General features: G+C 42.3%; 2 protein-coding genes and 1 pseudogene across 3 annotated transcripts; 1 reads left to right on the forward strand and 2 right to left on the reverse strand.

Moving 5' to 3' along the window:
* The first annotated feature begins 7,266 nt into the window (after positions 1–7,266).
* Positions 7,267–30,333, forward strand: LOC143172066 (mesoderm induction early response protein 3-like). The gene is made up of 13 exons (XM_076361300.1): positions 7,267–7,296; positions 8,020–8,044; positions 10,266–10,414; positions 17,032–17,166; positions 18,698–18,818; positions 20,894–20,979; positions 21,181–21,253; positions 23,758–23,909; positions 24,365–24,446; positions 26,483–26,577; positions 28,585–28,712; positions 28,894–29,039; positions 29,147–30,333. Exons 1-13 carry the CDS (start codon positions 7,288–7,290, stop codon positions 29,602–29,604), a joined length of 1,659 nt encoding a protein of 552 aa, XP_076217415.1. The 5' UTR covers positions 7,267–7,287; the 3' UTR covers positions 29,605–30,333.
* Positions 30,334–50,245: 19,912 nt separating this feature from the next.
* LOC143171991 (SET domain-containing protein 9-like) lies at positions 50,246–59,353 on the reverse strand (annotated as a pseudogene).
* A 4,786-nt stretch (positions 59,354–64,139) lies between these two features.
* LOC143171983 (mitogen-activated protein kinase kinase kinase 1-like) lies at positions 64,140–153,150 on the reverse strand. 2 transcript variants are annotated; one of them, XM_076361175.1, is made up of 20 exons: positions 152,699–153,150; positions 99,312–99,462; positions 95,377–95,583; positions 93,800–94,000; positions 92,775–92,891; positions 92,083–92,231; positions 89,534–89,655; positions 88,728–88,809; positions 88,422–88,602; positions 87,343–87,633; positions 86,784–86,905; positions 85,513–85,604; positions 85,065–85,254; positions 83,465–84,737; positions 82,290–82,442; positions 80,786–80,948; positions 68,757–68,888; positions 67,620–67,762; positions 67,007–67,138; positions 64,140–65,666 (listed from the first exon to the last, which is right to left on the reverse strand). In XM_076361175.1, the coding sequence occupies exons 1-20, from the start codon at positions 153,139–153,141 to the stop codon at positions 65,517–65,519; spliced, it is 4,494 nt and encodes a 1,497-aa protein (XP_076217290.1). In that variant the 5' UTR covers positions 153,142–153,150; the 3' UTR covers positions 64,140–65,516. The 2 variants fall into 2 exon arrangements, with proteins under 2 accessions (XP_076217290.1, XP_076217289.1); XM_076361174.1 differs by lacking the exon at positions 152,699–153,150 and adding an exon at positions 150,061–150,075.
* Between the last annotated feature and the right edge of the window lie 135,208 nt (positions 153,151–288,358).

Here is a 288,358-nt window from a genome sequence, read left to right on the forward strand (position 1 = left end):
ACTGAACATACAATACTAAATTACTATTTTTTCATAAGCTACTTATCTTTACCCTACCCTTTTCTCTATAAAATTAAATTCCTGTATTTTCCCTAAAATGCACCTAGCTAACTTGTGAACTTAGAGCATGTTAATTTTGAAATAAGGAGACCAGATGACCAGCATGATGATAGGATCTTGCACATACTTAAATATGAGCAGATCTCATATTTTAATGCAGGTTCATTTCACAGCCAAATCTATTTGCATTATCCCTTTTTCTTTAAAAAAATCTGTATTGACACCAACTTGACATTTTATTTCCCCCATTTTTTAACGACTAGATTCATTTAGAAACTTTTCACATCCAAGTAAAGTGAACAAACCCATTTTTGGAAGGATTTTCTGCAAGCTTTGCCCACAATGTACAAACTACCATGTTTCTTAAAAGTATGTGTAGTTACTACAGAGGCTTACTTTAGGAAACTGGCCCAACATATGTGTTGTTTACACAGACAGACCTGATGAAGGAATTGCATGTAGAAAAGTCTGTCAGTGTCTTCCCAGCTATATTAACTGATCTAATGAATAGAATAATCTCTCCCTACCCCCCCCAAAAAAAAAAAAAGACACAAACCTATACCACTTTTTAGATCTGTTTGCTAGAACCACTAGAAGCTTAGATATTGTCATATATACTAAACACTATGGGATATAACTCACAGTTCAAAGATCATCTGAGTTTTGTGACATGATCTCCAAAAAGAACTACTGTGAAGGTTGATACAGTAGGCTCAGCTTTTGCAGTTCCTTTATTACCAATCAGCCTTAGAGAGAAAAAATTATATCACATATGACCAAAATAAGATTCACCTACAAGAATTTTCAAGAAAGACTAAAAACAGCTTTCTGACTAGCAGAAAGTTCCATCCGTGTTTAAACCAGGCTGAAACGCCCCAGCAAAGCTCTAGTATTCTAAGAAGGTTCAATGCAAAAAGTTAGAGTGTGTGAAATGTACCTCTTTCTCAGCTGCTCCTCTTTCTCTGTTTTTCCCTTCATGGACAAAAACGGGCAGCAGAGGTTTCTCCTATCTGTTGCATAGTTCTGTCATCTGAAACTTTGCCAAAAAAACCCCAAAGAAATTAATGGTATGAAAAGCTGTGAATAGGGTCAAGTGCAAATGAAATATTTTCTCAGACTTGTCTTCCTGGAGCGATGTTATGCTCTTCTCCAGATCCCTCTGAAAAAATTTCAGAGGTCCTCTTTTATTCGTTCAGAATTGGGAATTTAGAGATATGGTTCCTTCCTACTGGACACCCGCCCAACGTAAGTGATACTTATACTCTTATATAGTGGCATTTTTGCATGTTGCTATTAGAAACTCCTGGTATTTGTAAATAAGTGGAAAATAACTCAGAATTTGAAATCCCTGAAATACAAACTTCAGTCTACGAAGATGATGCAATAGCTTCAAATCAGCATTGTCTTGTTTTGATTTTCACTTCTGCCAGAAATCCTGCCTTAGACTTTGGCTGAGTTTTTTAACTTTTCTGTGCCTTAGTTTCCACATCTGCAGAATATAAATGCTTGTTTCTTTGTGAACTTTTTGGAAGATAATGATGATACTTTTTATAAACTTGCTAATTATTATAAATTGGCTCAAAAGAAATAGGCAAAACACTCTCAAAACACAAATACAAGTACACATTACTAAGTAAAAGTGAGTTTCCTGCAAATATTTTTCAATGATGGCTATTACGTATGTGTTTAAAATATTCTAAGAGACACTGAAAAGCACAATGTTTTTTTCCTTCATACAATGTGACACATCTGCCGATGCTATAAAATGAAAATTAGTGAGGTGTAATACTATACTTAGGATAAATTGTTTCTCATCATGCTCTTAATTGTTTACAATTTAATCATACACATACCCTTTCATTAAAAAACTCCTACACTCCTCCTTGCCCAACAGTAAGACATACAGAGGAGGTACTGGGTCATCTGTTTTTCTACGCATAGCTGGCTAACAGTTGTTTTCAGTTATATTGCAAGTGAAGTCACATTTCAGTGTGCAGAGATGTCATGCTGACCACGACAATCAGAAAGCCGCTTTCTCTAAGCAAGAAGCCTTTCCTGGGGAAAGCTGGGCCCTCAAGGGAGCATGGGGCTCATCCCCTTCACACCAGGATTACCCCATCCCTCCAGTGGTAAAACCAGGAGGGCTGTAGGGTACAGCCGGAGGTGGGTCCCTGATAACAAGCCTTCTTTAGACCGCCTCTGTAAAATGCCTGAGGGAGCTCCCATGGGCAGGAGCTTCGTGGGGGTGAGTCCCTGCTAAGGAACAGGCAGGAAGGTGCCATCTGGACAAGTGAGAAGACACGTTACAGAAAAGATGGGGAAGACTCTGGAGTCTAGAAAGAGGGAGAAACTCAATACAGGGGCTGTGCAAGCAACGCGTAAGAGGCTGAAGGGCAAACTGACCAAGATACTGGCTAGCTAGAAACCCCTTGGCACTTCAAACTGAATGACAAATAAAACCAAACAAACCCAGTGATTCCAATTAAGGATGATTCGGAAGGAAGTGCTCACTAAAAAACTCTTTCTCCTGGTAGAGGGAATCTGAGGGAGTGAATTGGCCAGGAGAGTCAGGCTGCCTAAGTTCCTACTACAATAACTACCTTTTTGTTTACAACTATTTATGATTATATACAAATGAAATTGTTTAATTTCATAAAAGAAACTCTACAAATTCCCCTAAATTAAAATATTTGTTATGCACATATTATACCATCTCTTATGTAATTACCAGTGATGTCATTACATGCATGTGCTGTATCTGTCTGTAAGTCTGGGTAAAACATTCCCTTGCTATAAATCTGCTGGCTGTTAGTAAGCTTCACAAAAAATAAGCTGCTTTGCCTATTACTAAAATTAAATTATTATTATTACTATGAAAAATAAATCAGTTAAAACTTTTTCTCTGTGTTCTTTAGGGTGAAATGAAACTTCTTTTTTTTATAAAAATAGCAGAATATTAAAAGTCTTGGGAAGGAGGTAAGGGAAACTATTCCCTTTGAAAATGTGGCATGAGAGGTAAGCAAGCAAGACTATTTAAAAAAGTCTAACTTTCTTACATTATACAGAAGTCCAGTTGGTACTGCAGAAAGCTGTGTTACTTGGACTCATGAAAATTAAAGCACAGGGAGATAGATAAAACTAGGGGATTTAAAAACTTACTTTGCGTGTCTATTCTTTACTGCAAATATGATCCTCAAAACCATGGTATCTGAACAAGCAAAGTGATTAGCAGTAGTAAGTGATGTCAGTAATACACAGATGGGGTTCCTTCCTTCTTCCCATCTTGAAGCTCAAAGAGTATAGATTTGCGGGAGATGGTGACTTGTATTTTTACAACATACTCTCTGCTTTTCCAGTAAATTAAATAGTGCTGGCACATGGTCACCCATAATATCAAACTATTAGGATGGTCCCCACATGCTTTGTGCCCTGCTCCCACCAGCCTGCCTCTTCAGTACGCTTCAGGAGTTATTGTGTTCAACGGTCCATCTGCAACAGGCGGTCTCTGAAGGAAGCAGAGGTTTTGCTAGCAGAGATGTGCACAGTTCTGTGCTTTTTGGTGGTTTTAATGTCTAGGAAACATCTCTGAGCATATTTAATTTACTAGTAGAGATACAGCCTAAGGGTCTAAGACTAGCTCCGTTTCCTGACCAAACAGGCTTTACTTTTTGTTTGAAAAGGGCTATTTGAGGCCATTAATCCAGGGCTTTGGGCAATGAGTTTGCTGGAGGAGTGTGGACTGAAGTAAAAAAGTATCACAACATTTACGCCACCCAGATACAAGACCAAGACTTCAAACATGGTTATGGTATTCTCTGAACACCATACATCTGTTGGATGTATCCATGATAGTGTATACCTAAGAGTGCAGAATGTAAAAGACTTAATACTTAATTTTATCATTCTTTAAGGGTAAAGGAGAAAAAATGCTACAGATCTCAAGAAATTTTCTTCTAGAGCTTCCGCACTCTATCTCACAGCTCCTCATCTGTAACTGTTCAGCTTCATTGCATTGTTGGTTTTGGGTTTGTTTTTTTAAAGACTAGATTCTTCTCTTTTCATTTATTTTAGTTCTTTCCTTTTTTTGATTGTTTCAAAATATTTTTTTTCCTTTTTTTGATCTGAGATTAACTTGGATGATAAAATATATTCAAAATATGGACACAAAATGTATCTTCCTCCATTACTTCAGAAGGAACAGTTTAGGCAGATTTTTGTCCTATCTTCTTGATTCCAATTCAAGAGAAAAGACACCTTGAAATATAGAACTCCATACATTCTTGTATGCCCAGCAGCTATGGAAAACTGCATTTGCATTGATGTAGCTATTTGACTCACTGTATATATGCATATACATATTTTGTTCAGCCATCTCTAATTCAGAGTCTCTGTAAAATGCAAAGAGCAATCTCATGTTGCCCTTCTGCTCAGGGAAGCGAGGCAGAGAGCAGAAGCATACCCGTGAAAGCACTGGGCTCCGGTGGAAGCTCCTGATGATGCAGCGCCATACCAGACTCCAGAAAAGCACAAGGTAGTTTGGTTTCCAAGCTACACTTTAAGAGCACATCATGCTTTCACCCCTGTTTCTGGAGAAAAATGCTAATTGAGAAAGAGGTGGTGCAATCACATCCTTGTTCCTTTCCATCCCCTTCAAACAAGCTTACTGCAGTAACTTCACCATCCTCACTCTTTATCTTGATCTGTACTCAGTGAAAACCACTGGGAGGTAAAACGTGTTGTAACAGCATAGAACATAATTGCACTATAGATATTGCTATCAAAATCCAGCCCCAACTCAGATACAGGATCATAGCAGTCCTTTTCAAATCTTCAGGATCCAGTTTTTCACCAACCTTTTTTTTGGAGGTATTAGAGACTGCAAATATTTGTAAGTTTTTCTGTATAGCTGCAATTTCCAAGTGCAAAACTGAATCTCAGGAAAAGACAAGAAAAGAAAATGCTCATTTTTATCACTGATATGCTTAAGAACCAGGTAAGTTTTACTTTTTTTTTTTTTTCTCTCTCCTGTCTTACAGCCTACAACTCTGAGCACTGTAGTTTTTCCAGAATCCTTGCTGCAACTTATACGACAGCTCTGGAACACACCTAATGACCTGCTGTGGTAGAGCTATGAGTTCATATCGTATTATTTTATCAAAGTGGTCTGAATTATAATTAAAAAACTTCCCTTTGATCTAAATCTGATAAAAGTTTTTAAGTGGCAAATTAACAGCAGAAGAATTATCTGTAAAATTGCACACAATTGAAAAACTTAATCACGTTAAACAGTTGAAAGACTGTGAAGTAAACTACTTCAGAAGTTAGGAAATAGCTAATTGCATCCAAATCGGGGAGAATTCCTATTGAGAAAATGTGTATAGTAGCAAATATGTACTTTCCTGAATTGGAGATTCTTCCTGCTGTACTTTCTGTGCTATTATGTCGATTAGATGAACAAGTCTGTGTATCTGTTACATATTCTGTGTTCATGGGAAGCTATTTTGCCTTACCAGAGCTGAGGCTTCAAGGGAACTGGGATAGGAAATGGGTTTGCTCTATCTGGAAGGAACAAAACTGAAAAATGCTAAGGAGCATTAGTGAGTTATAATGGCATTCCAGATCAGTCAAAGGTGGAAAGTATTAAATCTTCCTTAATTTTTGAGTACATGCAGTGTGCTTTGACATAGTCTGTCTGTCGCTGATAATTTTTACCTGATAACTCCCTAATCTGTGTATACAACTTTGGAAAAAGGCAAAGATGGATCAGAGATCAGAGGATGAGGTACTGCTGGAGCTGCTTGTGACTGTGACAACTTTCCTAAAAAATGTGTTTCTGCAAAGTCTTGGGATTTTTATGTTGTGAACATCTTACCCCTAGGTACATCAAGAGCAGGTATGTCTACATCTTAGGCTGCTGTGTAGTTTGGAGGTACATGAACAGTTTATATATTGGAAGTAGACTAGACTCAGCAGTGCAGTACGTGACACAAGTTAATTTACTGTTTCTCAGAGCAACAGGTCCCAGCAGAATATATTAAACAGTATAGAGCTCCATTACTTAAGTACCTAAACTAGCTTGGGATCTCTGCACTGTCTGCAAACCCAATTTAGGATGCATCCAAAGAAACTGTTCACTTCAGGATACAGCCTTTAGCCTCCTGAATTCTCAGGATGGGACACAGTCTGGGGCACTATTGCAACTGAGTGTCACTGTGACACACACCACCCCTCCAGCAGACCAATATTTGATATAGCAAATATGGCAGACGCTATTTTGGCCAGAAGCAGAAACATATAATTCCAAAGTTAAAAGCATGAGTCTTTATAACCTGGGATCAAGCTGAAAACAGCCAGATTCCCACTTCCTGTGTACCGGGACAAAAAATACCACTAAAAAAATGGAATAGATATTACTTTGTACATAAAATGCCTCAACTTTTAGATACAATATCCACTGCAAAGTAAATTTCACTTTCTCTGTTTAACCCACAGCAGGCAATCAACAACAGCAAGGTTTGAAGGCTTTGACATTTTGTTTCCTGCTTCAGACACTTAGGATGTAAGGTGTTAGCATAACTGCTAGCCCTCCTCCACACCAGCACCTAGGAAGGGGCTCAATACGGAGTGAAGAGCAGGTCACACAACCGTGTACCACTCAGTCGTGGGGTAACGTTTCCGCACAGTATTCCCGGCCCCGGGACAGGACTGTAAGTCGCGGCAGTCACAGACAAGCTGATCCAGACGGGCGCGGCGTGGCGCCGAAGCCAGGGGGTGTCCGAGTTACCTGGGCTCCGGCCACCCTGAGGCAGTGTGCGAGGGCCCCCCGACTCCCGCTCGCCTCGCCCCGAGACGGGCAGCCTCTGCTGGCCGAGGCTTCCCCGGGCGGGCGGTGGAGCGGGGAGCGGGCGGCGGAGCGGGGAGCGGGCGGCGGCCGGGGCCGCGCCCCTCAGACCTGGGCTCCGCGGCGGTCGCTGAGCGCCCTCTCCGGGCGGAGCAGGGCCGAGGCGGGCAGAGCACCCTCGTCAGCCGGGGCGAGAGGCCGCGGCGCTGCTGGAGGCGGGGTCCCGACACTGCCTCCTCCGCCCCAGCCCGGTCCCGCCGGCCCCTCCGCTCCCTCCCTCCCTCCCTCCCTGGCCGGCTCCGGCTGGAACTCGGCGGCTGCCATTGGCTTAGCGGCCCCATCCGGGCACTCGGCGCAGCGCTGTTGCTCAGCCCGATCGTCCCAATATGGCGGAGGTGAGCAGGGAAAGCGGGCTGGGGTGTCGGGGTTCGGCCGGCTCCCCGTGAGGCCCCGCTGCCGGCAGGCCCCCTGCGCCCGTCTCGCCATCCCCGTAAGGCTCTTCCGGGGCGGCGAGGTGGCGCGGGGTGGTCGGCGAGGCGGCCGGCAGCGCCGGGGCAGTAGGAGCCTGCGCGACTAGGCCGCACGGCGGGTGCCGCGCAGCGCGGGTGCCGGGTTCGCAGCCCGCGGGCGGCCGACAAGCCGCGGAGGGGGGCGCGGCCGCCGCACCGGGCCCCGGGGGGCGCGGGACGGGCCGGCGGCGGTGCCGCCACAGCGCGGGCGATGGAGAAATGCCCGGCGGGAGGGAGGAGGAGCGAGCCCTGGGCTGGGAGCGGGGAAGAGGCGGCTGGTCCGGCTCCCTCCGCTGCTGCCTGCCCTTGTCATGTCCTGCCGGGGCCGCAGGGAGCGGGAGCGCGAGCGCCGGGCCGGGCGCGGCTCCTGGGGGGCTTCTGCCAGGGGAGGAGGAAAGGAGAGCGGCAGGCGGGGAGCGAGCGAGGGAAGGAGGGATGGGAGAGGATGAACGGGATGGAAGGGCGAGCAGGACGGGGGCCGGGGGCGAGGCCAGCAGGGAGCGCGGAGCGGCGGAAAGGGGGTCGGGGGGTGCGTGAAATGGAGACCCCCTACCTGCTGCTGGGCTGGAGGGAGCTAGCGTCTCACCTCGCTCTCTCCTCTCCCCACAGGCTTCCTTTGGGAGTTCGAGCCCAGGTTCGTCCTTGCCCACCTGCCCCAGCACCTAGCCTGCTGCCCACACGCCGCTCTCTCCTTCCTGCTCCTTCCCAAAGTTACCCCCTGTTGCCTCGTAGCTTTCTTAACGCTTCATGTTCATGTAACTAACTGCCTGCCTGATTTTTAAGAGAAGGAGATGTGTGCCGTGGAGTTCTTCCCTTAACTCTGGTCGCAGTTAGTAATTGGCTGCTTGGAACCCAAAATGAAAACAAAAGTTTTGTAGCACTTTTAAGTTAGCATCTCAGTAAAGCCATGTAGCCTGGAGAGAGACCACTTCTCTTGTTGCTGATAACTGCAGGCTTGTCTAAATTTTTGACTTCTTGATAATATCAGAAAATGTTTAAAATCATAATGATATGTAATTGTTAAGGCTTTAACTGCTGTTAAGGTTCTTTGGAATACTTTACACAAGCAAGCATATTTAACATCAGCAGGGCTACTCATGAAGAAGTATTTGGGGAATGCATTTGCTTCTGTGTAACTGCTTTCAGCATTGGCTGTTTTTAATATTTTTTTAACTACTCTTATTAAATTTTTTGAGCTCATATTATTTGAATATGGTTTTAAATATTTTAAATGAGATATTGAGTGTTCAGAGCTACTAAAGAAATGGGACTTTTTTATCTAAAGTGTGTGAGTGGAATAGAACTTCCACTTGAGTTACTCAAACAAAATGAATTAGAACAGCGATTAGAAGCAGTAATCTTGAGCATACATATATATAAATATATATTATATTAAGGCAGTTGACAGTTCTTTAAAAGCCATAGGATCAGGATGTGATGGCCAACAGTAGAAAAATTCAACACATAATGTCGTAATTGGAGTAGTATTATCAGCTATACTGAGAGTTCTATGAGACCATAACATGAATAGCATGTGAATAAAAAGCATTTTTGGCCTGAATGTTTCCCTACGGTATGGTGTTATGAACTTTCACAGTATTGTCTTAAGCGAGCTAAACGGACAAAGTTTACTTTAATTACCTGCATATAAGGAATGAACAATTGCTGAAAAATTAATTAATGCTTTAAGACTCAGAAGTGTTAGTATATACAACTGTCTCCTTGAAGGCTAGAAGCAGTGCAGAGATACTACTTTTTTTTTTTTTTTGAAGAAAAGCATTGAAAATTTGTAGCTATTTCCTTCAAAACTTCTAAAGAAGTTCTTATATGGAAATAATTCTTAATAAACCTTTTCTTTGCTGCTTGTAAGCCAAGAATTGCAACAGAGCACTAGTATGTAAGAACTAGAAGGGGAAACCAGAAGCGAAAGAGAAATATCCTAATCTGTTTCTTTTCTCCATCCTGAAAGCCTTAAGAAAATGAACATTAAAGAACAAAACAACCCTGTATTTTAGTAATTTTCATTGTAGAACACTGACTTTGTGGTGCAGAATATTTGCATCTTTAAAACTTGTTGAATCTAATGATAATCTTTCTAACAGTTGACAAAATGCACTTAAAATAATAACTACTTTTTTGATGACTTATGAGTATCCTCTTGAGTAATGGAAAAGTGTCTGTTGGACCACAGAGCTGTCACAATGACTTGTTAATTAATGTGATCCATTAGAAACGTTTTATTTCTGGTATATTTTTCCTCTATATTTCTTGAAACTTTGCTATGTTTGTTCTTACTTTTTAGATCAAATGCTAAGAATTAAATTAGTTTTAATAAAAGATCTCATCTGCGAGGCTAAACTAATTTGAAGCGAGTCTCGCTGCTTATTTTGCTGTTAGTAGGAAGCTGATTCGCAATCTAAGTTAGCTGTTTACCAGTGAAAAACTATGCTAGTTACCATATAAATCATATAAATAGAATCAGTGTCTTGTGGCATCTGAAATCTTGTGACATGTGGACTTTATACCTTAATGATGATTTCAAGGATGTTTTAAACAATCTTTTATTCAGTAAAAATATTAATTTGGGATTGTACTTTCTGAAACTTTGTGTAGATACTTCTCCCAAGTACTCTATACTGCAAGAGAGAAAACTGCACCTATTACTTACAAGTATGAAAAGGGAAGGCCAGCTAAAATAGCTGAATTTGTCAGGTAGTTAGGAATTTGTTCCAGTTATTCTATTGAGAGTTCTGACCCTGTATGTAAAAATTCATGCAACCTTATTTTTTTTTCTGTGATGTAATTTCATATGTTGGTATAGAAAAAAAATGACTCAAATTAGGGTTTTTTGATAGTTGGCTCTTTATCATCTGAGGATCATGATTTTGACCCTTCTGCTGAAATGCTGGTACATGATTATGATGATGAGCGAACTCTTGAAGAAGAGGAGGAAATGATGGAAGAAACCAAAAATTTCAGCTCTGAAATTGAAGATTTAGAAAAGGTAAGAGTGACTTGCTCTCTCCTAAATGTCCATCTGTGTTGTACCTTTTTTAGTGAAAAGAATACTCAACCTGTTCTTTAGTTTGTATTGTATAATGCAGTTTCCTGCAAAATGCCTTTGCAGTTGGTTTAAAAAAAGAAAAGAAAATCAGGTTTGGTTAGGATATAGCAGTGCATCCTCCCAAAAAGGCTGAACTTAGCTTCTCAAAGATATTAGTGTTATGTTAAGTTCAGATTCTTCTTTTTCATTTAATGATCTTTTCACTTTGGAAGAGAAATTACTGAAGCAGGTTTTGGAGTCCTATCATCTAAGTTTTATAAGTTGGAAATAAGTTGAAATTGTACATTTTTGCATACTATTAAGTGACAGCTAGCTGTGTTTCATTCTGTTAGTCAGATTTTGTTTTTCCAATCTGGAAACACGGTCCTGTTTTAGACATGATGGATCACATTCATTTGCTACATAAATTGTAGTTCTATGTCTCAGTTTCATCAGTTTGGCATTTGGTGGGTGTACAAAATGACCAGCATGCTCCTTGGCTTTTCCTATTCCTTTTTACACTCTTTAATTACATGTTTTTCCTATTTACACCTCTTGTTCATCTGTGGCAGTGCATCACCCATTTTAAATGCCTGCTGAATGCTGAACATCCACAAACTGATGCTGCTTGCATTACCATTCAGTGACCCGCTTACACCACTCAGCATAACTGCAGATTTTGGTCAACAGAGTTCCAGGAAAGTGTAATTTTTAGCATTAAATATGAGGCTGTGTTTTTGTAGTCTATGTAAAAACAAATTTTCTCAATGTAGAGTTGACAGTGTTTATACTTTATACTGATTTTTATACTGATTTTTTTTTTTTTGTCCTGCTACCTTTACAATTACATTTTTGCTGATTATGAACTTGCAATTATAATACCGAAGCAGCTTGCCAAGTCTGGTGGTTAAAATGAAGTTGTTACTCCATAAAATGATCTTATTGCTTCTATAATAGAAGGAAAAAGAACTGAGAGCCAATCATCTTAAACACTTTATTACTTTATGTCCCAATCCTGGAAAGACTTGGACATGAGTTTACATTTACCCATTGTGAAAAGTCTTTGCAGGACTAAGACCTTAGCTGACTAAAGAAAACAAGTAATTTAATCAGTGTATGAGTTCAACAAGAATTTTTTTAGAAGTAATATAACTTTTAAAGGTATAAATATTGGAAAATATTTTTAATTCTTTGATGACTTGAGTCAGGTAACTAAAAAAAAAATCACGGTTTGTTGTTTTATTAATTGTGTTAGGATGCAATTATGATGATATTTAGTAAAATCATTTGATCAAAAGCTGTTGGAAAAAAGTTATAAACCAAGCCTTTTTCTTCTTTTTTGCTTCTGTATCATTAGCTGTCTGTCGTGGTTTAACCTCAGTCGGCAACTGAGCACTACACAGCCGTTCGCTCACTCCCCCCCCTCCCCCAGTGGGATGGGGGAGAGAATTGGAAGAGCACAAGTGAGAAAACTCATGGGTTGAGATAAAAACAGTTTAATAATTGAAATAAAATAAAATCTTAATAATAATAATATACAAAGCAAGTGATGCACAATGCAATTGCTCACCACCCGCTGACCGATGCCCGGCCAGTCCCCGAGCAGTGGCCCCCCCCGGCCAGCTTTCCCCCAGTTTATGTACTGAGCATGATGTCACATGGTATGGAATGTTTCTTTGGCCAGTTTGGGTCAGCTGTCCTGGCTGTGCCCCCTCCCAGCTTCTTGTGCACCTGCAGCCTTCTCAGTCGGTAGAGCATGGGAAGCTGAAAAGTCCTTGACTAGCGTAAGCACTACCTAGCAACAACTAAAACATTGGTGTGTTATCAACATTGTTCTCATCCCAAATCCAAAACACAGCCCTGTACCAGCTACTAGGAAGAAAATTAACTCTATCCCTGCCGAAACCAGGACACTGTCTTTCTCTTATTACCTTCTGTACTGGTTTTGGCTGGGACAGAGTTAAATTTCTTCATAGTAGCTTGTATGGGGCTATGTTTTGGATTTGTGCTGAAAATAGTGTTGATAACACACTGATAGTTACTGCTGAGCAGTGCTTCCACAGTGTCAAGGCCTTTTCTGTTCCTCACACTGCCCTGCTGCTTGGGGACTGGCTGGGCATCAGTTGGTTGGTGGTGAGCAATTGTTTTCATCTGCATCGCTTGTCTGTCTTGGGTTTTACTTCCTCTCTTTTTTCTTTTTTTTTTCCTCTTTTCCTTACGATTTTTTAAAATTATTATTTCTTTTAAATTGTTAAACTGTTTTTATCTCAACCCACAAGTTTCTTTTTCACTTTTACCCTTCCGATTCTCCCCCGCATCCCACGGGGGGTGTGTGTGTGAGTGAGCGAGCGAGCGGCTGTGTGGTGTCTAGTTGTCGGCCAGGGTTAAGCCACGACAGTCCTTTTTGGTGCCCAACGTGGGGCACGAAGGGTTTGAGATAACAGGTTAACCAGAGTGTATTAGAAGGAATTTATATCTGTTAACAGTTGCTGGTCACAATATTGATTCATCTGTTCTCGATATTAGTTTATCTGATCTGTGCCGTGCTCCTTTTTTTGCTGTACATGTTAAAGATTGGTTTTGGCTTTTGCAGTTTGCTGTGCTCTGTAGTGCTTAGTGATGTTTTGCCTGGGAGATTTATTATTAAAACACTGGCCTTGAGCTTAATATGGTATTTGGGCTCTGTACTGAAGCCATTACTGTACTTCGGGTACCACTTCATGGAGACAATTAGCAATTATACTTCTTCCTCTGAGAGGTTTTTTGTGGAGGAAATACAGAATGGCACCTTCACCTTCTTCTGTGATGTTTTCTCCCTCATTACAATAAGTCTTCAGTATCTTGAACATCCTTGGGTAGTCAAAATACTTCTATTGGTTCCCTCTACACATCGTGCAACTGATGCTACATGGAGTAAGTGGTTTGCACTGATAACGCAACGGGCTCGAATGGGAAACCCTGATCGCCCAGGAATTCTGAAAGTGATCGTGAACTAGCTGAAACTTTGGAGTGTCGCCAGAGGAGGTGACTTTTGCTGAAGAGGCCCCTCTGTATAACAGATTACCAGAAAATGAAGAGCAGTGTGCCCTGTTTACAGATGGATCCTGTCACATTGTGGGAAAACATTGGAGGTGGAAAGCTGCTGTGTGCAGTCCGACACGACAAGTCACAGAAACTGCTGAAGGAGAAGGTGAATTGAGTCAGTTTGCAGAGGTGAAAGCCATCCAACTGGCTTTAGATATTGCTGACCGAGAAAAACGACCAGTACTTTATCTCTGTATTGACTCATGGATGGTGGCAAATGCTCCGTGGGGGTGGCTACAGCAATGGAAGCAGACCAACTGGCAGCACAGAGGTAAACCCATCTGGGCTGCTGAATTATGGCAAGATATTGCTGCCTGGGTGGAGAACCTGGTTGTAAAAGTCCATCACGTAGATGCTCACATACCCAAGAGTCGTGCCACTGGAGAACATCAAAACAACCAGCAGGTGGATCAGGCTGTTAGAATTGAAGTGGTTCAGGTGGATCTGGACTGGGAACATAAAGGTGAGCTATTTATAGCTTGATGGGCCCATGACACATCAGGACATTTAGGAAGGGATGCAACATATAGATGGGCTCGTGATCGAGGGGTGGACTTGACCATTGATGCCATTGCACAGGTTATCCATGAATGTAAAGCGTGCACCATAATCAAACAAGCCAAGCAGCTAAAGCCTTTTTGGTATAGAGGATGATGGCTGAAATATAAATATGGGGAGGCCTGGCAGATTGAGTATATCACGCTACCACGAACCTGCCATGGCAAGCACCATGTGCTTATAATGGTGGAAGCAACTACTGGATGGTTGGAAACATACTCTGTGACCCATGCCACTGCCCGGAATACTATCTTGGGCCTTGAAAAGCAAGTCTTACGGTGACATGGCACCCCAGAAAGAACTGATTCAGACAACGGGACTCATTTCCGAAACAACCTCATAGACACCTGGGCCAAAGAGCATGGCATTGAGTGGGTGTATCACATCCCCTGTCATGCACCAGCCTCCGGGAAAATTGAACGATACAATGGACTGTTAAAGACTACACTGAGAGCAATGGGTGCTGGGACATTCAAGCATTGGGATGTACATTTGGCAGAAGCCATTTGGCTAGTTAACACTAGAGGATCTGCCAGTCGACCTGGCCCTGCCCAATCAAAACCCCTGCCCACTGTGGAAGGAGATAAGATCCCTGTAGTACATTTAAAGAACTGGCTGGGAAAAACAGTTTGGGTTATTCCTTCTTCAGGAAAGGGCAAACCTATTCGTGGGATTGTTTTTGCTCAAGGACCTGGGTGCACTTGGTGGGTAATGCAGAAGGATGAGGGAGTCCAACGTTTACCTCAAGGTGATTTAATCCTGGATGAAAATAATCCATGATTTGAGTTGTATGATGGCAGTGTTACATGACGCTATACGTCACCACTGCTGTGGCCGCCATATGTCAAAGGTATTATAGCAGGAGCCTCTTGCTGCTAGCCAAGCTAGAGGCAAGAGGAGGAATTCATTGCAATGTTAAACTTTATGGCCTAGTCCAAAGGGACCAGGGATGGGGAATGTAATGGATATACCTTTAAATTGTTGTAACCTGTGATTTGAGTTGCATGTTATAGGAAGTACTACAGCAGGAACCACCTGAACCAATGAAGGATGAATCTCACAAGAAGTAGTGCAAGTGTGGCAGTGACCCCGACTTGAGCTGGCTTTGATGCCCAGTAACTCCATGCAACACATCACCTCTCCTGTCCTGAGTGAATACCATAACAGATGAAGCCCAAAGTCATAGACCAAATGAACTCAATGAACATTTTATGGATATTTACGGACATTTTACAGACATTTTATGAGGGGAAGGAGTGGTTAGTGAGGATGTATTGTGATAGGGTGGGACCTGAACATGATGTAAATGGTATGGAATAAGGGGTGGAGAATGTGCTGGTTTTGGCTGGGATAGAGTTAATTTTCTTCTTAGTAGCTGGTATGGGGCTATGTTTTGGATTTGTGCTGGAAACAGTGTTGATAACACAGGGATGTTTTAGCTATTGCTGAGCAGTGCTTACACAGTGTCAAGGCCTTTTCTGCTCCTCACACTGCCCTGCCAGCGAGTAGGTTGGGGGTACACAAGAAGTTGGGAGGGGACACAGCTGGGACAGCTGATCCCAACTGACCAAAGGGATATTCCATACCATATGATGTCATGCTCAGCAATATAAAGCTGGGGGGGAGGTTGGCAGGGGGGGATGCTGCTCGGTGACTGGCTGGGCATAGGTTGGTTGGTGGTGAGCAATTGCTTTCATTTGCATCACTTGTCTTTCTTGGGTTTTATTTTCCTCTCTCTTTTTGTTTTGTTGTGTTGGGTTTTTTTTCCCCATCTTTTCCTTGCAATTTTTAAAAATTATTTCTTTTTAATTATTAAACTGTCTTTATCTCAACCCATGAGTTTCTCACTTTTACCCTTCCGATTCTTCCCTTCATCCCGCTGCGGGGGAGTGAGCAAGCAGCTGTGTGGTGCTTAGTTGCCAGTCGGGGTTAAGCCACGACACCTTCTCAACAGTCATTATAAAATATATTGTGTAGGAGATGGAAAGGAGGGATAAAAAGTTGTGTCGTGGTTTAATCTCAGTCGGCAACTGAGCACCACACAGCTGCTCGCTCACTCCCCCCACCCGGTGGGATGGGGGAGAGAATTGGAAGAGCACAAGTGAGAAAAAGTCGTGGGTTGAGATAAAAACAGTTTAATAATTGAAATAAAATGATAATAATAATATGATAATAATAATAATACACAAAGCAAGTGATGTACAGTACAATTGCTCACCACCCGCTGACTGATGCCCAGCCAGTCCCCGAGCAGCGGCCCCCCCGGCCAGCTTTCCCCAGTTTATGTACTGCGCATGACGTCACATGGTATGGAATGTCCCTTTGGTCATTTTGGCTGTGCCCCCTCCCAGCTTCTTGTGCACCTTCAGCCTTCTCAGTCAGTAGAGCATGGGAAGCTGAAAAGTCCTTGGCTAGTGTAAGCATTACCTAGCAACAACTAAAACATCAGTGCCTTATCAACTTTGTTCTCATCCTAAATCCAAAACACTGTACCAGCTACTAGAAAGGAAATTAACTCTGTCCCTGCCGAAACCAGGACAAGTTGCTATATTGGTTTACTTTTGTGGTGTTTTGCACACTTGCAGCTGTAACTATATAGGACTAAGTCTTCAAGTTTTTCTGCATTTCTTTCTTGTAGGGGGATTGTTAGTGTTTCTAGTATATTTTCTGTCTTGAAGAAATATAGGCAAATCATGTATGAATCAGATAAGGAGCAAATTTTTCATAATTACTCTTTAGTTTCATCCAGTAAACAGTTTTCTTCAGTAGCTTGATGGGACTTCATTATATCTTTAATCAAGATTCCTGCTTTCAATTAAGATTTTTTGGTTGTTTTTTTTCTTTTGTTTTTTAAAATATGTCTTATCCTTTTAGGCCTGAACTGTTTACAAGTATTTGGCAATATGTTGAAATGTTTTTAAATCTTCTTGTATTAGGAAGGAAACATGCCATTGGAAGATTTACTGGCATTCTATGGCTATGAACCCATGATTCCAGTTATGGCCGGTTCCAGTGCGGATAGCTCTCCAAGTGAACTTGCAGATGAACTTCCAGATATGACTCTAGATAAAGTAAGTCAGAACTATTTTCCCCTGTATTACGGTTTAAAAGCAGAAATCCAGGTGACCTTAAATTATATTTCTTTATCTCTTGATGTTACAAAATACATATCTGTCAATTTCAATATACAATTAAGAGTTACTGTACTAGTGGTGGACTTGGCAGTGTTAGGTTTACGGTTGGACTCGATGATCTTAAAGGTCTTTTCCAACCTAAATGATTCTGTGATTCTACTCTGAATTCATTCTTTTTCACGGATATTGAGGATCTGAATCTAATTATAATTATCACACACATGCATAGCAACTTTAGTGGCACTATATTACTACAAATGAGAAATGAATAAGTTAACGGTTCTTCTAAAACGCATCCAGAGAACTTTAAATAGATTTCCTTTTTTTTTTTTTTAATAGAAGTGGGATTTTTCTGAAAAGATCTGTATTTTATTATTTCTGGACATTGCATACATTAAAATAATTCTGGTTTCATTATACATGTCATGTATCAAACCTTTGTGGATAACTTGAAAATGCACTCTTGAATGCTTTGGAATGTTCCTTTCAAATGCATATAATTTGGAAAGGTCTCAACTTTGGGGGGTGAGAGAGAGATTGTTTTATGTGCAATGACTATATGTGTTGCATTGTTGAATATAAAAACATGAAACTTCAGTTTTTGTGATTCGCAGGCTAACTTTGAATTCTGAGACTAATCTGATTTTTGGCTATAAGGCATACGCAGCTAGTAGTTTGTATTATAAAATCTGTCGGTAGTAAGTATGTGTCTTTTTTTTTGCTTTCTGTAAGTATGATGAAATGATAAACTCCACAGAAAGTAGGATATAATGATGGCTCTGCACATCTGATTCTCATTAGGAGTCACGATTGTGTTGAGGCTACAGAAATGTAGTCGGCTTGTTGTCTAATACGGTTCTTTCCCTCCCTAATCTCTAAATAGAGGGATTCAAACATGTCTGCTAGTGGAGGAAGTGTACTTTTTCTTTTCTTCCTTTTTTCTTTTTTTAACCTACAGAAACATCAATTTTTTTTGTGCGATTTGGGAAGATAATGGGTTGTCTATTTGTAACTCTTCTCAGCAAAAGTCTACAAAAGTGCCTGGCTGTGTCGTCCCATCCCCCCCCCCCCGAGTTTAAGGGGTAACAGCCTGTGTTAAAGCTTTATATCTGTGATGCAAAGAATGACAGAATTCTAAAGATTTCCACTGGCATTTTTCATTGGAAGCAGTTGGAGGAACATCTGAGATTTGATGCTTGCAGAGGTTACTACTTGTGCATTTATTTTAATAGAAGACAAGGGGGAAATGAACCCCTGTGTTCAACTCTGAAATGAATGGTTATATTTATTCTGAGATTTAGGAGGAGTGAACTAGCTTTTTAATTGAGAGAGGATGGTCTGCTAAAATTACTTATGGTAAAATAATTCATTTTAATTAATGGGACTTACAATTTGCTGAATCTAAATGCTCACCAGTCTATACTTAATAGTCAGTCTGAGGTTTTATTTTTTTGTTTTAATGATACAGGAGGAAATAGCTAAAGACCTCTTGTCGGGTGATGATGAAGAAACACAGTCCTCTGCTGATGACTTGACACCATCAGTTACTTCACATGAGGCTACTGACTTCTTTCCTCGGCCATTAAGATGTAGGAAACCTAATTTTATAATAGTACTCAAAAAGTCTTAGCATTATATATACCTTCCTAGCTTAAAATATCAAAATTGCAGAGTAGTGCTGACTTTACCAGGAATTGAGAAACAGTGCTTTGCAGGATGTTGTACATTGAATGTTGTCTTTGGTTGGTATTATTGATTACCTGAAAGACCTATATTTAGTACTGTGCTCAAAGCACAAGTACAATTAATTTTTCTACAAATACAGTAACTTTTCATAATAGTTAATGTGTTGAGGAACACTCTGTGATTTTCAGTATGTTACTGAATGACATGAATATGTAACCCATTCTTTTAAATTAGTGTTTCTCTACTAAAATGTTTGCTGCTGCTTTTAAGCCAGTGACTCCTCCATTCAGCCTGTGGATGTGAACTGGGACGTGTTTTCTTTGTGATTATTTCCCTTCGCACATTCAACAGTTTTCCATAGGACTTCATGAGCCAAAGTGGTTTTATATGGGATGGGGCCTATGAACCCATGACCACCAAAATTTCACTACCCATGGAGCTATTATGGGAAAGATCCGAGAACCAGTGGTTCAGTTATCCAACCTGGATGAGATATTCCTCATTGCTCCAACTCTAGTACACCAGTGAACAAATGAACTGCAATAGGCAATGTGGAGGATTTTTATCACAGTTTTAATTTGGCAAGTATCTTGAGCTATTTCTGGGGAATTTCATCCCTCTAGAGAAGGGGGATGTGCTGTCTCAGTCATCAGCAATTGTAGCCATTTGCATGCTGCTGATTGTGTAATGCAAGACATTTGTAATGAGAGAGAGATACGAAAACCTTAAAAATTATAATGCCCTTTTTTAGTTAAGCAAACCCAACCTTGCTGGCACTTAAACATTGCTTGTGAACTGTTAATGACTATGACACTGAAAGTGTGGCAGCTTTATGGAAAAAAATATTAGCCCCTCATCTTACTCAGGATTAAGAAACAGTCATCTTTGCTTTCAGCTATCATGGTTTTCTATCAGAATGTTACTCTTTCTCTATTAGAACTTTTGGTTGGGCATTTTAAAATCGAATATCCGCCATTTCAGGGAGGGAAATGTCAGTTTTCTGTGCTGTTGACAGTTTCATCTTTTTTTCTGATCCCTGTCCATTTCTCTAAGATAACATTCAATTTTAAGATAAACATGTCTGACACAGGCTATTTTACTAAATTTGGATTAATTGGAAAAAATAATTGCATATTATTATCTAGGCATATTGTTGTTTTATGCATTCATGTTAGCTTCTTGCCTGCTACTTCTAACAGCAAAAAGAGATAGACTGGTGATTGTAGTAATGACTACAGAAGAGGAGCCTCAGTCCATACAGTCTTGGATACTGTCTCTGATGTTGACGATTCCGTTCTGCCAGGGATAAAATAAAAAATAGAATTACTTCAGAACCCAGTACCACAGCGTTCCAGATTCTAAAATATGAGTTATTCTGTGGAGTACTGTATTTGAATTATTTGGAGTGCTCTGCTGTATTTCTTCCTAAGAAAAAAAAAAAGATTAAAGAGGAATAAGCAGTCTTTTGCTTATTCTATTTTGTGTACATCTACTATATCTTTGCTCCATGCTGAGGCAACCTTGTTTAAAGGAATGTTTTGAATGCCCATTAAAACTTCTGATGAAAGGCTTTAGTAGGTAATAAAGACTTGCCTTCAACTTTACTTTTTTTGTGATTAACCTGGGGCTAAGTCATAGCCCTGGAAGTTTTCTGTTTTTTCTCATACCTTTTCTATAAGGTATAAGCCTTTATTGAAGAAAATTGATGAAGAAAAATGATCTCATTTCCTTTTGACTGTTAGAAATATAGTAGATTGTCTCAGTTGCAGTGATGATAAATGTTTCAGTTCTGCAATATACAAGTACCAGTGCTTTCTGACTTCGTGCTAGTTTGATAGAAATGTAGATCAACAGACTCATGATGAGCGTCTCCCAGAATAAAAGCAGGGGCTCCTTTCAAAAGTAAAGGATATCTTGTAGTTCTGTGCTTGAACTGAAAATTCTTCCTAGCTAAAACCAGATTTCTTTGTGTCTGAAGCAAACACTACGTGTGATGGAGATAAGGAATCAGATGGTGAAGACGTAGAGGCAGACAGTGGTAATTCATCTGAAGATTTGAGAAAGGTAATAACTATATCTTTAAAAAAATAAATAAGAAAAACTTTACTATTAAGAAAAATGCATTAAGATTTATAGTACATATCTAAAATAGTACCTTAATTCTGGAATTCTCTGCAAAATGCCACGTTAATGGAATTTGTAATGCTTCCATACACAAAATATTAAGCTAATACCTTTCTCTTGTGATTTTTGTTACATCTTTAGGAAATAATGGTTGGTTCACAGTATCAGGCTGAAATTCCACCTTACCTTGGCAGATACAGTGATAATGAAAAGGGTAAGTTCTTCTGACTGTTTTACTTTGTATCTTATGTTTATACATAGCAGTTGATGGAAAAATGATATTTAAATATTTATAAGATAAATTCCATGGCTTAGTTAAAGTCTCAGAGACCTTAAAAACAAAAAACAAACAAAAAACCCCTAGTCAACTGAAGTAACACAACCACATAATTATATCTCAGAAATGTGATTCTACAACTTTGAGAGGAGATTCTCAAGAAGACACAGGAGGGTGGATTACAGTGTTAATTCTGAAGTATCTAGTAATATTAGGAGGCAACAAACTGTGGGTCAAGAAGAAAACCACAGGGTTAAAACACAACATATTTTCATCAGAGTATCATAACTGGGCTATGAGCATGTAACTTAGTTTACATTGAAGATCTTCAAAACAGTATTTTTCTTTGCTTGTTTTTTGGCAAGCACAACAGCGTGGGTTACAAAATGGATATGAAAAACAAAGCAATAAGCTATTTTAAATTTCCATAGCATGAGTAGAAGATGTAGGTCCTGATACACCTTGTCTTTTAAAAAATGTTTTAAGTATGATGTTATTTCTGTGTAAACTTAGGTTAAAAACTGCAATTGTGCTAGAGTAGAAAAAATAACTTATTTAATAGAGTTTTATTTGGTATCTTTAGAAACCTTCACTATGAGAAAAGTATAGCATGTATAGCTGTGGAATTCAAAAAGCAAATATTGAAAGAAATTTGCTCATGGGTGGAACAGCTGTAAAATTAAGGAACGGTTTGGGGGATATGTTAATAAATGAAGGGCATTCTGTTTTTTCTTCTGTAAGTTACTTGTGTTTGAACTGTAACATTTCATGGGAATATCATTCTAGTGAAGTATATAAGGTCTTTTCACCATTACCAACTGCTTTTTGAAGAATGATCCTTTGCAATAGAGAAGAAGAATGTTTAGTATGGATGGAGCTGGAAGCATTAGCAAGTGAACATCTCTTGTATTGCTTAAGAGACCTAGGGAAGTTTCCTGTTTTCTAAGATTCAAGCATGATGCTTACCAGTTGTAAGAAATGGAGGAGTAAGAACCAGATTTATCTGGATAGTCCTTTTACTATTTACACATCTTGACTTCTCCTTGGCCGAGAACTAGAGAAGGGCCAATAACCAGAGGATGATCAGGAAGGCGTTAATCTGACAACTTTCTCTGGAATGAGCTGGTGCTAGAGAGAACCAGTGAGAGTATTGTCTGCTGGCATGGCCAGATGGGAGAGCCTGAGGAGCTCCTCTTGAGAATATCAGGCATGGACTCCAGCAAGAAGTGCTAGGTTGTCTTGGTTGATAATGGAGGTTGAAGCTGAGCGTCAGCAGTGCTCGGAGAGGTTGGACCTAGCTGTATGGGTGGAGGATTCTGTGAAAGCCTCTTCTGTACTCCCTGAAGAGCTTGTGATGGCAAACAGGGGCTTATATTTCTGCTATGTAGTCTTAGCTACCGGAATTGTGCTAGAAGACAGTTCTACTCTTCTATAAACCTTACACTTGTAACACGTCTGTTTGAAAGCTTTCCATGTTCTTAAGCCATAACAGAACTTTCAAAGGAGATGTAATTTTATTCCTCACTTTAGCTTAATATTCTTTCCTGCAGTTTTATGAGAGATTTCAGAATCTTCATCTCTTCTACTGTAACTGCCATTATGCTTGTGTGTGTTTGAATTTAATAACTCTAATTTTGTATTAACAAGAGAGTACATGAAGCATTATGTGTAATGTTAATCACATCTATTGATCAGAGTAAAGGATTTATAGTTTAATCTAGAATTTAAATGTATGCACAGACAAAGGTTCAGGCCAACTCTTGAATATTTCCAATATATTGTCTTTCAAATAAGCTGCTTAAGAGGTGCATACATGATTTCAGTATACTATGAAGGAGGACTATACATCCTGATTGCTTGTAAAATATGGAACGTACAAGTTGTTAACAGCATTTGGTTGTTAGTGAACGGAAAAAGAAATTACCACATTGAGACCTAGATTTCCATTCTGTTAACTAAAATTTGCCAAAACTTACTTGAAAATGACCAGTTAGCCGCCGCCTCTTTTTTTTTATATGTAATATTTGAAATATTAAAGTAATATCCTGCACTCTTTTACTGTAAGCTTATTTGTTGAAAACAGCTGAATAAAACTGAGTGGTTTTGCTAGTTTGTTTATATGAAGATGATGAATACATATGCATAATTTTACTTGAATCATCTAGCTGTCAACAAGCTGCTCCTCTGTAAAGACTCTGTCTCAAGAGTTCAGTCCCTTATCTCATCCTCATGGAACCTGAATCTCTTTGCCATACCACACTGCAGAGTCTGTCTCTTAACTGAGGCTTTTGGGGAAAAAGTGAGCTGTAATTTAAAAGTGGCATGGGTGGTGCTTGATTTGATTACTTCTGTATTCCTGTTCTTTGTCTTTGTGAAATAGCTTTTTATGTTATAGCCTTAAAAATGTCACACCTGGCATTACTGGATTTCTGTTTTAACAGCCTATGAAAATGAAGACCATTTACTTTGGAAACCTGATGTGGTCTCAGAAAGTAAAGTTAAAGAATACCTTTTTGAAACCTCCTTAAGAACAGGAAATGAAAACATGATTGGCAGAATTCCTGAAGGACTACATACACGGGACAACGAACAAGTATGTTTTATATCCTGTTCCATTTTTGACACGTTGCTTTGTAATTAATATGTGTTTTCTTTCTCTGCCTTGTATTATAAAGGCAGCAATATTCAATTTTTTTTTTTATTAGATGTTATTGGGGTCAGGATCTTATTTGTAATTTTAAGCACGTGCTTAAAATTATGAGTATTTGAATGTTGGCAGTGTTGTGATCTGTGATGTTTCCGATTGCCATGCTGTTGACAAATCCAGCTTTTCTAATAATTGCATATAATGTTTTACATTTGCTTAATTAAACCTTGCCTCAACTTTTGGATGGTTTTGCTTTTGGTTGTTATTTTAAAATTTTCATCCTGTATAAAGATAAATCCTCTTTTTTACATTAGATATGCTCACTGAAAGGCTAGTTTCAGAAGTTTAGATTGGATATTTGCAAACTTTGACTCTTTCTAAAGACTACTTCTATTTTATAGGCGCTATATGAACTTCTCAAAAGTAGCCATAATGTTAAAGAAGCAATTGAGAGATACTGCTCAAATGGAAAGGCATCTCAGGGTAAGAGAAGAGAGTACCTGCTTTTTAAGAAATGTGTGTTTGGAGGAAAAAAAAGAATAAAAAAAAAAGTTGTGTAGAAAAACCTTGAGTAAGATTCAGATTGATGAGCATATCCCTTTCCATGATGTCTTTAGCACAGATTAAGTATAATCTGACTGTTGGCCAGATGGAAATTTCTGCTAGAGAAGTTTGCAACTTGTATAAAGGTTGCAGGATCAGCTTTTACACCTTTTCTTCCCTTCTTTCCTCCATTGCTGTTTTAAGAACGGTACAGACTGAGAAGAAGGATGGGGTGGAGTCGTGATTTTTGCTCCCATAAGGTAGTTCTCACCCATATTACAGTACCTTTTTGAGATCATGATCAATTATAATCTGATGACATTTATACCAGAATCAGGAGAACATAGCTGGCTATGTAAGTGAGCCTCACTCTCTTCACTGTGCTAACATTGTGCTATGTCAACCCTAAACTGGTTCTACCGTATAGTTCTATAGGTCTTTGGTAGAGTGTGGAGAGATTTGCTCGAGTTTACAGTGGAAAACAAGCTTCCATCTTGTTTGTCCCTAACTTTATTACTCCCTTAAATAAAAATCGGAGTTTATCATTTAGCAAAGACGGTTCTTTGTCCTGTATTTTAACATGTGTTGCATAAAGCACAAATGGACTATGAGCCCTGGTATAAATTGGTATTCTGGCAGATATTCCCTACTCGGAACTGGATCCAAAGGGAATTTGAGTGTTTACAAGTTAGGTGCTGTGAAAGCTAAATATCTGAGGTAAAGCTGAAGGGAACAATAAGGAATATCAGAGCAGTGCTTCAGAAAGCTCTTGTACAAGAAGAGATTGTGTAGAGCTAAACAATAAGGAAGTATCAGTTGCAGGGCTGTATCCTAAACCCCACACCTCTCTAGGATTTAGATTCTTGTTTTGGGGTTGAAAAATACCTCTGCCCATTTGTGGGTCAGAGCCCCAAATTCTGTCCTAAGGACTAGTACTCCCCCCCCCCCCCGCCCCAAATCAGATGGAATTTATACCCTCATTAAAAATGGTAAAAGATGATAATACTGTTAGTGCCTGTCTCTTAGAGTAACCATTGTGCTATGATCTACTCTACCCACTAAAGTTTACTGCTATTCTCAAGATGAGAGTTAAAAATCCACATCTCCCAAGATAATTTCTGAACAGTGAGACTTTACATGGGGAACTTCTCTTTGAAGCTTGAGAACTCTGTAGTAAGGAGTGCAAAATTAATGGGGTGAGAAAGAAAGAAAATGGCCTTGTAGTAGAATGATTATCACCTTCATCTGGGAGCAGAAAGGTCTTGGTTCCAGTGTCTGCTTCCAGAAATGTTTTGAAATGGGTTTGTTGGTTGTTTTTTGTTCTCTTTTTTTTTTTTTCCCATTGGCTTTAAATGACAGCTGAACAGATCACAATTATGAATGTAAGATGCCTGAAATATCCCTCCTTTATTATATATAGACATAAAGCCATAATCAAGATAGGGAAGCAACAATACTTGAGACAAAACTGACCTACTCAAATAGTTTGAGCTACTTTGTTTTAAAATTCTTATTCTTTTTTTAGTGATTTTTTTGTTTTGTTTAATTTGTAAAACTAAAATTCAGTTTTATCTTAAAAAAAAAAGATTGTTCCTTCACTCTTCACACTGTTCTTTGTATCTAATGCAAGAAGAAATGTTCAGAAAAATCATCTCACTGATATCTCAGTGATGTTATCAAATCTTGTTTTTTTGATGATAAACTTCTTAAGAAATAATAAATCAAGTCTTTTGAATGTCCTTTGCCTTCCAGGATAAAAGATTTCAGAAATCAGACTCTTATGAGTCTTTATAAACAAGACTGTTAAATTTCAGGTAGGATATCTGTACAGTAGAGGAAAGAACATGCGTAACTGAACTATTTGGTTTTTTAGAGTGTGTTTGGATATTCATGCATTAGCAACACAAATATTTTATTCTCTGTAAAAGGTTAGTGAGTGAAAATAAGTTTATCATGCTACTTTTGCAATTGTCTAGAAGAGATGACAGCATGGACAGAAGAAGAATGCAGAAGCTTTGAACATGCACTTCTGATTTATGGAAAAGACTTTCATCTCATACAGAAAAACAAGGTTAGTATTTTACAGTTAAATGGAAGAATTGGTAGATGATACGATGCTGAAAATTTGTAAAAGCAATGCATTTTTCAGAAGCCATGCAGAAGAGTGAAATAAGAACCAACATATCAAAACCAGCTTAGCATTTTTGTGCTAATTTTACCTCCGATGTCATTGGAAAAGCTAGGCATTGCAAGATAAGTCAATATATTATCTCTGAAATTGAGTTATGTTGACATTACTTTCATTTATGCATTTATATTATAATTTAGTTTAAAAGTCTGCCTCTCCTAGAAGTATAGTATACCATGGCTGTGGGAGGGGAAAATGCATCTTTATTTTTGTCACCAGAAAGGTGTAATTCTGCAGAAACAGGCTTAGCTCTTTGTGTTTTCAGAAAGTGTAGTCATCCATCAGTACTCTGGTTTCTGGCCAATGAAGGAGTTCTAATCTTGATCTGGATTGCTTCTGATTGATTGACTCTTCTGTGCCTGAAGAACAGGAATTTGAATTTTTTTTTTTGATCAAATATGCATATCATTTGGTACAGTTGACAATATGGATGTTTCCAAACTTTCTGTACATCTCCTGTATGTTTTGATACCACCTTGAGGTTTTGTACTGGTTTTGGCTGGGATAGAATTAATTTTCTTCATAGTAGCTAGTATGGGGCTATGTTTTGGATTTGTGTTGAAAACAGCGTTGATAACACAGGGCTGTTTTCGTTATTGCTGAGCAGTGCTTACACAGAGTCAAGGCCTTTTCTGCTCCTCACACTGTCCCGCCAGCAAGTAGGTTGGAGGTGCACAAGAAGTTGGGAGGGGACACAGCTGGGACAGCTGACCCCAACTGACCAAAGGGATATTCCATACCATATGACATCATGCTCAGCAATAAAACTGGTGGGTGAAGGTTGAATGTTGGCAGAGGCTGCCGTTGCTTGGGGACTGGCTGGGCATAGATTGGTGGTGAGCAATTGTTTTCTTTTGCATCGCTTGTTTTTCTTGGTTTGTTTTTTTTTTAATTTAATTTTTTAAAAAATTAATTATTAAACTGTCTTTATCTCAACCCACGAGTTTTCTCACTTTTATCCTTCCGATTCTTCCTCCCCCATCCCACTGGGGGGGAGTGAGCAAGCAGCTGTGTGGTGCTTAGTTGCTGGCTGGGGTTAAACCACGACAAGTTTTTTCTTTAGGAGACTGGTGTTTTTGTTGTATTTTAGGTAAACTTTATAGGGTTGTGGTTGCTGTTCAACAACAGTCAGTTAGTCCTGCTCAACACTTGGCTTAACCTGTCCTATGATAAATATTTGGGTGGTTCCAATTTTAAATGGACCTTACCAATAAACAGTAATTCACCAGAGATACAAAAAAATAATTTAAAAATATTTTTTCCAACATGCAACAAAGCATGTGAGTTGATCTATCTGTCACTATGGACCAGAATTTGTCTAAGTACCCAAAGTCTTTTCTGCTTCACTTCTCTTAGGTCATTGATTTGCTCAGCTTTTTCCATCTTAAGAGAGAGTCTGTCTTATAGTTTAAAAAAATTGTTATATAGGTTATGAACTGAAATGCTTCAGATGTAGATACAGTTTCAATCTAGTTTAAAAAACAAACAAACAATAATGCATACAATAGAACAGATGTAATACTTATTTAGAATAGAATAGACTATTTCAGTTGGAAGGGACCTACAACGATCATCTAGTCCAACTGCCTGACCACTTCAGGGATGACCAAAAGTTAAAGCATGTTAGTAAGGGCATTGTCCAAATGCCTCTTAAACACTGACAGGCTTGGGGCATCGACCACCTCTCTAGGAAGCCTGTTCCAGTGTTTGACCACCCTCTCGGTAAAGAAATTTGAAACTGTAGATCTCTTTCAAGTCTCCTGATTTAATTGGTTTGTTTCAGATACTAGAACAGTAAAACTAACAATATTGCAGGAATATGGGGACTGGGGAGATGACAAAACATAATTCTTTGCATTAATCTTGTCAATTCTTCTTGCCTTCTTTTAGGTAAGAACCAGAACGGTTGCCGAGTGTGTGGCTTTCTATTACATGTGGAAAAAATCAGAACGTTATGATTACTTTGCTCAGCAAACAAGATTTGGAAAGAAGAGATATAACCATCATCCAGGAGTTACGTAAGTAAAACATTCTTGGAATACGTTTTCTGTTGCAAATCGTAAATGTAGAAGATTATTTTTTTTCTTCCTGTCATTGCAGTGTAATGCTGCAGTGGCTATGGCAACTGAAATAAAATCCATCATCTTTAGGCCTTGTTTTCCTGTTAAATAACCCATTGTGAATGCCATATTCTTTAAGGGACTACATGGATCGTTTGGTAGATGAAGCAGAAGCCCTTGGTGGAGCAGTACATTCTTCAGCCTTAACATCTAATACTCGAACGGAAACCATTCCTGATCAACAGCTAAGCATTCTGAACTCTATCACTGCCAATGAGTTGACAGGTAAATCAAGGAAAAAAACAAAAAAAACCCAAAACCAAAAAAAACCTTTTTGTTGTAACTATATAAACAACTATTTCATTTACATTTTCTGTTCATCTTTTTTCCAGCACTGACAAACAGTGTAGCTACAGTCTGCCACACTTCAGATGTGAACTGCCTGGATGATGCCTTTCCTCCTATGGACAGCTTACCCCGAGCACCAGTTAATCATGTGCCTGTTGGAACAGAAGAATTGCTTAACTTGCCTAGCAGTGGTGAAAATGATTGTTTTAATTTATTTGAGACTGGCTTTTACCACTCAGAGCTAAACCCAATGAACATGTGCAGTGAGGAGACAGAAAGACCTGCAAAGAGATTGAAAATGGGAATTGCTGTCCCAGAATCTTTCATGAATGATGTCTCTGTAAATAACCTTGGTGTGGACTTTGAGAACCACACACACCATATTACCAGTGCCAAAATGGCTGTTTCAGTGGCTGACTTCAGCAGTCTATCTGCAAATGAGACAAATGGTTTTATCAACACCCATGCTCTTCACCAACATACTGCCCTTCACTCAGAATGACTGTGGAAAACTAAACAAACAGTGGGTACTTTATGCAGTAGTAGTAAACTTGATGGGACCTATCAGGTTTGCTTAGTCTTTCACTGGAAGTTTGAACTTTATGACATCAGTGATGTCTTTTTATGTATAGAACTATATCTTGATTTATCAAGAGTAATTTCTTTTTTCAGTCCATAAATGTGGAAATGTTTGGCAGAGTTTGGGACTAAGAACTCTGTGGTGCAGCTTTAAGCTCTGCTTCAATTTTTTTTTTAAAGCCTGTAGACAGAGGCCACCATTTCAAAACCAGCACAGAAGTTCTGAACTGATTGGAGTGGCTTTTTAGTCTAAGTTACTTTTGCCGTAACGGATGCAGTGTAATAACAGTGTTTACAGGTACCGATCCTGATCCCTGCTCAATGTAGCTTTTTTTTTTTTCTCCTCCTTATAAAGGCAGAGATGGGTTTCTTTAAGTTAAACTGCACAAACATACAAGGATGTTTTTTAAATGGAACCTTCTCTCATGTGATACTAAACTAGAGCACTTCAGTTTAAAAAACAGCAAGTTCATCTTCGTGGAAGCTAGCACAAGGGACTTAACATGAGTAAAGTATGAAGACCTACACTTGGATGCTGTTGCAAAATTATAGGCCATGGCTACCTTACATAGAAGTAATTATGCTGCCAGAGGTATCTGTGTACTTTAAACTTACTGTCCTGCATTAAACAGATGCATTTTAGGCTATTGTATTCAGCTGGGTTTTGTCCACAACTTTGAAGACTAATGCACCTGTATAACTTAACTTTCCTAAGGCAGCTGATGTTGTATAAAGCTACAGTCTGCACAGCTTAGGATTTACCACTAAACAGTTTATATTTTGGAAGACAAATTGTTTGGAGCACTGCAGTTCAAAGTGTTACAGTTTTGAGGGACTATCTATCTAGTTTATATAGAAGTAGTAGAACCTTGAAGTATGTATTTGAAAATTTTTCTTCAGTGTGGATTGCATTTATTTGTTTTGGCAAGTCATTGGCTCAAAAATGGCACTTCACTACCTTGGTCAAATAGGAAAGGATGAGTAAAAATGTTTCCCATAAAGCAATTATTTAAATTCAGTAAATTTTTATTTTGAACACTGAGTGCAATTTAGCCATCCACGAAGTTTGTCTCGCAAATGTTTGTTCTAATTCTTGCAGGAGAATATTACTTTGGTAGGATTACCCCTTTCCTCCATACTTTTTCTTTGCACTGTTCGTATTACAAATTTAATTGCCACTAACTTGTTTTCATTATTGAAGTGATTAAGCTTGCATTGTTGATATTTGTAATAGTTGCTTCAAGGTTATGCTGAGTAATTAGAAAGTAGTGACTTGAATATTTGAAAGGGAAGAGGGTATTTATTATGCATACTGTGAACTGCATTGACATCCTGAGTTTTGGATGCAGCGTATGGAGTTTTCTTTACAGCATTGTAATGAAGATTGCTTTGAAGCATTTATGTAATAGCACATTTACCATATTAAAACAAATTAGTTTAGCACAGTGGACAAAAGTAAAGATAATTTTGTAATCAGTTCTTAACTTACACATCTGAAATATGTAACTTTAGTAAGTACACAGTAAATAATGGGTAGCCTTGGCCCTGTGTTGTACTCTGACATTTTTAGCCAAGTTGTCAGCTTCTTGTTGCTGTGTTTTGTGCTGAACTGTGTACCTTGTTTCTTTTGTTTATGAATCAACACATTTTATGTAATTTTGTAAAATACTGGCCATAATCCTTCATTGTTATACATTCAATTTTATGGGTTTACAGTGAGTGGCTGGTCTGTATAAAAATCATTATACAAAGATGACTGAATGCTTATACCAGTTGCACTTAAATGAACGTGCCCATTCTCATTAGCTGATGCAGTAATATATTCAATTTATCTATGCATTGCTGGGCTCTTAATGTAGACAGATACTTGTCTAAGGTTTGGGTTGTCAGCAAGTTGAATGGACACTTTAGTTATTTAATAAAGACTTTTGACCAAAATTCAGAAAATAAGAGAAAAATGAATTCCAGCTAGTCTAATAGATTTTTAAATGCTGATCATATTTAGCCTGTTGGCTAGCTAGCTGGTATCGTTTACTTTTAATTCCTTGTTAAAATGAGGCAATAATTTGCAAGATTTTGTAAATATGTAAATTCTTCATATCTTTTTAGATATCTATTTCAATATTTTCTGACTACTTCTGTGTATAGTAACATTTTTGTGCATGCTTGATGTGACATTCATAAATTTGTACCACTATGACTTTATCCATGTAAAATAGCTATTTATTGAATTTTTCTTTTAGAAGCTGGACTTAATTATTTTTCTCTCAGTTTAAACATTTAAAATGGAGAACTTGTTACTGTTTATTAAAAGAATTGCGTTTTGAAAGTCAGCATGAAGATAACTGAATTGCAACCATATGAAGAAGTTATATTGCCTTGGTTCTTTGATGGTGAAGCACAATTCTTATAACAAACTGTGATGAATTCTTTGTTCTCTGCCCTACTCTTTCTTCATACAAACAAACCAAAAATCCATAAAGGAAATTACAGTGTTGGTAAATGTATGCTTTTTATGTACAGGGAATCTGAAGAGGATAGCTGATTCATTTAGAAGTGTAACTTGGTGCTGTGATTATAGCAATATTTTTACTTTGGTTACTCATATGTCATCTTCTCATGCTAGGTTTTTAAATGTTTAGTTTTCTTCTTGTCATGATCAAACTGCTGAATTTACTTGAAGGATACTAAATTGTGTACTATTAGATCAATGAATTGTGCAATTGTTTCCTATTTTTAAAACAGAGGGTCAAAAATGTATGAAAACTTCAGATCAAATAGAACATACTGATACTGCTTAATTTAACCAAAGGCTTTAGATTAATATTTCAACTTTGAATGTAAACTAATAGATAAACTGACCAACAGGGACACTATTTGCCCAGCACTACAAGCACATTGTCTACAGCTGGGGAAACTAAATACAGTAATTTATAAAATAATGACAAGGTTACTATTTTTTTATTCCTATTTTTCATTGGAAGAAGGAAAATGCAGTAGGTATGGTTACAGTCCTCTTAATAAAAGAGAGATGCCAGTTATTCTCAGTTCAAAGTAAGTACCCTGTGCATAACAACAAATTTAGTGACAATTGGAACGTTTTTAATATCAGATGTTCAAGAGGAAGTTGCTGTTGTTGCATTGGTTTTAATATTTGTACATAAACAGTGATTTTTTTTAGCATTATTTTGTATTTGTTGTACTTTAATACCTGATGTACAATTTCAGAAATAAATGGAAACCTTTCTTTACTTGTAAAGGTTTTCATGCATCTGCATTATGTTTGTTACTTCCTTTTCAGAATTATTTAGCAATAACTCTGAACACATATTAAGATACTTGGGGTACTGCTGAAGTGCACACTACCACTCTACCTAATGTTACAGATGAAATAGTCTATAATCAGCTGGGAGAAGTCTCATGATCACTAGCCCTTGTTCTCATGGGGGACTTCAACTTACCAGATCTCTGCTGGAAATGCAATACAGCAGAGAGGAAACAGTCTAGGAGGTTCCTGGAGTGTGTGGAAGATAGATAGATAGATAGATAGATAGATAGATAGATAGATAGATAGATAGATAACTTCCTGACACAGCTGGTGAGTGAGCCAACTAGGGAAGGCGCCCCGCTGGACCTGTTGTTTGTGAACAGAGAAGGAGTTGTGGGTGATGTGACGGTTGGAGGCCGTCTTGGGCATAGCGATCATGAAATGATAGAGTTTTCAATTCTCAGAGAAGTAAGAAGGAGGGTCAGCAGAACTGCTACATTGGACTTCCGGAGGGCAGACTTTGGCCTGTTTAGGGGCCTGGTTGAGAGAGTCCCTTGGGAGGCAGTCCTGAAGGGCAAAGGAGTCCAGGAAGGCTGGACATTCTTCAAGAAGGAAATCTTAAAGGCGCAGGAGCAGGCTGTCCCTGCCGACGAGCCGGCGGGGAAGAAGACCGGCCTGGCTGAACAGAGAGCTTTGGCTGGAACTCAGGGAAAAAAAAGAGAGTTTATGACCTTTGGAAGAAGGGGCAGGCAACTCAGGAGGACTACAAGGATGTCATGAGGTTATGCAGGGAGGAAATTAGAAGGGCCAAAGCCCAACTAGAACTTAATCTGGCTACTGCCATAAAAGACAATAAAAAAAATGTTTCTATAAATACATTAGCAACAAAAGGAGGGCTAAGGAGAATCTCCACCCTTTATTGCATGCGGGGGGAAACATAGTGACAAAGGCTGAGGAAAAGGCTGAGGTACTTAATGCCTTCTTTGCCTCAGTCTTTAATAGGAAGACCAGTTGTTCTCGGGTACCCAGCCCCCTGAGCTGGAAGACAGGGACGGGGAGCAGAATGAAGCCCCCATAATCCAAGGGGAAATGGTTAGTGATCTGCTATGCCGCTTAGACATACACAAGTCTATGGGGCTGGATGGGATCCACCCAAGGGTACTGAGGGAGCTGGCGGAAGTGCTCACCAAGCCACTTGCAGTCATTTATCAGCAGTCCTGGCTAACCGGGGAGGTCCCAGTTGACTGGAGGGTAGCAAATGTGACGCCCATCTATGAGAAGGGCCAGAAGGAGGATCCGGGGAACTACAGGCCTGTCAGTCTGACCTCGGTGCTGGGGAAGGTTATGGAACAGATCATCTTGAGTGCCATCACACGGCATGTATAGGACAGCCAGGTGATCAGGCCCAGCCAGCATGGGTTTATGACAGGCAGGTCCTCCTTGACTGACCTGATCTCCTTCTAGGACAAGGTCACCCGCCTAGTGGATGAGGGAAAGGCTGTGGACGTTGTTTATGTGGACTTTAGTAAAGCCTTTGACACCGTTTTCCACAGCATTCTCCAGGAGAAACTGGCTGCTCATGGCTTGGATGGGTGTACTCTTCACTGGGAAAAAAAACTGGCTGGATGGCCGGGCCCAAAGAGTTGTGGTGAATGGAGTTCAATCCAGTTGGCGGCCGGTCACGAGTGGTGTTCCCCAGGGCTCAGTTTTGGGGCCGGTCTTGTTCAATATCTTTCTCAATGATCTGGATGAGGGGATCGAGTGCACCCTCAGGAAGTTTGCAGACGACACCAAGTTGGGCGGGAGTGTTGATCTGCTCGAGGGCAGGAAGGCTCTGCAGAGGGACCTGGGCAGGCTGGATCGATGGGCCGAGGCCAACTGTATGAGATTCAACAAGGCCAAGTGCCGGGTCCTGCACTTGGGTCACAACAACCCCATGCAGCGCTACAGGCTTGGGGAAGAGTGGCTGGAAAGCTGCCTGTCGGAAAAGGACCTGGGGGTGCTGGTCAACAGCCGGCTGAATATGAGCCGGCAGTGTGCCCAGGCGGCCAAGAAGGCCAATGGCATCCTGGCCTGTATCAGAAATAGTGTGGCCAGCAGGAGTAGGGAAGTGATCGTCCCCCTGTACTCGGCCCTGGTGAGGCCGCACCTCGAATACTGTGTTCAGTTTTGGGCCCCTCACTACAAGAAGGACGTCGAGGTGCTGGAGCATGTCCAGAGAAGGGCAATGAATCTGGTGAAGGGTCTAGAGAACAAGTCCTATGAGGAGCGGCTGAGGGAACTGGGGTTGTTTAGCCTGGAGAAGAGGAGGCTGAGGGGAGACCTTATTGCTCTCCACAACTACCTGAAAGGAGGTTGTAGTGAGGTGGGTGTCGGTCTCTTCTCCCAAGCAGCAAGTGATAGGACAAGAGGAAATGGCCTCAAGTTGCATCAGGGGAGGTTTAGATTGGATATTAGGAAACATTTCTTCACCGAGAGGGTTGTCAAGCACTGGAACAGGCTGCCCAGGGAAGTGGTTGAGTCCCCATCCCTGGAGGTATTTAAAAGATGTGTAGATGTGGTGCTTAGGGACATGGTTTAGTGGTGGACTTGGAAGTGTTAGGTTTACGGTTGGACTTGATGACCTTAAAGGTCTTTTCCAACCTAAATGATTCTATGAAAGGGAAGAGTGAAAAAGTAACATGCAAAGATAGAGGTAAAGTAGTAAGTAATAATTTCCCTCAAACACTAAAACATTATGGTTTAAGCATAGCAAAATCTTAGATGGGACTTAAACGTAGCTCCAGAGTAACACATTACAGCAGTATAACCCAGTATTCAAACTACATGGTAACATTGCTGTTCTCTTCTGCAAGAAAACCTGCCCAAATCCTTAAATCCACATCAGGTTAAATTAGACTATTTGAAATGCTTTTTTCTTTTTTTTTTTTCCTTTCCCTCAAGAAAATGAATACTAATCTTGGACCCTGAAAAGCACTGTATTATTTCTAAGATCTTTTACACTTCTGTCAAAGGCCAGAATTATTTAGTGCTGTGGTTTCCTAGGCCCAGCATGCTTGTTTTTGCAATGGCTGGCACAATAACACTTCACGGAAAGAAAGGATTTTTTAATTTTTTTTTTAATTAGATCGGAGTGCAAGCTGATATAAATCTGAACAGCAAAAGCAGTAATTTGCCAAGTAATTTAAATTAACTTTGCTTCCCTTTCTCCAGGAGCTAAGATGAAGAGGGGCAAGATAAGCATCTTCAGTGATGGTTGATACAAAGTGCAAAACAAAATACCTATACAAAAATCTTTGGTGACAAGCTACACCTCCCTTTTTCCAGTTGGTTAGCATAAAGATCAGTGGTGTTAGGCAAAACAAATCATAATGACCAACCCCATCTAGTCCTTTCTTGTTTTGATGCAACTAATTGTTAGCCATGCAATGCTGGAGTCATAAAAATGGTTTTAGTATATTGAGTATATGTATATACAATGTAAACTTTTTTCCCCCCCAACTCAGTAGTTACTGTAGCTACTTATATTTCCATTAAAGTAATCTCAGGACACATCCACTTCTGCCACTAAAAAGATAAGCAACCCCCGAAATCTTTATGGTGCTTGGCTATTTGGTGTATAAAAGGTCCACAAAATGCAAGGTGGCAAAGACTAGAAATATAAACCCCAGCAACCAGTTTGCTAAAACACTTTTTCTAGTTCTTGGATTTTTCTTCCCTCACTGCAGGGAAAAGTAATTTAGGGCTTTTAGTAAATCTTGGCCTTCCAATATGGGAGGAGGCCAGGATGCCTCAGCCAAAACATGCTCTCCTGCTGCTTTTGTGCTATGCTGAATTTATGGGCCTCTTCCTGCCCTGCAATGTGGCTGCTTCTCCCCACCCTCTCCTTTGCACCTTAGTGCTGGCACACATCTGCCTGCTATGCAAACAGATTTAACTCAATTCATTAACTTGGCAGAAAAACATCACTTCCTTTTGGTGCAGTTATTGACTCTGCTATCTGTGTCATCAGGTGAGCTCCAGAACTAGCACAGGGAAGGAACACACAGTCAGGGAGCAGAGCTTCGGGTAAGTACAGCATCACCTTTATACGCAAAATGAAAGCATCTTAAAGCATGGCTTCACAAGATCCAGTGAGTAAAATTAGCAACTCGCAGCCACCAACTATAGGCTTCCTGCTGGCTCGCTTGCTCTGACCCCTCTTATGAGCTGTTTCAACTCACTGCAATAGCAGAAAACAAAACAAGTGAGAAAGCCTGGGGGTTTTGTTGTTGTTACCATGTTTAGCAAGTCAGATCAGCTCACAGTAGGGTCTGATGAGCAGTGGCCAGGAAGGAATGATGGCTTTGAGAACAAGGGAGGAGGGAAGGATGAGCAGCAGCATTTACACACACTCACACCTGCCCCCCCCTTCTCCTATCAGAGTGCCATGGGAGTTGCCTGAGGAATGGTAGCTGCTAAACAAGTCCCAGTTAGATATATGTATATTAATATAGAAACACACCTGTGTATATATATGTATATACACACGAATATACATATATATGAATATATATTAATGTATATACACACACATATATACCCTTCAGTAGTTTAACAGATTATTTTTTTCAGTGCCTGACAAACTCATTCTCAGTCCTTCCAAATCTGAAGCGCCGCAGCAGGGAGACGTTTGCCCTGATCACACTCTCCATGGCCATACGCAGTGGTGACAGATAAAACAGCTCCGAAAACAAATCCCTGAGGGAAGGTGGCCGCCTCTGAGCTGCCACCAATCACCCCCCAAGTCCAGTCCTTCATGGTGGACTCCCATGCAGACGGGGATTTCAAACACAAGTGCACTAGCCAGGAAAGCTGTCCAGCTACTCTAAATCATACTCGTGGTTGTGCATCAACAAGCAAAAATCCCACTATCATTCTGCAGCCCCGATTAAATAGTCCTAGTACTGGGCCGACCTGTACTTCTCTGCTCTGGCTCTCCCAGTGGCATCTCCTCATCTTCCCAACTCCCTGAGGTACTGTCCTCAGACACTGAGAGGTACTGCTCTGCCTTGCTTTAAATGACCATCCTTTCTGTTGGCAATTCGATCGATGTCAGCGTTTAACTAAACTGCTTCTCTTAACTTGCACACTGATCCCTGTTCTCCTCACTTTGCCAACGATTGTTTTATCCCTGCACCTAAGCAGGCTGCAAAGGGAGTTACAGAAACTGCAAACACATAACCTTGTGCAAGCTTCTTGGCTGCTCTGCCCCTCCACGATGGGAGGTGAGCTCTTCTGGGAACTGGGGTGCCTTTTCAGACATGGTGCACCCCGTGCCTTGTTGTTCTCAGCAAGCCAACCAAGCAGTCCTCAGTCTCACCTGTTCCAAGTAAACCTTTTGGTGCAGGACAGTTATACTACTGCTCCCTTCACTGACTTCAGTAGCTTAATTAACAATTGCTTTTTTAAAGTGAGTTTCTGATTCTTGTGCTAATGACCCCTTGCAGCTCCTTCCCCCAGCAGACATGTCCCTCTCCTACTGCGGGTCATCTCTCAGTTCTTTCTGAGAATCTGCAGCACCCCTGCAAAGTTTTTTAGCTCACCTCTGTTACCGTAAGTCGGCAGATGAAAAACTCTCTAAGACTCAATTTGGAGTTTTAGAAAGCAGGCATTCTTTATTGCGGCGCCGGACGCACAGGGGATCACTCCACCTAATGTGCGCGCCGAGCTGCTTAACTATAGGAGTTAAGTACAGTCAAAATATACATATTCATTAGTTTTCCGAGGCATGATTAACATATTAATGTTAGTTCATTAACATATGTAAAAGTCTTTACACATGCGCTCTTATGTCCATTGGTGGTCTTTCAGGGTCCTCTGGTGGTCGTCGATAGTCTTCCTCACCATGACCGCTAGTTGAACTCAGTTCTTGCGCATGCACAGTTCGTTCTTTGGCTCAGTTTGCACACTTTTACCTTCACAAACTAGCTGTCTTCAGCATCACTTTCTTATCTACAAAGTTTCAAGGTCTTCTGTCCTACTGAATGTTTAGCTTATCTATCCAGAGAGTATACCCCTATTGCACAGAGTAAACCCCTACTGAATGTTTGGCTTATCTATTCAGAGAATATGTCAAGCTTGGCTACATTATGTCCAGTGAAGAGAACCAGATGTCTCTTCAATATTCCTTTGTACTCGGTATCAATCCCTCCTTTTCTTTTGAGGATTCGTAGCTAGCAAGCTACAATCCTCATCTCATTAAGAGAGTTGACAAAGCTATAGTAGACAGGGTTAGTATATGTCAAGTTGGGTTATTCGTTTCATCATGTACCAAACCTTTGTATACAATATAACTACAAGTAACAGGCATACTACAGTTAGAGTTAGTAAGACTATAATTGGATGAAGCATAAGGTTAAACACTCCCGTTGCAGTCGGTGACCATCCAAGAAGAGTTTCCCACCAGTGGTGTTCTCCATCCTTCTTTACTCTTTCCAAGACATGGTGTATCTCTTCTGTATCATGGTGAACGGTGATTAGAGTTTTGCGTCCATTGTCTCGGGCCCGTTCTAGTAATTGACACAGGTCATTATGTTGCAGTAGTTTCTTCACCAATGTGAGATCCATTCCGATGGGGGTAGGTAATAAATCTTCACTCAATGTATAATTAGATTGCAGTAATTGATAAGATGTAACAGGAGCTGAATAATTAAAGTCGCATCCTATAATGTTAGTAAAGTTACAGACACAAATATTTGAGTGATTGCTTGTATCTACAGTAACGCTATCCACAAATATACAGTCACAAGGGGTTCTCATACAAACACATCCTTTTCCAATATATATGAGTATAGTGTTAGGTGTCTCATCAGGATGTATTTCAAAGTGACAAACACTTTGTTCAGTGTCAAGACAAATGTCTTGGGCTTTATTGGTGTTACTCTCACAAATAAATCCTTGCTGTTCCCGTACAACACATGCGTTAACATCAACAGTTTGCCATTTGTTTCCATTCTGTTGGGCCCATACTCTATGTTCTGATGGATAGAGTATAGTTCCATTGTGATTTAATCCTAATGCAATGATTGGGTATATGGTGTATACTGAAGCATTGTGAATTGTTAAGACAAAAGCTGTGGCCTTATTGTTGATGGGATCAAAAGTGAAATTAACTAAGTACCACCAGGATTGGAATTCTTTCTCAAATTTAGTTGCATTATCCCAAATTACCTTTCGAATTTCGGTGGGTAAGGTGCCCTCTTCCCCTTCTCTTATAACTGCTGCTACCATAGATTGAATTAAGTTCTATTACTCCCAGATATTCTCTTAACTACTAGTCGAAGAGGTGATCTTGATTCCACTTTCCATTCTACAGGAGCTTTCTTAATTCGAGAGTAGTGAATCCACGGTCCTTTTCCTTCTAGTTTAACTGCTGTATGTGTAGTTAACAAGATTTGAAATGGTCCTTTCCATTTTTCTTGTAGTGGTTCAGAAGTCCATGATTTAATGTATACCCAATCTCCGGGCTGGAATGGATGCGCTGGGGAATCAAGACCTAGAGATTTATTCAAGACTACATATTTATTTAGTTTTTGTAAAACTTTCCCAAGAGCAATCAAGTAATTTCTTGCATCATTCTCCCCTTGTATTCGCATCTCTCCTGGCAGTCCAGGCATTTGGTACGGTCGTCCATACATCAATTCGTATGGGCTGAAGTGTTGCCTACCTCGTGGCTGGACACTAATTCTTAGCAAAGCTAAAGGCAAAGCCTGTGTCCAGTTTATCGAGGTTTCCTGACATATCTTACTTAACTGAGTCTTGAGGGTACAATTCATTCTTTCTACTTTACCACTAGATTGAGGCCTATAAGGGGTATGTAAATCCCAACTAATATCTAACAGTCTGCTTATTTCAGTAACTACTTTGGCTACAAAATGTGGACCCCTATCCGATGACATCCCTAAAGGTACTCCAAATCTTGGGATTATTTCTTTTAATAATATTTTTACTACTTCTTTTGCTTTATTGGTGCGACATGGAAAGGCCTCAGGCCATCCTGTATATGTATCCACAAGGACTAACAAATACTTTAGCCCTCCTTTTCTTGGCAATTCAGTAAAATCTATTTGCCAATACTCCCCAGGTGCCTGTCCCTCCATAGTTTTTCCAAATTGAATTTTATTCTGTGTTTTTGGGTTGTTTTTACAACATAACTCACATCTTTGTGTGACTGATTTAATAATTTCCACCATATTTCTGCTAATAACCGACTTCTGTAAATGTTTTAACAAATTTTCAGTCCCCCAGTGCACAGTGTTATGTTCTTCCTTTACTAAACTATTCATAAGGGAATGCGGTATTACTACTAAACCTGTAGGTGTAACTGCCCATCCGTCTTCTCGCCTTTCTGCTTGTAAAGTTTCGATTAATCTTTTATCTTGTTTATCGTAAATAGGGTTTTCTTGAAGGGAGATTCTTTTTCCTGGCACTATTGCTAATACATTTTCTTCTATGCCTTTTTCTGCAGCCCGCTTTGCGGCCAAATCAGCTAGCTTATTTCCTCAGTCCTGAGCGGTTTGTCCCGACTGATGAGCTTTACAATGCATAACAGCTACAGCAGCCGGAGCCTTTATGCTCTCCAGTAGGCTCAAGATCTCTTCTTTATGCTTTATCTCCGTACCTTGTGAGGATAACAATCCTCTTTCCTTCCAAATTGCTCCATGTGCATGTACTACTCCAAAAGCATATTTAGAATCTGTCCAAATATTCACACACTTATTTGCACTTAACTGTAGAGCTCGGGTGAGAGCTATCAGTTCGGCCTTCTGAGCTGACGTCTTGGTGGGCAGCGCTTGTGCTTCCACCACCATTTCGACAGTGGTGATTGCATATCCTGATACCCGCTTTCCTTCTTTCATAAAGCTGCTGCCGTCCGTGTATAGCTCCCAATCTGGATTCTGCAAGGGAACATCCTTTAAATCGGGTCTGCTTGAATAGACTTCCTCAATGGTCTGCAGACAGTCATGTTCTGGTTTGCCGCCTTCTTGTCGAGTTGAGAGAAACATGGCAGGATTAATCACAGTAGTAGTCTTTAAGGTCACATCATCTAGTTCTATTAGTACTACTTAATATTTTAGCATTCTACTAGGAGACAACCAATGTCCACCCTTCTGGTCCAATACTGTGGTCACCATGTGTGGAACATAAACAGTTATCTTTTGTCCCATAGTAAGTTTTCGAGCCTCCTGTATTAATAACACTGTTGCAGCTACTGCTCTTAGGCAACTCGGCCATCCTTGGCTCACCGGATCAAGTTGTTTAGAAAAGTAGGCCACAGCCCTTTTATATTCCCCCAACCGCTGGGTTAAAACTCCAAGGGCTATTGCTTGTCTTTCATGAGTAAATAGTTCAAATGGCTTTTCTAAATTAGGCAGTCCCAAAGCTGGGGCCTTCATCAGAGCTCTTTTGAGTTGAATGTATGCATTTTGATCTTCATTTGACCATTGCAGGGGACCTTTTGATGACTTCAATAATTCATACAAGGGTTTTACCATCAGTCCATAGTTAGCAATCCATAAGCGACACCATCCCACCATTCCTAAAAAGGTTCTCAACTCATGAACATTTCGAGGTTCTGGAAGCTGACAAATAGCTTCTTTCCTTTCATTACTTAATTGTCTCTGTCCCCTCAGAATTTCGAAGCCCAAATATATTACAGTTTCCTGTGCAATTTGGGCCTTTCCTTTTGACACTCGGTAACCACTAAGTCCGAGGAAATTTAATAAACTGACTGTCAATTCCAAGCATTCCTCTCGGGAGTTCCCAGCTATTAGTATATCGTCGACATACTGTAGCATTACTCCATTTCTGTTTTCTTGTCTCCATAATTCTAATTCTTTTGCTAGTTGATTTCCAAAGATTGTCGGACTATTTTTGAATCCTTGCGGTAATACAGTCCAAGTGTACTGGGTTTTCCTTCCAGTCTCAGGATTCTCCCATTCAAAGGCAAACAATTCCTGGCTTCCGGAATCAAGTGGGACGCAGAAAAAGGCATCTTTTAAATCTAAAACTGTAAACCACCCCTGTTCCTCGGTGAGTGCGGTTAATAGTGTATATGGATTTGCCACTACTGGATATATATCTTGGACAATTTGGTTTACTGCTCTCAAATCCTGGACTAATCTGTAAGATTTTTCATCGGCCTTCTTAACAGGTAAAATCAGAGTATTATACTTAGATTCACATTCTCTTAATAACCCATATTTCAAAAACTTTTGTATAATAGGTACCAAACCAAGTTTAGCTTCTAATTTTAAGGGATACTGTTTCAATCTTACCGGTGTTGATCCTGGTATAAGGTCTATTCTTACGGGTTCAGCCCTCTTTGATTTTCCAGGTATTTCTCCTGCCCAGACAATAGGGATCACTGCATCTTCAACTTCAGTCGGGATTTTCCTTTTCACTTGCTCAATTTCCTGCAATAATAATATTGAAGCTTGGACAAATTTAGATTCAGGTATTGACACTTCTACTTCTCCATTTTTGAACTTTATTTCAGCTTCTAATTTTTCTAATAAATCTTGGCCTATTAAAGGTTTTGGTGCACCTGGTAGATACAAAAACTGATGCGTTACCCATTGTTTTCCAATTTTAAATTTTAGAGGTTTAAAGAAGGGCCGCGTCTCCGGCTTTCCTGTCGCACCAATAATTCTTACAGTATCATATCCTAACTCATGTTTCTTTGTATTCAAAACCGAATAAGTAGCTCCTGTATCGATTAAACATTCTATTTCAGTTTCATCTTCCCCCAGCTTAATTTTAACCAGAGGCTCTGCTGGGGAAGATTCCTCCGGTTTCCTTCAGTCTTCCATTTCTATGTTTAATATAGAGGTTTCAGACTTTCCATTTTTTTGTAACAACAGACATTCTTGTTTCCAATGTCCCTCCTTCCTACAATAAGCATATTGAGTTTTTCCTAATGGGGGTCTAGAGTATCCCCTACTGCGACCTTCCCGATGTCGATCCCCCCCAAATCCGTCTCTTCTTTGGCCTCCTTGTGAACCACGAACTCCTTCCAATGCTGCGATTAGCCTAGCATTCCCTTTTTCTTTTTGCTGGTCTCTGTTTCTATATATTAACCAAGCCCGATCTAAAAGCTTTCCCAAATCTCTAGCATCTGCCCCTTGTAGTTTCTGTAATTTCCTGTGAATGTCGTCTGCAGATTGTCCAATAAATAAAGTTGCCAATTGACTCTTTCCCTCTTCTGATTCAGGATCTAGTGTTGTATATTTTCGGGCTGCTTCTTTTAACTTATTTAAGAAGTCTGTGGGTGACTCCTTCTTGTCTTGTTTAATTTCATATAATTTTGACCAGTTTATTGCTTTAGGTATAGCATTCCTTATCCCAAATAGGACCCATTTTTGATATTGAGTCAGTAATAATTTTTCTCCATTATCATTTGGATCCCATGCAGGATCAGCCGAAGGGAAATGATGCTCCAGTTGTCCCTGCAGTGTTCCCGCAGCTATTTGAGCTTCTACCTGAGTTCTAGCTGTTTTACGAATCATTTCCCTTTCTGTACTATCAAACAATACTTGCATGATAACTTCAATATCTTTCCAATCTGGATCCTGAGTTTTTATCATCATTTCAAAGGCACTGGCCACTCGATCGGAATCATCTCTATAATTGCCGGCAGCTATTTTCCAGTTGTTTAAATCTGTGATCGAAAAAGGCACTTTTACTACAACCGGACCCTCATTCCCTACTGCTTGCCTTAACGGAGCTTGCAACACGGTTCCCTGTCGGTTACGAGTTCTCCTTGCCACCGGCGTGGCCCTTGTAGCGCCTCTCTCAGACTCATCGTCCGATTCGCCCTCCACCCTGAAGGGCTCAAATCCATGATTTTGGGATCTCTGCCTCAATCCCGGAGCCACTAACATCTCTAAATCCTCTTCCTGCTCTTTCTGAGTCAACTTCAAACATCTCTGTCCAATACTACATGCCGAACAACACCTTTTTAACACTTTCCCTTTTTCTCTCTCTCGTTCATCCTTTTCCAATGCCAATACCAAAGGATCAGTTGGGGCCAAATTAATTCCACACTTCTTTTGCCACTCAGGATGCTGCCTCAATGTAAAGAACATATCAGCATACAATATCTCATCCCATTTTCCTTCTCTCCTCAGAAACAGCATTAGTTGTAACAGGGTATTATAATTCAAAGTACCATTCCTTGGCCACTTTTTTCCATCTTCTAGTTTATATAGTGGCCACCATTGATTACAATACTTAATTAGATCATCCCTTCTTGTGACCCCACCAGGGGATCCTGCAATTTGTTTCCAATGTATTAAAATACAACCCAAAGGTGATTTCTTTAAAATTCCCTCACCCGTGGATGGTCCGGCACCCATTTTATACACAGGGAATCACACACACAGACAAGTCTTTCATACAACAACACAAATAACCAATCACTATAACAAACAGATGAACTATAACAAACAGACAATACTTGCAATAATAGACAAGTTCTTACAATATTTGTTACCGCGGTTGCTAGCAGGAATTCTAATCCCTTTTAAATCAAACGGGGACTTTAACCCCTTCCAAACCAAACGGGGACATTTAACCCCTACCAAACGGGGACATTTAACCCCTACCAAATGGGGACTAGCCCCTACCCGGGTCCTAAACCCAACCCTGCGGAGCTTTCGCTGCGTCTGACGGGCAGGTAACCAAATTTCCGAAAGAATGCCTTATTACTCACAAAGCAGTAGTCTTCGCTCAGGGGCTCTTCGGTCCAGGGATCGGGAGAAGTCCTCTCCGAGAATCCCTCGGTGCCGGCTGAGGTTCCGCGATCCCAGGATCCGTCGAGGCTCAAGAGCTGTGTCCCATCTGGGTCGCCAAAACTGTTACCGTAAGTCGGCAGATGAAAAACTCTCTAAGACTCAATTTGGAGTTTTAGAAAGCAGGCATTCTTTATTGCGGCGCCGGACGCACAGGGGATCACTCCACCTAATGTGCGCGCCGAGCTGCTTAACTATAGGAGTTAAGTACAGTCAAAATATACATATTCATTAGTTTTCCGAGGCATGATTAACATATTAATGTTAGTTCATTAACATATGTAAAAGTCTTTACACATGCGCTCTTATGTCCATTGGTGGTCTTTCAGGGTCCTCTGGTGGTCGTCGATAGTCTTCCTCACCATGACCGCTAGTTGAACTCAGTTCTTGCGCATGCACAGTTCGTTCTTTGGCTCAGTTTGCACACTTTTACCTTCACAAACTAGCTGTCTTCAGCATCACTTTCTTATCTACAAAGTTTCAAGGTCTTCTGTCCTACTGAATGTTTAGCTTATCTATCCAGAGAGTATACCCCTACTGCACAGAGTAAACCCCTACTGAATGTTTGGCTTATCTATTCAGAGAATATGTCAAGCTTGGCTACATTATGTCCAGTGAAGAGAACCAGATGTCTCTTCAATATTCCTTTGTACTCGGTATCACCTCGATCTTTCAAGCACCTCTGTTTTCCTGCCATCCCAAATCGACAGGGATTCCAGTTAACAACCTCCTGGAGAATTACAATCGACTGTTACCACCAGCTTTGCCTTTTGAGCTAAGAAGTCAAAAGTCAGAGCCTTGCAGACCAATTTTCTTCAGAAGAGCCTGGTGAGAGCAGTTGGGTGTCTCTTGATGCAATCATCTCATTTATTCCAAAATCTGATTTCACCATCTGAACAGCAGCAGCAGGCCCTCACAGTTTCCAAATCAATACTGTAGTGTCAAAGGCTCCATCCTCCTGCTGAGGAGGCACATGGATTCAGCCCAACCTGCTAAGCTTCTCAGCCCCTCACACCCCCACAAGTTGGCAAGCTGCATTCGAGCACTGGTGCCTGCAATCAGGGGACTCCCTCACTGGCAGCACCAGGACTGCCAGGACATTTACCACAGGGGTGAGGAGTGAGTTCAGACAAATCCAGGAAAAATAAGCCTAAAACTCTCCATGCAGTAGTGAGCCTTTCCCTTTTCCCCACACACTCCTGGTTTTGCTCTTATGTTGGTGATCCTCACTGAGGATCCAAGCCAGTACATCACAGCTGGCAACAGATTTAAACATACAAATTATCTCCTGAATTAGTAAAATATTTTAACATGTGCAGACTATAGGTCTGCATCTGGGAGAAGGACTTTACAGACCTGGCCTATAAGTAGGCCTATAAGTTGAAGCTACCTTACATTTTAGTTTGATTTTCCTTTCCTTCTTCTACCACTAAGTGTACAGGCATATAGAGGTAGACTTAGCCAACGAAGTCCCTATTTTTAGGGAATTCCAATGAAAATTACCCAGGCAAATCATTTTTCAAGAGAGAAATTGTACTTACTGTAATAAATAATTTATTATTATTAACAAACAATAAATAGATTGTATGGGGAATTTTATTGGGATATTAATTAGATTGCACATTACATCTGAAATAATATCAGAATGCGTCCTCCTCTTAGGCACTGGTGGTGTCTGTTTGGTGGTAAGGAATGGACACACAGGGAATTAGAATGACTTTCAGCTTTAACAAAGAAACAGAGATCTAAAGACAACAAGGAAAAGTCTGATATACTTGAAACCATTTCCATAGGCTGTAGCACTTTACTGGGACCATTATTTCCACTCTTCCATTTTCCTCTCCTGCTCAGTCACCATGTTGTGCTGCTTCTTGCTCAGAAGTACTACCTGACTGCATCTCCTCCTGCCAGTTTTTGGCTTTCTATAGCCACCATCAGACAAAAAAAAAAAAATCAATTGCTGCTACCAGTTGCAGGCTAGGTATTACTTTCCCTCATGTATGAGCAGTCCCTGAAGCAGACTGTCAGGTTTCAGTATTTCAGCAAGAAGAAACTAGTCCCACATGTCCCATTAGCGATATGCAGCCTGCACTTCAGCACTGCAATCCTCCACTACTGTGCAACATTCACATCCAGGAGGTAGCAAGTGCAGTAAAGCAAACCATTCTCAATAAATGAGTTGTTGTCGTGGTTTAACCTCAGTCGGCAACTGAGCACCACACAGCCGCTCGCTCACTCCCCCCCTCCCCCAGTGGGATGGGGGAGAGAATTGGAAGAGCACAAGCAAGAAAAACTCGTGGGTTGAGATAAAAACAGTTTAATAATTGAAATAAAATGATAATAATAATAATAAAATAATAATACACAAAGCAAGTGATGCACAGTACAATTGCTCACCACCCGCCGACCGATGCCCAGCCAGTCCCCGAGCAGCGGCCCCCCCGGCCAGCTTTCCCCAGTTTATGTACTGAGCATGACATCACATGGTATGGAATGTTCCTTTGGCCAGTTTGGCTGTGCCCCCCTCCTAGCTTCTTGTGCACCTGCAGCCTTCTCAGTCGGTAGAGCATGGAAAACTAAAAAAGACCTTGACTAGTGTAAGCATTACCTAGCAACAACTAAAACATTGGTGTGTTATCAACATTGTTCTCATCCTAAATCCAAAACACAGCACTGTACCAGCTACTAGGAAGGAAATTAACTCTATCCCAGCCGAAACCAGGACAGTTGTAAACTTAATTTCCACAGTTGTCAGACAGGAATATACTTTCAAATCCGGTCATTTAATAATTATTAACAAGTGTATAACGAGACAGCTGAAGTAATCTATGCCCTTGCATGACAGCATCTCAGCCTGAAAAAACATGAACAGCACCTGCCTTTTCTGGCATGCTGAGACTAGTATTCCCCACCTACCCATAAACTCTGACCTGTTAAGCTAAGCAACACTTCAGGCACCCTGACAACCAGCCTCCTCTTCAGAGATCAAGAGATGCCCAATAACCTCCTCCCAGAGAAAGCTGGGGAAAAGGCCCAGCTCAGGAGAGAAGGGATCCTCAGAGTGATGGAGGAACAGCATCCTCTTCAGTAGACTGGAGATCACCGCCTGCTCTGATCTGTTACCACAGTGAAGACACAACAAGGACTGCCACTAGAAGTTGTTCCCAGCATCTTCATAAAGCTTGTACAACCCACGCTGAGCCACATGCCACTGTCTCATAGCTCTGCTGTTTAAATCTTAAATCCGAGAAGAACTTCCAGATGAATATGAAAGACAAGGTTCAGGCTTGGAAGAAGACCAAACAACACAGACACCAAAAAGCTTTGAATTCTGAAAAGGAGACTAGATGCTTCTGCAGCTAAGCAGGGCACCTTGGCTGTCACAATCACTACCAGATTTGTTAGAGCATACCATTTCCCGGCTCCTCCTTTCTCATGAGCTTATGCCAACCAAAAATTCATTGGGGGGCTTGCTTGGACATTTGCAGTAAAATACTGGGCTGATTTTTCTTTCCCAAGAAAGCTGTTTAGCCAGACCCAAAGACTGACAAGCTGTCTCTTGTTTAATTTCTGAAGGCAGTTTGCAGACAGCAACAAGAATTAACATGGGAATGGCTGGCTCTGTTTATGCCAGTAACTCATTAAAAAAACATACACAGCACACTTGGTTGGCATTATTTTCTCCAGCTATGCCGCAACGTGAAGTTCTCTCTCTCTCAGAATAAAAGCTATGAAAGTTGCCACATGCCAGGAAACCTTCACTGAACCACTAAAACTAGGGTTGGACAGGGCCTCAAGATATCATAGCATCTTTCCTGCTACCCCAAGACAGGCATAGCTAAAGCAAGCGGCTGAAGTTGGCCTCTTGATGACAGCACATCATGCAGGCACATCAGAAGTGCCTATTAGCACTGTCCAAAAGGCTTTATAAGAGATTTGGACAACTGGCTACACTGAAATACTTTCTAAAAGGAAGCAGATACCAAAGAGAATGGAACCAACTCCAAGAAAACCAGAGCAAGAACTAGTAATTACTGTAAACTACTGAGGATCATCTCAGGAATACTTCATGAGAGGGAAGTAATTGTGTCCATTGTAAGCATGAGAAGTGAAATGGCAAAATATTAAAACTGAGCCACAGTTATAGACAACTGTACAAACTAGAAGATTAAATGGCATGTACAGAACTTATGTTTATTTTATGAGATATTGTATGGACAGCTGAACACCAATAAACAATAATATCAACAACAGTAGATAGCTGAGAACCTAATGATGTAAACAGTTAAACCTTCACCTCTGCATCAAATGTGGAGTATTTTCAGGGAAATACAAGCCTGCAGCTTGCTTTCTAAATGGTAAAGCTAGAGCCCTCCATTGTGTAAAAATGCTCATGAAGCTTGAAGTACACACACAATAAGTATTTTAATGACACAGATTTCTTCAGTCTTGAATCTATTAATTCAGTTAACAACAGTGTAGTAATTAAAAAAAAAGTTGTTCTCCTTGCTTGACGTCTCAGAGTGACAAGCACTACACACCTCAGGTGTACAGCATCCAGGCTTCCTGAAAGTTCAGTCTTACCTCTTCTTTTACTAGTGTTTAATCTGCAGTTTACAAGTGCATCTTTAACCTTGCCTCAACAAAGTCTAAAGTTAATCAGAAAAGCCATTTTTCCAATATGCACCATAACTCACTCCAACCAAATTTCAGAGTTTTAAAATAGCTCCAGAATTACATTACAAGTCTAGATGATCTGCTCTAAAATCCTTATACATCCTCTAAATGAAGAGGATTAATTTGGTCCCTGAAGGTAGCAACTGGACCAGAAGTGTAATTTCTTTGGTGTGTTAAATTCAGGACCAACATTACAACTTACTTTCTCACAGCTTCAAAGTTATTCTTGACTACATACTGGTACAGGACACTCACTTGCAGACAGCTCCTTGTAAATATTAATCTAATTGTCACTTTTCCCACATTTTCAAACAAAACTACTATTACAAAACTATTACACTGTAGCGTAACCACTGCTTGTAAAACCGCATCTTCAGAGCTATGCTGATCTCATTTGCGAAGATGTGGAAAAAGGAACAAAAAGAAATAGTCTTGTAAATCACTTAAAATCGGTCTATTCAAAAAGCTAACTCTTCTACACAGGTGCACACTTTTGTGTAACTCATCTTCATATGGAGTAACATTCTTCTTCAACTATGTCTTTTTTACACATACAGTATGCTTTGTATCATACAAATCGATGAGCTCTTTGATTCACTGCTAACCTCTCTATGTTGTGGTTGTAGACGATGTTTGGTAGATACTGTTTCACTTCTACTGAAAAATATCCCAGCACATCAAACTCCTGATAACACACATTGGCTGTTTTTTCTAGAAATAAGAAAAGAAACAAGTGTCTCTGATATCGAGAAATTCTTAGATAGGGTTTAGAGAGGTGTAAAAATATTAAATGTACTGCTGCAAAAGGACCAGATGCTTCATCAAGCCTGTAAACCATGCCTCTGTCGGGAGCTACTACACTCCTCTGAAGTCCTATTTTGAATTTACACGAGAGACACAGCCAACTATAGGAGCTTTAATTCATCCTTATTGCATTAAACAGGGTGACTTGATTATCAACATGTACATGAAGGGGCACAATTTGCATAGCGCCAGGGATAACTTAGAGCATTGCTAAACATTGCTAACATACATTTGCTTGTACAGTTAAAAAATATCTTGAAAAAAATTTTCATGGTGGCAAGATGTGTCAAATACAACCAGGGAGAAAATCACTATCTGTCCAGCAGGAAGAAGGGAATTTTCTTTACATGGACATTGGACCCGGAAGAAACAGTTTCATGGGACAGAGCTTTGTCTCTGTGCTAGTCAATACCTGGTTCGCTACTCCAGCAACCTTTCTGGATGCTACTTGGAGGCAGGATATCTTTAGTGTAATGCAGGCTCTGAGACCCACTTAGAGGCTAGGTATGGTAGCAATTGAACTTTCTGTATCTCACAACCATTCCCATGAGTTAGTTATTCCCCCAAACCTTAAGACCAACACATATTGTGAGGCAGAACAAATAAATAGTTCCCCTCCATGTCCAACAGCTATATCATACCAACAGTTTCCTAGATTTTGCACACAAACTTAAAGAAGTCTAAAAAAGTATTATAGTCCACTGAGCAGTGATAGAATCTTATTGTACATGTCACTGTGTGTATGGTTTTCTCATGAAGCCTGCTGGAACCATACTGGGGAACTCTATCTACAACTCTGTGTACTGCCTCAGTCCAGTGGCCCTTTGCTAGATATCCTTTCCCCCAGTCTCACATTTTGGGATGTGTGCCTTTCATTCTACATACCAGTAGGGAGACATCTGGGGAATCAGTGAGAAAAGCACAAGGATATTTGAAGCGTTGCTGTGCTGAAGGATTCTAACACCTAGCTGTCACAAAAGGCCTCAGAAACTCTTTATCCTGTAAGAACCTATTTTGTTTTAAACAGCAGTTTTGCCCCGCCAAGGTCAGTATCTGATTCTCTGTTGTCATCTCCAAAATAATTTATACCTGTGAAGACAAACTCAAGCCTGGAAAATTTACCTGGCAACTTACCATGTGAGCAGCTGTTAACATACTGTCCCACCGCCAGTGGGTTTTGAAGGGCAGCTGTGAGCCAGCTCACATCACTCATTTGAAATGGGCCAAGTTGATCTCTCCTGCTGCAAGACCTGAAATGAACAACAGCATTAATGTGAATCACTGCTCCTTCACTTAACAGGCGATCTGTACTTCCTCCTGTAGAAATGACCACAGTAGCTGGGTAAAGTTACAGCTGTCCAACCTACCTGGGCAACAGGACAACATTGGGGTGGGGGGGTGGGGGAATTGTCAACACGGACGACAACACCAACACCTTGATGATACTTTAAAAAGTACATTTAAACCTCCCACCAGTGTGTGGTGTCTTTCAGACTCCAGTGGAAGAACCTGTACAAAACCACCATGTACAATTCCAGAAATCAACATCAAACTTTACCATTACAGAAGTGTCAATACATCTTGTTCACCTCTAAAAGATGTGAAGGCTCATTACAATATCAACTTCAAACTCATTCCCAGAATTCAAATCTGGTATTAGTAGGTATTAATATTCAAATTAGGTATTATTTTAGATCATTTTGCTTGTTATTAATTTTCTTTTCATGTCATATTTAAATACAGAAATTGCTACAAATTGTAGACCAGAGCCAGAGTTACCAGATTCACCCTTTTGGTATTAGCAAATCTATACGGAGGCTTTTTTTGTTTTGTTTTTCATTCACTAAGCAGATTTGAATAACAGCTCAGAAGCATGTCAAAAATTTTATGCTACGTCCTGCTCATATTAAAACTTTTTTTTTTTTAACAGGAAACAGTCTCCGTACATCAAAACACATCTCATTGGCATTACAGATGGGGACACAAGTACATAACAGATCGCATCCAGCAGCTCTTACCCTTGTGCTGTTTGTATTACAGTACGCGATACACATAGATGGATGATATTCAAATATAACTCAATTTAGGGTAAGACAACAGGGAACTGAGACTATTAGTACCACCGTTTTAAATATCAGTTCAGTCACATTCCCCTATTTCTTTTGACTGCTTACCTGTACACTGATCTTGATAGTCCTTTATCATTCCCATCAATAAGGATGCTATCTATGCACCTAAAAATAAAGGAATTGCCAAGGGACTGGAAAAAGAAGGGCTCATGCTTTCTGTATACTGTATCTGTTGCAAGACAGATATGATTATTTCAGAAGAAAATAAGTTAACTGTCAGAATGGGTTTATGATATGATCCAGTTCCCTCCACACAGAAACTCAAAGGAGACAGAGGGGGTAGGAGAACTCTTCTCTCAGTTCGTGACATTAACACTTGTAAACCCACAAGCTTTTAGACACGTCTTTGTGTGATGCAAAAAAAAAAAATCTATATGAGCTGAAATATATTCCAAAGAGAGAAGCCATTGAAGGAAATCATTAAATGGAAGGTCTGTGTCCGGTACCCATGTGAGAGGTAGATAAAACATCACAGTCAACTGGCCTGCCTTAGAGAGGAAAACATGGTGATATTTGTTCAGGAAACTCAGCTGCTTTGTTACTACTGTGCCAGGACTCTCTGAAAAGCACACAGAGACAGCAAAGAACCTGAAATACCCCCCCGATCAGAGGTTTTGCTTGGTACAAGAGAGGGAAAATGACAAACTAAGAAGAAAAGACAAATCATTTCAGCAGAACATTCCCCAAATCTGTGGGCAGGATTTAACCTGCCTTGGGTTCCAAGCAGACAAATGACAGCAGACTAGCTTGCGATTTTTCATGATATTGCAGTCCTGCATCCCTCACACCCACTACATCTTCAGCAACCCTCTGCATAAAACTTTCATTGCAGTCTCGCAAGGAGCTAGGTGAAGGCCCTGCTGGCAGGCTGCACTCACTGCTAAACAACAGTCAGGAGAGCACTGACCTTCTCTCTCCACAGGGTCCCTTCCCCAGCCAGCAGCCCTGCAGTTTCCTTCATACCTCTGAAAACAGCAGGCATTTCAACAGCTCATCCTCTTGTTTTGCTAGATGAGCTGCTAGATGACCCTCTCAATGAGCCTACACTCACATTTAGTACATGCCTGAAATTTGAAGCGAGATACAAGGTTGCAGGCTCCTTCTCTGTGATTTTCACTTGGCAATCACTCAGTTTACCAGTCAACGGTAATAGCCAGATACTCCCACTTCAGCAAACAAAACATGCTCTGCTGCCCAATTCTTGGACTGGTCCCAATCCCGTACCACCAGCATAAGCTAGAGACCACATGCAGGGGATGATTCTGTTGACAGATGAAAACAGAAACAAATCCAAAGCATTTCAACAGATCTATCCTAGCTTGGCCATACTGACAGAATTACAAATCTTTAAGAAATATAAGCAAATACAGTTCCAAGAAATGAAAAGGAAGAGCAGTCCTGAAGGGCAAAGGGGTCCAGGAAGGCTGGACGATCTTCAAGAAGGAAGTCTTAAAGGCGCAGGAGCAGACTGTCCCCATACACCGTAAGAAGAACGGGCAGGGGAAACGACCGGCCTGGCTGAACGGGGAGCTCTTGCTGGGACTCAGGAAAAAAAGGAGAGTTTACCGCTTGTGGAAGAAGGGGCAGGCAACTCAAGAAGAGTACAGGGATCTCGTTAGGTCATGAAGAGAGGAAATGAGAAAGGCAAAAGCCCAGCTAGAACGCAATCTGGCCGCTGTCGTTAGAGACAACAAAAAAAGTTTTTACAAATATATTAATGACAAGAAGAGAGCCAAGGAGAATCTCCATCCTTTATTGGATGCAGGGGGGAACATTGTCACCGAGGATGAGGAAAAGGCTGAGGTACTCAATGCCTTCTTTGCCTCAGTCTTTAACAGGCAGACCAGTTATCCTCAGGGTACTCGGACCCCTGAGTTGGAAGACAGGGACGGCGAGCAGGATGAGCCCCCCATAATCCAAGAGGAAGCAGTCAATGACCTGCTACGCCACCTGGATGCTCACAGGTCTATGGGGCCAGATGGGATCCACCTGAGAGTGCTGAGGGAGCTAGCGGAGGAGCTCGCCAAGCTGTTCTCCATCATCTATCAGCAGTCCTGGTTAACAGGGGAGGTCCCGGACAACTGGAGGCTTGCCAATGTGACACCCATCTACAAGAAGGGCCAGAAGGAGGATCCGGGGAACTACAGGCCTGTCAGCCTGACCTTGGTGCCGGGGAAGATTATGGAGCAGTTCATCTTGAGGGCGCTCACAAGGCATGAGCGGGACAACCAGGGGATCAGGCCCAGCCAGCACGGGTTCATGAGAGGCAGGTCCTGCTTGACCAACCTGATCTCCTTCTATAACCAGGTGACCCGCCTAGTGGATGAGGGAAAGGCTGTAGATGTGGTCTACCTGGACTTCAGCGAGGCCTTTGACACCGTCTCCCACAGCATTCTCCTGGAGAAGCTGGCGGCTCACGGCTTAGACAGGTGTACTCTGCGCTGGGTCAAAAACTGGCTGGACAGCCGGGCCCAGAGAGTTGTGGTGAATGGAGTTCAATCCAGTTGGCGGCCGGTCACGAGCGGTGTTCCCCAGGGCTCAGTACTGGGGCTGGTCTTGTTCAATATCTTTATCAATGATCTGGATGAGGGGATCGAGTGCACCCTCAGGAAGTTTGCAGACGACACCAAGTTGGGCGGGAGTGTTGATCTGCTCGAGGGTAGGAAGGCTCTGCAGAGGGACCTGGACAGGCTGGATCGATGGGCCGAGGCCAACTCTATGAGGTTCAACAAGGCCAAGTGCCGGGTCCTGCACTTCGGCCACAACAACCCCATGCAGCGCTACAGGCTTGGGGAAGAGTGGCTGGAAAGCTGCCTGTCGGAAAAGGACCTGGGGATGCTGGTTAACAGCCAGCTGAACATGAGCCGGCAGTGTGCCCAGGCGGCCAAGAAGGCCAATGGCATCCTGGCCTGTATCAGAAATAGTGTGGCCAGCAGGAGTAGGGAAGTGATCGTCCCCCTGTACTCAGCCCTGGTGAGGCCACACCTCGACTACTGTGTTCAGTTTTGGGCCCCTCACTACAAGAAGGACGTTGAGGTGCTGGAGTGTGTCCAGAGAAGGGCAATGAAGCTGGTGAGGGGTCTGGAGAACAAGTCTTATGAGGAGCGGCTGAGGGAACTGGGGTGGTTTAGTCTGGAGAAGAGGAGGCTGAGGGGAGACCTCATCACTCTCTACAACTACCTGAAAGGAGGTTGTAGCGAGGTGGGTGTTGGTCTCTTCTCCCAAGTAACTAGCAATAGGACAAGAGGAAATGGCCTCAAGTTGTACCAGGGGAGGTTTAGATTGGACATGAGGAAAAATTTCTTTACGGAAAGAGTGGTTAAACATTGGAACAGGCTGCCCAGGGAAGTGGTTGAGTCCCCATCCCTGGAGGTATTTAAAAGACGAGTAGATGAGGCGCTTAGGGACATGGTTTAGTGGGGATGGTGGTGTTGGGTTGACAGTTGGACTTGATTATCTTAGAGGTCTTTTCCAACGTTAATGATTCTATGATTTTAATAGAGAAGTGCTGATTTTCCAAACATGCTTTATTGGAAGAGAGTTCCACTAAGTAAAGGGTTTGTTTTCATTCTCCAATTTGTATTGGAGAAATTCAGTCTTGTCTGCTGATCTGTGTGGAGACCTCACAACCCCATTTTTCAGATCCTTATCCAAAACAGAAACCCCAGAGGATTGCTCACCTGCTTGAAATTGCTTCCATGCATTTTTGTTTAAAGAATCTGGAACAAATTTTCTAGCAGCTGAGAAATCATTGAATATAGAAAGGTTGTTTTTGGTGTTTGTTTGGTGTTTTTTTTTTTTTAGAAAGAAAATTACCCCCCTCCCCCCAAATATTGCTTTGCTTATTTCCAAAATAACTCTAGTCAGTTTATACAGAAATATTCTCATTCATCTAACTTGTGATTTTGTTAAGGAACGATAGAAATAAAACTCATGGAAAAAAATTAGTGTAGAATTTTGGCATTCTATAAGTAGATAGTTAAAAATCACATCTAACAACTAGAAATAAGAACATTTCATTACCAGAATACATATATACAACCATCCCTTTCAGTACAAAACCTTTGGTAATAAAGACTCTAGTTCCAGCAGACATCAGGAAACTTCGGTCTTGAGTAATACTGAACCCTAGTGTATTAAACAGAACTTTCCTCTAGACTAAACACATGTTGACTCTGTGTCATGGTTTAACCCCATCCGGCAACTAAGCACCACACAGCTGCTTGCTTACTCCCCCCTGGTGGGATGGGGGAGAGAATCGGAAGAGTAAAAGTGAGAAAACTCGTGGGTTGAGATAAAGACAGTTTAATAGGCAAAGCAAAAGCTGCGTGTGCAAGCAAAGCAAAACAAGGAATTCATTCACCACTTCCCATTGGCAGGCAGGTGTTCAGACATCTCCAGAAAAGCAGAGCTCCATCATGCGTAACGGTTACTTGGGAAGACAAACGCCATCACTCCGAACATCCCCCCCCCTTCCTCCTTCTTCCCCCAGCTTTTTATTGCTGAGCATGATGTCACATGGTATGGAATATCCCTTTGGCCAGTTGGGGTCAGCTGTCCCGGCTGTGTCCCCTCCCAGCTTCTTGTGCACCCCCAACCTACTCACTGGTGGGGTGGTGTGAGAAGCAGAAAAGGCCTTGACTCTGTGTAAGCACTGCTCAGCAATAAGGAAAACATCCCTGTGTTATCAACACTGTTTCCAGCACAAATCCAAAACATAGCCCCATACTAGCTACTCTGAAGAAAATTAACTCTACCCCAGCCAAAACCAGCACACTCTGATAGTTACATGAATTTACTTTTGATCACTTCTGCTCAACAGTCAGTAATTCAAGATATTTAATTTCTGGAAGTAAGGCCAAGATACACATTTGTCTACTGAAATCATTTATGAACAAAGCTTTAAATATTTTCAGTAGTGTTTCAAGGACATCTTCAGAGATAATTTTGTCTTGGGAGTTTTCAGGAACATATCAGAGGGTCCTGTAAAAAAAAAAGAATATCTTAAGATTACATTTTTTTCCTAAATAAGATACAGGAGAGTTATTTTACAGCAGCAAGTTATCTGCACTATTGTTTTAAACAAACCCAAACTCTAAAGAATATTCTTTCATACTGGTCCTACTATAAAACCATCATCTGATGTATTTACAGCAACACAAGTAGGTTAAATCTCACTGAGCTCTTAGTGACAAACATACCAAGAATCAAATATATATATATTTGATTATCAAAATTTATATAAATAAGTTCATTACACTTTAAATGAGGAGAGAACAAATATTATGCTGACTAGGGACATTTTAATTTAGGTTACTTACAACAATATCCTACTTGTTAAAATTCAAGCACTACTTTTACTTTTGAAAAGGTGGCAGCCATCTTATCGGGGGGAAAAAAAAAAAAAATTCTATTTGGCTACTTCCAGCTCTGATTTTAATGGTAAATACTATTCTAAAGTATCCAAGTATTAGTTTTACACCAGCAAAGTGACACAGAAGGCCGAACCACTTTTGCAAAGGAGCCACATCCCAGTGAAAAACCGTTAGCTCCTACGGTGCCCCCGATCACTCCCGAGAAGGGGGGGGGAAGCGAGGTCTCAGCCACGGCAGCCCCTCACCCCCAGAGGGGAGTTTTCCCCCACCTCCAGCAGCTACTCAAGGCCGGAAAACTCTGCAGCAACCCACCAGGCGGCGCCGGCCGCCGACACCGGCTCGGCCGCCGCCTCATCCCACTGCAGAGCAGAAAGGGCAGCGGGGCAGGCTTCCCCCAAGCGGCCTCGCCGCTGCCTACCTCGGGCTTGCCCCTCCGTCTCACCTGCTCTTGCGGCGGAGGCTGAGGGCCAGCCAGGGCACGAAACGGTACGCGTAGGCGCCCCAGCGCTGCCGCTGCGCCCGCTCCCTCATAGCCATCCTGGGCAACACTCTCTCGAGTCGCGCCCACGCAGCTGGCCCAGCTAATCCCTGCTCCAGACACGAGGCCGTATTTGCATGCGGAGCTTGGAGCTCCACGGGCTGTAATAACAAGCAGTAGCCCACGCCCAAGATCGAACGTCACTTAGGATGACGGATTAAAAAAAAAAGTACATTTTTAAGTAGCAGATACCAACTTTACTTAATGTAACATTGCTGTGCACTTAACACACGTGAAAGTATATTGCAATCCAATTTTTTTTAGATTTTAAAAATTTATTTTTAAAATTAAAATTGATATAGCTATATTTAAATAAATTAGAACAAAGTACAAGTCAGCCCATCAGAGCACTGAACTGACTGACCAAGAGGGCTTCCTCACTCCCTGCCCCCCATGCATCTGAGGCACAATCCCATCACTCCCTAGAGCCAGGGAAGGATGCCCAGGGAAATATGGATGGATTGACTTGTCCTGCACAACCCAACAGCTGGACAGGGAGCAGCTTTCACTCAGCTAAGGAGAGAAGGCAGCTCACAAGGACCATGAAAAACTTCTTAATGAACAACTCCATGTTGGCATCGATGAAACTGGACTCAAGTGCAGCTGGGACTCTGTTCTTCAACAGCTGACAGCATAAGAGCTAGTTAACCATAGGATGCTACATATAACATCATGATATATTTGCACCAAAAAAGGGAGAGTTGCAGGCACTGGAAAAGAAAGCTTGTATCCCATGGGTGCATATTTATATATGTAAACACACACACACATATCTATCTAAAAGATGTTTAATAAAACACAGAAGGAGCATGTAACAATCAAAAAAGGCATGATCTGATACCAAAACAAGTTAAAAAAGTGAGCTAGAAGCAGCAGTTGAACCCCACCCTCCTTGACAATTCTACATTCAGGAGCAATCCAAACACTATCATCAACTCACCTTTCCAAAATTATACTGTGCCTGCGTCTACTGACACTGAAGACTGTTAGCACCTCAGATGATCCTCTTCATTGATCAATAGCCCAGAGCTGAAACCTGTTAACATTTCTGTCCACTTTTGAATAGTATTTGGCTCTGGTGACAAGGAGACATGAGTTATACTTTGTAGCATCATAAGCAACTGCAGCTTGAAACGTACAGCCCACTTACTGATGCGAAGCAGTCTGCATGATTCACAACAAACCTAACAAAAGGAATATATTTACAAATCACGAGCATTTAGGACTCAAGTGTGTGTGGGGTGGGGGCAAAAACTCTTTTGGTGCCACATTCTACCATCAATTGTCTGTAAAACGAATCAAAAAATCTAGCAAAAAAACATTCAGCAATTATCTTCAAAAAAATTAACTACATTATGTGTTGGTACCTAGGTGTAAGTTTACATAAATCAGCCCATATGCAAATGGAGTAACATTTGGGGAGGGTGATGATAAAAACATTTATCAACCAACTTCATAGAATGAGATTAAAAAAAGTGATATGACATTGTTCATAAACCTTGACTAGAATGCTAACACAACCTGGACTACATGCTATGACCCACCCAAGCCTTACTTGGTGTTCTTATGAGCAAGATACTTTATTCTGACAAAGGCCTCCAAATTATTCTTTACACATCATAAGTTTAGAACCTGTTAGAGATAAAGATAAGAGTAATCTTATGATCTCCTTGGTCACTGTTCCATCTCAGTCTCCCTTCTCTGCTTAGGTACCTACTTTTATAAAACTTGTATCTTTAATGCTGCTCCTGATCTGCAGTTTTAGTTAAAATCTGCCAATGAAGTCAAAAGTTATTGGGAAAACAAGACAGAACATGACAGCATATATCTTTCATAGGAAACCAGCTTAAAAAAAATAATCATAAGCAGCTAGTGTTTGGGAATTTGTTTTCGGGTAAACAGAGAAAGCAAACCTCAAGTCACTGTCAAAGCTTAACTCCTAAGTCTGGATCTGAACTCTTGCCAAGAGTTTGGGATTTTGAGCCAGACCCACCAAAGCAATGAAACAAGCAGGAAAATTCACTTCCCATCTCAGAGCCTTATAAATATTTATAAATTGCCTCTTGATTTACTCCATATTCACTTTAATTCTATTGTTGGTCTTGCACATTTTTCCAAGAACAGGAACTGAGCAATGATATACTGCAAACTGAAATAACTGAGGGAAATAAAAGGAAATGGCACAGTACATCAGGGTAAGCCTCAGCCTTTGGCTGGCTCAAAGTGCTTTTCTGCCATCTTCTGGACTTTCTCAATAATGACATGGAAGAAAGGTAGCAATTCACAACTGAAATTCTGAATTTCAGCAGCTGTGTGCCTTAATGAGAAAACAACATGCATGTTTGCCACAGTATATGTATATTGTAGCTCTTAAAAGCAAGATTGTCACATTCATGATTCAGCTCAGCAAGGAACACTAAGCAATGAGAGAAAAGTTAGTAAGGGAAATAGTGTCTTCAGGAGGTGGGCACAGTCAAGGCAGAACAGCCATACATGAGTTTACCCACTCAGATGAAGAGGAAATACGTGATCCTCATGACATTCCAACATGCTCTGAAAGCAATCATTGCCTTTCAATGAGAACTTGCAAAGATGAAACACTCTCAGACTTCAACCTATGACAGTCACGTAGAACACAATGTAATATTATTCCCACCAGAGAAACCAAAATGGGCATAACTTACTATTTACCTGTGGAAGAACTGAATATGCCCTTTGCAAATGAAGACATTTGGTTCCTTAAGTACGTGTCTTTGACATTTACTGTCAACTGCTGGAGACAGGTGATCTCTGCCATCCCTTGTTCCTAAAAAGGAGACTGCAACATTATAACTACCACACAGTACTGTAAAATTCAGGAGTTTAATAATAGATCAAATGAAGGAAAAATACCTTACACTCAATTTATCTTTAACTGTCACCATATGTTCTCCTTGACATTTCAGTTAATATATTTTTCTGATTTTAAAAATCAGATATTAGAATTTAACTGAATATTGCTGCTACCAAGTTTTGCTGGTGAATTGATATGTTCATCTCTATTTGCAGAAAAAAATCACATAAGTAATGGAGAATATAAAGATTGATCCTTCAAAATGTAGAATTCAGTAGTCACAAAAGAGGCTATAGAACACGAACTTAATTTTCAACTATCCAAAAATCAATTAATCTTAAAAATATCAAAAAAAATCAGGAGAAAGACAAGCAACTGAAACAAGCCCTAGTTTTGCAATACATATTCAGATTGCCTTAATAAGGAAAGATTTATGTTTGCTACTTAAATCAGAAACAACAGAATCATTTCACTGAAAACCATAAAATAGCAGATTAACTTCCAAGATATACCTCAATGGCTCCAGAACTTATCTAACCAAATCAACTTGCTTGACTTGGCAATTAATAGTTATATTTCTGTAGTAACGCAAAATTTAGACATTTAATGTTAGATCTAAGGGCATAAGCAAAATGAGGTTCATAGATACAGAGCAGTTCCTATCTTTATTATAAATTAAAAGTATTTAGTGTTTGTTCCTGCCCTTTATCTAAGCATTCTTCATTGATATACCTGATATACATATATCAGCCAATATTAGTATGTAATTTAATATTAGAAACAGTCTTACTATATCAAGTGTTGCATATGAAATTGTGTATAAACAGTGAAGTGTGCCAGAAATTTTATTCACATCGTTAAATTGAACATATTTACATTAAAATAAACAAAGGACAAAATTTGTTCAAAAACTTTTATTTACTATAAAGAAAACCCACCAAAATAGGTACAAATTATACTATATAGAATTGGTTCAATGGGGTAAAAACTTAATTAAAGTATCTTGATATATTTAAAATAACAAAGGATACAATGAAGCCAAATTTCTTAACCCAGAGATTTCTGTAAAATTTGCTTGCACAGTAAGGTGCTAATAGAAGTTAGCCCTTAAGCCCTGGAAGTCTTAGGAATCTGTCATAGCAAATATAATTTCATTGTGAAAGTGAACTTTGGTAGAAGAAACTCTATAGGACACCTGAGGTAGTAGAAACTGGAATAAACAGCAGTAGACGTTATTTACAACTTAAGTACCAAATAACATTAAGAACACACAAAAAAAAAATCATTACACAATACAGTTTTCAGTCCAGCTTTGATCCAAAGAAAATAAGAATATTGCATCACATCTGCATTTTAAAAACACCACAATTACCAGCAAGCTGAGGGAAACAAACTCAAACAAATACATTTGGACACCTAGAGGCAGTCTGAGTTTGAAATGTGGTAGGCATGGTGATCTACAAAGTAATACCGATTAGCTAAGGTTCATCAGTTTATACAGTTTACATTTCTGCCAGAAACAGTATTAATCTGACAACTGATCTTCCAATACATGAATTGGCAAGAGGGTATCCTTTAAAGCTTGCACATAAGAAAGACTTGGAAACGATCTTATTAGAATGAGAAATTCTAAAGTGGTCAAAAAAAGTACAAAACAGAACTACCAAACTTCACATTTTGGTATTATCTTTAACTCTTCAAAGTCTGCCAATCTTTCAAAACAAAGGAATGTAAAATTTCCAAGAGAAACACATTCACAACTCACAACACCACTTTTTATTAGTATGAGCACTATCATCCCTGTAAACTTCTCTAAGATGTTTAACTTCCAATTTGTATTGTACATTTTTAATGTACTATAGCTTATTTAGTTTATCCTGAGTCTTTGAAAATAACCAATTCTATTTCAGTCCAACAATTCAACTGGCTTCTGAAGAGTTAAAACATGAACAGTATTCCTTCCCCCCCCCCCCCCCCAATTGATTAAACACAGTATTCGATTTAAAAAAGATCCCCCCTCTTAAAAAGGCAAAAGAAAAGCTGCCATTTTCCTTCGGCATTGCATGCATCAGAATCTAAAAACCTGCCTTTAAAATAATTTTAAAAACACACCTGCTAAAAACACAAGTTTTGCACTACAGGTGAAACTTTACTTCACATTTTACTTAACCTTGTTTTTCAAGTCCAAGTTTGTTTCTTGTTAAAATAAATACCTTTCTTATGGTAATATTTTTAACATTTTCAAATTAAATTATCACTAATGGCTACAGTAAATAGATGATGTACAGCAGAAGGAAAACAGCAAGTAAAACTTGTTATCAGTGGAGAATGGGACCTCAGTTTTGTTATACAAAGAATGAGATTTACTCATAGGTGGCACCTGCACCCACTGCAGTACAGGACAAAGTCTCCCATAAACTTTAATGGGAGCTGGGTTTGGGGCCTTTGACATGAAACTTCTCTACACGACTTGCCAGAAGGAACTGCTATATGAAAAGAAGGCTCAACTTTTAGCACGATTCAGACTAAGCTGTTTTATGCAAGATATATATATTTTTAATGACCTATACTATCAGAGGCTGAAACACTGAATTGAAGGTGGCATTTTATTTTATTCCAGATTTCCAGCAAATCTGTTTTTAAAACTCTTGTGTCAGCAAGATGTTCCACGACACAGTTTGCATCTTTTTCTAAAAACTATTTTAAAAGATCACCTTTCCCTGAAAGTTAAAAATACAATGAAAACAAACTTTATTTTCAAAAGAAATTACATGACCAGCAGTAAATGCACAGTGAACCACAACTGCCTGCTCTTACTTTAAGGAAGGCAAAGTGTTTTTTTTAAAGTATCCATCAATGTTTGGATTTATACAGAGTTCTCTGAGTAACAATTAAGAGACACAGATACAGAACTTCCTTTTAACCAGTGCTGAAAACTGACTAATTGCAAAACCCTCTACTTCACATCTACATGATGTGAAATGGAACAGTGATTGCTATATTAAAATAGATCCTGAGCCCCTCAGCTGCTAATATTGCTGAAAAAGTGCTCCAAATAAAATAAAAATCACTTATCTGCTAAATAATCACGCAGATTTAAGGAAAAATGCTTTTGTGTTCACATAGAGCCAGATGTTTGAAAAGGCACAGTTTACAAGTCTCTGCACAAGTTGTGAAAAGTTGCATACTGAGCTTAGGTAAAGATCTCAATTTGTCAATCACATACTTAGGTAGTGTCCTCCACTGGCCTTATATGTCCTTGATGTATCTATCATTAAGGCCAGCAGAATAATACAAGCTGCTGTGCTTAACTGCACTGCAAGACAGTTATCGTATATTCAGTAGCATCTTCAGTATATCAGCCTTACACATAGATAGCTACCATGTAGTACGGAAGACCGGGTGTTTCAGCAGCTCCCTTGATGGGGGTCTGTCCTGAGGTTGAAGTTCTAAACACCGAAGAGTCACATCTCTCAAACCAGGAGACAGATGTGAAGGGATTGATGGAGCAGTAGTTGCACTAGCAATCTGAACAAAGGGAAAACAACTTTTTTAGAAGTCGGTGATTCTTAAGCCCCCTCTCCTACCCCAAAAACCTTCAACAAGCTAATCATTTTCAGCTGACTAGTTATATTATGAGTTTTTATCCACTTAGCATATTTCCTACTGCAGTTTGAGGATTACATTACTGCTTCCATTTTATAAAATGGGTCTTAAGATCCCTTTATGCTTCTTTCCCCAATAATGTATGCTCTATTGCTTTTCAGTCTGCCTCTCTCCTTGCACTTTTCTCTAAATTTTCTTCTTACAGCAAGATTCTGCAGTAACCATCTGCTAAGTAGGCCATAAGAAAAGCTCTTATGCCACACTTATGGGTATTCTTTAGTCTAATACTTGCCATCACTGTTAACTGGCATAGTGTAAGCAAACATTGAGATATATTAAGCTGAGTGATGTTACATTATGATATATTAAGCTGGGTATGCTCTCTTGCATTGTCTTACTGTATTTCTGCTACCACCCCAAAGGGCAATCTTTCTCAGATAGAAGCAGATCACTCCCAACTAAATTAATTTTTATCTTCTCTAGATCAAATTAAGCAAGACTGAGAACACTAGAGTGGCACCACCAGATTCACACAGAACCAAGACAATTACATCTCTTAAGTGATTTGTACTTAATCAGAACATTTGAATACCGCTGTGCTAGTTCTGTTTTGTGGAAACACTTTCTTCACTCATGCTAGTGAAGATGCTAATCACTGTCTTCACTTGTGGCAGTATTTTCTTCATTCATGCCTACAGTTCAACTAGATTTTTAGAATTAAATATACCTAATTGATTTTAGTGAGAAACATGAAAGCCAAAATAGATGACCTAGAAGAGGGAAGAATAATATTCATATGTAGCATGGCATAATGATAAATATCTTTCAGCAAAATCTGAACATGGAACATCAGGTTTTTACCAAAGAACATTCCCCACTATGAAATATGAATACACACATAAATGTTTTATGGTAGAAAAAACTTCTTTTGCTCCCATATTTTACAGGACTGTAAAGAGAGTTCAAATACCAATCTTCTGCCTAGAGTCAAGATCAACTCTATTCCCAAATTTTTTTTAGCCTGTTTCATTATGTATTTATATCTTAGAGCTTTTTCTGCATATTAATGTGTTGGTAGCCTTTTTTTTAAACAAGTATGATTATTATGTTGGTATCAATATTGATTTTGTACTAACAGCTCCAATATAAAGAAGAGCCATTGCAACAAACCTTATTACTTGCATACTTTTCCAAAATTCACATTGCTGTATATGAAATTAGTCAGTGTCTTTTGTAGCATATTTGTAGCAAAAGTACCTCACCTTAAATATCAGAGCAAGATGATTGGAGTGTTTCTCTGCATTCCAGGGAGGTTTAGCACAAGCCATTTCTATAACAACACAGCCAACGCTCCACACATCACAGCTCCTACCATATTGCTGACCTCTCAGAACCTGAACAGACAGATCAAAGCTCAGATTATCCACTTCAAAGTCTCTTAACTCTAAGTAATTTAGATTTAAAAAAAAAAAAAAAAAAAAAATCAATCAAGTGCATTCTGATTAACATTTCAGGTTGAGAGAGTGATCAGTGATGTAAATGCCATAAGATTTATACAGCTGTAGAGCACTAGTAAATAAAATGCCTGATCAAGGGGCAAAGTATCTTGCAATAGTTAGCTTTTGACCAAATGGTCATTTGAGCTTTAATAACAATACTTATTACATATCTTGTAATAAACTACTTAGAACAACTTTGACAGCAAGAAAGAAATGTCACTATCGCCATGTTGGAATCGTTCCTATTTTTTAGAACAAGTACATTTAAAACACATTTGAAGCATTTACAGCAATTTTCTGTTATTTAGCTGTATGAATTAGTTTAGAGAGTACAAAAAAAAACTTTTTGAAGTAACTTCCAAAACTGGTTTCTTACCTCCGGTGCCATAAATGCAATAGTTCCCAACAACTGTCCCTGAAACTCCCCAGCACCAGTTCCTTTTGATGCCAACCTGGCTGCAGCTCCAAAATCAGCAATTCTTAATCTATGACCTGTGCTGTCAATTAGCAAATTGGCACCTGTCAACAGCATAATAAAAATACTGCTAGTTGGCTTTTTATTAAAGGCAAAAGAATGAACAGACACTCTTCCTCCCTCTGTTCCAAAGCTATAAATAGGGTTGATGGTCCCCATCCACAATATCAAGGAGATCTAAAAATCAAGGACAAAATCTAATAATGTCACTTTTCTGTTATGCCTGAATGATACTGCACACAACTTGAGGCTGTCCAAGAGATTTAGAGAAGCAATCAAACTTTCAAAATAGGGCACAAACACAGGATTCTGGAACAATACCTGGAGATGAAATAATGAAAGAAAATGGTGACCTAAAAACCTGGAGGTTTTCATTGCTTGCAGCTCCCTGCGAAATTTAAACTTATTTCATCCTTAAACAACTTTGAGTTGTCTTGAAGAGAATTACAGAGCAATTGAAAGTTTTCCTATTTTAAGGAGAAATATTAAAAGGCAAATATTTGCCATTGCTATGTTGCTACTTATCTGGATATATCTCCAGTTTATGGACAGCTATAGTGTCATTATAGGGAGAAGTTTAGTAAGACTGGTATTTCCCAATAAAGTCCACATTTTGTTCATCAAATAGTACAACTGTGTTTACGTTCAATTAGGATGAAGGAAGAAAATCCATCATATATTCCTATACATTAGAAACCTGACCTCTTTATTTTGGCTTATTCACAGACTTTATCATTTCAGGGTATTTACATTAATTTAGCTAACAATCTTTAAAGCTATATGGAAACTTCATATTTTATTTGAACAAATTCAGAAAATGAATTTTTCTAAACCATTGGCACAGGTAGCAAGTACCCCCAAGCATACTATGAATGTTCTGATTAATTTCAGTAATTAAAGGTTCTTAAGTATGATCAGACAAACCCAATAGAAATAACACTCTTGAGATGGTATCCAAGAGAAGCAATAGGTCTCAAGCCAAAATAGGTGCTGCTTTCGGAATATTCCTTTTAAAAAGTCATTCTAAATAATTCTCACCTTTAACATCTCTATGGATTATCTGATTCTCATGGAGGTAAGAAAGGCCACGTAACAGTTGATCTGTGTAATTAATAATAACAGATTCTTTGAAGGCTCCATATTTACTTAACAAATGAGCAACTGAACCCCCTAGAAGATAAAAAAAATATACAATTTATCAACACATATTTCATATTAGTAGAATGCAGCACTGCCTCCTAAAATTGGAACTTGGTATTAACATTCCTAATTTATAACTAGATTCCCCCCCCCCCAACATTAAAAGTTCCATAGGCAAAAAGTAATATACTTGGTTACTTAATTACTTTTTACCTGGAACTGTACACATTGCAAAGACCTAAATCTTTATGCTTCCTAATATTTTTATCTGTCCTTAAAAGAATGTACAAATCCCTTAGTGTACAAAGTACTGTTGCTGATAAACTACATAGATTCATATCTACATTCTGCACTAAGGTTTTCAAGTAGTAGAACACTAGCTTTCTTTGGGGCAATAGATATGTGCAGCCTCCAGTAAGTGTTCCCTCTGTCCAGTAAGTGTTCCCTCTGAGCATCTTAATTTACTTTTGTTATCATTAAGTACCAATATATAGAAGCAAGTATACAAGCAAGGAAAAGCAGTATCTTCCTGTTTTCTGAAAGTGGTATCTAGATCCTCAAGATTTTGGATTTCCACTGTGCCTCAAAGTATTCTAATATAATTTAGGCTTGAACGAGGTAAAGACAATTCCTGACATTTCATTATCTAAATAATACTATTTAAACTCTTAAGTATAATTTTTCTGAAACATCCTCAGTTTTGAGAAAAATATTTTCTGCACTACTGCTTGTAATAACACATACTTGGGCTTTGCTTGTTAGCACTTCGGTATTACTAAGTGGTTTCTGCCAAAGAATGTAAGTTAAGGTGCAATGTTTTCTTTTATAAGAAACAAGGATGTTCTGGGTTGACACAACAAATCTAGTCTTGGTAACTGGACTGCAACAACATATAATCCCATTCATAAAATGAATAGAACTCCTTCTTAAAAAAAGGATATAAAGTTTCTTGTACCCACTCTGTACAATAATGAAGAGATTTCACTATTTAGTAATAAATTTACCACTTCATATTTAAGATTTGAACGTATTTTTCCCAAAGCATCCTGCTTACTCCCTATTATAAGTTTACTTCTCAAATGCCTTTGCATGTCACCTCACACAAATTTTATGAAAATGCATGGGACAAAAACTAAGTGAGAGATATTCCAAACTTTCTAACAAAGTTATTTTTAATAACAATTTAAAGTTACACAGGCACACTGAAAATACAATAGTCTGATATATTCCCAACTGAAGTGTCTGTGTCTCAAAGTTTCTAACTTGTGATGGGTTGACACTGGCTGGACGCCATGTGCCCACCAAGCAGCTCTATCACTCCCCCTCCACAGCTGGACAGGGAACAGAAAATATGACGAAAGGCTCATGGGGTAAGATAAGGACAGGGAGATCACTCACCAATTACCATCACGGGCAAAACAGACTCCGCTCGGGGAAATTAATTTAATTTATTGCCAATCAAATCAGAGTAGGATTAACGAGAAATAAAAACTAAATCTTAAAACACCTTCCCCCCCACACACCCCTCCCTTCTTCCCGGACTCAACTTCACTCCCGAATTCTCTACCTCCTCCCCCCGAGCGGTGCAGGGGGACGGGGAATAGGGGTTGCGGTCAGTTCATCACACGTTGTCTCTGCCACTCCTTCCTCCTCACACTCTTCCCCTGCTCCAGCGTGGGGTCCCTCCCACGGGACACAGTCCTCCACAAACTCCTCTAACATGAGTCCTTCCCATGGGCTGCAGTTCTTCACGAACTGCTCCAGCATGGGTCCTTTCCACAGGGTGCAGTCCTTCAGGAACAGACTGCTCCACCGTGGGTCCCCCACAGGGTCACAAGTCCTGACAGCAAACCTGCTCCAGTATGGGCTCCTCTCTCCATGGGGTCACAGGTCCTGCCAGGAGCCTGCTCCAGCACGGGCTTCCCACGGGGTCACAGCCTCCTTCAGGCACATCCACCTACTCCGGCATGGGGTCCTCCACGGGCTGCAGGTGGATATCTGCTCCACCATGGACCTCCATGGGCTGCAGGGGGACAGCCTGCCTCACCATGGTCTTTACCACAGGCTGCAGGGGAATCTGCTCCGGCACCTGGAGCACCTCCTCCCCTTCCTTCTTCACTGACCTTGGTGTCTGCATAGTTGTTTCTCTCACATTCCCACTCCTCTCTTCCGGCTGCTGTTGCACAGCAGTTTTTTCTCCCTTCTTAAATATGTTATCACAGAAGCACTACCACCGTCGTCAATTGGCTCAGCCTTGGCCAACAGCGGGTCCGTCTTGGAGCCGGCTGGCACTGGCTCTATTGGACACAGGGGAAGCTTCTAGCAACTTCTCACAGAAGCCACCCCTGTAGCCCCCCCAATACCAAAACCTTGCCATGCAAACCCAATACATAAGTCCTCATTTAAATTCAGAAATTGAGGTAGTAGTAGTAGAATTTTTGTTCAGGGCTTCCAATTACTTTGACTGTATGACAGATTAGGTATGGAAAATTCCAATTCAAAAATGATGCCAGTAAGAACACTACTTAAACTGTTATCCTGGTTTCAGCAGGGATAGAGTTAATTTCCTTCTTAGTAGCTGCTACAGAGCTGTGTTTTGGATTTAGGAGGAAAACACAGTGATGTTTTAGTTGTTGCAAGGTAGTGTTTACACTAGTCAAGGACTTTTCAGCTTCCCATGCTCTACTGACTGAGAAGGCTGCAGGTGCACAAGAAGCTGGGAGGGGGGCACAGCCAGGACAGCTGACCCAAACTGGCCAAAGGGATATTCCATACCATGTGACATCATGCTCAGTATATAAACTGGGGGAAAGCTGGCCAGGGGGGCCACTGCTCGGGGACTGGCTGGGCATCGGTCAGCGGGTGGTGAGCAATTGCACTGTACATCAGTTGCTTTGTGTAGTATTTTATTATTATTATTATCATTTTATTTCAATTATTAAACTGTTTTTATCTCAACCCACGAGTTTTTCTCACTTGTGCTCTTCCAATTCTCTCCCCCATCCCACCAGGGGTGGAGGGAGTGAGCGAGCAACTGTGTGGTATTCGGTTGCTGGCTGAGGTTAAACCACGACAGTCCTTTTTGGCGCCCAACGTGGGGCTCGAAGGGTTTGAAGTAATAACAGATTAACAAGAGCGTATTAAGGAATTTATATCTGTTAACAGTTGTGGGCCACAATGTTGGTTCCTCTGTTCTCGATATTGATTTGTCTAAGCTGCATCGTGCTCTTTTTTTTGCTGTACATGTTAGAGGCTGGTGTTGGTTTTTGCAGTTTGCTGTGGTCTGCAGTGATTAGTGATGTTCCACTTGGGAGGTTTATTTTTTAAAACATTGACCTTGGGCTTAATTTGGTATGAGAGTTTCGTAATGAAGCCATTACTGTACTTCGGATACCACTTCGTGGAGACAATTAGCAATTACAGTTCTTCCTCTGAGAGTTTTTTTTACGGAGGAAATAGAGAATGGCAGTGTCACTACCTTCTTCTATGATGTTTCCTCCTTCATTACAGTAACTTTTCAGTATTTTGAACATCCTTGGGTAGTTAAGATACTTCTATTGGTACTTCTTGGGAATATTGTTTCGGTTTTGTCTAAAGTTGGTAAGCAATTTCAGAATATCATCCAGGGATCTGCCCCAAGGCTGGATAGTTATGAGTGGCAGGGTGTGCGAGACAAGATGGGCAAGCACCTAGGCCAATGGGCACCCCCAGTGTTTTGGAACTTCACCCCAAGCAAGTGCAGAATCCTGAAAAGTTAGTAGAATATTTGGACAAAGTATGCTGTCACCCTGGCAACTCCAGAGAGATGCAGCTCATTGCAACGTGCTGGGGCCTGGCCCATGCCTACCGAGCCCTGTTCAACACCATTCAGTACCCTCAAAGGGAAGAGAAGGTCTCTGAATCTGACGATAAAACGACGCCCTGCGGCCACTCCGACTCCAGCAACAGGCCCTGCGGCCACTCAGACCCCGGCGATAGGCCCTGCGGCTGAACCAAAAAGCCAACCTGTGCCGGTATCAGTCGCCCCTGTACACAAGAAGAAATCTTGGAAGCAAAAGTCAACTCGTTTAGAAAGGGAGGAAGAAACTTCTTCTAAAAAAGGGAGCCAGAGGAAAAAGTGGGTGAGGCAGACTACCCTGGAGAAGGGTCATCACGAGAACAGAGGGAGGGCTGGCAACTGCTCGGGGAGGAAGAAGAGGAAGAACTCATAAACGAGGCAGTGACCACCCGATCCCTATCCCTGAGTGAGCTGCGAGAGATACGAAAAGATTTCAGCCGTCGTCCAGGTGAGCATATTGTCACCTGGCTGCTCCGATGCTGGGATAATGGGGCCAAGTAGCCTGGAATTAGAGGGTAGGGAAGCCAAGCAGCTGGGATCCCTTTCTAGGGATCACAAGTCCTGACAGCAAACCTGCTCCAGTATGGGCTCCTCTCTCCATGGGGTCACAGGTCCTGCCAGGAGCCTGCTCCAGCACGGGCTTCCCACGGGGTCACAGCCTCCTTCAGGCACATCCACCTACTCCGGCATGGGGTCCTCCACGGGCTGCAGGTGGATATCTGCTCCACCATGGACCTCCATGGGCTGCAGGGGGACAGCCTGCCTCACCATGGTCTTTACCACAGGCTGCAGGGGAATCTGCTCCGGCACCTGGAGCACCTCCTCCCCTTCCTTCTTCACTGACCTTGGTGTCTGCATAGTTGTTTCTCTCACATTCCCACTCCTCTCTTCCGGCTGCTGTTGCACAGCAGTTTTTTCTCCCTTCTTAAATATGTTATCACAGAAGCACTACCACCGTCGTCAATTGGCTCAGCCTTGGCCAACAGCGGGTCCGTCTTGGAGCCGGCTGGCACTGGCTCTATTGGACACAGGGGAAGCTTCTAGCAACTTCTCACAGAAGCCACCCCTGTAGCCCCCCCAATACCAAAACCTTGCCATGCAAACCCAATACATAAGTCCTCATTTAAATTCAGAAATTGAGGTAGTAGTAGTAGAATTTTTGTTCAGGGCTTCCAATTACTTTGACTGTATGACAGATTAGGTATGGAAAATTCCAATTCAAAAATGATGCCAGTAAGAACACTACTTAAACTGTTATCCTGGTTTCAGCAGGGATAGAGTTAATTTCCTTCTTAGTAGCTGCTACAGAGCTGTGTTTTGGATTTAGGAGGAAAACACAGTGATGTTTTAGTTGTTGCAAGGTAGTGTTTACACTAGTCAAGGACTTTTCAGCTTCCCATGCTCTACTGACTGAGAAGGCTGCAGGTGCACAAGAAGCTGGGAGGGGGGCACAGCCAGGACAGCTGACCCAAACTGGCCAAAGGGATATTCCATACCATGTGACATCATGCTCAGTATATAAACTGGGGGAAAGCTGGCCAGGGGGGCCACTGCTCGGGGACTGGCTGGGCATCGGTCAGCGGGTGGTGAGCAATTGCACTGTACATCAGTTGCTTTGTGTAGTATTTTATTATTATTATTATCATTTTATTTCAATTATTAAACTGTTTTTATCTCAACCCACGAGTTTTTCTCACTTGTGCTCTTCCAATTCTCTCCCCCATCCCACCAGGGGTGGAGGGAGTGAGCGAGCAACTGTGTGGTATTCGGTTGCTGGCTGAGGTTAAACCACGACAGTCCTTTTTGGCGCCCAACGTGGGGCTCGAAGGGTTTGAAGTAATAACAGATTAACAAGAGCGTATTAAGGAATTTATATCTGTTAACAGTTGTGGGCCACAATGTTGGTTCCTCTGTTCTCGATATTGATTTGTCTAAGCTGCATCGTGCTCTTTTTTTTGCTGTACATGTTAGAGGCTGGTGTTGGTTTTTGCAGTTTGCTGTGGTCTGCAGTGATTAGTGATGTTCCACTTGGGAGGTTTATTTTTTAAAACATTGACCTTGGGCTTAATTTGGTATGAGAGTTTCGTAATGAAGCCATTACTGTACTTCGGATACCACTTCGTGGAGACAATTAGCAATTACAGTTCTTCCTCTGAGAGTTTTTTTTACGGAGGAAATAGAGAATGGCAGTGTCACTACCTTCTTCTATGATGTTTCCTCCTTCATTACAGTAACTTTTCAGTATTTTGAACATCCTTGGGTAGTTAAGATACTTCTATTGGTACTTCTTGGGAATATTGTTTCGGTTTTGTCTAAAGTTGGTAAGCAATTTCAGAATATCATCCAGGGATCTGCCCCAAGGCTGGATAGTTATGAGTGGCAGGGTGTGCGAGACAAGATGGGCAAGCACCTAGGCCAATGGGCACCCCCAGTGTTTTGGAACTTCACCCCAAGCAAGTGCAGAATCCTGAAAAGTTAGTAGAATATTTGGACAAAGTATGCTGTCACCCTGGCAACTCCAGAGAGATGCAGCTCATTGCAACGTGCTGGGGCCTGGCCCATGCCTACCGAGCCCTGTTCAACACCATTCAGTACCCTCAAAGGGAAGAGAAGGTCTCTGAATCTGACGATAAAACGACGCCCTGCGGCCACTCCGACTCCAGCAACAGGCCCTGCGGCCACTCAGACCCCGGCGATAGGCCCTGCGGCTGAACCAAAAAGCCAACCTGTGCCGGTATCAGTCGCCCCTGTACACAAGAAGAAATCTTGGAAGCAAAAGTCAACTCGTTTAGAAAGGGAGGAAGAAACTTCTTCTAAAAAAGGGAGCCAGAGGAAAAAGTGGGTGAGGCAGACTACCCTGGAGAAGGGTCATCACGAGAACAGAGGGAGGGCTGGCAACTGCTCGGGGAGGAAGAAGAGGAAGAACTCATAAACGAGGCAGTGACCACCCGATCCCTATCCCTGAGTGAGCTGCGAGAGATACGAAAAGATTTCAGCCGTCGTCCAGGTGAGCATATTGTCACCTGGCTGCTCCGATGCTGGGATAATGGGGCCAAGTAGCCTGGAATTAGAGGGTAGGGAAGCCAAGCAGCTGGGATCCCTTTCTAGGGAAGGGGGCATTGACAAAGCAATTGGAAAAGGGACACGAGTCCTCAGCCTTTGGAGGCGACTCTTGTCAAGCGTGAAGGAAAGGTATCCCTTCAAGGAAGATGTCATATGTCGCCCAGGCAAGTGGGCCACCATGGAGAAGGGTATCCAGTTCCTGAGAGAATTAGCTGTGCTGGAGGTGATTTATGATGACCTGAACAACAAACAACTATCCAAAGATCCAGACGAAGTCAAGTGCACATGATCCACGTGGCGGAAGTTTATAAGAAGCGCACCATCGTCATACGCCAATTCATTGGCAGTGATGACCCGGAAGGACAGAGAGGAACAAACGGTGGATGAATTGGCTAGTCAACTCCGGCAATACGAGGAAAGTCTTTCTTCCTCCCTCGTCTCGGCTGTGGAGAAACTGTCCCGGGAGATCCAGCAACTCAGAGAGGATAGGTCCCACTCCCCACCTGTATGGACCAATATCTTGGCTATTAGGAGTCAGCCTTCTTTTGCTCAAGAGAGAGGATATAAAGGGTACACGCCACGGGGCACCCTATGGTTTTATCTGCGTGACCACAGAGAGGACATGAGGAAGTGGGATGGAAAACCTACCTCAGCCCTAGAGGAACGGATACGTGAGTTGCAAGGGAAAACAATCACAGAAAGAGGTTCTTCCAGGAAAATTGCTGCTCCAGTTTCCAGCGGGCAGTTCCCCAGACAGGGTAGAAGGGCTGATCTTACTCCTGATATTAATGAAGAAACTTCTGACTCGTACGTACAAGAAATGAGAAATGAGTACTGTGATGAGGATTAGAGGGGCCCTGCCTCCAGCCAGGGGGAGGAAAGGGACAACCGGGTTTCCTGGACTGTGTGGATTCGGTGGCCTGGCACATCAGACCCACAGAAGTATAAGGCTCTGGTAGACACCGGTGCACAGTGTACCCTAATGCCATCAAACTATATAGGGGCAGAACCCATCTGTATTTCTGGGGTGACGGGGGGATCCCAACAGCTAACTGTATTGGAAGCCGAAGTGAGTCTAACTGGGAATGGGTGGCAGAAGCACCCCATTGTGACTGGCCCAGAGGCTCCGTGCATCCTTGGCATAGACTACCTCAGGAGAGGGTATTTCAAGGACCCAAAAGGGTACCGGTGGGCTTTTGGGATAGCTGCCTTGGAGATGGAGGAAATTAAACAGCTGTCCACCTTGCCTGGTCTCTCGGAGGACCCCTCTGTTGTGGGGTTGCTGAAGGTCGAAGACCAACAGGTGCCAATCGCTACCACCACGGTGCACCGGCAGCAATATCTCACCAACCGAGACTCCCCGATTCCCATTCATGAGCTGATTCGTCGACTGGAGAGCCAAGGAGTGATCAGCAAGGCTCGTTCACCCTTTAACAGTCCCATATGGCCAGTGCGGAAGTCTAATGGAGAGTGGAGACTAACAGTAGACTATCGTGGCCTAAATGAAGTCACGCCACCGCTGAGTGCTGCTGTGCCAGACATGCTAGAATTTCAAGACGAACTGGAGTCAAAGGCAGCCAAGTGGTATGCCACAATTGATATTGCTAATGCATTTTTCTCAATCCCTTTGGCAGCAGAGTGCAGGCCACAGTTTGCTTTCACTTGGAGGGGCGTCCAGTACACCTGGAACTGACTGCCCCAGGGGTGGAAACACAGCCCCACCATTTGCCATGGACTGATCCAGACTGCACTGGAACAGGGTGGTGCTCCAGAACACGTGCAATACATTGATGACATCATCGTGTGGGGCAGCACAGCAGGAGAAGTTTTTGAAAAAGGGAAGAAAATAGTCCAAATCCTGCTGATATCTGGTTTTGCCATAAAACAAAGTAAGGTCAAGGGACCTGCACAGGAGATCCAGTTTTTAGGAATAAAATGGCAAGATGGACATCGTCAGATCCCAATGGATGTGATCAGCAAAATAACAGCCATGTCTCCACCAACTAGCAAAAAGGAAACACAAGCTTTCTTAGGCGTCGTGGGTTTTTGGAGAATGCATAATCCAAATTACAGTCTGATCATAAACCCTCTCTATCAAGTGACCCGAAAGAAGAACGATTTCAAATGGGGCCCTGAGCAACGACAAGCTTTTGAACAAATTAAAGAGGAGATAGTTCATGCAGTAGCCCTGGGGCCAGTCCAGGCAGGACAAGGTGTAAAAAATGTGCTCTACACCGCAGCCGGGGAGAATGGCCCTACCTGGAGCCTCTGGCAGAAAGCACCTGGGGACACTCGAGGTCGACCCCTAGGGTTTTGGAGTCGGGGAGACAGAGGATCCGAGGCCCGCTATACTCCAACTGAAAAAGAGATATTGGCAGCATATGAAGGGGTGCGAGCTGCTTCGGAAGTGATCGGCACTGAAGCACAGCTCCTCCTGGCACCCCGACTGCCGGTGCTAGGCTGGATGTTCAGAGGGAGGGTCCCCTGTACACATCATGCAACTGATGCTACATGGAGTAAGTGGGTCGCACTGATCACACAACAGGCTCGAATAGGAAACCCCAGTCGCCCAGGAATCCTGGAAGTGATCATGGATTGGCCAGAGGGCAAAGATTTTGGAATATCGCCAGAGGAGGAGGTGATGCGTGCTGAGGAGGCCCCACTGTATAATGAACTGCCAGAAAATGAGAAGCAATATGCCCCGTTCACTGATGGGTCCTGTCGTCTTGTGGGAAAGCATCGGAGGTGGAAAGCTGCTGTATGGAGTCCCATGCGACAAGTTGTAGAAACTGCTGAAGGAGAAGGTGAATCGAGCCAATTTGCAGAAGTAAAGGCCATCCAGCTGGCTTTAGACATTGCTGACCGAGAAAAGTGGCCAGTGCTCTATCTCTATACTGACTCATGGATGGTGGCAAATGCCCTGTGGGGGTGGTTGCAGCAATGGAAGCAGAGCAACTGGCAGCGCAGAGGCAAACCCATCTGGGCTGCCGCATTGTGGCAAGATATTGCTGCCCGGGTGGAGAACCTGGTTGTAAAAGTCCGTCACATAGATGCTCACATACCCAAGAGTCAGGCCACTGAAGAACATCAAAACAACCAGCAGGTGGGTCAGGCTGCTAAGATTGAAGTGGCCCAGGTGGATCGGGACTGGCAACAGAAGGGTGAATTATTTCTAGCTCGGTGGGCCCATGACACCTCAGGTCACCAAGGAAGAGATGCAACATACAGATGGGCTCGTGATCGAGGGGTGGACTTGACCATGGACACTATTGCGCAGGTTATCCATGAATGTGAAACATGCGCTGCAATCAAGCAAGCCAAGCGGTTAAAGCCTTTTTGGTATGGAGGACGATGGCTGAAATATAAATATGGGGAGGCCTGGCAGATCAATTATATCACACTCCCACAAACCCGCCAAGGCAAGCGCCATGTGCTTACAATGGTGGAGGCAACCACCGGATGGCTGGAAACATATCCCGTGCCCCATGCCACTGCCCGGAACACTCTCCTGGGCCTTGAAAAGCAAGTCCTATGGCAACATGGCACCCCAGAAAGAATTGAGTCAGACAACGGGACTCATTTCCGAAACAACCTCATAGACACCTGGGCCAAAGAGCACGGCATTGAGTGGGTATATCACATCCCCTGTCATGCACCAGCCGCTGGGAAAATTTAATGATACAATGGACTGTTAAAGACTACGCTGAGAGCAATGGGTGGCAGGACATTCAAACATTGGGATACGCATTTAGCAAAGGCCACCTGGTTAGTCAACACGAGGGGATCTGCCAATCGAGCAGGCCCTGCCCAGTCAGAACTTTTACGTACTGTAGATGGGAATAAAGTCCCTGTAGTGCACATAAAATATGCTGGGGAAGACAGTCTGGGTTATTCCTGCCTCGGGCAAAGGCAAACCCATCCGTGGGATTGCTTTTGCTCAAGGACCTGGGTGCACTTGGTGGATAATGCGGAAGGATGGGCAAGTCCGATGTGTACCTCAAGGGGGATTTGATTTTGGGTGAGAATAGCCAGTGATCTGAATTATGTGATGTTAAGTGCTACATAATATTATATGCCATACTAATGTTATTACAATAAGAATCACCCTGATTAATGAAGAATAACTTCAGTGAAACCAAGCAAAGCACAGTGATGATGGTACCAGAACTGACTTCAACATGAAACAATCCAACACCACATACCATCTCCATCTTTCCTGCCCTGGAAGATTATTATGACAGATAGAGCCCGAAGTCATGGACTAAATGAACTCACCGAACATTTTAGAGGGATGGCCCATAGACTAAGGGAATGATATCTCTCTGTGTGTGTGTGTGTGTATATATATATATATATAAAAAAAATAAAAAAACAGGAAAAGGGGTGGTGATTAATGGCAATGTACTGGAAAATGTATGACTTGGGCATGACGTAGATGGTATAGAATAAGGGGTGGATATTGTCCTGGTTTTGGCAGGGATAGAGTTAATTTCCTTCCTAGTAGCTGGTACAGTGCTGTGTTTTGGATTTAGGATGAGAACAAAGTTGATAAGGCACCAATGTTTTAGTTGTTGCTAGGTAGTGCTTACGCTAGTCAAGGACTTTTCAGCTTCCCATGCTCTACTGACTGAGAAGGCTGGAGGTGCACAAGAAGCTGGGAGGGGGGCACAGCCTAACTGGCCAAAGGGACATTCCATACCATGTGACGTCATGCTCAGTACATAAACTGGGGAATGCTGGCCAGGGGGGCCGCTGCTCAGGGACTGGCTGGGCATTGGTCGGCGGGTGGTGAGCAACTGCACTGTGCATCACTTGCTTTCTACGTTATTATTTATTTATACCTCAGTTGCTTACTAAGGTTAAACCACAACAACTGTTCTGTAAGTAAACCTTTATACTGGTTACCAACAGCAATAAAAATATAAGTTTGCAAACTGAAGCTATGCATGGAATATTTTGCGGTATGAAACTACATAGTTCAAGACTCAACTGATACTTTCATTTTCTTTAGCATGCAGTTGTTTACCTGCCATCCATTCAATAAAGAGGTTATAGTTACTCTTCTCACATGTAGCACCCAACATTCGAATAATGTTAGGATGGTTCAGATGACTCATCATCCTTATTTCTTCTCTCAATGCTTCAACTACCTCTTCTTGCTCAGATGATGTGTTCCTGACATACGTCACCTGTTTTGAAATACAGTATTCAGATTTACCTTACATAATTACCAGTCCTGTAACCATCCCCCTTCAGTACAGTAACAAGAATGGATGGGTTTCTGTCCCTTTTCACCATCTGGAAATACCAAGTATTCTTTTATCTCAAGTCCCTTCAGCTGAGACCGTATATCTCCATGTGAGTCAGTCATAGAAAATTAAGAGTGATCTTCTGGAGAAATACCAACAAAAATCTCTCCAAGTGTGGCATGGGGAACTTCCCTATTCACTCTCCTCTGCTTAAACTAGGAATTTTTTTTTTTTTTTCAGATGTTGAAGAGAAGGTAGAAAGATAAGGCCTGAAACAGGATTCTGACAGTTATGTTATTTGTAAGACTTGTTACCAATTTAACCATACTTCCTGTTTCATAACAAAACATCTTATCCCAGAAAGTCGATGGGCAAAAAAAAAGCTGATCAGAAGTCCAGCAATGGAACTGGAGCCAACCCCAGCTCTGATCCATACTAAATCTGAAATAATAGTATGCTGCAGAGAATTTCCCCGGGCCTCAGAATCGTCATCATCTCTCCAGGAGGATCCTCAAGGACCACACGGACAGTCCTACTTTTTCACAAGCAAGAGAGTTTCAAAGGAAAAACACCTGATGACGTATATTTTTTCCCTGATTAAATGTTTTGAAACTGCTCAATTCCATAGATATAAGTTCATTCTAGAATTAATAAGAAAATGTTAGGACTAAGATTTCATTTCCTCTATGTTGGTATCACTGATTCAGACCTAGGGCACCTTAAGTGTAGAATATTTACTCACATCTAGAACTTTCCAAAATCTTGAGTGAAGCATGTGCATTTGGGCCTCTTCTCAGTCACATTTTTGTATCTAATAATTTAAATATTAAAAATACTTGCCTCAAAGTTGGCTGTTGGATCAGAGGAAACAAGCATTAAACTACATTTCCTCCGCTTAAACTGTTTTACGAAAAATATCTTGACAAGGGGAAGTTACTTTTAATAGCTATCTTTCAAATAGAGCATCAATTTGAAATCAAGAGACCTGGACTCCATTCCTACCTGTCACTGATTTGTGAACTTGATAAAAACAAAAATGCATCTGAAGAACTATGAAAGAGGCATATAAAGGAAGTACATTTTTTTCCTCCTTTTAAGGAAAAGTGAAAGAAACTGAAAACATTATGTTAATTCCATGCACGTAAAGACTTTGTATTATGTATCATGTGAGTACACACAACAGGGAGAAGAGGAAGTAGGGAACAGAGAGCTTTTATGTTAAATATTTCAAAGAAATATTGAAGAACAAGCACAATGTATTCAAGGAAGTGAAGCATTTACCTGTTTTACAGCCATTAATGTCCCTGTTCCTACATCTTGAGCTTGGTAACAGGAAGAGAAAGCTCCAAGACCAATTTGCTGACCTTTAAGCCATTCTGCATCTTCTCTGTAATTGTGTTTTGCTTTGGTACGTCCAGGCAGGGTTTCTGGTGTCTGCAAATTAAATTCTAAATCAATCCCATGTTTACTAACATGCATCTAAAATGTAGACATTCTGGACGGTTATGAAATATCCAAGTTTATATGCCTCTCTTCTCTCTTACAGTTATTTGTACTGCACATGTTTCAGTTGAGACCAGAACACCAGGGTATTCCTTAATCCACATATTCCTACTGTATGTAAGAACAGAGAGCCTCTCCTCTTTGTTACTACCTGAAGGTGAAAGACAAGATGTAAGGACACAAATAGGAGCAAGACTTTTTTCTATTCCTGATCTTATGCCTAGTCAAGGTTTTAGGCAGCACCTATAGTAAACAAACAAAATGTTTTCTACTTAATTTCTGTCATTTTATGCTTCACATGTTGTTACCTCATGCAAAGCATCACAAAACCCAATATTTCATTCCTCTTTCCAGTAACTCTATGAAGTCTGTTACCTTTCCTAGGCATGCAGCCTCACAAGCACCTGTCTTACTCTCAAGTCAATACACTCAACCATTTTGTGAACTTTTATGAAATACTCTCTCTATTCTTATTTCTTATTCTTTTGTCTATTTGTAAACAAACATCTTTTTTCTGATTTCTAAAGTATCTCGCATCTCTCAAGATGTGCTGACAGCAAGATCTCTTCCTACTCTATCTGCTTTTTCTTTCAGAAACTAATTTGGTTTTGCACAATTGCCTTCAAAGTAAATCAGCATTAAGACCCAGTACAGTTCTACTCCTGCTTAAAAACTTTGTTCTCATTTCCTGTTTCCCCACTTTTACACTTTCTTTGCCATTTTAAAGGCTGGTATATGACATGATGTCTCTTCCAAATACTGTCTCTAAACTTGTTAATAACCATAGAAGGATTCTGTTAGCACCCTCAACTGGTAGACTTTATACTCCAACTTCTAGGAGAGGGTATTGAGTCCCTTTGTGTTTTATATAATTTGGAAATATAACAGCACTGCTTTATAAATTCAATGAACCTCAGTTGATACTTATGCTAAATTACCATATGTATACTTACATCCTGCTGAATGATTATGATATCTTCATCATTTTCAACCTGTAGCTGGGGAATTATTGGCAGGGCATCTTGAGATGCTGACATTGCCATAGCAATAGCTAAAGCTTCCTCTTCTTCAGCTTCCATCTTTTCCTTGCATTTTTTATTATAATTTACATCATCTTTGTAAGTATCATCATTTTCTGCCCGCTCAGGAGAAAGAACTGCAACTTCGGACTTGAATGTAACCGTGCCATCACTCATTGGCATGGAGGCCTCGAGCAGGTCCTCAATACTGGAATTGAGCTCTGCATTAACATCCAATTGACATTTCTCATCTACTGGTGTGAACGCTGTCTCTTCACTTGGTATAACTGCACTGCTACTACTATTGCCATCACACTGCAAAATATCATTCAGGTCAAGTGTCATACTGTTTTTTGAGGTTTCTCCCTGCTTGTTCACATCACTTGGGGTGGGTCGTGATGGCTTTGGCCTGTGTATGTGACTGGATGGTAATGGCCTGGCTTGGGTAAAAACTGGAGAAAGTTTCTCTGGTTCTTTATTTTCAGAACAGTTTCTCTGAAACTGGAGAGAAAGTTTCCGCTGTGTTTGAGGAGAAGGTGAGGGGATTTTGCAGGGAACAAATCCCTGAGGTCTGAGTTTAGAGACATCTGTCACAGTGCCAGCTAGTACAGATGGATTTGAAGGAGACAGAAGCATTGGGAATAGTGACTGAGAATGACTGGATGAGGGAGAAGAGTTCAAACACTGACTGGGGGGGTTTCCTTTTGTTTGAATGGCTGGCTTTGGTTGCTCAGTAGTTACTGATGAAACAGGAAGTCCCCCAGCAAGGCCAGCCAGCATCTCAGAAGCGTCCTCTGGACTGGCACTCAGTTTTTTATCACTTAAACTTTTCTCACTTTTCCTTGATAACTGGATAGTATTGTTAGGAGTATTACTTTCTGTAGCTTCTGGAGAGTTATCTGGTACAGGTAGCTGCAAAAAGTCTTCATGTCGACATTCCCCAGAGTGCATTTCTTCCGTGCCTAGCCGGATGGCATCTGCAATTTCCATTTCATCTGCTATTGCCATCAGACGTCGACGCATCCTTGCGTAATGAGTTGAGCTTGACACACTCAACATTTCTAACAGCTTTACAAAAACATGGGGCACTCTTGCCACCATTCTTGCTGCACTCAAAAATATTCTCCGTGATAGTTTTCCAACCATTGAGTGGGAATTGTCAATTGACTGCAAGGCGAAATTTAAGAGGGAGAGAAGTTTCTTATACCTGAAAGTTAAAACAGAAAATAAAAAAAAAAAAAAGGTGTCTTATAAACTGATATGCTCTAGTTAACTAGTGCCAAGAAAGCCATTTCAAGATATTCTATTTAGCTGTCAGTTCTGCAGTAGAAAGGAGACTTATAGCTGCACTGGTGCTTCAGAATTGTTTCACAGGTCAGAAATTAAAAAAGGCAACCATTTACTCTGTAAAGTAGGTGCACTTTTGCGTATAAAAACACACTATTTGTTTACAGGAATTAAAACAACCAATTTTTGAAGAAATCACCAACACCACATTCAACTACAAAGAGTAATAGTCACATAGTGTAAGTACCTGTCTACTACAGTATCAGCCTGTAAAACACCTCCACAGACAATGTGGGGATAAAATTCACCAGGAAATTCCAACAGAAGTCTGTCTATTAGACAAAGTCGCCCCAGTAGCGCTTGCCAGTTGCTAGACTCAGTTTGGGTTCCGAGAATACAGTTTAAGACATAATCAACACCACCAATACCAATAGACCCTATAAAAAAGTTGATAAAATAAGGATTAGATATGTTCACAATCTAAATTCTGATCTAAATAAAGATCAGAACTATATCATACAGAAATACACAACGTGCGCCCAAACACCACCACCCTCACCCCCCAAACTGCTGAGAGCAACACTGTTCTCTTTGCCATGCTGGCAAATACAGGATGAATCCTGTATTAAATTTAAAACACTTCAGTATATTTGCTTGTAGTTATAATTCTATTATATATGAAGAGCTATTATTACCAGATTTAAGTATTTCTCTCCCAACTGCCAGCTCTCCCGCTTGGCCTTTACACATCTCCAAGAGCGTTGAGACTGAAAGTTGATTTGTTCGACTATAAGAAATTAAAACAATAAACCCAAACAACTTTTAGCAGATGCTTTCAAGAAAAAACATTTTAATCATTACATTTCAATAACTGTTAGCTTGGAATTGTGCTTGGAAAATTATTTCACATCACTTTATTCCAATACACTTTTATAATCCTCTATCTGTAAGCTACCAATAGTTGTGACTTTTTTTTTGTTTTTACAAGGACATTTCCAGAAACGTAATGTCTATCGCTAATAAATAAAAAACCCAAATAGAAATCAGCTTCCCCATTTCTCAAATTCTTTGAGACTTTCAGGCAGTAATCTCTTTATTAAAAGAAATTAATTCAACTGCACATTAGGATCTCATCCTCTTGCACAAATAGGCCAAATCCAGGAATCCAGCACCACAAGGAACAGTTCTATTTCACTTATACCTTTAATTTTAAGATTTTTCTATTGCTAAACTATTGCCAGTGCATCTCTAGTTGCAGTTTCAGAAGCAATGCTGCTTAGGAACTAAACTGAAAGACAAAAAACAAAAAATTTAATCTGGTGGACTTTTGCATCTAGTTTACAGTACAGCTGAAGAAATGGTTGGTCTGGCAGAGCAGATGGGGTAGCTTGGGAGAGGAAGACAAGGCCTACTCAAGCCAGAACTGCCAAATGCATTCACTCAGAATAGCCATCTCCTAGCATTACACTATGAAGTAAAAAGTAGCAGTATTATGTTAACACTTCATGACATAGATGTACAACAGCTTTTGTTGAAGTAGGAGACATACATATATATTAAAGATACAAAATTTGATGATTGGTACTTGCTGATTGCTTAAAGGGGAGTCATGAGAAGTAGACCAAAGCAATATCAACTGAGATGGAGGGGATGGTTGATGACTGCACCCAACATATCTTCCTTTATTTTAAGGGGGAAAAAGGCCTTACGCAAGCAAAGCATCATTTAAGATCTGTAAGTGCTGGAATAATATAGTCAAGTGCCTTCAAAACCTATATCTTTCAAGATAGAAGTTGGTTGGTAGCAACTAGACTTTAACAAGAACTTTTATATGTATGATCTACACATTTTATTTCACTGCCACCTGTAAATGGTCTCCTAGTTCCATATAAAATAGCAACAAGTGCAGCTTCAAGACATTTCAGTAACAATCCAAAATGAATTTGAAGTTCATGAGACACCATACCTGTTGGCATCTGCACATTTAACTAATATCGTCTCTACAACTGGCTTGAGAAGTCGCTGTAGTTTAGTCCTCTCTGCTAAAGTATGACAAGGAGTATATACCAGCATGGCTCTTAAGGTTTTCTAAGAGAAAGGAAAAAACCAATACATATGAAATCAAATTAGTTACACAAATTTTTTTTTTTTTTAAGAGTTGTAAATAGTTCTATATAAATTGCATTCAAAATATCAGTGAAATGTTCAAAGGATAAACAGCTTACTATATATTCACTGTTAGAATTAGTCATGTATTCTTTGAGATTGGAAAGAATCTGGTCATACAAGTACTGTTAATACTTAGCACTGTAGCAAGCATTTCCTTATATTTGATCAGTGGAGTCATGCCATTTCACTCTTGCTGAGAATTTTGTTCAACTCTCTTTCAGATGATGGTTAAAAAGTCAAGTCATCAGTGGTGCTCAACAACAATTATTAGGATTCCTGACTTCATATATCTCCTCCCTTTCAAAAATGAACTCACTTGGAAATTACTAGAATACAATGAGTAAACAGCTACTTACTAAAGCAGCAACATACACTTTGTAGACAGGGTCAGCACAGACTGTGGACAGCACACTGCAGCAGGACTCTACCACCACATCTCCTGAGATACTGGTCTGAGATGACCCACTAACTGCTCCCAAAGCTCCAGCACTTGTGTTGTTTCCATTGCTACTTCCAGAATTTCCAGTGCTTTCACCATTAGCCAGTAATAGAGCACCACTAACATCATGGGAAAGACGTCTAAGTGCCATCTCTCGTATATTCCAGTTTCGAGAAAACAAGCAGCCAACTAACTCCATTCCAAATACCTGCCAAGGAAAAAGCAACATTATAGGAGTCAAACTGAATAATACTGCAACTTAAGTACTTAAGAGCAGCAATCAAAAAGAGCAAAGAAATGTTTCTGGTGAAAGATCACCTTAAGAAGCCTGACAGCAAAAATGTGCCAGAAGGTAGTGTCTTAAAAAAAGATTCTGTGATAGAAACAAAACATCATAAATAAGTCATCGGTTCTCCAAAAACTCTAAGAGAAGTGGGGGAATAACTATATGGATGGTTTCATTCACACTGAATTTTAATTATTCAGTATGGAGTTCGTTTCTAGACATTGATATAAACAACCCTGAAACCAAGGTCCTGCTATACCAGACAAAAGTTACAGCAGACATATAGGCAATACAAGTTTTCCCACTCTTCTTTTAAGAATGTGATCCCTGCTCAGTTGAACCCACCTCTAGACTCTAGAGGTTATTTAGGTCATTTGGCTTCTGCAACCCAACTTGGGTAACAGTAAGTGCCAACTTTGTATTTATGTGACACTTGCACAACCAAAACTAGAATTAAGAATACTACATTTTATTACATGGACCTTTAATACGAGGCCTGAGATGAAGTCCAAAACTGAAAACCCCAGTGAAAACAAGACTGGAAAACCTTTTCTTCTGATGCAAGTTAAATATAATTCTTTCCAATAATAACCAACCATAAAGTTGATGGAATTCAGAATAAATTTTTGAACTGTTGATTTGACAAATCTAGCAAAACAGTTAAAATATCAGTTTTTACATTTGAAGCTTCTTTTACAAAGTAAAATTACCTGAACCCATGGCTCAGCTAAATCTTTATAGGCAGAAGGGATCTGCTGGACCCCATAATGAGTAAGGTTAAAATTGTTATCTTGGGTTCTTCTCTGTGATCCAACTGTAGACTGCTGCTGAATTTGTTGATGAACCACACGGAGAACAGAAGAAGAATCCACAGGGCTTGGCAATTCATGACTACAGATTAACAACAAATAATGTGGATTAACAAATGAAACATTTACCGAAGTAAATACTTTAGCATATTTAGGAACATCAACTAAGGATCCAGAAACAGATAGTTTGTTAGACTGAATCCTTACCTATAGAAATCATGAGATCTCCATTTAGATCTACAAAGAGGACATATAAGTGGCTCTCTGTTTCTTTTGCATTCTTCTGCCCCTGGAACACAGCAACAGGATAATACGTATTTCAGTTTTATAGTGCATAAAACCAGAAGATGGCATTATTATTTAAGTTTTACTGAAGAATGTCAGTTTCAGGATAAACACTTCTGAACTGAGCCATGTGCAGAAGTCTGATAAATATGCACATTTAAACATTTTTGCATGCAGAAACACTTCAGCTTAGTACTACAATTAATATTAAGAGTTATGAATTGAAATGCAGTTCTTTGTGCCTCAAACATAAGCAATACTTTTTCAAAAGTATTAAAACATGGGAGATGGAATTTTATTTATTAAAGCAAACTATTTATATACTTTATTTAATGCAGTATATAAAAACATACTCCATAATTCACTATACAATCCTAGCAGATGACTTTCATGCATTCTAATGACAAGTCAGAGGTAAAAGTCTGTTCCTAACCTTGCTCTAATTGGACATGATCTTCTCGCTCAGGTAAGAGGCTCAAACCTCTAGCCCTGCAGTTAACTTCTTTCTCAAAGCATTCACAAATCAAGTTGTAATTTGATAACTGATAAATAAGGCATATCAATAGTACCTGAATGACACAAAACTCTCAAAGAGCTACAGTCATCACTTAAGAGCAGGTTTCTGTTTAACTTTTAAAACAAAAAACCCTACAACAAACACACTAAGTTATAATACTTTTGCATATTTAGAGTCACCAGAACATAAAGAGACAAAGATGACAACATACATATTGACATGCAGTGGTGGTGTAATTTGTTCCTGCAGCCATCTTCACACACAGTTAGGCTCTCTTCATCCAGCATGCCTAACAAACAAATGGGGCACATCTGTTCTTCTTCATCCTTCATACTATAAAAATAAATATTTGTGATTGTAAAAATGACATATCAGAATTTAGAACAGGCTTTAACAGTGAAAGAGATTAACTTCCAGTTTGGAACAGTCACTTCTGAATAATTATATTCTATTCAAGAATCATTCTCCTAAACCTTGGTCTGAATAAGTGAGCAATCAAATTTTTAGAAGCACTGAATACAGACAACACTTTGTTGAAATGAAAGGAAATGTCACAAAATGCATGACATCTTTTCAAACTAGGTCAGATACCAATTAGAGATTGAAAGGCCCAGCCTTGGGCACTCCCCCCCCTCGGCTTCTTTAAACAAACCAATCTTTGCTTTTTTACTTACCCTTTGGTTTTGAAAAACTAAGAAATTTTTAGATTTTGAAAGCTACATACTTTTTTTCCCCCCACACTCCTTTCAGAGTATTGAGTCAACAAGATAGTATTTACAGTTTTCTGTGACGGGCTAAAGACTATTTGATGAACATACGTAAAACTCAAAAAATTAACATAACAGCCACTCAAGAATTTTCTGCCACTGAGAAACAGATGTAATATTCACATGAACGCTAATATATCTACATATCGCATGTAGATTTAAAAAACCCCACCATTTTCCATATTACATGTTGCTTTCATTTTATTTACCCCACCTTAATTTTTAAATGGATATAACCAGAGATTTTGCCAGAAAAATTATTCTAAAACTTAAACAACATGTAATGAAAAACACAGATTTAATCTTCTATAATATTGTTTAAATGTGCAAAACTCTTACTATTCATAGTAAAAATTTAAGTTATAGTTGGTGTGTCTAAAGATTTGCAGGAACCCTGTATTTATTCAGCAACAGTATATTTTTAAAATAAAAATAATTTGTATATACATTGTTTCTACACATATACATTCGCTTCTATTTTCCTGCAAATGGTTGACACTAATTTTCTTTGTCCTTGAAAAAATCCACAAAAATAAGCTTACAGTGAAAAATTCAGTTCCACGGCACGTATAGAAACACAAGTATTAATTTAAAACTTATTTTTGAAGAATTAGTAGTAAACCAAAAATAACTGCAAGTCACAGTAATTATCAGAACTGAGTAAACTTTTATCTCAAATGAATCTGATGCTCAGTGTTCTCCAATACTTATATCATGCAAGATTAGACTCACACAGAATGAAAACTTATCTCATTGAACCAGTAATGCTGGGAACTAATCATCAGGTGTACTGGCAAACAACTGAAAGAATCTTTCATCCTGTCAAAAATGAGAACTAATGTAGCAAAGTTCAGTCCAATGAAGCCATTCCTCTGAAAAAAAATAATCTTCCTACACAAGGTATGTAATTAAAGGAACTGGCTTGCTAAATAAACCAACCAGTTAAATACATAATATACTCTGGAACTACTTATATAATTTATTTACAATGACACAATTTGACAATTTGGAAAAATAATTAAAAGACTATGGGGAAATTAAGGTCACAACCTATATATCAGAATTATAAACCTGTCTGAATATATTCATCTAACTATATGCTTATTATCACAAAGTAACATTATCAAGGTACTCCTTAAGTTTCACTTTACACAAAAGAAAGCCTCAGTTTTGGTTGCCTTCTGTGGTTTGATCTCTCTATAGGATGTCTAGTTCACTCAGTCCACTAATGCATGCACAAATCACTTGTTTAAAAAGTTAACCAATATCTTTTCAAAGTAAAGGAAAAGAACAAGCAAAAGCACTCAAGTAGAAGTCAGAAAAAAATCTATCAAGAATCAATCATCACTTAAAACTGATAAATAAAGCATCTTTTAATATGGTATAAACTATAAAAATCATAATAGTTCAATAACTCCCTTAAAATAGTTTAACCACTCTTTTTGCATTGTGTTTTTTAAAAATATATGCTTACTTAAATATATATATAAAAACTCATATTTTATATACGTTTACACAAACAGTACATTTACCCAGAAATTTTTCAGTATATTGTCACAGGCACAAGCATTTCTCCAAAGTAGTACAAAGTTATTAGGACAAGAGGGAAAAAAAAATGAAATCCTGTTTCTTCATTTGTCAACATTTGCACAAATGCACACAAATAAACAGGTTTCCAAAGTTAATATATGCTTTAGTCTTGCAGATGGTCACTTACATTTCTAGAGTTTGTTTCCCAAATTCATAAAGTCAAAAAAAATTCTTTTCACAACTCTACTTAACGTTTTTCAAACAGAAGGTATAAAGCAAATATGCCCACTTGGTATGACTGTGACTAATGTATGCTTGACTCTTGATTGTTTGCAAATACAGAGACTTAACGTGGTTTGAAATGAAAGCAGCTTTGAACAAGAAGTATGTAGGTGGTTCTAAACCCCCCAAATTAGAAAAAACTAGAGAATAAAGCTTTTAATTCCTTTAGAAAAATACTAACCTGTTTTCTGAACTAGATGTAGAAGTACTAGATGATGACAATGTATGAGAATTTGACATGCGTGAGACAAACTTCTGGATAGTGTTACGAGATGGAGCTTTGATCCTCGAGCTACGCCTACTGTGATATTTCTGGAACAAACTCTCAACCTAACATCAGAAAAAAATAGCAAGTCATTTATGCTATGAATAGCTTGTATTTAAAGGTAATATTACTGAAGCTTAACTACTGCTAAGAAAGATCTATTCACCTTCACAATAATGCATTAGCAGTAGCAGCAGCAGGAATTTCAGAAGTCTTACTAATAGAGATCACAAGAAACTTTACAACAAAAACCTATTTGCTTATTAAAAATAATAGCTTTAAGTATACACACAATTACTTCTGAAGATCCTTGTTCTGTTTACCTTTCAGCTAATCAGTGAGACACACATACAAATTTGAGTAGAAAATCCAAGATTTGAATCACTCACTAAACTACAGCTCTCTACCAATTCTTTTAGTTATGCCTTTTATTTGCAGATTTTTTTTTTCTACTTGCAGAGCTCTTGAACCCAAATTAAAGATATAATTAAAAACTTTTTTTTTTTGCTTTGAAATGCAGCAGTTCTCAGCATTTTTAAGATAATGCCCTAAACTTTTACCTGAAGTGTATTTTAGATCTGCCATTAGATCTACTAGAAATTTATTACCTCAAAATTCTTCAGTGTCTTTCTCCAGAGCATTGGGTCTGAGGGTTCGAGCTGGAAGACCCGCAACATAACAAACAGCAGATGAATACAAAATGTCCCACGGCCACAGCTACAAGTCTGCAAAGAAAAGTATATGCTAGGGCTCTACTGAATTGATAATTACATAGATCATTAAGTGCATCATGGAAACATATACTAGTTGTGTGTGTCGTCCCCCCCGCTTAAAAAAAAATAATGGTAGTAATGCAAAATATTTCATATCTAGACATAAATATCTTCTTGCATGGCCTTACAGAAAATGTGAATCCCCCAAAACATTATTCAGGAATATGTATGGAAAAGCAGACAATTATAACACCAGTTTTCTCTTGACTTTTTTTTTCCTTTTTTATTTTTTTAAAATCAGCTGAAGCTATTGCTACACTTCATACTAGAAGGAATTTATGCATATCATCACCACATACCCATAACATGATAGCAATCAAACTTAAATGAGATGCTTCTGTTTACTCAAAAACTTAAGTGTTCCCCAACACAGCATCACAGCAGTACTATGCAAGTCTCTGAAAAGAACCTTATTATGGGTATTAATGAAATTATCACACCATTAAAGGAATTGCGTCATGTGCTTGTCATTTATATATCCCACAAACAGAGGAAATATAGCGTTTCAGAGTGAGAAACTAGGAAAATGAAGTGGCCAAATTATAGCCAAAAATACTTAAGATATATAATTAGGAACCACTTCTAGGAAAGAGAAATTATACAGAACATTAGTAATTACTTCCCAGAGTCTTTTTTTTTTTAAAAGATAAACTCTAGACAAAACTAATACTTGCTACATATTTGAAAAAATACAAGCTAATCATCATACTACATGAGCACAGATTACATCTTTTAAGCATTACTTTATAGAACCGTTAGCAAGGATTGGTGACTAACTTGATCTAATTTGGTTTTGTACAGTTTTCCAAGATTAACTATAAATTAATAAAAGTTACAAACAACACAAAAACATTCTCTACCTGAGGCCCAATAAACACTCTGTATTTATTATCAGGACTGTCTCCTCCAATTAAGAAAGAGTTGGGTCCTATCTGCTGCAGCAGGTACAGCCTGGCTCGCATAACTTTGTTGACACGACGATTTGTTTCCTCAGGGCTGTATGGAGAGGAGCCATCTGGAGATGGGGCTCGTCGAGGTGGTGTTATTCGTCCACTCTGAAACTACAGAAGCAGTTCATCATGAGCATTTCTAGGACAATAGTAAGTTTAACTATGTATTTTTTTCCCCCCAAATGACATAGAATAAGAGAGTCCCCAAAACCTGAAGAAACTATAACCTGCTTAGACTATAGAAATTTAAAATGATTAATTTTGTTCCATGCCCAGAACTCCAGTTGTAGCCAAGATTTCTGTAGCCAAGATTATAATGCTAATATATTTCATAAATGAAGAAATCCTATGACTACAGTTTACAGAAGGGAATATATGGTCAATGAAGAATAGAAGTTTAGAAAATTCCAAAGGGTTTCCAACGAAAAGGAAAAAGGATACAAAGAAAAACAATCGAGTAAAAACAGATCAAAGGTGAAATTGGGGGGTATGGGGGGGGAGGGGTGTTGGGGGATTCAGGGGGGTTTACATTTCAATTTCTTTCGTCAAGAGGGAAGGAGCTGTGCTACAGCACTGTAGTTTGTGATATTTGTCCCTAGTTCAGAGAAATAGCAGTACATATTTTAATTGATTTTGGAAACGTTGTTTAGAGCACAATGGGACAATAAAAGCAATTAGATCTTATTCTTACTCTAATTGCACTGTGAAGTTGTAGGCAAGTCAACTGAAGCTTAACTGTGGGTGAGCATTTTTGTAACAAAACAAACCTGTTACATACTATTGCTTAAAAACATTATATTGCTTAAAACATTATATTCTTGATCTTCTTTAATGAAGCCAGTTACTATTACTCAAAACATTCTATTCCAGATCTTCTCAAATGTGATGGCAGAGATTTTAGTCTTCTAACAATACACATACCTAAGTTTTCCCTAATCTGTGCATAACAATCAGTTCTTGAACAGAGGATCACAAGTAACACTTTTCTGCAGGATACCAAGTAACACTTTTCTGCAGGAATCTTAATCCAGTCAACAGTCCTATCCCCAAGGGAATATACCAAATATACCTGCCTGGAGAACTGACATGCAAAACTACCGGGGGGGGGGGACAGACGGGACACACACACACCCCCACACCAAAAAACCAAACTCCTGGCACCTCTTCATGCAAATCAAGCTAAGAGAACATACATGTCTTCACAACTGAGTACCTATATTTCTTAATTTATTTCCTACAAATAAAAATTGAAAGCAGAACTGAATTAAGAAGAAAACACACACCTAAGAGCAGAGAACAAAATTCCACACGTAAGAGAAATGTAACATGAGATATACTCTGCATATCTCACTCAAGTGATACCCTGTCATAACCCCTTTATATCAGCATCTTGCCCACCCAGGAAGGATTAGATACCAATTGTCTCTCTAAGCAAGAGACTGCAGAATATAGCCAAATTAAAAATTACATCACAGCTTGCAACTTACAAGAACTGGAGATACCCTTTTTCTTCTAACACCCGGTGATTCAGATTTAACTGTCCTAGAGAATGAGGAAGAGCAGCTATTAGGAGAAGGACTACGTCTTCCTTTCTGTGTAGGTGAAGCAGCAGTGCTTTGTCCTTCAGCCCGAGGCTCTAGAGAGAGTTTGTTCATTTCCGATCCATCTCCTTTCCCAGGGGTAGGTTTCACCACCTTGCAGGAATTAAACCATGTGTTAGAATTATTAATTGATCACTTTATATTAAAGCAAAACTTGTTTTGCTAGCGTTATAATAATTAATTTGGACATCCAAAGTTTGCATGTTCCCCAGGTTCTAATATTAACATCTAATAGAGGCTATCTTGTTTATCTATATGCAACACAAAAGCAAGAACGTTTTTTCCTGTCCATTTGTGCCACTTACATTAGAATTGTGGCAGCAACTGATTTGATTCTCAAAGTGCTTCTATAGTTGTCATTCATGGTATCTCAGAGGACAGCAATTCTCCCATTTGGATAGTAGGAGCCAAAAGAATTTTTTTTCCCCCCCCTACAGGCATTACCTGCTTATTTAAGAGCTATAACCTTGGATCCATCTGTTACATACAATAAGTATCAGTTGATAAATACTAGGATTGCTATTTCTACAGCACAATATTAACGCTTGCTGTAGAGTGAAATTACTTTAAAACTGGAGGCAATACAGCAAAATGAAGATGTGCTGTGCCCTATAAGAACCACAGCCACCTTTTCTGCCTGCGATAAAAGTAAAACAGCTACACCACATCTGGTATCTGAGCTAATCACTGTGCACAATGCTGCACTACCTGAATAGACACGTGCTCAAGAAGAGCGAGCACATACGCTTCTAATACAGAGCTTTGATGCATAAACACTTGTCATAGTTTAGCCTCAGCCAGCAACTGAGCACCACACAGCCACTCACTCACTCACTCCCCCCACCCCGGTGGGACAGGGGGGAGAATCAGAAGAGTAGAAGTGAGAAAACTTGTGGGTTGAGATAAGAACAGTTTAATAATTGAAATAAAATAATAACAATAACAATAATAATAATAATATAATGATGATGATAATATACAAAGCAAATGATGCACAATGCAATTGCTCGCCACCTGCTGACCAATGCCCAGCCAGTCCCTGAGCAGCAATTGCTGCCCCCCAGCCAACTCCCCCCCAGCTTATATACTGAGCATGACATCATACGGTATGGAATATCCCTTTGGCCAGTTTGGGTCAGCTGTCCTGGCTGTGCCCCCTCCCAGCTTCTTGTGCACCTCCTCGCTGGCAGAGTATGGGAAGCTGAAGAGTCCTTGACTTACTATAAACACTGCTTAGCAACAACTAAACCATCAGTGTGTTATCACATTATTCTCATGCTAAATTCAAAACACAGCAGTACACCAGCTACTAGGAAGAAAGTTAACTCTATCCCAGCTGAAACCAGGACAACACTGAATTTTGACAGAGATATGGAATATTTCAAGACAGATTTCAGCTGCCTGCCCCTCAGACCTACATAACGCACGAGAAGAGTAAGGCCCCATGGAATCGAATTAAAAGCAGTCACAGCAAGCAGTCAGTTTTAATTCTACATTTCTCCATGTCTTAGAGGCTTGACTCAAAGCTGGAGGGAAGCTCCAGGTAACATTTCAGATTAACGGAGCAGACCTCTCCTAGAAAGTTGCAGAGGTCTCTGATTTCGGAGAAAAAAAAAAAGAAAAAAAAAGGAAGGGACTTTCCCTACTCAGGGTACGAGGAGGAAGATACATCCAGCCTCAGTGCCTTTCTACCTGATGATTTGGACTGCATCCACAAGGTCAAATGCTATTTTAAACTGAAACTGAAGCATTTAACTCATCCAGCTGAAGCTGTTCCACTATCCAGAAATGCATTTCAGTTTCAACAGGCTACAGGGAGAAGAGGACAATGAGGAGGTTGTAGCCTAGGAGTTAGGTACCACCCAAGAGAAGGAAGACCTGCATTTACAGCCTTGATCCAAGCACTGCTTGTTTTACTTTAAGAAGTCACCATATTGAATGTATACTTCTTGCAAACCTGAACTTTTCAGAAACCTTTGTTGTTTTAAAATATATTGCTATCTGATTATGAAAATGAACAGGATAAAGGAAAAGTATGAAAAGCAATGCAGGCTTTTTTTTCTTCCTACTGATTACTGTAATGGTTTTTTTCTTTCCTGGAAGGTCAGAATGCAAATTCATGTGCCTCTAGACAAGTTATAGTTATCAGTTGCTAGTGCTTGAAAAGTTTAAGTGTAAAATGGTAGTAATTGAGAGTCTGGAGCATCAAAAGTTGTATTAAAAAAAATCAGAAACCTCAAGGGAAGCGGGCTGAGCAGGGAACCATAATTTCAAGCTATGCAGCTACCAAGATGCATTTAAAATTTTTTTCAATTAAGAGCTGTTTTGTGTTATTCAAGGTATTACTTTTTTGGTGCACTTTTAAGTATTTTCCATGTTCTTATGACAGAAAGTTACCAACATAACCCTTATTTCTGTTCTAGAAAAGCTGCCCCCAAACACTTGTTTACTGCATCAGATGATCTTAGCTTTAAATTAGCACTCCCATCAAGTGTTACACAGGAGTCATGTTGACCAATGCAACTACATTTATATGTAACTAACTGGTATTAATTAACCAGCATTATACTGAATATGCTAGTGTTAGAATCGTAACTGTGTTTAATAAGTTTTCAGTTTGATCTGTCTGAAATTTCTTAAAATTACTTCTGAGCTATTTATACAAAAGCATTACCCAAAAAGGCTAATAGGAATACTCTGGCATCCAAATTTTAGCAGAGTTGAGACATATGTGAAGGAGTTACTCAGATTTGATTTTTCTGGTTGTAATAAGCTTGCAGTTTGTATATTTGTCCTGGTTTCGGCTGGGATAGAGTTAATTTTCTTCCTAGTAGCTGGTACAGTGCTGTGTTTTGGATTTAGCATGAGAATAATGTTGATAACACACTGATGTTTTAGATGTTGCTAGGTAGTGCTTACACTAGCCAAGGACTTTTCAGCTTCCCATGCTCTACCGACTGAGAAGGCTGGAGGTACACAAGAAGCTGGGAGGGGGCACAGCCAGGGTAGCTGACCCAAACTGGCCAAAGGGATATTCCATACCATGTGACATCATGCTCAGTATATAAACTGGGGGGAGTTGGCCGGGGGGGCGGCGACCACTGCTCAGGGACTGGCTGGGCATCAGTCGGCAGGTGGTGAGCAATTGCATTGTGCATCACTTGCTTTGTATATTCTTTTATCATTATTATTATTATTTTCCCTTCCTTTTCTGTCCTATTAAACTGTCTTTATCTCAACCCACGAATTTTACTTCCCCCCCCCCCGATTCTCTCCCCCATCCCACTGGGGGTGCAGGGGGAGTGAGCAAACAGCTGTGTGGTGTTTAGCTGCCTGCCAGGTTAAACCACAACAATATTCATCTAGCAAGAAAATCCACACATTATACATATAGAAAACTTTAATTTAACATTTTCAAACTAAGGAAATGCGAAGTCATGAAACCCTAAAGAATGAAGGGAATATAAAGCACTACAATGCAGTTTTACACTCAAACGTAAGTTTTTATCTAATGAACAAGAGCTACCTTTGCCATTGACATTAGAGGGTAGTGTTGCCACAGCAGTATTTTATACTACACAATCAGCAGCACAGCAATATGCTTTTTTTTTTGAAAAAAAAATAAAGCTTTAAGAAATGCATACACTTCAGAAAGTCAGCCAGTTTCCTGTTAAACAGCTCATTAAAAAAGTGAACAAGGGGATCGCAATTAAGACTCCACAAGTTGTTAACGATAAAGAGGTTTCTAAGAGAAAGAAATTTAAGGGATTTTTATTTCTAATAGTTGTCACAGATATTGCCCTTATTTCTGTGCCACTTACCACAGGGCCTCTCCTGCTTCTTCTTTCCAGCCATTCATGCTTCCAGGCTGGCATACACGTTGCCTTGAGTTTCTCCCTGATCATACGCTCTTCTGGGCGGTCATCCATCTTCTGCAGCCCCCTGAGGGTTTCTCTATTCTCCATGTCACGACTACAGCAAAAAAAAAAATTGTAGTCATAGATACAATTATTTTTAGTTAAGGTATAATACTATAGCATTCTTAAGCTTTGTGCCATCCTGTTCTCCCTCTCCTTACAATGCAGCTACTAAAACATTACTTCCAACTGACTGCAGCAAGCCTTTCAAGAGTTACGACTAATTTGCTAGTCTGCAGTTCACAGCATACCTGTTTTGAGGGGTATTTCTTTAAAATGTGTGTATTGCTTGTAACATTGGACACCCAGTAAAGAGGAATGTCTTGGCAAATATTAAGCCAATACAAAAATTACCCTGTATGTCATGTCATTCACCAAAAGTTTCAGAAGTGTTGCGATGGTTCATGCATGCATTGGCAATTCAAAGCTTGCAATCTCTATTTTAAAACAATTTACAAAATGAATATAAATTAATGATGAAAAGTTTCCATCTTCATAGGATGCACAAGCATGAAACTATGTATGTAGTGCCTCTTCCTATACATGAACTCTTCCTCAAAAAAGAGGACTTGTAAACTAATACACAGTATGCTTAGACTAGACACAGAAATAATGAAAGTAAGGCTAGTGTCCTTGAGAATTGCTTTCTGAGTGACTGATGAATCAAAAGCACTTCAAGTCAGCTATAATTATAGCAAAACTCACAGCAAGTTCATATCTGTAAAATGAAAGTATAATCCATCTGGGCTTGTGCTTTTTTGACCTACAGCGAAGTAGTTGCCTGTGATTGCTGGCAACTACAAAGCAGCAAAAAAATACTGTCAGACACTGAAAAACAAATATGAACAGTCTGGAAGATTTCCTGATTCTCTTGAACTATCTGCTAAACCACATTCTTAAGCAGAAGTACATGATTCCCTTTCATCTTCTTGAAGTTAGCTGTCTTTAAAAATAAGCAAGCTTGATTAAGCCAACTCTCAGAATAAAGTTGTTTCAAAAAAACCCCCACAACTTAAAGTAGAAGATAAGGCCATATAATAATTTAGTTACAATGAGCAGCAGTTGCATATTTACATCTGCTTTCATGCATGCAGTCTTCAAATTCTAAAACATTTAGCTATGCAGTTAAAACTACATTTATGTACTGTATGACGACCTGCAACATATTCCCTACAACATTCACTGCAATAAGATGTCAAAATTACAATGCCTACCAGCAATGTATTACTAAAGCTCATTTATCACAAATCCCTACTTAGAAAAATGAGAAGTTTTCACTGGTCAGAAGGAGTAGTCATGTTATTTTCTTTTCTCTCATTGTAGACACAAAGGAAACAAAGTCTTCTGAGACAGGAAATAACTCCTGTTCAGCACTGAAACATAATAAGCAGATGGATATTGTAAACAAAATTCATTTTCTTTCAAGCAACATCTAAACCTACCGTTAATAACTAAATTTAGACACTCAGAACTGTGTCTAGCAATTAAGGACTTAAATGTTTATAAGTAGAAAAACAATCCACCTAAAATGAATGTTTTTTTCAGAGGTTAGGCATTAATGCTTGCTTAACTTCAAAACTAACACGAGTAACAAGTTATTTTTGTCCCAACACTGAATTTCATACTATTGCTTTCTATAAAGACAAAACCTAGCATCTCTCCATGAAAAACAAAGACATTACAGCAGCAGGTAGAGTCCAAATGGAGAATGTGCCTAAAAGCTTAAAATGGGGGGGGGGGGGGGGGGAAACGACACACGGACGGGACACCACCCTATTGTCTAAAAAGGGCTGATTTTAAATTTTTTCCTCAGTCAAAAAAATCAGTTCAAAAGACAAAAATCTTCATCTGCATAAGAACAGTACAGCTCCAAAATATAGGTGCAAGTTAAAAATAGTTACTTTAGTTTTTATTAGTTATTCCATGGCACGAACCATCTCAGTTGCATGAATACTTTGTATAACAAGACAGAAAACACTATCCCAGCAGTGAAAGAATGACACAGTATTTCATTTGTTCATATAACCATGATTAACTTCCCAACTGATATAAAAAAAGTCTTAAGAGGCCCTTGGACTTGAATTCATGAACAACGCAATATGACAGTGGAGGCTTCACAATCTATACTTGTTCTCTAAAAAGCAGAAGCAACTATCTTTCTCTCATGTGACAGCTAAACTGATCTACTCTTGCCTGCACAAAGAACTCTTGCACTTTTCCTCCACGCAGGTGGGGAAGACCAACTGAGTCTGAAAGCTTTTGCTCAGTAAACCAGTTATCTTTTTGCAGAATTTAATTAGTGTGTATTTTTATAGAATACAGTTTCAGAAGCGTTCAAAAAACCTTCCTATTTTAACTCAAGCTTGGCTAAAACTATAGTTCACTAAACATTCTTATACTGTTGGATCTGTGGAAAAAATTTTCCACATGCACAAAGTTTCCTGCATACTGCAGGACATCCTCATTTTGTAGCCTAAACCTACAGGTGTTTTTTTTTTTTTTTTTTTTTAATCTAAAGCAAAACCCCTCATCCATTCTAGTCAAGCTGAAGTTTGCCTACATGACAACAGCTGGGTTGCCAGTCCCCATATCACTGTACCTCAGCAGAAAAAAAACCACTCCAAAGTGTACTCCACTGAGGACTTGATCCTGCTCTTCATACAGCAAAAGCTATTCCTGAGTCAAGGTAACCATGTGCTTAAGTGACTGCCATGTAGTACTTTATTTGAACGGCAATAACACAGCTAAGGAGCAGGCCAAAAATAAATCTCAGAATATGCTAGCTTGGACCAGTGAGCCTGACACTTCTCAGCATCCCACCCTTCTGCTTCATCAGGAAGCAAGGATTTTGCTCTTAAATGTTTCAGCTTTTCATGAATCAAGCAAAGAGGATACAAGGCTTTTTTTCCAGATAAAAATTTAACTTTTAACCCCTCCCAAAGGCAGCATTAAGAATCTTTTAAATTCTTTTTATTATTAGTTTTAAACCATCAGACATCAGCTCCCATATTATTAATCAAGAAATTATGAAGAAATGGATCCAAATTGTAATTCTAAAGTACTGAGCAAGCTCAATAGTGTGATGACTACTGTTTTTTAATGAATAAGCTTAGTGGTCTGCACATTAATAATTGTATTGTTCACTTTGAATTATTTGCTTCATGAACTATAAAACTAAATACACTAGAATTAATGTACTGCATGGAAACAGTCTAATGCAACATCTTGTGCAATACAGAAGGCAAAACTTTGTCCTTTGTTTCAGTGTCTTAATTTTGAAGACTTGCAAACAGTAATTGAACAGTTAGATTAACAACTGGTTCTCTATGGATCAATGATTCAATATTTTAATGCAAGGTATGCAATACACGTTATTTAGCAAACTTGTGAAATACACAAGCAAGTTTTACTTCTGAATGGCTCAGTGAATTTAATACTAAATTCTCTGCAAGTATTTTTTTTTTTTCTTACAAAGGGGATATAACAGTATATGAAAGCTGAATAGTAGCTCCAAATCCATTTTCCTGTGCTTCTCAATGTTTAGAAACAGTTAGATGTCTTTGCTTCTCTGCTATCTTATTTGGGCAAACAGCTTTATCCAATAGCCACACTGGACCAGATTTTATTAGCAGTAGGAAAACAGGAAAAAGGCAAGTTCTGAAATAGGGAAGAGTCAAATAGGGAAGAGTCAATTCACCAAGAAAAGGAAAGCTCTGTCTGCCATATCCACAAATACTCAATCACAGGGAGGAAAAAAATTATTAGCTGATGAGTAATTTTTTTTTTTTAAAAACATTTGTCTGAAGCAAGTTAGCAAAGGTAACTTGCATACCAGCAGTGGTCAAACCATGGGTGACCACAGAAAACATTCATGAACAAAAGTGGTCATACAGCAGCTCTATCAGAACAATCAATGCATTTAACAACAACAGGTTGTTGAGAAGAACCCGAGGTTTGATGGAAAAAGCACTGAGTGATAAGGAATGAATATGGGAGAAATTATATATTCTGCTCAGTGCAAATGCCATATACGATGACAATCAATACTGAGGGCAAGCTTAGATGGGATGTACAGAGCTCATTTTGGGGGATCTTAAGCAAGAATTAAGAATATAGGCACCCAGCTACCTGCAACCCAACCCTCAACAGGTCCCAAGAACGCTGGGCTAGTCAGCTGGCCTGGAGGCATGCTAGGAGCAGTGCTCAGCATGGGGAGCAGGGACAAAAGAGTTAACGATTCCCTGAATTGAGAAGGTCAGCTATTAGCGTTTTAGATAAGTTCTTGCCACTAACAGTTCCAGTAGTGCTCACAGTTTCTCTTTTGCCATTAAGTATTTTTAATAATATCAAGATCAGTAAAAAAATTCAGATCAAGATGGGCAAGGCATGGTCTGTCCTCCTGCCAGTCTCCCATTCCTTCTCTTCCTGATCCACTACTGCTGGCATCTAACCATTTGTGTACATCCTAACAAAGCAAAAGATCAGGTATGGCACATTTCATTAAAATTAAAAACTTAACAGGGAACTTTCTCAACCTGGTACTAAATGGCAGCAACTGCCACTTAAAGACAGTACTGAACACACTACTTCATAGAGACTAATGAATCTAGCTTCCTAAAATAGTTACAGGGATTTTAGCCAAATGTTATAAGTGTGAAATTAAGTTCTATTCTTCTGTTCGCGTAGTTGACAAATACAAAAGGGAGAACAATAAATCTTATTTCTTTTTTTTTTTTCTAGCTGCCTCAGCCTTTCCAATAGCTCTTCATCATCTTCCCTTGGGAATAACACTCTTCATTTGGCCAATACACTTCCCACTGAAGCTCACATGGAGTACTTATTGAGTGGTATTCTGCACCCACTGTTTTCCTTTCACTCACATTAAAAAACTGCCACTATGTCATTTAGATGAATCACTAACAAGCATTTTGCATTAGAAACACCTTTCAATTTACCTCAAATAAACTTGTATCTCCTACATATATTTTGAAACATACTTATAAACTATAAATACATTTACATGTTACAAAACTATAGAAAAAGCATAAGTGGTGCCCAGGTGTAATAAAACAGAAACATAAACACCCAGCAGGTTTCTGTAGAACCTCCACTGCCCTGGGGATCCCAGGCTGCAGTGCAGCCCCTGCTGGAAACCACCATCAGGTGACAGCCACTGCATCTTTACAAAGTAGTTTTAAAAGCTAAAGCTTATCCTACTTCTTCCAACATTTTTCTATAAAAGGGTAACAAATCCATTTAGAATCTGAAAACATGGAAGAAAAACCTTTCTGTTATTTAGCTCTAAACCCAAAGCTACTGAGCCTACACCTCTACCAGTTTAGTAGTAATTGTTATTTACTCAGTTTGATACATCCCTTGTCTTCTCTCCCTATAAAGTCATTTGGTCTCAAAGACCATGACAATCAAGCATATCACTGGAAGACTGACAGGTCAAAAGACACGTTTGTCAAAGAGAACATTTCACTACTAACAGGACAACATTCACAACTGAAGCACTAACTCCACAGACTGAGCCATCACCTTCAGCGGAACCTCACAGGCCCTGGTCAAGAAGGATCATCCCCTCAGTGATGAAGACACAGATCTTCAAAGACAGATGTCTAAAGTTAGAGGTAAATTACCTGCCTGGATTTTCTAGCTCCTATCAAGTCAAATCCACCTACTTGAAATACGTAAAAAAAATTGGTTGGATTCCTTGCTCTGAAGCCACTTAAGTCATGCTTTGAGATTGTGGCACTATTCAGCAGCCACTGAGAAGGAGTCCTCCTACAAAACAAGCCAAGAAATAGCCGCCTCTATTTGCAACAGATGCTTGCCACGAAGCTAATTAAACAGGCTTCTCTCTTCTGTATGCTTCCTAAGAAAGTTATCAGACATCTGAAGCAAATATTACAAAAGCTCCTAGGTCTCTCTAATCCTTCCTGCTGTTTAGTCTCCCAGTACCAACTCAGGAGCATCAAGGTATACACATACTGTGGTATTTTCAAGATTTAAAAATAGTAGTTTATTACATGCTCTCAAACTCTTTACTTTCATACTAAGACATTTGCAGAGAGAGTCTGGTATTTTATCTCTATAAAACTAGAAATTTATTCCATTATTGAGCAAAGTTTCTAGAAATTACAGGAAGTAGATGATTTATATTGATACATGGAGACCCAAAGCCACTAATAATTGTGCAGCTTAATTCTTTTCATAATTCTATGTATTTGGACTAATATCTGAAGTGTGATAATACAGCTTACACAAAGATATACTAATAAACTTACTGAACGACAAACTTCAGTATCCCAACAGAGAGCAGAATCCAGTATGCCCAGTTCACATTGGGGCAACTGAAGAGAAAAAGCATGTCCTGCCCCCATCCCGGTGTGACATACTACTGGGCATTACTTCAAGAACTGCAATAATGTCATTAAAAAGAAAAAGATAGCAATAAGAGTGCTCACTGATAGTCAACTGATTACTTCATCTGCACCAGGTTATAGGATCACAAGCATAGGTATTAGAGAAAGGGATTAGCATATAAACAAGTAACTTGGACAGGATTAGCTACATAGACTTTCCAAAGCTACAATCTATTAAATAATTTGAGGAGTTATAAACAAGAAAGGGAATTTAGACCATTCTGGCACTGTTCAAACTGTAGAATTATCAGCAGATATCAAATGTTCCAAGATTGCTGCTGTAAAGAGAATTTTAAAGTTCTCTCAGCAAAAGATGATCATAAAAATAAACCACAAAGCAAATAAGAAAATAGAGGCTTATAAGTGTTATTTCTAGCAAAGAAACATAACAGTCTAAAATTTTTAAGTCTTAATGACTGGTTCGGCAGTAAATGGTATGTAATGCAAATGGAGAACCAAACTTACTCTTTTCAAAACAAATAAGTTTAAAAGATTTAAAACTAAATTTAAAAAGTTATAAAACCCAACGATCTCTGGCCTTACAGAAGGAGACTAGAGACCCAGAAAGACATTTAACAGTTTTGTTCTTGTTCTTTTCTGAAGAATGATTTTAATACCATGTTTCCATGGTAAAAATCATATTTCTCACCAGGATTATGTTTGTTTCTTAGTGTACACTGCTGATAATTATAACAAATTATTATTGTAATCTACTAGTTTTACTGAAGTAGCATTTAGAAGTCACGAAGCAGGACCCTGGTATGCTAATCGTCCCAATTTATTTTCTTATTTATGTATTGTCTGTATCTAGTTTTGTTATTTGGTATTCATCTTTAAGCTTATGCTCTAATTTGTTTTTTCTTCTCTTTTCATGTAAGCTTGTCCATATATTTATCAGTCTGAGTTACACTGGTGATTAATATTATTAATTTGATTTCTTATGATTTAGGAATTCAATAAAAAACTATTAAATAACCACCAAACCTTGCTAAAGAGATGTCTGTCTTGCTCACTGACACTCAAAGACCCATTCAAAATGTCTCCTTGTCCTGCAAAGACTCATGCATACGCTGAACTTAGCTCCAAAAGCCAAAGGGGACTAAACATTTCCACATACATTTCTGGCTCTGGCATAAAAAGCTTTCCTAGGTGTCCTGGTTTCGGCAGGGATAGAGTTAATTTCTTTTCTAGTAGCTGGTACAGTGTTTTGGATTTAGGATGAGAACAAAGTTGATAACACACCGATGTTTTAGTTGTTGCTAGGTAATGCTTACACTAGCCAAGGACTTTTCAGCTTCCCATGCTCTACCGACTGAGAAGGCTGAAGGTGCACAAGAAGCTGGGAGGGGGCACAGCCAAACTGGCCAAAGGGACATTCCATACCATGTGACGTCATGCTCAGTACATAAACTGGGGAAAGCTGGCCGGGGGGGCCGCTGCTTGGGGACTGGCTGGGCATTGGTCGGCGGGTGGTGAGCAATTGTACTGTGCATCACTTGCTTTGTGTATTATTATTATTATCATATTATTATTATTATCATTTTATTTCAATTATTAAACTGTTTTTATCTCAACCCACGAGTTTTTCTAACTTGTGCTCTTCCAATTCTCTCCCCCATCCCACCGGGTGGGGGGGAGTGAGCGAGCAGCTGCGTGGTGCTTAGTTGCCGACTGAAGTTAAACCACGACAGTCCTTTTTGGCACCCAACGTGGGGCTCGAAGGGTTTGAGATAATAACAGGTTAACCGGAGTGTATTAAAGAACTTATATCTGTTAGTAGTTGTGGGTCACAATGTTGGTTTCTCTGTTCTCGATATTGATTTGTATAATCTGCATCGTGCTCTTTTTCCTGCTGTACATGTTAAAGATTGGTGTTGGGTTTTGCAGTTTGCTGTGGTCTGCAGTGAATAGTAATGTCTCACTTGTGAGGTTTGTTTTTAGAACATTGACCTTGACGTCAGTGTGGTATGTAAACTTCGCAATGAAGCCGTTACTGTACCACGGGGACCGTTTCGTGGAGACAACTAGCAATTGCAGTAACTTTTCTGAGAGTTTTTTTTACAGAGGAAATACAGAATGGCAGGGTCACTACCTTCTTCTATAATGTTTCCTCCTTCATTACAGTAATTTTTCAGTATTTTGAACATCCTTGGGCAGTTAAGATACTTCTATTAATACTTCTTGGGAATACTGTTTCGGTTTTGTCTGAAGTTGGTAAGCAATTTAAGAATATCATCCAGAGATCTGCCCCAAGGCTGAATAATTATGAGTGGCAGGGTGTGTGGGACAAGATGGGCAAGTACCTAGGCCAATGGGCACCCCCAGTGTTTTGGAACTTCACCCCTGAGCAAGTGCAGAAACCTGAAAAGTTAGTAGAATATTTGGAAAAAGTATGCTGTCACCCTGGCAACTCCAGAGAGATGCAGCTCATTGCAACGTGCTGGGGCCTGGCCCACGCCTACCGAGCCCTGTTCAACACCATTCAGTGCCCTCAAAGGGAAGGGAAGGTCTCTGGCTCTGACAGTAAAACGACACGCACTGCGGCCACTCCAACCCCAGCGACAGGCCCTGCGGCCACTCAGACTCCGGTGACATGCACTTGCACAGCGGCCACTCCAACCCCGGCGACATGCACTGCGGCCACTCCAACCCCGGCGACAGGCCCTGTGGCTGAACCAAAGAACCAGGCTGTGCCGGTATCAGTCGCCCCTGTACACAAGAAGAAATTTTGGAAGCGGAAGTCGGCTCGTTTAGTAAGGGAGGAAGAAGCTTCTTCTAAAAGGGAACCGGAGGAAGAAGTGTACGAGTACCCTGGAGAAGGGCCATCACGAGAACGGGAGGAGGAGAGCCGGCCGCTGATCGGGGAGGAGGGAAGAGGAAGAACTCATAAACGAGGCAGTGACCACCCGGTCTCTATCCCTGAGTGAGCTGTGAGATATATGAAAAGATTTCAGCCGCCGTCCAGGTGAGCATATTGTCACCTGGCTGCTCCGATGCTGGGATAATGGGGCCAGTAGCCTGGAATTAGAGGGTAGGGAAGCCAAGCAGCTGGGATCCCTTTCTAGGGAAGGGGGCATTGATAAAGCAATTGGAAAAGGGACACGTATCCTCAGCCTTTGGAGGCGACTCTTGTCAAGCGTGAAGGAAAGGTATCCCTTTAAGGAAGATGTCATATGTCGCCCAAGCAAGTGGGCCACCATGGAGAAGGGTATCCAGTTTCTGAGAGAATTAGCTGTGCTGGAGGTGATTTATGATGACCTGAACAACAAACAACTATCCAAAGATCCAGACGAAGTCAAGTGCACACGACCCATGTGGCGGAAGTTTATAAGGAGCTCACCATCGTCATACGCCAATTCATTGGCAGTGATAACCTGGAAAGATGGAGAGGAACAAACTGTGGATGAATTGGCTAGTCAACTCCGGCAATACGAGGAAAGTGTCTCTTCCTCCCTCGTCTCGGCTGTGGAGAAACTGTCCGAAAAACTGTCCCGGGAGCTCCAGCAACTCAGAGAGGATAGGTCCTACTCCTCACCTGTACGGACCAGTATCTCGGCTATTAGGAGTCAGCGTTCTTTTGCTCAAGAGAGAGAATATAAAGGGTACACACCACGGGGCACCCTATGGTTTTATCTGCGTGACCACGGAGAGGACATGAGGAAGTGGGATGGGAAACCTACTGCAGCCCTAGGGGCACGGGTACGTGAATTGCAAGGGAAAACAATCACAGAAAGAGGTTCTTCCAGGAAAATTGCTGCTCCAGTTTCCAGCGGGCAGTTCCCCAGACAGAGTAGAAGGGCTGATCTTACTCCTGATGTTAATGAAGAAACTTCTGACCCGTACGTACAAGAAATGAGAAATGAGTACTGTGATGAGGATTAGAGGGGCCCTGCCTCCAGCCAGGGGAAGGAAAGGGACAACCGGGTTTACTGGACTGTGTGGATTCGGTGGCCTGGCACATCAGACCCACAGGAGTATAAGGCTCTGGTAGACACCGGTGCACAGTGTACCCTTATGCCATCAAGCTATATAGGGGCAGAACCCATCTGTATTTCTGGGGTGACGGGGGGATCCCAACAGCTAACTGTATTGGAAGCCGAAGTGAGTCTAACTGGGAATGGGTGGCAGAAGCACCCCATTGTGACTGGCCCAGAGGCTCCGTGCATCCTTGGCATAGACTACCTCAGGAGAGGGTATTTCAAGGACCCAAAAGGGTACCGGTGGGCTTTTGGTATAGCTGCCTTGGAGATGGAGGAAATTAAACAGCCGTCCACCTTGCCTGGTCTCTCAGAGGACCCCTCTGTTGTGGGGCTGCTGAAGGTCGAAGACCAACAGGTGCCAATCGCTACCACCACAGTGCACCGGCGGCAATATCTCACCAACCGAGACTCCCCGATTCCCATTCATGAGCTGATTCGTCGACTGGAGAGCCAAGGAGTGATCAGCAAGACTCGCTCACCCTTTAACAGTCCCATATGGCCAGTGCGGAAGTCTAATGGAGAGTGGAGACTAACAGTAGACTATCGTGGCCTGAACGAAGTCACGCCACCGCTGAGTGCTGCTGTGCCAGACATGCTAGAACTTCAATACGAACTGGAGTCAAAGGCAGCCAAGTGGTATGCCACAGTTGATATTGCTAATGCGTTTTTCTCAATCCCTTTGGCAGCAGAGTGCAGGCCATAGTTTGCTTTCACTTGGAGGGGTGTTCAGTACACCTGGAACCGACTGCCCCAGGGGTGGAAACACAGCCCTACCATTTGCCATGGACTGATCCAGACTGCATTAGAACAGGGTGGAGCTCCAGAACACCTGCAATACATTGATGACATCATCGTGTGGGGCAACACAGCAGGAGAAGTTTTTGAGAAAGGGAAGGAAATAGTCCAAATCCTGCTGAAGGCCGGTTTTGCCATAAAACAAAGTAAGGTCAAGGGACCTGCACAGGAGATCCAATTTTTAGGAATAAAATGGCAAGATGGACGTCGTCAGATCCCAATGGATGTGATCAACAAAATAACAGCCATGTCTCCACCAACTAGCAAAAAGGAAACACAAGCTTTCTTAGGCGTGGTGGGTTTTTGGAGAATGCACATTCCAAATTACAGTCTGATTGTAAACCCTCTCTATCAAGTGACCCGGAAGAAGAACGATTTCAAATGGGGCCCTGAGCAACAACAAGCTTTTGAACAAATTAAACGGGAGATAGTTCATGCAGTAGCCCTAGGGCCAGTCCGGGCAGGGCAAAAGGTAAAAAAATGTGCTCTATACCGCAGCCAGGGAGAATGGCCCTACCTGGAGCCTCTGGCAGAAAGCACCTGGGGACACTCGAGGTCGACCCCTAGGGTTTTGGAGTCGGGGATACAGAGGATCCGAGGCCCGCTATACTCCAAATGAAAAAGAGATATTAGCAGCATATGAAGGGGTTCGAGCTGCTTCAGAAGTGATCGGCACTGAAGCACAGCTCCTCCTGGCACCCCGACTGCCGGTGCTGGGCTGGATGTTCAGAGGGAGGGTCCCCTGTACACATCATGCAACTGATGCTACATGGAGTAAGTGGGTCGCACTGATCACACAACGGGCTCGAATAGGAAACCCCAGTCGCCCAGGAATCCTGGAAGTGATCATGGATTGGCCAGAGGGCAAAGATTTTGGAATATTGCCAGAGGAGGAGGTGATGCATGCTGAAGAGGCCCCAATGTATAATGAACTACCAGAAAATGAGAAGCAATATGCCCTGTTCACTGATGGGTCCTGTCGTCTTGTGGGAAAGCATCGGAGGTGGAAAGCTGCTGTATGGAGTCCTATGCGATAAGTTGTAGAAACTGCTGAAGGAGAAAGTGAATCGAGCCAATTTGCAGAAGTAAAGGCCATCCAGCTGGCTTTAGACATTGCTGACCAAGAGAAGTGGCCAGTGCTCTATCTCTATACTGACTCATGGATGGTGGCAAATGCCCTGTGGGGGTGGTTGCAGCAATGGAAGCAGAGCAACTGGCAGCGCAGAGGCAAACCCATCTGGGCTGCCGCATTGTGGCAAGCTATTGCTGCCCGGGTGGAGAACCTGGTTGTAAAAGTCCGTCACGTAGATGCTCACGTACCCAAGAGTCGGGCCACTGAAGAACATCAAAACAACCAGCAGGTGGATCAGGCTGCTAAGGTTGAAGTGGCTCAGGTGGATCTGGACTGGCAACAGAAGGGTGAATTATTTCTAGCTCAGTGGGCCCATGACACCTCAGGCCACCAAGGAAGAGATGCAACATATAGATGGGCTCGTGATCGAGGGGTGGACTTGACCATGGACACTGTTGCGCAGGTTATCCATGAATGCAAAACATGCGCTGCAATCAAACAAGCCAAGCGGTTAAAGCCTTTTTGGTATGGAGGACGATGGTTGAAATATAAATATGGGGAGGCCTGGCAGATCAATTATATCACACTCCCACAAACCCGCCAAGGCAAGCGCCACGTGCTTACAATGGTGGAGGCAACCACCAGATGGCTGGAAACATATCCCGTGCCCCATGCCACCGCCCAGAACACTATCCTGGGCCTTGAAAAGCAAGTCCTATGGCGACATGGCACCCCAGAAAGAATTGAGTCAGACAACGGGACTCATTTCCGAAACAACCTCATAGACACCTGGGCCAAAGAGCACGGCATTGAGTGGGTGTATCACATCCCCTATCATGCACCAGCCTCTGGGAAAATGGAACAATACAATGGACTGTTAGACTACGCTGAGAGCAATGGGTGGCGGGACGTTCAAACATTGGGCTACGCATTTAGCAAAGGCCACCTGGTTAGTCAACACGAGGGGATCTGCCAATCGAGCAGGCCCTGCCCAGTCAGAACTTTTACGTACTGTAGATGGGAATAAAGTCCCTGTAGTGCACGTAAAAAATATGCTGGGGAAGACAGTCTGGGTTATTCCTGCCTCGGGCAGAGGCAAACCCATCCATGGGATTGCTTTTGCTCAAGGACCTGGGTGCACTTGGTGGATAATGCGGGAGGATGGGGAAGTCCGATGTGTACCTCAAGGGGATTTGATTTTGGGTGAGAATAGCCAATGATCTGAATTATGTGATGTTAAGTACTACATAATATTATATGCCATACTAATGTTATTACAATAAGAATCACCCAGATTAATGAAGAATAACTTCAGTGAAACCAAGCAAAGCACAGTGATGATGGTACCAGAACTGACTTCAACCTGAAACAATCCAACACCACATACCATCTCCATTTTTCCTGCCCTGAAAGATTATTATGACAGATGGAGCCCGAAGTCATGGACTAGATGAACTCACCGAACATTTTAGAGGGATGGCCCACAGACGAAGGGAATGATATCTCTGTGTGTGTGTATATATATATATATATAAAGGGGTGGTGATTAATGAAAATGTACTGGAAAATATGAGACTTGAGCATGACGCAGATGGTATAGAATAAGGGGTGGATATTGTCCTGGTTTCGGCAGGGATAGAGTTAATTTCTTTTCTAGTAGCTGGTACAGTGTTTTGGATTTAGGATGAGAATAAAGTTGGTAAGGCACCCATGTTTTAGTTGTTGCTAGGTAATGCTTACACTAGCCAAGGACTTTTCAGCTTCCCATGTTCTACCGACTGAGAAGGCTGAAGGTGCACAAGAAGCTGGGAGGGGGCACAGCCAAAATGACCAAAGGGACATTCCATACCATGTGACGTCATGCTCAGTACATAAACTGGGGAAAGCTGGCCGGGGGGGCCGCTGCTCGGGGACTGGCTGGGCATCAGTCGGCGGGTGGTGAGCAATTGTACTGTGCATCACTTGCTTTGTGTATTATTATTATTATATTATTATTATTATCATTTTATTTCAATTATTAAACTGTTTTTATCTCAACCCACGAGTTTTTCTAACTTGTGCTCTTCCAATTCTCTCCCCCATCCCACCGGGTGGGGGGGAGTGAGCGAGCGGCTGCGTGGTGCTTAGTTGCCGACTGAAGTTAAACCACGACACTAGGGCACAGAAATGAAGTAAAAAATTCCTTGCAAGCCTATTTTGAGTAACTGCTAGGTGAAGAAACACCACCCTATAGCAACGTATTAGACCCCTTTACCCACTTATGGTAGATCCATATGGGACAGCATATTTTTTATCAGCAGAAAGTCACAGGTGAACTGTGCTCTCGCCATGAAGACCCAGACTTAGGATCTTCAGTAAATCTCACACGTATAACACCCTGGCACGCTATACGGAGTGCTCTGTGCTGTACAGGGAGAGCACATCTCCCTGTGCTACAAGGAGGGACCTTTTGGTGATGTCTGTCAACTAGTCTAGCCACAGGCCAGGCATACAACTACACCCATTCTAACAATGGCAGCTACTCTTACAAATGTTTTTTTTTGTAAGATAACAAGCTACCATGACAAAAAGAGGCAGGAAGAGGCATTCAAGGCTTCTGCAAGCATATGGCTAAAAATGGTTATGGTTTCAATAACTCCTATTTCAGCTTCTTTAAAATCCAGAATATAAGGAGAAATTAAGTGCAGCAATCTTACCTGATGAGGAAGGGAGTATTTAGTAAGATAACTTAAAAAAATCAATGTAGTTAGAAAGCAATTTAAAAAATTCCATAATAACCAAATAGGTCTGTGATAAAGGAAGCCGATTACAGGACAGCAAGTATACAGACTACTCCTTAACAAAAATATACCATTTTTTCTTATCCTCAGCATATTCCTGACTGAGTTTTTATTTAAAGACTTTGCTGCATTCATATCCCACTTATAACAATGTACTTAGGCTTTTAATTTGTAGTAATGTATGCTACTTTAGAAATATAAGTCTTAATACTAATTAAAAATCACATACTGTCAGTAAAAATGCAACAAGCTCACATCTCTCATATTGGCCTAGATAAAGGAAAAGAGATATCTTCATTATTTGCTTAAAAACTGACAGAAAAATTGCAGACACAATCACATAGTAGTGTGAAAGCATAACACTAGAGAAGCATCACTTTACAACAGCTCCAGCTTGTCACCAGTGATTTGAGGAAGGACACAACATTCCATGTAAACAGAATTTGATCAGAAAGGCTTTACATTCAAGTTTCAGCATAGTCATTCCCTCCCAGGCTCCTAGGCACAATATATTCTCTCCTGTAAGCAAGCACCTGGGAGAAAGTTTCACAAACCATGTGCACCTCACCATAAGAGATAAAAATAACATTACATATATCTAGAAAGATGCATGAGCATGAAACTATGTAGACAGATACTACATTTATGCAAAATATGCTTTTTGGAAAAGGAAGTCTAATTCCATCAAGACATACTGTGCAAGAGCAACTAGAAGCAGTATTAAACATTGATACATTAAACATCGAGGGAGGATGGAAGAAGTAAGAGCTATTGGGCCAGCTGGATATCTTTTTTCCTAGCTGTGAAACAATCTTAAATGAAGCAAGCAAAATTATTTTTATCATCTAGTGAAATGCATGTGGTCCTACCAACTCCAGATTCATGAAAGAGTAGCAGTATTTGACATCACCAGATTTTTGGTTAGGACACTAACTTCCAGTGGACTACTGCCAACCTTCAGCAGGTTTTGTGGGCCATCAAGCTTACTGAAACCACATGCTCTACATGCTAGCTCCTGCATCCCACTTTGGCCTAGAGAACTCAGGAGTGTGGTCAATGGCTTCAGTAACCATTACAAGGAAAGTAATATGTGAAAAATAAAATTAAAAAAAAGGCAAACCTAAGTGTGCTGCAAAAAGTCAGATAACATTTTGAATTCAAATCAAGTAAATGTTATGGGGGAGCAGGGGATGATGCCTTCACTTCTGCCTTTCAGCAGTCTACCAGGAAAAAGCTTTAGCTACTTCTCATTTCTTACATTTCTTTTTGAATCAAAATCTGTTGTTAATTTCAAAGATAGCACTTTTTAGGATTCTCATGCTCATCAGCTACAAGAAATCCTTTCCTTCCATCAAGATTGTGTAAGCAATTGTTTTGTAAAAACTCAAAAATATCATCACTGTACTGATTATGCCACCATGCTACTTTGAACACTGAAAGCGATTCTGTATCTAAGGAAGTACAGAAAGATTAAAAGATATGACCAACAAGACAAAAACAAACCATGTTGGGGAACAACCCCAAATCTACACTGATATTCACCCACTATTGCATTATCCAAACATTCTGGTATATGTGCTTATGGGTAGTTGGAACAAACCTGTTTCTAACCTCATGTGGGACTTTGAGGCCACAAAATATATTGAAAATATTACTAATTTTAAAATAAGCACTGAACTCTAAATCATCCCAACTGCATCTATGTTTGGCAGAACTATGATCAATTACTTACTGCTGCTAAAAACCTCTTTGAAGAGAAATGGAGGAGAGTTTTCCAGAACTGGAGAGTTAATCTTTCATTGTGCTTTCTAATCAGCAGCACAACTGAACAATAGAGTAATTCTAGTTCATAACTCCATTATGAGATCTCCTCCCCAAAGTAACTCTATGGGTTTTGGCTGGGATGAAGTTACAACAGTAATTCAAACTTTCATATACTATTATTAAACAAAAATCAGAGTAGCTGAATTTACCAATGTCATCTTTTTATTGATCCAAAAGAATCAGGGAAGGAGAAAAAAGTTGTTAAAAGCATGAAATTTATAAACATGAATAAGCACGGGCAACCATGGAAGACAAGTTTTGCAAATATACAAGGGAGTTCAAAAAACTATAAAATTGGAAAAAAGTAAAACAATTGAAACTGACAAAAAACCTCAGAAACCTCAGATATTTCAAAATTATCGACAGCAGCACTTGAGCAGTTTTCTTTATTGCCATTGATACGTATCACGTTAAAGTAACTTTAAGAAAGCTTTTTCATTTATCCTAACCCACAAGCACACAAAAGAAATGACCACTCTGCCTTAGAAGAAGAACTGCATTCAAACAGCACTCATTATAAGATAAACACCAAAGGCATTTTCAGCAAGATGCATGCCAAGTATATCTGTAAGATAATTATCAGGAGCACTGGAATAGAGATATATACACACTTCAGGCAGAGGGGACGTTTTCAATGACAACGATCTCTCATTAGATTCCCTATAAAAATAGAACTTAAGAAATGGAATTACAATAATGCACTTAAAAATTCAAGTCTGGCTTTATTTGCGACTTGTTTTAAATATTTCATACTGACAAACATCAGAAATGGAATAAAGAGTATTTAGTACTTTACAAGTACACAATTGTCAGATCCTTCTCTTAAACTATCTGCCTATTTAAACTTCTTATATAGAGCATTAGACTATTTTCAGCCATTTTGTAAGTGACCCCATATTTTAAAAAGTTTGCACAGCAATACTCACCTTAGAATGAAACCTCATGTTTTCAGAGGAGATTCTATTCATTAGTGCTGGAAAACATGCTCAGGGCAAGCAGTTACTATATATACAGTCTCTAGCATTATTGTTTTCCATTTTGCTGCTATCTAGTTACTTTTCTTTGGCTTTCACTTGAAATGCAGCAATACTTCCCTTAAAATTGTCTTTTTCAGCTTTTCATTAAAACTACCTTCTCTCCTCACAGCATTTGCCATTATATATGATACTGCCACATTACTTCAAAAGAACAACTTTGGTTTTGGACAAGTAACGATACCAAATCAATTTTAAGTGGCAGGTAAAAGTAGTATATTTAAACTGGGACAACCCAAGCAAACATGCTTTCCTTTGCATCCACTCTGCCACAGTTGATGACAGCTCCTAGCACTAGAATACATATATGCGGACAGCAGTGTTTTAAGCTGCTGCAGTCTAACTCTACAAGATTTTGCCTACCAGAGTCTATAGGCAAACAATATAAACTTCCACAGAAACACAAAAGGAGCAAACCCCAGACTTCTGATATGGCATCAAAACAAAGTCTGTTTCCCAAATCACTGTTTACGTATTTATAGTACAAGTCTTCTTTCCAGAATCTTTTTTTCCTCATTTTGAAATACTGTCAATATTGTCAGCTATTCAGTGGATTTATTATGTCCCAGGCTTTATGCATACAGTTCAACAGTTTACTTCTGTGAACATACCCTCCAAGCTTCACAGTGAATTGAGAAATTTTTTCATGTTGAAAGAATATATTGCAAAATTAAGACTTAGTCAGAAATTGACTGTCAGCATTCAAGCTAATAGGTTCTGATTTCCTATATGTTGTTGATCACTTAAGGTATCAGTTACCATTTAAGACCAGTGATATTAATTTTTCTTCAATCACATACAACCTACAACTATTCAGACCATCTTTCAGGTAGCTGATAGAATAAGCCTGGGGCCACTCAAGCTTTTCAATTAAGATAGTCAAAGCAGAACTGCAAGAGACTCCAAAATATGAACCAGCAATCATCAGGGAAAGCTTGGTTTTAAGAACTGCCATGCAGTCCAGCCATGCTAAAGGACTCAGAAAGGTCTAGATAGGAAGTGGTTATTAGCCATTTGTGCAGTATCCTCAAACATTACTTCAGCTGAAATAGCAGCACACAGTGAGGTCCACAGCTTCAAAGAAGAAACATGAATACATAAGTATGCTTTCAGATTTTTAAATTGCTCTCCCACATAGCCCAAAAGACAAGATTGTGTTTGTTTTGCAATACTACATACTAGGCTTTTGTGGACTACTCATGTAAGCTCATCAACGCAATTCTCAAACCACCATCTTCTGTCTGCAATTGTGTTCCCCCTCTACAGATTAAGTCTGAAATTTAATGGAGCAGTTCTCTGGAATTATGACACTATCAGTAACTTTGCATTAAGAAATCTTAGCAAGACCCTTTCACAAGTATTCCTAATTTAAGGAAGAAAGCTGAGATGCTCCTATATTTAGTTCACAATGCCTAAGTATTCATGTACAGCAATGACAAGGTTTCCTTGCCTCATTCCTGCCCCCTCCAGAAGAAGCCAATTAGAAAACCTGGTATCAAACATGTGGTCAGGCTAAAATGAAGTATTAATGCTTACCTGAGCTTTACAGTGAAGTGAAAGCAATGTACTGCTTCCCTGAGACCAGAAAGCCAGAATGTACTAATGCTTTTAACAGTAACTTTACTAACATAAATTAAGGTATACATAAGAGTAAACTTTAGCCAGTGTGCTGAAATTAAAACTAAAAACATTTTGGATAGGTTAAGCAGTCACTTAGCTGCACATATAGGCAAATAAGTCCCACAGTTTTCCCAAACTTCTCACAATACACGATTGAGAAAATGGTATCAAGAGAAACCTCCTATCATCCGTCTGGAGGACAACATTTCACTGTTACACATGAGAAGTAAGGCCATATTGAAATTAAAATTGCAAGAAATTAGTTTTCTTTAGAAGGCTTTCCTCCCAACCCCAAATTTACAGCACAATTTTCAAACTTCTTGATTTGCAGACCTTATTTTTCATTGTAAAAGTATGCCTTTGTACAGAAGAGCCTTGCTTTTCTTAGTTATATTTCACAAATTCCTTAAAACTAGGCTATAAATCCTGGAGAAACATGCAGGCCCCTGTTTCAGGGGCACCTGTTCTGGAACACAAAAACAGTTGAGTCAAATATCAGCCTGATGAACAAGAACAATCATTAGGAATTAGCAAGCATGATTCAGACAGCAGTGGAATTAAAAACATTTTTGCATTTTATTTAAAACAGCTCAAGAGAAACCTGGGTCCTGAATAGCAGAGATGTTATTCTAATTATCCTTGCATGCTTTTATTTTTGTAAAGTGAAGAAGTATCAGAGCTTTTTATTTTTAGTTTCACACATATCAGCACTGTCCTTGAATTTTTTTTTTTTGAAGAAAGATCTTGCAGGGCAAGTTAAAGCTATATGGGGAAAGCGTGTAAACTGTGTCAGTCCCTGTATGAGTGTCTCATTTACGAAGGGATCATAAAGTGAATGTACTTCATCTTAAATTTTGTTGCCACCAATACATTAAACATTTTAAAAATCCACACATTAAACAGAGAGCCTGCTACACAAAACCCTATGTACAGGACAGTATTTCCATATCTCTGTCAAGTTCCACAAGCAAGACAGAACTTCAGATGCTGCTGCAATCTTGTCACATGTATCACTCCATACAACAAAACTAACATTAATATTGCTTTAATGCACAGATGTGTTTTACCCATTACCTGTATCTGCCTACATATTAAGTTTTAGCACTCTACCCCAGACTATCTGAAATCCAACACTGCTGAATACAATTAATTTTGTAATCAATACTGTAAGACCTAGCTATACCATGACAAAAGATAGGAAAATATTGTCTTGCTTACAGCCACACTTACCTGCTCTAGAGGGATACAGAATTGCAGCCCTTGCCTGTATGACCTGCTCCTAGAGCAGACTGGTTTTCAACTTACCACCTAACACTATCAGTGCAATCAATGTAACACAATTCAGCATTGGGCAGAATGTGCAAACACACAGTTAGACTAGGAGTCCATGCTACTGTGTGGTGGGTTGACCCTGGCTGGATGCCAGGTGCCCACCAAGACACTCTATCACTCCCCTCCTCAACTGGACAAGGGAGAGAAAATATAATGAAAGGCTCATGGGTCGAGATAAGGACAGGGAGATCACTCACCAGTTACCGTCACAGGCAAAACAGACTCAACTTGGGGAAATTTAATTTAACTTATTACCAACCAAAAGTCAGAGTAGGGTAATGAAAAATAAAACCAAATCTAAGAACACCTTCCCCCCCCACCCCTCCCCTTCTTCCCAGGCTCAACTCCACTCCCGATTTTCTCTACCTCCTCCCCCCGAGCAGCACAGGGGGATAAGGAATGGGGGTTGTGGTCAGTTCATCACACATTGTCTCTGCCACTCCTTCCTCCTCACACTCTTCCCCTGCTCCAGCGTGGGGTCCCTCCCACGGGACACAGTCCTCCACAAACTTCTCCAACGTGAGTCCTTCCCATGGGCTGCAGTTCTTCACGAACTGCTCCAGCGTGGGTCCTTCCACAGGGTGCAGTCCTTCAGGAACAGACTGCTCCAGCGTAGGTCCCCCACAGGGTCACAAGTCCTGACAGCAAACCTGCTCCAGCACGGGCTCCTCTCTCCACGGGACCACAGGTCCTGCCAGGAGCCTGCTCCAGTGCGGGCTTCCCACAGGGTCACAGCCTCCTTCTGTTGCACAGCAGTTTTTTCTCCCTTCTTAAATATGTTATCACAGAAGCACTACCACCATCGCTGATTGGCTCAGCCTTGGCCAGTGGCAGGTCCATCTTGGAGCCAGCTGGCACTGGCTCTATCAGACATAGGGGAAGCTTCTAGCAGCTTGTCGTGGTTTAACCTCAGTCAGCAACTGAGCACCATGCAGCCGCTCGCTCACTCCCCCCCGGTGGGATGGGGGAGAGAATCGGAAGGGTAAGAGTGAGAAAACTCGTGGGTTGAGATAAAGACAGTTTAATAGGGAAAGCAAAAGCCGCGCACACAAGCAAAGCAAGGAATTCATTCACTACTTCCCATCAGCAGGCAGGTGTTCAGCCATCTCCAGGAAAGCAGGGCTCCATCACGCATAACGGTTACTTGGGAAGACAAACGCCATCACTCCAAACGTCCCCCCCTTCCTTCTTCCTCCCCCAGCTTTATATACTGAGCATGACGTCACATGGTATGGAATATCCCTTTGGCCAGTTTGGGTCAGCTGTCCTGGCTGTGCCCCCTACCAGCTTCTTGTGCACCTCCAGCCTTCTCAGTCAGTAGAGCATGGGAAGCTGAAAAGTCCTTGGCTAGTGTAAGCATGACCTAGCAACAACTAAAACATTGGTGTGTTCTCAACATTATTCTCATCCTAAATCCAAAACACAGCACTGTACCAGCTACTAGGAAGGAAATTAACTCTATCCCTGCTGAAACCAGGACACAGCTTCTCACAGAAGCCACCCCTGTAGCCAGCCCCCCCCCCCCACTTTGCCACACAAACCCAATACATACTGTAAAATGCCTTCCTTAAATTTAGTTCAAGTATTAATGACAAAACACAGTTACAGCAGCACGAAAGGCATTTAGACTCATGAAGACTGCTCTGCTCCCCTTTTCAGGGAAGGGGCACAGTTAGAGATTATATTGCCGGCATAGAGCTAACTACTACATGAAAGCAGCATATTTCAAACTGAAGCCTCAATTGAAAACTGTTTTCTATGCAGTTCAGTCCAAAATAACTTCCTGATGGCAATTTAAAAATTAAATTTCATAAATTTCAACTTATTAAAAAAATTAGTATTAGGCTATTAAGAAAAATCCCCATGTAATTTGTTTTATAAAACCTGTCGTGTAGTTAGACACAAGATGCAACATTTTTCCTAGTTAGCTCATATAGAAAACACAAAAAATCAGTTAAATGTTGATTTTTAACTCAAAAAGCAAGTAAAGCTGACCATTTTATTTTTAATATCCCAACTAAAGGATGTACTCATACAACAAAAGGGAAATTGGACACAAAGTCTACTCTATAGGCCAGAGTTGAACTGGATCATAAACTAGAAAAGTCAGGAGTGCTGTGATTTTTTGCAACATAAATCAGCTCACAGCAGGCTGCAATGAAATTCTAAAAGCTTCCAATCTACTAGCATTATGTGACAGAGATATTAAGTTATTTTAACATTATAATGTAGTCTTTAAAAGAAGCTGAATTGAATCCCAGAGAATGCTAATCAAACTGAAGGTCATATATAACACCTGTAAAACTGGAAGTTCAGAGAAATTACTGAAAATCTATTCCATGGGACAACACAAAGAGTAAACATTGCAAGGTTTGTTTCTTTACTAAGCAGCTTTCAAAAAATTATGAGAGGAATAAAAAAAGAAAAAAGTTAAAACAATTTTTCAGAGTATTCATTTGAATGCAAACCCATTTAAGCAAGGCATCCAAATTTCATCTCTTACCACTGCCATATCTGCATCCATTAAGGAAAAGCCAAGTTACTGTTGCTGTGGGTAATTTAAGTTTTTCAGTTTGGTTATGGATCTAAATCTCAGCCATAAACACTTAAAAGTTTTACAGATTAAGATGCTTTTAAGCACGAAAAAGTACACCGAGTATTTTAAAAAAAATAATCAGAGTCAATAAAATATTTATATGTAAGTAGGATCTTGATCTAAGAGTATTCTATCAGCAAATTCAAGTACTACCAGTAGAACTAGAGTGATAACAAGCACAGAAACACATTAGGTAATTTAAATACCTAGACTCTAAATAAACAGCTATATATGCCACTACAGAGGAAGAAGGGGCCAGAAGCTATCCTAACTTAGGTAGGTAACCTATTGAAACAGTTCCATATACCATCTTCTCAGCAGCAATATCAATTTAAACAGTTCCTACTCCCCAGCTCAATTATTCATAGAATCATAGAATCATTAAGGTTGGAAAAGACCTCTAAGATCATCGAGTCCAACCATCGACCCAACACCACCATCCCCACTAAACCATGTCCCTAAGCGCCTCATCTACTCGTCTTTTAAATACCTCCAGGGATGGTGACTCCACCACTTCCCTGGGCAGCCTGTTCCAATGTTTAACCACTCTTTCAGTAAAGAAATTTCCTCATGTCCAATCTAAACCTCCCCTGGCACAACTTGAAGCCATTTCCTCTCGTCCTATTGCTAGTTACTTGGGAGAAGAGACCGACACCCACCTCGCTACAACCTCCTTTCAGGTAGTTGTAGAGAGCGATGAGGTCTCCCCTCAGCCTCCTCTTCTCCAGGCTGAACCACCCCAGTTCCCTCAGCCGCTCCTCATAAGACTTGTTCTCCAGACCCCTCACCAGCCTCGTTGCCCTTCTCTGGACACGTTCCAGCACCTCCACGTCCTCCTTGTAGTGAGGGGCCCAAAACTGAACACAGTATTCGAGGTGCGGCCTCACCAGGGCCGAGTACAGGGGCACGATCACTTCCCTACTCCTGCTGGCCACACTATTTCTGATACAGGCCAGGATGCCATTGGCCTTCTTGGCCGCCTGGGCACACTGCCGGCTCATGTTCAGCCGGCTGTCAACCAGCACCCCCAGGTCCTTTTCTGACAGGCAGCTTTCCAGCCACTCTTCCCCAAGCCTGTAGCGCTGCATGGGGTTGTTGTGGCCAAAGTGCAGGACCCGGCACTTGGCCTTGTTGAGCCTCATACAATTGGTCTGGGCCCATAGATCCAGCCTGTCCAGGTCCCTCTGCAGAGCCTTCCTACCCTTGAGCAGATCAACGCTCCCATATATAGAAATATTATATATATCCACATATATAGAAATATTAATTTCTATATCTTCCCACTGATGTGGATCTCACTTAAAAAAACCAACCACAAAAAACAACAAAAAACCCAAAACACATTTTGAAACTTGAAGTTGAAAAGGAGACAGTGGGAAACCGCTGAACTGGATTTGCTCTCCAATTCAATTTATAACATGGTCACACAACAATTTCCCAGGAAAACAGACAGGATAGCAATTCTGATGAACAAGCTTCAGTCAGTCTTAAGACATAATAGTTAGGTCTTCCATTTCCACATGGTACACATGCACTGTCATACAGATTCATTCTAGTAGAAAAGACGCCCCAAACGCAACAATGGAATTTACCATACCAGAGAATATGGTTCCATAAGATGAAAAAAATTAAAATGAAGCTGCAGAAGTAGGAATTACAGCTCCAAAGATCTGAAGTTTGTTTTCCTTTAACCTGAATCTACTCAGCAAGATAGCAGAGTTATGACCTGCAGCCATGAGATTAGATGTATTGGAAGACTTCACACCCAGAAAGCGATTAATGCTACTTTATTTTTCTGTTCAGGAGGTCACTCCCAAAAAATAACTACCTTCTTTTGTTTCCTATTTATGGTAGGAAGAAAATGCTATGTTTTCAGGACAGAAAGGAAACATGGTAGCATTACTTGAAGGAAAACATAAGAATAAAGTTTGCACAGCAGCTAGTTACCTGTATTCACAAGGCTCCCAGCTGCAGAGTCTGTGACCCCACAGGATCTCCCATGAGAGCATCTTTATAAGATCAAACCAAAAATCCACCTAGCCCAGTATCTTATGTCAAACAGCAACTACCTGTGGATGCTGTGGTAAAACTACAGGAACAACCTCTGAGCAACTCCTTCCCCAAATTCTTCCCCACATTCACTAGCAATGCATGGCTTCAGGGAGAAATCAGAGGAGGATGCCTCCACGTGAATTTGCCCAATCGATTTTTGATCTGCTGTAAGCTTTCACCTCCTGGTTTGTATGTAGACTGCACTCTAAAAAAACCAAAGGCATGTCACATGAAGTGACCCAAGATGTTTAAAAGAAGTTGAGCTGACCTCAGGAAGAGTTTACTTAGCACACCACAATACTGGAAAAAAGCAAAGACGATGGTTAGCTGAAATTAACAGTAAAACAGAAAGGTATGTTAGATGTGTGTTAGAGGTAAATGCACATTGTTTATTCCAGTTTATATGTCACCTTTGTGTACAAATGAAGGTCAGGGAACAAAAGCCACAGACAGAAAAAAATTGAAGGCCTGGGAATATAGTAACTTAAAAGAGAATCCCCATAAAGACACACACCTTGAGCTCCCCCCTTTCTTTTAAAACCCTGAGGCAATTTAAAAGAAAAGTTGTAATCATCAACTCTGCTCCTATAGATAAGTCAGAAAGGAGGAAGGTACTTGGGTACCCTCTTGAGTATTGAGAACTAATTGGTCCACAAAGTACATGCTTTGCTTTCCATATTTTTGATATGAATACATTTATCTTAAGGTCTTTGACTGCTCTAGGTAGAAGACATTGCATGTCCTTGATTACATGTCACACTATCTGCATTAATACACAGGAAGACTGATACAAGAAATCCCACTGTTTCAATGTTCAATCTTACACCAAAAATACCATTATATACAACTGCATTTAAACTAGAAAACCCAAATACTTCTCCCAATGCTGAGAGCTACAGACTCCAATATATATTACCATGAGTTATACAGATAGCATTTCCTAGAAATATATGTAATATACTACCTTAGTTTTCTTAAAGCTTTTCCCCCCCTTTAGGTGGGGGAGGTGGATGAGGAGGCAGAAAAAATAGCACTTAAGGTTAGGACATCCGATATTGCCATAAAATACTTTACGTATTCAATGAATATGTTTCACTCAAACTGGCAGATGAAAATTCCAAATTACCTACTTCACCTTTTGGGGAGGGAAGAAGGAGAAACTGTATAACTATGGTTTACGTTAAAACTCTAAAAGAAGCTGTCCATGCAAGTAGACATTCAAACAGATCTGTCAGTGTTATCACGTACATACAGCCCAGAAGAGCAGAGGAAGGAAGACAGCCTTCACGAAATTAAACTTTTCTCTGGTGTAACTATACAAGCAATGAATTCTTAGAAATAAGGTCTGATTGCACCATGGCTTGTTAAAAAAAATAAAAAAGACTTGTAAGTCATACCTAAACAAATCAGGAGATGATTATCAACTATTACAAACTATAAAAAAAGAAAAAAGTGTTCTGTGTTTAAGCCACTTCACTTAAACCAGTTCCTCACAAACAGTGAGGCTAAAACAGAGATACTGTGTGTTTGTATCTTGGAACACGTTCTTAGGGATCTCAGCAGTTCTTCCTGCTCTAGGCATTGAAGTTTCTGACAAAGCATGAGAAGTCTGTAACTTCCTGCTTTGCAAAACTATCAAAATGACTAAATCACTTTTTCAACGTTTAACAGGCAGACAGGAACAGATTACTTCACCTAGATGTTGAGAGTGTTTCATTAGCACACTGAAAAATGGTACCTCAGCTATAAAGGAAAGCTGACAGCAAAATTAAAAATAAACAAAAAAAAACCCACCCCAAACTCCTGAAAGCATCAACAACAAAAAAGCAATCTCTTCAAGGCCTAAACAGAACAGGACTAGACATTGGTCAAGAAAGATGCATTCTCATGCTTTATCCAAAACAAATACAAAAAAAGAGAAATTTCAATACACATATGAAAGTTGTATATGCCATAACACAGACTGCATGAAGACAAAGAGAGTTACTAACGGAAGTTAAAAGAAGGCTTCATAAGGACTCCTTCCCATGCAGAAGTGGGGAATGAAAAAACATTTTGCAGAAGTCAGCTGCATGCATTCGGTTTCTCTTATCTGGCTAAGAAAAAAATCCTTCTCTTTCCTGTGTAGCATGCAAAACCTTTGAAACTCAGTTCATGGGAGGCAGAAACCTGGAAAACAAAAGTTATTTTCAAGTGCTGTCCTAATGTCTGAGCATGTTTTATGAAGCAATTACTTTTCTACGGATTGTTACATTCAAAAAACCAAAATGGTTGGTTTGGACAATGTAGAAATACAGCTGTCTGTTAAAACAATTATAAAAAGGGAAATGCGTGCACAACAAGTCTTACATTACTTTTTCACTGAATTGTTATGCATAGCACAGTACACAGTTGACTCAATTTAAAGTACATAATAGTTAAACTTAATAGATACAATCAGCACAGAACTGAATTTTACTATACCATATGATCTGTAGCATTCCAGCTTCTCCTTAGACGACTCAAGTAATAAACAATTTACTACAATAGAGCCATTAAGAACACAACAGGAAGCATCTAGCTGGAGTACTTTGTTTCCTCACACTGCAGAACACAATCACTAGGACCGTTCTCTGCAGTAAGCATTTGGTCACTTTGCATCAAGTCCACAGCAAACTTACCATCAGCTAAAGATTCAGCTGCATGAAGTAAGCTAAAAAAGTAAAAGGTGCTTGTTGCCTGCAATTTATCTCAGACTGCTTTTACAGCAGTAGTTTTAAAAGTTCATTTAGGAGCAACAAACTCAGATCAGTTTTTTTTTTTAGGGAAAGTTATTTTATAGTTCGCAAAGCACAAATATTTCTTATAAAATTATCCTCCTTACAACAAAAAAAAATCTTGTGTCATTCACATGTAATACATCTAGTTGAAAGTGATACAGTAAAGACGACATTAACTAAATCGGGAGATGTTACTACGTAAGTAGCAGCTGGCTGTTCGATTTGCGACTTACAAGCTCCAGTTTCACAAGGCATTACAAAGTAAACTACTTAAGATCCATAGGATATAGATATTCTTTATCCATAGGACAGCATACCATACTCTGCTCAATCCAGGACGCAATAAGCAGAGAGATGCTCACATTTATGAAACAGCATTAATTTAAAAGCAGTGTTCTTACTGAGAAGAGAACACATGAAATCTAGCCCATGCATGAAAGTGTTGCCAACAAAAATGATGATTAACATGTGAAGCAACTTAGCTATCTGGAAGTTTTATTTTAGTTTACTCAATCGAAATATCTGTAGTTTTTCTCCCTTATGAAAGGCAGCAGACTTCAAATGTATGACAACAATAAGAAAAATAAAGTTTTACGTCTAATTTAACACAACATACAAGTGCCACTAGTGTCTGGGGTGGTAATGGGGTGGGGGGAGAAAGAGTTATCCTTGTTTGAATCTTGTTTCTAGTTTTGTATATTCACCAATTAGTACAATTAAAAGGAATCAAGATGACATTCCACTGTATACGTGCTGTGGTTTAACCTCAGTGGGCAACTGAGTACCACACAGCCGCTCGCTCACTCCCCCCAACCCCCCGGTTGGGATGGGGGAGAGAATTGGAAGAGCACAAGTGAGAAAAACTCATGGGTTGAGATAAGAACAGTTTAATAATTGAAATAAAATGATAATAACAATACTAATAATGTAATAAAAACACTAAAACAGAAAGCAAGTGATGCACAGTACAATTGCTCACCACCCGCCGACTGATGCCCAGCCAGTCCCCGAGCAGCGGCCCCCCCGGCCAGCTTTCCCCAGTTTATGTACTGAGCATGACGTCACATGGTATGGAATGTCCCTTTGGCCAGTTTGGCTGTGCCCCCTCCCAGCTTCTTGTGCACCTTCAGCCTTCTCAGTCAGTAGAACATGGGAAGCTGAAAAGTCCTTGGCTAGTGTAAGCATTACCTAGCAACAACTAAAACATCGGTGCATTATCAACATTGTTCTCATCCTACATCCAAAACACAGCACTGTACCAGCTACTAGGAAGGAAATTAACTCTATCCCTGCCGAAACCAGGACAATATCCACCCCTTATTCTATACCATCTACGTCATGCTCAAGTCTCACATTTTCCAGTACATTTTCATTAATCACCACCCCCTTTTCCCGTTTTTTTGTAATATATACACACACACACACAGAGATATCATTCCCTTCGTCTATGTGCCATCCCTCTAAAATGTTCGGTGAGTTCATTTAGTCCATGACTTCGGGCTCCATCTGTCATAATAATCTTCCAGGGCAGGAAAAATGGAGATGGTATGTGGTGTTGGATTGTTCCATGTTGAAGTCAGTTCTGGTACCATCATCACTGTGCTTTGCTTGGTTTCACTGAAGTTATTCTTCATTAGTCTGGGTGATTCTTATTGTAATAACATTAGTATGGCATATAATATTATTAGTATGATTAGTATATCTGTGTATTATTAGTATAACTATTATAACTATAATTAGTACTTAACATCACATAATTCAGATCATTGGCTATTCTCACCCAAAATCAAATCCCCTTGAGGTACACATCGGACTTCCCCATCCTTCCGCATTATCCACCAAGTGCACCCAGGTCCTTGAGCAAAAGCAGTCCCACGGATGGGTTTGCCTTTGCCCGAGGCAGGAATAACCCAGACTGTCTTCCCCAACATATTTTTTATGTGCACTACAGGAACTTTATTCCCATCTACAGTACGTAAAAGTTCTGACTGGGCAGGGCCTGCTCGATTGGCAGATCCCCTCGTGTTGACTAACCAGGTGGCCTTTGCTAAATGTGTGTCCCAATGTTTGAATGTCCCGCCACCTATTGCTCTCAGCATGGTCTTTAACAGTCCATTGTATCATTAAATTTTCCCAGAGGCTGGTGCATGACAGGGGATGTGATACACCCACTCAATGCCGTGCTCTTTGGCCCAGGTGTCTATGAGGTTGTTTCGGAAATGAGTCCCGTTGTCTGACTCAATTCTTTCTGGGGTGCCATGTTGCCATAGGACTTGCTTTTCAAGGCCCAGGATAGTGTTCCGGGCAGTGGCATGGGGCACGGGATATGTTTCCAGCCATCTGGTGGTTGCCTCCACCATTGTAAGCACGTGGCGCTTGCCTTGGCGGGTTTGTGGGAGTGTGATATACTCAATCTGCCAGGCCTCCCCATATTTATATTTCAGCCATCGTCCTCCATACCAGAGAAGCTTTAACCGCTTGGCTTGCTTGATTGCAGCACATGTTTCACATTCATGGATAACCTGCGCAACAGTGTCCATGGTCAAGTCCACCCCTCGATCACGAGCCCATCTGTATGTTGCATCTCTTCCTTGGTGACCTGAGGTGTCATGGGCCCACCGAGCTAGAAATAATTCACCCTTCTGTTGCCAGTCCAGATCCACCTGAGCCACTTCAACCTTAGCAGCCTGATCCACCTGCTGGCTGTTTTGATGTTCTTCAGTGGCCCGACTCTTGGGTACGTGAGCATCTACGTGACGGACTTTTACAACCAGGTTCTCCACCCGGGCAGCAATATCTTGCCACAATGCGGCAGCCCAGATGGGTTTGCCTCTGCGCTGCCAGTTGCTCTGCTTCCATTGCTGCAACCACCCCCACAGGGCATTTGCCACCATCCATGAGTCAGTAGAGAGATAGAGCACTGGCCACTTTTCTCGGTCAGCAATGTCTAAAGCCAGCTGGATGGCCTTTACTTCTGCAAATTGGCTCGATTCACCTTCTCCTTCAGCAGTTTCTGCAACTTGTCGCATGGGACTCCATACAGCAGCTTTCCACCTCCGATGCTTTCCCACAAGACGACAGGACCCATCAGTGAACAGGGCATATTGCTTCTCATTTTCTGGTAGTTCATTATACATTGGGGCCTCCTCAGCAAGCATCACCTCCTCCTCTGGCAATATTCCAAAGTCTTTGCCCTCTGGCCAATCCGTGATCACTTCCAGGATTCCTGGGCGACTGGGGTTTCCTATTCGAGCCTGTTGTGTGATCAGTGCGACCCACTTACTCCATGTAGCATCAGTTGCATGATGGGTACAGGGGATCCTCCCCTTGAACATCCAGCCTAGCACCAGCAGTCGGGGTGCCAGGAGGAGCTGTGCTCCAGTGCCGATCACTTCTGAAGCAGCTCGCACCCCTTCATATGCTGCCAATATCTCTTTTTCAGTTGGAGTATAGCGGGCCTCGGATCCTCTGTATCCCCGACTCCAAAACCCTAGGGGTCGACCTCGAGTGTCCCCCGGTGCTTTCTGCCAGAGGCTCCAGGTAGGGCCATTCTCCCCGGCTGCGGTGTAGAGCACTTTTTTTACATCTTGTCCGGCCCGGACCGGCCCCAGGGCTACTGCATGAACTATCTCCTCTTTAATTTGTTCAAAAGCTTGTCGTTGCTCAGGGCCCCATTTGAAATCGTTCTTCTTTCGGGTCACTTGATAGAGAGGGTTTACAATCAGACTGTAATTTGGAATGTGCATTCTCCAAAAACCCACAACGCCTAAGAAAGCTTGTGTTTCCTTTTTGCTAGTTGGTGGAGACATGGCTGTTATTTTGTTGATCACATCCATTGGGATCTGACGACGTCCATCTTGCCATTTTCTTCCTAAAAACTGGATCTCCTGTGCAGGTCCCTTGAACTTACTTTGTTTTATGGCAAAACCAGCCTTCAGCAGGATTTGGACTATTTCCTTCCCTTTTTCAAAAACTTCTCCTGCTGTGTTGCCCCACACGATGATGTCATCAATGTATTGCAGGTGTTCTGGAGCACCACCCTGTTCCAGTGCAGTCTGGATCAGTCCATGGCAAATGGTGGGGCTGTGTTTCCGCCCCTGGGGCAGTCAGTTCCAGGTGTACTGGACGCCCCTCCAAGTGAAAGCAAACTGTGGCCTGCACTCTGCTGCCAAAGGGATTGAGAAAAACGCATTAGCGATATCAACTGTGGCACACCACTTGGCTGCCTTTGACTCCAGCTCGTATTGAAGTTCTAGCATGTCCGGCACGGCAGCACTCAGCGGTGGCGTGACTTCATTTAGGCCACGATAGTCTACTGTTAGTCTCCACTCTCCATTAGACTTCCACACTGGCCATATGGGACTGTTAAAGGGTGAGCGAGTCTTGCTGATCACTCCTTGGCTCTCCAGTCGACAAATCAGCTCATGAATGGGAATCAAGGAGTCCTGGTTGGTGCGATATTGCCACTGGTGCACTGTGGTGGTAGCGATTGGCACCTGTTGGTCTTCAACCTTCAGCAACCCCACAACAGAGGGGTCCTCCGAGAGACCAGGCAAGGTGGACGGCTGTTTAATTTCCTCCATCTCCAAGGCAGCTATACCAAAAGCCCACCGGTACCCTTTTGGGTCCTTGAAATACCCTCTCCTGAGGTAGTCTATGCCAAGGATGCACGGAGCCTCTGGGCCAGTCACAATGGGGTGCTTCTGCCACCCATTCCCAGTTAGGCTCACTTCGGCTTCCAATACAGTTAGCTGTTGGGATCCCCCCGTCACCCCAGAAATACAGATGGGTTCTGCCCCTATATAGTTTGATGGCATTAGGGTACACTGTGCACCGGTGTCTACTAGAGCCTTATACTCCTGTGGGTCTGATGTGCCAGGCCACCGAATCCACACAGTCCAGGAAACCCGGTTGTCCCTTTCCTCCCCCTGGCTGGAGGCAGGGCCCCTCTAGTCCTCATCACAGTACTCATTTCTCATTTCTTGTAAATACGAGTCAGAAGCCTCTCCATTAAGATCAGGAGTAAGATCAGCCCTTCTACTCTGTCTGGGGAACTGCCCGCTGGAAACTGGAGCAGCAATTTTCCTGGAAGAACCTCTTTCTGTGATTGTTTTCCCTTGCACCTCACGTATCTGTGCCTCTAGGGCTGAGGTAGGTTTTCCATCCCACTTCCTCATGTCCTCTCCATGGTCACACAGGTAAAACCATAGGGTGCCCCGTGGTGTGTACCCTTTATATTCTCTCTCTTGAGCAAAAGAACGCTCGGTAGGCATGGGCCAGGCCCCAGCACGTTGCAATGATCTGCATCTCTCTAGAGTTGCCAGGGTGACAGCGTACTTTGTTCAAGTGTTCTACTAACTTTTCAGGATTCTGCACTTGCTCAGGGGTGAAGTTCCAAAACACTGGGGGTGCCCATTGGCCTAGGTGCTTGCCCATCTTGTCCCACACACCCTGCCACTCGTAACTATTCAGCCTTGGGGCAGATCTCTGGATGATATTCTTAAATTGCTTAATGACTTTAGACAAAACCGAAACAATATTCCCAAGAAGTATTAATAGAAGTATCTTAACTACCCAAGGATGTTCAAAATACTGAAAAGTTACTGTAATAAAGGAGGAAACATCATAGAAGAAGGTAGTGACACTGCCATTCTCTATTTCCTCCGTAAAAAAAACTCTCAGAGGAAGAACTGTAATTGCTAGTTGTCTCCACGAAGTGGTATCCGAAGTACAGTAATGGCTTCATTACGAAACTCATACCAAATTATGCCCAAGATCAATGTTTTAAAAATAAACCTCCCAAGCGGAACATCACCAATCACTGCAGACCACAGCAAACTGCAAAAACCAACACCAATCTCTAACGTGTACAGCAAAAAAAGGAGCACAATGCAGCTTAGACAAATCAATATCGAGAACAGAGGAACCAACATTGTGGCCCACAACTGTTAACAGATATAAATTCCTTAATACGCTCTCGTTAATCTGTTATTACCTCAAACCCTTCGAGCCCCACATTAGGCGCTAAAAAGGACTGTCGTGGTTTAACCTCAGTCAGCAACTAAGCACCACACAGCTGCTCCCTCACTCCTCCCCGCCCCCGGTGGGATGGGGGAGAGAATTGGAAGAGCACAAGTGAGAAAAACTCGTGGGTTGAGATAAAAACAGTTCAATAATTGAAATAAAATGCTAATAATAATAATAATACTACACAAAGCAAGTGATGCACAGTACAATTGCTCACCACCCACCGACCGATGCCCAGCCAGTCCCCGAGCAGTGGCCCCCCCGGCCAGCTTTCCCCCAGTTTATGTACTGAGCATGATGTCACATGGTATGGAATATCCCTTTGGCCAGTTTGGGTCAGCTGTCCTGGCTGTGCCCCCCTCCCAGCTTCTTGTGCACCTGCAGCCTTCTCAGTCAGTAGAGCATGGGAAGCTCAGAAGTCCTTGACTAGCATAAGCACTACCTAGCAACAACTAAAACATGGGTGTGTTATCAACATTGTTCTCATCTGAAATCCAAAACACAAAACACAGCATTGTACCAGCTACTAGGAAGGAAATTAACTCTATCCCTGCCAAAACCAGGACAATACCCCTTCAGTGTCTCACAAATTAATTTTATCATTAAAAGCAAGTCTTCTAGTATAAAATACACTGTTGTCTTTTGATCTGATTGCAAGATATTAGAGCTACTATAGTATTAATGGCAGCCCCACAAATCAATCAAGCAATTCTATCTAAGCAAGCAAACAATTGACACAATCTTGAAAGACAAACAAAAAGGTCTTGAAACAATATCAGAAAAAATTTAAAGAAATCAGTCTAGCACCTGGCCTCGCTCTCTCCCCCCCAACCCAACCTATATATTCTTCTCTTGCACTTTATTCTGTGAAAGTACTCCCAAACTTTCTAGCTAACATTACATTAGTTTAAAAGAAATCATATTCAGATTATTGATATCTCAGAACTGTCACTTGTGCCAGAGGTATGTGCCCAAGTTTGCTGGTAAACTCCTTGCTTATTAATAGGCAATGAAATGAATTGAGACAGGAGACTAGAGCACTGTTTTTGTAGAAAGTGCTGAAAATCAGCCATGACAAGGATACTTCAAGACGATTTAGGCATTTTTGTCAAGTAATTCCTGATACAGGCAATTATGCCATACTATCGTAATTCTTACAATATTCTTCTCAAAGATTAAAAAAAAAAAGATGGAATACTAGGCTGAATCTGTGAAATAGGTTTAAAAAAGCCATATTTGTTTCCCACTTTTTTTAAACCCTTACTCTTTAAAAGCGGCTTCCAGATTTCTCACTTCATAGCAAATACTGTGTTTTTATGCCAGTATATCTAGGACACCTTTCTAACTCAGGTATGAAATGTAATGTAAATGGCTATCTGATGGAAAATTTCATACCAATGTGCAGGTTAAGATTTCTACATCTGCAATGAAAGCAAACTCCATAATTCCATAATTTATCCGATTTTAAAAGCTTAAGAAAATATCCCAGAAAATAATAAAACTAAGTACTTTGTAGGACCTGCTTGGTAGTAGACACTATTCAAAAATATTTTATGAATTTAAGGGGTTTTTAATTACAGTATTAGACCTAGCACAGGTGCAATTAAGGAAGAACACATGCTTTATTTTTAAAATCTTATGTTTGAAACCCATCTATATAATTTTGCATCTAGTGGCCTCATTTATTTCAGGGAAGTTTTCAGTTAGATTTTGCTTATATTCAGAAAATAAGATTTAATTATCCTTTGTCTTGCAAGAACAGCATTATTTAATTTGGCATTCCTTGAGGGTCTGTGCTTTTGGGGGAAAAAGCTAAAACCAGAAACCCCCCTCCCAAAAAATCTAGTACAATTCCTAATTACAGAAATATTTTCTCCTTAACTTTTACCCTACTGTTTACTGCTGTAAAGAACAATGAATGGAAAATACTTGAAACATACAACAAAGGTAAACCCAGAAGAATAGGCCATAAATGACAATGCTGAACCAGCTCCAGAGTTTCAGTAAAGCCAAGACCTGTCTCTCTTCCTCTCTACACCCTACTGTCAGAAACAAATCCCTACCAACACAAACTACAAGTTTTGAGGCTGGCTGAAAAACCATTTTCTCTTGCAAAAAGTCGAAAAGCCTCATCATTTGCAAGCTTTGCCATTTTACTTTGGGACTAAGCTAGAAGTGAGTTCCTCAGCCACTTCACAACACTAAATTCACCAATTGAGATACTCTTTGTCCTGAAGTTTTAACAGGAATTTTAACAGGAATTTCTGAAAGTAATGCATACGTTCCTACAGGAAGTATTTACTTCAATTTATTACCAGTTTCTCATGAAGATTCTCCAGTAGTTTTGAACACCATGATGTCCTAAAATAAGAAAGGCACCAAGCGAATCTGTGCTTTCAAGTGTGTCTTAGCTTTCAGGAGCTTTTCTAGTTCATTTTATTTCAGTGGTCTAAGGGAAGATTAAACTAATGTTGACTGAATTTTGTATTTCTGTTCAAAACCATCTCATAATTTCTTAATGCAGTAACAAATTCTGGTCCATTAAAGTGATGGCCTTAAAAAACCTTATTGGTTTTCAAATTAGTGAATAAAAGCCAGCTAGTCTCTCTTCAAAAACATTTAACAAAAAGCATTTCAAGCAATTTATGTATTTTGAGAAAAGTAAAATTTTGGTATTATTCTTGGAAGATTCTTAACCACTTCCAACTTAAAATGTTATTTGCATTATTAATTTGATGTTATGCAATCAATCCTAAAAAAGCCAGAATAAACCACATCACTTCAAGCAAACTGGCTGATAAACAGTCTTCAGTAAGTTTGTTCCCATTGCCAGCTTCAGAAAAAACAGAGCATTACATTTCTGGATAAGGTGAAAGACTACCAGTGGCTGCTGTTCTGGATTGTTCCCCTCCCTGTCTTCACATTACAAGAGCTTCCCAATTCATATGAAAGTATCCATAGAAACAATTTAGTTTTCTAAAGCATCAAGCCTCCCAGAGCTGTTAAATGTGAAGCCTAAATTTGGAAAGCGTTTAAGTAACTAATTCTATATTTCAGCTGTATTTAAAATCCAACCTTCATCTTCTGCATAAGCAAATCTAAATCAAAGAGGGCACAGCAAAAAAAACCAGAAGATGCATTCATTTTCAGAAAACACAAATTAAATACCAACAAGAGAAATTCAAAACTATTAATTGCAATTTAAAAGAAATTTGAATAACTCAAGTGATTTGTTTTGTATGAACATTCCAGAATAAGAATGTTTTAAAACTCCAATCTTAAAAAACCAAAACACTGAATAAGGGATATGACAGTTACTTTGAAAAAAGCCTAACCACTGGGAAAATGAGCCTACAATGAATAAGAATTCAAGTGGATATAAAAAACTGAACAAGAAACATGAACTCATAGGAGTTATACCTATTAAGGTATAATATGAGAGCAAAACATTTTCATCAGTTGCTACTTGTTGAGAAAACAACACAACTCTTCTCCATTACCTAAACAACAAGTTTCTGTTAAAAGAAGTTACTTTCACTACCTTCGACTCACTCTCTCCCCTTAAGTCAACATAAGTTTTAGTGATCTGTGTGTTTGGCTCACTAGAAGTTTTGGTACAGTTTGTGATCCTGCTATTCAAATACCAGCATGTACTTAAGGCACAGGTGAGGCCCGACTCACCCAATCCTTTTTGGTTTTTTGATTTGATGAAGCACAAACTTATTTCTGTCCAAACCAATTTCTGTAATTTTCTGTACACTCAGTTAGGCTAAAGTATCTTCACATTGTAAAAATCTAATCTTACACTTTTTGACCTGTGCATCTTTGTGACTATTTTTTTCTTCCTTCTGAAGCAAGTTATTAGTTGCTCACTCTTTCTACTAGACTTATTAGACCAATCTACAATTTTTAAGCTGACTTTATTTGCAAGCAGCCATAACTGTCTTACTCAAAATCAAGTGAAACGAAAATAAAGAGCTAATATCTTCAAGAACATGCATTCTTATTTGGAAAGATCAAATTGTCAGATCTGCCTTATAAGCTTTCCTCCAAAAATTTCATAGGTATTTTATGCAGAAATAGTCATAAGTGAAATATTTCAATAAGTTGCATGTTATCCACACTTTCAATCCATTTGAGAATTTAAAAATAGAATCCATATAAAAATTAGTATTAACCTAAAGCAGGATGTTTTGGTTGGTTTTTTTTTAAGCAACACATTTAAAGATAAGAAACAGGAAAAAAATTCCACACACCACTTTTTGCATATACTTTTCAGCAATACAGGAAAAGACTGACGAAGTGGTTATCTGCTAAATTTCCTCTAACAAATATCAACTAAAACCTGAATTTAACTTCAGTGCAACAATACTGAAAGAAAACAAAACAAAGATGAAAAATGCGTTGTATATGCCAATATTCGAACATTATACTCAACTAGACTGTAACATAGCAAAGCTACAGTAATGTAGTGAACTGAAACTTAGAAAAGAACAAAATTAAGGCTGATTATTCCTGTCATGCAAGTCATATTAAACTAGATCTGCTAATTTAAACTGAAAGACAAAAGCCTAGCAAAAAAATGGGCTATAGCCATAAAACAGCACTAAGGTCAATTGTCTTCACTTTCTGACCTTTTTTACATTATTACATACAAGAATGAAGCAGAATCAAAATGCACAATATTCTAGCCTACCTTTTAATCAGTATCTGCCCTACTGAATTGAGAATTTAATGTATGGTCAAACTGCTTATGGAAGACTCTCAACCTGCACTTCCCTCCCACCTTCTTACAAAGCTAGGAGAAGCTAAGTATCTCTTACCAAAACAAGCAGCACTTGGCACACACCTTTGAGAAAGCCAGGCAACGCGTGATAACTACTGTAGTTTGTATGTTCATATGTTCACAAGAGTGGCACCCCAGACTGTCACAGCATTCTCATTCTCCTTAAGGTACAACTAGAGCTGTTGCGACTTCCCAAAATATTCTTGTTCAACACAACCTCACCTGAAAAGAAAGCCTTCTAATGCTTTCAGCTAATGATGCATCCAATTAAGACATTACCAAAAATATTAGGAAATATTTGTGTAGGGGATGGAAAAGGACAGGAAAGAGTCTTCTGAGGTTAAGAGTTTCCTTACAGTAGTCTTTTGACCACTCTTTAATTCCTTATATGAAATGTTAGTTTTTACCTCTTCATGTGAGCATTTTCGGTTCTGTCATGTTACTGGTTTCTGAAGAACTCCCACAAAACACTCCAGGCAAGAAGTTGCCAAACTGTGATATGTATATGACCAGTAGTATTCATTATACTTCAAAAAGGCACATGGCCTGGGAAAGAGGTACCCACCATTGGCAATAGTGACAATTATAGCAAAACCCTTTATGAGCTCTCTCCATTCAGAAATCTTGCCTCTTTAGCTGTGTTAATTACTATCAGCTAGTTTGGTTTTGATGGAATATAAGACAACTTTGCATTTTGTTAAAATATTTTAAAGGAGTTATAAAAACTATCCACAACATATAATGCATAACTTCACAGTGAGGGTTTAAAAAGTTACTTAAAATTTTAAGTTCAAGGTCAGGAAATCCAAGTTTGTAACATGAAGAGTTGATCATTGTAACACGAAGAGTTGATCATCTGCTGAAACAATATGAAAGCCTATGAGATGTTATGCAGATGTTCCATCTCTGCCATTACATCTTATATTACCTTTAAGAGATTGTGTATATATTTATATAATTTAGATAAGTATATATATGCACGCACACACAAACACATAAAATAGATACTACTAATGATCTCCTTTAGTCACATTCCTTACTCTCTATAAGCTAGGACTGACTTGAAGCAGTAATACCTACTATAGCAATGAGAGAGTCATTAAAAGAGTGGGAAATAAGAGTGTAAGGTTTCACTGAACCAGCTTAAGAAAGGGGAAATAACACCCCTCGTTACAGAGGAAATCTCTTTCACCCAAAGGAAATCAATAACAACTGAATCTGAAGTCATTCCCTGAGGTGCCACTAAGAAAGCTTTTACTCATCAGCTGTGATTCAATATAAGAAAGGATAAAGAAGCAACAAATTAAACAGGTGATTGCCAAGCAGTCTGACCAGCTTGGCAGCTGTACTGGTTTATAGTCCTATTTGTGACCACCCTGCTGTGTTATGACTCTTCTGAATGGACTTTCAACCTTAGAGTTAGAAACAACTTGTGTTAACACAACTTAGTAAGAAGTCTATTCCATAATTTGTCTGATTATTACAAATTCATAATCCAATTTCATTTTCCCTACTTTGCTACAGAATACAGGTTCTACTTTAAAAGAATGAAAAAAGTGGAAAAACCCACACCTCTTACAACTCTGGAAGGTGCTTTAGTTTAATTGCATTGCCACATATTAAGAGATTACAAGAGGAATCTTATATCAAATCAATGTATGATCAGAATGTCTTAAAATTTAACTACTGTCACTGAAACACATTTGAAATATGCAGATTTTAAGGTCAATGAAAAGCATACTATTCTGAAAGACCTTCGGATAAGTGTCTAAAAAAAAGCATTTTTTTTAACACACAGATAAGTTCATTTCCGAGTTAATCAAATATTCAAAGATTAAGCAAACATTTGTGATCACTGAAGATGGCTTAGACTCATTTTACTTCTTACCATAAAGACTTGTATCACAATAACAGCCTCTCAAAAATGGGAGAATAACTTTAACTGAGAAAGCAGTCTCACTTCTTTAAACAGGTGCATAAAGTGCTTTTCAAATCACTATGAAACTACATCACATATATAGAGACCAGAATTAAAAACTAGTTTCCAGGAAACACTGGTGGAACTATAGGTGGAAAAAGTCAGCGTATGAAACAAGTCACGCCCTTGTGTCTTACTAATAGACTGTTTATGGAAATACTTTTCTCAACAGGTTAACCTTATACTAGGTACTAGAAGCAGCCTGGCTGTGAACTGGAAGCTGAAGACTCATATCACCCATTGACTTAATTGCTACACTAAACTTACAGGCAATAAGATGCAGAATCTGACTAGGGTGACTGAGCCCCCAAGTCCATGCAGACATCAGAAGGAAGACACACCTTTGAAATGGAATTGGAACAAGGCTGACTTCAGTCCGGACTGCACAGGACAAGTAAAGAACACACTTTCACATAATTCTATCCTGGAAAACTAAAGGTGCTTGCATAGTCAGTCACATTTCTAACAACATGTAATATATGAACATTCAGATATAGGACCCAAACAGTATCTCTGACCACTGCAGATGTGAAAGTATTGACTTTTCCTAAGACAGCCTTCCCATCTACTTGCTTAATGTCTGGGTTAAGTATTAGCCAGCCAGCCATGCATCTACACAAAGTTAGAAGCAAGGTGCTATATGACTATGGAATAGCACAATTCTCAGTACTTCTACTGACTGCCCATTCACAGCTTCTGAAGGACTAATGTAGTTAAACTGAAATAGTTAAACTTTTAAACTCATGTAATTATAGATTTTAGTGACTGCAAATAAGCATACAGTAACCCAACAAATCCTTATCAAAAGTTGTCATGGTAAGAACTAGCTACATTAACCACTTCCTTCATGAGAGCCAGCTTTTCCCCCTCCCAGTTATAAAAACATGCCATTTATTTGAACATGGAAAGGTAGTAACAGTGCTAGACCCACGTTGTCTTATTTCCTGTTAGGTATCAAAATGCAGGCCTTACCACAATAAGGTTCAGAAATGCAACGAAGCAGACATTGGACCTTCAGGAGAGAAAGTGAGATGTTGGTTCTCTAAAGTGAGCTTACAGGGGAAAAAAGAGCAAGTGTTACATAATCTTTTTTAATTTTCTGAAACTGATTGTAAAGAAACCTGAAAGATTATATAGACTGTTACTGAAATGCCAAAAACCTTGGCCAATTATCATAACTACAATGATAATATCAACTGCTTTTATGCTTACCCACTAATTTTTTTGTGGTTTCAAGAAAAAAAGTTTAAAAGTTTCTTTAGGGCAAAATCCATAGGCCTGCTCTGTGCCTCCACCAAATCATAAATTTATTTTTCATCACGTTCACTGTATAAGTGTTTTGAAATCTGGAGGCAACTGTGTCTTCTCCCCCAAAATTTTACTGAAAATACTTAATGGCAAAAAAAGAGCCTGTCCTTAAGGTACCAGCTCCCATAACACAAGCTGTGTTCTCCCCACAGAGGGGAGACAGAGCACAGCTGATCCCAACTAGTATAACTAGTAGAGCTCTTTTGCACAGATGACAATGTTTCACAGATCTGAAAATGCAGCAATTGCATAAATCAGTCCTCCATCTATTTTTGGCTTTGTTCCAAGCCAGTTTACCTACTTACCAGTTGTGCAAATCAGGGAGATGTATAGACCTTTTGGCTCCAAGATCAGAGAAACTTTGTGTACATTTTATACCAATGATAACGGGAGAAGGTTAATTTATTCAGTAGTCTTTCCCTTACAAGCATTAATTGGAACAGAGCTGAATTATTTCCCAATAAGTCAGAACAAGCAAATAGTATTTTTTTCCCCAAAAAAAGTCTTACGACTCCTTAAGTATAGCTATTTATAGTTAAAAAGGTCCTAGGCTTATTAAAGACAAAAAGAAAAACTATCATGTTCTTACTTTTGACAACTCTCACTGTTATATCTTTTGAATCAGGGTTTTAATCATAAACTTGCTCTTTAGATATTTCACAAATCAGCATGTACCAAAATACTATCAGCATGGCCTAGGCAAAAGCAACCCAAGAGTGCTAAACATACATAAATTTAAACACATTTATATGTGGAGATTCTGTTAGACCCAGTAGGTCTTGCAATTTGTAATACATGCTACACTACCAGATCTTGCATCCTTCTTTTCCCCAAGCTCTATAGGCACCTCCTGCCTGAAGCATCAGAGATGGTCTGCCTCACTAATCTTATGAGCCCCATACCAGGTTTTTACGTAGCTGAGGGTCACAAGATGCACAGCACTTACCTAGTCATTGCAAGCACAACAGGCTTCATGCTAGCATCACCCTGCTGCCAGTAGCTTGATAGAGTTGATGAGCAGAGAAGCTTCAGTCAGAACCCTGCAACAGTTACATGTAACTCCAAGGTGGGCATAGTGGTAATTCAGGTCCTGATTTTCCTCTGAATTGGGATTCAGGTTTTGAACGAAACCCAGATCAGAGAAGTTTCACCTACTCAGTGATAAACCTTGCTTCATCTCAACCTAAGGCGCCAATACCACAAATTGGCTAGATACACAAGAAGTGAACACTTGCTCAAAAGAATACCAATAAAGCCTATAAGGCTCCACCATTGCATAAGGGTTTTACTAGAGGGTCACTCACAAGATTAAAACATGTATTTTTGTTTAGGTCCCGGCTATTTATGGTTATTTAGGTCTCAAATATTTATGCATATGTTCATGTTGTTAAAGACAACAGAACTACTTATGCATACAGCTAAGCTGCTGCCTAGAAAAAAATTTTTTTTTTTTTTAATTATTTGCCAATTCAGAAAGTCAGAGACCCATTTTGATGAAGCTCCTATGGAACTTTGTCTACACAGTAGAAGCTGGCAGATTTCCTACTAGTTCCCCTTGCTAGCTCTTCAGGGGTCCACCCTGTGGGTTGAAAGGAAGCCAAAAGCCTAAAAGTTCTGGCTACGCTCTCCCTTACAGTCTTGATTCCCAGGGTCTACAAGTGGCCTGTCCTGGCACTGGACCTCTATTCCCATTTGCAGTCAATTTTAAAAATATAGGAATGCAACTCATACATAGCTGATTTCAAAATACCAAAGCCATTGTCCTTCCCCACTTGGCTTTGCTGGGCATTCTCACTAGTGGCAGAACTGTAAAATACTGCCACAAACATACAGCTCAGAGCAGGTCAGAACAAGCAAACAGTAGAGCATACTAATTTTCTACTGAGGTACTAAGGGGAATTATATGCTTCAGCATATTTACCAGGACAAGATGGTTTACCGTTGTACCTGAACATGCTGGAACTTAACCACAGGCTTAAAAGACAAAACTGAAGATACAGTAGCACTGTTCCTCTTTACCATACAGACACATAACTTTCTAAAGAGCTAATCTATACTTTAAAATTTTCAATATAACTAGCAATTTCAAGACCAAGTATACTCCAAATGAGTTTAGAAAGATGAACATTAAACAGTTTCATTAGTTTAACCAAATCTTTCCCTTATTTTCTCTAGTGATATTAAAGACAGTACCTTTCTGAGAAATGCCAGAGTTTTCATAAAGGTTTGTGATGTTATTAGTAAACTTACATTATATAGAATATCCCAAGAGCAACAGCCAAGGAAAGCTACTGACACTGATGCATTTGGTAGACAGTAAACATTTGAATGAGATGTCATCAAGACCTCTCTCATGGACATCTCATAGGGCAACTTTCAGCTCAAAGCCTTCCAGCAGTTTTTTTTTTTTTTCTTCTTCAGAAAGGCAAGTCCAGCTTCCATTGTAGAAGAGTTTAGGACTGCAGTCTGCAAGCTCTGACTTCTTTTATCTTGGACAGAAAAAAGCTTGGCCTGAGAAATTCTTTTGGGCTGAAATGTGCACCCCAGATACAAGGAAACAGTTCATATTTATTCTACTGATCTGCTGCTTTCTAACCCTTTTCCCCATGTTTTCCCAAGAGAGTCACTTGGGCCCATCTGCCTTTGAAGTACCTACACAAGGAAAAAGCCTTCTTTTTAAGAATTGAATCCTTCACTACCAACAATAAAGCCAAAATGAGTGACAACAGTAACCATTTTGAATGGAGGCATGCTGACCCACAGCAGAAGCCAAAAGCAATGGCCAGGCATTACACCACTGTAACCTACTGCAACAATTCTAGATTGCCCCGTATCATCACCTAAACCAAATACTTCGTCAATCATTAATATTTCTCCTCGCTCAGCTTGTTGAAGGTATCCGCGTATGTCAGTTTACAATACTTAACACATCCTTACATGAAAGCACCTTCCTACTTTGCGCAGATGGAAGACTTCTTAGTTTAACACAAAATATTTTATTACTCAATTCCCCTGATGGGGATTATCTGCCGCCTTCCCACAAGAAAAAGGTAGTTTGAGTGTCAGTCTGCATGTCAGTCTTCACAGTGAGAGAAACCAAATAGATCAGTCATCCAATCTTTTCTATATTAGTTTGGCACAATGCACTTCTAAAATTACAACCCCGAAGACTATCTGCATTGCTCTCTGCCAGAGATCTGCATGGCTTAAGGAGTTCCATTTTATGCCTTCTTGTACACAAGGCAGGAGGTGGGGTGGGGAAGCTCCTTCTCCTCCCTCTTCCTGTAACACCAGCTTAAAACAAATACAGAGAACAGTCTGCATGTCTTCAAGACCTCTTCCAGATGTACCCCTGCTCTTCCTCTGGGAAGGATAAGAAACATGCAGTTGCAACTCAGAGCAAGTTCTTGTCAGGGGAAGAAACTGAAACTCTCAGTTATTTTTAGGAAGATGTTTGAAGAAGGCGTGAACAAGCCTGTGTGGAGCAGAAGGTACCAGTGCAGGAGATCCTGGCCCTAACCTTGGAGGTTCAAAGAGAAAGCTAGTTCTGCTTGTTACAGTGACCTTGCTGGAAGCCACAACTGCAGGGCAGGCAGCAAAGAGCGTGGCTGTGTTTGCTTGGCAGTATGGAAGAACTAGTTTCTGTGCTTATAACTGAAAAGCTAGTAGAAACCCAAGTGCCCCTGTGCTTCCTACTGGCTGGGGCATCTGATGTGCCTGCAGAGCACAGGAAACCTACTGTATTGAACTGTTAATTACAAATAAAAGGAGAACTTACAGTTAAAGAGACAGAACAAATTCATGTCTGTTCTATATTTACAGAGGAGCTCATTTTCCAGAACTATATGCAGACATTATTGAAATAACTTTTTAAAAATAAACTTATGCATATTAATATAGTTTTAAGAGAAACTCCATCCAGCCCCACTGTTTAAAAACCAGCTGTTCACATTTCCATTTCAAGTTTGAACTTCCTGACAATGCATTTCACACAACTATAGGAACCATCACCTATGTTTTATTTATATAAATAACCCAACAAAATTAATAAGCAATATGGATACTTAATATGGGAGATTCTTTCAATTTTTTTTTTTTTTAAGAACACATTAGCATGGAAGCTCACTGTAACAGTGCTAATCACAACTGCAATATTTTCTTACACTAAGCAAACAAGTCTTTAGTCATAGGCTAGGCATCTGTAGAGATATTTACCTCAGTGAAAAAACCAAAAGTTTCAGATGTATTTTATGGGAACATTTAAGATACTGATTACATATGTGGTGGTAAGTTAAAACTTGCAACAAGAGAAAAAAATGAAAGTAATATTAGTATCATACCTGGCAACTCTGCAGTCTAAAAACATAAAAAAAGTTTAAAAAGTGTAAAATATTTATAAACTGAGAAAACTGTCACTGACTACACATGAATTTTCAAAGTACATATTCAGCAACCAGAAATTAGAGTACTGTCATAAATCAAAGCAATTAGAATATTGTCTTAACCATGACAATAGACAAATACTTGCCTGCTAGAGTGCATTAATCTGACAAGGTCAATAAACTCTACATGAACTGCAAACTGGAGGTCACTGCAAGTTTCACCACACATTTCAGATATTTGAATTTTTTATGCCTCTTCAGATACAGAACAGGTAAATATTACCTGAAGGTAATTGGGAGACCCTATTATCCACTAAGCTTTGATGCTTCCTTTTTTAAAGGATACAAAGGATTACCAAAATAAAATTCTGCAAGCATTTATTGGTAGTAGAATGGAAGGTAACACCGATTTGTTTAAAAAACACCAAAACTGTTTCTCAAATTGGTATTATCACAAATTAGATTTTTTTTCCTTCAACACCAAGCCCTTTCAGATGCTGAAAGAAACAATTCTGAAGATACAAGCATGATGGTCATAAAAAAAATCCTCAGAGCGTAAGAGGATATTTGACAGAAATAACTAGTGAAATGAAATGCATATCCATGGGTCAAAGTGAGGAGTATTAGTTGCATACCTTTGAGGGTTAACTACCAGCTCACAAAAGGACCTGATCATCATTGCTGACAGCTGAGCAAAGACTCATTTCAGTTTGCTCAAAAGCAAGATGACAGGATGCTCAAGAGGAGGATGGAAAAGAGCTCAGAAAACAAGATATCAGATGTGGTCAGATGTCAGCATGGTCTAGCAGACAGACCCATTTCTCCAGCACTCTACTCCCACCTTCCACAATAACCCTGGGTAAGTTACAGGGAGGTGCAGTATCAACAGCAGCATGTCAGCAATAAATACTGTGAAATCTATTGATGAGAAATACTAGGGAAGAATTGAAATCACCTGGTGTAATAGGTACATTAGTAGCCATTCCACTGCAAATTAGAATATTAGGACAAGAGAGATGAGAACACACAGTATTATGTAGTATTTCCATGACTTACAAGAATAGTTTACACTTCAGTGATACAAAAGAAACACCGAGACAGTGTGAAACAAGGGTAGACTGACTTGAATTTCAGTTTCATCTCATAGCAGAGAAACCAGAATATTCAATGACAAATTTTAAGTTTAAAGAAAACACCCCACTTTTTACAAACACCTTCAAATCCTTAGTCATCAGATGCTGAGCACTATCAAAAAATGGACATTCCTGAGCAAAATTAAGAGGGAGTGATGGTTTTATCAGCTTTTAAGACAATTTGAGAAGTATTTCATCAGTTTCCAGACAGAAGGTAAACAATTCCCAATTTCAAATGATTCTTAAGTATCAAGTAAATAGAGCTGCTGGGGTTTTTTTTCAGGACATTTTTCAGTCAAGATCCAACAAAACTGATCTTCTAAAAAAACAAGCAAAAAACCCCAACACACACACACCCCCACAAACCTATCTTATAGGAAAAAATAATCAAGGCTATTCACTACCAAGCAGGATTCTCCAGTTCTGCGGGGTGGTGAGACAGGAAATCAGAAGTGTCCTACAGGCAACAAGCTCAGCCTCCAGGTAAAGATAAGAAGGGAGGGAAGCAACAAAAAGCAACTTTCCACTTAACCACGTTCTCCTAGTCACCTAGAGACAAGTAATGAAGCCCTCTTAGAGACTTTCTGTCCACTTTGCCTCGAGCAAAAGAATGAACTGTAATTCTAGAGTTTTAAGTGAGAGCAGATAAAAAGTAAAATAAGACAACCCTTGGGTCTTCACAGAGAATCCGCCAAGAACAGAGATTAGCATTAGAAACTCCAGAACTCAAACCAGATCCATTCTCTTATCACCACGGCTGCTAAAAAACTAGCTTTACAAGTTTGTTTGAAGAACAGCTATGTGGCAACATATAATTTCTATTTTATACAAGCTTAAGCCAAGTTTCACCAATACTGGAAGCCAGCGAAAACCAATAGAAGCATTCCCACAGTCACCCCACCCAGCCACTTGTTTCCAACTCCCACCTCATCCTCTCCTGCACTGGGATAAACTTTTGCACAGCTGCACCATTACCTTTACTCCAACTTCAAACAATAACAAATGCATTAGCACAGTAAAAGATCTCATGAAGTTCAACCCCATCATTACAGAAGGAAAAACTGATCTTCAAAAGTATCTTGTACTCTACATGTTTGAGCTTTGGGTAAGACACAATTGCACACGTCTACACACTGGTATCACACTGAGCAGTACCTAGACTCCACTGAGTGACAGTGAAGACTGAACCTTTAGTATCACTAAATCCAATGAGACAGAAAGCTCCAGATTAGTTAGTTACAATCTATTTACTTTGCATAGGAACAAAGAAACTGCCATACCAGATCAAACCATTTAAGCAGAACCCTACCACTGCAATAACTAATAGTGATAAAAAACAGACACAGTAGAGGGTGACCCTCTTCCAAAAACATTCTCAAGCCACAGAGCACAGAAGAGGTAGGAGGTAAAACTTCTCTCACAGTAGTATTCAGCTTAAACTAGAAGCAGAAAATTCGGTGGCTTATTTAAGCAGACAGTGAAAGATATCCAGCATTATGGACTTAGTTAAAACACATAAAATTATATTTTACCTTAGCTATTCTTAGCCAAGGTAAATAAGCTATATTTTTTACCTTAGCTACATTCTGACAACATGAACTGAGAACATTATCATTTCAGTAAAAAAAGAGCACAAACCTTGGCCATACTGTGCTTTCACTGTACTTGCTCTCCCTCTGTTCCCACTCCACTGCCCAGTCCAATGCTCTGTTAATACATTCATGCCCTCCTTTGAAAGTCACCAAAGGTGTTACAAATTGATAAGCAGAGCTAAAATTGACAAGCTTTTAATAGTACACTTGTACATATAGTCAAAACTGCAGTTTCATAGTGTGTCTTTGGTATCTCTAGCAGGCATCAATGCAAACAGCAATTGCAGAAAATACAGCATAAATATCTACAAAGGTTGTCTTGCAGCTGAACTATTGACAAGTCTGCCATAGCTAGCATATGCATTTTCAAATTCACTTAGTTTTCACCCAAGTCACACAGTACATGGTTACTGTATGCAGAGGAGACTAATCACAGCATTTCCCACTTTTCATTATTATAAAAACAGGGTTATGGCAGTATAACTAATCCTGTACTCAGAGATGTAATAAGTCACCTACACCAATTTCAGACACAAATAAACATCACTTAAATGGTTTGAATGTTTTAGAGAATGTTGTTGAGGTCACAGAGGAGGTGCATTTTGCCTACATGGATTTGCCCAAATCAGAAGTTATAACTCAAGTTACAATAAATCATACTATAGTTCATAGAATCATTAAGGTTGGAAAAGACCTCTAAGATCATCGAGTCCAACCGTCAACCCAACACCACCATGCCCACTAAACCATGTCCCTAAGCGCCTCATCTACTCGTCTTTTAAATACCTCCAGGGATGGGGACTCAACCACTTCCCTGGGCAGCCTGTTCCAATGTTTAACCACTCTTTCAGTAAAGAAATTTTTCCTCATGTCCAATCTAAACCTCCCCTGGCGCAACTTGAGGCCATTTCCTCTCGTCCTATTAGTTATCACTGAACTCACTGTTAGGATCTTTTTCTATAAACCAAATCAATATACTGTCAGTATAGACATGGGATAAAAGGTCTGAAGTGCTTTATCTTGAAGCTGCATTTCCTAGTAAAACTCCCCCCTCCTCCTCTTACAGTGATATAAAAAGATAGCTTACAACATTCACAGCTTTTAGTGAAAATATTTGTTCTACTGCCCTGACAAGCAGAATGCTTGAGAGATTAAAGAGAAAAGGTAATATTTACATTTAGGACTTAACAGCAGAGTCAGTTTTCCTTCTCAGCTTCATTCTGAGGCTCATGCAGGTCTTCCAGCATAAACAGAAAATCTATTTAAAAAGAAAGTGACTGTAATAGAGACTGATAGGAAGACTTTGAAGCAAGCACAGTATCTTTTAAATGAACAGTATATCCTTACAGGAAAGTACAACTATTGTATTTAAAAACAGAACAGAAAACCTCCACATAATATATTATTTTTGATTATGCCCTTCAGTTCGCCTCTTAAATGTCTGGGCAACAGCTGCACGCACAAATTTTATGTGTAATCGCTAACTGCTACTCACATACAAATTAATCTCCCTCCTCCGGCTACAGCAAGTTAATATTACAACAAGGGCAGAGAGAGGTTTTAAATTCTTGATATAGCCTAACAAAGTAGTACTTTGTCTAACATCTATTTACTGGTAACACGACATACAGAATTACTGAGATATCCTATAAATGCTCATGTAGAGTATTTCTGAAGGAAAAAAAATAATTAACGCTGCCATGTATTTAAAATTATCGTGAATACAGTTGAAAAGTAGACTATCTCACTAAAATACTAAAGATAAAAGCACTTGGCATTTAGCATTTTCTATGCTTTGTTAACATTCTAAGACGAATGTGAGAGAGCATTTGGGGAGAAGGGTTTTAACTCATACACACACTCAAAACACTGATTTGTCCAAATGCAGGCACTTAAAAGTAAGCAAAACTGTCCATGTGAAAGGAAAAAAATCCACAGCTGCTCTGTCATTGCTGCTGTGGGACTGACTAGCAAGGATGGACTCAATGTTTCAGCATCAATGCGACATATATTGACCTTTCTGAACCTCTAATATTAAGCCTAACTCCCACTTACTATCACCAGGAGACTCCGAGTTGTTTTAAACGTGTTCCAACGCTGATTCTTTATTTTCCTTGAAAGCCATGAAACTGGATACAATTGTATTATGAGATACAGTACATTATAAATTCCCAACTCAAGAGACAAAGATGGTGCTGAGTCATAAAAAAAAAGCCCAAGATACTTGCTAAAATTCATACATGATTTTTTCTCCTCCTGAAACACTTAAGTATTTCCCACTAATCCTTCCTTAAATAGAGAGGCATTTCTTATATGTTAGGACCACACCATAGAGTATTTTTACATTGCCCTAGAAATAGACCAAAATCCATCAGAATTGCTGAAAATTCATATAAATAGGACGTTGGTCTAGAAACCAGTTTTTATTACAGTAGTCCCAAGATAAGTCAACCTTTAAAAAATATCCTTGATGTTTAACTGCCATAAGACACAACTAAAAAGAAGACACAAGCCATTTGTTCAAACTGGAACTAGATTTCTTATGAGGTTTAAATAATTAGCCAGACAAACTATAAGGCAGCACTAAAATAGGTCTTTTAATGTTAATACTAAGTCCTTAAACTACACAGTCCATATCATATAAAGCCTTACAAGAAATCCACATGAAATTATCAGCTTCACATCAAAATTACACCATCACTACTGCAGTGCCTTCCCACACACATACCAGTTAGACCTAGCAAGTACATATTAAAGCTGAAATGTGCTCTGAAGTACTTAACTGCTTCACCGTGGACATGTTCACTTTCACCCTGAATACTTCCACATATATCAAATAGGCATAGTATGAGTATAGTTCTATAAAACCTCAAGAAACTAGACTTATCAAATAACACACACGGAAGGCAAACAAGGACTACAAACACAAGGGCACTAAATGAAACCACTCAAATGTATCACCTAGACTGAACCACTACAAAATTACTTTCTCTCTGAAAAAGAGAGGGGACATTTATTTTTGAAAGCCTTCCTCCCCTCCCCCCCCCTTACTAAGAATAAAAGAAATCAGTTCCGCAATACCACGATGCTGCAAGTTAGAATTAGACTTCAGAGAAGTCCTTTTTCTTTTTTTAAAGAAAAAAAAATTAGAATTACTCAATTTTGTGCAGCAAACTGCTAGGAAAGTGCAGAAAGCGGTCAGGTACTCGGTGAGCACCCGAAGCAGAAAGCACAGCTGCCGCTTGAACCACGCCGCACCCTCGCGCCCTGCTCTGGCACCGAGGCGACAGAGCTGCAGAAGAGTTAACGGGCTCCACTCGCACCGAGATCCAAAGGCTGACGCATCCGACCCCGATCCCCGCCACCACCACCAACTCAAACTTCAAAGCCTTTTGGGACTCCGGCAGAAGTTAAACACAGAAGCACCCCCCAAGCGGCTCGGCTCCCGCGCAGCTAATCACCCGCTACACAGGGACGCGCCGCCCCGACCCGCTCCTCCGGCGCCGGCTGCTGGGCCCCGCGCAGCCCCGCACTGCTGACAGCTGCGGGCGGGCGGCCCGCGGGGCAGCCCGGCGGCCCCCCCCCTCAAGCACCGGTGCCTCCGCGCCCCAGGGGAAGGCGGCGGGCGAGGGCTGCCCGCCGCACCCCAGGCCCTGCACTCCGCGGGCAGCTCCCGCCGCCCCCACATCCGCTCCCGGCCAGGCGGCGGCCGGGCGCCCGCGGGGGAAGGGGAAGGGGAACGGGGCGCCCGAGCCCTCCCCACGGGAACAACCCCGCCGCCTCCACTGCCCCCCCCCCCCCGCCCCCCCTCACCTCGCGGTGGGGGACGGCTCCATCCTCCGCTCCGCAGCGGGGTCGGTCCCCGCCGGCAGCGGCTCCAGGAACTCGGCGCAGCGGCTGGGGGAGGCAGCCGGACTGGCGGGGCTGGAGCGCAGCCCGGGCAGGTAGTGGAGCAGCAGCGTCTCGGGAGGCTCCGGCGAAGAGGAGGAGGATGAGGAGGCGGCGAGGAAGAGGGGCGCCTCAGGCAACCGGTCCAGCTCCGCACTCCGCACTTTGCGCGGCTGCTTCCGTCTCCAGTCAGAGCGCTGCTCCCGGCAGCCGCCGCCGCCCGCCTCCCGCAGGAGCCCCCCACCGCTCCCGGCAACACTCCCCGCGCCCGCACCGCCCTTCAGGCTCCTAGCGGCGGCGGCTGCCTCCGCACTGTTACCCGAGGATAATCCCCACGACGAAGCGCGATTCGCCGCCGCCGCCGCCATTTTCTCTAGCGGATCACTAAAGGCTCCCAAAGCTCGGGGAAAGCTAGTACTCCGACCCGCTACGGAAACGGCGTAGGGAGGAGGTGGGAGGCGGGCGCGGATTGGTGGCAGCAGGCGACGCGGGGCGGGGCGGCCGCCTGTAGGTGCAGCGGCCCGCGGCGGCGCCCCGCCCGCCCCCGCGCAGGTGTTGGCGTCGCGCTCGCTCGTCAGGGGTAGGGACGGACTGGTCGGGCCGCGCCGCGCCCGGGAGCTGGTGGAGGTGCTGGATGGGGAGGGCGTTCCCCCCCCGGCCCTTCCCATGTGCAGGAGAGCGGCGGGTGCTCCAGCGGCCTCGAGGCGTGGGGCCGTAGCGTGGGCCAGCTGCCGCCCTGTGAGGAGCTGGCGCTGTGGGGCAGCACGGGGAAGCCCTTCCCGAAACTCGGGCCGTCTCCTGTTGGCGCCGCGCCCCAGCTCGCAACACTTCGTCTGTGTGCTCCCTCTCCCTAGCATTCCCAAAACTTCCCCAGGCAACGTCCTCCCTTGGGGCCAGCCGAGAGATGAGGAAGGAGCAAAATGCCTGCGGTGCCTTCCTGTGCTGCAGCGAGCCGCCGGGAAATCGCTGCTGTGCCCAAGCTTACCTGCTCATTCGTCCCTGGGATTAGTATGAAATTCAATGCACCTCCTTGCTCGCAGCCTTCACGCGTCCTTCTCTGAGTTGTCCTCACTTGGCAGGTGCCGCTTCACCTGTCCTCTGATACTTTTCCATGTCTGTAACTACTTAGAAGCATTAATGTCTTGTTGGAGTAAACCCATTTCCATGTGTGCGTATGTTTAGATTATAGCCTGCCACATATACCTACTGCTGCAGCTGTTTCCCAAGAGACTGGGAGAGAGAAGAAAGGTAGGAGACATCACATGACCAGAACCTTGGGGAGGTCCAAGTAAAATTTACTCTTGGTCTAGATTTCTGCTCGACCACAATTGGGTGGTTTTGCTTTCAACCTCCGAGCTGTGGAGAAGGGACTTAAAATTTTGCAGGAACAGAAGGGCATACATTGTTGTCAGAGGTGCTGTTTTGCTGCCGTTAAACAAGTCTACCTATTTGAATACTGATTTAATCTGAGACAAGGAAAGAAAAACTGAATGTTGCTATGCATACCAGGTTGTTTTCAGGTTGGTGTGATTTTGGATACAGTAGAAGTCACACAGTTCAAAGCACTTTTTTTTAGCTGAATATCTTAAGCTTATTTCTTAGAATTTGATGTGTATCCTCCAAGTGTAACATTAGCTAAGCATCTTGACAATGATTTTTAGTATGGTCACTTTGCTGGGATCACTGCTTTGATCTGAAGCACTAGTTGGATGAGAAGTACCTCCTAACAAAGCAGATTCTTTCTTGTCTTACATACGTGATCAGATGCTAACCTAAATGTAGAGTCTTTGCTGAAGGATGTGGCGAGCAGATTAGAAGAGTTCTTTTCCTCTAGACTTGCAAGAGCAAAAGCTCGAGGAGACTGTTTCAAATGGTACTCCATATAATTGCAGAATAGTATCAGTATGCACATGGCCTCAAGGTCACACTAAGTGAATCACTTAAATGGTCTGTTAAGATGCTATGTTCTAACTACCCTTATGAAGGTTTTTCAGTGAAGGATGCTGTGAGAAAGTCAGTTGCGTTCATTGTCGTCTTGTAAGTAGGGTACCTTTGGGATAAGCAGGTCATCTAAATATCCTCTTGTAATGTACAACTCAGGGATGTACATTTAAAGAGAAATTAATTTTGAATTTCATAAATGCAGTATTTGACACTTCTCTTATTTAAAGCCTCAACTATATAGTAAATTAGGGACAGTTTTCTGGAAGATTCCTAAACCAAGCCTTATTGTCAAAGTGAGGATGTTACTAAATTCAGGGAAGAACAGAGAAAAGTATGTGCTTTGTAGAAGCGGGATGAGATTAGCTGCATGCAAATTCTGAAGCAGATGGTTGAAATGAACTCAAATTATTACCAGTTGTTGGCAGCGTAACCTGCATGTACACAGGATCCTCTAGTCTTCAATAGAAAAAAAACCCCAAAACCAAACTGTACAATTATACCTTTTCAAATATTCCTATCTGCCATAAAATCCCATTCACAGAAAAAAACCCTATGCTTTTAAAGTATTCTGAACAGAAAAAAAAAAACTTTAGGAATTTACTAAACACTTGTCACATGGAGAAGGAATACAGCTTTGAATAGCAATCGGTTAGAAAGGGATACAGAGAAGAAAAAGAGCAAATCTCTAATAAAACTAAATCTAGGAAATAAGAGTGCATACACGTCCTTTCAGTCTGACAGAGTCCTAGGGGACACCTCTCCCAGAGTGCCAAGGCTCCAACAAGGCTTAAAGGAGAGGGAAACTTGGGAAATTTGAGGCAAAATGTCAGAGTGGCAATGGGGTGCTGAGGAATGTGTGTGTACGCTGAGGTGAAATGGTTTCTGGAAAGCAGCTAAGAACAGGGCAAAACATGAAATCCAGGGACAGTGGGAGGCATCAGTGTAAGAAATAATTAAGCGTGGACAAGTGCTGTCACCATCCCTGTTAAGGCATGACTGCCATTTGAGTAAGGCCAGCACTATCAAGGTTTTGAGTTACTTTTTGGATAAGATGGAAAGTGGAAAAACCTCATTATTTAGTCATTAAAGAATACATGGCATGCCTTATAAGGGCTGTTTATCCCCTGATTATTGGCTGAAATCCAACTAATAAATTACATTTTGCCTATGATCCTTATATCCAACCTATTGTTTCAAATGGATGTTTCTCCGCTCTGCCTTGACCAGGGGAGCACAGAGGCAAATGAGAAAACACCTGCCATGCCTCACTCCAGAACACTAGGTAATGCAATGCCTGTATGCAACATAGATTTATGAACAATACAGAGACACTGTATAGTAGAGGCTCTACTAGAAGTACTAAATTCTGAAATCATTAATTGAACATGCTGACTGACGTCTGTGTTTTCTTGTGATCTGCTCTTAAAAATCCTTTTGCACTTAATCAATATGAGTTGACCTAATTGTAAAAAGCATAAAACTTACTGAAAAACTCAGAAAGATACTGAGTTATCTCTTGCACATATTCTTTCTCAGTCTATCAAACTGCTGAGTTCCAATGGGCCAATTTAAAATACAGCTCTGGAGGGTAACATGAGACTTTTAGCAGTTTTCAGTGAGCCTGTTTCCCCTAAGTCATAAGTAGTGGCACCCAGGGTTTGTTATGAAACAGAAGCCTTTGGCCTCAAATTAGCATCGTGCAACATTTAGAACACCAACTGTTGTACACAAAGAAAGTTCTGTTTGGGAACACACTAAGTTTTTGCAAGCCAAGGAGTTTCCTTGTTGCACAAAGCCTGTAACAGTGTCATGAATAACCAACAATTTTCAACATGCTAGAGATAGGAATCTGCCGTGCCTCTGAATATATAACATAGGCATCATCATCCACAAACAGAATAAATATGAGAGATAACACAGTGTCGTGGTTTAACCCCAGCAGGCATCTAAGCACCACACAGCCACTCACTCATTCCCCCCCCGGTGGGATGGGGGAGAGATTTGGAAGGGTAAAAGTGAGAAGACTCATGGGTTGAGATAAAGGCAGTTTAATAGGCAAAGCAAAAGCCGCACATGCAAGCAAAGCAAAACAAGGAATTCATTCACTACTTCCCATCGGCAGGCAGGTGTTCAGCCATCTCCAGGAAAGCAGAGCTCCATCATGTGTAACGGTTACTTGGGAAGACAAAACGCCATCGCTCCGAACATCCCCCCCTTCCTTCTTCTTCCCCCAGCTTTATATGTTGAGCATGACGTCATATGGTCAGTTGGGGTCAGCTGCCCCGGCTGTGTCCCCTCCCAACTTCTTGTGCACCCCCAGCCTACTCGCTGGTGGGGTGGTGTGAGAAGCAGAAAAGGCCTTGGCTCTGTGTAAGCACTGCTCAGCAGTCACTAAAACATCCCTGTGTTATCAACACTGTTTTCAGCACAAATCCAAAACATAGCCCCATACTAGCTACTATGAAGAAAATTAACTCTGTCCCAGCCAAAACCAGCACACACAGTCCATAGCTTCTGGTCTTGACTAAACATGCAAAAAGTGCTTTAATAGTGTATACAAACTAGATTCTCCCTGCCTTGTTCTTCTGTGCAGAAAGACTTATCCCCACCTTGATCTTCCATTCATTCTTTCCATTGTGAGAAAGGGAAAGCAAACCTGCTCCTAAGCCATAATCCTTTCCTGTTTACTCCTCTGTGTAATAGAGAAGTCAAGCAACTAAGTGAGGACATAGAGTCTGAGGTCCTTTTCATTCTTGTTTCCTAGGACCTGCTGAGAATCTGCTGGCATCTCTGTTGCCTATAGAAATGCTTTGCCATCTTGCTGATGCTCAGTTCTTACTTCATAGCATAACAGGTATGCCTTTTAGAAGCAATTCCACCTCAGATAATCAGGATTCTATATCACTTTTCAGGAGAGAGAAAGCCAGGTAAAACCAGAATCTGTTACAGGGAAGTCTCTGGGTTTAGTTCAGACACTGGGAATGTCTAGTCTTACTGTTATTTAAGTATTTTTCTTACTGGATTACCTATTAATTTCAGCATTGATTTCCATGGAAAATGTGTTTAAAGATTTCTTCCCTCACATTTCAGTTCACACAGAACTTAACTCCTGTTAAAAAATGTATTTTGGATCCACAAAACTTAAGATTACATCTTGACCTAGGTGTCAGACACATTATGTAAGAAAAGAGCTGTACGTAAAGCCTCCTTTTTCTGCTAAAGCATGTAATCACAGTTCTCTGTTTCTTTTTAAGTTACTGATGTTTCTTGTAACAGCCCTGTACCGTCTAGTCACATTCATCACAGTTATCGATTTTCTTCCTGTAGCATCTATTCATGAACTGGGGAACCTTTTGGTCTATCCACCATATGGTCCAAAGTAAAAAGGTGTTCTGTTCCCAAAGAGTTTGCAATTTAAGTATGAAAGACAGGCAAGGATCGGAGAAATCAGCAAGCTGGATTGCAGTCCTTGTACAGCAGAAGTCTATCTGCTGCCTTGACTTGACTTTTTTTGTCACTAGTTTGTACATCTTGCATTAACTACTAAAATCAGTTCAATTTGTGACCTCAGATAGTTTTAAAAATATCAATAATTTGACATCTAATTTGGATATTCTTCCTGGCTGTGCTACAGAGGATTTTTCTGACCTTGAATAAGTCACTATCCTTTCGTGGCTCAATTTTTCCCAACTGTAACAGGGTAACAAATATATTTACCTACCTCGGGCCTGACAAAAGGCTGAGTAATTTAATATTACTGAGTTTCTAGGTGATCCCTTGCTCAAAAGAAGTACAGTAATGAAGTGAGCAAGACCTGTTAAGCCTCTTCTCGTACACCACTTGGGAAGAGCTACCAAAATTATTGCAGCCGTCAGCTCTTTTTCTTATATTCTTCCAGACTACTAAATTGACAACATAGCTCTCACCCAGATCAGCAGTTATGTCTATTGTAAGCACCACTATCAGTTCCCTCTCCAGGAGAAAGCAACTGTACCGTTTCAGACTCAGGAGACTAGCAATAGCTTAGTTTTCCTTTACTGCTCTACCACTGGTTGTTACGTCTCTTTCAGCATAGGCGCTTATTATTCCTTCTGTTCTGTGAGACAAAGGTACAGGGAATAAGCGCAGCTGTTAATAAACTGTGGAAGCTTTTCTCCACTGGAAGCTATAGATTTCCAAATTACAAGGGAACAGATGCAAGAGTTTCACTCTTATTTTTGTCTCCAAGGATAATATAGCAACCTACTGAAAGGGAGCATGAAGGGTCAGGATGGAAAAAGGACCACTTCCTCACTCCCACCGAAGAGGACCCCACAGTTATTCTTTTCCTCTGCCTGCTGCTCTGTCATCCTTCTTCTGCCAGCAGCAGAATCATGCAGTGCCAACAAAAAACTGCAGTTACTAGAGGACAGTAACATGACAACAGCATAAACATCCAACCATCACCAAACACAAAAACGAGGCCAAGTCTTGTCAGTGTGTCTCAGCATGGCTGTGGGCTGTGAACAGTCTCACGTGATGGGTATATTCAGCGCATACCACACAAGCTGTATGAGGATCCTGTAGAAGAGGAGCAGACAAGAGGGACACAGTTTGACAGCTACCTCTGGATAACTGCCTCCCTAAATAATCACCAGATGAGCAAGGAACTGGCAAGAACACCCTCCAAAGAGTACCCTTCTTGCTTTCTCCAGAGCCAGTGCATATCTGAATAATCGTTTCTGGGTGCAGTAATGGCATCCTACCTGACACATACTCTCCCTCCTTTTTATTTCTGTTCATCCCACCCTGCCCCTCTAGTAATACTGTCTGTATTGTTTTCATTCATGATGTCTAGCAGTGGTGGCAGTGCTGTTCCTCTTCTTAAATCCAGCAGGCACACTCTGCCAAGGCCCTCACAGCTGTCAGAGAGAATAAGAAAACTCAGCAGCAACATTAGTGCCTAGTTCATCATGTGATCCCTTTATGCTAAGACTGTTAGTTTTCTGGCACCATGGCAGAAGCAAATCAAATAGCTTTTTGCTGTAATGATGGCAAGGAGTCCACAGATCTTAAAAATAGTTATGGTATCTTTTATGTCCAAACAGCCAGATCTTTATTATACCCACCTTTTTAGAAAAGTCCACATCATATTTTTCCTAAGCTCTTAAATATAAGTTGTTCCCTCCAGCAATTATAGTAGGTCCAACACTACTTTATTGCTTGTGTGCCAGTGACAGTCCATGAGAATGGTGTTTCCAAAGCCATTTAATCACCCAAGCTACCATCTAAACTAAATATCCTCCAAAGTCAGATGATCTGGACATGAGTAGTAGGCATTTGCCTATCCTGAGACAAAATGTTTTCAAAATTGTATTGCTTCAACAGTTTTCTCTTCTGTGCATGCATAAGTACATGTAATAAGAGCCCAGGAGTCATAAAAACGGAAACATGGTGGGATGACTCGCATAACTGGAGTGCTGCAATGTATGGCTATAAACTCTTCAGAAGGGATAGGCAAGGAAGGAGAGGCGGTGGGGTAGCCCTGTATGTTAGGGAGTGTTTTGACTGTCTAGAGCTTGATGATGGTGATGATAGGGTTGAGTGTTTATGGGTAAGAATCAGGGGGAAGGCCAACAAGGCAGATATCCTGCTGGGAGTCTGTTATAGACCACCCAACCAGGATGAAGAGGCAGATGAAATATTCTATAATCAGCTGGGAGAAGTCTCATGATCACTAGCCCTTGTTCTCATGGGGGACTTCAACTTACCAGATCTCTGCTGGAAATGCAATACAGCAGAGAGGAAACAGTCTAGGAGGTTCCTGGAGTGTGTGGAAGATAGATAGATAGATAACTTCCTGACACAGCTGGTGAGTGAGCCAACTAGGGAAGGCGCCCCGCTGGACCTGTTGTTTGTGAACAGAGAAGGAGTTGTGGGTGATGTGACGGTTGGAGGCCGTCTTGGGCATAGCGATCATGAAATGATAGAGTTTTCAATTCTCAGAGAAGTAAGAAGGAGGGTCAGCAGAACTGCTACATTGGACTTCCAGAGGGCAGACTTTGGCCTGTTTAGGGGCCTGGTTGAGAGAGTCCCTTGGGAGGCAGTCCTGAAGGGCAAAGGAGTCCAGGAAGGCTGGACATTCTTCAAGAAGGAAATCTTAAAGGTGCAGGAGCAGGCTGTCCCCATGTGCTGAAAGACAAGCCAGCAGGGAAGAAGACCGGCCTGGCTGAACAGAGAGCTTTGGCTGGAACTCAGGGAAAAAAAAGAGAGTTTATGACCTTTGGAAGAAGGGGCAGGCAACTCAGGAGGACTACAAGGATGTCATGAGGTTATGCAGGGAGGAAATTAGAAGGGCCAAAGCCCAACTAGAACTTAATCTGGCTACTGCCATAAAAGACAATAAAAAATGTTTCTATAAATACATTAGCAACAAAAGGAGGGCTAAGGAGAATCTCCACCCTTTATTGCATGCGGGGGGAAACATAGTGACAAAGGCTGAGGAAAAGGCTGAGGTACTTAATGCCTTCTTTGCCTCAGTCTTTAATAGGAAGACCAGTTGTTCTCGGGGTACCCAGCCCCCCGAGCTGGAAGACAGGGACAGGGAGCAGAATGAAGCCCCCATAATCCAAGGGGAAATGGTTAGTGATCTGCTATGCCGCTTAGACATACACAAGTCTATGGGGCCGGAAGGGATCCACCCAAGGGTACTGAGGGAGCTGGCGGAAGTGCTCACCAAGCCACTTGCAGTCATTTATCAGCAGTCCTGGCTAACCGGGGAGGTCCCAGTTGACTGGAGGGTAGCAAATGTGACGCCCATCTATGAGAAGGGCCAGAAGGAGGATCCGGGGAACTACAGGCCTGTCAGCCTGACCTTGGTGCCGGGGAAGATTATGGAGCAGTTCATCTTGAGGGCGCTCACAAGGCATGAGCGGGACAACCAGGGGATCAGGCCCAGCCAGCATGGGTTTATGAAAGGCAGGTCCTGCTTGACCAACCTGATCTCCTTCTATGACAAGGTCACCCGCTTAGTGGATGAGGGAAAGGCTGTGGACGTTGTTTATGTGGACTTTAGTAAAGCCTTTGACACCGTTTCCCACAGCATTCTTCTGGAGTTGTGGTGAATGGAGTTAAATCTAGTTGGCAGCCGGTCACGAGCGGTGTTCCCCAGGGCCCAGTTTTGGGGCCAGTTCTGTTTAATATCTTTCTCAATGATCTGGATGAGGGGATCGAGTGCACCCTCAGGAAGTTTGCAGACGACACCAAGTTGGGCGGGCGTGTTGACCTGCTCGAGGGTAGGAAGGCTCTGCAGAGGGACCTGGACAGGCTGGATCGATGGGCCGAGGCCGACTGTATGAGATTCAACAATGCCAAGTGCCGGGTCCTGCACTTCGGCCACAACAACCCCATGCAGCGCTACAGGCTTGGGGAAGAGTGGCTGGAAAGCTGCCTGTCGGAAAAGGACCTGGGGGTGCTGGTCGACAGCCGGCTGAATATGAGCTGTCAGTGTGCCCGGGTGGCCAAGAAGGCCAATGGCATCCTGGCCTGTATCAGAAATAGTGTGGCCAGCAGGAGTAGGGAAGTGATCGTGCCCCTGTACTCGGCCCTGGTGAGGCCGCACCTCGACTACTGTGTTCAGTTTTGGGCCCCTCACTACAAGCAAGACATTGAGGTACTGGAGCGTGTCCAGAGAAGGGCAACGAGGCTGGTGAAGGGTCTGGAGAACAAGTCTTATGAGGAGCAGCTGAGGGAACTGGGGTTGTTTAGCCTGGAGAAGAGGAGGCTGAGGGGAGACCTTATTGCTCTCCACTACTACCTGAAAGGAGGTTGTAGCGAGGTGGGGGAAGGCATTAATTCAATGCTTGCCAAGGTAGGATACATAATTTATTTTGACAGATTGCCTATCTTCCTCATTCTTTGTGGTTTAAGCCAAAACTTTTCAGATTTTGAACAAAGGCTTGCAAGTCTCAAGAGCATAAATGACCACGTACTGTTGAAGGTATTGACGTCACAAACCACTTCCTGTGAGTTGCATAACTGCTTTTCAAGGATGGTGCCTTAATTGAGTTTATTGTGCACGGTACTAACAGTGCAAGTCAGATCACTTCAAAAATCCATGTCACTATTTTCTCTTGAATTTCATTAACAAATGAGCACCACTGAACTGCTGCTCTTAGTTTCCTGTCCTCTAGACATAAGATTTGGAGGTGATTTTATTTACAAATGTTAACACCGATTTCATTATATTAACTTCATTAAGTAGTCTCTAACATCTTAATCATAAAGCTGCATGAACTGTCTGCTTTATGTTGAAAAGAACAATCTTCCTTTTAATTTCTATCCAAGATAAGAATGTGTATTGACGTATTTACATATTAGGCACAGAAGTCTTGAGATTATAGCTATTTGTTTGCTCTGTTTAACCAGAACAAAGGATCCTTCTTAGGGTGGTAACATACCTTTCAGTCTACAGTAAGAACTACTGCAGGCCCCTTTCTAATAACTTCTTGCACCCTGTGGATCACACCCATGTATATTTTAAGTATGGAGAGATACCAAATGTAAAAATAAAATGTGGGGTGAAGAAGCCAAATAAAGAAAATAGCACCTCCTCTTATTTTTAAGTCCCTAAAACCCAAACTTTCCGAGTTATTCCCAAATTCCTTCGCATATTCTAACTCCCCATGTTTACTATGAATTGTGACAATATATATTCCTTCTCCTTTTTCGCAAAGAACTCAGATTTATTTGGTTTTAGTTCAGTGAAAGCACTTACACATAATTGCAGCAACATTTTTTTTTAAGTATGAGGAAAGCCCAGCTCTCCATGTCACTTAATTTACAGGCAGACATTAAACTCCTTAAACCCTAAGAAAAGGTACTTTTCATATATTAAAACAGCTTCATAGTTCAGGTTAATCCTTTATTATTTTATCTTGCCAATTAGATTTTAATAGAGTAGATTTGATTGCCATTCACTGCATCATTAGTCAGTAGATAGCCCTCTTCTCTCCCTGACTAGTAGAGTCCCTGTTCTTTTCCACATTTCCAAAAATCCCCCAAATTTTTAAAACTCAACTTTGCTTTTGGGAATCTTCAGTCTCAACACAATGGTCATATATATACTTCTGTAGAGCACTATACATGTCCACCAGAAGCTTCTCTTTCAGATTTTGAAAGATTTGGGGTAGTATATACACTACTATATGAGAGTCTAGATATCAAAGAACATCACAGCTCATCTTTTCACCATTCTAAATTATCCAAAGTTTGAAGGAAGCTGAAAAGCATCAGAAAAGTATCACTTCAGAAAATTATGAACGAAGAATGTGGCCAATTGGAAATGCCTGCAGGAAGACAAAAATCCTATTTGTTAAACCCAGCATTTCCCCTAATATGAGTGGTATAAAACAACTTATTTACGTCTGAAATAAATCAGGAGCATTTCCCTAACTCATGTGAACATGTGTGTTAATCAATCAATAAATGCAAAATTCTTTGTACGTAATTTTTTTCCCCTTAAAATTATCTTTTGTTCTTATTTTTCATTCTAAAACTATTACTAATGACAGCATATTATAAAGGTATGTAACATAAACTCCTGTCTCCTTCCTCCTTCCCTCTTTTTTTAAAGTACTGAAAGAAGAGAAGCTAAATTCCAATGCATTTTGATGATGTCATGAAAGCCGAAGTTGTAGCTATAAAAAGAAAACATTTCTATTTCCCCTGCCCCCAACAAAGCATGAGATAAATAGCTACTATTTGGAACAATATTCATATATGAGACCTAGACTAGCTTTATAAGCCTGCGAATTAATTTGTTTAAAACCATAACCAAAAGTAGATTTGATGTCAGATGCATGTTACAGAACTGCGTGAGGGTGTATGTAGTCTGTGTTGGTACATGGAAAGGCATTCCAACCATCTTATTTTAGTAATTGTACCACACCAAATACAACAAAAGCTGTCCTGAGATTGAAGTGTATGATGCTTTCAAAGCGGATTCATTGTGAATATTCAGAAGGTCATAGGTCTGAATTCCACTGATGTCTTGCATTCTAGTCTTGCTGCAGAAGATGGGAAAGTATGAATGAAAATTTTGCTAGTAAGCCCAAGCTTACCATATGATTTACTGAGTATTTTGGCATTCGTTGGTCTAGAAGAGGATATACGGAGGCTCTGAAATTACAGAGAAGAGACAAAATCTGTCCACTTCTCTTTAGCACTGCAATCTCAACTAAGCCTTTGTAGGGCACCAGTCATGGTCCAGATGGTTCAACTCCAGTGACCGGGGAAGGATCCTGTTACCTTTTCTGCTAAGGTCTCTGGGCCCAGTGAAGGCAACATCTGCCAAAAGTCCTCTTTTGCCCAGAGCCCAACTTTAAGAGTTCTGGATCTTGTCCCTATAAGAAGTTCAAGCTTAGAAGAATCTCTTCAAAAATGGAAGGTATTTTTCCAAATGAAGCAAAGATAAATCAAAATATTGTGTGTCATCCCATGGGTCTAATGAAAGGTGTGAGCCATATTGTATTAATACTGATATGAAGATCTACTTAAGCAAAGCATTCATTGCAAGGAAAAGTGTTAAGGTTGCCCCACACCTTTAATGCTGTCATTCTCTGAATATCCACACTTTATATGTACAATAGCAATTCCTAAAGCACAGACAAGTGAAACAACTTACCATCACACAGAAAACTCATGGTCTAACCTGGAACTTAAATTGAATGAGACCATCTGCTCTGGTCACCAGGCACAGGCTCATCTCCTTGTGGAGAGAGAGAAGAGTTATGGGGCTTCCATGTCATGGCTTGGGCTGCCTCTCTGCCTCAGCAATGAGTGTTTTGAAGAGAGAGATCTAGTGCTCCGTTCAATGCTTCTTAGTCAAAATGCCATTGACTGGAGTTAAGATAGCATGTTGGCTAGATATTGTTTCTCTTGGATTCAAGCATCAACATACTCATATTGGAATCCTTACAGACTCATCTAAAGCAGAATATGTTTAACTCTCTTTGCTGCAAACACATGTACTTCCCCCCCAAATTAATAGAAATCATCTAGTATTAAATTAATTCATCTAGGCCATTGCATTCTACTTCATTTACTCCCCGTTCTTGTTACAGTCAAAAAAAACCACATTAATATTTTTAAGCTCTAACAATGTTTTGATAACATGAGTCAGATAAGGGGGTTTGTGACAGTGTCATAGAGAATCACGTAGCTTTTTTGCACTTCAAGAACATGCACAAAAACTACAACTCCTGTCACAATACACATTGGACAATGGTCACGATTAAATTTTTACTAGGTCCAGGTAGCAGAAACCATGACAAAGGGGCTAGGAAGTCTGCAGAATAAAGAGGCTGCGGTGGTCACGCCCTCCTCTTTGCCTTCGCTGGGCTCAGCAAAAAGCAAACTGAGCTGGCCAAGAATGAGTTGATTCAGCATGCTCTGCTGAAAAGGCTCTTAAGCTCTTCCACACAAAACTACGAGGAAAGATGACAGCGACAACAACATATATCCTTCAGGCTAAGTCCACCCCCAGGCTTTGGACTGCTGCCAAAATGAATCATCTCTACTTTAAAATATACTAGGAAGTTCATGTCTGACACAGGTTGTTCCTTAGTTCTTTTTAATTGTCCTCCATGGCTGCACGATCTTGAAACTTGAAAGTTGCAAGTATGTGCCGTGGTTTAATTTCAGTCGGCAACTAAGCACCACGCAGCCGCTCGCTCACTCCCCCCACCCCCGGTGGGATGGGGGAGAGAATTGGAAGAGCACAAGTGAGAAAAACTCGTAGGTTGAGATAAAAACAGTTTAATAATTGAAATAAAATGATAATAATAATATGATAATAATAATAATACACAAAGCAAGTGATGCACAGTACAATTGCTCACCACCCGCCGACCAATGCCCAGCCAGTCCCCGAGCAGCGGCCCCCCCCGGCCAGCTTTCCCCAGTTTATGTACTGAGCATGATGTCACATGGTATGGAACGTCCCTTTGGCCAGTTTGGCTGTGCCCCCTCCCAGCTTCTTGTGCACCTCCAGCCTTCTCAGTCAGTAGAGCATGGGAAGCTGAAAAGTCCTTGGCTAGTGTAAGCATTACCTAGCAACAACTAAAACATCGGTGCGTTATCAACTTTGTTCTCATCCTAAATCCAAAACACTGTACCAGCTACTAGGAAGGAAATTAACTCTATCCCTGCCAAAACCAGGACAATATCCACCCCTTATTCTATACCATCTGCGTCATGCTCAAGTCTCAGATTTTCCGGTACATTTTCATTAATCACCACCCCCTTTTTTATATATATATATATACACACACACAGAGATATCATTCCCTTCATCTGTGGGCCATCCCTCTAAAACGTTCGGTGAGTTCATTTAGTCCATGACTTTGGGCTCCATCTCTCATAATAATCTTCCAGGGCAGGAAAAATGGAGATGGTATGTGGTGTTGGATTGTTTCATGTCGAAGTCAGTTCTGGTACCATCATCACTGTGCTTTGCTTGGTTTCACTGAAGTTATTCTTCATTAATCTGGGTGATTCTTATTGTAAGAACATTAGTATGGCATATAATATTATTAGTATTATTAGTATATCTGTGTATTAGTATAACTATTATAACTATAATTAGTACTTAACATCACATAATTCAGATCATTGGCTATTCTCACCCAAAATCAAATCCCCTTGAGGTACACATCGGACTTCCCCATCCTTCCGCATTATCCACCAAGTGCACCCAGGTCCTTGAGCAAAAGCAGTCCCACGGATGGGTTTGCCTCTGCCCGAGGCAGGAATAACCCAGACTGTCTTCCCCAGCATATTTTTTACGTGCACTACAGGAACTTTATCCCCGTCTACAGTACGTAAAAGTTCTGACTGGGCAGGGCCTGCTCGATTGGCAGATCCCCTCGTGTTGACTAACCAGGTGGCCTTTGCTCAATGCGTATCCCAATGTTTGAACGTCCCGCCACCCATTGCTCTCAGCGTAGTCTTTAACAGTCCATTGTATCGTTCAATTTTCCCAGAAGCTGGTGCATGATAGGGGATGTGATATACCCACTCAATGCCGTGCTCTTTGGCCCAGGTGTCTATGAGGTTGTTTCGGAAATGAGTCCCATTGTCTGACTCAATTCTTTCTGGGGTGCCATGTTGCCATAGGACTTGCTTTTCAAGGCCCAGGAGAGTGTTCCGGGCAGTGGCATGGGGCACGGGATATGTTCCCAGCCATCCGGTGGTTGCCTCCACCATTGTAAGCACGTGGCGCTTGCCTTGGCGGGTTTGTGGGAGTGTGATATAATTGATCTGCCAGGCCTCCCCATATTTATATTTCAGCCATCGTCCTCCATACCAAAAAGGCTTTAACCGCTTGGCTTGCTTGATTGCAGCGCATGTTTCGCATTCATGGATAACCTGGGCTATAGTGTCCATGGTCAAGTCCACCCCTCGATCACGAGCCCATCTGTATGTTGCATCTCTTCCTTGGTGACCTGAGGTGTCATGGGCCCACCGAGCTAGAAATAATTCACCCTTCTGTTGCCAGTCCAGATCCACCTGAGCCACTTCAATCTTAGCAGCCTGACCCACCTGCTGGTTGTTTTGATGTTCTTCAGTGGCCTGACTCTTGGGTACGTGGGCATCTACGTGACGGACTTTTACAACCAGGTTCTCCACCCGGGCAGCAATATCTTGCCACAATGCGGCAGCCCAGATGGGTTTGCCTCTGCGCTGCCAGTTGCTCCGCTTCCATTGCTGCAACCACCCCCACAGGGCATTTGCCACCATCCATGAGTCAGTATAGAGATAGAGCACTGGCCACTTTTCTCGGTCAGCAATGTCTAAAGCCAGCTGGATGGCCTTTACTTCTGCAAATTGGCTCGATTCACCTTCTCCTTCAGCAGTTTCTGCAACTTGTTGCATAGGACTCCATGCAGCAGCTTTCCACCTCCGATGCTTTCCCACAATACGACAGGACCCATCAGTGAACAGGGCATATTGCTTCTCATTTTCTGGTAGTTCATTATACATTGGGGCCTCCTCAGCACGCATCACCTCCTCCTCTGGCGATATTCCAAAATCTTTGCCCTCTGGCCAATCCATGATCACTTCCAGGATTCCTGGGCGACTGGGGTTTCCTATTCGAGCCCGTTGTGTGATCAGTGCGACCCACTTACTCCATGTAGCATCAGTTGCATGATGTGTACAGGGGACCCTCCCTCTGAACATCCAGCCTAGCACCGGCAGTCGGGGTGCCAGGAGGAGCTGTGCTTCAGCACCAATGACTTCTGAAGCAGCTCGCACCCCTTCATATGCTGCCAATATCTCTTTTTCAGTTGGAGTATAGCGGGCCTCGGATCCTCTGTCTCCCCGACTCCAAAACCCTAGGGGTCGACCTCGAGTGTCCCCAGGTGCTTTCTGCCAGAGGCTCCAGGTAGGGCCATTCTCCCCGGCTGCGGTGTAAAGCACATTTTTTACATCTTGCCCTGCCCGGACTGGCCCCAGGGCTACTGCGTGAACTATCTCCCGTTTAATTTGTTCAAAAGCTTGTCGTTGCTCAGGGCCCCATTTGAAATCATTCTTCTTTCGGGTCACTTGATAGGGAGGGTTTACAATCAGACTGTAATTTGGAATGTGCATTCTCCAAAAACCCACAACGCCTAAGAAAGCTTGTGTTTCCTTTTTGCTAGTTGGTGGAGACATGGCTGTTATTTTGTTGATCACATCCATTGGGATCTGACAACGTCCATCTTGCCATTCTATTCCTAAAAATTGGATCTCCTGTGCAGGTCCCTTGACCTTACTTTGTTTTATGGCAAAACCAGCCTTCAGCAGGATTTGGACTATTTCCTTCCCTTTTTCAAAAACTTCTCCTGCTGTGTTGCCCCACACGATGATGTCATCAATGTATTGCAGGTGTTGTGGAGCTCCACCCCGTTCCAGTGCAGTCTGGATCAGTCCATGGCAAATGGTGGGGCTGTGTTTCCACCCCTGGGGCAGTCGGTTCCAGGTGTACTGAACGCCCCTCCAAGTGAAAGCAAACTGTGGCCTGCACTCTGCTGCCAAAGGGATGGAGAAAAACGCATTAGCAATATCAACTGTGGCATACCACTTGGCTGCCTTTGATTCCAATTCGTATTGAAGTTCTAGCATGTCTGGCACAGCAGCACTCAGCGGTAGCGTGACTTCATTCAGGCCACGATAGTCTACTGTTAGTCTCCACTCTCCATTAGACTTCCGCACTGGCTATATGGGACTGTTAAAGGGTGAGCGAGTCTTGCTGATCACTCCTTGGCTCTCCAGTCGACGAATCAGCTCATGAATGGGAATCAGGGAGTCTCGGTTGGTGCGATATTGCCGCCGGTGCACCGTGGTGGTAGCGATTGGCACTTGTTGGTCTTCGACCTTCAGCAACCCCACAACAGAGGGGTCCTCCGAGAGACCAGGCAAGGTGGACAGCTGTTTAATTTCCTCCATCTCCAAGGCAGCTATACCAAAAGCCCACCGGTACCCTTTTGGGTCCTTGAAATAGCCTCTCCTGAGGTAGTCTATGCCAAGGATGCACGGAGCCTCTGGGCCAGTCACAATGGGGTGCTTCTGCCACCCATTCCCAGTTAGACTCACTTCGGCTTCCAATACAGTTAGCTGTTGGGATCCCCCCGTCACCCCAGAAATACAGATGGGTTCTGTCCCTATATATCTTGATGGCATTAGGGTACACTGTGCACCGGTGTCTACTAGAGCCTTATACTTCTGTGGGTCTGATGTGCCAGGCCACCGAATCCACACAGTCCAGTAAACCCAGTTGTCCCTTTCCTCCCCCTGGCTGGAGGCAGGGCCCCTCTAATCCTCATCACAGTACTCATTTCTCATTTCTTGTACGTACGAGTCAGAAGTTTCTTCATTAAGATCAAGAGTAAGATCAGCCCTTCTACTCTGTCTGGGGAACTGCCCGCTGGAAACTGGAGCAGCAATTTTCCTGGAAGAACCTCTTTCTGTGATTGTTTTCCCTTGCAATTCGCGTACCCGTGCCCCTAGGGCTGCGGTAGGTTTCCCATCCCACTTCCTCATGTCCTCTCTGTGGTCACGCAGATAAAACCATAGGGTGCCCCGTGGTGTGTACCCTTTATATTCTCTCTCTTGAGCAAAAGAACGCTTACTTCTAATAGCCGAGATACTGGTCCGTACAGGTGAGGAGTAGGACCTATCCTCTCTGAGTTGCTGGATCTCCCGGGACAGTTTTTCGGACAATTTCTCCACAGCCGAGACGAGGGTGGAAGAAAGACTTTCCTCATATTGCCGGAGTTGACTAGCCAATTCATCCACAGTTTGTTCCTCTCCATCTTTCCAGGTCATCACTGCCAATGAATTGGCGTATGACGATGGTGAGCTCCTTATAAACTTCCGCCACATGGGTCGTGTGCACTTGACTTCATCTGGATCTTTGATTAGTTGTTCATTGTTCAGGTCATCATAAATCACCTCCAGCACAGCTAATTCTCTCAGAAACTGGATACCCTTCTCCATGGTGGCCCACTTGCTTGGGCGACATATGACATCTTCCTTAAAGGGATACCTTTCCTTCACGCTTGACAAGAGTCGCCTCCAAAGGCTGAGGATATGTGTCCCTTTTCCAATTGCTTTATCAATGCCCCCTTCCCTAGAAAGGGATCCCAGCTGCTTGGCTTCCCTACCCTCCAATTCCAGGCTACTGGCCCCATTATCCCAGCATCGGAGCAGCCAGGTGACAATATGCTCACCTGGACGACGGCTGAAATCTTTTCGTATATCTCGCAGCTCACTCAGGGATAGAGATCGGGTGGTCACTGACTCATTTATGAGTTCTTCCTCTTCCTCCTCCCCGATCAGCGGCCGGCTCTCCTCCTCCCGTTCTCGTGACGGCCCTTCTCCAGGGTCATCTGTCTCGTATACTTCTTCCTCCGGTTCCCTTTTAGAAGAAGCTTCTTCCTCCCTTACTAAACGAGCCGACTTCCGCTTCCAAAATTTCTTCTTGTGTACAGGGGCGACTGATACCAGCACAGGCTGGTTCTTTGGTTCAGCCACAGGGCGTGTTGCCGGGCTTGGAGTGGCCGCAGTGCAAGTGCATGTCACCGGAGTCTGAGTAGCTGCAGGGCCTGTTGCCGGGGTTGGAGTGGCCGCAGTGCATGTCGCCGGGGTTGGAGTGGCCGGAGTGCAAGTGCATGTCACTGGAGTCTGAGTGGCCGCAGGGCCTGTTGCCGGGGTTGGAGTGGCCGCAGTGCATGTCACCGGGGTTGGAGTGGCTGCAGTGCAAGTGCATGTCACCGGAGTCTGAGTGGCCGCAGGGCCTGTCGCCGGGGTTGGAGTGGCCGCAGTGCATGTCGTCGGGGTTGGAGTGGCTGCAGTGCATGTCGCCGGGGTTGGAGTGGCTGCAGTGCCTGTCGCTGGGGTTGGAGTGGCCGCAGGGCCTGTCGCCAGGGTTGGAGTGGCCGCAGTGCCTGTCGCTGGGGTTGGAGTGGCCGCAGGGCCTGTCGCCAGGGTTGGAGTGGCCGCAGAGCCTGTCGCCGGGGTTGGAGTGGCCGTAGTGCGTGTTGCCCGGGTTTGAGTGGCCGCAGGGCCTGTTGCCGGCGTCTGAGTAGCTGCAGTGCATGTTGCTGGGGTCGGAGTGGCTGCAGGGCCTGTTGCCGGGGTCTGAGTGGCTGCACGTCATGTCGCTGGGGTCGGAGTGGCTGCAGGGCGCGTTGCCCGGGTCTGAGTGGCCGCAGTGCGTGTCGTTTTACTGTCAGATCCAGAGACCTTCTCTTCCCTTTGAGGGCACTGAATGGTGTTGAACAGGGCTCGGTAGGCATGGGCCAGGCCCCAGCACGTTGCAATGATCTGCATCTCTCTGGAGTTGCCAGGGTGACAGCATACTTTTCCAGATATTCTACTAACTTTTCAGGATTCTGCACTTGCTCAGGGGTGAAGTTCCAAAACACTGGGGGTGCCCATTGGCCTAGGTACTTGCCCATCTTGTCCCACACACCCTGCCACTCATAATTATTCAGCCTTGGGGCAGATCTCTGGATGATATTCTTAAATTGCTTACCAAATTTAGACAAAACTGAAACAATATTCCCAAGAAGTACCAATAGAAGTATCTTAACTGCCCAAGGATGCTCAAAATACTGAAAAGTTACTGTAATGAAGGAGGAAGCATCATAGAAGAAGGTAGTGACACTGCCATTCTGTATTTCCTCCGTAAAAAAACTCTCAGAAAAGTTACTGCAATTGCTAGTTGTCTCCAGGAAATGGTCTCCGTGGTACAGTAACGGCTTCATTGCGAAGTTTACATACCACAGTAACGTCAAGGTCAATGTTCTAAAACCAAACCTGTCCTGGTTTTGCCAGGGATAGAGTTAATTTATTTTCTAGTAGCTGGTACAGTGTTTTGGATTTAGGATGAGAACAAAGTTGATAACGCACCGATGTTTTAGTTGTTGCTAGGTAATGCTTACACTAGCCAAGGACTTTTCAGCTTCCCATGTTCTACCAACTGAGAAGGCTGAAGGTGCACAAGAAGCTGGGAGGGGGCACAGCCAAAATGACCAAAGGGACATTCCATACCATGTGACGTCATGCTCAGTACATAAACTGGGGAAAGCTGGCCAGGGGGGGCTGCTGCTCGGGGACTGGCTGGGCATCGGTCGGCGGGTGGTGAGCAATTGTACTGTGCATCACTTGCTTTGTGTATTATTATTATTATTATCATATTATTATTATTATCATTTTATTTCAATTATTAAACTGTTTTTATCTCAACCCACGAGTTTTTCTAACTTGTGCTCTTCCAATTCTCTCCCCCATCCCACCGGGGGTGGGGGGAGTGAGCGAGCGGCTGTGTGGTGCTTAGTTGCCGACTGAAGTTAAACCACGACAAAACCTCAAAAGCGAGACATTACTATTCACTGCAGACCACAGCAAACTGCAAAACCCAACACCAATCTTTAACATGTACAGCAGGAAAAAGAGCGCAATGCAGATTATACAAATCAATATCGAGAACAGAGCAACCAACATTGTGACCCACAACTACTAACAGATCCTTAATACACTCCGGTTAATCTGTTATTATCTCAAACCCTTTGTGCCCCACGTTGGGCGCCAAAAAGGACTGTCGTGGTTTAATTTCAGTCAGCAATTAAGCACCACGCAGCCGCTCGCTCACTCCCCCCGTCCCCAGTGGGATGGGGGAGAGAATTGGAAGAGCACAAGTGAGAAAAACTCATGGATTGAGATAAAAACAGTTTAATAATTGAAATAAAATGATAATAATAATATGATAATAATAATAATACACAAAGCAAGTGATGCACAGTACAATTGCTCACCACCCGCCGACCGATGCCCAGCCAGTCCCCGAGCAGCGGCCCCCCCGGCCAGCTTTCCCCAGTTTATGTACTGAGCATGACGTCACATGGTATGGAATGTCCCTTTGGCCAGTTTGGCTGTGCTCCCCTCCCAGCTTCTTGTGCACCTCCAGCCTTCTCAGTCAGTAGAGCATGGGAAGCTGAAAAGTCCTTGGCTAGTGTAAGCATTACCTAGCAACAACTAAAACATCGGTGCGTTATCAACTTTGTTCTCATCCTAAATCCAAAACACTGTACCAGCTACTAGAAAGGAAATTAACTCTATCCCTGGCAAAACCAGGACAGTATGGTTAATATTGCAGCACAGAATAACGTGTGGTTGAACTTCAGGTAAAAAGGCTGGATCTCATTTGCTATTACATTCATTTGTATAGCATGATCCCAAGTTAAAACAGAAGGAGGTGAAAGCCAATGAGAACTGTTTGTGACTGAAGTGCTCGCTTCAGAGAATTTTGCTCTGCACTGCTTGACCTGCAAATACATTCCCTTTCCCCTGTACTTATTGCTTCAGGCTTTTTCTTTGGTCTTGTCTGTACTACAGAAGTTGCAATGATTTAACTGAATCAGTTTCTGAAGGAACATATTTAAATCAGAGCAATCCTCTTGTATGAACACTCGGAGTACCCCGAGTAATTCCCAGAGATAAGACCTTTTATTTAATATCAGCAAAGTCTCTAATTTCATTTTTTTCATCAATAGGTCTCAAAGTACTTTATAAAGTAGGTCACTGCCATTACTCTGTTTTGCAGATGGGGAACAGATGAAATGATTTGCCTACTGTGGGCAAGTAGAAAGCTGGGAATAAAACCCCGTGTCTGCCCAATTCAGTGTTTCAGCCACAAAGCCACATGGGGTTTCTAAGTTTTCCTGCCATGAATGTGCTTTGAGGATCACATTTCTACTAACCTTGTAATGATGTACCGGTGATTTCATAGTAATCACAATCAACTTGAAAAAAATCCAAAATAATTATTTGGTGTACTTTAAAGTGTTTTTTATACAATGTTAGCTCCTAACAGAGCCTCCATCTCTTAGAACTTACTTTTTGCCAATGCAAAAAATATTGGAAGCATCTGTAAAACGTCTAGAGTCTCTCTTCCCCCATCAAAGTCAGGCCACAGAAAATTCACTCCAAAGTTATATTCAGATGATAAATAAACCATTTAACAGCCAAAATACAGTGCTATAGCAGGATATAAATCAGCCAAAGTATGAGCATACAACAAATTTAACAAGGAGCAAGAAGCAATAAAAATGATTGTATTGAAACATCACCTCATTTTCCATCCAGCCTTCAGGATGCAGAGATAAGCTTAGCTTATGTTTTCAGTGAAGCTGTCCTAACATTGAGCTATCAGGTAGTGGGCTGCTAGTGGATATTTTTTCTGTTAAACCTTCTTCCTCTGTCACTGGAACAGGATACTGAGGGATGTAGTGACATCTCCATCCTTGGAGGTTTCCAAGGCTCAGTTAGACAACACCACAACTGACCTGATTTAATGCTGGCAATAGTTCTGCTTTGATCAGGAGGTTGGACTAGATAACCTCAAGAGAGCCCTTCCAAACAACATTTCAACAATCCTGTGATTTTAAACTCGGTGTGAATGCAATGAATCTTACATTTGGATTGGCTTGTAGTATCTGAAAAAGCATGAGAACGGATGAGCTCTTGCAGAATTGCCAAGTTAGTAAAATTCTTGATCTTAGAAAAACAGAAACACTTGATTTGCTATGGTATGCTGTCTGTTATGGTAGGAGAGGAATTAATCAGGTTTTTATATTAGCTAAGTCTTGTATTATGTATAAGGAGATGCTGAAGCAGTTAATGTCGCAGTCGTTAACCCAGTTTTACAGATGAATAAGAAGGTGAGTTCCTGTTACAAATGATACTTAGCCCTTTTCTGGACTCTGGTATTCATCTTTCCCTTTGCAAGAAAAGGGGGAAAATTGCAGATCAGCACAGGCGTTGTGATCTGTAATCTTTTTCTTTGTCTTACCTTTTTGCCCAGTACTTCTAAAGGCTACTAACTTGCATGAAGCTATGTAGGGCATAGCTAATATGAAGCTACCATTTTCACATATATACTATGCATTACTGATAATTAGAGCCAGGCAGAAAGAGTTAAGGGAACCATTTTCTACCTAGAAGTGTAACATCTAAAACAGTGTTTGGCATATAGTTATTTGGCTAAATTTTGTTTGGGTAAAGAAGCCCTTTAAGGATTCTGATAAGGTATAAATGTCCTGTTCTGCTGTTTTCTAGGGTTTTTTTCTGTGCATTTTAAGTTATTATTTATTTAATATTATAGTATATAAACTGATCATGTAGCGGTTAGACCTGAAATGAAATGTCTTATCAGAACAAAATGTTTGTGTTGATTTCAGCTGAATTTTTTTCCTCAGATTTTTCACTTGGAGTGTTAAAAATAATTTGAATTCAAAAGAAAGCCAGATTTTGAAATGAAGAAATCCTTCTGCCAATGGAATTCCTGGCTCAGGTCTGTTACTAGTCATGTTTGCAAGATTCTGGAGAGCTCTTGCAGACAAGTGAAATCTTCCTTTAAGTCATTGGGAGTTTTTACTATGACCTCAGTGGTAACCTTTGGGTAGAAGTATTATTTTTTAAACAAATGAGGTGCTCAAGTTCAAGGCCTTTCTTTGGGGACACCTAAAATACATTGGGTTTCAAAAATTTCTATATATCTCTGTACAACTGCGAACAATCTTTGTATATTGCTCAGTTTTCCCAGAGCAGTTGATGATGAACAGTTGCTGGAGCAACAATAAAACAGAATTAGGATGGACATTTATCAAAGTTATCAAAGTTATTTTGCTTAGAGTTAAAGTTAATTGTATTTATTCAGTGTGTCCTGGTAAGCTCATTCACAGAATAGTATCTTACTATAAAAAATATGCATAAATCAACACAAAATCAAAAGCAGACAGTATCAACATGAGTACATTGGAGTTCTTGTTAAGCATGGATTCATTGTGGTTATTTTACAACTCTAGAAATCATCACTTCAGATATAGAAAAGTAGCAAGATGCTAAGAAGACATATTCAAAGTCCTGTGTTTTTATTTTCCCCAAAGATTTTTTTGTGCTAAAAAATAAAATTATGTACATAGCGACAGATACATATTAGGCATTTTTTAAGATGTTAAGTCAAGGGTCCTGCTGATTTTTGTTGCTACAAAAATCATATATAATCCTTTTACATAACTGCTCACAGTACCATCAAATGAAGAACAGCTGACAAACTGTCAGCTCATGCATTTGACATGTTTTGATACATCAAGAAAAATGGATATGCAATAAATTAAGTGAAGTTTCAAGTTCAATAATCTTATTTTTGTTGGAAATTCTGAAAGATACTTTAAAATACTTTCAGAAGGGAAGAGGATGTGCAGGCTTTGTGACAATGTATATTTAAAGAAGAATTCAGTACAAGAAATGAAGATATACATGAGGAAGAACTTGCTGCAAATAAATATTTGCAGGAATAGGCCATGGATTTCTAACTGTTCACATTTAACATTTCCTAAAGTGTTGGTATATGAAGAAAGCTCTTTTGTTGCTTCATTTTAAATTAAAGAAACTTATGTTTCTTATTAGTCTTTTTTACTTTAGGGTTTCTTTTTATACACAGTGATTTTTTTCACCACATAAAACCCAGAAAGTTTTGGGAGCATAAACCTCCAAACACTGGCACTGGACAATATATATATTCTCCTTTTATAGCCTTCTGAATCACAAGCTGTGTCACACTCAAATCCTGCACTCTGATCCAGTTCATCTCTGCATCCAAACTGGATTCCCATTACACATGACTAATCTGTTGGGAGCAGATTTGTTCAAGACATTACCAAACTTCTGAGCCCAGCACCTTGGTCTCAGCATCCCAAAAGTTTCTGTCCCCACAGTTGTGTCTATTTTGTTTCTTATATGGCTTGTCTGAACCAAAGTTGTGCAATGACCCTGCTTAAAAACCCAACCACCTCTGCCAAGAGCCCTGACTACTGAGCAGACGTGGCATGGCTGAGGCTGGTGGCTCAGGACACTGCTCTCCGTGCACAGACTGCTCACAGATCAGCTGCTGAAGTACTGCAGATTACAACGTGGCATTTGTCTTCAAATTTTGCTATAAACTGTGCTGGTTCAGCAGCTTGTTCGTGTACATCTCAGCCATTCTTGCAACTGGGGAGTGGGGAAATAAAATTGTCAATAATGACCTTATCAGCTGTCCCGAGGTATGCTTTCCCCTCTGGTGAATTAGAACCTTTTTAAAAAGTCACTCTTTTTGTTTGCTATTTTTTGAGTCAGATCGTAAGCATATCCAGTTTAAAGAGCAGACACAGCAACAGCTACTGGCACAACAGAGGAGATGGCAGTTTCTAGCCCAGGAGGCAGGAACAAGGGGCCATGGCTGATAACCTCAAAAATTGCATTCTGTCTTGACAGAGTCCTGATGTACAGCCACAGCCCTGCTCTAATATGACAAGGGAATTTGGTCCAGTTATTGCAAATATACATATTTGGTCATTGTTATCTACAGGGAGATATGCCCTGCTGTCCCTACCCTGGTAATGTCACCTTCTGTCAGATGGGCCCCACAAGCATTCTCATTCTCTACGGTAGTTCTTCCCAAAGAAAACCTCATCAGTGCCCATGGCACATGTGTGCATAGGACAGCAACTGCAGGAGACCCTGGCATGACCAAGTCCCAACAGAGTCCAGCAACGAAGTCAGTGGGACGAGGCTTGGGGGACCTGAGATTTTTTCTGGAGGTCTGCATAGACTTACCCCACCCTGACGTGCTCTCCAGGGAGGGACTGTCCCCCCACACATCGATACCCAGCTCTGTCTGCTGTGGCTGGCTGTGGCTGCCACACTAGGGAAATTTTGATGGGCAGGGTTTGAAAGCAACTGAGAACAGGGTGTGCTGGCATGGAGCATGTTAAGTAGCCAGATCCCTTCCCTCTGAAGAGAAATGAGCCAACACAGACTGGCAAAAGGTGTGGACACAGCTCAGCCTGCCCTGCAACAGAGCAGCGGGACACTGAGACACCCTCATTTCTGTCCAAACTACTCCTAAACCTCCTTCTACCCCACCACAATAACCAGTAAACAGAGGTAAGAAACAGTCACATAAGAACCATATGTGCAGAGTTTTAATAGTCCAGTGGCAGAGCCTTCAAAATTGGAAGCGTCATTTCTTCTGTCATCTGAACTATGTAAATAAAGGCCATGACTACATGCATTTAAATGTAGATCAAAGTCTTACTGACTTGAAGACATGATGCCCAAAAGAAATTAATTTATCTGGGACTGGAACATGAAAGACCTTGGAGAAGGCAATACAGATGACTGTCACTGCAGCATCGTTCATATTTGTGACTTATAATGCTTTCCTCTGTAAATAAAAAGAATGAGAAAACGATCTGGTTTAATGTCTGCAGACAAAAAAATCACTGTACCTGCATGCTTTGGAGTGACAGGAAATCCTCTCCCCATGGCAGCAGCAGGACGCTAAGGGCCAGCACAGCTCACTGCAGGGCACAGGTCCTTGTTATAAATGTACTGATAGCAACAGATGTGCCCCACTGCAGGCCTGTGATGCCAGCACCGGCAGCACAGCACAACACACTTTCTTTTGCTCTGGGAAGCCATGAGACAAATGCAGCCACTTGGCGGGCCAGTTACAACAGCCAGAGAATATGTTTTCCAGCAGCACCTCCCCTTCTTTGGGGTTTTAACTTAACGATATGGCCTTAGTCACCTAAGCCTGTGTTCATCACCTGAGCTATCCTGTCTGCCTCCTGCAAGGTGGCAAAACCCAAGCGATCTCATATACTTGCTGAGAAAAAGCTTGAGACATTTGAAGTAGCATCAAGATTTATCAATTACACCTCATATAGAGTTCTTGCAATTATAGTCAGATGAGTGTTAGTCTCATATCTAACTCAATGGTAATGATACTAAAATGTATTTTTGCAGCAACCCCCCCACCTCCCTTATTTTCCAGCAATATTTAAAAGGAAATGTAAACTGATAGCAATGCCTGTCGCCAAGGCAGACTAGTTTGTCTGTTGCCTCAGCGTTGTGAAACTGATGTTGTGAAACAGCAACTGAAAGAAGCCTAGCCCAAGACACAAAAGGGGTGATTTGTGCTACTGACTTGAGAAAGAAAACTGTCCAGACACTTTAAAAATAAATAACGCACTGGGATCTTTTAACTTATTTCTGTAATTATTGCCAACCACATACTGATTTCAAATCTTTATACTATACAAAACTGCCAGCAGTGAAACTTGGCATGGAATTAGCAGCTGAGAAAGACAGAGAAGATGAATCATGATCACACGGATACAGCACTGCACATACTTAGCACTGAAAGTTGTATATTTTGTAAATGTAGACTAGCCATGCAAAATTTCAGTATACTTTCAATTACAATGCATTCACATGTTTTAACAACCTCTAGCATAAGAACAGTTTACCAAAGCCATTTTGGAGATCAAAATTCAAGATCTGAAAGGGAAGATGTATTAGAGTCTCTTAGAGCAATTAGTATCTTGTAAGTAATGTGTGAAGGAAGCATCCCGTGTTTAGACAAGCTGAACTGATTTCAACAAGGATTAAATTGGTTTAAAGGTATGCACACTCTGGGTCTACACTACTTTAAATTAAGTCAATTTTAAAGTCTACTAAGATCTATACGATCTGTACAAACACTTGTCAGCTGGGTGCTGTCTCTCTCCCAGAAGTCTAAAATGAAGGCAAAACATGCATTTAAAAACACACAAGAATGAAGACTGTGTCTACATATGATACTTACTTCAGTGTGTGTAAGAAATGACCAAGGGGGTTGATAATGTATCCTTTACTCACATAAATCACTCAAGACTACCTACTTAGAAAAATCAAGTTCAAAACATGTCTCTAGCATCATATTCCTCTAAAAGAAAATGAAATATTATTGATACTAGAGCTAAATATTGACACTAGAGGTGTTTTCTTTTGATTTCACTTATTTTTATCATTTAAAGGTCTGTAATTTTTTATGACCAATTCAGAAAGTACATGGAGACATGCCCTCTAACACTCGTTATAAAAAGAACAGGAAAAAAAAAATATTTAAAAACATTCCATGCATGGATTTGAATTACTATTTGTTTTCTTCTTTTATAGCTTCGTATAGAGGTAGTCAATTAAGTAAACCTTTAGACAAAAGTCAGTGATGGCTGACCACGTCTGAAAATACAAAGTAAAAGGTATTGATCATTTTGCAGACAATTAGATCAGGTTAGAATTATTAGATCGGTTAGAATAATTTCTAGTTCAGCTCTGGGGTAGATCATAGTAGTAATAAAAAAGTCTGCTATCTGATTTCTAAATGTCCATCTTCTTCCATTTCTTAAGGGCTACATATCCACATCTCTACTGCTATATAGCTGACAGTCTGGGGCCAAGGAATGATCATGAGAAGAGATCATCTTTTTAAACGAGAGGTCAAGAGACTTCCAGGGCAGGAAAGGATTGCATCAGTTGCACTGTATTCAGAAATTGGTACTATTTTCATTTAACCTGTGATGTACTGCTTAGATAAAGGAGCTTCATAGTTGCTCCAGTCATGATAATAACATAGTACTTTTATTAAACCCTGAAATGGCTTTATCAGAAAGAGACTTGGAGCCTAATTTAAGTGGTTTATTTTCTGCCAAACCATGTATGGCTTTTTGGCATAGCAGGGAAAATTTCAGGCTTAATGCATCTCTCTTCTCAACTTGTTTCTCATTGTACCAATTACCCCAACAGAAAATTGGGGGAATATTTATCTACATGTCTAGAAAAATAAAATAATCAAAGAAAGGCTTTTTTTCCTGCAGGAAAACACTTTCTTTTTGAGGTGGTCTGATGCACAAGAAAGCATTATGTTCAGGGAAAGGAATTTACAATTTATATAAGGTCAGACTGTTCTTACAGCACATTGCTGGTACACAGCATGTGGTGCCTTGTCTGAACTCTATTGTTAGACCATATTGGCTTCAGCTCCACTCCTCTATAATATACCAGATGCTGTTAGGGGCAGAGGGACAGAATTAGGGAATATCCATCTTCATTACAAAGTTTGGAATAAAATTTGCATTGGGATGAATGTGAAAACATATTCCTATGGCACTTATATTAAAGGCAGAAGGTTAATTTTCCTTTAAAAACATAAAGTAACACATGGATATAGACATGTGAGAAGGCAGAGGTGTTCAATCTAAATAGAAGTCTTTTTTATATTAATGTTCACGGTGAAACATACTTTCCTGGACTGAAAAAGAGAATACAAAGTTCAGAATCTTCCATTTGGCCAAGATGTATTTTGCAAAATACTGAAAATGGCTTACAAAACGTTTTATCACTGCCTGATGTTGTTGGAATGAGCTAAATTAGCTGGCGCTCATGATGATATCTGTGCTTGAATGCCTCCTGATGTCGCATTGTTCAGGGAAGATCGAATAGGTTACTCAAATGGCCATGAAAGTTGTCATATCATAGTTACTTAGGAAGCACTTATCACATAAGCACGTGCAGAGTTTAACACGATCCTGAAAAATCTTTAGGATTGTCTACGAATCAGTTATGGGACCTAGATCCTCAGGTCCTGAAGGAGGTTGTACGAGGTGGGTGTTGGTCTTTTCTCCCAAGTAACAAGTGATAGGACGAGAGGAAATGGCCTCAAGTTGCGCCAGGGGAGGTTTAGATTGGATATTAGGAAACATTTCTTCACCGAGAGGGTTGTCAAGCATTGGAACAGGCTGCCCAGGGAGGTGGTTGAGTCACCATCCCTGGAGGTATTTAAAAGACGTGTAGATGTTGCGCTTAGGGACATGGTTTAGTGGTGGGCTTGGCAATGTTAGGTTTACAGTTGGACTCAATGATCTTAAAGGACTTTTCTAACCTAATTCTATGATTCTATGATTGCAAGAGCACATTATATCTGGATTTCTTTAACTTGATTTGAAGGCTGTCCAGTTAGCTGGAATTTCAGTGCAACAGGCTATTTTATCTTTCAGGAAACTCATCACTCTCAGTAGGTTGAACCTGCTCTGCTGAAAGCACTGCTGAGGACTTCGGATGCGCCTGTGCATAGCATGCTCCTAGCAGCTGTGAGCCAAGAGGAACAGAGTTGCTTTCCTGGACTCTAACTTACCTGATGTACATGCGTGATTAAGCATCATTAATCCTTTTGTTGACTTGGAGTAAACCCCTATGCATTTGCATTTCAATATATCCAATAAAAAAAATTATCTGTGTATATCTATTATGAAGTTACACTTCAGATTATATTCTTGCAGGCTTGTGGACCCGAACACTGGAAAATTTGATTCAAAACGTGCATGATTATAAACTCATGTGCTGCTGTAGATGCAAGGCTGTAGCAAGGGCATCATGCATAGTTACTAGGACATTGCACACTGATCACAGAGAAGATGGGATAGCCCTACAAACCAGAGGCTGATGCTGAGCTGTAGGATTGTGTGACTATGCTGTGTTCTGCAATTTATCTTATTCTGTCCTTAGACAAGAAGTTACCTCAGGGCCTTCAATGCCCTAAGCTATTCAGGACCAAATCAATACTTAGGGGAGAAAGAAAAGGAGGAGAAAACACAGCATAGATAAAGGAGACTTTGAGGCGATAAAATGCCAAGACAGAAAAGCAAAAATAACATGACCGGAGACAGAAAGCAGGCAGACCAAAGGTCTGAGTCTTATCTTTTATAAGAGAACACATATTATTTCTGCATGGTTTGAATCTGTGTGCTGTGATCATAAACATATGTTTACAAAGTTTCAGGGTGTTGTTTGCCCACACTTTGGGGAGCAAATTTGAACGCTAATAAAAGAGAAAAGTGATGAAGAAGATATAAAAATGTATCTTATTCACACCTATTGTGTATTTACTACTTTCCTTTGATTGATCAGAGGAAGTAGTTAAAAGGGGTAGAAGGTGTAGTTAAAAGTGTTAAACATTTTCTCTCATGCCATGAACAATCCTTATGATTAATTATAAATGTTTTATTATATGAGAAAACAGCATAATCTACTGGGGATGTCAAAACATGAAAGACATGTTTGTGCTTTTCACTTAATTCTAGCTTCTTTGACAAGAATGATCTACTTACAAGAATGATCCTCTTACAGTGGGAAATTTTACGGTCTAAGTATTTCAGACAGGAATTTCCTCTAATCTCAGTGACTGGCTGTGGAAACGTTAGCCACACACTTGGGTTTCCTCAGACCAGTCCTTTACATCTTTACGTTTATTTAGAGACCACTGATGTTATGAGAACCGCAGTAGTAATTCTATATTAATAGAAATTATAACTTGCAGCCTTTTTTAAAGATCTTCAAGCTAACCAGCCCCACAAAATGGAGACAGCCTTGTGTTTCTCTTCTCTGAGAATATTTATGTGCTATAAAATATGAAACAGAGTTCACACTCATCCTGAGCTGTCAGTACCTAAATCAAGTGCCTCAAAAGCAAATGGGATAAAATAATGCTGCGTGACCAGTAATAGAAATGACATGTTGCTAAAATGTCACTATATGTTACTAATTTGTACACTTCAAAAAGCAACATTCCAGCCTTTATAGGATGAAAAATAGAGACAGTTTTTTGGCTTTCAAAACGTCATTTTCAATTCCCCACCCATTAAAAGAATTGAAACTTATAAATTAGTTCAGAAAGGCATTATGTTTGCCTTTTAGTTAACAGCACTTTGTCAGACAACAGCTAGAAAATGTTCTGACAACTGGAAATTGTCAATGAGAGGAACCAAACAGCCTAATATCTATTTCTATTTCTTGGATTTATGATTTGAGAAAAACTGCCTCTGCAACTCTCTGACTTCAGACCACTGGCTCCTGGAGTGCTCATTCCCTGCTACATTCCAAGGAATGAGGGATTGCATGGAAACGAATCACACCAAAACTGCAAATCTGTAATTTCCTCAAACAAACCCCAAATGTCTCTTATTTTACCTGATATTAGAGATTAACCTGGACCTTTTAGGGAGCCACCCCTGGGACTGACAGGGACCCATGGCCTCAAGGCAATGATTGGATCATTGACCCAGGGCCACACCTTGAAAAAGAAATGAAGTGAGGAATTTATCCGGCATCAGTACAGCTGAACTGATGAACTGCTAGGAAGTGAACAAGTCCTGATAATTATTTATGAGTCATTATTGTAATTAGGTAAAAATAATAGCCTGTAGTCCCCTTAAAAGTAGTTTCGGGGAAGCCCAGTTTTGTACATACACAGAATAATTGCAAGGCACACAAAATAGGATTGAAAGACTTTGTACCCTATGGAAATATAGGTAAATCCCAGGTGAGAGCCTGCTATTGACTCTCTGGTGCTCACTGGAAGACATTCAGCCATATTTTTCAGCCATTATCAGCCATAACAACATTTTTGACTGTCAAACTGGTGGCTCCACAGATAGTTTCCAGCATATCCAGGCACTGAACTATTGGCAGCTTTATGACTAGATCAGACCCAGGGAATGAGATTACAATGCAAGGCATGAAGGCCTATGCAGTATCTGTCCTCCCTCCCCATGCATGTATTGGACCATTGAGCCTTTCTTTGGTGTCAAATGTACTGCTGCGGCTTTCCTAAAGGTAATTGAGGCACATGACTATCTAACCACAATTTGATCTATATCTGAAAAGGCCATATAACTTAGGATTTTCAAATATGTGTTTACATTCATGCACCTAAATCCATATGCAGCAATTAAATAAGTAGCCTGATTTTCAGAAATGAATTCATTTGATTGTATAGTGCTCACAGTCAGTAGCCCTTAAGCTGCATATCTTATAGGAGAAGAGCCTGTTTTTTAAAATAACTCTGTTACAAAAGTCTCTGTAGATTATTTTTCAAGTATTTTGCTCGTTATTAAAGAGCTAGATGGGATTATGCATAACATGAAAATCCATGGCAACCTTTGGTTAGATTTAAGCCTATAATACCACTTTGATTCAAATATCTTAAAATGTTAATATGGGCTAGTCTGCTCAGTTCCAGTCCTCACTCAGGCATGTACAACTAGACTGTCATTTGCATTTCTCTGTCCTACAGACAGAATGCAAGGTTACGTTATTTATAGCTTCCCCTACTGACCAAGTACATTTAAAACAGAGGTAAGGACAGAATTAACTAATTTACTCCTAATAAAAAGTCCACTCTCTGTATTTACCCACATAAAAGCTATCCATTAAAATGCAGTTTATTTTAGCTAACTGAAAACATAAGCTTAAAAAAATTAGAGAGCAAAGTAAATGATGAGAGTTTATACTTGTTTCCCAGCCAGGAACTAATAATCCTGGTGCCTTCCTTGAAATAGAGTCAGGGGTTCAGTAGGTTTATGGGAGATGACTGTCATTATTTGCTTTATTGTGGTGCTCGAGGGCTCCAGCTGAGACACAAGTCCCACTGTGCTACCAGAAACAGTGAGGCAATCCCTGCCCCAAAGCATTTTCAATCTCAAATTGCAAAGGTACAAGGGCTGTGATGGTCTGTGCTCCCCCTGCTAAATCCTTGGCTCCCCGCATCACGGGGTGGTTGAGCTGAGTTTCCCTGGGTGTCCTTCACTGTCCAGCTGATTAACAGGACTCTCTGGTCTGGGTGCCCACGCTAATGCTTCATGTCTGCAGTCCAGGCTTTCTAGGAGTCTGACCAAGCGAGTGCTTCAGTTCAGTGCTTTCTCTCTCCAGACAAACAATAGCTGACTCACATAGCATATTAAACAGCTCAAGAAATACGTAAATCAAACAACAATTTCTTTCACATTTTTACAAATTTGGGTTCAGCACTCTGAGATCAGGATCTCTACTGACTAGAGTTTGGGATCCCTTCTCTCTCACTGACTTTCTGAACACAGTTTATCTCCTAAAATGTGTGATATCTCTCTAATCTTTTCTTCCTTTAAGAAATTACCTTTCTTTCATTATCTTAAGTCTTCAGATGACTCATTAAGTTCATCAGCTGTTTTGTTGGTTAGTTACTTCTCCAGAGAAGTTCAGATTTAGACTTCTTTTGTCTGGAGCCATCTCTTTAAATGAATCTGTTTCCACGTGAAGAAAGATCTCCTAACTACTCACTTTGCACATATCCACTCAGTTCATATCCTAGATCATCTCCACGGGACACTGAAGCCTCTACATCATGAATCAAGAGAAGCCTTCTAGCAGTTCCTTGTCAGAACAAAACCCATCATCTCACAACCTGGGCTCACATGAGGACACCTTATTTTACGATAAATAATCTAGCCCATTGCCCTTTTACCTTGGAGCTCTCTATCGCACATTATCATTCTACTGAAATTATGCTGGAAACGCAAACTCCACAGTGACTGCAAGTGAAAATGCTATCAAGCTACATGCTTATGTGTGTGATCAAAAGCAGAAAAATGCTTGGTGATCGCTTCCTACAGTCCTGATGAGTGCTCAGGCTGTAGGGAGAAATTCCGGGACAGTTTCTGTGACAGCCTGATTCCAGTACAAAGCTGGATGGTCTGTGTAGTCACATTTAAACCTGGGGCTATGTTATTGAGCATAAAAATGTTTTTATGTTGTAACATTTCTTTTAAAATTGCCAATTTGTGATGCCAATTTGTTTCCTCTCCTCTCATTTCTTCACACAAATCTCCAATTTCCATGAACAGTGTTGTGTTGCAGGGAAAGACTTTTAATGATGAGAGCATCTTATGTATCTTGCATACAAAAGGAATCAAATCACAATTTTAAGGCTGTCTAAAGAAGCTAAATAGGAAATACTAAATTACTGTTTCCTATTGAAAATGACAGTAAATAACCAAATTCTATTTCCAAACAGAGCCCAATGGCTGCTTAGTAGATGCAGATTTTGGACCATCAGAAATTATTAATGTGTCTTTTATCCACACCAGGTGTTTAAATTTTTTTTAATAATCCGTAAAGTATCTTTATACAACAAAATGACTATATGCTAAAAGCCTTCCAACTTGTTTCCTTTCAATTTCTCTAAGCAATGTGGACATGACTGCTAATGAAAAATGATAAGAACATGAAGATACAGGGAAAGGGAAAAAATTACATTCAAGTGTAACTTCAAAAGTTCTCATTAACCAAAAATAACCCAATATTTTAGTAACCAAGCTTGATTACTAATGCTGAAGGCCAGAGGCTCTTCTGTGGAAATTCAGTCTAGCAAGAATCTTTTTTTAATGATTCACCCTGGGAAGGAATCACAATTTCTCAGAGCTCACAGGAGCAGGGCATGCGTATGCAAGAAATAAATCTTTACTGAATATTTATGAAAGAAAGAATGCCTACAATGTAGATGCTTCTTGTGCTTGAATAAGAAATAGTATTGGAGTCTAAAATCCCTCAAAAATATGAGATAATGGTCCTGGAAGTCTAGTCCTCTAAGTACAAAGGAGCAGAGATGCAAACTGATCAAGGCTCTTCCTTGAGTAGGGAATGATTATACATAAGTGATACTTTGATTATCATCTATGTCATATATCTCAGAGAGAACTTATATCTTTGTTTTCAGATACGCAGAGGGATGAAATGTAGATAGGACCTTTACTAGATAAAGTTGGAGGGAAAAAAGGAGATAGAAGTTGACATTATTTCCCCCTTATATTTTAAAAATGAACAAATAAATATTCTAAGATATAAATTGTTCAATAAGTACGGTCAAATTATACAACACCATTCAGCAAGGTCATAGCTATGTAACCATTGAGCATCAGAAGTAATGCTAGCTAATATGGAGAATTAAGAATGACTCCGTCTGAAATACATCATCTCAATCCATGATCACAGGAAATATCAAATTAAGTATTATTAAAGCTGTATAGCAATTAACTAAGAAAAATCCAAATAACTGTCAGAAGATACCAATATGGCTTTTCTTTGTAACAGCTCTAACAGGGAGGGTGCTTGAGCATGTTATTGCTGAAAGAAATGTCTTTTCAGTGGTTAAAATCCTAGTAACTGAGGTTCTCACCACAAGACATAATAAAGAACCTGTGGCATTTCCCAGATTCTTAAGAAGGAACCTCTATACCAGTGTTGTAGCTTAGCAGTTAGTCTTCTAAAGGGTTTGTGAAAGACAACCAAAACACAAGTACATTAGCAAGTAACTTTTTTTTTCCCCTGAAAAGTGGTTTGCACCCACTTGCAGATTTTTAGGGGCTTCCAAACAGAAAGAGGTTGAAAAGAATTGCTCCAGCTAATTTCCCACTACATAATTAACGTTCTTCTGATTTTAACCATCCCCAATTTCCATAGTGTTTCCTGCTTCCTGTCACAATGAACAGTGTTGTGTTGCAGAGAAATACTTTTAAGAATGAGAGCTTATATATCTTGCACGCAAAAAGAATCAAATCACAATTGAAACAATATTGATCCTGTCCTATTTCAAAGAAAAGCACATATCAGAGCTTCACACAAAGCTCATAAAAGATACTGAAATTAAAAGCTAATAGCACAGCCCATCACACTAACAAACTACTACAGTTCCCAGAGATGTCAGAATGTACAAGCTTAACCACAAGTATTGATTTTTAAAACAGCTCTCAAGAGCCATCTGGGTTCATACAGAGCACCCAAGATGACTTATACTGAAAATCAAATGGGAAGGGATTTTCACAGTTAAAGGAGTAGTGTCCCATAACTGTAAACTAAGGGCCTGGGTCAGTTAAAAATACATGAGAAACCATGTTTTTTTTTTCTTTTTTTCTTCTTTCTACTTTCTAGTGAAGGGCTAAGGCGAATCAATATTGGTCTTTCTGACCTGGTGAGTTATTACATTGAGTGACTGGGGCTAGTTACAGAGACTAAACAATGCTTAATACTCTGAGCAAGATGAGACCACTCAGCATCTCATAAAATTTGGCCCTCAGTCTTCAGATTTCTATATGTACTCCTGCTACCCTTATTAGTCTCGATGTAGAGCCATTGCCAGATTTTTAGAAGAGTGTATTTTCTATTTGATCTATATATGACCCTATTAGTACAAAATTGCCTCAAATGCCTCATTATTATAAGCATTCTCCTTTCAACACCCATATGTAGAAAGGAATAGCATCCTACACAGCCTCCTTTTTATGGATCATGGCAGTGGCTCCTGGACTCCAGGTGAGATATGTGGCATTTCATTTGGGCAGTAGTTATACACCAGATGAAGAAAATACCACACGCTGATGCTTTCCATGGGAATTTGGATTGCACTAACTTTTTGGCAGTGGTCTGAAACTATTTTTGGTAGCTTTATTTAAAAAAATCCAGGAAACCAGTTTCATTTTAGTAATGACTTCCATTAATGAAATACAAGTGATTTCACTTTGGTTAGCTATCTTGTACGTGAACACTAAATGGGAAAGCTCTTCAGGAGGTGGCCAGTTTACATCAAGCCTAGCTAGCAGAGTTAGCTTTCCACAGGTAGGCAGGCAATCTGTCTGTCTCCATGTAATTAAGGAGTTTCTTGTTCAAAACCTGCCAGGTCTTATTAACTTCTTCAATTTTCCATGTGACCTTAAACAAAAATATCTTCTTGGGCCCAGAGGTCAGGACACAGGAATAGCTGTTTATATGAAACATAGAGCAATGGCCCTACAGGCTCTGCTTTCTCTGCTAGGTTTAGCCTCGGTCAGGCTACAGGTCTATCACATCCCTGCCTACTGTTAGACAAGTTACAAGTGGGCTTTTCCTCACTCCCTAATTTTTCATATTTTCTAGTCTTTTATGGCAGATCTTTTTATAAGGGAGCTTGCTATCCCCTTTGCTTGCACATCTGAGATCTGTCTGCAAGGATGGACATAGGCTAATGCATAAAACAGAGAAGTACTATCGAGGATATCCACAACTGTAATCATAACAACATTACCTTGGGTCTTTATTTCAGGATTAGACAATTGACTTCTCTCTCTCTGCCATGTGTTTTTCCTCATTTGTGAGAGTGGAGAGAGTCAGTTTAGTCTACTTATATCCTTTCATACTCTGGGAAAGACTGCCCTGTAATTTACAGTGAGCTGTGTTTAGCTTTGCCTGAGAGTTTGTCCTTACAGCATTAAAATAGTTTGCTTGAGGTTATGTTTCCTTCTAGGAGAGTTTCTACTAAACATTTAATTGGAATTAAAAGCAGACCAAGAAGTATAACGAAATGGGAGACCTGGTTACCCAGGATACGGAGAAGGCGGAGGTACTCAATGACTTTTTTGCCTCGGTCTTCACCGGCAAGTGCTCGAGCCTCACCACCCAAGCCGCAGAAGGCAAAGGCGGGGACTGGGAGAATGAAGAGCCGCCCACTGTGGGAGAACATCAGGTTCGAGACCATCTAAGGCACCTGAAGGTGCACAGGTCCATGGGACCCGATGAGATCCATCCGCGGGTCCTGAAGGAACTGGCGGATGAAGTTGCTAAGCCACTATCCATCGTATTTGAGAAGTCGTGGCAGTCCGGAGAAGTTCCCACTGACTGGAAAAGGGGAAACATAACCCCCATTTTTAAAAAGGGAAAAAAGGAAGACCCGGGGAACTACAGGCCAGTCAGTCTCACGTCTGTGCCTGGGAAGATCATGGAACAGATCCTCCTGGAAGCTATGCTAAGGCACATGGAGGACAGGGAGGTGATTCGAGACAGCCAGCATGGCTTCACCAAGGGCAAGTCCCGCCTGACTAACCTAGTGGCCTTCTGTGATGGAGTGACTACAGCAGTGGACACGGGAAGGGCTACAGATGTCGTCTATCTGGACCTCTGTAAGGCCTTTGACATGGTCCCCCACAACATCCTTCTCTCTAAACTGGAGAGGTATGGATTTGATGGGTGGACTGTCCGGTGGGTGAGGAATTGGTTAGATGGTCACATCCAGGGGGTAGTGGTCAACGGCTCAATGTCCAGATGGGGATTGGTGACGAGTGGCGTCCCGCAGGGGTCCGTATTGGGACCGGTACTGTTTAATATCTTCATCCATGCCATAGACAGTGGGATCGAGTGCACCCTCAGCAAGTTTGCAGATGACACCAAGCTGAGTGGTGCGGTCGACATGCCAGAGGGACGGGATGCCATCCAGAGGGACCTGGACAAGCTTGAGAAGTGGGCCTGTGTGAACCTCATGAGGTTTAACAAGGCCAAGTGCAAGGTCCTGCACCTGGGTCAGGGCAACCCCTCGTATCAGTACAGGCTGGGGGATGAAGGGATTGAGAGCAGCCCTGCCGAGAAGGACTTGGGGGTACTGGTGGATGAAAAGCTGGACATGAGCCAGCAATGTGTGCTCGCAGCCCAGAAGGCCAATCGTATCCTGGGCTGCATCAAAAGAAGCGTGGCCAGCAGGTCGAGGGAGGTGATTCTGCCCCTCTACTCTGCTCTGGTGAGACCCCACCTGGAGTACTGCGTCCAGCTCTGGAGCCCTCAACATAAGAAAGACACGGACCTGTTGGAAGCGGGTCCAGAGGAGGGCCATGAAAATGATCAGGGGGATGGAACACCTCTCCTATGAAGAAAGGCTGAGAGAGTTGGGGTTGTTCAGCCTAGAGACGAGAAGGCTTCGGGGAGACCTTATTGCAGCCTATCAGTACTTAAAGGGGGCTTATAAGAAAGATGGCGGCAAACTTTTTAGCAGGGCCTGTTGCGACAGGACAAGGGGGAATGGCTTTAAACTAAAGGGGGGGTAGATTTAGACTAGATATAAGGAAGAAATTTTTTATGCTGAGGGTGGTGAAACACTGGCACAGGTTGCCCAGAGAGGTGGTGGATGCCCCATCCCTGGAAACATTCAAGGTCAGGTTGGACAGGGCTCTGAGCAACCTGATCTAGTTGCAGATGTCCCTGCCCACGGCAGGGGGGTTGGACTAGATGACCTTTAGAGGTCCCTTCCAACCCAAACTATTCTATGATTCTATGATTCTATAAGTATGTTGCACTTCAGTGTGTTTATTTCAGGGTATGCTTACAGTTGCTGATACTGATATGTTCAAACTACTGCCAAACAAAGATTGAAATGCTATACAAGAAAGAAAAATGTTGATTACTTACTATCAGGGGAAACAATGCAACCAAGTGCCAGTCATGTACCTAGCCAGAATAAATAAATAAATAAGCCTAATTTTAAACTCTACTCCTATCCCAAAACTCACGCCCAGGAAGGCATCCTGGGAAGCAAGTGTCCTCTATATATATAAAGGGAAGAAAAACACAACCATTTTTATTTAAAAAAAAAAGGTCAGAAAATGTTTTGGTGAATACCTTGAGGTTTTCATATAGCAATTTTTAGCATTTGCTTTTATAGTAGTCTACTTTAAAATGAAATATATTTTGCTTACCGTGCTGTGGGACATAACACTGTTTTCCTTTTCCCACAAGTAAGTAACTAGGACTCACTAAGAGCCATTTTATAGCTATAGCATTTTTAGAGCTGTGTGGAGGACTTAACTATAACACTTCACTCCAAGAAGAGGGCCTTCTGACCATTTGTGAATAGCCAGAAAGCTGAAGAATTTAAAAAAAAAAAGGTCTTCTCTGTATCTCTTTCATTTTCATAGCCTTCTGCTGAATATGTTGCTTAGGTGCACCAGGAAATCCAAGTAAGTACCCATGCAAGATAATGGGAAAATCTATCTGAGCTACCTGGAGGCTAGATTCGCAAGCAGCTCTCAGGTGTTGTAGTAAGTAGTTTCAGTGTATGAATAATGATAGGGCACTCACTGCTCCAGAGTCGACCCAGGCTCTTCCCAAGGGACAAACAGTCACCCAAAATGAAACCTGTGAAGGTCAGCATGCTGTATTTGTGAGTCCTTAGGGGGAAGAGCTGAGGATCATTGCTTCTAGCATCAGTTATCTGCTGGGAAATATTGTCTTCCATCTGAAACTCCTTATCTGAAGGCATCTAAACCAGCCACTTTGTTTCACCTTTTCTTTCTTTCTTTCTTTTTCTGTTTTTCAAGGGTCGTTCCACCCTACTGCCAAGACGTTATAGCCAGTTGTAGGCTGCTTACATGAGAGACTTTGGTTCAAATCCTCTTGCTGGCTGATTCAGATGGATAACCTGACCTGCCATTTTCCATGTCCTAGTTTGGCACACTGAACATGGCTGGTGGATCCTTCTGAACTGCACCACTTTGCGTAGCGAACAAAATGTTCTTTTTGGGATGGGACCCTAACATCAGTGCTTATCATCTCAACCCACTGCTATAACCATTGAGACCTTGATCAAGGTCTCAGCTGTGAGGCTTAGTAGAAGGGTGCTGGTGGGAGGTGAGGTGTCCAGAGAGGTTTGGGTTTATGCATCTGTGTGGAGGCAGTGAGAGGTAGATGTGGATGCAAAGCAGCATTGGGAGCCTGTGATCGGTTCCCTGCCTGTCGTAGGAAGACAATAGAATTTCTGTACCTCAGAGAGATTCATGTCCTGTGATAGGCACTTCAGGGAAAGTACCCATCTTGTCCTTATTTGTGCAAAGCTCCCACAGTGTCCTACATGATTTTACCTAAATAATAGTAAAATACCTCTTCTCAGCAGCTGATCTTCAAGCACCACAAGGAAACATTGCAAGCCCTATTTCAGAGATGGTGAAACTGAAGACTGGGGAGTTAAAGTGCTTTTTCTGAGGTGGCCCAGCTGGCTGCTGACCAAGTTAGCTGTAAAGAAAGCTTAGGTTTCTTGAGCTGCATCCCAACACCAGACTGTGTAAAAGGTGAATTAACATGGCAGGATTTAGCCTGTTACAAAGGACTTGATCTCACAAGCTATCCCTTGATCTCAGACAGTGAGACCAGAGCTGATTCTTGTGATGTTCTTGTGATGTTTCTTTCAGTCTTTGAGCTGAGCACTGCACTGAAGGGAAGCTGCTGAAGACTTCTGTCTTGTACATGTGCTGCAACGTTAATTTTCCTGTTTCTCAAAAAGAGGCATTTAGCTGCATGGGAGCCATTTGTGCAGCATTTTGAGGTGTGTTGTGTATCACTCATAGTACACTGCTCACAGTTTGACTCTCTCTGTTCTGTATGGGCAACTCAGGCCTGATTCTTTTCCCATTGCTTTCAAGGAAAGTTGAAGTTAAGAAAGTTTTATATCATTAGAAGCAGTATTCCCATATAGACTGAAGGAGGAATAGAATAGAATAGAATAGAATAGAATAGAATAGAATAGAATCATTAAGGTTGGAAAAGACCTCTAAGATCATCGAGTCCAACCGTCGACCCAACACCACCATGCCCACTAAACCATGTCCCTAAGCGCCTCATCTACACGTCTTTTAAATACTTCCAGGGATGGTGACTCAACCACTTCCCTGGGCAGCCTGTTCCAATGTTTAACCACTCTTTCAGTAAAGAAATTTTTCCTCATGTCCAATCTAAACCTCCCCTGGCACAACTTGAGGCCATTTCCTCTCGTCCTATTGCTAGTTACTTGGGAGAAGAGACCGACACCCACCTCGCTACAACCTCCTTTCAGGTAGTTGTAGAGCGCGATAATCACACAGGAAATATCACACAGAATGGAACTGAGTTGTAGTAAGAGAAAAGGATACCAAAGCTACAGCAATGAGGATATTAAATCTTGCAGATAAAAACGTGTCAGGTAAAATCCAGGGGACATTGAGGAGCGGGGCTACCTATTCCAAAGCATGGTCTGAAACATGCTTGGCAACAGAGCGTGATCAATTGAACAGAAACATCTCTACTGAGTGAAGGTGCATATCAGGGGCCAGTTGTAGATATTCATCAGCAAATTCCTTGCAATTGGCACTGAAGAAATATTAGAGGTCAGTGGGAGCCATTGCAAGTCAGCATATATAGATGATATATGATGTCATCCACTGAGATGCACATGTGAAAATATGGAATATGAACATGAAATGTGCACTTAGCACTACTGACATGTTTGTGAGAAAAATTGGTGTTACCAAATACAGGAAAATCTCTTCTGTGCATTATCGACTCAGTGACCCAAAGGTTAGGCTCTCAGCCAAGATCCTAAACAAAAGTAATGTGTCAAGATGCACATACTATTGATTGGAGTCAAAAGCTGCAGCTTCTTTTAAGGACTACATGCCTGCACAAGCTGTGTGGCATGAGTACAGGTATCTGTCATGTCAGTATGATGTGACAAGTAAAACTGTCCTCTCAAATATCTAAACACACTGGAGGAGCTTAACCTTGAAAATGTGAATGTGCTCAAGTCTGCAACAGTTATTTGTTCTCTCTCACTGGATACCTGTTGGACATGATTCACCAATGTCCAGGTAGATATAATGATTTCCTCAATGTATTTCCATTATGAATCCATTCCAATAAAATGACTTCCAGAACAGTGAATGTTTACAGTACTCTATGTAAAGATGTATTGCTTGATGCTTACATGCACTCTTTGACAGTCATCATATTTTCTGTTCTCCCTATGCAGTGGGCCAAATTTTTAAAGTCAGTCATGCTCTCTGATACTCAGCCCTCAAACACAACTGGAAAGCACTTCAAGAAGCGCTCACTTAACACCTAACCACTCTCATAGTGGAGCTGATGGCCACATCCCAAAAACTCTCCTGACACAACTTTTCGAGCTCTCCTGAAGATCTGGGAGCAAATGCTAATGTGCATTTGAGAGCTAATTTGAAAATAGGTTTAGTTGTGGTTTCTAAGCTCTTGTAAACATTTTTACCTGTATCAGTACGCCTCAATGGGCATTTTCTGAACTACTTCACTGATGACTAGGATTTAATACCATTGTATGTCTATATGTAGTATTATTTCAGGATTTCATTGAGAAAGGAATTTTAATCCCCAATGCTAAAACAAAAGAAAAGAAAGCAGTTCATCTGAAATGATCCACAGGCATGGGAGTACTGTAAGTAGGGTAGTAAACCTAAGTGTTGCTGATGAAGTGAAAACTTCCTGGCTTCTTATTTCAGTTTGATAGTCGCCTAAAGCTGCAACGTGAGTATTGCTTCCCATCCATGTGACTCCATCTCTTTACTGACAATTATTCTTAGCTGCTCTTGGGCTTCAAAGGTTCCCTTTTCCTATATTTGGTAGCAGAGTGCGAATTTAGATCTGCATAATCTCTATGGACTGCTAATCCATACTCAGAAAAAGTAATGCATTTTTAGACCTCTCTAAGTGCTTAGAAATGATTTTTGAAATCTGAAAAGCAGATTTGTGGTGTGAAAGACTGGTCTGCCAGTGAACTTGTTATGATTCTTACAATACCTTGGTTTGAAAACAACCACAAAAGTGAGTAAAATTAAAATTGGAGACAAAGTGTTCAATTTAAAGCTTTTTCAGATTAACTGGAACAAAATTAGACATGGGTCAATTTAGAGCATTAAGGGTCTAAAAGTATAGTTCAAGTCTCTGAATTTATTTTTAGATCTCTTCTGCATAATAAATATAGAGGAAAGAAGCATATTTCAAAACTGTGTTTTAAGTTATGGGTCATATGCTTAAAACAATATTATTTCAGTGTTTTAAGTAATATCTGGGAAATTTGACAAATATTGTTTTTTTTACATATTGTCCCCATAATATATACAAGTTCATTTGATTTTCGAGGGGAGAAACAAGTCAGTAATAACATACTCCACACCAATGGATTTCAAATCATTCTACCAGTGTTTTGGAGGAAATTCAAAGCCTCCTCTGAGGTATGTGCCTGAGCCTGGGGCTGTGGGCAGGGATTTGATGGTAGATGTGCACCAAGTCAGGAGGCAGCTCCCAGCTCCCTGCCTTCCCTTGGCACCAGCGCAAAGGGCCCAGGAAGCCGCCACCACTCCCACGAGGTGTAAGCGGTCAGGGTTGCTGTGGCTGGTTGTGCCAGCCTACTGCATCCATGCTGTGCTGAGCCTCATCCCACCAAACCTCCGCCTTCACATTTTGCTGATAATTTGCATGGTCAGCATCTCCTGAGCCAACCAAACAGTGGTAAGGACTCGCTGTTTAGCTGCAACGGTGTTTGCTGCCCCTGTGCTTACCCTTGGGCAAGTTAGGAAGCACCTGGGAGGCATTTAGGAAGGTCATATGGCAGTGGTGTCTCTCTGGTGGACTGTTTCTCTTTTACTAGGCCTTGTCAGATGCTCCTGAGAAATTGTTTGGACAATATTTTTTTGTCTTTTTTTCCTTAACTCCAGGAAAGGTTGGATAATGCCTTGTAATGTGAAGGTTTCTCTGCTGTCATCTGTGAAAGTCGAGTACAATTAGAAGTTTGCAGGAGCAGTACAAAAGCTAATCCATTTGGAGTCCTCTTGAGCACTTGACCTCCTTTAATCTTGGGGCAGTGAGCTTCACAGATTAATGAAGTGTTTCTAGACTGTTGCTCTTCAGCATCACTGGGTGCCAGCTTCCCTGAAGACAGACCACCAAGACCACCTTGTTCATGGTGGGAAGACCCTTCTTAGATGAGCCTTCTTAGTCCAGCTGCAAGGCAGCACCACAGTGCTTGTAGGGTCACTGGTGAGTTGTGCAATCAGCCTGACCTGGGTAAAAGGCTACTATTGTTGGAGAATTTTTATTCAGTAACATTTTGTGCCAACTTTGCACTGGAGCAAATGAGATGAACAGTCCAGAGAGAATCAGAAATCTATAACATTCAAGGCATTCGAGGACACATTCATTCACCTCTGTATGAATTCTGACTTGGCTACATGAAGAAAGCCCATGTCATAACTCTGACAGTCTCAAGTTATTCCAATTACGCCCCATAAAATGCAAGAAATTTAGAAGCAAATCACTAACCCCAGTGAAAAGCAACCACGCCCAAAAAATCATTAATCTGTGAGCCCAGTCACCCCTTGTACATCTGAAGCCTCCCCAAAAGCCCAGACTAATAAATGGGCTGATTATACTATGCCTGAAGATCAAGAATTTGAGCTCTTTCTGGCCACAGGGGAGGAGGAGTGAATTCCAAAACCGAGAAGCCCTTGTGTCGTGCAGCCTCCCAAAAGCCCTCCTTCGGCTGAAGATGCACCAGCCCCAACTCCCCCCTCAGCTGGTTATTAGCAACTCTGGGATCTCTGTCTTTGCAGACTGGCAGCTAGAGTTTTCCTCGGGGTTGCTTTGCTTTTGTAGCAGGAGCTGGGTCATGCTCGCCTCTGTACAGACAGCCTGTTTTGGGCTATGCTTGGGCCAGACGAGCAATGGGGCTGACACATCCCTTTTGTGTTTTCTCTTGCTGTGTAACCGAGTGTTTGCTCCTTGCTGTTTGAGCACCTTTAGGGTGAGGGAGGTTGGTTAAAGGAAGAGGAGAATGAGTTTGAACAAAGCCAGGCATCTGATATTTTCCACCTGGGAGTTATTAATGAATAATCATCATATTTTGGTAATATCAAAATTGCAAATCAGTTGAACTAAACAGTAAAAGATTCAGTAGGATTTTTTTTTTATTACAAGTTTTTTGAATTATCAGTCTGAATTGACCTTTAAGTGCTATGTAAAGCATAAAAGTAGTATGCTTACAGAGGGTGGTATGTTCAAGGCCCAGTGGATATGCTATTTTATTCTGAAAGGGAATACTGTACATCTTAGGTCTACCCAAAAACAATTCTAAAGGCTTGTCCAGTTTGTTCACAACAGCCTAAACTTGCCCTCAGACATCCTGGGAAGCTGCTTTAACCAAACAGTTGAGAAAAGGTTGAGCATAACGGGCTAAAGCATGGAGTGACTCTCTCTGAGATATATTCAAGCACTTGGCAGCTTGAGGTGTCCATAGCAGGTGCTGGATTTGCTATAAATGGACAATTTATAAACAGAGCTGACAACTGGGAAAACAGAGCGGCGGGAGTGCGGCATTCCAGAGCCAGTAGCACCTTGCTCATCGGATGCTCCCTGGCGCACCATTTGGGAGAGTGACCCTGCTCAAAGAGGGCCAGCTGGCTTACGAGCAAAGGAATGCTAACTTGGGGCATCCACCAGTACTGCTAGGTATTTTCAACAGGCCAGTGCAAATCAGTTTTTGACTTTTGTCCTTCCTTAATCAACAGTGTATATTGGTTAATTCTTGCATTAACTAGTCTTTACTGTCTGCATTTTGTAAAGTGAGAAACCCCAAAACAGTTTTACGCAGGCTTGCTTTTAAACGTTATTTAGGGTTTTGATATTTTCTGCATAAGCAGCTTGGCTCACCATATGTTTGCACCTCACGTTTTTGGAGCTAATTAATTGTCTTCACTGAACATTCCTTAATTTGACTGAAGTCTTGAGTGATTTAAAAATATAGAGCATCCTCCAAAGAGGCAGGGCTTGTAGGGCTTATTACAGCAGATCTAGCTGTGAGACACCGACTCTGCAAGGTGGCTGGCTGGGAGGCCAGGCCTGGCCCCTTGTTCCATTAAACTTCATGCTTCATGGATTAGATGATCCTTGCTTTCATTTTGCTTTCTAAGGCCAAGCAAGTCCAGCAGGAACATAAGCGTCTCACCACTCCTTCCACAGGTTTTGATTTGTTTTCTTCAATCTAAAACAAGCCAAGGAACAGAAGAGAAAAGAAAAAATACTGCTAGCTCTTTTTTTCCCTCCTCTTGTTTTGAGCAAGGATCCAATTCCTCCGGGGAAGAGGAGAGCTCTGGGGTTTCAGCCCCTTCCCTCAAAGCATAGGTAGTATTGCAGTGCTCTCACTTCTCATGGTGTGGTTGCAAACTCATAGTTTCATTACTTCAGTCAGGGCTACATCTGCTTCTGCTTTGCAATCAGCCCTTCTCCATTCTGCTCTTTACTTCCACATTCTTCAAGAGGTCAGATACACATAGAGATACAATCCTTTTTTTTTTTTTCAGTCCTGCCCTATAATACTGCAACAGAGGCGCTGCAGCATATACCTTTTTAACTCTGACATGTTAATCTTAATGCTTCTTTTACTATTTTTCCTTCCTTATCCAGAAATGGGAGGCAAAACCTATCTCTGATCCCTACCAACTCCAGTATAATAACTCGCTTGTCAAGGCACCCTTTTAGGGCATTGGAGACAAGTTCAAATCCTTGCTCCATCTGATTCATACTGGCAATTTAGGAGACACTTTATCCTGCTGCCCTTGATTCACACTGTGTAAGTAATTAAATATACATTGCGCTAGAAAGAGGAGTTTTGCCCTGGGCACTATATCATAGAATCATAGAATCATAGAATCATTGAGGTTGGAAAAGACCTCTAAGATCATCGAGTCCAACCGTCAACCCAACACCACCACCCACTAAGCCATGTCCCTAAGCGCCTCATCTACTTGTCTTTTAAATACCTCCAGGGATGGGGACTCAACCACTTCCCTGGGCAGCCTGTTCCAATGTTTAACCACTCTTTCCGTAAAGAAATTTTTCCTCACGTCCAATCTAAACCTCCCCTGGCGCAACTTGAGGCCATTTCCTCTCGTCCTATCGCTAGTTACTTGGGAGAAGAGACCGACACCCACCTCGCTACAACCTCCTTTCAGGTAGTTGTAGAGAGTGATGAGGTCTCCCCTCAGCCTCCTTTTCTGCAGGCTAAACAACCCCAGTTCCCTCAGCCGCTCCTCATAAGACTTGTTCTCCAGACCCCTCACCAGCCTCGTTGCCCTTCTCTGGACACGTTCCAGCACCTCAACGTCCTTCTTGTAGTGAGGGGCCCAAAACTGAACACAGTATTCGAGGTGCGGCCTCACCAGGGCCGAGTACAGGGGCACGATCACTTCCCTCCTCCTGCTGGCCACACTATTTCTGATACAGGCCAGCATGCCATTGGCCTTCTTGGCCACCTGGGCACACTGCCAGCGCATGTTCAGCCGGCTGTCGACCAGCACCCCCAGGTCCTTTTCCGACAGGCAGCTTTCCAGCCACTCTTCCCCAAGCCTGTAGCGCTGCATGGGGTTGTTGTGGCCGAAGTGCAGGACCCAGCACTTGGCCTTGTTGAACCTCATACAGTTGGCCTCGGCCCATCGATCCAGCCTGTCCAGGTCCCTCTGCAGAGCCTTCCTACCCTCGAGCAGATCAACACGCCCGCCCAACTTGGTGTCGTCTGCAAACTTCCTGAGGGTGCACTCGATCCCCTCATCCAGATCATTGATAAAGATATTGAACAAGACCAGCCCCAGTACTGAGCCCTGGGGAACACCGCTCGTGACCGGCTGCCAACTGGATGTAACTCCATTCACCACAACTCTCTGGGCCCGGCCGTCCAGCCAGTTTTTGACCCAGCGCAGAGTACACCTGTCTAAGCCGTGAGCCGCCAGCTTCTCTAGGAGAATGCTGTGGGAGATGGTGTCAAAGGCCTTGCTGAAGTCCAGGTAGACCACATCTACAGCCTTTCCCTCATCCACTAGGCGGGTCACCTGGTCATAGAAGGAGATCAGGTTGGTCAAGCAGGACCTGCCTCTCATGAATCCGTGCTGGCTAGGCCGGATCCCCTGATTGTCCCGCTCATGCCTTGTGAGCGCCCTCAAGATGAACTGCTCCATAATCTTCCCCGGCACCGAGGTCAGGCTGACAGGCCTGTAGTTCCCCGGATCCTCCTTCCGGCCCTTCTTGTAGATGGGCGTCACATTGGCAAGCCTCCAGTCGTCCGGGACCTCCCCCGTTAACCAGGACTGCTATCACTCACAGCAGGAGGCTTTTCCCTCTCCAGGTGAAGTGAAGGTCTGAACATCAGCGTATTTGTGGCAGGGCTTGTACGTGCACTCTCTCTGTCATTCTCCTTGTCCAGAAACTCATTTCCAGGAGCCAAGGAGCATTTATTGGTGTAGTTGATGTTTTGATTTGCTGCTGTTTTTTATTTCAGCAAAGGTACATTTTCAGCAAATAACTTTCAATAGAAGACTGCTAAGCAGTTGTAGATATGCTAGCCAGAACACTGATGAGCTCTGACAGGCACTATTTCAAAAAGAGAGATGGCAGGTTTTAATGATGGAAATTTGGTTGGTTAGTACTCATAGTGTTACTCTGCTAAATCAGTCCTAAATCAGTAAGGCCTTTAAACATAGAAATAGCCCTATGATTTAGTGGGATCATTTACTCGCTCTCATTTCTGAAGATCCTCAAGTACTTTGCTGGATGAAGGCTGTGGAAAGCAGGCCATGAGTATTTAATCTGCAAGCTCACAGATGCGAACCCTGTGAGATATAGATATATTTGACCTCTTAATTACCCATGGATGTTGTACTGTAGTGTATAACAAGTTATAGTCTGAACACACCTGCTGCAGTGTAGCAGTGATGTTAAGCATATGTTTAATTTTAAACATTTGAATTATATCTGCTAACAGCAATTGTTTCTGTATTTTTGTGACTTTTTTTTCAGATGGGTGCTAGAGGTACCAGGGAATCATTTAAAAAGGTCCTTAAATTCAGTCTCATTCTGTAAAGTTCTTCAGCATGTGCTAAACTTTAAATATATGCCTAATAGCTTTTCCAAGCAGGATAATTTCCAGAATTGATCAAATTCCACTAAAGAAGGAAAATGACGATGATAAATTCTTCATTCAGCTCATATCATAGAGATCAGTGAACTCTTATTGACTTTTTGGTGGTCTCATGTTGTCAGTGTTTCAGTGTCCTTGGAATTTTAAGAATGCCTCAGAACAGGTTATATCCAACCCAGGGAATTCTGTATCAGACCTTTTGTATTATCAGATAAAGAAAAATTGCTTATAAAATTACAAGTTAATATTTGTTTAGAAAAAAGTGATCAGGACACATTATTTTGTCATTTTATGTGTAAACAAATATATATGTATGTGGTATGTATGTTTTGCATATATAAATAAATGTATAGAGAGACGACCTTTTCAAGGGACTATTTCTCAAACTTGAAAATAATTATAAGTCAAATTAATCAGACGAAAGAATATAAATAAGAAACTGTGACTAACAGCTTAGAGTTAATTACAAATATATGTAGTCTAAAATTGCAACCTATAATCAGAACATAAATTTACATCGATTTAAAAACAGCTTTACAAAAGTAAAGTGCAAGAGCAAAAAAAAAGAAAGAAAAAAGAAAATACAAAATAAAAAGAAACAGGGAAAGTTGATAACAATGAATATAAAGAGGAAGCCAGATGCTGTAAAAGACTAATAGGGGAAGGAAAAGAACACAAGAAGGAATCTAATGCAGGTAGCAGCAGATATTCAGGAACAAAAGCAACACATAAAATTGTAGATTGAAATAGAGGAACTGTCAATAATTATGATGGAATGTCACAAGTGGTCAATACTTTTTTTTTTAAATATTCATAACAATGAAACACTCTTCATTGCAAAGATATTAAAGGATAACACAAAACTGAAGCTATGAAAAAGTAAAATCAGTAAATCAAGATAACATATCTGAACATTAAAAATGCTTGTGGATCAACACTGCTTATTTTTAACACCTTCTGGAGCCCTGGAGAAGTTCCAGAGAACTGGGAGGCAGCTATTTTGGAGCTAAAACTAAAAGGAGAAAACAACTAAGTAAGTCTAGGACTCATCCTGATCTTAATCTTAGGAAAAATAATGTTGATATAGGTTTCAATTAAAAAAACAGAGTGATGGCAATATAATTTAAGCCAAGATACACAGAGTTGTGGTAAATCAATCTTCCCAAGGTAGGCTGCTGGGTTTTCTGAGATTTTATGTTGAGTGCTCTTAGTAGAAGTATTGACATAAAAAGACATTTTATTTGGTTCTATATGATATTTTTATTTAAGCATCAATAGCACATCAGTGCATTAAATACTCTACTTAATATGTCACAAATGTAATTCCATGTGAGTATTTGCCAGTTAAATGTACTTCCACTGCAGCCTGTGCCATTTTATAATATGATCAATGAGTAGAAAAAAAATGTTATACCATTGCAAACAAAATTTACAATTGACATAAAGACTAAGAAGTGGAAGAGGGATGGGCTGCTGATACACAGTGCTCTGGAGGGCTCCGTGGCATTGGCAGTGGGCAAGCAACATGCATTTCAGAAAAGCCAGCTGTAAGATCATGGTCCTGGACACAAATGCAAACCAGGCTTACAGGACAGGAAAGCAATCACTGGAAAAAGGAGCTGGAAAGTGTGGTAGATAATCAGCTACACGGGGCCTCTCCAATTAGAGCAAGAGGATCCACAAGTTCTGTAGTCAAGGCCAAAGACTGTGGGGGCACAGCAAAATTGGCAACCTCCCTGCCAAATGAGGTCTCCCCATCCTCTTCCAGAACACCGGGAATGCCACATTTCCCTCTCAGCTATGCAGAGGGGAAGATTCCCATCTACAGGCCACTCGTGAGGGCTGGAGGAGGTCATGGGAGGAGGTGCCAAACTGTCATCTGCTGTCACCAGGCAGACTGTGCCTCTGTCCATATTTGGTACACATGCATCTCTTCTTGGAGTGTTTGGATAGCTGTACACCCAGAGTGATGCTGAAGCAGTGAAGGTGGTTCAGAGAAGAGTGCTGAGAGTGACTAAGGACCAGAGAGGATGCTCCGCAGGGAGAGACCCAAGGTATTCCTTCCATCCAGGTCACTGAAGAGTCGCATCTCTAGTCCATCCTTCTCCATCCTCCTTTGGAAGTTCTGTTCTCCTTAAGTGCTACTTCAGAACATTTTCTTGGTTTTCTAGGGCTTTCTGCACTGCAGCCTTGCTTCCACAGGCTGCTGCCATGCTCTTCCAGCTGACCGAGAGTCCCCTCCACTCCCATGCAGCTCAGGCCCTTATTAAGTTTCTGCATTAACCATAGCACTCCTGCAGCATGTTGGAGCTTCCCCCAGTGCTTTCTGTGTACTGGAATGCTCTCTGAGCTTTCCATGTTCTTTTTTTAGCCTATATCTTTTTCATTTTTCAAGCGTTTTAAATTATGTAGGAAAAAGTTCTCCATAAAAACTTGCAAATGAACCCACTTAGGAAAGAAGCATCTGTGTGTGACAGTAATGGTAAGTGACTGCCGTGAAGGAAGTCGAGCAAGCTTAAAATGAGCATAGCTGAGTCATAAATTAAATTCAGTCAATAAAATCTGTTGTCTTGTTTTCAAGTGGAGATAGCATCAACCACCAATGAGAATGAGAAACTATGAAAATCAAGGCAATGATAGCTCTTGTGTTTTTTTTTTAGATTGATAACCAGCAAATGTCCTTCAGCAATAGCAAATTACCATATTGTTTCACATTTGGAAATTGGATGAAATAAAACATCAGTTGCTGCAGGTCAGAAAGAGTCCTGAACTGGAGCAACAAATTAATAATTATCCCACAACAGCAGCAAATCTCATGCTAAGACACAGCAGTCATTTGTCAGACAAAACTGTCAATCTAAAAGAAAATTACTGATTATATATCATTTCACTAGGAACATTTTTTCCAGTTAGCTAAAAAGAAAAGCTGAAGTACATTCAGGCAACTCAGGAGGACTACAAAGACGTCGTGAGGTTATACAGGGAGAAAATCAGAAGGACCAAAGCCCAACTAGAACTTAATCTGGCTACTGCAGTAAAAGACAATAAAAAATGTTTCCATAAATACATTAGCAACAAAAGGAGGGCTAAGGAGAATCTCCACCCTTTATTGCATGCGGGGGGAAACATAGTGACAAAGGCTGAGGAAAAGGCTGAGGTACTTAATGCCTTCTTTGCCTCAGTCTTTAATAGGAAGACCAGTTGTTCTCGGGGTACCCAGCCCCCCGAGCTGGAAGACAGGGACAGGGAGCAGAATGAAGCCCCCATAATCCAAGGGGAAATGGTTAGCGACCTGCTATGCCGCTTAGACACACACAAGTCTATGGGGCCGGAAGGGATCCACCCAAGGGTACTGAGGGAGCTGGCGGAAGTGCTCACCAAGCCACTTGCAGTCATTTATCAGCAGTCCTGGCTAACCGGGGAGGTCCCAGTTGACTGGAGGGTAGCAAATGTGACGCCCGTCTACATTCTTGTAGATGGGCCGGAAGGAGGATCCGGGGAACTACAGGCCTGTCAGTCTGACCTCGGTGCTGGGGAAGGTCATCTTGAGTGCCATCACGGGGCACGTACAGGACAGCCAGGTGATCAGGCCCAGTCAGCATGGGTTTATGAAAGGCAGGTCCTGCTTGACCAACCTGATCTCCTTCTATGACAAGGTCACCCGCTTAGTGGATGAGGGAAAGGCTGTGGACGTTGTTTATGTGGACTTTAGTAAAGCCTTTGACACCGTTTCCCACAGCATTCTTCTGGAGTTGTGGTGAATGGAGTTAAATCTAGTTGGCAGCCGGTCACGAGCGGTGTTCCCCAGGGCCCAGTTTTGGGGCCAGTTCTGTTTAATATCTTTCTCAATGATCTGGATGAGGGGATCGAGTGCACCCTCAGGAAGTTTGCAGACGACACCAAGTTGGGCGGGCGTGTTGATCTGCTCGAGGGCAGGAAGGCTCTGCAGAGGGACCTGGACAGGCTGGATCGATGGGCCGAGGCCAACTGTATGAGGTTCAACAAGGCTAAGTGCCGGGTCCTGCACTTCGGCCACAACAACCCCATGCAACGCTACAGGCTTGGGGAAGAGTGGCTGGAAAGCTGCCCGGCGGAAAAGGACCTGGGGGTGTTGGTTGACAGCTGGCTGAACATGAGCTGTCAGTGTGCCCGGGTGGCCAAGAAGGCCAATGGCATCCTGGCCTGTATCAGAAATAGTGTGGCCAGCAGGAGTAGGGAAGTGATCGTGCCCCTCTACTCGGCACTGGTGAGGCCACACCTCGACTACTGTGTTCAGTTTTGGGCCCCTCACTACAAGAAGGACGTAGGGGTGCTGGAGCGTGTCCAAAGAAGAGCAACGAAGCTGGTGAGGGGTCTGGAGAACAAGTCTTATGAGGAGCGGCTGAGGGAACTGGGGTTGTTTAGCCTGGAGAAAAGGAGGCTGAGGGGAGACCTCATCGCTCTCTGCAACTACCTGAAAGGAGTTTGTAGTGAGGTGGGTGTTGGTCTCTTTTCCCAAGTAACAAGTGATAGGATGAGAGGAAATGGCCTCAAGTTGTGCCAGGGGAGGTTTAGATTGGATATTAGGAAAAATGTCTTCACGGAAAGGGTTGTCAAGCATTGGAACAGGCTGCCCAGGGAAGTGGTTGAGTCACCATCCCTGGAGGTATTTAAAAGACGTGTAGACGTGGCGCTTAGGGACATGGTTTAGTGGTGGACTTGGCAGTGTTACGTTAACGGTTGGACTTGTTGATCTTAAAGGTCTTTTCCAACCTAAATGATTCTATGATTCTATCATTCTAAGAGCATCTGGCTCTGTCTGTGTAGAAAGGAGGACTCAGTAACCAGCTAGACAATGCAGACTCACTGAGTTTGAATAAATCAGAGCTTGCAGCTTTGTTACAGGTGTTTCCTGTAAATAACCAGAGTGTACAGGTGACTCCTCCAAGTCCCAGTGAATGTCTGTATGTCACTTCAAGTCCAATATGGACAATCTCAAAGGTTCCCGTTATCATCATCTTTCCCTGGAAAATGCATTCAGAAACAAACACATGCATGGCTCTCTTCATGAAAGCACTGGAGCTCACTTTAGGTATTCAGCCTTGGAGGAACAGAAAAGATAATACGATCCCTGAACGTGTTTCTGGTAGAACCATGTAGCTACATTAAGTACCAGGTTTTAGCTAGTACGTTATATCTCTCAGCATTTTGATATGCATGTGAGAAGAATTGCTCTGTTGGCATTCTGAATATTAGGAGCGACTTTGATCCTACCAGCTTAATTGATTCTGTATCTAAATTAAACATAGAATCATAGAATCATAGAATAGTTTGGGTTGGAAGGGGCCTTTAAAGGTCATCTAGTCCAACCCCCCTGCAATGAGCAGGGACATCTTCAACTAGATCAGGTTGTTCAGAGCCCCGTCCAACCTGACCTTGAACGTTTCCAGGGATGGGGCGTCTACCACCTCGCTGGGCAACCTGTTCCAGTGTTTCACCACCCTCAGCGTAAAAAATTTCTTCCTTATATCTAGTCTGAAATTAACTCAATCTGTAACCTCAGGATTGAGAATGAAATAGCTTTGTATCTTTCTTTTAAGATGACCATTTTTCAGCTCTTCAAGTTCTCTGCAGACCCATTATTTAGTACAGGTAAACAAGGAGAAGACATACCAGAGGCTGTAATTACCCCACAGGCTGCTGATCCCCAAACAGCTTGGAGAGTTATATTCATAGAATCATAGAATCATAGAATCATAGAATCATTGAGGTTGGAAAAGACCTCTAAGATCATCGAATCCAACCGTCAACCCAACACCACCATGCCCACTAAACCATGTCCCTAAGCGCCTCATCTACACGTCTTTTAAATACCTCCAGGGATGGGGACTCCACCACTTCCCTGGGCAGCCTGTTCCAATGTTTCACCACTCTTTCAGTAAAGAAATTTTTCCTTACATCCAATCTAAACCTCCCCTGCCGCAACTTGAGGCCATTTCCTCTCGTCCTATCACTTGTTACTTCGGAGAAAAGACCAACACCCACCTCACTACAACCTCCTTTCAGGTAGTTGTAGAGAGCGATGAGGTCTCCCCTCAGCCTCCTTTTCTCCAGGCTAAACAGCCCCAGTTCCCTCAGCTGCTCCTCATAAGACTTGTTCTCCAGACCCCTCACCAGCCTCGTTGCCCTTCTCTGGACACGCTCCAGCACCTCGACGTCCTTCTTGTAGTGAGGGGCCCAAAAATATTAGTGAGGAACATCACTGAACATGAGTCCTCCTGGGCTCTCCAGGGCTGAGGGCGAGAGCAAGAGCGCAGGTAGGCAAGGGATGTTCAATCCCAACATACTCCTCCATCTTTTCTATAGTGCATAAGAAATAAGATCGGAAGAGTGTACGCTGTATGAGACCTCAAGGCAAGCACTGGGCAATGTCATACTTCAGGCCCCTGCTCCAGCAGCTGAGCGTATCAGACAGCTGATTCTTTTTTCCTTAACCCACCCACTGCAAGAGCATCAGTGTCTTCAGTATCTAGTCTTCCCCAGTGGAACATCGAAGAAATCCATCCCTGCTCCAAGATCCTCCACTAGTATATCTGATCCTAGGATGTCTTTGTCTAAATATTCCTAGTGTGTTTATTTATTGAAGAGAACCATTGAATCCTCTGCTGCAGCAATATGCATGCTAACTTCTACTTCTATCCCCAGTAGTTAGTCTGGCAATTCTTCTCCTTGACTTAGGAATATCATTGATCAGATGACTCCAAGGAAATCTAGACAACATCCTTAAGGCCCTGTGTGACCCTTTTCATTATGCCCATATAATCCTCCCATGGGCATATAATGATTTCCTCCCCAGCACGTCACGTCTCCTCGCATAGGAGGCAGAGGGCTGGGCTAGGAACTGCACGGGATCCTCTGTGCTCTCTTAGTGATAACACTGAGCCCACACTTGCAGATGTCTGCTTGAAGGGACCTCTCTGCTTCAGTTTGTGAATGTGCAGAACTGGGGATGCTAAAGCAGGGACTCACCTTCCTATTTCTTTAAGCCAGTTTTCTGCTACTAGCCTTCCTATGCCTGTTACCATCTTCATTAAGCCTTGCACGTGAGCTGCCAGTAGAAACAGCATGCCTGATGTCTCATTTATGTTGCTTCACTGACTTGCTAGCCCCTGGCTAGGAAGGCTCAGGTACTCTGTGCAGAAAGAAAGCCCAAATAACTCCAAAACAACAACAGGAAGTCATGGGTTTTCTTGGCTCTGCAGTCGGGACTGTTTGAGCATGCCTAATTCCTGTTGTCCAGTTGCAGGAGGAGCGGGTGGGACAGCTCAGAGCATGTCTCGGTTCCTACCCTGGAAAGGAAAGAGGGATCCATGTCCTCCCTCTTCTCTTGTCTGCTGCCCTGGTTTTCAGAAGGGAAGGGTGTGAGGAATGCATGTATCCTCACCATTCCTAGGTCCAGCTCCTCTACAGCCTGTCTTGGAAAGACCCTAGAAGAAGCTGAGATGAAAGCTGAGGTAGAACTGATTAAGTAATGGTGCTGTAGCACAGACTTTGTCAAGAAAGTGTGATGAATTTGTAGAGCTGCCTAGTTGGTGATGGTTATATGTGAGGGCTGCTGTTTGTACAAGTGTCCTGGTTAGATAGAGTTAATTTTCTTCCTAGTAGCTGGTATAGTGCTGTGTTTTGAATTTAGCATGAGAATAATGTGATAACACACTGATGTTTTAGTTGTTGCTAAACAGTGTTTATAGTAAGTCAAGGACTTTTCAGCTACCCATGCTCTGCCAGTGAGGATGTGCACAAGAAGCTGGGAGGGAGTATAGCCAGGACAGCTGACCCAAAGTGGCCAAAGGGATATTCCATACCATATGACATCATGCTCAGTATATAAGCCGGGGGGAGTTGGCCGGGGGGCAGTGATCGCTGCTCAGGGACTGACTGGGCGTTGGTCGGCGGGTGGTGAGCAGTTGCATCACCTCTTTTATTTCCCCCCCCCCCCTTCCTGGGTTTTGTTCCTCCCTCTCTCTCTCTCGTTGTTGTTTTACTTTCCATTACAATTTATTATTGTTGTTGTTATTATTATTATTATTTTTAATTTCAGGTATTAAACTGTTCTTATCTCAACCCATGAGTTTTCTTACTTTTGCTCTTCCGATTCTCTTCCCCATCCCACCAGGGAGGGGGAGGGTGAGCGAGCAGCTGTGTGGTGATTAGTTGCCGACTGGGGTTAAACCACGACAACAAGGCTCTTTGGAAATACTGATATATTTGTGAGCAGGCATTTCCTATTACAGGTCTGAACAAGCCCAAGGAACATAATCACCCAACAGTTTGAAACCATTGTGCATCGTGTCAGAAATAAAGCTGGCCATGGTTTCAGAGAGTGGGTGCCATACCTGTCTCTCATTTGATACATCTTGTCCCCCTACTTCTCAAACCACTGTGCACACCCTTTTTCTCTGTGAGTTTGAAGAAGTGCTGTGTTTACTTGCAGGACTCTGTGTGCATTGAACTCTGCTTAAAATCTGACCCTGCACATGCAAATGAGACACAGCCATCGTGCTCTTGGTAATACACCACCGAGGTCCTCTGGCTGTGCAGCTGATGCCCCAGTGTCCTAAACTGTGCTGCATCCTACTGGGCCACCAGGATTTGAAGGACAGGCTTTGTTTTAGGGTTTTGCCTTGTTAATAGTAATTTATTCTGTGGTGACTTCCCAGCTGTTTTCCAATGGGCTGGCATGTGACAACATGATGTCTCCAGTCAGTCTGAGGCCTCCCAAACCTTCAGCCATGACAAGGCAATATTTATATCTCGCACATACAGCAGGTCAACATTTTCTAAGTTATCATCTCGGCTCTTTTTCCCACCCAGAAGTGCTCTGTACCCACTGGCTCTTTCCAGGGGGGAGGGCAATAGGAACTGACACAGAGTCAATTGGACGTCCTTTTGTGTCCAGCATCCTGCCTCTGAGATTGGCTAGGGTAAGTACTTCAGAGGAAGGAGCAAGAAACCTTGCAAATGAAAAATATGTCTACGAACTAACCACCCCTTGTATTCTTAGCTGATGATTTATACCATGAAGCTAGGTAGTTTGCCTCTCTTTATATGTTTTTTCCTAGGTAAATAAGAAATGCTAAATTCCTGCTGGCTCTTGACTGCAATATTATCTTCCAGCTGTCAGTTTCACAGGATAACACTAAGGAAAAAGACAATTTCCGATTCCTACATTTAAAATTGGTTGCCCTTCCATTTCTTCATTTCTTAGGTATGACTTCCATTATAAGAAATGTCAACAGGCAGCTATTTATATACATTTCCAGTTTCTTACCTTTAAATTAACTGTCTGTAATCTTTCAGATGTCTCACATGCCTTAAACTCCCACTTTTCTTTGAAGATTTCTTTTGTTTTCAATATGCTGTTTCTTTTCTCCTGACTAATATTTCTGACGAATTAGATATTCATTTAAATGCAGTTTCAGTGTACCCATTACTGTATTATGTATATTGCCCCCATGGTTACATTATTTACCATATAACCAAAATTAAAGGCAATATGACCCTATCTAAGATCAAGTACTCCCTCCCTCTATAATTTATTGAGTTTGTTGGTCCCAAATCTCCTCCATTTCAAAATAGGAGTTAATAAATAAAACATATTTTAATAAGATTTTCATGTGCAGCTACAGAAGTATCATCACAGAAGGAGATCTTTCAGCAAAATTTTCCCAGTGTGTTCAGCAGCATAAAAATATACATTTTTCATTCCTGAAATTCGCCACTGAAACTGATCCTAACCAAAGCCTTAGTTCACTGAAGAAAGAATAGGACACTTTTGTACAGATTCACAAGGCAGTTTCTGTGGAGGGAGGAAATGTCCTTCCTTCAAGTGATACTATTAAAGCTCATTAAACTTTGAGCAGTACAATGGTACTTATTATGAAGAAGTTGAAGCAAATGCTTGAGCTCCTCCTCCTTGGTCTTTCTAGCCAATGTATTATGGACTATTTTAAGAAGGGAGCTGTTACTGTGCCTAAACTACCTCTGCAGCACAGTCAGAAAGAGGATAACAGGCCCAATCCTCATCTGAATTACGTGTGTTGTGTTCCCATACTCCACTGATTTACAAAGGGTGTAAAAGGATGAAGAATAGGATTTTCAGTATGTGTTTTTAATGTGACATGTGAGAAATGACCTGTTGAAAGATTGTAAGCATTGCACATGTTCTCAAAATCTTATGAAATTAAGCTATATTTCAACTATAGTTTGTTAAAAAAATGAGCGAGAGAAACATTTTTCTAAGTATTAATGTTATGAGAAGCTTTCACATACCCCACTATTGGGCTCAAATCTTAGCAATTAGTTTTGGTTATCAAATAATTGGCCAAGTTGCCTTCTCTTTGTTTTCAATAACATTATTGGCACAACAATGTACACCAGAGCTGCCAAGGATAATAAGGTATGCTAAATACCTTGGTACTGAGCATACTTCACAGCACTAACGGGGTTTCACACAACAGACCCATCTTTTATATAGGCTATTCCTGAGAAGGAATTGGAGCTCACTATAATAACTCATTAGAGCTATGTGTATTATGAGTTTTTGCTTTGCCGATCATACTGATAAATGGAGAGGAATAGATGTAAGGCAGGTGAACTTGAAATGGAATTTTTCATTTTTCTTGAAAAAATAATCTCCACAAAATGCTTTGTTTCTTTTCACCCAAAATGTTTCATTTAGTTTCAAGTTACATATTTATTCCTTGATCTTTTTCTTAATGTACAGGTCTATTTTAAAAGGGCCTTTACCAAATAAAAAGTGGAAAACCAAAGCTTCCAGTCAAGCAGCGCTTGGCTTTTTCAGAATGAATCATGGCAATTCAAAATCTTCAAAACATTTTAACTTTTTATAAAATCCCCTTCTGTTTTCTAAATGAAGGTGATGATTGGTGAATCCAGCTAAAATTTGCAAATTGTTTCTTCCTGATGCTACAACTTTCAGTGAATTTGCTGTTAACTGAAACGATTTCACCCCTCGCATTCTCCTACATTTGAAGCAATTTTTGAAGTGTTTAATCTTTCACCCAATTACATTCTGGTGTATTCTTTCCCTCCTAGCCTTCTAAGTTCCCAAATTCTTCCTTACGTAACCTGCAAAATATTCATTTCCTTTTGAGAACATGGAAGCCTTAATCACTGCGGATTGTGCAATAAAGACCTCCAGGAAAAGCCTTAGTTCACCAGAAGAACCTATAGCTCTTAAGCAATGTGCTCAGATCACCCACCTCGACAAGGCTCCCAGCGTGCTGGGCACTGCCTCCCCGAAATGCAGCGCAGAGAGCTGCACTGTGCAGAGCCACTAGTACCTTGGCTGACCTGCGTTAACACCGATTTGATGTGACCAAATTAGAGTGCGTGGCTGTGGCTAAGACAAGAGGAAACGAGGTTCAGCAGCACACGATACAGAGGACTTGGTGACTGGCAAACAGGGATAATCTGATTGTAACAGTGGAATGTCCCAAAGGATGGAAGAAAAAAGATTGTTCTCATTAACCCTCTTAACTACATTCCATTTTTATATATAATATGACACATCAATAAAGTGTAGAGCTAGCTGACAAAGGGGAGCAATTTTTAGAGTAGCTCAAATTGTATGTCTGGTGACTATGTGCTCTGAAGGCTATCTCAGAGCAGAGGCTATACTGACACCTATATATCTAGATGTATTCATTTGAGGGTATGTAAGTCCTCGGGGAGTAAGGCACTCAGTATGGGAGGGAATGGAGGCAGGCTATTCTAGAAATGCCAGGCCACTTCATGGCCTAATTCACCTAAAATTTTGGGGCCCTGTTTTGTGATTTAGAATTCTGTATAAAAAAAAATGACTTGTGAATACTCTTAATAACTCCACATCACTTACTCGCCACATAGGCACACGGCTCTCGGGGGAGTGTCGTTTATCCCTCTCGAAATGTGTGGCTCCAGTTCTGGTGAGGCCAGTCCCAGGCAGTGGCCTGATCCTGCAGAGTATGTGGTATCTACCGGAGCTGCCAACCACAAGACGAGAGCGCTTACCACCTTTCAAGTTCAGGCCCATGTAGCACAAATCTCCCTGAATCTCTGAAAGGCAAATACGTGAGTTAATCGCAGCAACACACACGCATGCTCCCAGCAATGCAGTCCAAACAGCATCATGTTTATGAAAGAGATTTGTTTAAGAATTGCTGACTTTTTTTCCCTAATAACTTAGGCGCTTGGTTTGGCAACCTACCCTCCTTTCAGTTTTGGCCTCAGACTTGGCAGTCTCCGGAGACTTTCTCTGCTTAACTGCTAAGCCCAGGGAGAAGCGGCAGCCACCCTTGCGCCGTGCCTGCCAGCAGCGGCACCTGCGCCGTGGGCATCCCCACTGTGCTGGCTGCCAGCGCCGGTACCCTTATATGGAGATCAGCCCATGCTGACCTTGCACAACTCACTTTATCTCAAAACAAGGAATAAATGGTGTTGGCATGGAGATGTGGCTGCTAGAGCTTGAGTCGTGCCTAATGCACAGGCACACATGCACGAGCGTGTTTTGCCTCTGCACCCGTTTGTGCAGCTTTCTTCTGCGTATGAGGGCACTGGCCTCCCTTCTGTCCCCAGGATCTCCATGCTCAGCTGTTTTGCTGTGCTCACCTGTGACTGCTTTTCCCCCTTCATCCTCAGCCTCATCCCCTCTTCACTGACAGTCTTGCTCTGCTGAGCATTTGGCAGGAGTGCTATGAATTTCCCAGGTGCGTTGCTCACATTTGTTCCCTCTCATGTTTCTATCTGGCCACTTCTGCCTCTTCTGCTTTCCACCTTTGGCAGGGTTTTTTTTTTCACCTCAAGCATCCTCAAACACCTTTCCTTTCTGTCTGCCTTTCGACCTTATCTCCTGGCCAGGATCTTAAAACAAAGACACATAAGCTTTGGTTTGTGTCTGCCAGTTGTCTGATGACTTCCCTTTCTCATTCTGTCCTTCTGAGAACATACATTTTTGCTCTCTTTCCCTCTCTTTCAGCCAGGTAATCAAGTGCATCCTTTAGGAAGGGCTAGGTTGCTGCTCTACTCTTGCTGCAAGCCAGGAGTGGGACTTCATCGGCAAAAGGCAAATGGTGGCCTGCTCTAGCTGCAGAACATGCCATTAAATAGTAAAATAATATTTGCATAAAAAAACCCCAACAAAGTTCTGTGTTTGCCCTTCCAGCAACCTCTGCTCTCCATTAATTCACCTTCTCTGAGCATTGCCACTGTGGCTATCCCTGTGCCCACATTTATACTGACTTTTAACAGATCTTGCTCTTCTTAGTCTTACCATATGTTCTTTTCTTTTCTTTTCTTTTCTTTTCTTTTCTTTTCTTTTCTTTTCTTTTCTTTTCTTTTCTTTTCTTTTCTTTTCTTTTCTTTTCTTTTCTTTTTTTCTTCTCTTCTCTTTTCTTTTTTCTTCTCTCTTCTCTTCTCTTCTCTTCTCTTCTCTTCTCTTCTCTTCTCTTCTCTTCTCTTTTCTCCTCTCTTCCCTTCCCTTCCCTTCCCTTCCCTTCCCTTCCCTTCCCTTCCCTTCCCTTCCCTTCCCTTCCCTTCCCTTCCCTTCCCTTCCCTTCCCTTCCCTTCCCTTTACAACCCTCTCTGTCATTCCTGCTGCCTCCTTTTCTCCTTTTTTCCTTCTTGCTTCTTCTCTCCCTCCTTCTTCCTTTACCCCACCCCCCAAAAAAAATGCATCTTTGGCCATATTGGCTGTCCTAGAGTCTGTCCTCCTCCCTGCAGACTGGGTTTTGGGGCTGATCTACTCAGAGAAGCAAGAAGAAACTCATGCTCATGGACAGCTGCAAAAAGGGGAAGCTGCTGGCTGGAAGATAGGGTGGCAGGAGATGGGCCTGGCCCACATCCTTGGGATTTGGCAGCCTGGCACATCCCCCTTAAGTGACAGATCTGTGTTTTCTAGCATAACATTTTGTGCAGTAGGGTACTGTAACCAATATTGGCCTTTGACTCCCCTGCAACAGAGATGGTGAAATAGCACATAAAACTAAGAGGACTTGGCAGAAACTCATCAGCTCCTACCCACATCCTTCTTCATCTGTCTTCTCTCTTCACTATCTCCAAGCCTATTTCTTTCTGAGAAGCTTTTTCTTCACAAATGTGAAAACCCACTTGGCTCTGTCTTCTTTCTCTCCTCGCTCTTGCACACCCTGCTCCCATAAAGGAAGCCATATTCAAGCCTACTTCTCATCTCATCACCAATCATTCCTAATCATGAGGAAGTTACTTTCCCTCCTTCTTGTTCCCATTCTTCTGTTTTCTTATCCTTGCACCCCCTCCTTAATCCTCCCCAGCCAAAATATTGCTGCTGTTGCTCCTCAACTCAAATGGCTGAGAGCAGAGCTCATAAGGGTGAATTTCCATATCTCTTCCCAGACTGAGGTTATTCATTAATCCCAGCTGTTGTTGAAGGAGCTCTGGGAAGTTTTATCTGCCATAACTGCTACACAGAACAGCGTGAAACACAGCAGCACTGAAAGACATTATTATGAACCCCTCCTCATCCCTCAGGCTGGACCCTCGAGCAGTTTGTCATTCGAGTGGCTGATCTCTGCAGGGTTCACAGTACTTGTGGGCCTTCCCAGGCATGATGTGAAGGGCAAGGACTTCCAGTGCAGGCCCTCTGTCATTGGAGCAGATCAGGAAATCAAAATCCTTTCTAGCCAGGATCCCATTTCATACTTCTCTTTCCTGCATTTAGGAAACAGAGGTGCCTTCTGGAGGCTATGGGAGTTTATAGCTTGCAATAGCTTTGAGAAGAAGGGCTCTCATTCCATCTTGTGGGGAATGAGCACAGCTCATTTCAATATATTCCTGTAGCTCTAATCTGTCTGTGAATGGACCCCCCCCAAACCAAAACAAAATTTAACAGATGAATTTACCACCGAGCAGCAGTGGTAGCCTTGGCAGAAGGCAATGGGAAGCTGGGCAGGGAACTGCAGGGACAGTTTACCTATTGTAAGTGCTGTCCTCCATGCACTTCCAACTGCACTGCAAAAATCAAAATGTGAATCAACTGTGCTGCAAAAATAAAAATGTGAATCTCCAGTTTCTATCTGAAATCTGAAAATTTATTTTTTCTGTTTATATTTGAGATCAGGAAAACATGATCTGAAATGAAATATTTCTCCACACCCCTATAGGGTGCTCCCAGGCAAATGCCCTAACCAACAGTCTGGAGCAAAGCCAGGAGCATCCTAATGTACTGGCCAGAGCCGTTCAGGAGAGGGGATCTGTACTAATAAACTAAACATGGCCAGATGCAGACCTGAGCAGTGGCATGTGACTGTCCATAACGATGAGCCATTAGTAGAGCCCTGGCAGGGTTTTGGCCCTCGAGACCCCAGGCTGCAGCAAGCGAGGGGTGGGCGTGGCTCAGGGTTAGCCTGTGCTGGCCACCTTCCCAGGGAGCAGCTTGAATGTGGCCACCCGTCTTTGGAGGCGAGCGGGGTGAAGCTGTATGAGTACATACTGTGCCGTGCTAGCTGCCCTGAGGGCTAGAGAAACCATTTTCTTCAGAATAGATGTAGCCTCTTGGTTTGTCTTAGGCGTGTTCTGGTATGCATAAAAAATCATACTCTTCAGGGGATTTAGGCACAGGGGCACTTAATTTCTGAATCCTAAAGAGCCATAGGCAAGGAGATAGGTACCGAGATAGTCACACAAGCCAAGAGAGTGGTGCTATTGGGCATGCAAGATAGCACAGCTACTGTTGCCTAAGGATGTTTTCACCAGAAACTGTAAGTACTTTTGGTATTTCAAGTGCCTCAGCAGGTTAGATGGGTTTTTTGAAAAATTGTTTTCTTGCAGATAGGCACCTGAAACCCATGTATGCAGCACTGAAGCTCCTCAGTGCTGTTTTGGGTCTGGTTTGGGTATCTTTGTTTAATGGATTGATCAGTTCATGTTTAGATCTAGCTTGAAATTCTGCTTGCAGTGTGTTTCCTGTGCAGTGCTGGCCTGGCATGTTGGCAGTTTGTCTCTCATCGTGGCATTAAACTAGCACCTGTTTTGTCACTTGTAAGGCATGAGGGAATTGGTAGAGCAGGTCTACATGCTGCAGAATTAGGCAGTAAGTGGGATTTCCCAAAATGTCCATGACAAGTTTTGCAGCAGCACTGAGCCTCTCTGGGCCTGATCCTCTCCCTCTCTACCCTTGTGTGGCCATGTCTGCAGAAGGACAGAGCGCACCGGGCATCCCCACCTGCAGATTCATAAAGCAATTGCTGCTGTTATGGTTTACAACACTTTGTCCAGTTGCCAGCTGTGACTGGATTGGGCTCATCGCTTTTCACAAGGGCAGAGCTAAATAAGTCTCAGAAATCTTGTGAACTGTTAGCACTACATGCTACTTTACCTATATGCAGACTTTTTCACCACAGTTGATTCCTAACCTATCCAGTTTTCAAGATTCCTGGCGCCCATTGTAAAACGTCTCATTGGTTTGAGCATTGTCAACATCTTGTTCGAACTTCATGACACATGGTTGTTTTAAAAACACTATTGTATGCCATGGAGGATTTTGTTCAGATAATTTTCCCCCCAGCTTTCTTGGGGGAATTTGACACCAATATTCATGTCTCAGTTACAAGGGGTGTTTAAAATTTCATTGGGTGAAACTCAGAAGAACTTGTTATCTTAAGCAGAAGTCAGGAGAAAAGGGGAGCCCCACCATACAGACAGAAATTGGAGATGGAGAAAAGCCCAGATTTCTCCCAAAAGTGTTGATTCTGCCCCACTTATGCAAACAGAAGTTTTTCCATTGCCTGAGGTGGGACTGAGATCAGTTCCTAGATGAGAGAGAATACATTTTTTATGTTTAGGTTTTCTAACAGCACTTTTCAAACAACAGCATGGCTATGACTTTGAAGTATACTCTATCTTCATGTTGAGCAACACTGGTGAAAACCAAACAGGAGACCTTTCTTCGTTGATAATGCCCTTGCAGGTAAGTGCGCACAATACAGACCTTCTCTATATATTTAGGCTGCAGACAATTAGTCATGGGGAAGAGGAGGAGACACACTGGATTTTCTGGGAAATCTGAGAGAATTGAAATTGATATTTGTGAACAGCCCATAAATTAAATATTTAAATAATTTAAATATTTATCTAGTTCAGTTGTGAGCCTGTTGTGGACAGCATCTCGCACATATGCAAAATTAGGAAAAATGTCTTCACCGAAAGGGTTGTCAAGCATTGGAACAGGCTGCCCAGGGAAGTGGTTGAGTCCCCATCCCTGGAGGTATTTAAAAGACGTGTAGATGTGGCGCTTAGGGACATGGTTTAGTGGTGGACTTGGTAGTGTTAGGTTAATGGTTGGACTCGATGATCTTAAGGGTCTCTTTCCAACCTTAATGATTCTATGATTCTATGATTCTATGTCAGATAAGTGTCATAAGATAAGAGTTGCCACTGTTTTTTGCATGGCAACATAGTGGTCTTGCATTCCCAGATATCCAAATCCAAATGAGATTGCATTGTACGGCATGGGCCAAATTATTCTCTGAATACATCTCATATATCTCTGACTTCCTCACCTCAAATCAAAAAAGGTTGTGAAGGGTTAAAGCAGAAGAGAATTTAGCTTTCTGAAATTTCCTATTTTTACCTTACATCATGTTTGTATGCTGCCACCTTTTCAAGTGTGAGCAGCTAAAAAGGGCAATGGCTCTGGTTTGCCTCAAACATAGCTAATTCTTAGAATCATAGAATCATAGAATGGTTTGGGTTGGAAGGGACCTTAAAGATCATCTAGTTCCAACCCCCCTGCCATGGGCAGGGATACCTTCCACTAGATCAGGTTGCTCAAAGCCCCTTCCAACCTGGCCTTGAACACTTCCAGGGAGGGGTCATCCACATTTTCTCTGGGCAACCTGTTCCAGTGTCTCACCACCCTCACAGTAAAGAAGTTCTTCCTAATATCTAATCTAAATCTGCCCTTTTTCAGTTTAAAACTGTTACCCCTCGTCCTATCACTACACTCCCTGATAAAGAGTCCCTCCCCATCTTTCCTGTAGGCCCCCTTTAAGTACTGGAAGGCCGCTATAAGGTCTCCCCAGAGCCTTCTCTTCTCTAGGCTAAACAACCCCAACTCTCTCAGCCTGTCCTCATAGGGGAGGTGCTCCATCCCCCTGATCATCTTCGTGGCCCTCCTCTGGACCCGCTCGAGCAGGTCCATGTCTTTCTTATGCTGGGGGCCCCAGAGCTGAACACAGTACTCCAGGTGGGGTCTCACCAGAGCAGAGTAGAGGGGCAGAATCACCTCCCTCGACCTGCTGGCCACGCTTCTTTTGATGCAGCCCAGGACACAGTTGGCTTTCTGGGCTGCGAGCACACATTGCTGGCTCATGTCCAGCTTTTCATCCACCAGTACCCCCAAGTCCTTCTCGGCAGGGCTGCTCTCAATCCCTTCATCCCCCAGCCTGTATTGATACCGGGGGTTGCCCTGACCCAGGTGCAGGACCTTGCACTTGGCCTTGTTGAACTTCATGAAGTTCACACAGACCCACCTCTCAAGCCTGTCAAGGTCCCTCTGGATGGCATCCCTTCCCTCTAGCATATCAACTGCACCACTCAGCTTGGTGTCATCCACAAACTTGCTGAGGGTGCACTCAATCCCACTGTCCATGTCCCTGACAATGATGTTAAATAATACCGGTCCCAATACGGACTTCCGAGGGACACCACTCGTCACTGGTCTCCACCCGGACATCGAGCCGTTGACCACAACTCTTTGAGTGCGACCATCCAGCCAATTCCTTATGCACCGAGTGGTCCACTCGTCAAATCCATGTCTCTCCATTTTAGAGATAAGGATGCTGCGTGGGACAGTATCAAATGCTTTGCACAAGTCCAGGTAGATGACGTCAGTCGCTCTTCCCTTATCCACCAATGCTGTAACCCCATCGTAGAAGGCCACCAAGTTTGTTAGGCACGATTTGCCCTTCATGAAGCCATGTTGGCTCTCACCAATCACCTCTGTTTTCCATGTGCCTTAGCATAGCTTCCAGGAGGATCTGCTCCATGATCTTCCCAGGCACAGAGGTGAGACTGACCAGCCTGTAGTTCCCTAGGTCTTCCTTTTTTCCTTTTTTAAAAATGGGGGTTATGTTTCCCCTTTTCCAGTCACTGGGAACTTCACCAGTCTGCCACGACTTTTCAAATATGATGGATAGTGGCTTAGCAACTTCATCTGCCACTTCCCTCAGGACCCTTGGATGCATCTCATCAGGTCCCATGGACTTGCGCACATTCAGGTTCCTCAGGTTCTCTTATGGGAGAGAGGAAACAATACAGTGTGTTACTACAAAGCAACTTAAACTATGCATTTCAGTATGGACATGTAGAAGCATTCAGGAGCGTGATGAATTGGAACAGGCTGCCCAGGGAAGTGGTTGAGTCACCATCCCTGGAAGTATTTAAAAGACGTGTAGATGAGGCGCTTAGGGACATGGTTTAGTGGGCATGGTGGTGTTGGGTTGACGGTTGGACTCGATGATCTTAGAGGTCTTTTCCAACCTTAATGATTCTATGATTCTATGATTCTATGAATGATCTGTGGAGATGTGTTGGCCAAGTTCAGCCTTTCATTTGGATGTTGGATAATGTATCAGGTGCAATATAAATGTTGTGCCCTTGGAAAAAAGAGTGATATAACAGTCAAGAGAAAAGAGATTGTCTTTGTTTTATGGAGGAGGCAAGGGGAGATAAGTAATCCTCTCTAAACAAACCACAACAATTACACAGCAGGTGAAAGATGATGAGCAGAGCTGGCTAAACGAGATCTTCTTTAGTGGCATAATATTATAGAAATAACAGAGTTACATATTATTTATTAAGAGAAGCAGAATCCTGCACCCTGCAGATCTCTGGAGAGTTGTTGGTAATAAGTACAATATTCTCTCCATAGCGATGCTCTGCTTTATTATTAATGGACAATCTAATGAATTAACCATATCTATAAGTGCAGGCAGCACAACTGGCTTTAGGAAGTTACTTCATTATTCACAGAATCAGAGAACCATGTGGCTGGAAGAAGCCTGGGAGATCATCTGCTCTCCCTGTCTGCCAGAGCCATCTCTAGATTTTCAAAGGGTCAAAGCTTCTGACCCCTCTCCACCAATGGCAAAAAAATTGGCTTAAAATGACATTTTTACTTTTACCAGCTGTGATTGATGGCAAAATGTTTTTATTTTCTTCTACCTTGATTAAATGGCTATAATAACTAAAACATCAGAAAATGAGGACAGGTTTGCAAGAAGCACAAGTAGCAAACCAAAAGCTTGTTATCCTTATAATAAACTATGTCCAGGGCATATTGAGCTGTCGGCTCTCGTAGGTGCCTCTTAGTGAGTGAAATTAATTGCACACTACAGGCTTAACTGCCATGTGGAAGACGACTGAAAGCTAAGGAAATGCACAAGGTGCTTTATACAGCAATAGGATTAGAGGAGAAAACATGTTAAAGAGAGGTTTTTGGAGCAACCTAACGGTGGGCTTCGCATATGGCAAAATGCACCTACCGACTGGCACTTCCCCCGGTCGGCTGGCTGGCTTGCATGTGGGATTTTCTTGTACTAAAGGTAAATTTTGCACATCCACAACTAGCAAGCCACTTGAAAACACTGTTTTGCCGTTCCCCTGGTCCCTGCGAGATCTTTGATGTGCAGCAGCATCTGAGAGGAAATGTCTGCAGAGCAGATGGGGTCTTTGAGAGCAGACTGCATTAACATACTGCGTGAGCGTAGGAGACCCCCGTGGCGTGGGGAGGCTCAGGCTCCAACCCACGAGGATTTCAGCAGTTCCACATGACAACTGTGAAAAGCAGCCACTCCTGTCCACTCCTCTGTCCCGAAGTTGCCTTTCCAAGGGGAGTCTTTACCATGTCTGCTGTAGGGTGCTCACTTTTTATGCATACACAGAGCCAGCTGCAGTTTACCTTGTGGCTAAGAGCGAGCAGCCTGCAGAAACCTGGTTCCATGAGCCGGGATTGATTGCTCCAAGCATCGGCTTGGGCAACTGCCTGCAAAAGAATAAGCCTATTTGAAAAGACATTATTGAATCAGCTGCAATGTTCAGAAGGTCTTCAGCAGAAGCTGGACAGCATTTGACCTTAATGTGATATCCAAAACCAGCTTGCTCCATTGTTTTTCTCTAGGTGTGTCTTTCTCCTTTGTTACCAGGGAAGGACAGGGGGAGCTGAATTTCCACTTGTCTAGCGCTAGCAGCTCAGCATGGAAATGTGATGATTGCACTTTGCATGTTATAAGCTGCTCTGTACTGACCTCATTAAGGATGTAACATCAGCACTGTTGTCAGACAGTACATTTTTGGAGGAGACCCTGATTCTCCAGTGCCTCCACCAACAGCAAGTTGTTAAATCAGTGCAAAACAGGAGTCAGATTCTGCCATTTAGATGTTTTACACACTTAATGTCAAAAGGAGAAAGGCAAGCAGATGGTTTTAGATGGGTTTTAGGGAAGCTGGGTGCAGGCACAAACCACATCAGCACTACAAGGGGGAAAAGACTGTACTGACAAACTGATTTTCTCTGCATGTGTCTCTGTCACCAGTGGAAGTTTCTCTGTACAGCCACATAATTCCTGCACTTGTGAGGATGAACCAGGTTAGTTGGTAGAGCATGTGCCCCAGTGCCAGCAGTTGTCTCCAGCTCTGACGCTGCCATGCTGTATGACCGTGGCTCTGTAATGCAAAGTGTACCCAAGTGGGAGCAATAAGGCACCCAAACTTTTTGAAATGGGACTGGATTGGGAAGTTTAACTTGGGCTCCCATTTTTGACATGACTGTCAAATGTGAAGCTTCACCTGCCGCTGCTGAAGATACCAGGGTAATTGCACTGTTTGTGCTGACGTGGGGCCAGATAAGCCTGAGTCCCTGCACTGAAGGGGGGTGCGGACGTGGAAGGCATTTTGCTCCCTGCCCAGCCCTGGTACCTGGCCCCGAGGCGGGCAGGTCACTTGGCAGCAAAACTGGGGCATGAACAGGGGTGCAGTGGGCTGGAGCCAGTCTGTAAGAGCTGGCACAGCTCCCCGCTGTGGGTCGCTGAGGCTGGGTGAATAGGGCACCCAACCCCCCCCCCCCGGGATACAGAACTAGAGGAGCCTTTCCTCCCTCTGGGAGTGTGGGCTGTTTGCTGCGGTAACCTCTATAGAAATTAATGATGCTATTATGAAAAGCCTGTTTTGGGATCAATGCTCCCAAAGGGATGTCTTGCAAGGCAGCTGCGTCAGGCTGAGCCCGTGAGGCAAATGCAGTCGGCAGGGGAGAGGCTGCTGCCCTGAGAGTGAGGGATGAGCTACAAGGTTTTGCTATAAGGGGGTGGAGACGGGAGCCCAGTCACCTAAATGCCCCTGGAGAGAGTGAGAGAGGTTAAAGACACAACCAGCCCTGAACCGGGGCCAGTCCAAATCCAGTGACACGTTATATTTAAAATTCACCGGAATACACTCACATTCATGAAAATGAAGTTAAAAATTCAGTGGCTGTGGAAGTACTGGCTGCTCCAGTATGAGAGCTTTGCAATTAAGTATATAAACAGTAATGGATAACTTCAACTCAGTTTATTTCTGTCTTTCTTTAAGGTTAAAATATGATGAAAATATAACTAAAATAGTCCTTATTTTCAACATTGCAATAGGCTTTCATTTAAAGAACTATTATTCTGTGTTCTCTGTCTCATGCCAATATAACTTTCTTCCTCATGATGAGCAAATTAAGGACATATGATGTGCATTATGTTTGATTCATAATTAGCTGAAAAAGTTGTATTCAGAAAGGTGCCAGCAATAATTTGATGTTCTATTGATGCCTACAGTGGTCTGTCCTTGAGTACTCTCTATGTTCAGTATTTTCAGTTATAATTTTGATGAGGGAATAAAGGGTACATCTACAAAATTGGCTGAAAAAGATTGCCAGGACTTTGGAGGACAGGATAAGAAAAAAAGGCCTTTCTAGACTGGGAAAAGGACTGAAAATGAGCAAATGACATTTAATAAAGACAGATGTGACATACTATAGTTAGGAAGCAGAGGCCAGTGTAAAATGCAAAATGGGTAGGCAGTGGTCCTGCTACAGGACATCAAGGTTGTAGTGGAGCCAACAGTGTGAGGCTGTTGCAAAAATGGCAAACGTTATGCCATTAAATATTAGCAGGACCATCATGTGAAAGTCATGGGAGATAACTGCTGCATTTGCTTAGGTGAGGCCTCTCAGTTGGAGTGAAATTTCTACACTTGGACTCAGCACTTAAAGTTGTAAACAAATAAGAGAAAGTCCAAAGAAGCTCAGCGATAACAATGAGAGAAAACACAGCTTGTGAGGAGCTGGATTTACTCCGAATAGAAAAAAGAGGACTGAAAAGGGACATATTAGCTATACCTGGAACAAAAGACAAGAATCAATTGCTTGCCAAATTCACTAAGAGTGGGATAAGATTTAATTAACAATTAAATGTCAGCAAAGTTAGATAGGAGGAAAACTTTTCGAACTACAGAGGTAGTTAGTGTCTGAATAGATTGCTTAGGAACACTGTGGCAATCCTGTCTTCCCTATCCCTATGTCCCTGTCCCTGTACAGATACTGTCTAGGATGGTGTGGTTATGCTTGATACGGCCTTATAGCGTGGGAATGTAATTGAAATCCTTTCCAGTTCTACTTTTCTACGATTTTATGTCAATTGAACTATCACTGTGAAAAACCTCCTCTGCCATGTGATCCAGAACACATAATCTACTAAAACTTTTATTTAGATAGTTTCCTTCCTGCATATATTGCAACCATTTTTTTCAGTAATGATAACAATGATAAGCTATAGGATGAAGATAATACCTTTTACCCATTGCTCCCCAAACTCCTTACAAAGGTGAAGTTATCATTGGCCTTATTCATAAAGCAGGAGACAGAGGCACAGGAAAGTTATGGGATTGCTGAGCGTTCGTAAAGTACGGTAGTAGCAAAAATGGGCACATAACCCAGGAGATGTATCTCCCAGGCCTTTCCCTATCTGCCAGACCACATTATTTATCCAATAAATTATGCTGATGAAGATGGAGTACTCAATTCGCAGCTCTGACACAGCTTGTTTTTTCTTGTAATATAAAGAAACCATAATTCTCTGAATGCAGAGGAAGTCCTGGCTGGTGGAGATCCAAGGTAAAATCCATTCCACTAATGTCTTGCAGAATTACCTATTTTTTCCTTTGGTGAAAAACATGTTGTTCTGATTGCAAAACTGTCTATAATTTGATTTGGTAAAGTAAGAATACTTGATGTCAACAGAAACTAATATTGTCTAATTAATTAAGCCACCTCATGATGTAATATGTAATATAATATGTTTTCTCACAGTATTATGTTTTCACAGAGCTGTCACTCACTGTAAAGGTTACTATCTTTTCTTTTCAGTACAAAAGCTAACTGTAAAATTTGAAACCTTTCTGGGAAATTGCTTGGATACACAAAGAACATACAAGTGTCTTTTTCAATTTTCAGTGCTTTCTGAGCTTCATATAAAGAGTTTTTTGTCAGCTCCTTTTGGTTCATAAGAGAGTAGATGTGCAGAACCAGGTCCTCCAGGGTTGTGGTTTATTTTGCAGCTTTCTCACAACCTTTATGATTGCAGATGTATATTAAGATAAAGTGTCAGTTCTTTTGCAAGAGTCTCTTACAATTTGTAGATTCCCGTGTTGCTCAGTTTGCTGTTTTATAAAGAATGCTATGTATTCAAGAACAAACCAGGTGAATGCCATGAAAGTGCTGCCTTTTCAATGCATTCTTGCTATCTGTGTTTTTACAGAGTGCTGTGTAAACAGCTATGTTGCACTTTACAAATGAGTAAGGAGGAAATAGCTTGGCTACCTTGATTAATTAGTGTTGTTTTGTTATGACTATCAGTATTTGTATTGGAAAAGCATCTGAAAGTCATATGAAGAGATGAGTGCTTCATCATGCTGGATATTCTTCACATATCCAAAAGCTTAGTTTGTGCTCCAGTGATCTTACCATGCCATTTTTCCTTCCTTCCATCTTCTTCTCCTTCTTCCCTTCTTTCTGTATCAATTGCAAGCAGCCTGTGCTTGGCAAAATTAAAAAATGCCATACACTACAATCCAGACAAAGTAATTGCAGAGACTTCAAAGAAGAATTTCTTCAGTCTTCTAGTTGCAATTAGATGCACAACACTTCAGGAAAAATGTCTGTAAGGAGGATGGTAATCCAGTATGCTAGTGAGCAAACCTCCCTTTACCCCAGGCAGATTGCCTGCACCCAGGACCCTGCCTTCCCAGAAGTGTTGGAGCAGACATCGACAGCTAAACCTGAATGCCTTATTCAGGATAAACAGACTGTGGAATTGCCACACAGCTGTGTTCACACCTCTTACTGGTGTCAACCAACTAATAGCAAGATTAGCATAAGATGGATCAATATAATATGGAGGGAAAGAGAAGCATAAGTATCAGCACCTTTTAGACTGATTTGACAACTTTCAGTGTGTTTATGGCAGCAGGAGACTGTATGCCATGCAGAGATGGCATGTACACATACTGGGGTGTGCAGGGCAGGCATGTGTGTTTGACAGCTGTGAACATACCCACAGAGTAAGAGCTTCAGCACTGGGCATAAATCTAAGAAACAAGTGACACATTTGTGTACTGTTTAACTGTGATCAAATAATATCCATAATTTGTCACTCAAATTTTTTGAGCAATAATTTTTCACGTTATAGATCCAGCTCTATAAATTAGTCAAAGAGCATTTGTTTAATAATTTAAATCCCTCTGTGTGTCAGGGAACTGCTGGTTAAATTATCAATGGTTATTTCTACATTATTCACTTGGCCTTAATAAAGCACCTGAAATGTTTTGTCTGACTAACTTTGCTCCCACTGGTATTGTAGCAGTGTACTATACATACCTCAGTCTGTTTTGATGCACCTTTCTGACAGTATTTGATTCACGACATACCCATTAATTAATTAATTAATTGTTGCCAAGTGCACTTACTTCTTTGACTTCCCCTTCCCTGGTTTGTAATTAGTGCCTTATGAGCAGCATAGTTGTTTTTTGTACTCATTTATAAAAATCTTACACGTGATCTAAATATTAGCAAGAACTAAATGTGATACAAGTGTGAAATCACCCACAGTTTACATAGAGCCTGATCACAACGACAGTCTAATCAGAGGCCACTTTAAAGTGTGAAACTGCCTGTAACAGCTTAAATCAGTTTAATTTATTTATTTAGGTGAAGGGAAATGTCCCTGTGCTTTCAATAGGCTTCTGTCTGCATTTATCCAGACGTCTTCCTCCTGCAAGATACCCCATCACTTCCTAAGCTCTGCAGCCCACGCCTCGGGCGAAGTTGAGTTTGCTCAGGGGACACAGAGAGGCAGAGGAGGGCATGGGGCTGGGGCAGGGTGGCCCCATGGAGGGTGCTCCTAGCTCAGGGCACAGTGAGGGCATGTGCTGGGGCCAAGGCGCTGGGGGACATCCCAGGTCCAGCAGTGCCTGGGCACACACGTCCTGGCAGACGTGCTCCCACCGGCCCTGCTGCTGGATGCGTGAGGGTGAGTCTGCTCAGAGAGAGGGTGCAGGGAAGCGACCCCGTGGGTAAGTGAGATGGTTTTATCAATGTCACACAGAGACAGGTCTCACTCCCTCCTCCACATAGGCCAGGCTCTCCTACAGGCTCCCTTTCAGCAGAGGGACCAGGCAGGTGGTGGTTTCAGCACGTGTGCCTCTTCTCAGCAACAGCAGCCGTCTGCATCTGTTTTTCTGCTGCTGAGCAGCTGCAGGAGGATGTGGTCACAATTTCCATCGCTGTCTGATCTCTCGCAGTTTCTGTAAGCCACCAGGAAGGAACCAGAACATGAAATATTTTCTTGAGTGCAAGGTGCATTTTAGCAGCAGAACTGAAACCGCCAATGTCAAGTCTGAAAAACAGATGGCTGATACAAGTAAAATATAGTTCATTCAGGAAGCACATAAATTGATGCAGCATGTTAATATTTCAGTGGCTCGGGTGGCTGCACTATTTCTGATACAGTAAGACCGCCCCTTTCCTCTGGAGCACAAGCTGAGCTGCAGCTCTTGTGAGCCCTGAGAGGGTTGGGTTGTTCCTCTCTTCTTCTCAGCCTCTTCATCTGTAATTTGTAGGTACCTTGGGAGGCTGGGGGCTGGCCAGAACTGGGAAAGGAAGCACTGAATATTGTAAGGAAAACTGTTTTTGACAAAGGGATCTTTATATAGCCAGCAGTAGGAATGGGACTTATCTGGCCTGATCCTGATCACGTCACTCGTGAGCAATTGCATTAAAATCAGTGAGACTGTCCAGCTACTTGCATAGCCCTGGGAAAGGGTGGCCCCAGGGTGCCCCAGAGCAAGGTCTGGGGTGGTCTTCCTGCTGTGGTGCAGGGGGAGTCTCAGCCCTTCTGGGCAAACCAGCCCCGTGGGGTGGTAGCTTGGGTGGCTGCGAAACACTGCTGGACCCATGTGCCCTACAGGGCATCTTCCAGCCTTACTGGCAGGCTCACAGCACCTAAGAAGGGAGATGAATCTCATCTTGAAGTCAGCCCTGAAGCTGTCCTTACCACAGAGTACCCACCTAAGCTGTGACTCCCTCATCTCTAAGATTTTATGCAGAGACTCGCTTTTCAGATTTTTCCAACAAAAACCTGACCAATTTTGACAAAGCAGTTCTTTAAAAAGTGGTTTGTTTTTCAGTTGGAGGAAATTTTCTCTTAAGGGAAATATCACTTCCCGATTTGCTCTGCTAAACAGCAGAGATCTGCAGAGCAGGAGCGTGGTCAGCAGCTTCCTGCAGCTAAGTCAAAGCACCAATAGTTCAAATGTGGGAACTAGGCCAGGAAGCCAAAAGTATATTCCCATGTCTGTGTGAAAAAACCTCATATCACATAACAGGACCCATTAAAAACCATCTACAGGGAATCACAAATTTGATGCGGCTTCTGTAATTAGGAGTTGCATGGGTATAAAATGTCTCAGATTTAAAGGATGAGTAATAATCCAAATTCCTGCAAGTAACTGCAAGTCCAAATTCCTCATCAATCTCTGAGCAGTTGCAGCCTGCTTTGAACGTGCCTTGCTCAGGTTGATGAATCCAAGGAGGCTTACAGCAAATTTGACTTGCAAAAAAAAAAAAAAGTAAAAAAAAAGTGGTTTTCTTCAGAACAGTTGTTTGGATCTGCTTTTAGACACAAGGCTTTCTAAAGTCGGGGAGGAACGTGGCCCATTGGGGTTCATTGCTAACAAATGCTCTTCGAGGTCTGCACTGAGATTTGGCTCTACAGCGCCCGGGTGTGGGTGGTGCACAGAGGCAGGGGCTGGCACTCTGCGCTGCACCTCTCTGCAGGGCGACAGCTCCAGACCCCTGCCTGCTTCTTGGGGCTTGTTTGATTTGGTTTTCCTAAGCACTGCTGCTTTCGGTTCCTCTACAATAGCGGAGCTTGTGTACAGAAAGGCCAACCTCAGGTCAAGCCAGGATCTTTTATCTTTTTTCAAACCTGGTATGCAGGCAAGCCTTATCCTGTAAAGATAAAGCAAATTTAAGCATTTTGAAAAAGATGCTGGAAAATATTAGGAATAATTATTGGACCATAGCTTTTGGATCCCTTCTTTTTATGTGAGCATCATTAATGTGTTGTAAATGCGGACTAAATGCCCAGCATCCCCGAAAAGAACACAATAACATACCACATCTGGATCAGAGTGGGTTTATAAAAAGCATTATTAAAATGAGCTGACAGGATTAACCACTGTAACTGAAGAAAATAAAATCCACATTTTCCCACTGAATGTGAGCTGCACTTTTACCATATAGGGCAGTATGAGTCTCTCTTTTCAGTTGCTAGCAAGAATTGATCCAAACATTTTTTTCCTGATTTTAACTTCAAGGCTAATCAGTGTAATCATCTCCTGTAACAACCCAGACCCAGAGAGCTCTGTGGTGGTGATGGCTGGTGTTTTGCAGAACATTTCCCTGAGAAACAAATTTTGGCCAGAGGCAATGTCATGTGTTGTCCTCCCTCGTGTCTCATTGCTGTGTATCTAAAGCCTGTGCCCAAGGGCAACTTTTTTCTCCCTGGGTATCTGGGTATTTCTCTGTGTCTTTCACGCTGGGCAAAAGGTACTAAACAATTCTGACTTTGCTACTGCTGTGCCCTGATTAGGCAGCTAAAAAGGAGGATAGCAATGGCATGGAGGATTTACTTCATCTGCCTGCGTGCTCGCCAGGGAGCTCTCTTGGTCAGTCTGCTCAAGTGTGTTAGGGAAACCTCTGTAGACTCAATCCCATCGTGGCAAGGCACCATGCAAGCACACAACCAGAAAGGGTTCTTGTCCTGAGGATCTTCAGTTCTGCAGAAGAAAAACAGACAGGAGCTGAAGCGTGCTCAGATAGGTGCTGGTTTAAGTGAATTTACCCCAAAGAGTGAGTCTCAGAATGGCAGTCCTATGTGGCATCGGGTTTGACGGGCCATGCTGGGCTGCTGTAAGGCCACTGCCATAGGAGCGTGGGGTGGGAGGTTAAGACAGAGACCCCAAATACAGAAATGCTGCTTCCAGTAGGGCACCCAGTTTGATGTCCAGCTTATTGTGCCCGAGCTCATCAGCTGAGAGGAGGCTCTTCATGAGCAAGGGATGGATGTGAGAGGTGAGTTGTGACACTATCCCAAGCCCACAATCTCTACCCCTCTCCAAGCTCTCCCTGGCCCACTGGTCCTGCCAGCCTGGTGATGCCTCTCCCTCCTGGCAGGGTTTGGTGCAGGAGAGGGAAAGCTTGCGGGGAGCCCCACTGCCTGCCCCCCTCCTGGCAGCCCAGCTTGCAAATGGCGAAGCAACCATGTTGCAGCCCAGGTCTAGCATGACAAACCAAAGGGACACTGTTGCAGCTGCAGGAGGGCATGTTGCGGTGCTCCAGGAAAGGAGCAACAGAGAACCCGCGAGGACTCTTGTTCCAGCAGCAGAAAAAAGGTAAATTATTTCACTGATGCACCACCATGCTTTAATTTTCCCCAGTTATTATTGGTTAAAGAAATGTCCTGGCTTCCTGAGGTTAAACTGTGTAAGCACTGCTCAGCAATAACTAAACCATCTCTGTGTTATCAACACTGTTTTCATCACAAATCCAAAACATAGCCCCATACAAGCTACTATGAAGAAATTTAACTCTCTGTGGTGGGTTGACCTTGGCTGGATACCAGGTGCCCACCAAGCTGCTCTATCACTCCCCCTCCTCAGCTGGACAGGGGAGAGAAAATATGATGAAAGGCTCATGGGTTGAGATAAGGACAGGGAGATCACTCACCAATTACCATCACGGGCAAAACAGACTCAACTTGGGGAAATTAATTTAATTTATTGCCAATCAAAAGTCAGAGTAGGGTAACGAGAAAATAAAAACAAATCTTAAAACACCTTCCCCCCACCCCTCCCTTCTTCTTGGGCTCAACTTCACTCCCGAATTCTCTACCTCCTCCCCCCAAGCAGCACAGGGGGATGGGGAATGGGGGTTGCGGTCAGTTCATCACACGTCTCTGCTGCTCCTTCCTCCTCATGCTCTTCCCCTGCTCCAGCATGTGGTCCCACCCACGGGAGACAGTCCTCCATTAACTTCTCCAACATGGGTCCTTCCCACGGGGCTGTAGTTCTTCACGAACTGCTCCAGCATGGGTCCTTTCCACGGGGTGCAGTCCTTCAGGAACAGACTGCTCCACCGTGGGTCCCCCATGGGGTCACAACTCCTGCCAGAAAATCTACTCCAGTGTGGGCTCTCTCCACAGGTCGCAGGTCCTGCCAGGAGCCTGCTCCAGCACAGGCTCTTCACGGGGACATAGCCTCCTTTGGACGCATCCACCTGCTCTGCCGTGGGGTACTCCATGGGCTGCAGGTGGATATCTGCTCCGCCGTTAACCTCCATGGGCTGCAGAGGGACAGCCTGCTTCACCATGGTCTTCACCATGGGCTGCAGGGGAATCTCTGCTCTGGTGCCTGAAGCACCTCCTCCCCCTCCTTCTTCACTGACCTTGGTGTCTGCAGAGTTGTTTCTCTCACATATTCTCACTCAGGTTTTCTGGCTGCTGCTGTTGTGCAGCAGGTTTTTTTCCCCTTCTTAAATATGTTATCACAGAGGCGCTACCATTGTCGCTGATTGGCTCAGCTTTGGCCAGCAGCGGGTCCATCACGGAGCCAGCTGGCACTGGCTCTATCGGACATAGGGGAAGCTTCTGGCATCTTCTCACAGAAGCCACCCCTGCAGCCCCCCCGCTACCAAAACCTTGCCACACAAACCCAGTTGTTGTGAGAACTGGAAGCAGTCTGCACCTGTGCCCAGTGAAACAACTGGAGTTTTTCATGGTCTTCTATGGGAACAGGGATGAACCTTATGGCCACAGCCTGTCCATGCATTTTGTCTTCACTTGCCCAAACCTGGGGTAGTAAGACCAGTCCTGGGGCTGCCTATTGAATGCAAAGGCATTTTGAGGGCCATAAAGGACCCAGATGAGACAGGATCAGGCCCTACAGCTGCAATAGCAGATGACCAAGTAGAGAAGTTTGCATGGCTAAAAGAGATGAGAGAGCAAAGGGAACTCTACGAGCATGATGCCAGTGGTTGTGTAGTTTGAGTGAAAGTAGAGACAGAGGGAAGGTGGCTCCCTGGCCATGATGACTAACTCTTCTCTCTGCAGCTGGACACGTGGCGGACGAGGCACCCATAGCTCATCTTCTTTTGAAGATGGTGGTGAAGCAGCCCCTGCTGCCCAGACAAGATTGCAACCCATGTGTCAGATCTGACTTACTTGTTGGGGACAGCCAATGGGAAACCATCGGAGGAAGGATGTAAGGGCTGATCGCAGCACATCATACAGCCACCCCAGCTGTGAAGTCTCCCCAGCCAGCCCCACTGCAGTGGACAAGTTCTGAGTCGCGGGCAGGTCCAGCTGGCCCCAGCTTTGGGCTGCAAGGTGGAGAAGGCAGAGGCACATATGGGCAGCTGCCTGTCCTGCCAGGCAGGACAGGGTATCTTTGTTCCCTACCCATGACCTCCTCAGCCTCACAATGTGGAGGGTTTTCCAGGAAGGGAAATGGCAGGGTGCTACACATTTACCCCCCTCTGCCAACCTCCCCCTAAATCCTGTGCACCGTATTGTTGGGGCAATATTTGGCTCCTACAATAAGCATGAGCACATCCATGGAAGTGCAGTGAGTCAAACCTACTATCCATCTTCTTTTGTAATTACCTTGATTTTCTGGATCTCCGGCATGTCTGAGCACCTGCTTATATACCGCTAGAATTTGGCATGGGAGTGTAAAATGATGGATCCCTTCTATATCTCTGGGCTTCTTTACAAAGTGCAGGGAATCTGTGCAAAATGAGATCATTCAGCCAGAGACTTAGTGCGAAAGACAGCTGAAGTAAAGGATATACACCTGCACCAGGCAGTTCAGCGGTAAATAATGGATTACCTCTCTGCCTGCTGATTATCTGTCACTGGCATGATGCCCAAGAGAGACAAGGGGAAAATTTCCTTCTGCAGGTTGTTGGTTGCAGACTGCAGATAAGGTAAGAAGCAAAAAAAAAAAAAGTTGCTGTAAAACACTGAAAAAAAAAATATTCCGTGAGCCAAAAAGTCTAGTTGTCTCTGGTGTAACTCAGCTGAATTCAGTAGAGCTACATGGGGAGAGGGTGGAGGCTGTGAATTTCATCAGTCTGAGAGATGTCTTTGAATCTCTCATATTTTCATCATAGAAAAAAGGAACATCTGGACATATTGTGCAAAGGCCACATTCTGCTTTCAGTTGTGTTGAGGCAAACCCAGAGTTGTCCCAATGGGATAATTCAAGATTTACCCCAGGATAAACAAGAGCAGGATCTGTCACCATATTTTTGGCTTTACTGCTTTGTTCTCTGAGCTTAACCTGTTTGTGTCCAGCTTGCACTCATTTTCTGAATTTTCTTCCTCCTGAATGAGACGCAGGAGCAGGAGGGAAAATCTAAGAAGTCTTTGGTTTTTCATTCAAGTGAGTTTTTCATCGTTCTTAGCATTCTCCAAAAACCCCTTCCTTTATCACTCTTTCTGAGCATCTTTTCTCCTTTTGGCAACCTGTAAATTACTCCTGATATCTTCCTCCCCCTTACACTGCTTGTTCTTCTTTACTTTTCACTTCCAGTAAAGAAGAGTGAACAACTGAGAGTTTTGTTGTTGTTTTTCTTTTCCCACTGGCTCCAAAGGCCTCAGCTAAGAAAACAAAACAATACAGCTCACTCAGGGCCATGCTGGGAATTGTACTTTTCAACTGTCTCCACTGTATGCCTTTGACACTCTTTAGACTACGAAGAGTTTAGGGAACAGGAAGAGGCTGTCAAATGCAGCAGTCTTGTGCTTCTTTGATTTATCTCTAATTCCTTGTCTTACTCTCTGACTATGCCTTCAATTCTGTCTTGTTTGGCCAGAGCCAAATCTGAAGCTACGATCTTTGAGACTAACAAGTGACTTCATGTGCTCAAGTGAGACTTGCACGCAGGGCATGATTTTTGGAGATTCGCTCCGAACACCTGACAAAATTCAAGCTCCTTCAGCAGGGCAGCTCAAACACTTTGTGAAACCAGGGCCTCAGTGTAAGCATCCCAAAAGGAAGGCACCTAAAAGCCCTATGTGCAGCTTTGTGTCCAGAGATGCTCGGCAGCCAGAGCCGGCCTTGCTCTGTCCCAGGCACTGCACACGGGTGCCACCTTCTATGTTTAGCTGTGACACATAGAGGCTCAGGTCATGCCTCACTCTGCTTTTCCTTTTTGCACGACTAACACGAGTTCCCTAAAACCTTTTCTACTGCGTATATTTGTAAAGGGGAAAAAGGGATATTTGCTGCAGAGGTCCCTAGAAAAGTATCTGCAAAGAATACAGGCAGCAGCCTTATCTACCTGCTCTTGCCTCTCCTCCAGCTCCCTGCGCTGCTTTCCCAGAAGGCACCTGGGAGCTTGTAACATATTCTGCTTGATGCCACCGCAATTCTAAGATAATTGGCTTTGTTCCTGAGAAAGAAATGTACTTGCCCTGGTAGACATGAAAAAGTATCTCCATGCAGATGTTTCCTGATACTTCTCTTTGCCAAAACTAGAACAGTGAAGCAGGAGTTGATGCTTGAATAGCCTTGGCGTAAGGACAGGCTGATGCATGTAATGCATGTCATTAAAAATAGTTAGCACAAAGAAATGGTTGTTATTTTGCTTAAATTGAGCTGGACTCAGTAGCTAATTAAGTACAGACTTTTTCCATGGTTATATGCAGTTTTCAAATTCCTATAACACAAACTGTTTTAGAGGATAAGTTAAATACAGAATGCATTGAATTTGGTAGAGAAAGTTTAAAGGTCTGCATTTTCCCACCAAAGCTATTTGGTATCAGCTACAGAGTGTGTGTGTGTGTGTGTGTGTAGGGGTTATGACCTCTTTTATTTTTACAACCATTGCCATGATTTCATAATACTGGCAGCAATCACTTCAAGCGAGGGACTAGACTTTATTACTATAATTATATGCTAGTATGTGGGCATAAACCAAAAAAACTTCTCTATAGCTAAATGCCAGTAGCAAAATCCTTTTGTCCATTAAATAGTCCTTTAGCAGTGTTATGAATATTATATTAACCTCAATAAAAGCTGTGCCAGAAATGTCTACTGTACATGGCACAAGTTCTGTGTTCTTACAGCAGCTTTGTTCTAAGAAATTAATATACTTAGCACTGAGAGTATGGAGCGCCTTTCCTTTGCAAAGCACGTTAGAGATGTCCACTCATTAATCACAACGTCCCATTGTGGTAGGCAATAGCACCATTTTAAACAGAGGGGAAACTGAGGCAGGGAGGGTATGGCTGAATGTACTGAATGCAATTTTGGGTGACCCCAGTGCGATGCTGTGGGTATGTCCAAACAGCGTGATGCAGGTGCGGCATGACACAGTGCGAGCCATGGGGCTCCAGCCAGGCCAACACCCCTGAGCATACTTTGCCATCTGAGTTTCTGGGGAGGCACGAAAGGGAAGGATGAATCCCACAGGAGAGATGGGGCACCGAGCGCCATCCCTGCTGCCCCCAGATAAACCCTCCCATGCTGGCAGGGCAGGGCACAGCCCTCTGCTCTCAGATCCCACCCACGTGGGAGCACCATCAGCAAAGGTGAAGAAGGGGATGATGAATCGAAGAAGACAAGGGAGTTTTGTCGAGGTCCGTCACTCTGCAATTTAGCTCCTAAGGCCTTTCAGCCTAGCTATCAGAGCTGCGGTGCCACTAGCCTACCAGCCAGCTGAGTCTGACTTGCCTGAAGCCTGGGCTTCGAGTGATGCATAAGAATAAAATGCAGCCTGGGTAGTTAACAGTCTTGGTTGGGAGATTCGGCACGCAGGCAGGACGGGCTCCTGCAGCACAAAGAGAGCTGGAGGTGGTGGGGGCAGCTGCTCTCCAAATTTGTGAAGACTATGGGTGGAAATTTTTAGCCTAAGCAAGAGGTGACTTTGACATCAGAAGTGATTTCAGGATTCGATGGGTCTCCTCTGTTGAACCAGCACCGCTCTCCAGCAAAGCGGGGCTGCCAGGCGGTGGAGCAGGGGCCTCAGCAAGGGGCTGCTCCCCTCGGCAAAGGCCGAGCAAGACTTGCTAGCAATTTAGCTAATAGAATTATATGTCTAATAAAAGGGGTATAAATACAACAAACTATTGATCTTGATTTTTTCACATTTATTTCCCTGTCCCTTTTTTCAAATAAGCTGATGGAGGGATACAGAGTAGCATATCCATCTCTGCGGACATTTAGTGGTTTTCCTCACTGTCTTTTATTCCAATTGTGTTAAATTTTCCATCAGAAAAGAAAAATGGCCAATTATATACATGGCACATTACATTGGAAAAGTAGATTGATTCAACTTTGTCTCAGTTATCATGTTAGCATGGAATTAGTAAAATTACTTTTTGTAAATATTTCACAGTGTCATTTTGAGTACTTTTCCCTATTTGTTAGTGATCTGATTTTGACAGGTAAAATTATTTTTAGGTAGTTGCCTGCTAGCATATGGAAGCAATGTTGATGTATGGCTGATTCACAAGCTGTTATTATTAACAATTTGCTACCAGTCCTATAAGCCATGCAGTATCCAGTGTGTTCTGTGTTTCTACTTGACTGAAACTTTTATAAAGAGAGAATGACATATAACAAATATGATGCTTTTTTATATCCATTTTCAGTATAACTGTTTGGTTTTGCTATAAGCCAAGAAACAGAGTTATATTGACAGATTTAAAAAATGTGAAATGGTCATGAATAATGAATTATATGATCCTGCCACCCCCAATTGCGCTCATTGTTTATAGCCATGTAAATATTCACAGAACAAATCTAAATACATGTGGATATTGCACATCTCTAATGATAAATGCTTGCAACAACTCATATTTCAAAAAATTTCATGTGTGTAAACATGTGGCAGTGGTCAAACCTGCAATAACATAACTTTTTCAGTGTTTGAAGACCAGCAACCACTAATAATTGCAACCAGCATGAACATACGTTTTAGCTGGCTGTACTTAAAATGAAAGGTCAGGTGGAAAACAAGCACAACCACGGGGAACAGGGATGTTTGAAATGGCAAAAGAGGTCTGAGAGTAAAACCAGAGGCTCATCCAAAGTGAGGGATGTCATCTCTTGACTGCTGACCAAGAATGACTGGTAAGCAATTCAGACATGAAGTCCCAGTGCTTTGTATTTTATTCACTGTGCTCTGAGTAATAGCACGAGAGGCCCTTGTGCTTCTGAAATAAAACCACATCTTTGATAGGAAACTCTTCCACGGAGAGGCTGCAGCTCGAGCAGGCATTCGAGTCAGGAGGCAGAAGAGAGATGCCCTGCAGGCTCCTCCATCCCCACTGCAGCACCCCCATCAGAGGGGCAAAGCCGAGAAGGTGCCTGTCCCCTGCAATGTGTGCGGGTGTCGCTGCTTCTCAGCTGCCTTCAGACACCCCAGTAGCATGGAGGTTAGAAGCTGTGGCTGGCTTGTGGCTGCTGGGACAGGGAGGTTTTATAGCAAAATTTATTTATGTCAGAGTTTTATGGTGATGACAACAATACAGGCAGTGCAGCACTGCCAATGACCTGCATTGCCTCTTCTCACTGAGAGTGCAAATTATTTTGGTTATAGGATTCCTTGCCCGGTTATCATTTCCATTGTACAAATAGTATGATGAGCAAGACAAGGTGATAGAGCTGAACAATTTAAATCTGAAGGCCTGATTCTGCTGTGCTGTTTTTCAGGGCAGTACTTATTCTGTTTTCAGTATGGTGGTTCTGGTATTGACAGGTATTGAGAACCCTGTAATGATGTTGAAATGTGAATCAAAAAGGAAAACTACTACATGCAAAAGTCAGCCTGCTGCTTAAGTGTGTGAGGATCACCAGAGCTGATCTGGCTTACTTCTGGCACCATTTTGGAGAAGGAGGTGGAGCGTGTAACATGTTTGTGATTGAAAACAAGGAGGCAGGCAGTAAGAGTACCAAAAGTGATGGCCAAACACAATGTTGTACAACCCAATGCTCAGGCAAGGATACTGAATTCCCCATCTACTCACCTAACAAATATTTTTGTCATTGCTTCCCTCAACTGACACAGTCTTTTCCAGGCGTAGTGTTCATCCTCGCAAGGCTCAGTGTTAAGCTTTACTCAATGACTGTAACAGATCTTCACTTCTCATTCAGCAAGATTAATGAGCAAAGACTGCCAGTAGTCTGAGAGATCACATCTAGATTGCTGGTTTGAAATACTCAAAATGAAACTTCAAAGTTCACTAAGGAGAACAGGTATAAGAAAATTTTATCATATTGACGTTTTAATAATTACTATTGTCAAACTCCCACCCAACTTGTCTATCTCATGGCATATAGATAAAAATAAACAGAAACCAGTTTGGTCTCTCTGCTGATACACAGGACCATAATAGGATGGGGAGAATACTACCAGGGCAGGATAGGGCTGATCTGAGGATCTGTATAGCCATTCCACACTGCCTAGTCCCTGGTTCAAAAATGGAAAAATATTTGGGAGAAGACAAGACCTCAAAGTATGTTCCCAAATAAGCAAACATTAAGCCTTTTGCTGCATAATCTTGAGATTATAAGCCTACATTGCTCGTTTTGTTCTGTTTTGATGAAAGAATAACCCAAGTCAGAGAGCTTGTTCAGCAACTAAAACATCTGAGTTTGGCTGAGCAAAGATGATATCCACCTCTGAATTTCTTTCATAGTGTGCCCAGAGCAGCAAAGAACATGCCTGGGAAGGATTGGCCTGCTATATCAGCGAGGGGAATAAAAGTGCTTTCCCTTTTCTGATGGAGGTACAGTGATCTGAAGAAGGGATGGAAGCTTCTTGTCTCAATTTTCTTGAATCAGTTTTGGTGTAGCACTCAACTGATGTGTGTGAAACCTTGGCAGGCCACGAAATGCATACTGACACAGGTGGGAGCAAAACTTGCGCTGGTCCTTGCATGTGAGGTGGCCGTGGTGGCCATGGAGGCTGCGGGAGGAGGCGGGTGCTGGGGGTGGCCACGGGCAGGGGAACGGGAGAGCCAGCAGGCAGGTGTGGAGCCTCAGGGCCCTGCACCATCAGCAGCACGAGGCGAGAGCAAGCCCTTAATTCCTCACTGGAAGAGACCAAACACTGTGGCCACATCACTCAGGTCTGCATCTGCATTCACAGTCCAGTCTGTGCTGTATGAGTCTGGCTGGCTTGGTCAAAAGGCACAGCATGGTTCATCTCATCACACTGAAGGACTCCTTGGCAAAGGGTTAGGGAATTAAGGTACGTCCCTAGGATGAATACTCCAGCACCAGTAACGTGGTAAGTCCTTCAAGCTGCTACTGAGGCTGGATGCTACTTAGTGGTAGTGAACTTCAAGTAAAGGCAAACAGTTTTCATGCTGAAAAACAGAGACTTGCATTGTCAAAACATAGTAAGTGGGAAAACAAACCATTAACCGGTTCAAATATATTAAAATCCTAACGATATACCAATTCCCTCAGACAGTTCAATGTTTTTCCTAAAAACTGTCTTGAACCTGGTAGACCAGTACTTGCGGATATAATTTTAATATTTTTCATCAGTGTCGTGGTTTAACCCCAGCCGGCAACTAAGCACCACACAGCCGCTCGCTCACTCCCCCTGGTGGGATGGTGGAGAGAATTGGAAGAGTAAAAGTGAGAAAACTCATGGGTTGAGATAAAGACTCTTCAATAGGCAAACCAAAAGCCACGCATGCAAGCAAAGCAAAACAAGATATTCATTCACTACTTCCCATCGGCAGGCAGGTGTTCAGCCATCTCCGGGAAAGCAGGGCTCCATCATGCATAATGGTTACTTGGGAAGAAAAAACACCATCACTCCAAACGTCCCCCCCTTCCTTCTTCTTCCCCCAGCTTTTTATTGCTGAGCATGACATCATATGGTATGTGTCGTGGTTTAACCTCAGTCTGCAACAGAGCACCACGCAGCCGCTCACTCACTCCCCCCACCCCCGGTGGGATGGGGGAGAGAATTGGAAGAGTACAAGTGAGAAAAACTCGTGGGTTGAGATAAAAACAGTTTAATAATTGAAATAAAATGATAATAACAATAATATGATAATAATAATAATGCACAAAGCAAGTGATGCACAGTACAATTGCTCACCACCCGCCGACCGATGCCCAGCCAGTCCCCGAGCAGCGGCCCCCCCGGCCAGCTTTCCCCAGTTTATGTACTGAGCATGACGTCACATGGTATGGAATGTCCCTTTGGCCAGTTTGGCTGTGCCCCCTCCCAGCTTCTTGTGCACCTCCAGCCTTCTCAGTCGGTAGAGCATGGGAAGCTGAAAAGTCCTTGGCTAGTGTAAGCATTACCTAGCAACAACTAAAACATCGGTGCGTTATCAACTTTGTTCTCCTCCTAAATCCAAAACACAGCACTGTACCAGCTACTAGGAAGGAAATTAACTCTATCCCTGCCAAAACCAGGACAATATCCACCCCTTATTCTATACCATCTACGTCATGCCCAAGTCCCACATTTTCCAGTACATTTTCATTAATCACCACCACTTTTTTTTTAATATACAAACACACACACAATCACACACACAGAGAGATATCATTCCTTTAGTCTGTGGGCCATCCCTCTAAAACGTTCGGTGAGTTCATTTAGTCCATGACTTTGGGCTCCATCTGTCATAATAATCTTCCAGGGCAGGAAAAATGGAGATGGTATGTGGTGTTGGATTGTTTTATGTTGAAGTCAGTTCTGGTACCATCATCACTGTGCTTTGCTTGGTTTCACTGAAGTTATTCTTCATTAATCTGGGTGATTCTTATTGTAATAGCATTAGTATGGCATATAATATTATGTAGTACTTAACATCACATAATTCAGATCATTGGCTATTCTCACCCAAAATCAAATCCCCTTGAGGTACACATCGGACTTCCCCATCCTTCTGCATTATCCACCAAGTGCACCCAGGTCCTTGAGCAAAAGCAGTCCCACGGATGGGTCTGCCTCTGCCTGAGGCAGGAATAACCCAGACTGTCTTCCCCAGCATATTTTTTTATGTGCACTACAGGAACTTTATCCCCGTCTACAGTACGTAAAAGTTCTGACTGGGCAGGGCCAGCTCGATTGGCAGATCCCCTCGTGTTGACTAACCAGGTGGCCTTTGCTCAATGCGTATCCCAATGTTTGAATGTCCCGCCACCCATTGCTCTCAGCGTAGTCTTTAACAGTCCATTGTATCGTTCCATTTTCCCAGAGGCTGGTGCATGATAGGGGATGTGATATACCCACTCAAAGCCGTGCTCTTTGGCCCAGGTGTCTATGAGGTTGTTTCGGAAATGAGTCCCGTTGTCTGACTCAATTCTTTCTGGGGTGCCATGTTGCCATAGGACTTGCTTTTCAAGGCCCAGGAGAGTGTTCCGGGCAGTGGCATGGGGCACGGGATATGTTTCCAGCCATCCGGTGGTTGCCTCCACCATTGTAAGCACGTGGCGCTTGCCTTGGCGGGTTTGTGGGAGTGTGATATACTCAATCTGCCAGGCCTCCCCATATTTATATTTCAACCATCGTCCTCCATACCAGAGGGGCTTTAACCGCTTGGCTTGCTTGATTGCAGCGCATGTTTCACATTCATGGATAACCTGCGCAATAGTGTCCATGGTCAAGTCCACCCCTCGATCACGAGCCCATCTGTATGTTGCATCTCTTCCTTGGTGACCTGAGGTGTCATGGGCCCACCGAGCTAGAATTAATTCACCCTTCTGTTGCCAGTCCAAATCCACCTGAGCCACTTCAATCTTAGCAGCCTGATCCACCTGCTGGTTGTTTTGATGTTCTTCAGTGGCCCGACTCTTGGGTACGTGGTCATCTACGTGACGGACTTTTACAACCAGGTTCTCCACCCGGGCAGCAATAGCTTGCCACAATGCGGCAGCCCAGATGGGTTTGCCTCTGCGCTGCCAGTTGCTCCGCTTCCATTGCTGCAACCACCCCCACAGGGCATTTGCCACCATCCATGAGTCAGTATAGAGATAGAGCACTGGCCACTTCTCTCGGTCAGCAATGTCTAAAGCCAGCTGGATGGCCTTTACTTCTGCAAATTGGCTCGATTCACCTTCTCCTTCAGCAGTTTCTGCAACTTGTCGCATAGGACTCCATACAGGAGCTTTCCACCTCCGATGCTTTCCCACAAGACGACAGGACCCATCAGTGAACAGGGCATATTGCTTCTCATTTTCTGGTAGTTCATTATACATTAGGGCCTCCTCATCATGCGTTACCTCCTCCTCTGGCGATATTCCAAAATCTTTGCCCTCTGGCCAATCCATGATCACTTCCAGGATTCCTGGGCGACTGGGGTTTCCTATTCGAGCCCGTTGTGTGATCAGTGCGACCCACTTACTCCACGTAGCATCAGTTGCATGATGTGTACAGGGGACCCTCCCTCTGAACATCCAGCCCAGCACCGGCAGTCAGGGTGCCAGGAGGAGCTGTGCTTCAGTGCCGATCACTTCTGAAGCAGCTCGAACCCCTTCATATGCTGCTAATACCTCTTTTTCAGTTGGAGTATAGCGGGCCTCGGATCCTCTGTATCCCCGACTCCAAAACCCTAGGGGTCAACCTCGAGTGTCCCCAGGTGCTTTCTGCCAGAGGCCCCAGGTAGGGCCATTCTCCCCGGCTGCGGTGTAGAGCACATTTTTTACCTCTTGCCCTGCCCGGACTGGCCCCAGGGATACTGCGTGAACTATCTCCTCTTCAATTTGTTCAAAAGCTTGTCGTTGCTCAGGGCCCCATTTGAAATCGTTCTTCTTCCGGGTCACTTGATAGAGAGGGTTTACGATCAGACTGTAATTTGGAATATGCATTCTCCAAAAACCCACGACGCCTAAGAAAGCTTGTGTTTCCTTTTTGCTGTATCTCCTGTGCAGGTCCCTTGACCTTACTTTCTTTTATGGTAAAACCGGCCTTCAGCAGGATTTGGACTATTTCCTTCCCTTTCTCCAAAACTTCTCCTGCTGTGTTGCCCCACACGATGATGTCATCAATGTATTGCAGGTGTTCCGGAGCCTCACCCCGTTCCACTGCAGTCTGGATCAGTCCATGGCAAATGGTGGGGCTGTGTTTCCACCCCTGGGGCTGTCGGTTCCAGGTGTACTGGACGCCCCTCCAAGTGAAAGCAAACTGTGGCCTGCACTCCGCTGCCAAAGGGATTGAGAAAAACGCATTAGCAATATCAACTGTGGCATACCACTTGGCTGCCTTTGATTCCAATTCGTATTGAAGTTCTAGCATGTCCGGCACAGCAGCACTCAGCGGTGGCGTGACTTCGTTCAGGCCACGATAGTCTACTGTTAGTCTCCACTCTCCATTAGACTTCCGCACTGGCCATATGAGACTGTTAAAGGGTGAGCGAGTCTTGCTGATCACTCCTTGGCTCTCCAGTCGTCGAATCAGCTCATGAATGGGAATCAAGGAGTCTCGGTTGGTGCGATATTGCCGCCGGTGCACCGTGGCACCTGTTGGTCTTCGACCTTCAGCAACCCCACAACAGAAGGGTCCTCCGAGAGACCAGGCAAGGTGGACAGCTGTTTAATTTCCTCCATCTCCAAGGCAGCTATACCAAAAGCCCACCGGTACCCTTTTGGGTCCTTGAAATACCCTCTCCTGAGGTAGTCTATGCCAAGGATGCACGGAGCCTCTGGGCCAGTCACAATGGGGTGCTTCTGCCACCCATTCCCAGTTAGACTTCCTTCGGCTTCCAATACAGTTAGCTGTTGGGATCCCCCCGTCACCCCAGAAATACAGATGGGTTCTGCCCCTATATAGCTTGATGGCATTAGGGTACACTGTGCACCGGTGTCTACTAGAGCCTTATACTTCTGTGGGTCTGATGTGCCAGGCCACCGAATCCACACAGTCCAGTAAACCCGGTTGTCCCTTTCCTCCCCCTGGCTGGAGGCAGGGCCCCTCTAGTCCTCATCACAGTACTCGTTTCTCACTTCTTGTACGTACGAGTCAGAAGTTTCTTCATTAAGATCAGGAGTAAGATCAGCCCTTCTACTCTGTCTGGGGAACTGCCCGCTGGAAACTGGAGCAGCAATTTTCCTGGGAGAACCTCTTTCTGTGATTATTTTCCCTTGCAATTCACGTACCTGTGCTCCTTGGGCTGAGGTAGGTTTACCATCCCACTTCCTCATGTCCTCTCCGTGGTCACGCAGATAAAACCATAGGGTGCCCCGTGGTGTGTACCCTTTATATTCTCTCTCTTGAGCAAAAGAACGCTGACTCCTAATAGTCGAGATACTGGTCCGTACAGGTGAGGAGTAGGACCTATCCTCTCTGAGTTGCTGGATCTCCCGGGACAGTTTCTCCACAGCCGAGACGAGGGTGGAAGAAAGACTTTCCTCATATTGCCGGAGTTGACTAGCCAATTCATCCACTGTTTGTTCCTCTCCATCTTTCCAGGTTATCACTGCCAATGAATTGGCGTATGACGATGGTGAGCTCCTTATAAACTTCCGCCATGTGGGTGGCGTGCACTTGACTTCATCTGGATCTTTGGATAGTTGTTCATTGTTCAGGTCATCATAAATTACCTCCAGCACAGCTAATTCTCTCAGAAACTGGATACCCTTCTCCATGGTGGCCCACTTGCCTGGGCGACATATGACATCTTCCTTAAAGGGATACCTTTCCTTCACGCTTGACAAGAGTCGCCTCCAAAGGCTGAGGACTCGTGCCCCTTTTCCAATTGCTTTGTCAATGCCCCCTTCCCTAGAAAAGGATCCCAGCTGCTTGGATTCTTTACCCTCTAATTCCAGGCTACTGGCCCCATTATCCCAGCATCGGAGCAGCCAGGTGACAATATGCTCACCTGTATGACGGCTGAAATCTTTTCATATATCTCACAGCTCACTCAGGGATAGGGATCGGGTGGTCACTGCCTCGTTTATGAGTTCTTCCTCTTCTTTCTCCCTGGGCAGTGGCCTGCTGTCCTCCCCCTGTTCTCGTGATGGCCCTTCTCCAGGGTAGTCTGCCTCGTACACTTCTTCCTCCGGTTCCCTTTTAGAAGAAACTTCTTCCTCCCTTACTAAACGAGCCGACTTCCGCTTCCAAGATTCCTTCTTGTGTACAGGGGCGACTGATACCGGCACAGGCTGGTTCTTTGGTTCAGCCACAGGGCGTGTTGCCTGGGTCTGAGTGGCCGCAGTGCGTGTCGTTTTACTGTCAGAGCCAGAGACCTTCTCTTCCCTTTGAGGGTACTGAATGGTGTTGAACAGGGCTCGGTAGGCATGGGCCAGGCCCCAGCACGTTGCAATGATCTGCATCTCTCTGGAGTTGCCAGGGTGACAGCATACTTTTTCCAAATATTCTAGTAACTTTTCAGGATTCTGCATTTGCTCAGGGGTGAAGTTCCAAAACACTGGGGGTGCCCATTGGCCTAGGTACTTGCCCATCTTGTCCCACACACCCTGCCACTCATAATTATTCGGCTTTGGGGCAGATCTCTGGATGATATTCTTAAATTGCTTACCAACTTTAGACAAAACCGAAACAATATTCCCAAGAAGTATTAATAGAAGTATCTTAACCACCCAAGGCTGTTCAAAATACTGAAAAGTTACTGTAATGAAGGAGGAAGCATCATAGAAGAAGGTAGTGACACTGCCATTCTGTATTTCCTCCGTAAAAAAACTCTCAGAAAAGTTACTGCAATTGCTAGTTGTCTCCACGAAATGGTCTCCGTGGTACAGTAACGGTTTCATTGCGAAACCTACATACCACACTAACGTCAATGTCAATGTTCTAAAAACAAACCTCCCAAGGGAAACATCACCAATCACTGCAGACCATAGCAAACTGCAAAACCCAACACCAATCTTTAACATGTACAGCAAAAAAGGAGCACGATGCAGATTACACAAATCAATATTGAGAACAGAGAAACCAACATTGTGACCCACAACTGTTAACAGATATAAATTCCTTAATACACACCGGTTAATCTGTTATTATCTCAAACCCTTCGAGCCCCACGTTGGGCGCCAAAAAGGACTGTCGTGGTTTAACCTCAGTCGGCAACTAAGCACCACGCAGCCGCTCGCTCACTCCCTCTCCACCCCCAGTGGGATGGGGGAGAGAATTGGAAGAGCACAAGTGAGAAAAACTCGTGGGTTGAGATAAAAACATTTTAATAATTGAAATAAAACAATAATAACAATAATAATAATAATAATACACAAAGCAAGTGATGCACAGTACAATTGCTCACCACCCACCGACCGATGCCCAGCCAGTCCCCGAGCAGCGGCCCCCCCGGCCAGCTTTCCCCAGTTTATGTACTGAGCATGACGTCACATGGTATGGAATGTCCCTTTGGCCAGTTCGGCTGTGCCCCCCTCCCAGCTTCTTGTGCACCTCCAGCCTTCTCAGTCGGTAGAGCATGGGAAGCTGAAAAGTCCTTGGCTAGTGTAAGCATTACCTAGCAACAACTAAAACATCGGTGCATTATCAACTTTGTTCTCATCCTAAATCCAAAACACAGCACTGTACCAGCTACTAGGAAGGAAATTAACTCTATCCCTGACGAAACCAGGACTGTATGGAATATCGCTTTCGTCACTTGGGGTCAGCTGTCCCAGCTGTGTCCCCTCCCAACTTCTTGTGCACCCCCAGCCTACTCGCTGGTGGGGCGGTGTGAGAAACAGAAAAGGCCTTGACACTGTGTAAGCACTTCTCAGCAATAACGAAAACATCCCTGTGTTATCAACACTGTTTTCAGCACAAATCCACAACAGAGCCCCATACTAGCTACTATGAAGAAAATTAACTCTATCCCAGCCAAAACCAGCCCATTCTCCACCCCTTATTCCATGCCATTTACGTCATGCTCAGGTCCCACACTATCCAATAAAACTTCATTAACCAGCACCTTCTTTTCCCATCCTTTGATACAATACACAGATATCATTCCCTTAGTCTATGGAACGCCCTTGTAAAATGTCTGTAAAATGTCCACGAATGTCCATAAAATGTCCATTGAGTTCATTTAGTCCATGACTTCAGGCTCCATCTCTTATGGTGGTCACTCAGGACAGGAGAGGTGGTGTGTTGCGTGGAGTTACTGGGCACCAAAGCCAGCTCAGGTTGGGTCACTGCTGCACTTGCACTGCTTCTTGTAAGGCTTGTCCTCCACTGGTTTGGGTGGTTCCTGCTATAGTAATTTCTATAACATGCAACTCAAATCATGGTTTACAACAATTTAAAGGTATATCCATTACAATCGCCACCCCGGGTCCCTTTGGGCCAGGTTATAGGGTTTAACATTGCAATGAACTCCCCTTGCTCCTAGCCTGGCTAGCAACAAGGGGTTCCTGCTATAGTAATTCCCATAACATACAACTCAAATCCCGGGTTACAACAATTTAAAGGTATTTCCATTACAATCTCCATTCCTGGTCCCTTTGGACGAGACCATAGGGTTTAACATTGCAGTGAACTCCTCCCCTTGCCCCTGCTCCGGCTTGGACTTATCCACAGACTGCAGTCCCTTAGGGGAGTACCTGCTCCAAGTGGAGCCTTATCTATGAGCCACAGTCTCTCCAGGGATATACCTTCTGTGGCATAGACTTATCCACAGCCACAGTCGCTTTGAGGAGCACCTGTTCCAGTGTGGCCTTCTCCATGGGCCACAATGCCTTCAGAGATATACCTGCTCCAGCGTGACCTTACCCAGAGCCACAGTTCCTTCAGAAGTAAACCTGCTCCAACATGGCCTTACCCATGGCTGCAGTCCGTCCAGGGGTGTACCTGCTCTGTTGTGGGCTTATCCATGGCCACACGCTTTGAGGTGCTCCAGCATGGCCTCATGCACAGCCTCTGATGCTTCAAGGTGTACCTGCTGCAGCATGGACTTATCCTTGGGCCACAATCCCTTCAGAGGTATACCTGCTGCAGCACAGACATAACCACGGCCACAGACGCTTCGAGATGTACCTGCTCTGGCATGGGCTTATCCATGGCCACAGACGCTTTGGGGTGTCCTGCTCCCGCATGGACTCATCCACAGGTCACAGTCCCTTCGACTCGAGTTCACACTGGAGTTCCAGCCTGTCCAGTACAGCAGCACAGAAACAGCAGCGATGCCCTGGCCATCTGCCAGCCCAGGCGCATCGCCATTGCTGTTATCAAAACGTTCCCAGGCACAGCAGAGTAAGATGATAAGCAGTACAGCACTACAGCAAGCAGCGAAAGCAGAGTGTTTTCTCACTTTTACCCTTCCGATTCTCTCCCCCATTCCACCTGGGGGGAGAGAGCAAAGCGACTGTGTGGTGCTTAGCTGCTGGCTGGGGTTAAACCACGACAATAGTATTCCGTTTCAAAATGCTAGTGCAATGGAATTTCATGACCCCTTCCACCAGCAGCTCCACCTTGCGTTGCCCCATGCATTATATTCAGATAAAAGGATATATTGTGGGTCCATGCAGTCCATGTTACGGGGAGGAAGACGCAGGAGGGGCAGATTAAACAGTCCACACCCTCTGAACAGTCAAACTGGACTTTCACGGGGCAGAAAACATGAAAAAATCCAACTGGTTTTCATAGGAAATCTCAGCAAAATTCCTTCTAGCAGCATTTAATTAAAAGTGTGCACTCTGTTATGAAGGCTGGTGGCTGGGACCCTCTTATTCATGGCAATACAAGATAATATGGGACCTGCAGGATTTCTGGGTGATGTGTTGCAGAGAGATCCCTGTGACTTAGCACAGAGTCAGTGAAGGTTTATTGCCCTCGTGTCAGGCTCTGCATTCCCCATTACCCTTGTTTCCAGGCAGGTTCGTTAGCTCAGGCTCCTTGCAAGCGCGGTGCTTCTTGCCCTGGGAGCAGTCCCACATGCCATCCAGCCTCCACGGGGGGGGGTTTCTGCCCCACCTGAAGTACAAAGCAGATCTTTCATCCCCAGGTAACAGAGAGCACATGGCACAAACAACATTCTGGTGTCAAGTTTCCAAGCAGCTCTATTTCTACACTTGTGCAAAGTGGAAGAGAGACTTCACCACCTTGCAAGGGTTCAGCTACCTTCTTCTCTCCAGCTTTTCTCTGCCTCTGCTCCCAGGCCCTACCAGGACATTGCCTGGCAGCCACATCACCTCTGCTATGGTGCTTCAGCAGCAGTCTCTTATTACTTACCTGCGCAGGACTGTGTCAGCTACAGACAAATGCGGATCTAAGCACTTCAGCCCCAATTCCTCCTTGGACCATAAGGATCAAAAACTGAGGCAAAGGTTTTGCTTTGGCACAGGTTACCAACAAGTTAACTTGCACTCAATTTCAAACAGTTTCTCTGAGCGCGTCCATCAGTCGCTGGGGAAGAGCAGAGGTGTAGGTGTGCCTCTGTGGCACTCTCCCGCACTCCCACTACCTGCCTTGGGGGTATTTTCAGGCAGAGCCTTGTGGCTGCTTGGCAGGCACTCTGCCTCCTGCAGCACTGTGGAGGGGAGCCAGCATAGGCTCAAAACCTTAGAAGGCAAATTGAGGGCTTTTCCTGGTAAAGGGCCCACCTCCATAGCTGAGAGAGCAGCACTTGGACCCAGGTTGAATTCCTTCTTCACCCTGAAAAGCCTTATTTAAGCCTTATCTCTTAACCACTACAGACTCACCCTCTCCCTTCTATAAATTCTTGGACTTTTAATCTTATTTTCAGCTCCTGGATCCAGCTTCAGCCAGAAAGCAGGACAATGTCTTCCTGCCCTCCAGTGCTCTGGTGCTTGGGGCACTACCTAGGAAAACAGGAGACAGCCAGTAAACCTCCTTGGGCTGAAGATGGAGCTGAACCTGTGTCTCCTATTTCAGGAGCTTTTAAATTAGAGAGGGAACAGCTACCAGCTGCACACAGAAGAGGGACTGCTCAATGTGTATCAGATCTGGACACCTGAAGGAGTAGAGTTTGATATACCTTGGGAGAATAGGGACTTTTTGGATTGCAATTTTGTTCCAAGACATTGCAATTCCACTTAAGCCTTCCTTTAGGCGAGTCCTCCCCTTACTGAGACTTAATCGCCCTCCTTAATGGTAGATGACCTTGGATGCCATAGCAGCAGACAGAGGGGGATTCTGAAACCTCTCACCCTGGGCCAGTTCTGAACCATGTTGCAAATCCGTTTGGTAGCTCTTGTGTGAATGGGGCCTTTGTTAGTGACTGATGAGTAGCATGTTCAGAGAACTTGGGAAAGTATGCTTGGCAAGTAAACTCACCTAACTAATAACAAAATGGTCTTCAAATTTGCCAGGCTCCTTTGCCCAAGGCGAGCACAATTAAAGTCAATGAATTGTTTAATGTGAGGAAATAATGAGAGGGAAGAAAAAAGCATACTGTTCCCTGATGCTGTTTTGGAATTTCTCTTGTGTAGATCCATCTCTGTATTGATGATAAAAGTCTTTGGCATGCATCCTGCAGAGAAATCAAGAAGCATAACAGAGATGTGTATCTGTTGAGAGCTATATATCTGTTGAGACCTACCTTAGCATGGGAATGGACTCTCTGATCTAAGGCATTTTTCATCTTTAGCTGGGATGATCCTCTATCTGGCAGACACATTTGATTTTGGATGTTTTAACAAGCCAGAATGCTTTTATGGGAGCACTCCCAATGACATGGAGAGCTGTTTCAAATATGCTGGCAAACTGCAATCCTCCTCCACAAGAGGCCCAGAGCAGGCACTAATTACGGGACGGGTGTAGCGCATACCTGCCTCTGGTGGGAAAGAACCAAGCCTGAGAACTGCATCTCTGCAGATCCAACCAACACTCTTCCCATGTAAAACCAGGAGGGAGAAGATATTTTTAACACTTGAGAAGAGACATAATCTCTGCAGATAAGGCAGGAACTTGATTTAGAAACTGTCCTCCTTCTGACCCAGACAACATTTCCACCGTTTTTCCATCACTTTTCACCATCACGTCTCATTTTAAGGCACAGCAGCCCTAAGCATTTTTAAGAGGCAGACATATACCAAGAGCTTGCAGATTAAAGCAAACACTAAATTCGTCAAATAGATATAGTGATAATCCTGTGCTTTGGGGACACTTCTTTAATTCTTTGAGTTCTGTGTCTTAACTGACTCCTTACATAACTTACATGGATTTTATGTCTTTTCCTAGATAATGTATTGGTAATCTTGGCTTGAATGAGAAGAACAAATTTCTAGGTTGTAGTTTCTGTTATTCTGTAGTTCCTAGTTAACTACCAATGAATTTTTGTTTTTTTAATAGCAAAGAGACACAGGAAAGAGAGAGATTGTTAGCTATGCCTAACCTGCACTTTTCTATTGTGGCAAAAGAATCACAGAGATGAAATTTCCTTATTCTTCTGGCTAAGCTGCTAGAGGTTTGGGAAGAACAGCCTTTTCTTCAAAGCATAAGGGTGCACTATCACACCAGACCACTACAATGTGGAATAAGGACACGCTGCTTTGTGCTAGAACAAGCCAGGGGCTGAGTTATGCCCTGGTGGTTTCTCTGCTGCTGGTTATTTCTGAGACCAAAGATCTCAGCAACACTTTGGTCTGGGCAGTGCTAAGGGTTGAAGAGAGCAAGATGCGATGGGACACTGCATTGGCCAGAGCCTTGAAGTATAGCTGTCACACCACCAAGCATGCCAAAAGCTACCACAGGTTTCCAGTCTCTTGCATTAGCTTTATCAGAACATTACATTTTAGAATCATAGAATCATAGAATATCTCAAGTTGGAAGGGACCCATAAGGATCATTGAGTCCAACTCTCTGTTCCTCGCAGGTCTACCTAAAACTAAACCATATGACTAAGAGCGTCGTCCAGATGGTCCTTGAACTCTGACAAGCTTGGTGCCGTGACCACTTCCCTGGGGAGCCTGTTCCAGTGACCGACCACCCTCTCAGTGAAGAACCTTTTCCTAATGTTTAATTTGAACTTCCCTTGACGCAGCTTCATTCCATTTCCTCGTGTCCTATCACTGGTCACCAGAGAGAGGAGAGCAGCACCTCCCCCTCCACTGGCCCCCTTGAGGAAGTTGTAGACTGCGATGAGGTCACCCCTCAGCCTTCTCTTCTCCAAGCTGAACAAACCAAGCGACCTCAGCCGCTCCTCATAAGTCTTGCCCTTGAGACCTTTCACCATCTTGGTCGCCCTCCTCTGGACACACTCTAAGAGTTTGATGTCCTTCTTATATTGAGGCGCCCAAAACTGCACACAGTACTCGAGGTGGGGCCGCACCAGTGCAGTGTAGAGTGGGACAATCGCCTCCCTCGACCGGCTAGCTATGCTGTGCTTGATGCACCCCAGGACACGGTTGGCCCTTTTGGCTGCCAGGGCACACTGTTGACTCATATTCAACTTGCCATCAACCCAAACCCCCAGATCTCTTTCCGGGGGCCTGCTCTCCAGCCTCTTGTCCCCCAATTTGTATGTATAACCAGGATTGCCCCGTCCCAGGTGGAGAATCTGGCACTTGCTCTTGTTAAATTTCATACGGTTGGTGATTGCCCAGCTCTCTAGTCTATCCAGATCTCTAAACCAAAGGAAGATGGTCTTTAAGTGGGAAAACTCAGACCTGCTGTGTGAGATAGATTAAAACACATCTCCCCTCTTTGCAGAGAAAGTCCAGCCCCACTTCAGGTGCAGCAATTTTCAGTGGCTTCCTGTGCTGCAACAAACTCCATGCTGTCCTCTCCAGGTCCCTAGAAAAGCCATGTTTTCTCCATTATCTTAAAGGCCCAGGTGTGGGTCCACTGACGCAAGGCCTCTGCTATCCCCAGGGCTCCTGCCAGGCAGTCCTTCCACCACTGCTGCTCATGGTTTCTCTGCTGTGCCCCATCATGTCTCCCAGGGCCGTTCCAGCTATGCGTGCCCAGGAGCTGGGCAGGATCGTAGCACCCCACACGAAGCCAACCGTCAGCCCCCCTTTCCTCCCAGGCATGGTGAATAAGGCAGATAAATAGCCTCTCTGCCATGTAGGATTACATTGCACACTGCAGGAGGCAGCTTTACCCGCTCTGGGGTGGCCAAGAGGGAGCCTGAAGCCTGGGTGCTGAAGCCCCTGGGAAGCCTGCGGCCGTGGTTCACAATCCCAAGGGAAAATTCAGCTGTAACTGTAATGCAGGGGCAAGCCTGGTCCAAAAGTCCCTCCTCTTCCCCTCTCCCTCCCGCTACACTGGGAGGATGGATGGTGCCAGCAGTAATGGCTCAGGAAAGCCGCAGCTGGTGCCTCCATGCACGAGACAGGCTGCAAGTTCCTTGGCTCTGTGATCGCCATCAATAATGCATTCAGAGGATAGGATGGAAGAGCTGGGCAGCTAACACCGCTCTCGGGGCTGCTCAATGGCACAACTGTCTCTCCGCTTGCTGACAATGGCTGTGTGTGTGCAGAGGGTCATACGCTCCTGGTGAAGATATGCCAGTTTAGCTGGCAGGCTGTATCCTTAGCTCAAGGCAGGCTCAGCCTAGGGTGTCAGGTTTGCTTAGAATGAAGGAAATCACATTTCTTCCTGCCTTCCCCTCCTGCCCCTTATTTAAATAACCTCCTCTGTGGCTTAAGGCCTAGGTGGAAAACAGCCCTCAGCTGTGCTGCCTGGGGAAGAGTGTGAGGAAATGCTGTCTTGCACGGTGGGAGCAGCTCATGGACCTGTCGGAGCTTGTGGAGAGCAGAGCTCCTTTAATCACCCTTTCTCAAGGTATACTGCATACTTTCCTCTGGTTTCACTGTGTCCCCTTTTTTCCCTCCTATTTGGTGTGACTAGTGCAGCTCTGGGCTTAGGTCCTGTGCAAGGCTTTCCACGCTCAGGGACTCCATTTGCACACAGGAGATATCAGCAGGCATTTTCCCTTCCCCAGTATGTCTTCGAACACTCTTTCTAGACCATGTACTATCTGACCATCAGTTTGAGTCTAAATATTTAGCCCTCAAGATCTGCTGAAACCCCATTTCATGTGGATATGCCTTAACTCAGATATCGACTTCACTCCACTTTAGGGGGACTATTCACACGAGTCAAGGCATGGGAGATCCACCCTTATCCTTCTCCATCCCTTTTCTGCTTCTGGCACATGTATACATAAATATAATGTCCAGTTCACAGTCTAAAGCTAGTCCCTCTTTCTTTTCTCTGTTCTCAGTCTTCTAAAATCTTTCTTTAAAAGCAGAGCAGGGAGGAAGCAAAGGGATTATGGAGTAAGTGCTGGTGGCATGTTGGGGGTGCCCTGAGCAGCAGCCATGGTTGTGGAGTAGCTGGGCAGATCTGAGCAAAGGGACCAAATCTTCCTCCAGGCCTCCACCATGGGGGTGATTAAAGGGGAAAGATGAAAGTATGACAACATCATTTTACCACTTTGCGATGTACAAAGGTCTTGCCATGGAGAGAATCAGGAGCAAGGTGGGATACGAGAGAAATCTGTGAGTTAAAGACATTTAACTGAGAGTATGGTCTTGGACAGCAGTCTTTTTTTCATAAGGAGAGATGGGTTATAAAATGCAATAGATTTGATGTTGTTTCAGGGAAGCAAGTTCAGTGCTTGAGGACAGGACAGGACAGGTGTGGGTACCTCCCATCAAGGCACAGCTCTCCTCTCTTTGCCTTCTGTGGTCATGGTCCAGGAGCTCGGTGATGGTGCAAAGGCAGGATGTGTGCAATGGGCAAGCTGGGGCATTGCTCAAAGGGAACAGAGCTAAGACGCTTAGCATGTGTCCTGGTTTTTAGAAGTTTTAAGTTTTGCTGAGCTTAGTACTCAGAAGTGTGCAATCTTGGCACTGCATTAATGCATATCTTTGCCAGTAAATTTCTTAGTGATTAAAAGAAGAAGCAATTTTCTCCTTAATATGCATTTAGGCAGCTGTCATTACTCCCAGGTTGTGCAGGTGGCATGTTATTGTGCCTAGCTGTAGGTAAAGGACCTGCTGAAATTCTGTGGAGATCTTCCAGTTTTGCTTTCTACCTTACAGGAGTGAAACAAATAATATTTACAGGGCACAGCTGCTGGCAGAGCAGAAGAAGCCATAGGTATGTTTTTTAATCAAAACTCCTTGACAGCTCTATTCTTGCTGGTCACAGTATCTCTCATACAATGGTAACACACAGCTCTCTCCCTCTCATCAGTCCTGCCCCCACCACATCTTGCAACATATATTGACTACCATAATTTTCATCTTAACTCTTCTGTAAGCTATTAGCTCTCTAGAAGCTACAGTACATACAAGACTGCTTGCTTGCTTTTGCTTATATGTGTATAAATGGCAGTCGAAGGGAAACACTCCTTTGCTTACCTTGGCTGAGCTGCGCACTGAGCCAAATACTCTCCTCCTGCATCTCCAGACAAGTTTTCCCAGCCATATTCGTGGTCCACCTAGTCTCCCTCCACCACAGGCCAACAAATCTTCCTCCTCATCCCAGTACGGCCATCCCCTGATTCCCCACCACTTTAAGGTGCTGTATGTCCTACCTTCATATTTCCTGCTTACCCAGAGTTGAAATTTGTGTTATCTTAATTCATCGCTACCAGATTTTCAGGGATTTAGGTCTGGATTGTCATCACCCCTCCAAGATTCTGCGTCTCATGATGGAGATTGGGAGGAGGGACTTCTACCCCAAGCACAATCATGGCTCTGTTCCCAATCCCAGCACAGACACACCTGCACAAGAGTAAGGGGCTTCAGCCTGCTGGCATTTCCCCTGCCAGAGTGCAACCCCCAGGAGACTGGTGTGAGTTCAGGAGGGGATGTGCAAGGCTGGCTCCTCGCTGCGACAGAATTCTCACCAGTGGTCTACAACTGTTGACAACTTGGTAATTCTGTGAGCTATAAAACTGGCCGGTCCTGTTTGACTCTCAAACTTTGATCAAGAAATTCCTCTTGGGGCCTATCAGAACATAACAAACTCTACATTTAAATGGGAGCTTGGCAGCCAAAAATGCAGATAGGCCAAGAATCATCAAATTAACAAACGTGATGATGCAGCTCTGTTTTGTAAACACAGTGGATGCAGCTAAGCTCCCATGAAAAGCCACAAGGCTGTGAAAACTGAAATGTTTATTCTTCCATTACGTTCAAGGACACTCATAAAAATAAAATAAAGAAAATAGACGCTGAGACTAGAGGATTCCCAAATATCAAGTAAGGGAGCAAGTCCGCAAGTGGGAAAGCGAAAGAAATAGGGGTCGGTGATTGGTGCTGTTTTCATTTGTAATATCTATTTCCCCTCCTACTGCTTGTCAGGACATCAAAACTGCACGTTTCAAGGAAGATTTTTATGCTGGAAAACCTCAAGTGGCACATCTAAAGAAAAAAACTGTTGCCCATGGCAGTGTACATTTTCCTTAGTCATGCTGGCTGTAGAAGAGATGGCATGTGTTTTGAGGGAGGATTTTCCCCCTTGCAGGCTGCCCTAATGACTCCTTGTGATGTGTTTACTAGATGAATCACACACAGAAGCGCTAAGGGGACCAAGGAGTTTCCCTCACAGATATACAGCCGCCTTCACGTGTGTGATCCTTGGTTAACTAAACAGGCCCAGGTATCAGGCTATACACAGGCATATTCAGGCATACCTTCAGGCCATACATGACACTGCAGTACCCAGTACCTTCACACTCCATCTTCCATTTTGAGAAGGAAGGGGAAGAAGTGCAGATACGAGGTTACGAGCAGCCTGAGCAGCGGCTCTGACTGCTTCACAACCTCCCTTGCTTTTCAGCTGCTTGCAGACTCTTATGCTCTCAAATTTTCAAGCATCTTCCAGGTCCTGTGCAAGCCTTCTCCCACCAAATCTTTTCTTCCCTACTTTTTTTCTCAAAAGCTTTCTACTTCCTTTCCCCAGTCTCATTCTGCCTTTCCCTGAGGGACCCGTGCTGGACTTTCCCTGGGAGCACAGCTCTTCCAGCCTGCACCGAGGCCCAGGGCCATGGAGGGTGCTCAGGGTGCCCTGAGGGAGGGTCATTTTCCCTGCTCAAAACCAGAATGAAAGAAAGGACAAAAATTGGGGAAAATATTACTATAAATGGAGAGAATCCCATTCTCTGCTGGCAGGGGTATTCTGTGAGTCATGGTTATTTTCTTTTGAATACAGAGCTTCTCTGAGCTGATTAAGTGGAATTAACAACACGGTCGGGTATCCTCACAGTTCCCTGTTGCTCTGATCCCTGTGGCTCTTGTTTTACCTCTTTTGCCTTTTGGAACACTTGAGGAATTTATTAATGAGGCCCAATTACAGAAAATTGTGGGTTTATAATCAACATTCTGGCTAATGCTGGAATGGCTCTTTTAACTCCTCGGGAAGTTAAAACAAACACCAGACCCCACCTTCCCAGGCATGTTTGCTCCCCAAAACACACAGAACAAAAGCTATCCTCAGAGCTGGCCAGTTATCCCCACTGGGGCACTGCAGCTGCATCACCAGTTTGGTGGAGGCTCCCAAGCGGCAGCATGCTGCAGGCTCCAGATGCCTCTCAACAGGCTCTAGGTGTTGGGGAGGCTATGGGCAGGAAAGGGTTTCAATTAACTGTCCAATTGCCCAAAATTGCATTTATTTGATCTAATGATTTGTACTGTGTGTGAGGCAGGGACTCCTGGGAAGGGTTGATGCTGACTCTGAATGTGGGGTTGAGACGAAAGGCATCCAGCAGGTCCTGGCACAACTTCGTGGGTTCAGAGGGGCTTCTTCGGCATTGGCTTAATTTCAGCATTCAGGATGAAGCTTCTAGCTCTTTCCACAGACAGCAAACCTCGAAAATGGCCAGCTGCTGCTAACAATACTGAGAGCCCAAGGTTCCTCCACCAGTAGAGTGAATTCCTTGTGGTAACATGAAGGTCCTCTGAAAAACAAAAACAAACCAATGACTCCCACAAGCAACAGAGTTAATGGGGGCTGGGTTTTGATGTATAAGTCTATACTGCTGAACAAAGGGAGCCGGTGATTGATTCCTGGTCCTGAGGGCAAGTAAAGCAAAGTGACTCACTCTATACCGCTGGCTGCTTCTGGAGCAGAATTATCACGCCAGCATAACACTTGTCAAAGGGTCCCTAAGAAACAATTTTTATTCTTAGTGTGTTGTGGTTGGTTTTTTTTTAAAGTGTTTGAAAATAAAGATCAGACCTTGTTGCAGCTCACACAAGTGTGTTTTTTATAGTATAAAACTGAGTATATGTGTTGCATGCCCTAGGGTAAAGCATATAGACAGTGATGGTGCAATGCCTTTGGGATAGCGTTGAAGGACTCATAGACTGGGAGGAACCAAGTCTAGTGAGAAGAGCTCATTCACGCTGCCTCCTGGGAACAGCCCCTGGACAAACTATTTCCCATGTCAAGGCTGGGCATTGTATTGGAGAAAGCTGGTTGGGGGCATGTAAGGCAAAGCTAAGGGGTGAACAAAGAAATAAGCTGTGTGGATGAGCAGGTATTCAGAGGCTAAGCTCCCTTCACAGACCTCTTTTATTTATCAGTATGGATGCAGTGAGCATGTGTGTCTCATGTAGCTATCCAGATATCTCATAAAAGCTCGCAGTTGAGGCACTAATAAACCTTTCCCCTGTCTACCCAAAGACATAATTTCACAGAACTTGCAGGGCTTTTTGGATACATGCACCGTTTTGTCAAGATTGGTTGAAAGGTTACTGAGGTCGGACTGAGAGTTAAGCAGCTCCAGAGAAGTGTGTATATGGGGGTGGTATGAACACATATGCCTCCTTTTGCTGGGAAATCTGGCTAAAATCAGATCACACCAACTCCACTTTCTGTTTTTTACAGAAGTGCTATAATTTCTGAGCACTTCTGCCCAGAAGAAAATGATGTCAGTGTATCCTGTAACTCAGGGAGAGTGTAAAGCTCAACACTGTAGGATTTCCTTGATTCCTACATATCAGCTGAGGCTGCACACTGGCTTGTAGTCTTTTGCTGCTCCAGAAGTGGGGCTGTAGTTATTCTCTATTTCAAAAGGAAAAATATTCCCCTTTCCAGAAGTCATTGCCTGCCTTATGAAATGTACCACAAATTGTCCCTCTCCCAAGCACCCAGCCCAGTTCCAGGTAGGTGCTCCCTAGTTCATACATATAATTCTGCTTTCCTCTGTGAGAAGCTTCAGTCAAAAAGATAGCTCCAGCAAAGTCTGAAGAGGCCGGTATAGTCCCAGAATGTCACTCCTTGTTATCCAGCATCATCCGCAATGACAGTGAGAGACACATGCCTCCTCCTCAAATATGGCAAGGAACTGGAAGCCCTCCACACCAAGCAGACTAGATTTCTTAAGCAGACAGATCATCTTCAAACTGGCTTGGCAGTCAATGTCCCAGTTGCCATCACAGCCTCAAGGAGAATTATGGAGTCGGAGTACAGGAACTAGCGACGTCAAGCCTCCTGTACAGTTATACAAGGGAAGCTCCAGCATGGGCTCTGCTCTTGGGCAGCTCCACAACTGCTTGCCACTGAACCACTGCTCTCCTATGGCAAGCAGGGGTTGGGAGGGCTGTGCTGGTGGTGAGGAGCTGACATCTGTGGCCCTGCGCAGTCTGCACAGTTCATGAGGCTGCAGATACTTTCATCTAGATGAGGCCCTTTGGGATTTATGGGATTATTAGCATTATTGAGAGTTATGTCTGTTCACAGGGGAGAATATACCCTTTAGACTATATTACTCATTGTGTGAGTCACCATGTTGAATAACGTTTCCTATATTTGGTAGATGACCCAATACATTGCACTTCCATCCAGAATTATATTCCATATAAACACCACTAGCTTTATTTTTTCTATTATAAAAGCCCCAAAGCATAAACCTAGGTGTACTGCAAATTGATTGAATATGTTTGCATTTTTATTTTTAGCATAATCAGTTACAAGACTTGTAGTATGAAGCCAGATCAGCCATATGCTTGCTGATAGTATCTAGATTATACCAAGTTTGTATGTATTCTAATGGAAGACATGTTTACTTGACAGAGGAGGATTCCAGGGATTGGCTAGATTAAAAAAACCAAAAAGAGCATTTAACTTCAAGAATTTATGTAATTCCACTGGAACCAATAAAGACTATTCAGGTGCTTAAAGCTAAGCACATGCATATTTGTTAGCATAGTTGCTAAATTATTGTTCTTGCAAGGAAGGAATAGTGATCCATCATAATTGAATGTAATGCAATGCTAGGGGCTACTTTCATTAGAGAGAATGGCAAAACTCCCATTGATTTGAATGGAAGCAGGAGCAGGCTCTGACACTGAAGTACTAAGCTTGTGTAAACAAAAGATATAGCGAAAGCTCCTCATTACAAGTATGATGATTGTGGAGCCTGGGAGTCTTTTGGGTGTGGAGCCTCTGAAGTCAAGTGGTGTGGTATGCAGGGATTTCTAAAGTTAACTAGTTTAGAGCATGCCATGGTAGTTAGAGTGGTGGATGGCTAGAGAGCTTCTCCACGGTCTCCTTAAGGCACAGAAATTGTGCAGAGTGTATGTCACGGTTTAAACCATAATGCTGGCTGCTGATGGAGAGCCTTATGTAATCTTGTGGATCTTCTTGATTAATGATGAAAAATTACTCTCTCTTATCTTTGAAGTTTGGTGTAACCCAGCTACATGGGCGTTTCAATCCATCTTGCCTTGACAACATGTGAAACTCCACTGGTATGACAGTGGTTTGGATTGGACTCCGATCAGGGGCAGCAGGACAAGGATGACTTGGCTCTGCAGGACACTGGCCTTCTGGCCTTGGGTCAGCCAATGGGCTTGGTAAGATGCAAATGAGTAGCCAATCGCATTTCCAGCCTCTTCTCCCCAACTCCTTCCTTACTAGCACAGAGGGGATGAAAACAGATCTACCCTAAATTAACTTATGAAAGACCAGCCTTTTGAATTCAGCTTTGCCTCAGTAAAAGGACAATGGTTTAGCTCTTATTAGTTCACTTTTCTCCAGTGTAATTAAGACCATCAGAATCACCAAGGCTGAATAAGGTCATCAACATCAACACACTAACTTTGAGTACGTGGGTACTGACTGCTAAAAGTGAAATTACCTCAAGTGAGGGGTTTCTGAGAAAGGATAAATTGCATTAAAACACATTTCTACTTTATACATGTTTACTTCTTGACTTTATGCTACAGTGAAATTAGTTTTATTTTGTTTTAGTTTTGCTACCCTGGTGTTTCTAGAGTGGTGGTTCTCATCTTCCTCAGGGTGGGGAACCTCAAGTTTTTTCTGATGCAGGCCTCAACCGCATTACAAATGTCATGTAGATGATTGCTGTCAAACAGTTAGGTGAATTTGCCTTTCCTATCCCTTTTCTCACACATCTTCAAGCATTCAGCAGCCTTTTACTACAGACAGGCTTCCAGTTGAAAATGACTGTTATAGTCAATTCTGGGGTTTTGTGCCATGAAGAAATACTAGTTTACAAAGCAATGTTTAGATCCAAACTAAACCCCCTACTTTTATTGAAAAGTAAATAACTGATTGTTCTGTGACTCTATATCAAGATGCAAAAAGCAGCACGACCAAATAAGGGATAAATAAACCAGGAGTCATTTGAGAATATATGAATTTCAGAGAGGTTTCAGCTCAGGACCCAAACCCCAAAGAGTATCACTGTTGCCTCATGACTGCAGAGGTTAAATTCACAAAGCTATTTATATGCATCATAAATATTTTGCATTTACAAGTTTCTACATCTTCTTTCAATATTAGGTCCTCAAATTTGAAATCAGTATAAGACTTATTTCTCAATTATGAACATAGCAATTATTGCCTTGGACCCTGGCTATGCCTTTGATCCAGATCTAGTAGAGATCAATAGCAGAGAATTCAGAAGAAGGTACAAGAAACCCAATAGAAGAAAATTATCTAACAATCTGCTGCAGGTATATTTCCATTCCAAGTATTTCCTCACTCCCTTTTTACTCAAAGTATAAATGCTTACACTACTAATGTATTTACTCAGTAAGTTTTATGATCTATAATGTAATTGAGGGTATTCTCACTATCCAGAGGAGTGCTTTTGAATCCTTTAAGCTTTTGACTTCTGGGATATCATGTGGAGGCAACTTCTATTGTGTAAACAAATGCCTTGTTTTACATTTATATCCCTTCACTTGAACTAAGTTTTTCATTATTTCCAGCATCACTTTTCTTTATTATAGTATTTTGTATGCCTTTCCTTCATTGTGACAGAAGGACCAGAATAGCAGCAATTTCTTTAGTATCATTCTCATATTTTTAGTTTTTAAGTCTACTTGCTAGTACGTTACATACAATACATTTGAATGCTGACCACTGCATTCTGAATAGATACACTATGTCTCACTCAAATGTTATGAATGTGACATAGCAAACATTTCACAAAAATCTTTAACTAGTGCTTTGCAGGGATCAGACTAGCTCATCACAGAGGTCTCTGGTTTTAAAATCATTACATCTCTGAATTGTAATAAAAATTACAATTTCTTTTTTTATTACCAGCTAAATCACTTTATTCCTACACTCCTTCAGTATTCTTGGATGAATATTAACTGATCTTGATGACCTATTTTTCATTGAGTTGCTAATTTATTATACCTGCTCTTATTGCAGTGCTCTCAATCTTTAAAACTCAGTAGGTGTGGGAGAAATAAGAATTCTACCAGCCAAGGCTTAAAGACTTTAATTCCCCAAGTCTTGATATGAAGACTTTTTTGACTAATTCTCTTATCTTTCTGAAGTGTAGTTTCTCAACGCTAGTTTCAATCTGATCCCTCCTATGTGTTGTGAAATTTATTTATATTTTGGTCAATATTATCTTAGTAAGAGATATAGCTACTCCTTGAACAAATTGCTGTATATTACTTAGGCTTGCAAAGCTGATCACACAATAAAAGAAGACCATGCACTCAGAGTGCAATGGAATGTTGCCAGCTGTTTTAATAATAGTTTCTTTTTAGATATTCTCTAACCTAGCACTTGAACACTTAATAACTGTATGTGAGCAATAAAGAAATCTCTGAAATTTGTTGAGATTAATGGTTTTTCATAAGAGGACCGTCAACTCTCAGCTGTCCAGTGATATAGGCTTAAGTTTTTCTATCTTTTCTCATTTCAGAGTAATTCTTTCCTTGAACATTAGATTCAGGTTGAATCAGATTGTGTAATTTGTTAACCTTCTACAACACAATTTTGGTGATCTAGAAGGCAGGCTCAATTACCCAGAAAATAAAGGATCTCTTCTTGGAGGGAAAGAAAAAGAATATATACAACAAACTTTTCTGCATTTTCTTGGCCCAGGGTCCCTCCATGTGAGAAAGGCTAAATTACATCTTCTGTGTGTGTCTGTCTGAGATGTTATACTGTAATGTATGTACTTGAAAGACATGATCAGACATGGCCAGAAGAGAAGCCATTAAATCCCAAACCCTTTTGTGCGGATCCTGCCTAAAACATCATAATCTGTTTGTTCATCTGATAATGGGAGAGGCTACACCAAAACACAGCACTATACCAGCTACTAGGAGGAAAATTAACTCAATCCCAGCTGAAACCAGGACAAGAGAAAAGAGGGTTTTTGAATACAAGCCTTGACTTGAACCCTGACAGCTTTTTACAAACTTAGTGCAATATAAAACTTACTCCTAGCTTTCATGAGCATGAGATGTTCTGGACTTTGCAGAAGACAGCATGTCAAGTATGTCTTTCTCCTCCTTTCCTTTCAAGCTCTTTTCCCTGCAGTGAGGATGGGCTTTTGATTAATGCTGTGAAAAGTTCCTTGGATGACCTTCAGCAAGTCACTGGGAAGGGTTGTCATTGAGTCAATGAGCTCTGGATTAGAAGCTAAATCTCCCAGTCCTCACTTGCAAAATGGAAGATAAAATAGTCCTTTCCCACTCCCACCTTATTTTAAATTGTTTTCCAGAGCAGGGACTGATTCCAAAGCAGATATGTCAACAGTGAAGTTATGGTGTATTTTTATATTTTTTGGTAGAGTGTAATAGCCCAACAGAGTGCCATGATATTCCAGACGATTACAATACCTCAGTACTTAAACTTCTGGGACCCTAACCATGGCTGTGGTATCATAGAGATAAATAAACTATATGTTTTTGTATAGTGTCACACACTTTATTTTAAAGTAAACTGATCCTACGGTAATGTAAATTGTAATGTAATTACTGTAATGTAATGTGTAAGACACAATAAAGCTGTCTTGCTCTTCTTTTAACAGAAGGAGATGGCAGTAGCAGAATGCCAAGGCTGGAAATGTTTTATTTTATACAACACTGAGAAACAGGTGAAATGATACACAGAAGAAATATATCTGACTTCTTTGTGTGCCTGCTTTGAGTGGCTGTTATTGAGGTGGTACTTGGCAGTATGGAAGGTTTATTGTGACTGGGTTTTGTGACAGCAATCATACCCCAGGTAAAAATACTCAGACATGACTCACCAAAAGGAGAGATCTTTGCATTCCTCTAGTTAATTCTGTAAATTGCATATTAATTGGAGTTCTGCACAAATATCCCCATGCTCATTGTCTTTCACTGTGAAGCAGAGGTTCTAAACTGTACATTCCTCCTGGTTTTGCCATTTGCTTGCATAGCCTGTCAGAGTTTAGATGTGCAAAGCATTATTTTATGTTATCTTATCTTCTTGCCAAGCAACTCAAAGCACTTCAGTTATAAAATTATAATTATAATGTAGAGATAAATATTATCCCCATTTTACAAATTAGGTAAAAAATTGAACAGCGGAATATAAAAATGCAGAATTTTTAAGAAAGTGGAAAACAAGTTTGGTTTCTGTGACCACTTTTCATTATGTGCAGCTATGTCTGAACTCTTCAGAACCTGTGTGACATCTTGTGTTTATCTTCAAAGTGAAATGCCCCTTTCTAATGACCAGAGTTCATATTTGCAGCATTCCTGTGATACATATTGTAAGTAAGTGAACAGTTTGAGCCATTTTTTGTTTCCAGTTGATCATTGTCTGTAGATTATGTTAGGATCTCACATCTGACTCTGGACTCTGGGCTCAGAATCATTTCAAGGCTTAGATTCAGTTTTGATAATGCCAAAATCTCAGAGAAATCCTTGTGAGACTTCAGCTCCAACTAGTGAGAAAATGGTGGGTTCTCCTGCTCTCCTGAGACTGCTGCTGTCTTGGTCACACCAAAACCCAATTCAGGAAGGAAGAGCCACTTCAGCCTTGACCCAATGCAGCACTGGGGAGGAAGGGGATGGAGGCTCTCAAGTGCAATAGGAAGGGTGGGGGATTGACAGGGGCTTCTGGTTCAGACCTGTGCCAAATAACAATTCACCATGACTACACTGGCCTAATAACTGCTGTACAGTTTTTCTTGCCTACTGGTAGATGTCTACATTTGTATTTTGACCTTTAGGTAGACCTTGAATTTCAGATGCACTGAGAAGCCAGGGCTCTGGCTGTCTTTTCAGAGACTTTAGGTGCACCTTTTCAATCCCTTGAGCAACCTGGAACATTTTTATTTGCTGTTTTTTTTTAAAGTCATTGTGACTGAATACTGTTGTTCTTTGAGTACTCTAAAGCACAGCAGTGTTTAGATAAATTGGCCTCAGAATCTGTTTCATCATAATGAAAGCATTCACATCTCTGCAGAGGATTATTTCCCTGCTTCTGCAGCGCTTTCCACGTGTGTTTGCCTTCCTAGGTTATTTTAATTTATGATTCTCAATGTAGCTACAGGCACTCTGCTGTTGGAACAGAGGGTGGTTTTACAGAGCAAACATCTGTGGGTGTTTCCAGATGTAGGAAGAGGGTGTTATCTCTCAATGGGAAGGGAGGAATGTTGCTAACAGCAGCAAATATCTGGATATAACAACGCATGTGAGTAAAATGTATCTATATGGTGCCCTTTAGAACAAAATAAAAAGAGGAAGACAAGGTAAAAAATACCAAACATTGAGGCTCTATTTCAGTAAAAGACAGTAGGATTTGACATAACTGATTGTACCCACAATCCACCTATTTCTCTGTTCTGCCTTTGGCATTTGTCTGCACCAGACATGTCTCTGTGCGTGCTTATGTCCTACAGAAGTCAATGAACCTGAAGCCTGCGACTGAAATTAAATATATGTTAAAAAATTTTCTTCATTAAATCCCTCAAGGGGAGATCCTAAGGGAGAGAGTATGAAAAAATTTAAATCTGCATGAAAGGGAAAATTGGCCATGTTTTTATTTTTGCATGTACATTGTCCACAACCTGGGACTGTTCAAATCACAAGCACAAGGAGGGACTTTCCCCAGGAACTTCCCACATTGACACAGCTGAGAATGTCAGAGGCAGACGAGGATTCATAGATGCCATGGAGACATTGTAGGAATCAGTCCTTGATAGCAAAGGGAATTAAGAATTTATCCATCTAGGATTAACTAAAAGAAATTCTGCCTCCCTTTTATTTTCCCTTGACTAACTTAGATCACACTTTTGCTGCTGCATCTTAGGCCATGTGGAGCATCAGCTGCCAATTTCAGCTACAGACAAGGAGCCTCCCTCCTACTCAACACATAGCGGGTGTCAAAGGGACTCTGGCTAAAAGCCTTTAAACAAACAATTAAGCTTAATATCTATTTTGTCTCAGGTTTCACTTGGTGCGAAACTGCCTGAGAGACATGTTTATATATTCACAGCACACATGAAAAGAGAACCAAAACACCGCAGAAATGGATAGCTGGGATGAAACATGTGCGAGGAATTTCTTGAAGCTGGGCTAAAGATCAGACAAGCTTATAAAAGTGCAGGGAATGATCATTATAGACTGTCAGCGCAGCAGCTGTGAGGCTCCTCCCTCCCTGCTTCAGTGGTTTCATTGTTGTCCTGAGCTGCTGGCAGGCACTCAGGAGAATTTCTCTTGGCCCTGCATCTGCGTCTTTGCTGGATGCATTCAAGCCTGGGCACTTCGTGCTTCTGTTGTCTTTGTGAAGTCTCGCTTGATGTGACCTCTCCTGATGGGATGCAAAGTGCAAGGGAAGCCATGAGCACTGTGCAGACCTGACCCACTCACCATCCCAGGAAGATCACGGCTGAGCTAAAATGAAAGAAACAACAAATGGTACCAGGTTACTAGATGAATGCTGTCTTGAACTGCAAGCTTCAAATGCTTAGATTAGATCCTCTCTTTGGTGGCAGGTGTAGACTTCCCCCATACAGCTAATATTAGTTCGGGCTGGTGTGTTTTTCAGATGTTGCCTCTCAGGTCACTTTGGGTTGGGCATTCACCATAACCCTGCCACTTGCTGCTTTCTCAACTGCTGAATGCGTAAATGTATTTCCACCAGCATGAAATCTGCTTGTTTTGAATGGCACTTTTCCTCTCCTTGTTACTTCTTTTAAAGGTCATTTTGATGAAACAAAGACCTGGAACATCAGGAAAAAGGCAATAGCTGTCCTTTCTTTCTATTTCTTTGGCACTGTGGAGAGAAGATTGGTTGATCAGTAATGAGCATCGTGTCCTAACCTCCAAGGACAGACCTAGTCCTCCCTGAAGCAACTGTTTTTCCCTGCGTGTTCTGATCTGAGCCATAACAGAACTGAAAGAATTAGCAGTTGCTGTGCTCCATGATAAAAAAAAAAAAAAGGAATTCTAGGCATCAAAAAGACTTAAAACCCAAAAGATGATCAAAGAAGAGTTCTGCTCTGACCTTCCCTCACTGCTGCGAAAGAAACTGAACTTTGGCTGGTGGGAACATAGAGGGTTCACCAGTCCAGCATCAGTAAAAACCTTCTTTCAGAGCCAGCCAGGAGGATGCAGCCACAGATAGGTTACATGCTTTGTCTATGAAAATCCAAGCCTTGGGTGTATACATTCATCTTTCAATAATCTGTTGAAGCGCAGTTTCTGGTCACTGGAGCACTGGCTGGTCACAAGTTGTGCCAGGGAAGGTTTAGACTGGATATTAGGAAAAATTTCTTCACTGAAAGGGTTATCAAGCACTGGAACAGGCTGCCCAGGGAAGTGGTTGAGTCACCATCCCTGCAGGTATTTAAAAAATGTGTAGATGTGGAGCTTAGGGACATGGTTGAGTGGTGGACTTGGTAGTGTTAGGTTTACGGTTGGACTCGATCACTTCCCTAGTCCTGCTGGCCACACTATTTCTGATACAAGCCAGGATGCTATTGGCCTTCTTGGCCGCCTGGGCACACTGCCGGCTCATGTTCAGCCGGCTGTCAACCAGCACCCCCAGGTCCTTTTCCGACAGGCAGCTTTCCAGCCACTCTTCCCCAAGCCTGTAGAGTTGCATGGGGTTGTTGTGACCCAAGTGCAGGACCCGGCACTTGGCATTGTTGAACCTCATACAATTGGCCTTGGCCCATCGATCCAGCCTGTCCAGGTCCCTCTGCAGAGCCTTCCTACCCTCGAGCAGATCAACACTCCCGCCCAACTTGGTGTCGTCTGCAAATTTCCTGAGGGTGCACTCAATCCCCTCATCCAGATCATTGAGAAAATTATTAAACAGAACTGGCCCCAGTACTGAGCCCTGGGGAACACCACTTGTGACTGGCCGCCAACTGGATTGAACTCCATTCACCACAACTCTTTGGGCCCGGCCATGCAGCCAGTTTTTTACCCAGCAAAGAGTATGCCTGTCCAGGCCATGAGCAGCCAGTTTCTCCAGGAGAATGCTGTGGGAAACGGTGTCAAAGGCTTTACTGAAGTCCAGGTAAACAACATCCACAGCCTTTCCCTCATCCACTAGACGGGTCACCTGGTCATAGAAGGAGATCAGGTTAGTCAAGCAGGACCTGCCTTTCATAAACCCATGCTGACTGGGCCTGATCACCTGGCTGTCCTATACATGCCCCGTGATGGCACTCAAGATGATCTGCTCCATAACCTTCCCCGGCTCCGAGGTCAGACTGACAGGCCTGTAGTTCCCCGGATCCTCCTTCCGGCCCATCTACAAGAATGTAGACGGGCGTCACATTTGCTACCCTCCAGTCAACTGGGACCTCCCCGGTTAGCCAGGACTGCTGATAAATGACTGCAAGTGGCTTGGTGAGCACTTCCGCCAGCTCCCTCAGTACCCTTGGGTGGATCCCTTCCGGCCCCATAGACTTGTGTGTGTCTAAGTGGTGTAGCAGGTCGCTAACCATTTCCCCTTGGATTATGGGGGCTTCATTCTGCTCCCCGTCCCTGTCTTCCAGCTCAGGGGGCTGGGTACCCCGAGAACAACTGGTCTTCCTATTAAAGACTGAGGCAAAGAAGGCATTAAGTACCTCAGCCTTTTCCTCATCTGTCCTGGTTTCGGCAGGGATAGAGTTAATTTCCTTCCTAGTAGCTGGTACAGTGCTGTGTTTTGGATTTAGGAGGAGAACAAAGTTGATAACACACCGATGTTTTAGTTGTTGCTAGGTAATGCTTACACTAGCCAAGGACTTTTTAGTTTTCCATGCTCTACTGACTGAGAAGGCTGGAGGTGCACAAGAAGCTGGGAGGGGGGCACAGCCAAACTGGCCAAAGGGACATTCCATACCATGTGATGTCATGCTCAGTACATAAACTGGGGAAAGCTGGTCGGGGGGGCTGCTGCTCGAGGACTGGCTGGGCATCGGTCAGCAGGTGGTGAGCAATTGCACTGTGCATCACTTGCTTTGTGTATTATTATTATTATTATTATTACTACTACTACATTATTATTATTATTATTGTTATTATCATTTTATTTCAATTATTAAACTGTTTTTATCTCAACCCACGAGTTTTTCTCACTTGTGCTCTTCCAATTCTCTCCCCCATCCCACCGGGGGCGGGGAGGAGTGAGGGAGCAGCTGTGTGGAACTCAGTTGCCGACTGAGGTTAAACCACAACACTATCATACAGGGCTACCCCACCGCCTTTCCTTCCTTGCCTATCCCTTCTGAAGAGTTTATAGCCATCCATTGCAGCACTCCAGTTATGTGAGTCATCCCACCATGTTTCTGTGATTGCAACTATATCATAGCTTTCCTGCTGCACAATGGCTTCCAACTCCTCCTGTTTGTTGCCCATGATGCGTGCATTGGTGTAGGTGCACTTCAGTTGGGCTATTGATCCCGCCACCTTTTTTTTGGGAGAAGCCCTAATTCCTATGTGACTGTTTTCAAGTGCTTCTGTAGTTTCTAACACTTCAACAACCCTTGCGTCTTTGCTGCCTCGTGGATCTCAATCCCCTACCTCCACTAGATGGCTAGGGTGCTGCATGCATTAGTACAGGGACATTTCAAATGTGCTCCAGTGTACTCAGCACATCATGGAGCAGACCGAAGGACCTTGCTAGCACACCATCCCTCAAACATTGGCATGCCACCCCCAGGCTTATCACTAGCGAGCCTGGTTTTATCCCTTTCCCCCTTCAAATCTAGTTTAAAGCTCTTTCAATGAGCCCTGCTAACTCCTGCGCAAAGATCCTTTTCCCCCTTTGAGGGGGGAACACCTGTTGGTGTACCCCATCTGTCGCCAGCAGGCCTGGTGTCACGTAGACTGACCCATGATCAAAAAACCCAAAATTTTGCCAGTGACATTTTGCTGGTGACATCCGCTAAAGGTTGCAAGCACTGTCTAATTGCACTGCAGAGGAGAGGTAGCAAGTGTGCTAGCAATAATCTGTTGCAGATCCCCCCCAAAAATGAAACTACATCTGTGGTACAGTACAACTGACTTTTGCAGCCAGGCGGGAGAAACAGGAAACATCATGAAATGACCAAACCCACCAAAAGGGATGTTCAGAGGTGATTTACAACAGCAGGTAGAAATTCAAAACCTGAAAGACAATGTTAACATTGCTTATGCCAGAGAACCTTGACTCTGCAATTTTGTGTGACTGTCTGTTGTGATTGCATGTAAATCTCGTGTATATACTGCAGTGGTACAGTCCTAGGAAAGCCTCAGTTCACCTTTCCAAACAGCCCAGAAGAACACAATAGCACCAATTTAATCTGTACCAAGATTAAATCTGAGAACTCCAAATCAGACTTTTCCTTTATTTGAATGTAAACAATCAAATCTCACTGTGAAGCCCTTTCCTGCTTTACTCAGCAATGGGCTCATACATTTTGCCTTTCTTTTTTTTAATGAACATGTTCTAATTTAAAAGATGCTTTAAATAAAAATGCATTTTGTATTCAACAGGATGTATCTGAAAATCTATTTTATCCTGTCAGTATAGAGCTGGAGGAAATCTGACCTGAGCAACTCTGAGAAAAAGCTTTTTAAGCGCTGGGGTCAGATTGTTATCTCCTTTACTCCTGTCTAAATCCAGAATACATCTACTGATTTCTGAAGAGTTGGTCCAGAGTTACATAACAGTAAATAAGATAAAAATGGATATTTTGCTTTTGCAAGACTCTCTCATCACAGGTTTCACCCTTGCAGTGCTCTGCTCCAAGTATCTTGCTCTTGCTCTACCTCCTGCTACCTCCAAGTGCCCTTCCTCAGAAACCTCCTTGCCCACTTGGAAAATTAGGTACTTGAAAGTGCACCAAAAGCCTTCACAGTGCCAGGTTCCCTGGCCTCTGCCTTCACCAGGCACTGCCTGGTAGAGCCTCCAACCCACTCCTGCAGGAAGCAGCTTGTGCGCAGGGTGGGACCTCCTGTCGTTCTCCACACACCTCCTGCCATTCCCTACACACCTGGGGGAGGCAAGTATGCCGAAACGCCAAAAGGCAGCTTCAACCTTCTGTGGCCAAATCGGGAGGTCAGTGAGAGGCCACTTATAACGTGACATCCCATGTGCACTGCCTAACTGTCGTTTGGCAAGCATCTTCCTTTCTGCAAGGACCTTTAGATAGTATCAGTCATCTAAAAAAGTGCAGTTCACTTTCTAATCATATCATCGAGAGAGAGGGAAGACCAAGAAAAAGAGGAGAAACTGGCAGGGAAGTCAGTCACTCTGGTCTGTAAATAATTAAATGCTCAAATGTATACACTGAGAAAGCTTCATTTGCCCTCCCTCTCCTTGGAGGGTAATTTAGAACATATCAAAGTTTTAGCAAAGGCATTCCTAATACTATTGTGCTGCAAATCCTGTCTAATCCAACCTTCAAATATTTATGTAAACTAAAATATGTCTGGAAAGAAGTCAAAACAAAACAAATACGCCACACAATCTCATTCCCATATATCCCTCCCTCCTCATTTACATTCATGCTAAACCTTCTCCAACTGGCTCCCAACTGTTACGTGGTAGTTAACAAGTGATAATTGCAGAGCCCGTTTCTTTGAGTGCACTGATGGCCTTACATCTTGCCAAACAATTTAGTCTGGAGCTTTCAGTAGTTGCAAAATGCCTTTGCAGTAAATTTATTTTTTTGTCTCTACAAGTAAGCACAGTAGTTTGGGGATTTTTATTACTTATTATTATTGATAGTGTTTAAAAAGAGCTAGATTTTTAAAAAATTCAAGTGGAAGTCTTTCTACTCTAGGGTCCAGGGTGTGCTTACATACCATATACTTCTTAGTTGAGAGATGCCAGTAAACTCGGGCTAGATACGTTTAAAATGCAGCTACTTGTAAAACTCTTTTGTACCATTTGCAAATTGCAGCTGTCTCTGTTTGCAGAGGTATGTTCGACACATGCTGTGAGTTTGTTTCCCAGAGGACTGGCGATGCACAAAGGATGTGTGTTGTGGTTTAACCCGGCAGGCAGCTAAACACCACACAGCCCTTCGCTCACTCTGCCCCCTCCCCAGTGGGATGGGGGAGAGAATCAGAGAAAAAAAAGTAAAATTCGCAGGTTGAGATAAAGACAGTTTAATAAGACAGAAAAGGAAGGGAAAATAATAATAATAATAATAATGAAAAAAGAATATACAAAACAAGTGATGCACAATGCAACTGCTCACCACCTGCCAACCGATGCCCAGCCAGTTCCCGAGCAGCGGTCACCCCTCCCCTGGCTAACTCCCCTCAGTTTATATACTGAGCATGACATCACATGGTATGGAATATCCCTTTGGCCAGTTTGGGTCAGCTGTCCTGGCTGTGCCCCCTCCCAGCTTCTCGCTGGCAGGGCATGGGAAGCTGAAAAGTCCTTGACTAGTGTAAGCACTGCTTAGCAACAACTAAAACATCAGCATGTTATCAACATTATTCTCATACTAAATCCAAAACACAGCACTGTACCAGCTACTAGGAAGAAAATTAACTCTATCCCAGGTGAAACCAGGACAGTATCCACCCCTTATTCTATACCATCTACGTCATACCCATGTCCCCACACTTTCTAATACATCCCAATTAATCACCACCACTTTTCTTGTATTTTTATATATACACACAGATATACTTGCCATTTTATTCCTAAAAACTGGATCTCCTGTGCAGGTCCCTTGACCTTACTTTTTTTTATGGCAAAACCGGCCTTCAGCAGGATTTGGACTATTTCCTTCCCTTTCTCAAAAACTTCTCCTGCTGTGTTGCCCCACACGATGATGTCATCAATGTATTGCAGGTGTTCCGGAGCACCACCCTGTTCCAGTGCAGTCTGGATCAGTCCATGGCAAATGGTGGGGCTGTGTTTCCACCCCTGGGGCAGTCGGTTCCAGGTGTACTGGACGCCCCTCCAAGTGAAAGCAAACTGTGGCCTGCAGTCCGCTGCCAAAGGGATTGAGAAAAACGCATTAGCAATATCAATTGTGGCATACCACTTGGCTGCTTTTGACTCCAGTTTGTATTGAAGTTCTAGCATGTCCGGCACAGCAGCACTCAGCGGTGGCGTGACTTCATTTAGGCCACGATAGTCTACTGTTAGTCTCCACTCTCCATTAGACTTCCGCACTGGCCATATGGGACTGTTAAAGGGTGAGCGAGTCTTGCTGATCACTCCTTGGCTCTCCAGTCGATGAATCATCTCATGGATAGGAATCAGGGAGTCTCGGTTGGTATGATATTGCCACTGGTGCACCGTTGTGGTGGCGATTGGCACTTGTTGGTCTTCGACCTTCAGCAGCCCCACAACAGAGGGGTCCTCCGAGAGACCAGGCAAGGTGGACAGCTGTTTAATTTCTTCCGTCTCCAAGGCAGCTATCCCAAAAGCCCACCGGTACCCTTTTGGGTCCTTGAAATACCCTCTCCTGAGGTAGTCTATGCCAAGGATGCACGGAGCCTCTGGGCCAGTCACAATGGGGTGCTTCTGCCACCCATTCCCAGTTAGACTCACTTCGGCTTCCAATACAGTTAGCTGTTGGGATCCCCCCGTCACTCCAGAAATACAGATGGGTTCTGCCCCTATATAGCTTGATGGCATTAGGGTACTCTGCGCACCGGTGTCTACCAGAGCCTTATACTCCTGTGGGACTGATGTGCCAGGCCACCGAATCCACACAGTCCAGTAAACCCGGTTGTCCCTTTCCTCCCCCTGGCTGGAGGCAGGGCCCCTCTAGTCCTGGTCAAAGTATTCGTTACTCCTTGTAAATGCGAATCAAAAGTCCCTTCATTAAGATCAGGAGTAAGATCAGCCCTTCTACTCTGTCTGGGGAACTGCCCGCTGGAAACTGGAGCAGCAATTTTCCGGGAAGAACCCCCTCTTGTGATTGTTTTTCCTTGCAACTCACGTACCCATGCCTCTAGGGCTGAGGTAGGTTTTCCATCCCACTTCCTTATGTCCTCTCCGTGGTCATGCAGGTAAAACCATAGGGCGCCCCGTGGTGTGTACCCTTTATATTCCCTCTCTTGAGCAAAAGAACGCTTACTTCTAATAGCCGAGATATTGGTCCGTACAGGTGGGGAGTAGGACCTATCCTCTCTGAGTTGCTGAACCTTCCAGGACAGTTTCTCCACAGCCGAGACGAGGGAGGAAGAGAGACTTTCTTCGTATTGCCAGAGTTGGCTGGCCAATTCATCCACCGTTTGTGCCTCTCTGTCTTTCCAGGTCATCACTGCCATTGAGTTGGCATATGACGATGGTGCGCTCCGCACAATCTTCCGCCACATGGGTCGCGTGCACCTGACTTCATCTGGATCTTTGGATAGTTGTTCATTGTTCAGGTCACCATAAATCACCTCCAGCACAGCTAATTCCCTCAGGTACTGGATACTTCTCTCCATGGTGGTCCACTTGCCTGGGTGACATATGACATCTTCCTTGAAGGGATATCTTTCCTTCACACCTGACAAGAGTCGCCTCCAGAGGCTGAGGGCTTGTGCCCCTTTTCCAATCTCTTTGTCAATGCCCCCTTCCCTAGAAAGGGATCCCAAGCCGCTCGGCTTCTTTACCCTCTAATTCCAGGCTACTGGCCCCATTATCCCAGCATCGGAGCAGCCAGGTGACAACATGCTTGCCTGGACAATGGCTGAAATCTTTTCGTATATCTCACAGCTCACTCAGGCATAGGGATCGGGTGGTTACCATCTCATTTATGGGTTCTGCCTCTTCCTGCTCCTGTTCTCATGATGGCCCTGGTTCATCTTCATCCTTTACTAAATGAGTTGATTTTCTTGTGTATTTCTTCTTGTGTATAGGGGCGACTGATACCGGCATGGGTTGGTTCTCTGGTTCAGCCGCAGTGCCTGTCACCAGGGTTGGAGTAGCTGCAATGCCTGTTGTGGGGGCTGGAGTAGTTGTGCTGCCTGTCACCAGGGTTTGAGTAGCCACAATGCCTGTTGTGGGGGTTGGAGTAGCCGCAGTGCCTGTCACAGGGGTTGGAGTAGCCACAGTGCCTCTCGCCGGGATTGATCTCTGGATGGTATTCTTAAATAATTGTTTAACCTTAAACAAGATCACGACCTGAACCACATTCAGGAGACAGAGCAATAGGACCATGCTGGTTTGAACACCCCAAGGATATTCAGAATTCTCAAGAGCTGTTGTAACTCGCCTGAAGGAGAAAGGGAAGGTGAAGGAGCGGGGGAAAGTGTCCCCCCATCTCCCCCATAGATTGGTTCCCCGAGGAGAAAAGGTAAAAGGTGTAATTATTAATAGTTTTCAAAAAGTGGCTCCCGAGGTACGGAGATGATGGCAATACTGAGTAGAAATACAGAAGTACAAATACAAAAATTAGTCTCATGACCAAAAATTTTATCACATCATAAACCAGGAGTGTTACGCAGTGCAGCAAAATGATATCCTTGGTCCAGCTCCCAGAGGTGATAGACAGCACAACAGGGAACATATACAGCAAGTAAGGTGTTACATAAGACATCTTTGAGAGCAAGCATGACAACTTTGAGAGTAAATTAATCAACATTGTGACCAGCGACTGTTAAACCAATATGATGAATGCTTATAACAAATTTGCCTTAACACGCTCTGGTCAGATCTGTCATTATCTCAACCCTTCGTGCCCCACGTTGGGCGCCAAAAGGACTGTTGTGGTTTAACCTGGCAGGCAGGTAAACACCACACAGCTGTTCGCTCACTCCCCCCACCCCAGTGGCATGGGGGAGAGAATCAGAAAAAAAAAGTAAAATTCGCAGGTTGAGATAAAGACAGTTTAATAAGACAGAAAAGGAAAGGAAAATAATAATAATAATAATAATGATGATAAAAGAATATACAAAACAAGTGATGCACAATGCAACTGCTCACCACCTGCCAACCGATGCCCAGCCAGTTCCCGAGCAGCGGTCACCCCTCCCCTGGCTAACTCCCCCCAGTTTATATACTGAGCATGACATCACATGGTATGGAATATCCCTTTGGCCAGTTTGGGTCAGCTGTCCTGGCTGTGCCCCCTCCCAGCTTCTCGCTGGCAGGGCATGGGAAGCTGAAAAGTCCTTGACTAGTGTAAGCACTGCTTAGCAACAACTAAAACATCAGTGTGTTATCAACATTATTCTCATCCTAAATCCAAAACACAGCTCTGTACCAGCTACTAGGAAGAAAATTAATTCTATCCCAGCCGAAACCAGGGCAATGTGTGTGAAATGTGCCACATGCTCAACTGACTTGTATATGTGACTGTCCCCCTAAAGGTGATGAAAGCCTGCAATTTTATTGACTTCAGTGGTGGAGAATACTGCCAGGGCTGAAGGGCTCAGGGTGCGGCAGGCAGCTCCCCACCAGGGGTGAGGTAGGATGACAGGCTGCATCTGTATTGTGCGATTTCAAGGAAGCTGGGGACCCCTGCTCAGGAAGTATCCGAAATTATTTGTCCCTGAGCATTCAGTGTCTTGTGGTCCAGGTCCTCGTGGGGAAGACAGTGTTATTCCCTTCACGAAACCTTCAATCCAGCACCTCTGCCTTATACGGGGCACTTTAAAGTGTGCTTTTACCCATATACAGCTATTTCAAGCCCTTCATTTGGAAAGCAGATTGCATCTGCTGCTGCTCTGGAAGGTCTGGATGACCCTGCCATGCTGAGCAGCCTCAGGGCAGCCATAAATTGAAGAAGCACAAAATCCCAAAGCCACAGAGGTGGCCACATCCTCTTGCTCTGCAGTAGCAGGAGGAAAATGCAGAGCAGAAACCAGAGCTGCCCCCGTGATGCTGTAATTATGATGGAGTGTTAGTGGTGACCTCAGAAGCATGAGGGAAAAATACCTTTCCAAGTAGATTATTTTTAAGAGTCAGATGTGCTGATCTGCTGTTATGGGAGCATTTGCAAGCAAGAATGAGATGAACTAAATCTGGAATCTATATAGCTTTGGGACATGTTTGGGAGGAGGAAACATGTCCTACTGAACATGAAGTATGTCACCAAGTTGGTAGCACAACAGCAAGAAAAGGTGGTGGATTACCCTATTTTATGTTTTCATATTTGTAAGGGTTTGAATATGTGACATAGATCCTGGTGGGACTAAAAGTGGTGACACCTGACACAGCTCCAACCCTTTTTTTTTTTCTTTTTTTCTTTCTCTCTTTAAAAGCAAAGCTCTGGCTATATTCAGTTTTTCTGAGTTCTCCCTCCTGGCAGTTTGTATCAGTTCCCCACCCAGCTATCTGAGGGACAGGACACTCATGTAGTCAGGATCCTCATTTTGGTTTCTAAGGGACTGCCAACATAAGCACCTCGCCGGTCCTTTCCTGCTGCCTGATGGCCTCATGAGTGGGAATCTCACCTGGGAGAGCATCCTGACCCTTCAAAAACAGACCTCATGGAAAGGTGCTGTGTCCATGCTGTCCTGCCAAACCAGAGAAAGTTTGGTTTTAGACTTAATTTTGTTCTTTCCTGCAAACATCTCCCAGTGAGTGTGAGGGATTTGCCATAAACCAGAGACCATGTGCATGTTCCAAAAGTGGTTTCCAGAAGTCACAAAATTTTCTGATTGAAAGAAATAAGCCTTATTGCCTGCAAATATACGTATGTATATTTTTACCACTGAGAGGCATATAACTCTGTTATGGCTTTAAATGGCTGATAGCCATAGAAATAGTTCCTCATAAGACAGGACTGAAACAAGAAGTGCAGGATTCACTTTGCTCCTTGCTCTGTTTGTTATGTGCAGTTGTTTACGGTATATGGGCATAACTTGAAGCAGAATTTGGCCAAAGAAGTTAGCATAATTTTTAACCCTATCTTTTCCAGCAATGCTAAATGAATCCTTACCTTGTTTATGGCAGTATTCCTGGACGTTACTAGACTTTGACAATAAACAACACTTTTTCTGGGCTTTATGTCACGGCCATTTTTTTCTCTTAAACCCATTTCATTTTAAGTCACTTTCAGTTTAAAGATGCCTCTGTATCTGCCGGCTATTTTAAGTCACAGTTAAAGGGTGCTTTTTATTCTGGAGGTAGAAGGGCAGCTCTGGGGGATTCTGCCGCACTGTGGGCAGAAACCAAGGGTTGGGAGGAGGGGAAAGATCCCAGTGTCCCTCCTTCTAGTCACTCACCCAAATGACCTGCCTGCCTCTGTCCTGCTGAGACTCCCTGGTTGCCCACCCTTACAGCTGGCTTTGCCAGGGGGATCCCAGTGACTGATGCTTCCTATCTAATACCAAATGATTTGGGGTTTGCACCTACTGTTTCTTTTTATTTGTTTGTTTAAGCCTTTCCAACCATGATGAAGGTGAACCCACGATTTCCCTTCTGAACCTGAAGCTCCACCTACAAAAAGGAGCAAACCCAGCCTGTCTCCTGCACAGTTTTCATGCCTGCAAGGGAAATAAGTCAGTCTGCTGCTGATTTTGGTGGTCATTTCCCGACACTGCAATATGAGTGGAAATATACTCTGCAACATCTAGACTTTTCTCAGTTCTGCTAAAGTTGTTGCACTTGTCCGTATTATAACCCTACAGACAGTCCCAGACTGGCCCAGTGCAACCAGTTGCAGACTGCTCATTCCAGAATGGGTATTGAACTAACCACTTCTGCCCTGTCTACTGAAACTCTCAATAAATAATGCTTTACTGTTGTGTCCTTCAGTGCTGCTGAGAAGACACAGAACAGGTAGCAAAAAAGAAATATTAGAAGAAATTCTGGTTCTAAAAACCCAAGTGGGCTTCTTTTCTGAGGAACCTTTCTCAAACCATTCCCGGACATGCACCCCTTGGGAGCCCTGTGTGTTTGTTACCATTTCAGTAGGGGCAGAACATTTTCACCTGATTTCTTCTCCTGCTTTTAACAGAATATTTCACAAATCTTTTTCACCTCTGACACCTTCATGTCTTAGCGATGTGTTAATTGAGAGCTGAACAGGAATTCTAGTTATTTTTCTCCAGAGATTGCATTATGAGGGAACACCTTTAATCTCTTGTGAAAAACAAGGGTTTATGTAAGGATGTGTTTCTGTTAATTACTAGACCATCCTGTGTACTGCCGAGCACAATCCTTTGAACCTGGCAGTTCAGCCAGTTTTTCAGTCCACTTCCCTGTCCACTTACTTAGCCTGTGCTTTCTCAGCTTCTCTATGAGGATGTTATGGGAGAAAGTGTCAAAAGCCTTACTAAAGTCGAGGTAAACAACATCCACTGTTTTCCCCTCATCCACCAAGCCAGTCATCTCATTGTAGAAGGCTATCCGGTTAGCCAGGCAAGATTTCCCCTCCATAAATCCATGCTGACTGCTCTCAATCACCTTCTTGTCCTTCATATGTCTGGAAATGGTTTCCAGGATTATTTGCTCCATCACTTTCCCAGTGATAGAGGTGAGGCTGACTGACCTGTATTTCCCCAGATCCTCCTTCCTGCCCTTCCTGAAGACAGGAGTGATGTCTGTTTTCTTCCAGCCCACAGGAACCTCTCTCAATCACCATAACCTTTCCGAGATAAGCAAGAATGGCCTTGCAATTACATCAGCCAGCTCCATCAGCAGTTGTGGGTGCATCCTGTCAGGCACCATGGACTTGTATATGTCCAGTTTGTGTAAGGGTTCTCTAACTTGATCCTCCTCCACCAAGGGTATGTCTTCCTTGCTCTGGACTTTCCCACTGGTCTCAGGGATCTGGGATTGCTGAAGGCTGGTTTTACCAGTAAAGACCAAGGTGAAGAAGGCCTTGAGCACCTCAGCCTTTTCTGTGTTCATTCCCTCCAGATCTCCTGCCCCATTCAGCAGTGGGCCCATATTTTCCCTAGTCTTTCTTTTGCTGCTGAAGTACCTGTAGAAGCCCTTCATGTTGCCCTTCACCTCCCTCACCAGTTTCAACTCCAGGTGGGCTTGAGCTTTCCTAACCCCATCCCTGCATGCTCAGACAGTGGTTCTATATTTCTCCTGGGTCTGTTTACAGAGTTTCTCCTAACTGTCCATCCCATGCAATGATCTGGGATGTGTTACAGTCCCAGAAGCACCAGGCTATTTAAGCTGTTATGCTTTTTACTATAATTCTGCTGAAGCCTGTGAAAAAGAGCCAGACTTGGCCTGCACCTCTAATATGGCAACACATCATCCAGACATCACAGGGAAGAGGAGAGGAGCACATGCAGGTGACTTTTCATTAAAACTCTCCCTTGTTTTTCATTTGGCTCAGACAAGCTATTCATTATGTGCTCCTGGCCCTCTGATCACCTGGATGCAATCTGTTCTTGCATTCATAGCATTTTGCCTGCTCCTGGCACAGGGATTACGGGTAGCAAGGCTGGCTAGAAAAGAACTCTCAAAAATTTCATCAAAGATTTCAAGGTTTCTTCAGTTAGTTTTTCATTCTGTTTTGGAACAAAACTGAGACCTCATAGATTAAAGGCTCAAACTGGCCTTAAAATAGCATTTTCCCCTTCTAATACAATGCATTATGATTTTTCTTTACCTTAGCTACCATGTGAAGAGAAAATAGCAGAACCATAACGCATGAGATCAGTGAGGTAACCAGTTTGCTGACACTGAGCCTGTATTTCCTATGTATTTTTACAGTGCTCATTACTTGGAAATCCTTTAGTCCTTCCTGTTTCTTCATTTCTTATTCTCAGGAAGGTAATTTTTGTGGAATTTCCCTGAACTCTTTCCATTGCTCCACTTTTTGTGATGAACATTCAGAAGGTGGTGCTGTCAATGCACTTGAGATCCTGTAACATCTGTAACATATATCCTATTTGTAGTACCTCCTTAATATTGCCTTACTTCTTGGGCAGGTACTGCACGCTGACATTGTGGCTTCACTGATCTGTCCATGACAAGAAGTAAATCTTGTTCATATGAAAAGTTATAGGAAATAGCAGTGCAATCCCAAGCTTTGTATGCTGCATGAGCTCCCTCCACCTATTTGAAGTGTGACAGTAACATGCCTTTTGGAGCAGAATGTATAGCAGTTCAAATGCAATTCCCATGCTCTTCTAAAACAGCCCTGGGGCTTGCTTCCCCCTCAAGGTCTCAGCTACCCCTAAAACCCCCCTAAACTTTTACTCCTTTAGATGACGGGAAAGAGATTACATTCCCCAAACCTCTGTTCATTCCAGACCCCCACATGAAATGTCAATCACAGAAGAACGTGCAGATACTCACAATGAGATCACTTCCCATATAAGTTTTAATCAAATTAGTAAATGGCACTGACATTTAAATAATTGTTAGGATCTTGGTTTAAACCTTTTTTTTAAGTTCACTCCTTTCTACATTGTTTCTGGTTATCCGCATGTTCATAAAGACAACTTTCTGTTGTTTTAACCTTAGCATTTGATGACTTTCTTTCGAACTGGATTTATTAGGGTTTAATGGTTATTTCTCTGCTCACCTCAAATACCCTTAGTAGGAATGTGCACTTCAGGATCTCCAAGAGACCTCTCAACTAATTTTCAACATGTAATTCATTCCATGGCAAGCTTCAGCTGATGAGTCGTAGGTGTGTGAAGTCTATCTGAAACTAAGATGACATTAAAACTGTCGTCTTGTAGGAGCAAAATCATTAGTTTCCATTAGTCATGAACTAATTGCTCCCTATATTTCATGTTTCCACTTCTAATTTGGAGGTGTGTACAACAGTGAATGAATCATTATGGACTCAAGCTTTGGTTTTGTATATATAAAACCTAATCGTTCCTTAATGGACTTAAATTTAGTCACAGAAACTAAGTTTTACCACTCATGTTAGAAAATCATGTGAAGTAAAAACTGCACCTTAACAAGAATAATAGTGCATGGAGACTAAAGCAGATAGAAAGGGCAAAGGAAAAGTCAGAAAACTGCGAATGAATAGAAACACCAAGTTATTCTCTGGACTTCATAAGAAAATAATCTATCTTGTCCTGTCTTTTGAGCAAGTGGGATTTTTGTGAGGTAGACAAATTCCCTGCCAGGAGAGGACACAAATTCATCAGATTAGTATACATAGTATCTCTTTCCATCAAATAAAGAGGTCAAAGGCACCAGACTTGGTCACATCTGCATTCAAAATGCCAGATAAAAAACTGTGTCCCAACATCTAGTCTACTCCAAGTATTTACAGTCTCTGTATTTCTTAAGGACCTACTCTCTCCAAGTGCTGGGATGTCTGTCCTCACCCAGAACAGGTGAAGAAAGTCCTCCCAGTAGAGGACTTCTGGTTGTCCAGTCCATGGGCCTGGCCCTATGTGGAGGCACACCAGCACTTTATTCTTTCCCTTGAGAATTGTTCTCGTTTGAGCTCAAACTGCTGGTTTGGAGTATGACACACTCCATTGACATCAAAGCTCAGTCAGCAGTGGCAGCTACACCCTTCATTTCCATGTCTGTTTCTCTGGATTTAAGAACCCCCAGCAGGACCCAGGGCCATAACATACACAGCCAAGTGAGTAACATGAAACAGTCCCAGACTCGGGAAGCTCGCAATCTAAGACCATGGAAACACGTGCCAGGTGAGCAAACAGGTTGATAAGTAAACATGGAAAAGTCATATTTGCGTATTGCTTTCAGGCGTTACCTGCTTACCCCACGTGTTGATATCAGAATACACCAGAACACACAAGAAGTTCTGCGTGTAGGTTCATTTAGAAGGAAATGATGGTCCATCTCAAATATGTGGAAGGTTATTGATAGGAATATTTGGATATAAATGTTATGCATGTCTGAAATGTGTTATAGGGGAAGTGACCTTTTCTTTCAAGGAAGTGGGAAACAGAAAGTAGATGAATTTTCTGGTAACATTTTTACCAAGAAAAGGGACTATCCCATATTTGTTGGTAAGTAACAGTCTCCAGAATTATAGCAAAATACCGCTTTAATGTAATAAGGCTAAAGCCATCTGCCTGTGCACTTAATGTTTATGTTTGTGCATGGGTTTTTATTTCTTATTTAGTCAGCCTTTTCCTAGCAGTGGATCAAATCACTTCTGCATCTTGTTTGTAATCAAGATGGAAGCACTTTGGAGTGGAGAAGATGAGTGACAAGCACACTCAGCTCCCACACTGGGGGGCCTCTATTCACTACCATAATACAAACATATAATATTCACAACATCCTTTATGGTCAAAGTAGAAGTTGTTGGAGACACAGATTCCTTTATGAAAAAATACCATTTAGACTGGGTCAAAGTAATCAGCTCCCCTCCCTTGGCCTTGTGGAAGGCTGTGTATGTGGTACATCAGTAAAAAGTAGTTCACATAGTGCCTTTTTCATATCAATAGGTTCGTTCCTGGCATAATATGAAATGCTAGGCAGTACTGCCCTATTCTGACATGCTTCAGATGTTATTGTAAAACATGAGTCCAAAAGCTGACTACAAACAATGATATGGTCTTGCTTGTAGAACAATAATCCTCTCAAAATATATTGTCTGGTGTGCACCACTGCTCTTATAATGGAATTTATAAACAGACTTAGAAAGTGGCTAGGCCAGTGCATTAACTAGGATCCAGCAAAAGAGCTCCAGTGAGGTCTGGGGCTCTGCAATTCTTTCGTAGCTGAGAGGGCAGCATTACTGGAAACATCTTCAGTTTATATCCCTGTAAACAGCTTTCTGTGCTGAAGATAAACAAACTGGGAGCCGCACTCTCCCCCATGGCTCTTTGGCCAATATGAATCCATTTCATCTTCTGTGGGGCATTTGTGAAATAGGGGCTGCAGAAGCATTTCCATGAAAGTCAGTGATTGCATAATCCCTTGCAAGTGTACTGTTCAGAAGTTAAGTTACACTAATTTTGGCTTTTCTTTAATAATCTTCCCTTTTTGGTTTTGGTCTCCAGCCCACTCTAATTCCAGTGACTCATATTGTCAGGAAAATAGATTATGTGACAGACAAAAATGTTGGTCTTACTGATTCAAAGATAAAAGGAGGCTTGAGCCTGCTCTGTATGATACACCTTGGACCCAAACTACTTAGATGTTTGTTGCATGAGGACTGAATGAATACAGCCACAACGTGAGTAGGTTGGCACATGAGCAGAGAGGATGTGCTTTTATATTGACTTATATGACCAGGAGGGAGCACAGAAATAGGGCAAAGGGAAGAAGAGAAGGGGGATGGAACCTATTTAGGTTTCCCTCAGCTTCCCTTTCCCATTAAATCTGCATATAAGCTGAAATGATTTAGAGATTGTGCATCTGCTATGTGACAATTCAGGGCACTGACCATTTGATTCTGGAAGTGGTTTTAGTTGGAGATCCATAGAAATATGTCTTTTCCTCACTCATGGAGATGGAGCTATGATAAGCAAGGGTCTGTTCAAGAGATACCAGCTACAGTATAAGGGGTCTCAAGAAATTTATGAAGCTAGAAAAGTCATGACTGAAGATGTGACATCAACCCCTCTCATTCCCCTCTCCCCATCTTTAATTATTTCTCTTTCCAAACAATCTATAATGAAGAAGAGCCCAAGGGGAGGATAGATCTGTTCTGAAGAAGGAAGCAATGAAATGAATCTGGCAAAATAAAAAATCTCTGGAAAATAAAGAAGAGTTGGAGATAGTTGCTAAGTACACAGAAAACCTGATTTGGAATACT

This window comes from Aptenodytes patagonicus, chromosome W (genome assembly GCF_965638725.1).
Source record: "Aptenodytes patagonicus chromosome W, bAptPat1.pri.cur, whole genome shotgun sequence".
In the NCBI taxonomy this organism is placed as follows: domain Eukaryota; kingdom Metazoa; phylum Chordata; class Aves; order Sphenisciformes; family Spheniscidae; genus Aptenodytes; species Aptenodytes patagonicus.

Coding starts and splice junctions, on each gene's coding strand:
- LOC143172066 (XM_076361300.1), top strand. Junction 23,910..24,364: donor ATACACGGGACAACGAACAA/GTATGTTTTATA, acceptor TCTATTTTATAG/GCGCTATATGAACTTCTCAA. Junction 29,040..29,146: donor CACTGCCAATGAGTTGACAG/GTAAATCAAGGA, acceptor TCTTTTTTCCAG/CACTGACAAACAGTGTAGCT.
- LOC143171983 (XM_076361175.1), bottom strand. CDS start 153,141: ATGGCGGCGGCGGCGGCGAATCGCGCTTCGTCGTGGGGATTATCCTCG. Junction 92,892..93,799: donor GAGTGTTTATTGGGCCTCAG/GTAGAGAATGTT, acceptor TTTTCTTTGCAG/ACTTGTAGCTGTGGCCGTGG. Junction 89,656..92,082: donor ACATCTAGTTCAGAAAACAG/GTTAGTATTTTT, acceptor TTATTTTTATAG/TATGAAGGATGAAGAAGAAC.